We start from the raw sequence: 288,358 nt of genomic DNA, 5'->3' as shown, positions 1-288,358 counted from the left end.
AATCAAATTATTGATGATATGGTTTCTCTTTATAAAGTATTCTGGTTAATAAATGAAAAATATATTGTAGCAGCATTTACAACTCCTAATTACCTGATGGAGCTGGGCATTAAGCATCAGTGTCAGCTACTGCCAGGAAATGGATGACCAGACACTATGTGCCTCAGTGGGAGTTCACAGAAGCACCTCTGAAGGAGTCTTGCCAAAAAATAAAGAATCTCATTAAGATTGTAGATTTACCTTCCAGTTTGCAAGAAATATGGGTCAAAGGGAACGACTGTGTTTTTTCTTAAGTGATATAATTAATTTTAGAAGAAGTATAGACATTGAAACTATGAATACATTAATTGTTTAAAGTAGGCCTAAATTTTTCTAGAAATTTCACACAAAAGTATGTGTTTACCTAGGTTAGATTTTTGTCTTAGGAAGGGCTCAATCTTAGTGGCAAAGGAGACTTTTTAAAAGAAGTTGGCACTTAACATGATGCCTATTATTTCTTCTGACATCTTATCTTCTTATCTGGCTCTTTGTTTTGTGGAGTGAGATGAAAGGAAATTGCGAGCCCTCTGTAGCACTGTGTGCTTGGTTTTAGTAATCTCAATTTGATTCAGATATTTTAAATGTTTTCCTCTCTGAAAAAGGGAAAAAGAAAGAGTGAGACTCAAATAAGGGGCCAACAGGGAGAGGGGCAGTTAAATTGGATTCTATAGTGTTCAAGTTTCCTGGCTACAAAAATAATCCTATTAATAATCTTGTCTTCTGACCCTACGTACAATGAATTCTTTGTTCCAAAACTGTTGAATGCACATATCTTTCAGTGAATAGTGAAAATCTGAAAATTTTGAAATGCCAACTTAAAAGTTATTTGCTTTGCTTGGAAACGAAAGAAGAATTCTAAGAGTTCTCCCCTATGTCGGGTCCAGGAATGCTTGGGTCTTATTCACTTTAATGATTAATACAGAATTCCTTTTGCATGAGATTAAGCTGCATACTGCAAGATGCCTCATAACAAATCCTCATTTGAAGGCAAGTTATTTATTGCTTGTTTTAAATCTATTCATGACTAATATTTATTGCTACAGATTTATTGTGTGGTGTCAGTTCATTCCTTCAAACATTTAACAATTATTTATGAAATTTGTATTGAATACCAGCTGTGTACCAGGTATTGCACTGGGTCATGGAACTATAGCAGTGAACTAGATCTACACATTCTCTCCTCTCTAGGAGGTTATAGTTTGTACCCTATTTATTGTCACAACTTTTTCATCACCTTTGTTACTGGTTCCTCGTATTAAATCCTTTCTGTCTAAAATACCTAGAGAGCTTTCATTTCTTAGTTATACCCTGACTCATAGACTTAGTTTGGAAGAGGTCACAGGGAAGGTTTTCCTCATGGAGTGAAATATAAACTACCACCTGAGAGATGAGTAAGAACTGTCCAAAATGGGCTGATAGTAGTACTATCATTGGTACAGTATTTTTTTATTTTAGGTGATCTGCTAGTTTTCAAGTAGCATACATGCTAAAACTACAGGTTCTGAAGCTGAAGTGCTTTGGGTGCAAATCACAGCATCTGCTGCTTTCCAGAGATATGGCCTCAGGCACTGTACTAAGTTCCTTGTGCTTTAGTGGCCTCGTTTGTGAAATAATAATATCACTCTCTATGGAAGCTATGAGAAATAAATAAGTTAATATGTATAGAGAACTGAATGTTTGATATTATTCTATTTCATATGTATGACAAGACTTTGCAGAAGCTTCCCTATGTGCACTCTGAGACTTCAGGAGAAGAATATTGTATATAGGGGGAGATGACCTTTATTTTCATCTAGCATCTAGTGTTTCAGGGGAAAAGTATGAGGTTAGCTTGATGTGTTTTTTTGTTACTCATTCTAGGTCACCTTCTTTTTCTTGCCTGGTTACTTGTGGGTTTGTTTCTCCTCCTAGAAATTCAATAATTTAGTTAGTATATGTCAGGGTGTTGGTCACTTTTAATAAGTTTTGATTGACATAGAGGTATGTGCTATCATTTTGCAGGTTTATTCATGTCTTCCTTTGAGGAGAGGATTTTTTCTTCTATATTATATCATTGGGGCATTTTTCTGTTGTATTATATCATCTGGGGGAAGCCAGTGTTTTCCTTTCAATTTACTGATTGACTTAGTGAGCTCACTTGACATTTTACCATACAAAGCATCAGGATGTTATAACCAAGGTAACTGTTTATGATACATAACATCAAAAGTAAGACCAAGATCATTCCACCTTTCTTTGGACATTAAATGACCTCTCTGATGTAGACGGGCTCTGTCCAGCTGCTGGCGGATGTGTGATCAGTGGGAATCTGCTTGGCCAGTTAGAAAGCTGCCTTTGTTCTCGTAGCCTATTGTCTATCCTCTGCCTCCCCCACCCATCTCTCTTTTGTTAGATCTTCATGTGGAAGAGTCTAGGGTTTCACTTATATCCAATACTAGGCTTTGTTCAGTGATTGATGTAGCTCTGGGCTGTGACCCATAATGAGCTACACATATCTATACATCACACTGGGTAAAGCCCTTTGGGGATTGATTTGCTCGCCCTAGAGATCCAATCTCTCCTGATTCTTTGGATGTATCTGGAAGTATAAGCTCTGGAGTGGCCACAGAGGAACATCTTGGGAATGAGTGTCACCATCCAGGATTACCTGGACTTTATGGCAATGGCATGGTGATTAAGGGCATGTACTCTGGAGAAAGACGAACTAGACTCAAGTCTCTGTCCTTTTTCCTAACTGTGTGCTCTTTGACTAATTACTTAACCCTGCTAAACTTTAGATTACTAATCAGTAAAATGGTTTTGATAATAATAGTTTCTTCATAGGGTTTTTGGTGATTATTAAATTAGATAATGCTTTGCATGTTCCCTGACACATAGAAAATGTTCAATATACCTGTTGTTACTATTGTCATCATTATTATTACTGGCCAATATCTAAATCAGTACCATATATTTTAATGCTGTGTCTTCTTATTTTAATCTAATAAATAACTTACTTCCTTTCAAGAGGAGGAATTTGGGTAGCTGCTCTCATATTTGGCTCTCAAGGGAAACAATGTGCAATCTGGGTAGGAAGATCAGTGCACTGGATATCTGAGCTAGAATTCAGCTTTTAGCAAGAATAAACTGGAGGGGAATGCTGGAAGCTTAAAGCTCCCTTTCTTAAATGGCTTTGGATTGGAGTATTCTATTTTCTCCTCAAGGAAGATCAATTATCCAGATGTCAGATTTCTGCTGCTTGCTCTTCTATTCTATCCTTTATCTCTGCCTTTTTCATTTCTTTTTTTATTTACCTTTTATTTCTGAAAGTACGTGTCAAATCTCTCTTCACATCCCAGATTTAATGTTCTGCAAGGTCAATTTGCTTCTCTACAGCTTAGGGTGATATTTTAAATGCCATTACAGCATTATTAGTCACCTTACATGCTTTATTATTTTTTCCTAATACAGTCACTCCCTTTCAAAAATATCTTCCTATTATCTTATCTTTCATTTTAAATATTTTAAAAACAATGTTCTAAAATGTTTGAATGTTTGTTTCATGGAACAAATCTTTGTAAAAATATACTTTTCCAGCTTTATCATGTTATCTTTATTTTCTTGCCAAAACTTTTCAAAGGATGTAATACTGTTAGTCTTGTACTTATCTTTGATAGAAGGCAGCCCTAGTTTGATCTATTTGAACAAAAATTAAGATGGTACATTCTTCTTGGGTCTGCTTACTGCTTAGCTTAACATTTTTCATTCCTTCTTTTATGTCTTATGATAAAAAAGAGATAATATAAACTCATATTAATAGTTGGGTTATTATTCAGATAGAGAGGGATGGAGAGAAAATTGGGGCATGGATAGTCCCAGGAGTCAGCTTTAGGTCCCCATTTTCTAAATCTGATTTTCCCTACTGTTGCTTGTAGGTACATGACATCATTTGCCTGTTGTCTGTCTGCCAATCTGGGCAAATGTCTTTTTGTTTTAGAAAATGTCTCTGAGTCAGGATGAATTTGTCAGTTGGTGAGAAGCTGCCTGACTGTGCTTTGTTTTTGTGGCCTCATGTTTCCTCCTTCTGGTCCTTCTGCCTTGGAATGTGTTTTGTGAAGCACTGAAACTGATTCTAAGGCAAGGAGTTCCTGTTTTTCCTATAATTCCTTCCCTTCCTCCCTCCCTCCCTCCCTCCCTCCCTCCCTCCCTCCCTCCCTCCCTCCCTCCCTCCCTCCCTCCCTCCTTCCTTCCTTCCTTCCTTCCTTCCTTCTTTCCTTCCTTCCTTCCTTCCTTCCCTCCTTCCCTCCTTCCCTCTCTCCCTTCCTCCCTTCCAGTCTATCCTTTATCTCTCACTTTTTCATTTCTTTTTTATTTACCTTTTATTTCTGAAAGTACATGTCAAATCTCCCTTCACATCCCAGCTTTAATGTTCTGCAAGGTCAATTTGCTTCCTTCTCTTTCTCTTTCTCTTTAGGAAAAATTGCCGTTCAGTTTAGAAAAGTACAATGGGTAGGGGGATCCGTTAACAGAAAATTGGGGTCAACAAAAATCCCTGTTTCTCTCTCTGCCAGACCTGGCTTGCTCCCATGACACTGACGCAGTGGCCCAGGGGTCCACATGGAGTTTTCCTCTCTGTCCATTGTCTCATTTTCTTACAACTCTTCGTGGTTGGGCGAGGGCACTTGGTTGAGTGGTGGCCGAAATTCATGTTCTTGCTGACTGAACTCTGTGAGCTTCCACCCAGAGGAAGAGGCATTATGTAAAAATTATCATAAATATATTATTTACTCTACCAGGCTGGGGAATCTGAGTCCTGGAGGGCGGGAAGATTTTTATTTCTAATTTGCAAGAAAGTTTAGGATGGCTATTTATTAGTGGCCCTTGAGACATTACGTGAGTTTGTGAGCTGTGTTTCCTTGGAAAGAAAATCATCACTTATCTCTTGATCACTTGCTTCCCTCTTGCTCTCTCTGGGCCACCTCTGGGAGAAATTTCTTGACACATTTTGCTTGTTTTTCAGCTGGGATGAAAAAAGTTAGTTTTGACCCACTTTTCTGTACTCATCTTTCTGAGAAGTCCTTACTTTATTATTATTTTTTAATGTACTAATTGGTTGAAAAATTTATGTAAGTAAATGAATAAATGAATGAGTAATTAAAGTATTAGTGAACTACCTTTCTCCCATCCCTATTCCCAATTTGTTGAGCTCTTACCCCACTACCATAGGTAACCACTGTTAGTAGTTATGTTCCTTTCCATGATCTGTTGATGCATACACAAGCAAATGCAAATATAAGTTCTTTCTTATTTCCATATTACTCTTTTAAATAACAGGGTATACCCTGTGGACTGCATTTGAATTTTTGCTTTCATCTTCAAGGATTTTCCAAATTTGGACACTGTTTTCTTATTCTTTTATTTAGCTGCATAATATTTTATTGTATGGATAATTTATTTAACCAGTCTCTTCTAGACAAAAAATTAGGGGTTTTTCCAACCATTTGTTCTTATAAATAATGGTATAATAAATAACAATGTACGTTACTCATTTTGCACATGGGAAAATATATCTATAGGATAAATACCCACAAGCAGAGCAACGGTGTCAAATGGTTTTTGAATTTGTAATATTGGTAGATATTGCCAAATTGTCATCCATGCAGTTTCAGTCATTTATATTCTTACCAATGAAGTTTGAAAATGTCTTTTTTTCCTCCTTACAGGCTTGTTAGAATAGAGTGTTGTCAAGCTCTTAGATTTTATCTAGGCTGATAGGTGAGAAAGGAATTACAGTCACTTTTATTTGCATTTCTCTCTCTCTCTCCTTTTAACCCTCACCCAAAGATACATTTTTATTGATTTTTAGAGGGGGGAGGAGAGAGAGAGATCAGGGGATCAAACCCAAAACCTAGGTATGTGCCATGATTGGGAATCGGACCCTCAACCTTTAGGCGTATGAGATGATGCTCCAGCCAGCTGAGCCACTGGGCCAGAGCTCATTTGCATTTCTCTTACTGTGAGGCAGATTAGTATCTTCATAGGACTATGAGCCATTTTTATTTCATTTTCCATGAGGTATGTTTATACCCTTTTTCTCTTGGGTTATTGGTTTTTAATTATTTAAGTCAATTTTTAGGAGCATTTTATATATTAATGTAGTACTTCTGTTATATGAGTTGTAAATACTATTTTTTGTTACCAGTTTGTTTTTTGTCTTTGGCGTTGTTTTTATTTCATTTTGCCAAGTAGAACTCTTTTTTTGATGTAATCAAAATTATCTATCTTTTTTATTTCTGGCTTCTGAATTTTGAATAGTATTTTGAAAGAAATCCTTGAAACTAAGTTTATAAAGAAATTTGCCCATAATTTCTCCTATGATTTAATTATTTGCATAAAAATATTTGAATGATTTGGAATTTGTCCTGGTATAATATATAAGGTATAAGTTATGGATATAATTTTTTTTTCTTTTCTAGATGGCTCTCCACTCTAAACAGGAGTTAGATACCAATTTCCACTGTTACTGCTTTTATTTGCCTTTGTTCTGGAAGTAATAATCCATGCATTTAGGCTAAAAAAGACAACAGAGGTATAAAAATTCTAAAGATGGTTTTAAAAAATCACTGTTTATAGGTGATATGATTGTATACCTGAAGAACCCAAAGAATAAACTAAAAAAGGAATACTAAAACAATAAGACGTTAAATAAGATAATGCAGTAAAAATTTAACACATATAAATCAGTAGTTTTCATATACAAATAGCAGCCAGTTCTAAGATCTAATATATATTTTTAAAATCACACATATAATAGCAGCATTAAAAATAAAATACCTAGGAATACACTTAATAAAGTATGTGCATGACCTATATTTAAAAAGTTTAAAAATATTGTTATTAAAGGCACCAAAAAACTGCTGAACAAAAAGAAAGATATATCTTGTTCTGGATAGTAATAGTGAATAAGGATAGTATGCTAATAAAAAACTGGCATATCAATAAAAAGATCAATAGAATATTTTTAAAACATACATGTTGATGCAAAATGATACTTGGGAAAATGAATATGAGTAGCTAGTAAAATTCTGGAAAAGAAGAATCCTAAAGGGGGACTAGCACTACCAGGTATTAAACCTACTGTAGCACCTAACATTTAATGCAGTATGTTACCAGTGCATAAATAGACTAGAGGAAGAAATAGAAAGTTCAGAAATAGACTAAAAAATAATGGAAATTTTGTACACGATAAAGGTACAGTCTCAACCTAGTGGGGAAAAGGTAATGGAACAACTCGCTTATTTTAAGTTGCAAGTTGTGAATCATCCGATAAACATAGTAAAAATTCTAAAATGCATCACAACAGCTCCATGTCCTGGAAAAGCTAATGAGACTGAGGATACACATTTGGGTTCTAACTAAACCCACTACATCAGCAAAGAAATAACTTGTTTCTATGCCAAAGTGAAGCAAGTTGCCGAATTCCATCTACAGAGATCAGGATAGAATTCCTATGCACCGTTCTCCCATTCCCTAGATATATGGAAGGGGACAGGAATTAGACCTTTTACAAAGGCATAGCAGAGTATTTATGACTTCTGGGCATCATTTGTAAAAACTGCTTTTAGAGATCCACTGTGCTTACTGGGGGCAGGAGGCGGTATTCTTGAACATTTTTTAAATACCTGTTTCACTTAGTGTAAAGGAAACTTCAGGGGACCATGGGATAACTGCTCCTTATCGTCTTACAAATGATTTTGCTTTATTCTAATGCTATCGTGAAGACATGTAGGCCAATGAGATTCCACCAGCAGGCAGGATATGGGCGGAGGCAAGCTGTGTGTGGTGTTAATTGCTTTCATTAGCACTCGGGAATTCTTAGGGAAATAGTTTGGCTTAGAGCTGCTCCAGGTTTTCCATCTCCAGGTGTTCTTATTCTAGGCTTTTTGCTTTATTTCCTTGCTTACCTAATTTCACTTTCCCCCATTTTCTAGGTTAAATTTGAATAAAATTTCTTCAGATCTTTCTGAGATATTGGGCAAGATAGCAGTGCTGTAGAGATTAACTAATTCAGGGTCTCAAAGTCATTTGATTCAGGGTGCAGTATAAATGCAAAGCAGGATGCACAGAAAAGCAAAATGCTAATTATTGCAGGCAATGCAGATGCTACTTTTAAAGGTACCAGCTGTGTATCGCCTCTCAATATCATGGGCTGGCTCCTAGAAAAGAACATGAGGCATGTGAATGGTATAAACTGAGTAAAAACAAATCACTCAGAAGAATAGAAACCATTGAGCAAGCAGAGATACAATTATCCCCAGAAAAATTAGAATGTCACTTCCTGGAAGACAGCCAGGTGGAATGGGCAACAAAATATCTGATAAAATACCAGGTCCAAAAATTTTTAAAACACTGATGAATTATGCTTTTGTTTGTTTTCTTTGTACATTGTTGTGTGGTTTAATAAGAAGTTGGAATACCACTTAGAAGATTTGGAGACAATTCAATCTAAGTTATGGGAATTTTTCAAGATAATTTTTTTCCAGTGTAGGCTCAGGATTTCATAGCAAACCTGGAGATTTAGTTTATAACAGATTTATTACGTGCTGTGAAGACTAGGTAAATACAGAAGTGTTCATGGAGAAATTGAATTGCTCTCAACTACCCACAGGTTTAAGTTGGTCTTTTAACATACTTATTTGTATCACACATCCCAAAAGGTTTAAGTCCTGTAAGAACACATCAATTTAGGCCAACAGACTAGAGGAAATGGAAAAGTAGGCATATGCTAACTGCAAGGGTAAGTACAGTCACTCCCATCAGACATAAGAACACCCTTGTAGCTATGTCAAAGGAGACCTAGCATTTGATTCTGAATGAAATTTAATACGTGGAATCTAGCAACATAATGTACTGTTTTTGATGACAGTTTTATAAAAACAAAGAAATCTGAAATATAAATTTGACTCAATTCCGAAAATCATAAAATCCTATTATAGAATATGGGAGATTAAAAAAAAATCTCCAACTTCACAAACATTTAGTGCTGAGTCCTCTTATCTTGTGGAAGAATTATCTATATAGATATTTCAGAGTCCCCAGAGTCTAATATAAATACAGAAATAAACCAAAAAAAGTTTCTGGAATGTTTAAAAATCCATCCTACATAGAAATATCTTATCATTTCAGCTAAAAAGAACTTTATAGTAGGATAATATTTTGAATATTTTTTCTTCAAGTCTCATCTTCCTCTGTAACTCCATTCTGTCTAGCGTAATTCCATCCATGATATTCATATTTGAACTCTCTCTTCAAAAAAACCCAACAACAACAGGCTGTACATAACATCCTGTGAGTGAACTGGCGATTTCAGGGACTGAACTGAGCTACCCCTTCACGCAGTCAGTGAAGATGGCAAAGAGAAATAATCTCTTCAGAGCTCTCCTATGTCTTCCCTCTCTCTTGCCCCCTGTTTCAGAGGAAATGGAGGCTGTTACTCAGAAATAGCTTCACTTCTTGCTCTGCCCCTACTGAGTATCTGCTTTCACACTTGTTCCTTTCCTCTGTTAAGAGGTAGGCTGAGGCATATTAAACATTTTGAGAGTTTCTTTAAGCAAAAATCTATTTGAACTGGGCAGTACGAAACTGGAAGTGGTTCATAGCACTCCACTAACAGGAGCTGGGGAGAGACTTTGATAGAGAAAAGACGGAAGCAAAGCCAGGGAATTATTGATTAGCTATAGTTAAAGCCTAGTTGGCTGTTTGTAATTGGTTGTCCTTAGGTTTTGGTTTTGTAACCTTGAGACACTTACAGTGTAGCTTAGCTTTTGGTTTGCTTACATAGGCCTCCATGCCATTAGCACCAACCTCAGTATAAGGGCCTCCTTGTTTTGCTGATTTGACATCTTTTTTTTTTTCCTTTTTTTTTTTTTTTTTAAAATATATATCTTTATTGATTTCAGAGAGAGGAAGATAGAGGGAGAGAGAGAAACATGAATGATGAGAGAGTCATTGAGTGGCTGCCTCCTGCACACCCCCTGCTGGGGATCGAGCCCGAAACCCTGGCATGTACCCTGACCAGGAATTGAACCCCGACCTCCTGGATCCTATGTCAATGCTCAATGGCTGAACCATGCCCCGCCGGGCAGATTTGACATCTTCTGTCATCTGGGTCAAAGGATCCCTCTCTACGTGGAATCTCAATCCTTCTGGTTTCTCTTTGTAAATAAACACTCTCGATTCTCTGCTCCTTTCCATCAGTCTTTGTGGTCACATCTTTGGGTAAAGCAACAGTTACAAGAATATGAAATCTGTATTCTTCTGCCCAATTTCTTCTTCCCCTTCCCCATCAAACCTCCTGATGTTTACAACCTGCTTCCACTTTTTCGCCTCCTGTACTTCCTTCAGCTTGCTGCTGCCTGGCGTCTCCCTCCACTCTGCATGAAAACAGCCCTTGCCAAAGTCAGTAATAATGTCTTTGTTGCTACATCCTGTGGAGCCTCTAGAACCCTCTGCTCTCTCAGCAGCATTAGATTTCTCCTCCCTTCTTGACACTTGACTCTGCTTTGGGACAAGTTGCTCTTCTGAGGTGCCACTCCTCTGATATCTTGTTCCTGGTGTCCTTTGGGCTTCTATTCTGCCAATTTCTTAAATTTTGATTCTCTCCACACCTTCTTTTAATTTCACACAGCACACTTGCTGTGGGGGGATCTCATCTACTCCTAGTTTTATTTACTGTCTCTCTCTTGAACTTCCGATTTTCACATCCAACTGCCTACTGGACATCGCCTGCTGGATAAACATCAGACCCCTTAACTACCAGGCGTCCAGGCCTGAATTCCTATCTTGTCCCCTAACTTGCCCCTTCTGTGTGCCCTGTACCACCATTCACTCAGAAATGTGGACGTCACCCTCAACTTCTCCTTCTCCGCCAACCCACCTGCAGTCAGTCACTAAGTTCTGTTGCTTCTGCCTCCTAATTACCCTCAAACACGTGCACTTCTCTCAGCTTCCCTGCCACTATCCTGCAGCCACGCAATTACTACTTCTCACCTGGATCACTGCTCTCACCTCCTTGTCTCCCTGCCCCAGGCCTTGCTCCTCACATTTGTGCTCACTGCTGCCAGAGAGATCTTGGTAGAAAGCAAATCAGAGTATACCATTTCCATGCTTAAAAACCTTCAACGACTGCTCATTCCTCTTGTGAAGACGTTGAAACTTTCTGATATGGCTCATAAAACTCTTCATGATCTCATTTTAACTTTTCTCTTTGGCTTCATTTTTTTTAAGTATAAATTTTTTTAAGCCACAGCGAATTTATTCACTTCCCCAACATATGGGCACAAAATCCATAGATAGGAGCTCAGGCTTTGTCACTTGATGATGTTATAACCTCAAACAAGTTTCTTAATGTCTCCGTCTCAGTTTCTCCATCTATAAAATGGGATGATAATAAGGTTATTGTGAGGCTTAAAATATTGTGAGTCAATGATCTTAAAACACTCGGAACATCGCAGGGACATAATTAGCATTCAGTAAACAATACCTTCTATCATTACCACTGGCCCTACACACTGAACAGATTGTGTCTACCCTCCATGTGAGGTTCAAAACAACAATTTTAACTGTAAAGTACATTTAGACAATAAGTAAGCCTAACAAAGTTATGTGTGTGTTTTTTTAATGAATGCTACTTTGATCTTTTCTTTAAAATATGGGATTGAAAAAAAAAAAAGTGAAATTTTGTTGCTCTTGCTTTGTTGGAGACTGACTCTGTGCTTAATCCCCGGGGGTGCTTTTCCCTCTTCCTACAACACTCTTCATCTTCTGTACTGCTTCTGTTTGAGCCAAATCTTACCCCTCATTTAGGTCTCCAGTTACACGTCAGCTCTTCCTAAGGCCGCCCCTGACCTGGGATCTGAGCGGGCCCCCTGCATGTGCACTTTCACTGCACGCGGCAGCCCCCTAACTTGGCACCTGCCATTCTGTGGGTTAACTTCCCCTTTGTTTGGCCTATCTCTCGTGATAATGCTGTCGCCCTGGAGGCAGATACTACTCGTCTTGTCCACATTATTACCCCCTGTGCCAGGCGCAGTATGTGCTCAGTAAATCAGTGCCCAAAACCTCACTTTTCTTCAGGCATCATCTCACTAGAACAGAGATAACTCTGTGTAAGAGTAAATTCATCTATTTAAAAAATACAGTTTATTTTTTGCTTTTGACATTAAGGTGTCTCTGCCTTAAATACCACTCATACCCAAAGGATTACTAGCTTGGTCTTTGCTGTTTTCAAATTCAAATAACAAAAATGAGGTAACATTTATTAAGAGTGAGTGTTTGAAAACCTTTTCCGAATGTGATGGGGCTTTCTCTGTGCTGGGTGGGGAACCAGGTATGAAGGCACTGATCTTGAGTCTCTTGTCTTAAGTCTACCCTAAGATTCTTAATGGGGGGAATCTCAATCCTGGGCTGACTGGTAGAGAAAAATTTCTGGCTAGGAGCCTCTGAAATCAGAGTGTAGGGGCAGTTACCTGTTTACCTGCATATGAAGCAGCTCCTGTGTTTCAGACCTGAAGGTCCCTGGGGGACCCCTGATTCCCTGTTTGACAGTTAGGTGGTGAGATTTCATCACTCTATTATAAGTTATTCCACAAACATTCATAGGCTCTTCCTAGGATGTTTGTACTAGCACCTGCAGAGGCTAGATGTGATGCACAAAGACAAAGACATGGTCCAGCTCTGCAGAAATACAACCCAGATGTCACCTGCTGCTCTTGAGACTCTATTCAGCATCTTAAAGGAAACACCAGTACCAGCCCCCAGAGTCTTGGAAATGTCCAGGGAGTTTGGCTTTATCTCATCATCTTGGGCTCTGATTTCTTACTGATGCTAACTTTTTGTTATTTTTCTGTTTTGTGGCTATTCCTTTATCTCTGCCCTGGTGTGGGGACAGAAAAATAATTTTTCCTCCAATCTTATTAAGCTCTGGCTGAACTAATAGCATGAGACAGATTAACAGAAGAAAATGTACAGATTTATTACATATATACATACGGGGTTCCCTAAGAATCTGAGACCCAAGGACACATTGGGCAGTTGTGGCTTATACACCACGCTGAGCTAAGGAGAAGTGGGGCAGCAGGTGTGTGGTTTAGGACTTCAGAGGGCAGGAAGGTAATTCACAGGAAGATGAACAAGTAAATGTTTGGTGAACAAGTGTTTGCTGGGCCATATTAACAATGGGACACAAGAGAACTTTGATCAAATGGGCTTTGCTAGGTTCTTCCCTCTCTATCACGCGGTAGATATTAAATTATAGGTATCTCTGATAGTAGCTCCCTTCCTGGAAGAAGTCCTCTATCTAAATTCCTTTTTAGGCAATTCCAGGGAAGGTTTAAAGTTTTTCTTGAGTCTTTTTTTTTCATAAATAATCAACTTAAAACAGTCAATATCCCAAAAGGCATATATATGTGGTAGGCACTTAGACATGAGCAGAATAGGAACCATAGGCCAGGTACAGAGGGTCACCAGGGCGGAAAGCCCCAGGTACCTAGCAACACTGGGAATATAAGGATCTCGCCCCCAGGGTAACCTTTCTTCCCCTGGTATGTTGCTGGTCATGTAGGTTAGACCCCCCCTGACTTTTCATATCTCTGGATATGTGGTTTGGACCCTCCCCTGATCTTTCCTCCCCTAGCATTTCACTGTCATGTGGTTAAGACCCCCTTAAAGGAGGAACAAGGGGGCCAGAGAATAGCCTCACAAGACTCCCATACAAGCCCTTGTGTGACCACTCCCTCAGGACAATGAAGTTCTAGTCTGTATCAAATAATCTGAGGAACAAAGGCCTCGGGTCTGTTGACCACAGAGACAGAGTATTCATCAAACTAGAGATGACACTTAGGCCTCATTTGTGTTTCAGGTCCATGCCCAGAAAAGCAGAAAAACTAGACAGAGCAACGCCATGGCTGATATCAGGACCAGATGCAGTGACTAATGACCCCCTCCCTTATTGCTGACCAATCAGTGGAGACCAAGAGCCTGAAAGAACACACCTGGAAAGCTAATGAATATTCTATTGAAATTCTCCCCAGAGACCTCCCCTGAAATCCTTGCCTTTAAAAACCCTTAAGGTGAAGAACAGGGCTCTCTTTCCTCTCCCTTTGAAGCCACCTGTGCCTTCTTCCTTCAGGCACGTGTCTTTGCCTTTCCTTCTTCTAAGCTCCAAGGGCCTGTCTTTTGCCTCTGTAACTTGTTTCCTGAGCCCACACAGCCCAACTGGCTCACTTCCTCCATGGCTCACTTCTACCTCTGTGACTTTCTAAATAAACTTTTGCTTGTATTTGAGTCTTGGCTCTGAATTCTTTCTTAGCCAGAACTCAAGTACCGAGGTTGCTGAGCCAAGGTCCAATCCCATTCTGGTGCCATTCCCCCACTAACATATTGAGGTGGCAAACTCTGCTCCCCCTCGCTGGCATCAACCCAGACATAGGACACCATGATTCTTTCCCTCACGTTCCTAAAATATCATTCTGGGAAGCAAGTGTGTGTGGTAGCATTTTACCAAGGAAATAGGTAAGAGTGAGAAAAGTTATATGGCATTCCATAGTCAGATAGCCCAAAATGAAACACTGGGCTTTTTAAAAATCCCTCAGCCATTTCTCCTAACCTAAATTCCGGATGCCTGCTATTGTTTTTGGCCCCCTTGCTCTTTCCTCTCTGTGCTGCCTTTCAGCTACTCCAAAAAGAAAAACAATATTTTCTCATACTTGTTTATGCTGAGCAATCCAGCTCTCTCCATTTCCTACCCAGAAGCTTCTTGGGCTTCCTCTGCATGGCTGTTATCCATCATTGTACTTTGCTAAACAATGCACCACACTCCATGTCCCACCCGTTCTCTGTTCTCCCTGATTATGTGACGTATTACCGCTACCACTCGCACCCCTACTCCTCTGAAGGCACAAGTGCATAGAGCCACCTTTGGTTTAAATACTCTTTTCTACCATTTCTCTTACAGAAGTTTGAGACCTAGAAAAAACTTGGAAGATGAAGAGCTTATTTACTGAATGCTTTATTTCAACACTTAAGGACAAGTCCAAGTCTTGTTCAGCACTGTATTCCTATCCCCTCTACAGAGTAGGCATTCAATACATTTACTGCAGTGTCTTAGGAGAGCTGCATGGAGTCCAATGTGTTCATCTTTTCTTTACAAAGCTCAGCACCACCTAATGTTCCTATTATCTAATATATACTGTATTTGAGTATCTTCAGGGCACTGTTAATTTGAAAATAGGTATAGATAGTCCTCTGGCTTGCATTCTTTTCACAGCATTCTCATTGACGTCTGAGGCAAAACAGTGAGGATCTGGCAAAAGGTTTTGACTTTGCAGACTGTGTTGTTGTTCTCTTCAGGGGCCCTGGCTGCCAATATCCTGGAGATAGAGTGAACTTTTGACTCTGGGCACCGCAAAAAGCCTCAAGCTGTTCCCTATAGGAGTGAAGAGCTTGGATGGGGTTAAGGACTGTGGTGGCTTTGCTAATGCTTTAAGGCAGCTTCACCTACATTTGCATCAGTGAGAAGGTCTGCTCCTGAGAAGTGTGCAGACCAGCCAAAGATCAGACTTGTTTTGAATATGCCATCCAGGGTTCCTGGGAATCCAGCTATTGGAATCAGTGTTTGACAATTGTGGCTTTTTTTTACATAAACCCCAACAGCTTTGCCACCAGCGGTCTACCGCTGTGTGTTTTTCAAGCATTGTGTCCTTGAAAGGAGTTTCATCCCTTACATAGCCTGTTTTTATTGTTTGTTTGTTTGTTTTTCAGGTGAAATGATCTCATGAAACCATTTTAACTTAACGAAATTACTAGCCTGGGCCAAAAAGCTTTACGTTTGAATAGGGCATTTCTTCACTTCCAAAGTAGCTTTTCAATGAGAAAACTGATGGTGATGCAGCTGTTGACCTTAAAGATGAAATATTTGCCTTTCTGTGCTGTGTACTTTCTCCGGAGAAAGTTACGCTATTTTCCCGGTCCTTCTGTGAAATATTGTGGGCCGTCACACAGGTAGAACACTTTGGATCTTCGATCAACAGCATCACAGGTTTTCTTCCTTTCATCACCCACTGTCTGCATTTTGTTTGGAAGCCAGCACAACAGAGCTGCTGGTGCTGTTTGAGCAGTTTTCTTTGTTGTGTTCTCATTTTGAAAACCATAAGAATTGCTACTCAATAAAAAAATAACAGTTGAGCTTCAGCTTAGTATTGGTGTTGTGACTCCAGCAGCGAGCACTGTGGCATGCTCTGGAGGAAGCTTTTAGGAGACCCCATAATTTCTTCCTGACCCCAGCTGGTGATCAGTTTATGTCCTGAAGCTCGCCGGTGAATGGCCCGTATAATTCCCATCCTGGTGTGGGTGCATGCCAGCTTGCCCCTATCTAAAAAGGAAAGCTGACAGTGTTTTGAAATGTTACTCCTCTGTAAGCAGGTAGAGAAACAACTTCGATTAATAGCCTCTTATTTGCTAAAAAGAGAGCATGTTTTGTGAGTCACATTAGAATGTTCTTCAATGACTAACCCATTAGGGTGTTTATGGTCCATTTATGATTTCGTTCTCTCGCTTTCCCTTTACCATATTATTTCATTCATTCAGTAACTTAATCATTCTGTGATTTTTGTATTCTTTATTCAGGTGTTCTTTTATTCAACACACATATATTAAGCATCTTTTATTATGTGCTAGACATGATGTGAGATTATTGATCCTGGCCTCCTCCATAAACAAACAAACAAACAAAACACACACAAAATAAGCCGCTGACATCAATGGATTTACAAGCTGATCAGGCAGATAATAATGAAATGTGTACAATACAGGGTAGTTAAAAATACCTTTATGCTGCATGTTTTTAATTTTTTTTTTTTACAATTTCCAAATTACTTCTGATTTACACACTATTGTGTGTTCATGTAGAGTTGGGATTAAAATAAAGATCTTCTGTTTTCTTCCTCTTGTGATTTGATTTTGCCATCCTTGAGTCAACTGTATTATACTGAACACTAAAATTACACTAAAAGGATATATGTTCTTTTCTGAAGATTTTGTCAAGAAATGCATAAGATGGATTTTCTTTCCCTTATGTCATAGGAGTTGCTCATTATAGCGTTTCTCTCCTTCCCTCCTGTTTATTTCATTCGTCCTGAGACCATTTGGAAAAGAGGGCATATTGTAATTAGAAAGTTTGCCGAGAAGTGTGGATGCCAGACTGCATTTCTGGCGGAGATGGCAGCAAGAGACAAACAAAACATTCTAAAAGGTACCAGTAACTACCACTTAAAATATGTGCAAAGAGAAAAGAATTCCCTTCGTAGGAAGTGATAGTTAATTTACTTTTAAGAAGGGACACAACAGTCTGGAGCAGATTGTACTGGTCGTTTAACCCACAAAGGGGGAAAATAAAATTATATCTCCCAGATAAATTTTACTCTCAATTATGATCTCTATGGTCTCTGTTAGCTCTAAAATTCTATGATTCTAATTACGTTCTCCGTAAATGAGTGTCGCGACTTCTCTAGCAAAATACACCACATGGCTCAACGTAAAGGGAAGATATGAAAACAACTGATTAACGTGGCAGAGAATGTGGAGCCACATAATTCTTTCTTTTTTCTTTTTTTCCTGGGTTATGTGACTCAGTTCACTTTGTGTTGTGTAAGGACAATCTGAAAGGAGACCCACGTGGATGAGCTTGTGCTGGCAGAGACAAAATGATGGACTACCTACAACAAATTATTCCACACTGGGAGGATGGTTACCTAAATTAACCGTCACATTTAGAGTGTGGTTTTTTTGTAAAGCATTTTCATATTTGTTATCATCTTTGTATCATAACGACCCTGTGATATGGGCACTGTGATAATCAGCATGACCTACACCAGAGGTTCTACATTTTTTCTTTCTTCCTCAAAATACTCGAGTCACACAATAAACTGAAATCAGTAATAGTGCTCAGGATGGTGTGATTCTCATCAGGAGGGCTTCTCCATTCTCTCCAGAATGAGTATTGGAAATCTGAAGAGGGGGGTTCACTCCACAGTGAATTTGATTTATGTCTCACTACTAACCGAAAAATCTCCTCTTGGCCTCTTCTATTTGTAAATTATTATTTCTCACTGAATGACTGTCCTTGTTTACCTAGAAGTCCTGTAGATGCAAGTTGAGGAAAATCAAGGAGGTCACCAGGGTGTCTTCAGAACCAGAGTGAAGAGGTCAGGAGAGAGCAACATGGGGAACATCACTTTCCCAGCTAATTTTTACCTCAATAGTTTGGGTGGACATGAGGTTAATCAGGTGTGTAAATCATGCTTCGCAGTTATCTGAATTTGTTTACTAACCTATTATGATTCTTTTCACTTATATTGTAAGAAAGAATCATAACTACATGTCTTTCTGCACATGGTATGTTTCACAAAATGATCTCACACACAAACCCGACTATCTTAATTTCAAAGAAAGAGAACACTGGCAAACCTTATGAATGCTAACTGACATTCATTTACTGATTAGGGTGCTTGAGTTACTAGTTTGTTTACACAGGGGAAGATACGGGTAATAACTCCTGAAGGACATAGGATTTGAACAATCTAGACATGGGCAAGATGAGACAAGAAGAAATTTATAATTGGGAGATTAATGCATTCTAAACAAAAGTGGTTGTTTTAAAAAGGTATATAATTTGTTCACAAGAAAGTGATGTTGAGTGGCTAAAATATCAGAATAAGTATGGAAGGAGGGAAAATTGGAGTAATAGGCCACAGCCACGTCACAAAGAGCTGCTAGTGCCAGATTAACCATTCCTGAGATAGAAGTATGATCATTTTTGAGTTAGGGGTATGTCACGATTAGATTAATGTTTTCAAAAGCTAACCTCATAGCAATAAACGTTAACAAAAACTGATTAGGAGACTCTTACAATGCTCCAGGTGAAAGTTTTGAGGGCAGAAATTGGAATAACAGCAAGACCTTATCCTGAGGTAGCAAATAGGAGAGCAAAGGAGGTAGAGTCACAAGATTTGGAGCTGATTGGATAGAAATTTCGGGTATAGTAAATAAAATCAGGAGTGAATTGAAGGTGGTCGGCTAGTAGGTATATAGACTATATTTTCCCATTAAATAATATTGCAGTAGCTATGTCCCCAGTTTTATTTTTAAAACACAATTTACTTCATAACACGGCTCCTAATTTAGAAAAGCACTGTGGGAATGGCATTCAGGGATTAATGCAAGAGACTTGAGAGTCAATCAACAAAGTTTTCATCAAGTTGGGTGTGGGAGACAAGAGGGAGTGAAGATGGTGCCAAGGTTTCGAACTGGGTGAATGAAGAGATAATGATGCTATTATTAGAAACAGAAGCATAGAGGAGGGTTTTTGGACAAGTGGAATTGGAGTTGGTGGCTGTGTGTCACAGCTCTGGGTACATCACTAGTGTCCTCCAAAAGGCTAATGAAAGTTTGGGCCTGGAGTTTATACAGGTAACTGGGCTTTAGAAAGAGGTTGATAATCATATCCATATAGAGGTGATGGTTGAAAATGCAGGAATAAGTGGGGTGCCATTGATAAAGAGTAAATATAAAAAGAAGAGAACAGGGGTCAGGGAGATGTTTGGAGAAAACATATGAGAGGTACGGCTGATAAACCTCCTGGGTAGGTTTTGCTATATGCAGAAATAAAAAATCAAAAGCACACCATTGAAATATACAGCTTCTCTGGAATCACAACATTGTATGTGTGTGTGTGTGTGTGTGTGTGTGTTCAAATATATCCTGGTTCTCACTTTTTAAAACAAGCAGAGCAAAGGTGACATGATTTGTACATGTTCTCAGTTGTCAGTCCTGGTGTGGTATTTATTTTCAGCTGGGTAATGTTTTTCTTGTGAAGATCAACGAAAGCTAAAGCTTCTGGGTTCTGAGTTACATGGAGTAACTCTCCTGGTTTGTAACATGTGTGCTTCCCAGTTTGTTTAGCCAGTGACCTCCAATTTGATTCAGAAGAAGTAGTGTTCACTGCAGAATGAGAAATGATTCACTTCTGGTCCAGCTGTAGCCTTGGGCCTGTTCCTACATGAAGAATTGCCTGGTAAGCCTGATTATATGCAGAGGCTTAGAGGCTCGGACTTTCGGAAAGTGTTCTCTTAATCATTTCACTCGGGTCCATCCTGACAGAGCCAAGAGCCCTGAAGGGGAAATGCCAAAGGCTTATCTGTTTTCGACCAGCATCTTCAGGGATTTTACCACTTGTGGGGCTTCCTTGGCCTGTGGAGTCCTTGGCCTTGGCCCCTTCTCTTTTCTCCCCATAGCGTATTGAATGTAAAGACTAATTGATGAAAGCCACCTAAGTTACCTCGATTCCTGACAGAGATTCTGAAACACCTCATTTACTTCTTGCTCCCTTATAGGACTCTGACAATCTCTCTATCTGGCTTCTATCTTTCTTCAGCTTTATTTCTTTTCCCAGACCCCCCTCCCCTTTGACAGTCTACTTAGTACTCTGCTTTCCCGAGTGGAGAGAGAGTTGCTCAGCAGAGTATAATGCTGTAATGGAAACTGGGTCTCATGGGTGCCCACGGCCTGTCCCTGAAAGCTTTTTCATCTTGTCCCTTGTTACCCCAGAGAATAATTACTTCAAAGACCAGTCCCAGTGCCTGGCATTTCAGTTTATCTCATTACCTCCGTTTTTTGCCAAGCCCTACAGTGGTGCCAGAAATCAAATCAGGGTTGCTGGCAGTATTGCCTGCCTAGCATGTTCTGCCTCTCCAGCGCCCGACACTCTAATGTTCCCTGATTGCAAACCCTGTCATCATCTTCTGAATTAGCTGTGCCTCCTGAAATGGCATAATGGCCGTGCAGTGCGGGAGTGCTGATGCGGAGTCCTGTTTGAACTGCCTGTCAAAGCCCCGGCTAATGAATTCTATTAGCATATTAGCTTGCCAGCTTCGGAGCCCAGAAGGAGCCGGGCAGCCAAGCACAGTTGGCAGAGCACAGCCTCAGTGCTTCAGAGAGCTCCTTGGCAATGGTGGCACTGGAGACTCCAGTAATGTAATGTACAGACATGGGAATGTATGCAGAATTAGAAAGGTTATTTGTTATAATACACTTGAGCTGGAGGAAAGGGGATGAGAGATGACATTTTTTGACTGTGGGGCTTACCTCAGGCATTTTAGAGAATAAGAGAGCCTTGAGAATGCCCCAAGGCACTCATAATCTAATCTTATATTCTTTTCGGAAATTAGAATGTATGGAAACAAGGTTTATTTTCCACGTGGCTTTTAAAGAAAGATGGCTTGAGATACTCATCTGATATTAATTTCACTTTAACCATGATGACCAGTGATTGACATCATTCCTTTAATGATTGGGCATCATTCTTAGGGCTGCTGGTTGAGAGGGGATGATGGGTTAATGACCAAGACACCCCCTTCTCAACCCTTCATTGAAATTCAACTCCCCATTATAGCAAAATACGGAATTATTAATAACAGGAAAAGAGCATTTTTCTAGCAAACGGAGACTCGAAGTGGATATATATTCATCGCTGATTTTATATTAGTGTTTAGGATAAACTTACTCTAAGTGCTGGTACAGGGTTGCTAGGCAACCAGCGGTGATTGTTATGCCCAATATTCAACTCTTAAAGGTATGCTTAATGGGTGTAATCTTCAATTTCATTTAAGATTAATTTTAAAATGTATAGCTTTAAATACCTTATGTTAATAAACTTTTAAATATTGCAACATGGTATTAACGCTAAATGTGTGACAGACACTGAATTCCAGAAAGGTTTCTTAAAATCGTATTAACTTGTGGTTGAAACTAAATTATTCTGCCCACCAAAATAACTTCTGAATAAATTAGCAAATTAATTAGCATTAACCTCAAAGACTTTGTGAAAACCTGCATATTTCTGGATAAAGGATTGCAGACATAGCAAATGTAATTATAAGAGCCATAGCTGCACCTTCAGTCTTTGACTGTTTTTATTTAAGTCAATTGTCTTGTGTATTAAATATGATCGTTTTAAATCTTTACTGTCAGTAGAAGAAATACAAGGAGGAACTTTGACTTATTGTATCGAATGCAACACTGAAATTCTAATATTTATTTTGGAAAGACAACCCATAATGGCCTAACTTAAGATTTTTTGTTTTTACTCCAAGATCATGGTGCTCAAAATTCTGTATGATCTTATTTTATTTTTCTTTCATTTGCTTATTTTTTGTTGAAGTATTATTTATCTGTTTCTTCTTTCTTAAAAGTAAATACAGTGTGCCTTTTCCTTTGGCAAATAACCATCGCCCTGTTGTTTATTTGACCCTTTGGAAATTGAGTGAGTGCAGTGAGATGAAGTTGAATATGTCATTGACTATTGTAGACACTATTAGTTGCTTATTTAGCAGCAAATCCTGCTTGTGTTTCCCCATCCCCTGATTTCTTGCTTCAGAACCCTGATTTCTTTGAGTTCCTGGAGAAAGATGGGACCTTCCCTTGCCTCTCAGCAAGATGGGTCTTGATTAGTTCAAGACTGGGACAATCACAATAAATCCAGACCCCTTGACTGCCATTGGCTTAGGACCAGTCATGCAATACAACTCTGGTTAAAGTGATAGGAAGAAAATGTGAGAAAGAGATGTGCCTTAATTTTCCAATCTGGCATTTGGATATTATGTGATTGTGTGATGTTTGAAACTGCTGCACCAAATTGTAACCATGAAGGAGGCACACAGGAATCAAAACCTGAAGATGGCCAATAAAAAAAGATGTAATTGTTAAGCCACTGAATTTAGTCAGTCCTGGAACTTTGGACTTCTTATATGAGAGGAAGCATTTTCCTTTTTGTTTAGGCAATCAACTTTCCATTTCTCGTAGCTCAGTCATTTAGCTAACATTACCTGGCATTATTTTATTTTTAGGTAAGATTTATGCAAAGACAAATGTTTATGATTTCATATATGTCTTTTTCTCTTAGTTCATTAACATTGCAGACAATGTACAATATTTTCCTTTGCTTCAACGGATTGGCTCTCAATGGCGTATGTTTCCACATTTGCCTTCAATGCAGAAATCAGATGAACTGATTGATTGATTGTCCTGTTCATCAGTCATTATAAGCAAAACCCTCCACCAGGAACAGTGACAAATACAACACAATTCCTATAATCAAAGGATATTCAAAAAGATAAAACTGTATTTCTTTTGGTGCATACTAAGAGTACATCTTTGACTGGAGTCCAGGAGGATGATAGAGATGAGGGAAGGAGGAGAGAATTTAATTTGTATTTTCAGCAATAAAGCCCTGTTAGTAATTACATTTTCATAAAAATACACTGGCTCTTTCACTGTCAGTTTTCCTTTTAAGTATTTGCAAGGAAGGCAAGAGTGGGTGGCAATGGAGCACACCTAGAAGTTCAGTCGTGCAACATGCTGCTCATGATCAGGAATGACAGCACCAGGTGAACATGGAGTGATGATCAGAGCTTTGGTTTGAACTAAAACTGCACAACTTAGGGAACCCTAACAGATTCATCTTGGTAAGTAGCCCTCAATCAAAGGAGGGACGAATGATATATATCCTTAGAGGACAGAGGCTTTTAGTTTGCTCACTTTTCATTCCAACCACACCAAGTTATTTACAAATACCAAGCTATTCTACAAATACTAAGCTGTTTCCAAGTACTAAGCTCCTATGCCCTATAACTTTGAACATGCTAAGACCTTTATATGAATTGCCCTTGTTTACTGGCTAAATTTTATTGATTCTTCAAAGGGATCTCAGCCACTGATACTCAGATCATAACCTCCTATGACTCTTTTCTGGGTCCTGACCCATTAAAGATTTAATAACCCTGTTCTGCTGTTTGTATCTTATATAGTCTTATGTCTTTGACACTTCATGACAATGATTAGTTTCCATGTCCTTCTTCCTCATCAGCTTGGACTTTCTTTGAGGAAGGACCCATGGTTTGTTACTCTTTTTTTTTTTTTTTTTTAATTTTTTTTCTCTTTGTATCTCCAGTACCTAAAAGAGCCAGGCATGTAGTAGGCAGACTACCGTGGTCCTAAGTGGGAGAGATGCTGCAACAGTATTGTTAAGAATAAAAGAAATGAAGCTTTATAGTTATATAAGCACATGCTCTCCCCTTTAAGCCACCATCAGACTACATGCGCCAATCTAGACTTCATACCAACAAATATGTTGAACCAACTCATTTCAGTGCATATTATTTAATTTATAATTATCTGTGCATTTATTTTCTCATTTATTATATATTATCTGGGACTTTTAGGCATTGAGAATGCTTTGTAATGAAACAAAGAGGAAAGATGAGACTAAAAAAAGTCGTCGTTACTCTTAGTAATATGAGAGGAAAAGTGAAAAACTTCACAGCTACTGTGGGAGGTTTTGATTGCCTGTGGGGTTTCATTTTTTATTTCCCTCTGGCCCTACTTATTGAGATAATAGGTAAGTGAGATCTGGACTTATATTGGTAGGTATAATTGGATGGGCCCCAAGGAGCTTCACTTGATTTTGTAATTAGGAGCTTGTGGAATAGTTAACTCAACTTGACCGCTGCCACTATTCCCGCTCTTCCTAGAATGACCCCAGTGGAATCTGTCTTTAGCAGTCTCTTTGGGTCTTTGCTAAACAGTGCAGTTAGGCCTGAAAGAGCTGCAAAATGAGTAAGAGAATATTGATGCCCCACTATTTAATTGCCTTCTAAATCCATGGTAAATTTTTTAGTGATTTTAAACTCTGAAAGAATAGCAGACTCATTGATTTCTATAATTCATTTATTTAGGGATTTCTATTATCAACTGAATTTGATTGATGGCTTCATGACAAATAGCTGTGTGCTCAGCATATAGTAGCACTCTGTAAGCTCACTCAGCCATAAACAATGTGTGATATAATTCTTAGGTCCTTTTGCTGAGTCTGTACTTCGCTATTTAGGGAACAACAGATTGAGATTCCTTAAGTGAAGGAAGTTAAGTGAAATTCCCACTTAGTTACCTTGGCTAAGGAAAAAAACCCATGATATTTGTATGTGGACCCTGAGAATTCTGAGAGTCCTATTCTGAGATTCTGTGGCATTTTACTCCAAAATGTCAAGGCCCCTCTCATGATCCAGAACACAGAAGAGTCACTTGATGAAGACAGTGGCATGCTGTGTGTGTGCTGTGATAGCCAAGTCCATCCCTAAGTCTATCTCACTCAGACATAAGCAGTGGTAGGCAGTGATATGTCTTCATCAAAAATTAAAGCAGCCCAGCTGGGTGGGGCTCAGCAGTTGAGCATCGACCCAGGATCCAGGAGAATGTGGTTCGATTCCCGGTCAGGGCACATGCCTGGGTTGAGGGCTCGATCCCCAGTTGGGGGCATGCAGGAGGCAGCCGATTGATGACTCTCTCATCATTGATGTTTCTATCTCTCCCTTCCTCTCTCTGAAATCAATAAAGATACATAAAATAAAATAAAATAAAAATTAAAGCAGAGCCCCATAAATATTTTTAGTTTTTTTTCTTATAAAAGACTTTGATTCACATTATATGAGACTCCAGTCCTGAAAAACTTGATTGCCAGTGAGATATTACTGACTATATATATTTCTTCCAGATCATATAAATGGAAATTTGCGACACCTATTTTAAAATACTCTAATGCTTTTCCTGATTATAAATCAATTAATTTATATTAACGAAAACTGGAAAATAACAAATATGAAAAAGAAAATTAAAATTATCAATCAAACCACTAACCAGAGATCACCATTATTAACATTTTAGTTAATGAGCTATTTATTGTCAATGAATAATTTTCTTCTTAGAACACCAAGCAGGCAAAGATTATTATTCGGAAAGGGTTAATGTTGGTTATAATGATGAGGTTTTCATATTCTTTCTATTTATCTAACATCTACCAGATGGCGTAGAGATTGATTTTGGAAGTTGAATGAGGGATACTGTGGCAGGTTGGACAAGTGTGTGTCTGCACTGCACTGGGTACCAGAATCCTTCACCTTTTGTGAGGTGAGACATAAAACCATTATCACCATCTGCTGCAGGAGAGTAGGAACTTTCACTTTAACCTTACTTTTGGCTTTATAACTTATAAATTCACAAATACAACTTTCAGCTATCTAAAACACGGTGAAACTATGAACAGCAGAGAAAGAGATTAAGAAATTATGCTATCTTTTTAGAAACGTAGCATAAAAATATTTACTCTTGGAATGTGATGACTGGCTGATTTTTAAGTACAGATTATGACAGTATTGAAAGTGTAATGACTTTAGAGCAAGATCAAATAAGTACATATCTTGTTTGACAACATTACTGTTGTCATCTAATTTCTATTTTACGTTAGCGTCCCTGAGTGTCAGATAACCATTCTTGGTTATTTGATGAAATGAGTTAACCATTTCACACTCAGCTTTGTGGGATTTAAAAGACATGCAATGAGTAACACGTTGAAATAGAATCCCTTATAAGAATGTTATCTGCCTTTTAGGATGAGGAAAGAAATTAGTCAACTAATGTTTATGAAATTACTATAGCTTTTAAGGAAAAACTAAAGAAAATGATTTACAGTCTAATTTTCTAACCATTGGTGAACAAATTTTGTATGAAAACATAATAACTCATAATATCAATATTTGGGACTTGAATCGGCACTTTTTTGTCACATGAGTTGTAGTATACTGTATCTTCATAATTAGTAAATTTATGGTTTATAATATTGAGTACTGAAATATTTGTATCATTAGAGTTAAGCCTTAATTATAATAAAAGAAAAAAAGCGACACCAGTAAATAAAAAATGAAGTTAATTCAACAAAACTTCTATAATTTTTCACGTAGCCTAGTACTCTTCCAATTCTGAGAGAAGCGAAACAAAAGATAGTAAATTATTTTGCCCTTCTTAGTTTCCTCTTCTTTTTTTAAAATGTAGGTTTACTTTCTAAATATCCATCAGTGAATTGGATATAAAATTTTCTAAAGTTTCCTTCAATCCCTTAATATTTCTAGTTTTAACCCTTTCTTGGGGGAGTGGTAACATCTTTTTTAAGTTTGCTCTCACTGCATAGTATCTTACTAATTGTATTTGTTTAAGAACTAAAGCTTTAACATTTCAAAGAGAAGTTTTTAATTCTACAAATTGGTGAATAAAGCCATAATCAATCTAATTATATCTTTTTCCCCAGTAAACACTGATCAGATAATATCACTCAAGCTTTGTAATTCTTTTTTTTTTTTTTAATTTATCTTTATTGTTGAAAGTATTACAGGTGTCCCATTCCCCCCCCCCCCCCAATTGATCCCATCCACTTCACTCCCACCCCCTTCCCAGGCCTTCACCCCATTATTGACTGTGTCCATGGGTTATGCATATAACTTCTTTGGTTAATCTCTTCCCACCCTCCACCTCCCTTCCTTCTTCCCTCTGAAATATGATCGTCTGTTGCATGTGTCAATGTCTCTGGATCTATTTAGTTCGTCAGATCCTTTTTTTCATTAGCTTCTTCTTAAAGAAGACCCTTCAACTTTTCCTGTAGTGCTGGTCTGGTGGTGATGAACTCCTTTAGCTTTTTCTTACCTGTGAAGCTCTTTATTTGACCTTCAATTCTAAATGATAGCTTTGCTGAGTAGAACAATCTTGGTTGTAGTTCCATGTTTTTCACCACTTTGAATATTTCTTGCCACTCCCTTCTGGCCTGCAAAGTTTCTTTTGAGAAATCAGCTGACAGTCGTATGGGTGCTCCCTTGTAGGTAAATAATTGCTTTTCTCTTGCTGCTTTTAAGCTTCTCTCTTTGTCTTTAACCTTTGGCATTTTAATTATGATGTATCTTGCTGTGGGCCTCTTTGGGTTCCTCTTGTTTGGGACCCTCTGTGCTTCCTGGACTTATAAGTCTATTTCTTTCCCCAGGTAAGGGAAGCTTTCTGTAATTATTTTTTCAAATAGGTTTTCAATTCCTTGGTCTCTTTCTGCCTCTTCTGGCACCCCAATCATACGAATGTTGGGCCCTTTGAAGTTGTCCCAGAAGCTCCTTATACTGTTTTCATATTTCTGGATTCTTTTTTCTTTTTGCTCTTCTGGTTGGGTGTTTTTTGTTTCCTCATGTTCCAAATTGCTGATTTGATTCTCAGAGTCCTCTACTCTACTGTTGATTCCCTGTAAATAATTCTTCATTTCAGTTCCTGTAGCTTTCATTTCAAATTGGTACTTTATTATGTTATCGATTTTCTCAGTTATTTCCCTAATAGTCTGCTGAAACATCCTTATAACCAAAATTATGAACTCTCTATCTGTTAGCTTGCTTGGATCTATTTCATTTGGTTCCTCTTCTATAGATTTCTTCTGTTCTTTCCTTTGTGACATGTTTCTTTGCCTCCACATTTTGGCTGCTTCCAGGTGTTTGTTCCTATGTATTAGGTAGAGCTGCTATGTCTCCTGGAATCTGTAGAGTGGCTTTGTTTAGTAGGTGTCCCATAGGGTCCAGTGGCTCAGCCTCCCCTAGTCACCTGAGCTGGGCCTTCTAGGTGCTCCCCTGTGTGGGCTGTGTGCACTGTCCTGTTGTAGTTGAGCCTTGGTTGCTGTTGGCGTCACTGGGAGGAATTGACCCCCAGGCCAATCGGCTGTGAGGACCAGCTGCAACTACAGCCAAAGAGCTGCTGTGCTGGAGACACCCCTATGGAGCAGGATTTACTTCAGTGGAGCTTTGGTGTTCACCAAGTGGGCCCCTTGAGTGTCACTCGTGGCTGTGGTAGGGTTGTAATCCAGCGTGGTCGAGTCTGACCACCAGGTGCACTGTCTCTGGGGCCTCCCGGGAGGTACAAAGTGAGCCTGTGCCAGTGCCTTGCCCAGGGCCACCCAGCATGAGCTACACAGCAAACCGTAGTTGGCTGCTCCTTGTGCTGTGCTTGGAGGTGCCCAGGAGAGGCCAAGCTATGAGCCAATGCAGCTGCCGCTAGTGCCAGGCCTGGGGCCGCTTATCAAGCTGTATGGGGCCCGCTGCTGCTTGTTTGAGAGGTTTTAGGAAAGTCCTAAGCATGAGGCTCGAGAGGCCACTTGCACAGAAAAGCCCCTGGAAATGGCCTGGATGAGCTGCAGGTGGGGAGGGGCGGGGCCTCCGGGAATCACGGGGCGGGGCCAAAGGTGGGAGTCAGGTGCTGGCGATTCAAACATGGCGCCTGCCTGCTGGCTGTGTGCGGGGAGGACTCGCCAAGGAGCCATGGCCTCCGCCAGCCCTTCTGCCCGGGAGGAAGCCGCCCCTCCACCTCTCGCCCGGATCTCAGGCAGGTTAGTTCCTCCCTGAGTGTCCCGGGTCCTTTCCGGCTGCTCCCGGCGCTGGGCTCAGAGGGAGCGTCCGAGTGAGTCCGTGCCGGGCCCTTTAGAGGAGCTGCTGGGGCTCCCGCAGCCTCCGCGACCCTCAGGGACGGTCCCCGCTGGTTTCACAGCCCGAAGCTGTGGGGACGTCTCTTCCCGGCCTGGAGCCCTGGGCTGGGGGCCTGCTGTGGGGCTGGAACCCTCACTCCTCCAGGAAACCCCCACCGCCGAGATTCCCTCCCGGGTTTCAACCTCAGCACCGGGTGTGGGCCCGTGGCCAGTCTCCTATTCAGCCCCGATTCAGCCCCAATCCGCCCGTATCTCGGCCCCTCCTCCGGGTCTCGGTGCTGCTTCAGCTCCCTGGCTGTGGGGCTTCTGTGCAGCCGGATCTCAGGAGGCTCTGAGTGACGGTGGTTCTGTGTTTTAGTTGTGATTTTGATGTGGCTGTGGGAGGCAGCCGGTGCAGCTGTTACCTACGCTGCCTTCTTGTTTCTCCAAGCTTTGTAATTCTAAGCCAAAAAGTTTTAACTATTTGAGTCTATTTTGATAGTCTACTCAGCTCCTTTACTGAATATAGATGTTGTTCTTTAAACTTCACTGAAATTAGTTGTAATGTCATTGAGATGTGGTGGCTGGAGAAAGCAGGCACCTTGCTGCCTTAGACACATCTAGTCTTGAAAATGTTTTAAATCTGAAATACTTTTTCAGGAGTCTTCAGCATTATGTTTCTCTTTAGCCATAGAGGCAAGATAAGCTGATTTTAGGAGGAATGGTTCATAATTCTTTCTAAACATTTTCCTAAAATTTTAGTAATTGATAAGACCTCATGTCTTATACATATATTTCTACATTTCTATTTTCTAAAGTTAATCTTTTAATACACATTAAAAACCATTTATCATTTTTCTTTCCACTTAGGCAGCCTTGGAAGGGTTTGGAGGCATTTTTCCCCCTCATAAGCTTGCACAGTTCACTGGTGACATGAGTTTCATATCACCTACAAACTTGACTTCTCCATTTTTTTTTTTTTTTTAAAGATTCTGTATAAAACTCGCTCATCAGGGATACCACTATTAGCACTTTATCCAGAGAAATTCCCATTTTTCTTTCCCCTTGCCTTTGTCTCTGGGACAATTCCCTCTCTGTGAGAACCGCTTTCATTATAACTGAAAAATCCTGCTCTCTGTGTGTGTGTGAAATGTTAGTATGGACTCAGTCAAAGTTTGGACACATGCTCATATGTTTCTCTATTCTCTTTTTCACTAAATTTTACCTTTACTATAGAGATTTTCAAGCACACAAAGGTACAAAGAAAAGAATAAACCACTGTGTACCTATCTTATCAACAGCCTGCTTTCCTTCTTGTTATATCTACCCTTTTTCCTAACTTTTTTCTTTTTGTGTATTTTCATGAAATACCCAAATATTATATAATTTCATTCATAAGTACTCAGATTTCTAACAATAAGCACTAAAAAAAAAAACAGCAAAAAATTTTTGAGAATTTCTTAGTATCTGGTTTAAGTTTCCCAAATCATTTAAAAAATGTCTTGTAGATTATTAGCCAAGACTCCCCTCATATAAACCATACTTCCCTAGGTATTGAGTTTTTAATGTTTATGTCGATGCCATTACCTTATCAAGTTTAGAAATAAGACCGAGAGACCTTTGTTTCCAGAATCTCCTCTGGAGTTTTTCTTATGGGTGTGAGTCACTCTGGCAAGCTGCCACGCTTTTCCTGTCGCCGCGCTTAGTAACAACAGGTTGTACATTTTGTCCAGCGGTTCCATATTTCACCCTTGTGTTCTTTTGAGAGTCTTAGGTGGCTGCTGTCTGGCCCCGGTGATTTATTTACGTTTAGTTTGCCTCTTCGGTCCAGGAAAATCTTGTGGTTTTTACTGTTTGTTCTAATACCTCTGACCTGTCTGTTTGAAAGCAAGCTGGAGGTGAGAGTCTCTCTAAAGTCTTCTACAGTAAAGACAAAGGAAACAGCCAATTGATCCTCCCTCCCATCGCTTTTCTGTCCCTGAGGGACCTTCGCATTTTCTAGCTGGCCTCCTGACTTTGTTGTACTTAAAGGGGATGGCATATTTGCTTTGGAGTCCCTTGTGAGGGGCTCTTCTGATTTCTTTGTGGGCCATTTGTTTTTAGTTTGCCTCTGACCTACCCTGCATTCCTTTTCTGTGAAAGTAGCAAGTTTTACATTTTAAATATTTGTATGGCCCTTGTATGTTACCAGCTTGGCATGAGTGGCCTTTGATTAAACGCTGTCTGTTTTGATCGGTGCTCACATTTTCCTGGCCTTCCAACAGGGCGCTTGAACACCGTCTCTAGGGGACTTTGTTTACTTTGGAAACTTTTCCTATCCAAACACGTACCTTTCTATTCCCTTCCCTTGCAAGAATTACAAAACCATACGATGGAATTTGAGGCTTTCCCTGTCCCACTTGAATGTCTGGTTTATAAATGTGATTGCTGATAGAGGGTGGTTCTCCCACAAGATGTTTGGGCTTCATTTCACAGCCCGCTCCTGAGTATCACGGGCTTCCACGTCTGATTCTGGGAAGGACTGTCCAGCTTTCTTCTGCAGCCACAGACCTACCGGGTAGCATTTCCCTTAGGCTGCTAGCAAGACTAGCTTTTCCATTCTTTCATTTAATTTACCCGGTGGTGGAGAAAGGTATTTAGAAATTTGTTCAGAATTTAGGTTGAGCCAATTTGACACTGATCATTTATGTTTACTGTTTAACAACACGCATAATATACTACAGATAATTAAGATTTGACTCACACATTGTTTAGATGATATAGAGCAACAGTGTCCAATGGAAATGTAATATGAGTTACATGTGGAACTTAAAGTTTTCTGGTAACCATGTTTTGGAAGTAAAAAGTAATAGATGAAATTAATTCTAATAATATATTATATTTAGCCCAAAGAACCAAAATATAATTATTTCAACATATGATCAATGTATACATTATTGAGATATTTTATATCTTTTCTACTAAATTTTTGAACCCCTATGTGTACTTTATACTTATAGCACATTTCAATTCGAGCTAACTGTATTCCAGGTTCTCAATAGCCACATGTAACAGTGGCTACCATATGGAATAGAAAACAGTAATTTAATACTCTATAAACCATTCCGAATTTATATGCATATATTTAGTTCTGTTTTTTTTTACTGACATCTGTGGCAGCACATCAGTATAACAAACTCTAAAGGAACCATTTTACCTGACAAAAGGAAAGTTGATGAATATAACTAGCTGTATTATGCTAATATACTTGGTATCTCTCCTCTAATTAAAAGAAGATTATCTTACAACTTATGAAATGAAGATCTGGCATAATAGACTCAGAATGTGATGAAAATGTTTTCATTAAGTGCTAAGTTACCCTGCAAGGCATGGCATTTTATCTCAAGTCTCTAATAACATTAATATACCCTTTTAATCTCTGAAGCATTTTAGACTTAATGGGAACTCCTTAAAGAACGGCAAATGGTAAGACTCGCAAGGTTACTTTCACGTGCAAGTACTCACAGTCCTCCATGAATCTGAGCAAGTGTAAAATTCTTCCTGGGCGGAATGTACAAGTGCAGTTTTGTTTACTCTGGGAAAGATTAAATGTCACACGTGTAAAAGGGAGGAAAGTAGGGGTTAATGGTGTTTTCCAGTAATTGTCCATGCCTTCAGTTATAGCAGTGTGACCTGGCTGCCATTCCTCCTAGGGGGTGAGGTCATGTGTGCGTGCGTAAGTTGGGATCTCAGGACAAGTGATTTGGGAATTTTATTATCACCTTACATAACAATTTGTGGGAAACTACAGTGACTAATTCTCCCCCTTCTTCCGCGTTGTTTATTTCATGTGTATTCTTATTAGTTGCTTTCCCCTAGTAGATAGAAAATATTATTTTGTATCTGTATGGCTGCTGCAGGCCTCATTTTCCATTCACATTACAGGAAGCAATATGGGGGTAGGGGTTTTCACTGAGTGTTTTTTGTATTTTCTCACACATGATGTCGAGTAGATATAGCAATAATCTGCCGAGGATCAGGGGAACTGAACTCTATTTCTCCCTTTACTAATGGTTATTGCCCACTTTGGGTGACTGTGTTTACTTCCTCAAATCTTATTTTTACAACTATTCTAATGGAACAGCTTAGAGCTCATTAGGGGAAAGTTGCTACATTAATCCAAGAGACCAGTAAGGCAGTGCCTTGCTACTCCAGTAAGAAAATGATGTTCTCAGGAAATGGATCTTTCTAGACATTAGGACACCACTGGCCTGTAATGTTTTGACCCTGTAACTTTTGGTCTATAAGAGATATTCAGTGAACAGTCTATATTCCCTTGAGAACTTCCACTTTACTGGATTCAGTTTTCAAAGGAACTAGATGAGAGTTCTGTGATAATGACGCTGACATCTAATTGTGTTAAATGAGGCAGGAGGGTTGGAGGAGAGTAGAATGAAGCCCATTGCTCAAGACACTTGCACTGTGGGTCTCCTGTTTTAGTGAATGAAGACAAAACCCACTGTGGGAGGTTAGCCACACCATCGGAGAGTCTCCTTTAGCGCACCTTGGCAGAGTCCAATGCCTGCATTTTTAACCAGTGCTCTGGATGACATCAGTAACACAGAGGCCTCACTTTGGGAAAGAAACATTGCCAAGTTCAGCAGAAAGACTACAAGACTCTCTTGTCCTGACTCCTTGGTTGTAGCAGCTGACTAGTGTGGAGTTTTAGTTTTTGTCTTTACTCTCTTTCAACTCTTCTGACAATTGACATTCACTTTCTGGCTATATGACTCCTTGTTCATTTTTTTGTCTCTGATGGAATGAGAATTCGCTCTTTTTTTAATGGCCTTTTTACTCAGTGTGGAGCTTTTGACCTCTGACCCTGCTCCTGACCACGTCTCTGTCTTATCTTTCGCCTCCCACCTGAATTCCTGAGTTTCCCTTTACCCTTGGCCAGACACCCTGGTCAGTTCAATACACATCTGTCACTCAATTTAACCAGCTCCATTTTAGCGTTATTTGCCCACTCCATCACACTTGGAACTGACACAGCCATGGAAAGCCCATCCCCCTGAGGGTGAGCTTGGGCAAAACAGATAGGTCAGTTGTGCTAACCACAGGCTTTTTAAGGAAGCCTGATATTTGAGGCTGTGGAAGAACAAAAAGAGGAAGCAATGCATGGAGATCACAGTGTCTCATATAAACACCTCTGCTGAGAACATAATGAAGGTTAAATTGTGCCTGACACAAAGCAAAGGCAACATGGCTTCAGGTCTTAAGGGAAGCTGTTTGATAACATCATACAACCGAATCCATAGAGTTGGTGCCAATAAAAGGATGCTATTATGGGCTCATTTTCCAAACATTCTAAACAGAAGCTGTTTCTTAAAACAAGATGATGTTTTTCTCCCCTTATTTGACTAGCATTTAGAACACTTTTCCTCAGCTACCACTGAGCTTCACAGGCCTTATTATCAAAATGCTCAGAAACCCAGGCTGAGGGGTGCTCACGCTCATGAAAATCTTTTCTCCTTCCTAGAGTTTTCCTTGCCTGTTTGACCTTGTGGCTGGCTCACTTTTTCACTCACTGCAAGCCTCCAGGTCAGAAATAATCCCTTCTGGGTTGTGGGGTGGCTTGGTGATATGATTTGTTTCACAAGAATTAGGAGGTATTTTTTGTGTTTATTCAGCTAAGAACTGACTGGTTCAAATTCTGGGTTTACTTCAATTTTTACAAAATTTAAATATTTAAATTCCCAGGTCCATTGTAATTAACTGGATCTGAATTTTGGGGTTTGGAGCTCAGGACTTTTTATCAAAACAAATTCTTCAGATGATTCTCATGCACAAAAACATTGAGATCCATTACTCTAGTTGCCCGATTTCCTTATTTTCATGATTTAAAATATCTATGAAATATCAGACAATGTGAAGCAAAGGACAGTGCCGTTTAGTATACATTCTTTTAACACAACTTCACAAGCATATTGTACACATGTAAGCATAGGTAGTGTGACCATTTCTGTAACTAATAATTTGTGTTAAACACAAGCCATTCAGTGCCTACAGAGGTATGCTTAAGACTTCATCACTACTATAGCTACACTGCCCTTATTTGACAAGAACATGATTAGGGTGTTATAACTTCTTTCTTATCAGGTATTCATTCACTGGGTAAACAAACATTACTGAAAGTAAAAGAATGGAAGAGTAATTAGAAAGGAAAGTTATATCTTCTTTGTTTAAAATATTAGAAAGAATCTCCAGGTTGCCATTCTACTTACGGTGCCCTGACCAAAGTGTGGTGACAGTGAGTATCACTGAGTCAAAGAGAGACAACTGTGCAACCCATTTTAAAGCTTAGCACAAGTTGAAGTCCATAAGTAATCATAATAAAAGGCCAAATTTGAGCTAGTATAATTATGTACAAATAGAGCTTTATGGTGTTCCAAAGTGGCTTGTGCACATTAAATGTGGATTATGTACCATACTGGTAAATTATCTGAACTTCAAATGATAGTTTTAGACCATATGAGATGAGCCCTGAGTACTTGGTAGGGAGTTATGACCCCAATGGGTAGGATAAATCAGAGGATAAAGCCTGGAGGCAGGGGAGCCTTTTGGGAAGATATAGGGGTCTGTTGGGCTGTTGACCTTGCTCTTCTGGAATCTGTATCTCTCTAGATTCTTTTTACCATATAATAGTACCAATCCCCAGCTTATTGGTCCAGGGGAGGATAGCTACCAAAGCTGAATAAGTTCGATTATTGCTCAAGGATATAAAATATGGGGTTGGGAGACCTGAGAAAGGAAGTTGGTGGATTAGATTTGTGTTAGGGTGGAGCTGGAGAAAGAGGTTCAACAAACTTCTGCTGCTGACTATGCAAGCTCCTGACTTTCCTGGGCTTTTTGTTAAACCCTTTCTTGAATTTATGAAATTCAAGGTATTTGACTTCTTGCAATTGCAGAATCTGGTTAAGCAGTCTCCGTAAGACTGTGAACTAAACACAAATACCTGGCCCAGGATTCAGAGAAGCTGAAGGGGAAGACCCAGGGAAGTTGGAACAGATGGCAGGCCTGGCCACTGCCTCATGCCTGTAGATAAACTAGCAGATCAGCAATGATATGTGTGTGCTACAGAACGATGCTGCTTCCTTTTCATATCCAACTTTCCTACGAAATTCATACAACCCAGACCCAATTCAGACAGCTCATCCTTAAGATTCTGTTTCTCTGGGACCATTCTCAGAATCAAAGTTCTCTACTGTTGTATAATACATTACCCTAAAACTTGGTCACTGAAAATAAGTATTTATCAACTCATAGTTTCTGTGGGTCAAAAGCAGCTTAACTGGGAGGTTCTGACTCAGGGTATCTCTAAAAGCTGCAATCAAGTATTGTCTGAGACTGCAGTCACCTGAAGGATCAACTGGGGAAGTGCCTCCACCCACACCCACTTCTGTGGCAATTGGAAGACCTTCTTATATGGGCCTTTCCATAGGGTAGCTGAGTTTTGTGTTTTTTTTCTTCCAGAGGCAATGATCCAAGAATGGATGAAGGAGAAAACAAGTATTCAAATAGAAGACATTAAAAAAAATAATAATCTAATCTTGGAAGTGATATCTCATTACTGTTGCCATAGTTTATTCATTAGAAATCAATAAATCTAGTGAACATTCACGGGAATGAGATTATACAAGGGCATAAATACCAGGAGATAGGATCATGAGGGATATTTGAGGCTTCCCACCACAACCTGAGATTAATTATCCTTTTTTTTAATGCTAACTTGAAATATTTTATTATGTAAAACCAAGTAAATCATCTGTAACATAATGGGACTGCAATAGTCTAAGCACTAGTTTGAGATTTTGCAAGGATAAGGGTAAGAGACAGATTAGTACAAATAAATATTTTATACAATAATAAAATTTTAGAAAGTTAGTATTGATCATCTTGGTAACATTGGGCACTGGTTCAGAGTTGGAAAAATGGGTTTGCATTTTGGTCATTGCATTTATTAGACACATGAACTAGGGCAAATTCTAGGCTGATTTGTCAGTTTCCTCACCTATCAGAGTACCTACCTCATGATGTTGCTAAGAGGATATTATATATGTGCATCAATCAGATCACCCACTTAAGTCAGGTGATTGAGAAGAGTTCAATAAAGGGAGTGTTCATAGAGGAGTGGGCAGGGTTAAGGCAAAGAGCAAGGGTGGTGAAACAGAATAGTTACCACACCCAGGTCTGAAAGGACAAGGGGAGGAATCTGTAGCTATAGGAGAGGGCTGCTGGCTAAGGTTTTCTACACAGGGACACAGCCAACCTTCTGTGACAGGACATAGAGGGAATAATACTCTGGCCTCATTTTTCTCCCACCTACCCATCTGCTTCCAGTGACTTGTAGATGTAAGTTGAACCCATCCAAGAGTCAAAGAACAAGGGAGCCTAAAGATATAGTCCTGAGTGGTCGGCCTCCCAGGGCACAGAGAAAGCACAGAACAGGGTGAAGACACACACAGAGTGACTCTGAGGGACAAAGAAAAGTTATTGAGCATATCATGTAAGGTGCTTAACACCAATTATGTTAAAGAATAAGTGCCCAGTTAATGTTAACTATTGTAGTTATTATTGTCTTCTACTGGGATATATGAATGGAGATAACCCCTCGTGAGAGTGGGTGTGTGGGGAGGGTAGAGAGACTTCAAAGAAACTTCATTTTTCTACTCGTGGAGACAAGGTCTGGCTATCCCACCATCAGGAGATTTAGGCAGGGTGGAGTTGATTGAATTGTTTAGCATCATTTACCTTGGTCAGGTAGGAGAAAAACCTCATTCACTACAATACTCTATCCACTGGCCCATTAAGAGGAGTTTTCCTCATTTCCTAATCATTTTGGAATGCCAGAAAGCTTCCCACATGCCACTTTCTAACAACTCCCGAGATATGCCTTCAGCTCCACCTTTAAGAGTTAGTCTTGCTAGGAAGGGCATGTCGCTCCAGCAAAACTCTCCTCTCCAACTTTCCTCCCACCCAGCTGCCTGCTCTCTCAGTTCAAATAGCTGTGAAAGGTGCCACTCCCACATAATTCAGCGCAGAGTATTCTGGGGTTTCCTAAGCAGCAGGTTAGCAACCAGCAACAGATGGAGAAGCTGTGTAATACTGAGTAGAGGCTGCAAGGAGAGGTAGGCAATGAGGCAAGGAGCCAAGTGGGCAGTCTGGGAGATGGAGGGCCAGAAAGAGAGAGAGCTCTTGTTGCCAAAATGGAAAGATTCCTGCAAAGTCGCAGATTTCACAGTCCCGCATTTCCCTCCTCCCCCCTTTCCCCACAGCCTTTCTTCAAATTCAGCAAACCTCATTTACCCATTTTTTCTTGGGTAGTAATGTGCCATCTTTCCCCCCAAGTCTGATATTCCCTCTAAGGCTGAACTTCAACTCTCTTGTGCCCTTAAGGAAGAAATCAACATGGTGCAGATGGTATTTCAAACATATTTGTTTCTGTGTCATCTGCTCTGAACATAAATATCAGTTCAGTAACTTCACTGTTGTAAGTGATAAGTTGAAACATCATCAGTTGTTTTTTAGTTAAATGACAGTAACAAAATGAAATCACCATTAAAAAGGCTATATTTGCATATTTTTATGCTGTCAAAGAACATGGCACTAATGTAGCATAAGGAGAATTCTTAAACAGAAACATTACAGTTTTCAAAATCTAAGGAAGATCAAAAAATAAATGCTGAAATTTCATTTATAAGAAGAAACAGGGAATGGTTATTTCACTGGCAGAATAATAATAGCACTTTCCAGTAACATTTTTAATAGCATATTAATTCAAAATTGTAATTTTGAGAAGTGATTCCATTTACATAAACACTAAATGCATTCTAACTGCTTGGTATTATCATAATGACCAAAAATTAAATTAATAATGTAGAATAGTTAAAATATGATGTAACCTTCTTGAATCTTTTGTATCTATATGAATTATTTCTTATTCCTATTGAACTCTCATCCTGAACTTCATTTGCTGTTTTAAGTTTTCAAAGTTTTGAATAATTTTTCAATTTTGAGAGTGTTCACTTTTGAAAGTTACCTTCAAAAGGCACTTATAGTAATTTTGGACCGACCAGGCCTTTGAACAGTTATAAGGCCTGACTGGTCAAGCACACACACAGACACACCTACATTCATAACACTGCCAGTAATTGTCTTGCTACACTGCTGTATTTTACAACCACGATGGCTGAACTAAATGGTACTATCTGAATGAACAGAGAGGAAAAGACGTCTTTTCAATCTAAGTTATAGCATCTGAGCCACATTTTATAAAATTAAGACATCGGTAACTCAGGGGAAAAGGTTTCTAATCTTCTCCTGAAGAAGACTTTAGAAGTACTACAAAAGCTTTTGGTAAAAGAGATTCCTTAGAGAGAATTATCTGTTTCTTTTCTTCTCTTTCAAGTATTCATCAGGATGGTCAGCAAATCTAATCCTGCTGATTGTAGCACCTTTAATGAGACTCAGGATAGCAGGCAGTCTTGGTTTCAACAAGTATGTACTATTGAGAGCTTCATAGACTCAAAGTCAAATTTAGAAGAATTTGATTATCTGATGTATGTATATCAAGGGTAACTCACAGGGAGTAGGCATTTCCCCTCAGGAAATGTAAACATGACCCAGAACTTTAAACAATATGCCCTGCCCCACCACCTCATCACTTGGCAAGCTTCTATTATTGTGCAAGTCCTCAGATTCTTTGTTTCTTAGACTATATCACACCTTGAAAAGTGAGTAGCACATACAACTGATTCTGAAATACAGAATCATAAAACAAAGCAGATTGTGCTTTACCCAGGATTCACCTTACTGCCAAAATACCCTGCTGCCAAAATGCCAGTGTGGTGCAGTCCTTGGCCACAATAGCTGTGGCCATCACAGTGCCCAGACGATACTTTTCAAAATCTGTACAAAACAACCTCCTTCCCAAAGCTGACATTTGTACTCTCAGACTTGGTTCCTCATTACCCCAAACCCAAATCTCAAGAATGGTACCAAGAATGGAAACAAACAAAAAAAGCTAAACCATGCATTTTTACAATCAATTAAAAATTATTTATTCTGAGATTTTCATTTTTATTCAACTGGAAAACTATAAAGATATTTGTTTTTTAGAAAGAATCAGTGTGCATTATTCATAGATAGTTTGGCTTCATACATTTCTTTGCAATTTGCTTTTAGAACAAGTCTCTACTGAGATACTAAAAGTGCATTGCTGACATTTTGCCTTGGTTCCCATGTACTCAATATGGAGGTCCTTGCAACTGGTAAATCCCTTTATAGTTATCTAAGGCAGTCCTTGCACTGAATTTGTAGCTCCTAATATAGCTGTCCCCCATAGCCTCTTCTTGGAATAGTTCATTGGACCCAGGGCAGATTTGAATGGATCCAATTCAGATAACAAATTCAACAAAATTAAATCTCACTGGACCTTCAGTTTACTTTTCTCCTACCAAGGAAGGCAAGAGTAATCAAATTTAAATAATAAATGTGCAAACACATAATAGTAATGTATGCAATTAAGAACAGTTCCATCTCCTATAGTATCTTATAGATTTTTCTCTCTAACACATTTTGGGTCTGACAGATTCAGTGCTGTATCCTCTTCCTAGTAATCATTTTTATTAACCATTAACTATGCAGGTTCTTTTTTTTTTTTTTTTTAAATAATTTTAAAACAGGCAGAGATTGCAATAGAGATCCTTAGAATTAGGTAATTTAAAATGGTTTTTCCTCTCCTCACTCTCAACTCTTCCATACGACAAAGCTTGTACCAGTGAGGGCTCTCTGTTTGCCTTTGCTGGTGGTAATTTATTCTGAATACATCTCTTTCATTTATGGCTGACCTCATGGAAAGCAGGGTTCATTTTACAGTTTCTACCTCAGTAGCTTTGTAAGTACTGTTCTTTGGTCGCTAACATTTTTCTTTTTTACTTGCATTCCAGCACATGAATGGCTAATGATAGAATCAGGACCGTGTCCTGAACAAATGAAATTAGACCAGGTGCCCCTCGGTCCTTTATTCTTGCCTAGATTAGTGTTTGAGTCTTATCCTACATATCAGTTCACCTATTGTCCATTTTGACCTCTGCCATGCAGAGCCACTTAAAAAGTTTCCCATTTTTGAGAAAAAGTTAGGAATCAGTGATTTAATAAGAAATAAACCAAAGACAGGTTTCCACTATGACTACTAAAAGGGTATATGTATGCCATCTGAAAATTCCAATAATGACTAAGCCTTCACTCATTTTTCTAAATGAGCTTTATGATACAGCTTTATTTGGCAGTTAAGGTGGCCGTAATGCATTGTTCCCCTTATGCTGCTTTGTATTAGGTATTAAAAGGACAGAATGAGAGACAGGGAAAGAGAACATCTTTTACAGATGAATCATAGAGTTCTAGTGTCTTTCAGAAGCAACAAATCATTTTTAATCTGACGATTTCTAATTAAATTGATTGAGGGGTAAAATGCACCCAATAAGTGTCCGATGCACATGAGTTAAAAAGCCTGGTGGGTTGCAAAAGGCATTTAATGCTCCTAAACCTTCCTGAAAGTGGATGCCCTTGAGAGCTCTCATAGCAATGAGTTAAAGATTTCAGCTGAGGGGTGGCTGACATGCCATAATGACTATAATTTATAGCACACCAACTCTATAACACCCTTTGCTCCACCAGGGTGCTGCCTGGAAGCAAGCAAGGCTTATGGAGGATTGGAAGAAAGGGGAAAGGAAAAAAAAGACTCCAAGACCCTTTTAGCAGCCTCTCCACTGTCAGACTTTTGGAGCCTCTTGCAGAGACTAGCAACTTTCAAACCATATCTTATTCAACTTCTGTTGATTTATGCCATAATGGCCTAGCTATGTTCCTGACTCACATAGCCAGCTATTCCAGGTAGATTGCAGAAGCTTAGAGATGACTTTAATTTCCCTTTCTTTTTCTTTTCTTTCTTTCTTTCTTTCTTTCTTTCTTTCTTTCTTTCTTTCTTTCTTTCTTTCTTTCTTTCTTTCTTTCTTTCTTTCTTTTTCTTTCTTTCATTCAACAAGTATTTACTAAGCACCTACAATGTTCTAACCACTGGGGTCACATAAACAAGACAGGCTTCTTAATCTCATGAAGCTTAACATTCATGGGGGTAGAGGGGTCAGAGGTGAAGAAGAGACAGGAACTCAAGTAAAAATATACACAATCAAGATAAAATCTGATATGATATCACTTACAACAATCTGAAATTATCTTGCTTAACTCTTTCTCCTGACACCTATAGAGGGTTGGGCAAAAGTAGGTTTACAATTGTGAGTTCACGAAACAATTTATTCTTGTATTATTATTGATTAATTATTGTACTGTTTTCCAGATGAACAACTGTAAGCCTACTTGTGCCCCACCCTGTACTTTAGGTAGAAAGGGCTACGTGAATAGATGCATTCATTAAAATTGGGAGAGTGAGGAGGGGGCAGCAAGGAGAAAAAGGTAAGAGCTCTGAGACAGCATTTTTATGATATGTTGAAACAGGTGTCCTGATGTGGTTCATAACTTGTCTCTGAGGGTGAATTCCATAGCAAATTTTCAAGATAATTGGAGCAATGGCAGCATTATTGGAACAACTATTTGGCTGGCCAACAGGTAAGCTTGGGAGATGGGTGATTTCTGACATACCAGTATAAAACAAAAAGTAATGGAAACAGCATGATACAGTGGAGCAGAATGGATTTTGGCTTGGTCTGCATTCAAATTTTGATTGTGGCTCATTGTAGCTCTATGACCTTGACCAAGTTATTTACAGCTTTAACAAGTTCTTTATAGTTAATTCATTAAAAAACCACAGCCTTATAATGTGTCTCAGAGGCTCATTGTAAGAAATAAGTAAAACAGTATTCATAAAGTGCCCCAAGCCATACCTTGCCTATAAAAGATGAGTTGGAAATCAATATGTGTCGATCGTGTTTTTATCCTTAGTCATAAATAGTTATTTCATGTACGTCGTACATATCACAATCAATCAACAAACCATAATATCAATTCTTGAAGTCCTCAGATGTAGCTAGGAAGAAAAGTCAGTCCTTTAAGGACAGTTGTATTCTATTACCTTCAGGTAAAAAAAAAAAAAAAGGTTTTGTCTTATATAAGGAGTTCTGATTTTGTGTATTCAGAATCAAATCCAGCACAGTGTTCCTTTGAGTGTGGTCACTAATCAAGTTACAGCTTTTGAGGCTTTTTGACACTATAAAACAACAGCTTAGTTAAGGATCAAAGGATGGAAAAGTCAAGGTTGATTCCTAGTACTGGGCGCAATGTGAAGCAACTATTAGATGCATTTTTTGCTTAATGACCTTTCTGTAGAAGCTCATGGTATGATATAGGTATCTAGTATATTAGGCATTGTGTTTAGTTTAAAGGTGTTGCTAAAAAAAATTAAGTCAGACCTTGGGTTAGAAATGTATTTTTCTATTTTCTGAAAATAAGGTCTGATTTGCCTAATTTCAAATTGAAATTCCTTACAAATTAAAATTCCTTTCCTTGCAAGTGCAACCTGCTCAGAGTATAAGATCTTGCTCCTCCAGGAAATTTCTGAGGCACTCACAGGTTACCTTTCTCCCCTCCAAAGCCTTTGCTCACGGCCTCAGGCTTAAACCAGTGTGGTGAGCAGTCAGTCCCCCGGAGGCAATTTTGTGCAGCGTTTCAGAGATGCATTTTCAGGCCCTCGCTGAACTGATAAGGGTGAAACCTCAATCCCCCTTCCCTTCAATCACTCACTTACTGTGCCAGCTCAATGACTTTCCTTCAGCTCGGCTTTCTGGCACCCAAAAAACACACGCTTTCGGTGTGGGCTGCAGTGAAGTTCACTTTTAATCCCCCTTTAATGTGCAATCCGAAGTCTTATTCAGAGAAAAACTGTGTTCATGTTTGTGGCAAAAAGGAACGCAGAAAAGTGACAGATGTAAGATGAGAGGAGAGGCAGCCTTTAATCATTTTGTTGTCAAAGCAGCTTTGAATCGCCCTTTGAAGGAAGCGTTTTCCTCGCAGCTTCTGGACGGCTAGAGAGAGACTCATTCTCTTGCCCTTTGCAGATTTTCTTACTCAGACAGTTAAACTACGTGCTGTATGCAAAACTTCTGAACCCCAGATCCTTGCTACAAAACACTCCACTTTACACCTTCACATCCCAGAGGAATTGGATCCCTTTGCTCTAAGGGGAGAAAGACTGGTGACTCAGTCACAGGGAATCCTGATGGCGGGGAAGAAAACGTGTGATTGGGCCAGTTGCATTTCACAGAGAGGCTAAGGGTTCAAGCACATGCTGTTTACAAAGTAAAAGCCCTTTCTTCTTAGTCCCTGCGTGACTGTAATTAAGCAGGAGAGTTAATTTTATGTAAATCATGCATTACTGTAATTGGGCACAAGTGAACATTCATGTACATCTTATTTAAAAGAGAAACATAATGTTATTATGTGGAGGCTGGTGAGTGAAGTCTCAGCCCTCTGGGGGCACCTCGGCAACCTCCCTCACCAGCTGTTTACAAGACTTGGTCTGTGAGCTTGATGACAAGTCCCCGCGGCTCCTGCTGTCCTGTGAGGAACTGAGCCCCTGCCTCTGGAGAGGCTCAGAGGTGGGACCCTGGCACTTCCATTCCCCTTTCTTTCTTAACCTCCACATACAGAGCAGTCATTTTTCTCTTTGCAAACCTGAACTATACTTCCCAATGGTTGGCTCCGCTTGGCATTTCTGACCTGTCTCTCCCCAGGCAGACCACGGATGGGTTTGTCTTCTGAAAGCAGGGCTAGTGTGCCTCCTTTTTGGGCGAGTCCTTTCTTGTGCTGCTGGGGCCGCTTTAAGACCCCAGGACTTTGTCTTCCAAGCGTAGCCGGATCAGAGGCTCCCCAGCGCGCCTCCACAGCCCAGAGGGAGGGCCGCCTGCGCTGCTCCTGTTCCTGCAGCCTTCCTGCAGAACAGACAGAACCTCCTCTGCCGATCTTGAGGTCAAGAACTGGGAGGAAGAAAGTACTTTTATTTAAACACGTTCTCCTTCTCGCCCAGAGGCCTGAGGCATCATTCTTGGGGTTGTGCCTTGGCCTCATTCTGGCTGGCTTGCCAAGCCAGCTCCTTGCTACCAACCCTGTGCACGCAGTGGGCGGGCTCCTGAGACTTCGGGGCAAGGGGCCTTCCCAGGATCTCCTTTCTGCTCTCTGTTCTCTGGCTGTCCTTCCATATTCCTGAATCCTGCTTTCATGTTGCTTCTTGAAGGGCTATTTGGATGAACCATCTCTTAAATTCCTCTTCCCGCAATTGCCCCCCCAATCCTATTGTTTGCTGCTTTCATTCGTCCCACCTTTCCAGGAACTTCCTTCTCTCCCCATCCCCCATATTGTCACTTCTCACTCTGAGGGTCTTAAAATGCCTTTGGTCCAGAGGTTACAAATATGAATGGATGACGGTAACTTCTAGCTAAGAATTTTATTTTTCAAGTAGTGGGGAGGTATGTTCCCTAGTGGCCGTAGTGTTTTCCCTTCATCTTTGTTCTTGTAAGAGACTCCTTGAAGCAACATATATTAAAGCCTGTTAGAAGATTATTGGACTAGTTCACCCAGCAAAACTCAAATGCCCTTTATAGCAGCTAATATTAAAGAGAAAAACCACAGGCCCAAAATGGCGATGTTGTGCTAAAGCGCACAATAGCAAACCCAGACTTAATACCTGACCTAACCGTTGCTTCAACCTCTCCCAGAAACATAATTTTAATTAACCAGTTTGGAATTTTCTGGTTAAGCACAAGTAAGGTAGTCAGTCACACAGGCCCCCTCCATTCCTGTAGGAAGAGGAGGCAATCTGCATGCTAAAAACCCCTGTAGTTTTCTTCCCCCCCAAATGTGTCCTGGCCTAAAAATAATCCTTTTTTTCTTTGGTTAATAGCTCTCTTTTCCCATCCTTTATCCTATAGAAACCTTCCATTTTGTACAACTCCTTGGACAGGCCTTGTAGTTGCTAGATGAGATGCTGCCTGATTCATGAATTGCTTAATAAAGCCAATTAGATCTGCAAATATACGCTGCTAAATTTTTTTCTTTAATATTAATTTCAGCTCAGGTGATGAGTAGCAGCTATTTGTGCATTCCTTTATTTTAAGTAATATAATATCAAATTATTTTTAATTGTACAATTTTATATTGTGTTCAAGCTTGAAAGTTGGTTCAAATACTTTCGAATATAATCAAGTGATGCATTTTTTAAAAAATATATCTTTATTGATTTCAGAGAGAGGAAAGGAGGGGGGAGAGAGAGATAGAAACATCAGTGATGAGAGAGAGTCATTGATTGACTGCTTAGCTGGCAACCCGGGCATGTGCCCTGACCGGGAATCGAACCCCGATCTCCTGGATCCTAGGTCGGTGCTCAACCGCTGAGCCACGCCCGGCTGGGCCAAGTGATGCATTTTTGAATAAACGAAAGGAAAAAAATAAGTACATTTCTTAACGTGATTGCTATTGTTATTTAATTCGACACTAGTTATACTAACTCCTGGTTCTGAACCAAGTCGAATGCCTCCGTAAGGTCAATGAGTGGCTTTATACTCACACCATACACGGCAGGGAAGGAGAGGGGCATCAAAGCTCAGACTAGAAGGGCTGCTTGCGAGTAGAGTGGGGAATGATAAGAAATTAGTGGTGTGAGAGAATGAAAGATAAAGATGCAAACAGATAATGGAGAGCTTCAGTCCCACCCTCTAAGGCCTCACTGACTCCTGACTGAGCGGGATTGGGACTTACACGAGAACCAGGCTGCATGTGTGTAGTTTGAACAAGTGCGCCTAAGTAACTATGAAACTTTATGCTTTAATCTTCAGTGAGGATTCAGTTTATTAAAAATTGTTTTACTGCCTTATAAAAACCTCAACATATATTTATAGAAATCATTTGAAAGGATATACACAAACACCATGGTGGTGGGATTATTTTATATATCTGGCTTGTTTATATTTTTGAATGTTACTAGTTAAACAAGAGTTATTTATGTAATGTATTTATGAATACTTTGATGTACTATGCTGACAATTTGGGACGTTACTCTGCTTTGTTTTCATAGCTGGACTATACTGTAACAGAGGATGGAGACTTCATATGGTGAAGGAAAAAAGTGGTTAGGATCTTGAGAAGGAAAGTCCAATAAGGGGAGACACCCCCAGAGAGGAAGAACATATAGCTCCCTCAAAATGCACCCTGCAGAACGGGTTGAGCGTGTGGGTCCTAGGGGCTGCTAACTTAGGAGATCACTGTGGAGGGAGTGCCTCTGATGGATCGGGAAGACTGGCACCTTTAGCAATGGCAATGAAATCACTAGGCGTAGAATAGCAGGGCTTGCTCTTGTCCCCCCTCCCTGCTCCCCCATAAGAACTGACTTTGGACTTCTCATTCACTTTGAGTTAGGTTCCTATGCTGAATTAAATTTGGTTTAGAAAAATAAAGGAAAGCATTATTTATTTTTACTTCTTACCTGATGCAAGAGACATCATGGAGATTAATTAAAAAGTTAAAAGTAAACAAAAAAAATCTAGGCTAAAATAACTTATTTAGTACTACTGGAGATAGATATCAATCAAGGTAGCATGTAAAGAGTAGGTGTAACAGTAAAGTATATTTTTGTTCAGAGTGAGGCTGGAAGGAGACCTAAATATGACTGGGTAGGCTGCACCTTCCTGATGTTGATTTCAAAGGGCCATACTTATTTGTATATTTATGTGTTGGTTATAAAATCCAATGGCATTATTTCATCCGATCCTTTGTCCTTCATATAATATGGATGCTCATATATCAATTAATTCAATGAAAAGATTTTGGTATTGATTTCCAGGTGATGAATTATATAAGTGAAATGTCTACTATCATTGAGGAACAGTAATAGTTGGTGCAGGTGCTGCATGGCTTTGGAACTGGGATGTAGCATCTGAAGATAAACATTAGTACAGAGTCTAATATGACTTTGAGGTAATCTCTGTCATATTTCGATAGTCTCTACTGACTTCTCCTCAAGGATTCATGAAAGTAAAGAATTCAGCGCTGCAAAGCCACTGCAATATTGACTCACTCATCCTGTGCCTAGTAGCACACAGGAGGTTTAAGGGTATGTGCTTTATCAGGATAGACCTCTTTTAAAATGAAAGAATAATCCTTCCTCTTGTTCAGATATGATGCCAGTGGACCCATCTGAAGAAAATTAGAGAAGCTGTATTGTTTCTTAAGTCTATATTGCCTTATTTTTCCAGAACCAGCTCTCTTGCCTCCGAGGTATGAGACACTGCTTTGAATAAGTGTGATTAATGGTTCCTTCTAACTCTGACTATATGATTCCATTATGCTTTATTTAACCGATGAAATATGGCTTATTCTTCTTATTTACTTTTACTGTATATATATATACACACACACATACATATATATATATACACACACATATGTATATGTATGTATATATATATTCCCTAAGAATAATTTCTATACATTAAAAGTTTACTATGTTTATGCCATTGTTCTAAGCCCAACATGGATTTTCTTGTTTATTTATCATAATGGCCATAGTGGATGTGGAAGACATTTTTCTCTCTATTTTAAATACGACGCATAAAGAAATTGGGCAACTTGTCCAAAGTTAAATAGTAAAGTGGTGCCTAGACTGGGGCCCATTTCTATTTTGCTCCAAAAATCAAATTTTAAATACTATACTCTCTTTGCAGGGACCCAATCCCTAGTAACCACACAGTCACCCTGAATCACTGCATTCCATTTTTAATCCTTTGAATAGAACTTAGAACTTTCTAGTTTTGTTGCTGTTATTGTTTACTGTTTAATGACTCCTCACTTCTACCTCCTCTGCTAGAATGTAAACCTAGGAGCAGAAACCTGTTATTCACTCTGTGCTACACAACAGCACATAGAACAGTGCCTAGCATGGTGTAGGCACCCAACAAATGTGTGTTGAATAAATGGAACCAACTGACAAGGCACTGATTTCCTGCCTTCTCGTTGCTCCCAGGCTAAGCAAATACAGGCTTGTATGGGAAGTTAAGAAAGGACACGGAAAGTGCCATAACAGAATTTGGAAGACTGCCAAGAGAGTCCTGGCACCTTCACTGGTTAGCTGTTGTTTGCTGTGGGTATGATGGAGACAAGGGCCTGGAGAGAGCATGAAGGATGGATAAAATCTCAGAAGCAAGTAGTCAGAGTTTGTGTAGAAAAGGAAGTCAACCTGTGTATCTCCCTGTGAAGAAGCACATCTACCCAGCCTGGAGATTTCTCCTGAAGATTTCCCAAGCATTCCGAACTGACCATTTGCAGAGCCTTTAGAATTTTTTATTTACCTCTCAGTGTCCCCCGTGGGCTATGATGTCTGGTACAAGGGACCAAGGTGATCTGATGGTGAGTTCCTTTCAGGCAGGGACTCTGGCTTCTTTATCTTGGTCTTCTCATAGATTAGCATGGTGTTGGTAGTTGGTGGCCCTCAGTACATAGATCATGTATAGTAAATGTATAATGAATCAATGGTTAATAAATGAATTGATGAGTGAATGACATGGCTTAATAGCAGTTTATTTAGAAAGATTTTTGAATTTAAGTTGACAACAAGCAGCAACAATAGTGAATGTGGTCTTAGGTAGCAGTAATAAAAGTATAGTGCCTGGGTTTGAATATCTAGAATCTTGGAGTTACAGGGATAGAAGTGATGAGAATAACTGCGAGGTGAAATGATTTGCTTATGGTTCCATAGCAAATCTATGGTCAAAGTAGGACTTGAATTTAAAGATCATGGCTCTCAGTTAAATTTGCTTTCTACAAGTTTGACTATATTCTGTGCTGGTCAGATCACAACTGTGGTAATCTATGCAATTCTTATCTCTACACTTAAAGAAATATAGTGACAAAGTAGAATTTTTCCAAGGAATGATGATGCAGAGGCTAGGGGGATGTGGAAACCATATCACATTATCAGATGAGGACATTAAGGATATTTCATCTGAAGAAGAAAATATTTAAAAAGGGGCTGTGGGGGGAGTGGAAAAACGTGGTATCTGTCCTAATGCTTTTAAATACATGACTCATTATTCTTTTGTTCCAGAGAGGAGAAAATAGGAGCCATGGGTAGAAACCATAGAGAAATAAATTTCAACTCAATATGAGAATAATTGCTCTCAAAATTAGAATTGTCCAAGAATGGAATTTGAAATTACAAGAAATATGTAAACAGAGGCTAGATGATTATCTAACTGGACTAGATGGTGAGTTTCTCTATAGTAGAGATCATGTTTCATTTGTATTTCCCTAGGACCTTGAATGGTGCCTGGCATATAGTATATGCTCACTTAATATTTGTTATTGCATTTTTAAAAAGAGATTCTTTCATGAAGTGTGTAGGCATGGAGGTGACCAGGACTGCACTATATTATTAACTCCAAAGACTTTTTTAACACTTAGGTTTATGATGCTTTGATAAAAATTCATGCAAATAATGTACCAATACTTAACAAAGCATACAAAAGTCAGTGAAATCATTGTTTTTTTTAACATCTGTAAGGCCTGTGCTGTTGCATTTGTGCTCTTCCTTTAAAATTTTAGGAGAAAGGTTTTTTTGCCACAACTCCTGTCTTATAAAGGAGATCAGGGATAGTTACATTTCTGCACCTGTTAACCAAACCAAAACTCCATGCAGAAGTTTAAATGGAATTTGTTTTGTACAAGAGACATAGGACTGATTTATGGAAACCCCAAATGATGGTTATGCCAGTAGATTCACACTTTTCAAAATGATGACTAACGTAGAGAAACAGGTTTTTCACAGAGTCCTGAGTCCTATTTAGATTGTCACTTTTAAGTATCTTAAATATCACTTAAGGAACCTTATTTTTCACTGAATATTTTATATTCAGAATGTGTTGATTTGATACTTGTCTTTTTTTTTTTTTAACATAGGAGTGTCACTCCTTTTAGCCCATACAAAGGTAATTTGAAGGACACAAAGAAAACTTTATTTAGATTTAGTAAATTAGCCACAGAAAGCTATTTGTTCCTTTGAGAATTTAATTAGTTAACCTTTTCCCAAATGAAGTGGTCCAACCTATTCGTATGCTCAAAAAACCATCCACTCCCCACTAAGCTCTTTCAGATGCCACTGGATTCATTTCTTCTTATCTCATCATATAAATATGCTTAAACCATATTTCTCTGTTTTATAAAGTACATCATCATCTTAGTTCCATCTCAAATAATGGTGCTGCATTAATCGTAAAGCTGTTTATGAGGTGTTTGGTTGTGATTCCAATTTCTTTTTCAAGAACTCTAGACCATAAATATAGCAAAGTGCTTCAAAGAATTCATGATTTTGATTTTCACGTTAATGATGTTATTAAAACTTCGCCGCAGCTGATAATTCCACTCACCTAAATGGAACAGGTTTTGTGATTGGTGTGTTCCTAATATGTGACTTGCTCAGGACCCTTCGGATACAGGCACTTAACTGGGAGATTCTGAGATGCTTCGCAAATAAAAACCAATCTCTCCTTTCCCTCTCCGTTATGAGTTATAAAACACGTTCCCTTCCCTTCTTCTTTGATTTAATTTATATGCCAGAGATTTTTCTGCTCTGGGGATGAGAATGGAGGGCCAGGGAAGAAAGCTGATAAAATAGAGATGATTCAAAGATCTGAACTCTTTTATCCTCATTTGACAGAAAATAAATGATTTTTTCTCTTTGCCAATAACCGTCATTTCCCTTGATCTTGGAGTCACTCAGAACCTAGCCAGTGAGTCCTGTATAAACCAATGCTCTGTCTCAAGGTGTAGAGAAAGAGGAAATACTGGTAACCGTACAGGCTGTGCCAGCTTGATTACATTTACAGTTATGAGATACCGCAAATTTAAGAATGCCATTTGTTTCTCAGCACTGAGTATTTATTATATATAACAAATACATGGGAAAGAAAAAACTATATTGTGTGATATAAATAGTTTATTTACATTACAGAAAAAACATCAAGACAATGTATACTATTTCAAATATATCCATACATAATCAAATATAGCTGTAGGACATGTTCTCATTGGTGTAGATTACCACAAACGCAAGGCAACGTGTGTCGGTCTCGTCTCGCCCTCGCCTGGAATGCTGTGCTGCGCAGCCCACGCGCTCGGCAGCCCCGTGCAGCAGGCCCTTCAGATTAACCTCGTGGACGCCCGTGTTGTGTTGTCTGAACTGTAGTGCCCTGTGTTTTGCTTCTGCCTGTGAATTCTGTTGCTTCTGGGGCATTTCCTAGAAGGTTGAAAAGTTTACAGACCTCAGCCCAGTGCTTATCACCTGTAAAGTTTGCTCCTACAATCACAGAGTGAAGTCATGGATTAAGCAAGTTATGAAAACAGTTGGGATGAAAGAACCTATAGCAGTATAGTGAAGCTGCAGTCGCCGCTCAGGGTCTGTCGAGGAGAACTGGAGAACAGAGGCGGAAGCTGAAGGGGAAAACGTTGCCGAGCCTTCAACCGCTCACTCGTTAAAGCACAAAGAAAGACTACGCGCACGCAGTCCAGCAAATTGTGAGCCCACCTAATCTCACTTTAAAGGTCGTCGACAATTTTATACTTTACATGTCCTAAGGATGAATGTTATATGGACATTTTAATGCTACAAGTTTAAATCCCATCAAACCAGAGAATGAGCCGACTGTAATGGAAAGAGAGATTATTTTGCTTCAGCCTAATATCATTTTTTGTGTCAACAATATAAGCTAAGGACATAAATTGGTACTAATTATTTAGCTTCTATAAAAAGCTAACATTCAGTCAAATTATCTGAAAAGCCCTGATCTAGTATGTCTTGTCTTGTAATAAAAGAATGCTTTGATGATGCAAATGAGAACAACATAAAGTTCATAAAAATCCTATCATAATAAGCTGTGGGGTATCAGAGAATATATAAATAAAAAATATATATTTGGGGTTTTTTTGGGGGGAGAGCGTAGATCTATAAAAACAAACATGGAGCTGGAAATCACATTTTAGCAAATGGGAGCTAGAGATAAAAAGATTGAAAACCCATCTTCTCAACAGGGCAATTCTTTTCATGTCTCTGGATGTTTTTATTTTTTTATAATACATGTTGTATTTAGGAGGAGGGCAGGTGCTTGACTAAAATAGTAAAAACAAGAGGAAGAAATGAGAAAAAAAGAAGTGGGGTGAAGAGAAAAGGAAGAAAAGAGAAGTAGAAAACAGGAGAGTCCAAGTGATGAAGAGATTTTTTTAAAAATTGAAAAGAAAGAAGGGATCTCTGCTTGTTCCAACTTTTAAAATCTTTTAGCAACTGGATATTTTAGAATAGATGTTGACAGACACATGTGTCCAGGTCACCAAAAAGGGAGGATTTGGGTAGGGGTGCGGGGATAGCCTAGTTGGAAAATCCGGTTTTTGAGCAGAATATTTTCAAGGGATTGAAATGAATCCACACTGGGAACAAGGTCGTTTAGCGACCAGTCCGACTCCTGGAAAGCCTCTGGCTTGGGCATCCTGAGCCGGATTGATACGGTGCATTACAATAATGCTAATCGAGTTCCTGGGCTGCTTCTCTTCTTCAAAACTGAACAGAAGCTAAGCTCTTTTTGTTTTGTTTTAACACAGATAATGATAAAGGCCACCTGCCTTGAAAATTCGGCTCGCTCTGATCTGGAGCTCGGTGGAGGCCGCCTTGACTCTCAGAACACAGAGCGTCAGGACCAGCCCAGGGGCGGAATGAGCAGTGGTCAACGCGCCGGCTCTGACACCAGGCAGCGAGCGCCCCACTGCCGCCCTATCGCTCAGCTGTGCACACTCAGCAAACTGCTAACTTCTCACAACTCAGACTCACTAGCTTGAAAATGGGGAAAATTGTTCCTTCTTCATCATGCTATTAAATGTGTGTGTGTGTACACATATATGATACACACATAATATATACACACACAATTCTTGGTGGGGTAAGGATCCTACCTATTCCAGTTGTTTTTATTGTGTATGGGAATGTAATTGTGATTAAAAACAGACTTATAAACATCTGCTAAAGTATTTAAAGTTTTGAATTTTTGTCAGTTCATGAAGTAACAAATTCAATTGTTATTAGATTAGATCTACTAAATATAAATTTTGTTTTTCATATCCTGATATTGATTAGATATTAGAAGTTCAAGACCCTTAGTAATATGGCACAGTTTCCTGTGTTTTAGATTCTTTTCTATCTTTTCTACTCAGTGTTTTTGGTTTCTTCAGTCATCTTATTTTCCTCAGAATCTATTTTAATATAATCCATTGACTCAGTTGGCATCTAAACGTGTGAGTTGAGTTGATGAACTCGACTTGGCTTAGAGCAGCACAAAGCCCCAGTCGATGATCTTGCCTTAAGCCTTTAGGCCGGGCAAGGATTTATGAACCGTATTTTGTCTTTTTCAAGAGCAAATGCTATACTTGTCCTCAAAGAAGATAGTGCAATGCAGAGACTGAGATGTATTATGGCCTCTATTTTCTAAAGATATGATACTGTCTTTTATTTTCTTCCCTTTTGAAAATAATTTCTGGGGAAACATTCTGATTTACAGTAGAGCTGTGCAAACAAATGAAAGTCTAAATGCCTTGTGAATTTGGAAAAACCTTGAAGACTTCCTTGGAACTTTTTTTTCTCAAGGAGAGTGAAAACATCAGAAAGAAGTATCTTCAATAATGTTTCTGATTAGACAGGACATAACAATATGCATTTGATTTAGAATCTAATTCTTGGTTACAATGAATTTACATGCTAATAAAGTCACTCCTTTACTCCAAGCCCAATAGACACCACTAATTAATCATGGTTCTCTTTCCTGTTGAAACTGGATGAAATCTTTGTATCTCTCCCAACCTAGCTCTCTGGGAAACAATTACCATTTGATTGCTTTGGGGGTTTAGATATTTGCTGCATGTTTCCATAAAGCAAAAGTTTTAATGTACTATAACATGATTTTTCTCATAACTATTTTCTTTGAATTTTGTGAGTAAAAGCTTTTTTGTTAACTTAAGATAAAAATGTATTTGTTGTTTATATTAAGTATGTTAAAAATGATTATGTCTAGGAGTTACATTTGAAAATATAAGTGCCATAAATGAGAGGTATAATTTAATACTTTTCTAGGCTTTGTTTACAATCTATTCTGACCCCATTCAGCACACTGATATGGATAAGTAAGGAAACACTGGTCATTTAAATAGTCTGTTAACAGTTTAAGTGAAGACTGACCTTTTCTAGTTGAAAGAGAAGAGTATATTTAAACAAAGACTGGCATTACACATTAGAGGAAAGAAAGACCTTTGCTTAGAAAATAAATAATCCTCATCATAATGCAAAAATAAGAAAAATAACTGGTACTACATGAGCATGAAAATCAATGCCTTTCCATTTGGCTATTCAAATGCTGTTTTGATGAAGAAATAGGACCCCAGAGAATGGATGTTTGCAGAGTCCATGAAGGGACTCTAATTAGAGTGATCTGATTTAGAAAAGGAAGAACAATACAACCTTGAGTATAGCTACTGACCTTGTGATGCAGAGGACCACCACGCAGATGACCGCGATCTGAATCGTTCCGATCACAGCGGCAATTAAGACGTATTGAAATCGCACAGGGCCGGGAACAACATACAGCACACTGTAGTCCTTCTTTTCACAGTGTTGTCCCGTATAACCAGCGTCACACCTGGGAGAAATGAGAACGTCCAGCTCCCTGAAACCGCCGGGCTCATTTTTATGGTCAGCCTGTAAGCATTTACCTTCATCATGAAAGTAAGGCTTTTTGTTTCCTTCTCCAAAAAAATGCCACTTAGTAGATATTGGTTCTCCACTACTTATTTTCAAAAAGATCTCTTTGTGTTTTTGGTTTCAAAGATAAGTGGTTTCTTTTTATAAGTATAAAAAAAGAGTTTGATAATTGTTCTTTCTACATTTTTTTTCAGGTGAGCTTTATGTTTTACTTGACAGTACAGCAATACACGGCCTATTGCATTATATAACACTTGTATATTCCTCTAATAAAAATGCATTTGTGTTTTCACTCTGGCTTTACCGTCTCGGAAATAATTATGTTCTCTCTATGAATATTGAGCAGATTATATACACTTATTAACTAAATCCAGACAGGCAATTTCTTTGCGTCTCAACTGAGTTTGAATCTGTGAAGGTATAGCTTATCATCTCACTATTTAAGGTTTGTGGGTAGCAGACCCACAGAAAAGAATGTGTGCCTAGCAAAACCAAGATCGATGATATTTATTTTAAGACCTGAAGGACTGTGTAAATGGTGGCCTCCTAAAAGCAACTATGTCATCTTTTGGACAGTAAGGCTTCCCCCATTCATTTGTTTGAGAAATATTTATAATTAAGCACCTGATATGTGCCAAGTGAAAGAGGATGAATAAAACAGAGAAGCCTGAGTCTTTAAGGAGCTTGTAATACCCAGAGTACAATGTAAAATTCTACCAGAAAAGTATATATAATGATGTGTTACATAGTACTTGGGTGAGTAAGGCACACACATTTCATGGTTTCCTAGTGGGTGCTTGTGTGTGTGTTTGTGTGTGTATGTGCATGTGTAGGAGGGGCAGAGGAAAGTTTGGTTGCTGATCACCCATTCAGGAGAATTCATCCAATTCTCTATAAAAGTCCAGCATTTAGTTTCTACATATTTATTTTATACATTTCAAAAGTTAAAGAGTGGAAACCTTACCTGCAAGAGGGCTCCTGCATATTGATAGAATGTTCGCACTTCCCGTGCATGCAGAAGCCATTGTAATGTTCCGGGCAAGGTATGTGGTGTTCTCTGGCACTTTCTTCTAATTTGTTAGCATTCTCTGTGAATACACATAAAAGCAAGCACCCCCGTAAATGCTTTCTTAGCCCGGTAAGATCAACCAGTACATCAAGAAGCAAAGTTACAGTAGGTAAAAATATTTAAAAGGGCAGGAACTAAAGGCCATGTTTCAGAAGAAAGGAGAATGAAAGACAGACGTCTTTACAATTGTGTTTAGAGATGGAACTGCAAAATTACCCAGTGCTTTTCATGCTTTTATGCAGTTTCCTACATCTTTAACAGCCAGTAATGTGTCTATGAGTTGTCAGACAGCCTTAATTTTTTTGTGTTGAGACTGTGCATTGATCATAAAATAATTTAAGAAGAAATAGCCTATTTTTTGAATATCAAAGCCTAGCATAATGGCCCCAAAAGAAAATTGCTGCAATACTTTGATACTTTCTCAATGTGGGCGCTTAAAAGTTAAAATATGGCCACATTCAGTTGTTAAACAGATGTTTTCCAAAACCGAATGCAAATTTCAACAAATGTATTCTTTCAGGCTTTTTTCATCTACTGTGAACATGAATTTTACTGGCACCCATACATTTTTATATTGTCAAAATAAAGCTATTGAAAGAGCAAACATTTCGTAATCACTTATGTAGATACTAACACAATACATACTGAATGCTGTAAGTGTATTGTAATGCATAATATTTCGCCTATGTTAATTTTATGTGAAATTTAAACTTACGATAAAGAAAAAACTTGCATCTTAAAATGAACCATTTTCTCTGTCATTAACAAATTTTATTTGTTTTCTCATATTTCTATAGATATATTAAAATATTTTTCTGACTTGTTAATCCAAATACTTTGGCTTCATATTTGTAATATCATCTCTAAGCAGTCTTTCGATTATTTATATGTTCACTTTATAATATAAAGCTTTGCCTATCTTGAGTCTTTCCTATAATCTAAGACTTGATATACTTTAAAATTCTTGCCCAAACACGTGAGCAATATAACTTTCTTGATGTCAATCTAAAGGTATCCTTTAACACCACAGTAATTGGTTGACAGTAACGGAAGATTGAGAATGGATTATTATTATTATGAAATAGCTTATTACTATTTCCAAATATAATTTTTTATTATAGTGTATCCCTTATCATCTTTACTGACAGTCATGGATGATGAGTCTAATCATAAGGAGAAAAAACATACCTTTGTTATTAGTGACTCAGATAAATGTATTATTTATGTTTAAGCAGAGCTGTGAAATATCTATACATTTTAAGATCTAGGTGTCAACTGCAAAACATTAAAGTTTGAAATAAATTGTTAAATACATTAAGTGCTTTCTGGTGTAGGAATATTTACATACATACATTAGTATGATGGGTAGTATTTCAAATTACATATCCAAATTAATAAAGGATTGCCAATAAGTATGCTGGAGATGGCATTTAAATTATCCAGCTGTTCTAGATCTGTGATTCTTTACTTATATAGGCGATCTTTTGTTTGCATTATAATATTTCTATTATGATATTTGCCACTCAACTGAATAAAACACTTCCATGGAAAGACTAAGCTTATGCAGAATTTTCTTTTTTGATTTCTCCCATTCTTCCAAACTATTTTGAAAATTTGCATCATGGTGTTTTGGGTAACAAATTTCACCTACAGTAAGCAAACACCGGAACTGAAATGAATTAGTGTTGAGTGAAATATCCAATATGGGGATACGTGAGTGAAATGGAAGTAGGGCAGCCATGGTATTTAGATGCACCTTGAAATGGTTGTGGTCATTCATGAAACCATGGAGAAGACTGGGCTCATTCTGTGCTACAGCCAGGGGGCTACAAGCTAGAGTGGTCCAACCATGCGCCTGCTGCTTAAAGGCGTCTCTAGCTGTGGGGGCTGCTGGCCCCATTGCTGATCTAATGAACCAGCACTAATTTTCACTCGTATTTCTGGATCTTTTCCCCACAACAAACTATTAACACTTCTATTTAGTGTCCGTTAGTGATCCTTCAGTGCTTTTGCACACCTGCACGCAGGAGAATTTTCTGTAACTTCCCTATGTTTCAGTTGTATACTGTGATTTCAGTCACAGTACTTTTTATTAGGGTTATTTGTCTTTCTGTCAGTTGTAAAAGAAGATCAAGAATTCTCTCAACTGAAAATCCTTGTTTAAGGCGACTTTATTTTTACTCTGTCCCTCACCCCATACTCTTTGTTTCTGGATTTGTACCATGTTCGTAATTATGAACTAAAGCCAAGGACAAAACAAGAGCTTCTTTGAGTGAACCTGCTGCCTTACTATGGTGAAAGCTGGGTATTTTTACAAAGTTCATTACCCAGGCAGGGTGATCACCTGGGAGGGGAATCGTTTCCATCGTAAAATCTGCTAAATAGGTTACACCATTCCTTATGAGCTTAGAGTGCTCTATTTGTGGGATACTGTCAAATGAGAAAGTGGAGAGATTGAAAATAAATGAGTAGAAGAAATGATCCCTGGGCAAGAAAATGAGGAATCATCAATATATGTCAACAAATTTATAGTCAGTCCAACCAAGTATACCAGGTGATTGAAAGCCGGGATATATAACCACTTCTAGTAATGCAATAGACATATTTTAGAAATGAAATTTAAGTATATTAAGAAAAGTAGAGGCACAGAGATATAATATTCCAACCGAATATGTGTATGGACCATAGTATTTGTAATCCTGATGTTTATGCATAGGTATTCATACAATAACAAAGCATTTAAACATTTAAAATTATGTAAATGATACTCTGGAAGTCTGTATGATATGCTCCCTCCAGTGGCTGATGATTTAGACATCAACTTCTCTGTCCTCTGTATGAAAAACTGATTTAATGCAAGGGTCGTGCTCTCTCTTCTAAGAGGGGGAGTGATAGTGGTAGAAACTCTTCCTATCTTTGTTTAAAATCCTTGACTAGTTTTCTGTTTACGTGTTTATAAATGGTTTGTTCTAAAAGATATCCTGATCCTCTGAAGAAATGATTTCTGGTATAATATGAGTTACTTCAGCAGAGCTGATCGGGCTGCATGCCCATTGCTAGTCAACACTCCAGTGAAGATGTACAGAAGCTGAGTGCTCTAAAGCATAGATATACACATTGTTTCTATCCTGGTGCTTACAGGGAAAGAGACGGGAGGCAGAGACAGAGGGAATGGCAATTACCATTACTATGGCCTTACCTTACCGTAAGTCAAGTAAGGTAAGCGGGCAGAAAGGGGCAGAGCCAGGCACAGCATTTTAGAAACCAAATCAATACAGCTGAGGGCAAGTTGTGTGTGTAGGTGTGCATGTTTACTGTTACTCTTGCTTTTTTCTCCCTCAAAAGCTTGAAATAAGATGTTATTAAATGAATCTACCAAAACAACACATTATAGATCAAAGTAGAACTATGGCAGTGTAAAATTGGACTAAACCTATCCATATATCTGAAAAAAGAACATGTAGTTTTGGGCAAAGGTTACAGCTAAGAAAAAGAAGCTTCTGAAAGTTAAGTCAAATCATATATTCAAGCATTCTCAGGGTGCCCTGAGAAGCCAACTTGAACAAGAAAACCCAGTCTCAGTTACAGAGATGGATGCCCTAGACTATCAGTGTCTGATGCTATTAAACCATTTATTTTGTTCTCATGCTCTGTTCTCTAAATAGTCTTAAACTAATTTGACTTCTATGTAGCCTACAAGTTGGGAATGGCTTTGATGGTACCATTTGAATATCTTATTAGTTTGATAGTTATATATTTTGTTTGAGTGAATTAATTGATCCTGAATTCCTGTGCACATTTTGGGACACAAGTCAGCTTCTTCTGGCCACTCAGTTCTGAGGTTTTGTAAAATCAAGTTTCTACATCTATAGGCTATTGGACTGGACACTATCCATTGTGCACTGTAGTCTGGGAGGCCTTTTGAGGACAGGTCAGATGATATTTCGCTGGATATACCCTTACTTTGCTTTATTCTAGCCTTTCTTTAGAATATATACAAATCTCTTAGGTCACTGATTCTGCAGTAGGGGTCTGATTCTGTGTAAGAATTTCAGGGTAAGTTGGAAAGACCCTAAACTAGAGGTAACATTAAGGATGTAGTGAGCATTTTAGGGAAGCAGATTTCTACTGTACATTTTTAAGCAAGTAGAGGTGTTCAATAGGGGAATGAGTTGCATAGTGAAGTAGTGAATTTCTGGTGGAACTGAAAAGGAGCTGTGCTGATATTTCTCAGGGATATTGTAGAGTATTACCATGTCATAGATTAGGTTCTAGGTTCTTTGAACTCTAAGAGTAATATTTATTTCTATTACTAATACAGTAAGTTTCCAGTAAATACGTACTAATATTTATTGTAAAATATTATTTTTTATATTCTGGGAAAATAAAGTACAGAATAGGTTTGCTATTTAGACATTGTAAACAAAGGAAATAACATTGTCTTTATTATGGAAACATTTTACTTTTTCAAAGCCTGTAAAATATCTTCAATGTTGACTATGTCTATAATTCAGACATTCTTGCATGAAGTGATCTTCATTATGTATTGTCTTCCTTGTGGGAAACAATACATTTGTGGCTCTAAATTCAATTGTTAACATTATGCTTTAACATCACAAATTATCTTGACAAGGCCATGCATGTGAATGGTGCAGTTAGGTTTATTATCTTTTCAACTGTCTTTTCCTGTGGGCACACGAAACATATCATGTTTTCCCAGTAAGCTTAACTTTTTCAATTTGAATACATTTATATAACACTTATATTTTCATATTTAATAACAGTACAAGGAAACTAAAATATTTGTATACTTGCATACCTATTGTGATTACTGGATTTTACCCTTTCCCTACTTACTGCTATATCCCCAAAGCAATTTGAAAATAATTTTATTTAACCAACTAGGAAAAGGAAAACGATCTTTCTTTCTATTATATTTATATTGTGCCTGGGACAGAAACACATTTTGAATTTAGAAGTAAAATCATAATTGTCCCTGTTGTTGACTAGAGTTGGTTTCAAAGAAGATACATAATTTTTATGATTTCCTCTCTTTATCTTATCAGGCATAAACATATGTGGTGGTGGTAAAACCTCTTATGTAGCTTGAACTGCAATAGAAGTTTTTTAAAGACCAGAAAAGCATTCCTATTGAACAGGTTCTGAATGAAATGCTATATGAGTTCTTGCAAATTCATAACAAATTCCGTAATAGTCTTGCCTGCTGTCACGGTTTCTTCAAGGCACAGATGAGTAGATGAGAAGAGTCTGTCCTTTTTAAGCCTCTAGGACAAAGGCTCAAATGAAAATGCTAGTGAAAAGTGACATCCTGGTGTGAGCGACATGGAGGCATGTAAGGACACAATCCATTCTTAAGTTTTGTAAAGAGCAGAGACCTAGCCACAGCATTCCTGGTTTACTTAATCTCTGTTAAAGATGTAGAAAAATAACTTCAAAACTGAGACCAAGTCCTTCAAATTCAACACTTCTTCTGCAAGTTGAAGATTATCCCTTTTTCTTTTTTTTTTTCAGAAGAGTACTTTAATTAAAACTATTTGACTAACGGCTTTGCTAAGTAGGCAGGAGTATGGGTTGGGAGCAGGATGGAAGGGGATAGAGAGAAATGCTTTCTTATGCCATCACGGATCAGGCAGTAACAGCAAACGTGAAATGTGATTATCCATATCACTACTTGCATATATAAGTAGTATTATTGGACACAAAATTAAAATAAAGTGGAAGAAAACAAATTTTCATGTTATTGCAATCTCAAGCAAGGACTTAATGACATTATTCAAGAACTGCTGGAATTTAAATTAAAAAAAGTACCAGCATCTGAAATAGACATAGTAATTTGGGGACTGGAGTGATTGAAATGCAACAATACTGGATGATTATTTGCTTGGCTTTTATTATCTCAGTTTTTACTGGTAATTTATTTACATAGATAAAAGCTGAGAAATCTGTGAAATCCTGGGAGAGAAACTTACATGTAACATTTTAACTTATCATATCTAAATACCATTATTATAATTCAAGAATTTGGCATAACAAGCCTCATACAGATTGAGTTAATATTCTAGACTCCCAAGAAAAAAATATTCTTTTTTTGTTTATTATTAAGACCAAATCAAGCAGATCTTTAGTTGTTTGCTCTATCCTCTGACTTTGAAATATCCTGCCCGGCTTCAGATGGCAGAGTCCTCAAAAGAGCGATGAGAACAGGCTTCTGGGAGAAACTGTACTTTCCTCTAATGGTCCTTTTCAAACTTCACCATTCAGTCAAGAGCCTATTAACTCTCAGCAAGTGGCTAACTCCTATAGGTTTAGAGGATTTAGCTTGAAGACCTTTTAAAACTATGGTATTTTATGGAACTTTAGATGTCTTTGACAACACTTTGTAAATATCAGGCCTTGGGAAGAGGAAGGGATCTATGGTTCATTAGCCTCTCGGGAGTCCAGAGCTGGAGTTGCCTTAAGCTTATCTGGGGCAATTTGCTTCAGCTCTTCCTACTGAGCGTTTGCTGCAGCAACTCTCCTCACTTGCAAGCTGCTCTTAGAAGACAAAGTTTACTATAAACCTTACACTGGAAAGAAAAAAATCATGGGATGCCATTTTATGCCAAGAGTATTAAAAAAGATTCCCCTCTCCTTCTTTCTTTTCTCTTGAACCAAATTTATGCATTTCTGGCCAAATTTATTTGCCTCATGGCTAATCTGGGCATCCTTTCCTAGTGAGCTTCTTTGGTGCCAATGCTAAAAATGACAACCCAAGTAAAAGAGGGTTCAGGTCCTGTCCTCTTTTGCCTTCTGGGCTGTGTGAGTCAAGCTATTGTCCTCTTCACAGGCTGCATATGCAGAAATGAATAAATAGTTAAGATATATTTGTTTTCCTCTGTGACCCTGAAAAAGTTACTACCTACAGAGAGTCAGGGGACCTTAGGCTGGGGCATTCACTGAAACATAGCAGAAATGAAGATTTTAATAATGTAGATAAGACAAAATGACTGGCTTTCAGTAATTTGTTATATGCATAATTCTTGAGTACCTACTATGTGTCTGGCACTGTGCTATGTACTGTATGTGATATGCTATTTCAATTGGTTGTCTCCCCATGATTTTGCTTGTTGTCTTCTAAACACAGCCAAGAAAACAGATTCTCAAGGCAAGATGATAAACACATCTATAATTACTTGAGAATCTCCAACATGCCCCACATTGTTTTAATACTTCACATGATACAAATGTATTCCTTATTATAGCTCTTTAAGATAGATTTATAAAAATCCCATTTTGTGTAAATGAGGAAACTGAAGCTCAAATAGGTTTCATTGCTTGTCTTAGAAATTTACACAATTGATAAGCAGAACTAAAGTCAAAGCCACGGTTTCTTGTGTGACATGCAGACTATGTAGTTAAGAAGTCACTAAAACATAAGACAACACCTGGCCTCCATATCTTATTTATTGTTTGCCCTTTATGACTCCTGCCTTTTTATTCCATCTGGGTCTGATTGCTGCTCTGAAAACCAATTCTTTCCTTTTTTTTCTTCCTTCTACCTCCAGAGAGCTATCTTGTCTAAGGCCACAGCACCATGAGTCCCAACCCCTCCATCCTACTCAAGGGCTCTGTCTGCCAATTACCTACTTTCTCCCCTGTATCTTCAACTCTCCTTCACTCTTTGCACCTTGCTATCAGCATTTTACAATTCTGAGTGTGTTCCTTTTATTCACTCTTTAGCACACCACCTTCTGGTCAACCCTTCAGAGAAACTGCAAATACTAAGGTCAACCAACATCTCTGTTGCTAAAATGAGTAGCCTCTTCTTAGACCTCACCTGTCCCAATCTCTCAGTAATTTGATCCAGATAACTGCTCCCTCTGTTTGAAGCCTTCTCTTGCTGGGCTTCATATCCCCTACCTCTTATTTTCCCAGTTGTTCCTCCATAGTCTATTTCGTAGGCTCCTCTTTTGCAACTGATTGTCTAAGTGTTGGTGCTTTCCTAAACTTCTTCTCTTCTTACACTTTAAGCATTCTCCTTGGGGGAGGTCATATTCACTCAAACCTTTTATTGTCACCTAAATGTCTCTGATTATAAATTCTGATTAGCCAACCTAGATGACCTTTTCATAGGTGATCACACTTTTCATAGAGTTTCATATCTATCTGTCAAAGTGCCTAGTGTCTCCCAGGTACCTCAAACTCATCAACCTCTTCTCCAACATCCTTCCCCTTCTTATCCCGGGCATACTCATCCACTCATTGGCCCAACCAGGAATCTCAGTTTCACTTTCAAATTCTAATATTTCTATTCTTAAAGAGCTACCACTTTTTTCCCATTTCTCCACATTTCTACTGCTACTCACTTAGATTGGACTATCACTATCTATTAGCTAGTCTACGATCTCTCCCCCTCCAAAGCAATTTTAAACACTAGAGCCACAGAGGTCTTTCTAGAATAAAAATATGAGTGCATCATGACCCTCTTTTTAAAAAGCCCAAAGAAACAATTCTTGTTATTCCTTATTACTCATCCAATGAATTAAATTTTAACATTACTTAGAAGGCCATTTAGATTCCAGTCTCAGCTTCTTTGTTCTCACCTCTTGCAATTCTTTTGCATTCTCTTACACTCATGTGAAATTTCTCTCTGACCTCTGAGACTTGCCACATACGATTCCTTTTGTCTGGAATGCTCATTTCCCCCATTTAATCAGCTCCCTAGCTCCTACTAATCATTAGGTCTCATCATTGACATTACTTCCTCTAAGAAGCATCTGTAATGTTCTCCCCTGCCTACTCAATTTGGGCTCACTGCACCTCTTACTTAAAACCATTTCTATTTCCTTGCACATTTTGGCAGCAATTTTTTTGGTTTACTTCTCTGTGTGACACATTAGTTCAAAAACTCCTCTTTAAAGGCAAGTATTGTGTCTTATTTATTTTTTATTGTTGCAGTCTCTGTACCTAACACAGACCATAGCACAGAAAAGGTGATGAACACACAGTATTTTAAATAAAAGAATATTTCTCTAGGTTTCCCCTCTGAGACAGTTGCCCAGCATGCAGAAATTGTCAAAACAAAAGAAAACAGCCTCAAAATACAAAGGAACCCCACGGTCTGGGAAAACATATTTTCCAAGGATGAATCTGACAAGGGGCTAATTTCCAAAGTGTACAAAGAACTCATAGCACTCAGCAAGAGGAAGACAAACAATACAATTAAGAAATGGGCAAAGGACTTAAGTAGACACTTCTCCAAAGAGGACATACGGATGGCCAAGAGACACGTGAGAAAATGCTTGACGTCGCTAATCATCAGAGAGATGCCAATTAAAACCACAATGAGGTATCACTTCACACCTGTCAGAATGGCTGCCATCAACAAATCAACAAACGACATGTGCTGGTGAGGGTGTGGAGAAAGGGGAACCCTGGTACATTGCTGGTGGGAATGCAGACTGGAGCAACCACTTTGGAAACCAGTATGGAGGTTCCTCAAAAAATTAAAAATGGAGCTGCCGTTTGACCCAGTGATTCCACTCCTAGGAATGTATCCTAAGAATCCTGAAACATTCATCAGAAAGGATATATGCACCCCGATGTTCATAGCAGCACAGTTTACAATAGCTAAGATCTGGAAACAGCCCAAGTGCCCATCAGTAGATGAGTGGATAAAAAAGCTGTGGGACATTCACACCATGGAATACTATGCAGCTGTAAAGAAGAAGAATCTCGTGCCCTTGGGGACAGTATGGATGGACCTGGAGAATATTATGCTAAGGGAAATAAGCCAGGCAGCGAAAGACAAATATCACATGATCTCGCTTATACGTGGAATCTAAAGAACTTAATAATCTGATGAACAGAATAGATGCAATGACATGGAAGCATTGTTGAGACTGATGAATGTCAGAGGGATGGAGGAGGGCAGGCGGGTGGAGGGGGAGAGAGTAACCAAAGAATTTTTGTGCATATATACACAACCCAAGGACACGGACAATGGTGGGGAGAGGGACTGGGGAGGGGGAAGGAACGGGGTGGAACGGGTCACTGGGGAGAAAAAGGGACATCTGTAATATTTTAAACAATAATAAAAAAAAAAGAAAAAAGAAAAAAAAATCAGAAGTTATATCAGTAGAAAAAAGATCATAACATTATGTTGTAAGAACAACTTTTTGTAGGGGGAGGGTGGCATCAGCAAGTGACTGAGGGGAGAGTGAGAAGTGCCTTATGAAAGAGTGTGCTGTAAGACTATGAAACTAGTACCTACACACCTTGTAGGAACAGCCCCAGAGAAAGGGACTTGGATCCTTCTGTCTACAGCTTCTGTCATGGGGCTAATGGAGAAATGAGTAGGTCATATAATTTTAAAAATAATATCCCCTTTGTTAATCAAGCAGGTGTGATTTTAAGGGAAATGATTTATAATCAATTTCAATTCAAGATTGAAGAACATGGAAATTTAGTTCATCTAGGTGGAAAAAGTGATGTCTGCATGCATATATCACACTGGGACCATGTATAGCCAATTCTGAATTCATAGATTCTGATTTGACCATTTATACTGTCTACAATATTGTCCAGAAGTGAGAAATGTTGGTTGAACTCTTTTAGGACAGCAGGAAAGTAGCTGTTATAAAACACACACACACACACACACACACACACACACACAAAATACAACACATGCAAATGAATTTCAACATAGAAACTAAGATTATGAATGAATAAAACATTTTCCTTGTTGCCTGCTTCTGCATACAGCCATGAGTTTATTTCCATATTTAAAATAATCGATAATAAACAGCAAAACTATATATACAGATATACTTAATGGTATTGCAGTGACTAAAGCTAGTGATCACCTTGGTTTTCTACAAGAGCACTCTAAAAAGAATTGTAGAGCTTTTCTAGTCTTTCAAACTAAGGAACAAAGAGATAGCTTTTACTCTTCAACACACTTTCAGGAGCAGAGTCTCAAAAGTGCTTGAGAAAAGACTCTAAGAGTGCTGTAAAATTCTCTATGGAAACGGCTTTAAAACTGGACTTCTTTTTTGGAAAAAATAAAGAGAACTCCATAAACTCCATAAAATTTGTGGTAAAAGCACTCCCAATGGTTAGAAGTGTTATATAACATTTAGGTGAAATATTTAAGTTTAATTTTAAGCATTAATAAACTCCCTAGCCTTGAAATTGCTGATAGCCACAGTGGGGGATATTATGCAATGCTAGATGCCCAAACAAATTTATAGGTACAGCAGTGCAGAATTTGCATGTTACAGAATATTAGAAGATACTCCTGACGCTCTGATACGTTTACAGAAGTGTGTGTATACACCTGTGTGAGTTTTGCAGAAGCATAATTTTATGATGATCTCTTACAAATGGCAAAATTTAATGAGATACAGAAGTGGGTCAGTATCCTAAAATTCTTTTAAGGGCAATGCTGCTTGTTCTAGTGCAGACTCACCTTAGGTGCTTGTCAAAAATAGATTTCCAGGGTTTGGTCCTGATCAACTGAATAAGAATCACCAGTTGAGGAGGGGCCTGAAGCCTGTCTTTTTAAAAAGTGCCCCAGGTGATTCTGATGCTCTGATAATTTGGATCACACTGCTCCCGACCCCATCTAGTCATGTCTCCTCATCTCAGGCTTCTAATGCTAGGTTTTCCTGCTCCATGGATCCCACTTCCTTCTGCCTCCATCTTCCTGATCCCAGGTCTATCTCAGCTCTTTTTTGTAAATGCGGATCTCAGCCCACTGTTTCCTGTCCACAAGTGCGTGAGCAATGGTTTGCCCAGTGCCGCCCTTCCTAGGCCCACCCCGGATATGAGGAGAAGTCATCAGGGTTCTTCAGCTTTCAAGCCTTCCTCGATTTTGGTTGCCAGCCTGAACAATTCACTTCATTTTAGAACATCCTTGCCTCTTTTGAGAACACAACGCTGAAAGAATAGGCATGTGCCTGAAACAAACACTAACATCTGTGAGAGACTTCAAAATGTTGTCAAATATCAGGTATCTTGAGACCAACTTTTGCAAATCTCCAGGCTTCTTTAATGGCTCTGTTAGATAACTGACAGAAATGTGACAAGAACTTGCTGTGTGAAAGCAAGTGAGGCATTCTCTTGGATATAGGAACAAATAACACAGCTGGGAAAAGATGCAGATCATACCAATGATTATGACTGGGTCAATTTCCAAGTGGGAGAAAAGGAGCGTTGGTCTATTGGTGATATCCTTACAAGTTCAACTATTCTCCAGGAGAGATAAAGTCATAAGAGAAGCGATGGGGGCGGGGAAGAAGACAGAGAGAGAGAGGTAAATGAATGGAATCTAAATTACCATTAGCGGCAGTGTGACAGCTGGGAGAGATGATGCTACAACAAATAGCAGGTGTTGGCAGCACAAGAGAAGGGGAAGCAGGGAGGGACATGTCTTTAGTGTCATGGGGATGGATAAACAGCCACCTGTGCTTCTAAATTGCAGGCTTTCAGGACAGTGGCCATTCCCTCTAGACCAGAGTTTCCCAAGGGGATGCACTGCTGCTTCTGGAGCAAGCTGCACGGACAAATGGGTTCTATTGTCAAGTAAGTTTGGCAAAGACTAGATTAAATCAAGTTATATGGGCTTCTTTACTGCTGGTTTCCTGAGTTCTTAAAAGACCAACCTGTATTGTAAGATGACAAAAGGAATACGGATTATGGAGTTTTCCCAAACTCACTTGTCCAGGGAACCTGTTCTTTTTAGGAACATTTTGTGGAGCTATTCCACCAGACCCACTTCTGGGAAATGCTGCATTAGACCAGGACAGCTCCAGAGTTTTCACACCACCACACATAGAAAATGAGAATATTTGGTTTTAGGTAAAAGGAGTAGACAACCAGCCTGGAGGTTCTAGCTACCCAAACCACCTGAAGACTAAGGTGGGTCAATGAATTTACACACTTGCTACTTATTTGAGACATACGAGAAAGCTTTGCATTAGATTCTACTTTCTCTTAGAGCCGAGACTGTGTATTATTTACTGTAACATCTATAGGGTGTAGAACAGGAACTAACACAAAGTGGGTGTTTAATAAGTAGCATGAATGAATATTATAGGCATAGGCAATATACTTGGCAGTCACCTATACCTTGGAATGGTGGCTTTCAAAAAATTAATGCCTGTTAATTGTTTACATCAAAGAGCCAGCTGCACTTCAATGATGTGCCCTTGAAGGCACAGGCAATCCCTGCCTTAAGTGGCAAGGTAAGGTACAATATGGCAGAAACCTTCAGTCTACTCAACAGAATGTATATATTCAGTATGACAGGACTAGATACTTAAATAAAAGTCATATTTGCAATGCACTTCCGTCTTCTTTAGTGAAAGGGAAATTCTGGAGGGCAAAACTGTGTGGCTAACCATAAAAGACAAGAAAGATATCTATTAATGACATGAAAGTGCAAGTATAGGCAATTGATGGATAGATGGGTTTGCACATTTCTCCTGTATGATGTCACGGTCCATGAGGCAGTTAGAGAATTTATAGTGTATATTTGGGTTCATTTACAAATTTGGAGTACTGCCATAGGTTGGTTCCTGAATGAATTAATGTAAACAACTCTTGTTGAAAGACTAAGAAGGTATATGATCTCTTCTAATAATAATAAGACAAAATAATTTTAAGGAACAAATGTAGTTCATTGTGCTATGAGTATTTCAGAAGGTTGGGTTGACATTTCAAATTAGCATTTGAGATAAAATTCATAGTAAAAAAGTCATGGAGTCAACTTTAAGACAGAACTTGAAGTTTTTACAAAGAAGTATTTCTGAATTCAGCATAGCTCCTGAATAGTTTAATGGTATGAAAAAATTATTGTTTTGATGATATTTCTCAATTATACCTTGGTACATGTCTGTGAATCAAGTATCATTGTGTTCAAGCAGAATAAGACTCTTATTGATGGTGGAATTATTTCTTAAAAATAAAACTTAATGATGTGATAATTCACAGAATCCATGTGGTCTCTCCATTTAACCTGTTATAAGAAAGACATGCTAATACCAATAAACAATCTTTTTCATACCCAGTATTTTTTTTTTTTTTTTTACTGTCCATAAAACCTTATATCTAAGGATTATTTGGTAAAATAATAACCAAATATTTTATTGGTTATGGTACTGGGTATGTCTACCTGGAACCTCAGAATGCACCTTTATTTAAAAATGAGTAATTAGTTCAGATGATATCATACTTGATTAGAGTGGGCCCCAAATCCAATGACTGGTATTCTTATAAGAAGGCCAAATGAAGACACACAAGGAGAAGGTCCTATGAAGATGAAAGCAGAGATTGGAGCTATGCTGCTACGAGTCAAGGAATACAGGAGCCACCAGAAGTTGGAAGAGGCAAGGTAGGGTGTTCTCTTTAAGCTTTTGGAGGGCGTGTGGCCTTGCCAACAGCTTAATTTCAGACTTTTTTAGCCTTCAGAATTGTAAGATAATAAATTTCTTTTAAGTCACCTAGTTTGTGGTGATTTGTTAGAGCAACCTTAGCAAACTAATATAGTTACCATTTAGCAACAAACTCTAACTTTGATGAAATACGCTTTTTAGTAGCCCATATGAAATCAATGAAAATGAGCTGAAAGATTGGTTTAAGCTAGTATGTGACCTGGGCAGTCTTGATTTATGTTTATTTTCCCAGCATCATTATGAACAGTGCTTCTTTTCACTTTCAAAAGTTACTTTGAAAAATTATATGATCACTTTAATGTAAGCTTATGTTGAAATATCTGTGGTTCATTGCCTTTGAAAGACAAAAATTATGTTTTTAAGGTACTGATGTGTCAACAAATGCTAATAACCACAGTAAACAGTTTTTGAGAGGATAGAAAAACTGTATAGAAGGGTCTACATTCGTTTTTGATATATTAATCCATCTTATAAAAAAGGCAGTTATTACCCAGCTGGTGTGACTCAGTGGTTGAGTGTCAATCTATGAACTGAGAGGTCCCAGGTTCAATTCCCAGTTAGGACACATGCCCAGGTTTTGGGCTCAATCCCCAGTAGGGGGGCATACAGGAGGCAGTTGATTGACATTTCCCTCTCATGTATGTTTCTATCTATCTCTCCCTCTTCCTTCCTTTCTCTCTAAAAATCAATAAAAACATATTTTTAAAGAAGGCAATTATCTTACATTGCTCATTTTGTTATACGACAAACAATGCTGCATTTTTACCTTTATGAGAAAGGAGCAAATGACCATGAAGCAAAATGACATGAATTACCTTTTCAACAAAAGACTCCAGGTGGCATCTGGGGTATGATCTAACACATTATCTCTATCTGCATTTTCAGAATGTCTGAAACTGAAGTAATTATGGAATTTTGGCTCATTAAGAAAATGCTAGGGTGTATTTAGCATCTTTTGTTTAAGGACTGACGTTTAGAGTACTCCATTAAGAAAATCTGAACATTAAATGTCCTTCTATTTGAAGTATTACCCTTCAGTTAAGAGCAAATCTTTTTAATGTAGGACAATTTATTCCCCCTAGGTATACTAAATAGCTCTAGATTCAGTCTTTTTTTCCTTCTTTCCAGTTTTGAACAATTGATTTGCTTCTGGCATTTCTTTAATTTCTAGTCAGTGATAACTCCAAGTGTAAAAAAGTGCTCTAGAAACAGTTATGGATAAGGTGTGGGTCTTAACACTTTCTTTCCACTTGCACAGCACTTAGGGCTTGAAATTAGCTACTAAGTAAATGGTACTTTGTGGTGTCATAGTGTTAGTTTACCTTTTAACAGGTCAAACACACTCCCAGTGTATAATTTACACTTTTCAAGTACATGGTTAACCACTCAAGAAATCAATAGGGGCTATAAAACATGTACAAATTTGAATTTGGAGAGAGTCAAACACCTATTTTATCCATTAGAAATAAAACAGCTGACATTTAGAATTGGGACTTACAGAAAACCATTTATTTTGAATAGAAAAAGCATAAAATGGCTAAGTCCAGAGACGGGAGTAGTGTATGACATAGATAATTCAAACAAAGCCCCTCACTTTTGCTGTGATGAATGCTGTCATTATCAACCCACAACTTTCAACTTTTGGTGTGTAACCTCTGGATCTAGAGATGGTTAAAAAATGCATTTTCTATAATGAGGTTTCAAAATTTACTATACCTCCATCCTACCTATATCTAATTAATTCATCAATTTATTCAGTCACTTAAATAATAACTAATCTCCTTCTATATGACAAATATTATAAGTATAGGGTATACAGTGGTGAATCAAACAAAGTTTCTCTCCTGAGGCCATGCATATTAGAGGGTGAGACAGGCAATGTATAAAACCCAAAACAAACAAAAACCTAACATCTAAACTAGTCACATTACAGGGAACAATGGAATATTCAGATATAGAAGACTAGGGTGGGAAACCTGTTTTAGAGAGATAAAGGAAGGGTATTGAGGAGGGAAGGTTAACAAAGAGCTGGTCATGTGAAGGGTTCAAAGAGCCCCACCGACTGTGTGAACGGCACTCGTGGCAACAGACTCTCATTAGGAAAGAGACGCTCCAGAACAGAGGGTGTCAGGGGCAGCAGAGAGAGGGCCGAAATGAATTGGAGAAAGATCTCCAAAGGAGTGAGATCCTTTCTATGTGGCACTTAGTATGCCATGCTAAGGGGTATCGATTTAATTTGAAGTGCAATGGGAAACCATTTGGATAGTTCCTCCAGCAGATCTGACTGGCATGGAAAAGGGATCACTGAGGGGAAACGGGAAGCAGGGAGAACAGACAGGAGATCTCTATAGGGGTGCACGAAGGACAATGTCCAAGTCCTGGACTTGGGTAAGAGCAATGAGGGAGAAAAAAGGACTTCTAGAGGTGGCCTGAATATGACTTGTTTATGTATTGCTCAATGGGAGGAACAAATCGAAGATGACTAGGTTTTTGGCCTGACCATCTGGGTAGTGCAATTTGGCATAATGGGGAAGACTAGAGGAGAAAAACAATTAAGGTCCAATGCATATACAGGACAGAGATACCTTATGATTTTTCAGATCATAACAAAAATTCTATGTTTATGTTTGGGCATGTCTACATTTGATTGATGCTAACTGGAAAGAATTCATGGTTTACTAGGAAAATTATTAGGGGGTAAAGTGTCTATTAAAAATATTAAGCAAATTTATGATTATTAAATTGAAATCTTCAGCTACATGATATCTAAATTAGAAGGAAAGGCCTTTATAATAGTGTACAAAGAATTTGGAGGTATAAATTTAGAGGAAAGATAAAAAACATGAAATGAAAGATGAAATGGACTATGAAGAAACATCAGTGAGGAATGCTTTTAAGCAAAGCATTTTTCTTTCCTTTTGAAAAAAATTATCACAAAAAAATAGGAGTTATTTAAAGATAAGAAGTTTGTACTTTTGCTCTTTTCAATTTCCATTATATAACATAATCTCTATTTTTGGCCAAAATATTATTAAATGATATTATTATTTTACTTTATTTAATGTTTCACATTTTCAAATTTTTGTAACTCTCATTTTATTTCAGACTACAAAACTCCTAAACATTAGGTAAGTTTAAGGATATGAGTGTGTGTGTGTGTGTGTGTGTGTGTGTGTGTGTGTGTGTGTGGATTGATAATATTAGGAGGTAAAGACCAGAAATATTCCATTATTACCTACTGTCACACAATGGGTTTAAGGCAGAAAGCTAGCTACAGAAGCCATGTGTCCTCATTTTATTTTAAAATTTTTATTTTAAAAAGTTTAGATTTATAGAAAAGTTACAAAGACAGGACAGAAAATTCTCATGAACCCACACCCACTTTTTCTGTGTGTTCTTTTTAATCTGTTTTCTTCACAATTTTTCAATGGTAAAGAATTGTCTTAGAGTTGTACATATAGAGATAGGGGAAAAATGAAAGAGGCAGTCATCTGGATAATTCCAGGCCAGAAAACAATTTTGTCTGAAAGATATAGATAATTGAGACAGAAATGCCTTTTTGCCTGGAGAGATCCCTATGATTGCCTTCTTCCTCCACTTGTGTTTGTAGGTACAGTTATAACCATAGTTATTTCACTTACTAATAGGAAATGGTGTATCATTCAATGTGAAGAATGTGAGTTTTTTGAGAGGGCTAAATTGCTTAGTTCTCTATTTTTTCTTAAAAACACACGTATTGGGTATTTTTCATTATAAAAGCAATTCACAATGATTTAAGAATAGTAAAAAATATAGAAAGTAAGAGAAGGACAGAAAGTCTTCATTGTTTAAAACCTAAAGGAAAGCACTATCAACATTTAATGTATTTACTTCCAGTCTTTTTACTACGTGTCTTGTTTGGGTTGTTTGCCTACATTGGACCATGCACAGGGCATTTTTTTAAAGTTTCGTATCAGCATGTCTAAAAGGTGACTTCATACAGCAGTTAAATTGTTTAGCATTGTGCAATATAAATTAGTCATTTAGTCATTCTGGAAAGTATAGCCATTGGAAATCCATATCTTATGTTAGTTGGCCAGTGGTTGATGGTGCAGGGACAATAATTTAAGATATAGTCCATGGGAGAGAAATGGCAAACTTTCAAAAACTAATATAGTATTATATACTAAGAGCCTCAAAAGCAGACAAAGATTCTTAAGAAAATTGCAACATACTTTATAAAAATAAAAAATGGGAAATTACTCAAGTTTTCAATAATAATATAATATAGTTAAGTGAATTGTAATGTAACTAAGTGATAAAATACTTAACTAGGAAAAAATAAATCTTAAATATGTTTTTATTGATTTCAAAGAAAGGGAGGGAGAGGGAGAGAGAGACATAGAAACATCAATGATGAGAGAGAGTCATTGATCGGCTGCCTCCTGCACGCCTCCCACCAGGGATCGAGCCTGCAACCAGGGCATGTGCCCTGACCAGGAATCGAACAGTGACCTCCTGATTCATAAGTCAATGCTCAACCACTGAGCCAGGCCCCCAGGCACTAGGAAAAATTTTTATGAAGAATTTTGATGATGTAGAAAAAGGAATAGGCCACTAAAATATATCATGTGTGAAAAATAGAAAAACCTGGAAGGAAATTCACCAAAATATTGACAGTGATAATGACAATGATTATTTCTAGGTAGAAGAAATAATTTTCTATAATAAATATATTTACTTTTATCAGGAAAACATATACACTAATTGAAAAATGAAGGTCAACATGTGATTCTTCCCTTTTTGGGGGGCTGTTGGGGGTCCTAAAAAGGAATGGTCAGGTCTTTAAATTTAAGATTGTAGTCTTATTTGATCAGTTTAGGTTGGGTACATTTAAAACTTTTCATCACTTATTAACACCTTCTAGTAAAAATGTACAATCTCACTTCCCTCAGCTTATTAAAACTCTAATATCCACACCATCTTCATGGCCTCATACTGTTTTCAGGAAAGAGATTTTCCAGTTCCAAACTTGACTGAGTGTATTTCCATACTCTAGGAGCGCCACAATCTTTTCTGTCACAGTTGGCAGTACCAGCGATGGACTGATGCTTTTGAAGGTCAAAAATCTCTTCCATATTTCTATTTTTTTGATGGTCTTGGGCCACTGGAAGTGATTCCTAGCATATCCTGGCTGTGGCTGGAGGTGACAAAACTGTCCTTTCAGAGCCCTGCAGGCTTATACTCATCTAACGCAGTGATCTTTGTCTGAGACTTGGGACAATGAATCTTCCACACGAATTAAAGAAGTTCAGTTTATACAGAGAAGATGAAGTATGCCTAGCAGAGGAACAGCTTTGCAGAGTCTCAAGATCCCATCTGTCTTTCTGCTAAACAAAGTTGGACCCATAGCCCTTTATCATCGTCTCAAGCTAGGTCATTCCAAAGAAATTAGGAGCAAAATATGAGCATGAAGTGCTTTAGGCGTAATCATTTCTCTCTTATTCTCTAAGTATCTCTCAGTGTTCTCTGAAGGGTATTGAACATAAGGCATGTTTGCTGTCATTCTCATAATAGTTTTCATAATCGACAGTGAATTTTTGCTAAAGCTAAAAATAACCTCAGTTCTCTTACCAATGAGGAGTTGTGTTAAACTGAGTTCAAAATCCTCCATCTACCAGTTGTGGGATTTAAGGCCAGTCATATATCCCTCTGTGGATCAGTTTTCCTTATTTGTAAAATGGGGGTGATAATAGCACTTGCATCACAGTGTTAGAGTGAAAAATAAATGAGAATGGACCTTTCGAACAATAGCTAGCAAATAATTAGCACTTAATGAATGTTGTAGTTATTATTAGTTATTGTCATCACATGTCGTCATAGTCATGTTTTTAAGTAAATCTAAAGGGACCAAACAAGAATGAAGCACTTGCCCTGGCCGGTGTGGTTCAGTTGGTTGGATGTCATCCCCATGCACCGAAAGGCCGGGGGCGTGCAAGAGGCAGCCAATCGGTGATGTTTTGCTCTCACATCAGTTTTTTCCCCTCTCCCCCTCTCTCTTCCTCTCTCTCTAAAAATCAATTAAAAATCTCTTAGAAAAATGAATGAAGCAATACACCTAGAAATAAATGTTCTCTGTGTCCTTTCAGGTGTTTCTGCTTTCGTTTTCATGGAAATGCTGGTCTGAGGAGAAATACCCTGGCTCACACACCAGCTATTGCTCAGAAGAGGGAAAAATGCAGACTTTGGAACAGAGAAAGCCAAGTCCAAATCTTAGAGTTGCCATTTAATATTGTCAGTGGCCTTTTGGCAAGTTACTTCACTCCTCAAGTCTCCCGTTTCCTCGTTGAAAAAGAAGGAACTAGAAAAGTAAACAGGCAAATACAATGCTCTGTGATGAGTGGGTAAAGACAGGGGCCAAAGAACACAGAGAATTCATGCTGAACTCCTGAGGGTGGGAAGCAAATGGCTTCCGTTTCCTCATTTTAAAAATGGTTGAAATAATGGATCTACCTGTTAACACTTGTGAGGCAATAAGATCACAGGCCTGAGAGCTTGACTGTCTGGGTTCAATTCTTTTCCCCCTATTCCACCCCACCCCCAACTCTGTGGCCACAGTCAAGTTATTAACGTTTATACACGTCAGAAAAACATTGATAACAATGTCTGGCACACAGTTAAGCACTCAATAAATTAAGCCTATTTTAAACTAATATGTGTAATGTGTCAATTGGATTTTAAATGCAAAGAAACATTTAGCACAGTGCCTGGCACATAGTAAATGCTCAAATAAATGAAAGTTAAAATCTTTGTCATTCCCAGATAAAGGATATCTAAGCTGGATCATGAAGGATGAGCAGGAATTAGACTAATGACAGACGACTAAGAGGGTTCCGTGTTGGAACAATATGTACAGAAACTGAGATGAGAGATAGAGCATGGCCCATGGCGGAACCATCAGTTTCTGGAACAGAGAGAGTAAAGCAACTGAGGGTAGAGGGCACGGATTAAGAAGTGCGGTGGCCACCATAAGAGGTATCGTGCCATCCTGCAATAAAGCAGGCTCTCACTAACCGGCACGCAGAAATACGCGTAGGGTTCCCACCCACGGGGAGGCGGCCTCTCCAGCAGGACCACTACCACGCCTGCCTCATCCGGCCTTTGAGTCTGCGCCCCGGCTGGCACTTTAGGGAAGGGATTCAGTTACGGTCAATAGCAGGTGCTTGCGGGAGCCCCGGGTAGCTCAAGGAGCTCTCAGATGAAACTAAACAGAAGGGTTACGGGGTCAGTAAAGACACACTTCATTTTGACATTCTACAAAAGGGAAAGAACTCCCTTTAACAAAAAAATCTCTCTTCCATGAAGTCTTATAGAAGAAATGGAATCCTTTATTGCCACAACAAATATATACCAGGTTTAGGTCATTTCTCAAACTGAAGGCAATATTAAAAGTATAATTTGAATCATTTATTAATAACAACAAATCTCATAACTTGAAATGTATTCTTATCTCTCAGATACAAGAGTTGCTGATTCAATATGGTCTATTATGATGGAAACAAGTTTGTTACAACGAGATAATATCCATGTTTCTTTTTAAAAATAACTTTATGTTTGATGGAATGATGAGATTCTGTAATACATTGGGGGGAAAAACCCATGCATGATATTTATTCATTGTGGCAGTATTTCATAATTACTCTGCTTTCCTTTATCATTAATAATAGAAGATGGTGAATAAAAACATTCTAATATCCACCAGATGTTCAGAAAAACATAAATATCTCCACATGTCAGCACATTTTTGCAAAAAATCAACAAAATTTTCTCTAATTTCCTTCCCTTCTTTTAGTTTTCTGAACATGTTTCTTTTTGATATATTTTAAATCCTCATTAGGGATTTGCTTTGGTTCCTTTAATATCTGCCATAACAGACTCACTGTATCGCTTCAAATGTAGCCAGCCTGCGTCCTGGCACCTTTTCCCGTATTACTCTATATGTCAGGAGGCAGGCTGGTGTAAGGGAAAGAGGTCAACCAACTTTGTGGTCAAAAAGATATCAGTTTACAAATATCTTAGCTTCTCAGTAGCTAGGTAACCTTGGGGAAACTGCTTCAACTTTCTGAGCCTAAATTTCTTTTATCTTTACAGTGGTGATAATAATTCTTTCATTGAAGGGTCATTTCAAAGAGATGCACTAATAAACTGCCAAGCATTCAGCCATATTCAATAAAAGGTGGCAATTACAGCCCGGCCGGGGGGCTCAGTTGTTTGAGCATCGCCCGTGTACCAGAAGGTCGCGGGTTCAATTCCCAGTCAGGGAACATACCTTGGTTGCAGGTTTGATCCTCAATCAGGGCAAGCACTAGAGGTAACCAATCAATGTTTCTCACATTGATGTTTTTCTCTCTCTCCCTCCCTCTCTCTCTAAAATCAATAAAAATATCCTCAGATGAGAATTAAAAAAAAAAAAGGCAGCAATTACATTCTGTCTGAAGACCATTCTGATTTCTTGGTTTCCTTTGACTTTTGGATTTTTCATTTTTCTTCCCCATTGATACCTTAAGCATATTAAAATTTCTTTTATTCTAAAATTCTAATATTTCTTTTCAGTGATCATTCTAGAAGCTTATTCTTTAGCCCCAACTGCCTTACAAATATTCTGTGCAAGGATAAGGCTTTGTTTTGCTTCTTAATACCCAAGACAAAATTGTGATGTAGGCACTACCTGGCAGATTGCAGATAGCTCCTCCCGTTACAGAAACACAACTCCCACAGGGACTCCATGGAATGACTGGTAAAAAATGCATAAAATAACTTATTTAAAAACTGTTTCCTGTGGCGAATGCCATAGTCTTAACTTGGAAAGGAGCAAATGGCTTATTTTAAAAATAATACCTGGACACCTCGTTCCCAGGAATGGACTGCCTACTCAGGTGAGGCTAATTAACTCCTGCAGCAGCGAGGACACTGTAACAATGTAGGAGAAATGTGGTTTATAGAATGGTACCCTGGTGTCCAGAAACGATAATACATTCAATGGAGAGGAGTTGTTTATCCCCACCTGGTAGTTTACATACTATGCTTTGCCAGAAGAATTCTCCCAGAGTGACCATCCTGTACCAAGGCAGTGGAACAAACATGCAATAAGAAAGAGGTAAAAATGAAAAATCTTTGCTCTTTTCGTCCAATCTTTAAAATCTCACCTAAGGAACAACCCTGACATAGAGGCTAAATATAGAAGACATCATGAGGCCCTTGGTTTCCATGTCAATATTTAGAGGGAAGCAAATACTTGATAAAAAGTTGTCTTTTTTTGTTTTTGTTTTATCTGTTAATCCCTCTTCTGCTAGATGGTTTGATTCTACTATCATTAAAGTACTGTGCGGTTCATTTTGGTTTGCATCTCGGTCAGGTGGTCTTTGACCACAACTGTATTAAGAGGTAGTGAAAATGTCTTCTTCCATGTCTTGACTCACTGCTAAGCTATCAGTTTACTTTATTTTGATATAGAAATTGGCTAATGCTATACAAAGTCTTCCTTCCTTGGAATTTAGAAAGCAGCTTATTTATGTGTAGATGTAGCTATATGACATTTCCAAATGCCATACATTTGCATATGAAGGTCTCTTTCTTCCCCTTTCAGTAAACAGGTTCTGCCATTACTTCCAAAGCAATGTTTAGAATTACATTTTCTATACAGATCTTTCCTTCAAATACTTTTTAAATGCCCAGTAGAGATAAAAATATGAAACCCTCAAACTAGAATCCATTTTTAGGGGCAAAAATTTATATATGCATATACAAGGTCATACAGGGTGGGGCAGAAGTAGATTTACAGTTGTGAGTATGCAAAACACAGTTTTTTCTTGTATTAGTGTATTATTTTCTACATGAACAACTGTAAACCTACTTTTGCCCCACCTTGTAGGTATTTATGTACATGTGTATGTATATGTATATGTGTATGTGTATATGTATGTGTGTGTGTGTGTCTGTGTGTGTGCGTGCATCTTAGCACCTTCTGTTTCTGTGGTTTTGCACTAAAACTTTTGTAAAATAATGAAAATATTATTATGGCCAAATTTTCTTGAGAAGAAAACAAAAGTGACATTAATTTGATATGGAGTTTCCTTTAGAATCCATATAGCTTGGTTTCTGGAGAGATACCAGTCTTATTTGTTCAACAAATAATTATTAAGTATGTACTATATGCCAAGGCATTTTTTCCAGGCACTGTATTTATAGTGGGGAACAAGACAAATTCGTGTCCTTGTGAAGGTTATATTATAACAAAAGAAGACAAAATAAATGGTAAAAACAGAGATACATAAATAGAATTACGTTCTCATTCAGTATGGAAGAAAACCAAACACAGTACTAGCTGAGAGGATGCATGGGGCGCAGGCAGACATTAAAGAGAATGACCAAGCAGGCCTTCTCTGGAACGGTGTGAAGCTAGAGGGATGTGAATCTTTTAAGAATACAGAGGCGGCTAGGGCAAATAGTGTGCTTTAGACATAACTGTATACAAAAATGTTTTGCAACAGGAAGGACATTTTAATATACAACTCTGAAAGTGAAATGACCGTATATTTGACATTAAAATTTTAAGAAACCTGAAGTGAGAAGGAAGGAAACAAAGGAGAGAAGCTACTGAGCGCTTCCACAATTTCCATTTGTTTCCAGGGCTTCTCGTAATCATGTTCCCCAGGGATTTACTCTTGGTCAGCTTTGCTTTTCCCTCTACTTGTGTTCCCTGGCACCCCTAAACTCAGCCACTGTTTGAGGGTTCCATCAATATTTCCATCTCCACTTGTCTCCAGAGCTCTAGATACCACATGTTCATTTCTATGTTGATGTCCTCAAACAAAACAGGTGAAAAACTCACTCAATATTTTGCTTCCAAATCTCTTCCTCATACTGCTTTATCTGTTTTTTTGTTTTTTTTTTTTAAAATATGCCTTTATTGATTTCAGAGAGAGGAAGGGAGAGGGAGAGAGAGAGAGAGAAACATCAATGAGAGAGAGTCATTGATCGGCTGCCTCCTGCACGCCCCCCACTGGGGATCGAGCCCGCAACCCGGGCCTGTGCCCTGACCGGGACTCAGACCGCTATCTCCTGGATCCTAGGTCGATGCTCAGTCACTGAGCCACGCCTGCCGGGCACGCTTTCTTTATCTTAGAGAACGGAACTATCACTCATCTAGGCAGCCAAGCAAGGGACCTTCACATTTTCCTTGACTCTCCCCTTCTCTTGGCATTTATATTTGGCCAGTTAGCATATCTGGTAACCTTCAGCTCTTAAATCCACCCCAAATCTCTTTCTTCCTCTCTGCTGCCACCATCAACGACATTCACAAATCATTGTTTTCTGTTTGGTTAACACCCTATTCTCCTAACTCATTTTGCCTCATGTTCCTTTCCTCTCTAGCCTACTCTTCACTTTGCTGCCTGGGTTTGTTTGTTTGTTTTAATAAAAACATAACCTCATTTATGATACTTCAGTGCTCCCCTATTGAGCAGAGGGTAGATTTCAACTTTCCTTGAAACTGAGGGAAGAAGCTGATTGAAGTTCCATACCATACTTTCTGTTTTAACCCATCCACTCCCCTTCCCCATCCCATGCTTTAGTCATCCCAAACTATTTGCCTTTCCCTAAAAATGTCTGTGCATCGAAGCCTCCTTGCTTTTTCAAGTGCTGTTCCCTGTGTTTATAATGCTCTTTTCTCTTCTCTTCCAGGTACATCCAATGCAAGCACCAACTTTTTGGGAACACCTGACTTCCTTATTGCCAGTCATAGTTATCCCATCATCTTGAGTCTCTGCTCTGTTACATAATCATCTCTTGAGGTAGGACAGAAAGAAGTTAGGGAAAACTCCCTCTGGACAAGTGGAATGAGGAAGTAGGAGTGGACATCACAGGCCCATAAGTTGCTAGGTCCTCTCACCAGAGCCCCCACCTTCACCCATGATCAAAGGGTAAACAGCTTATGGCAGGAAACTGCTGTGGTGGTCACAGAAGTCAACAAGAAGGACTGGCTAAAATCAGAGCAATCCAAGGTAGAGAAAAAAACTGACCACAGACACAGCCCAAAGCTTACTATGCCATCATTATAATGAAAACTGACACCACAAGTAGAAGGAGGGCCGAGGGGGCTGCGAATACCCTGACACTTCCAGAAGAGACCATATTAGGGACAAGGCCCCTTCCCAACCAGAAGAGGGAGACTGAATTTGGTGCCACAAAGTTCAGAAACTGAAAACACATAAAATCCCAGGAACCGACTGACTGGACATGCAATTCACCTGGGCCCACTGTGAGACTTGCAACCTGGGGGCAGTGGGCAGCAGCAGCCAGTCCCCAGCTAAACCCCTGATCCTGTCTCCAGGGACCTGCATCCTAGCCTCTTTCTTTCTGTCTGCCTAAATAAAACTTGCTTTTGCTCTCACTTGAACTCATTCCTGAATTCCTTCCTGCATGAGTCAAGGGCCTGGAGGTCCTAGACCATGCAGGGGCAGGGCCAACCCCAGGCAGGAAACCAGTCCGGTGACGCCCTGAGCTATACTTTTTTCATTTCTAGAAAGGACTTATTATGACTCCTCTCTTCGCAGATTGTGAGATACGATGGCATGTTGTGTATTTAAGGCATGACACAAAGTGAATGAAAAATAAATATTTTTTCTACAATATTCTATTAATTTCTATTCAGCATTCTTACTGCCTTATTTTTTATTTGCTGTAAAAAAGTTGTTTGAGTAAGTATCATTTAGTATAAGAGTGCTTGTTTGAGTAACATGGTTTTTCTGAATTCAAATTTAGAGAGAAGTTTGGGTGTAGTTTGCCTCTGAATTTTCCTCTTTCCAAAAAGTCAAAACAAATATCACCATTAGTGGTGAGAAATTGATCAACCTTCATAAGTTTACTAATTAAAAATCTGAACCCAAATAACTAAGTAATCACAATCTCTCTCAGCACTGCATCTTCTATATGAGTAGATTTTGTGGGTCTCAGGTTGTTTTTCTCTATCTGCTGCTTTGAAGTCCTGGATGTGACCTGCTAAAGAACCAGGACCCTCTAGTTCAAGTGTGTCACAGTTAGACTCATATCGCTTGATAGTTTCTGAAAATAACTAGCACTTTTCTAGACGTAGAATTTACCATTTTGATGAGCTCAGGCAACAATGTTGATTATAGCAAGGAGGATTTTGGAGAGATACTCTATTAATTTGCTAATTATTTTCAGGATTTTAACACACTTATGCAAATTCTGGGCAAAGTTATTAGAATTACAGACTGAGCCCTTCAGTCTGTGGTTTTATATGCCTACACTGTATAGAGTAATGGATGAGACTATTATCTGGAACAGACATTGAGATTATCTATCCAAGATCTATGATTTACAGGTAAGAAAAATAAGGCTCACGGAGGTTATGGTCAAATGTAGGCCCTAATATAGGTCTCCGTGGGGATTAGTGCACAACAGTGACTGGAGTGAAGAGGGGGTTAATCCCAAGTCTGAGATTTTTCCATCTGTATGAAAATGCCTTTTATGCAAAGATACTGTGACCCATTTCACAGTTGTTAGCAGAAGATATTGGAAACAAGTAAAAGGGAGGAAAAAAGAAAAGGAGTTAGAGAGTTATACCAGTTTTAAAATTACATTAGGTGTATAAAATAAAAACGTTAAAATGATTTGAGATGAATGAAAAACTTGAATAACTGCCAGCTAGTTTCAGGAATTATGACTTTTATACTAAGAATAATAGATGAGAGGTACCATCATATTATTTAAGTTTCTGATGTTAAATCATTTTTTCCATCAAAATTTCTATTTAATTTTTAATTTTCATAGAACACAATATTCCTAGCCATTTGAATGTTAAAAGTTTTATAGGAAGAGTTTTTCTTTAACTTTTTAATTTTAAAAGGTTTTCCATGTGTAACCGTTTCCCAAGAGAGAAATATTGTGGATTTTATAATGAAAGTCACCAGAGACCAGAATTCATTTACCAGCAATTAGATTGAAGTGGACCTTGCAGTAGATACAGGAAGCCCAAACATCTGCATTTTCCATTAAACAGGAAGGTACATTGAGCATAGTAATTTCTTGGTGAGAACTCAGGTCTATTGTCGGACTCCACTGCCTCTTACATATTTGACAGTTTCAAAAACATCCTACATCCTAATGCTCTAAAAACACAATGCAAAAGGGGAATGACCAATAATAGACATCAGTAGGTCAGGGTAATACAACAAATTCGATGAACTGACAGGCAGGTGATGAATAATTTTAACATGACCCTAAAAATAGTGAAGGGGTGTTTGCACATTGACACTTCTCTAAAGGCAGATGGATATGCATGACCTGAGTTTTTAGACAGGTGTCAGGAATATTGATAGTTGGTATGGGAATGATCATTTTCTTGGCACTGTTGCAGTAGACAGTTTGCATGATTAATGATGCCTCTCAGTCTTCTTTTTCTCCTAGGGGCAGAAAGGGATATGAACCTTTGTCACCCCAAGGAATGTAAGAATTCTGCCTGAAGGGTAAGGCAGAAGAGCTTTATTCACCTGAAAGCACCATTTTCTTTTGGGAATGTGTGAAGAAACAGCAGCAAATACACAAGCGATCTTGACATATGAGCTGACTGTGCTTGGTAGGGTGATCATAACATGCTTCTTATTAAGAAGGTTCTACCCCAGGGTACAAATCTGAAGTGTGGGGTGCAGGCAACCTGCGCTCTGACAAAAGCAAAAGTTAACTGTGGCTTTGGGATGGACCCCATCACATACAGTGTTTGAATGAATATTAAGAACCGCTCATAAGAAACAGTGCAAGACCAAGGCAGGAAGTAAGAGGTGAGATCATTTTTCTAATGTTTATATTGATTTCAGGTTTTCAGAGACAATTTTCTGATTCAAATCAATTCAATATTGTTTCTAAATGCCGAATCTAGTGAGAAAGGGCTTTTCTTTTCCAAGAAATACTGTTTGCTCAGGTTTTTAAAATGTCACATAGAGCACTGAATGAACTATGCTATTTCAAGGTTCTAAATTAAATTCAAAGCCTAATAATAGTTTGTAGATGTATCCTACCAAACTCTGAGTAGTCCATCTACTAAAAATATTATGGTAAGTAAAGGTAAATATAAGCTGTGAAGGTAAGCCACAAAAGTTTCTTTCTTTTTTTCTTTTTAAAGAAATAAAGGACAGCCATGAAAATCAAGTCCCAATTGAGGGGGGGAAAAAGCTTCATTCATTAAAAGAAAGCATTTCCTTTTTTATATTAAGGGTTATTAACTAATAGATTAAGTCAGCGATTTTGAATCTTCTTTTTTCTTTTCTGGGTCATCTCATGGCACCCATAAACTAATTACTGAAATTATGTGGCACATAAGGAATATTTTTTTTGCTGATCTGACCAAAAGTAGGTATAACTTTGATTTATCACACCAGTCGGCTACTGTTGTGTTGGTTGGTGTCATTTTAAAATTTGACAATCTAAGGGAAAAGAGGTCAGTGCCCCTGACTAAAAAGTCAGGTATTGCATGTTTTAAAAATTCTTGTGGTATACTGGTTGAAAATCGCGGGTTAGGTGAACAAGAAAACAGGCAATCTATTTCTCCAAAGAAATTTAAATACAGAACAGAGGCTCATTTCTATGTGCGGGAGGAGTGAGAATTTAATCCTCATGAACATACTGACTACTGCTTTTTCTTTATTTTCTGTTTACCCAAAAAGAAGACAAGAGTTACAACTTAAAATCCCTTTTGCTGGTAGCAGAAATGTTTCTGTTTGTATTTACTGATGAAATTCTCAGTGGATCAAACTCATAACCAAAATGTAGGAATGATGGAGTGTGTCTTATCTGGAATAAGCTCTTCATATTTTTAACTCATGATTTTAATCAGTATACAAATTCTGTATTAAAATTCTCTTAACAGGACTAAGTAATATTACCTTAGATTTATACAATTTTCACTCAAGTACTGGAACATTTTATGCATCTTGAGTACAATGGACTCTTCCATTACTTAGGAACATGTTGAGGGAAAAAATTCATTGTAACAATATGAATAGTTGCCCCAAATAGCTCTTGTGCTTTTAGAAAATGGAGCTTGAACAGGACTTAAGCCCATCAGCGGGGAAAAGAAATACCTGGGACATAAATCTGAAGCTTTATACATAGTCAAGGGAAGATTGAGTCCAGCAGCCTTGTCACCAATTGCTTTATATGACCCAATTAGTACATCCACACACAGAAATAGTAACATGAAAATCTGGAATCTAAAAATCTTCAGTTTGAATTTTGTTAAAATTAGGTCAAATGACGCTATCTAGATTAAATAATTAATTCAATCCAAGAAAGAATTAAAATTTTGCTGACAACATGTACACCGTGTTAGCAGGAGAAACATCATATCCTAAATTTGTGCCAATAATAATTCCTTATAACGACATTGTGAGTCACACATCTCAAAGGGCTGTCATTTCTAAAACATGTAAAAAAGACAGAAAACATATAATATTCATTTTAAAGATTCTCAGAGAGGTTAGGAGACTTTTCAAGATTATATAGCATTTGTAATTTGAGCAACTAGGTTTAGAATTTAGGTCTTTTCATAACCTATGTTTTCCATAAAATCAAAACATTTCAGTAGGGAATTAACAAACCATATACAGAATAATATTCAATAAGTGGGTTATATATACTTGTATGTTATTTCATTCATCTGTACCAGAAAGATTTACTGTGTTTTTTTTCTTTTAATGACTAACTTTTGGCATAAAACTAGTACGAAAAAAAAAATTGTCTCACCTTTCAGAGACAGTCTATTTCCAAAAGGGACATCATAATTTTTTCAAAAGTTAACCCGAATCTCTCAGACAATTTATTTACCACCGCCTCTTTCTTTGCTTTTTCTTTTGTTCCAGTAAGAAGGCAAATGATACACATACTGTATGACTAGATAGTATAATCCAAGACAAGAAATAGCGCTGCTGTGGAAGTTACTCATTTGTTTCAATACTGAGGTAATTACTACAGCGAAGACTTGCTCATTTATCACTCCCTGTTGTCTTTGCTATTTTTTCAAGTCGCCTTTTAAAACAAATATCCTTCCTGTCCTTGTTACAAAGCCAGCCACTTTACTTCACTAGGTCCGAAGGCACAGCGATCGGCAGGGTTGTTCTGCTCCGGGGGGCCCTGGCCCGGGGCCACCGAACACACGGCCGCTGGTGTCCCCCCAGGGACTGAGCGCTGAGTGGCCTTCCAGAGCCAGGTCCGGGCGCCGGCTCACCGGCAGCACCTGAGTTCTAAGGCCGTATCAAGCATTTTCTTTTTCGTGAACAACAGGACTTTCAGCCTTATGCATTATTGTTGGCTAGTTAACGGGATTCAGCCAGCTGGTTTTCCATACCTGCCCGCGGCCCTGGCCGGCTCCTCAGTGGTCAGAGCGCCAGCCTGCGGCCCGCAGGGTCCCGGGTTCAGTTCCGGCCCGAGCACGGGCCTCCGTCCCCGGCTTTCCCTGGGGGCCAAGTGGAGGCAACCACTCGCCGTCTCTCTCACATCGATGTCTCTCTCTCTCCCCCTTCCACTCTCTCTGAAAAAGCAATGGAAAAAATACATACTCGGGTGAAGATTAAAAAAAAGAGACATTCCTGTGAAGCAAAGTTTACGAAGCTTTATTCTGCGGAAGCGCCGGATAATGAAACGGAGCTTTGCAATGGCCGCCGCCTCAGCGAACATCGTTAAGACCTTTCAAACAGGCGGCGGGGGCTTCAGCAGCTTAGTCAAAATATGTCAAGAGGAGCTACCGCGGGAAGAAAGATGACGCAGCTTTGAACAGAAGCAAAGCTCGGACCCGGGTTATTCGAATACTGCTTAGGAATTCTGAAGAAGGGACCCAATTAGACCTATGAGACTTTCCTCAACAACTTGGAATAACTAAGTGTAACTTCATTTTTAGTTAGATGCATTTTTCTCTCTCCCTGATGCTTCTTCAGAAACAGGTATTCCTTCTAATTTGTGGAGCCTTAAAGGACATTTCTACTTATGGGGCCACCATGATTTAAAAAACAGTGTGTGTGTTTGAAGCACTAGAACAGGCAAACACACAACTAACAAAACACCTTGGACTAAGCCAGTCATCCTCAGTCTGGGCCTGTGTGTCCTTTGAGGGCACAGGAGAACCGAGAACTGAAGGGAGCCCCGCTCTGGACTTTATATTCCTTCCTAATTTCTAGATCCCATGTGATATGTACTTTCCCATAATTTCTAACATCGTAAAGTAGGCTTTCCAAACCTTGGAACTATTGGCATTTTGGCCGGATAATTCTTTGTTGTGGGGACCCGTTCTGTGCATTGTGAGGTGTTTAGCAGCATCCCTGGCCTCCACCCACTGGATACAAGTAGCACCCCCTGTTCCCGAGACAATCAGAAATGTCTCCAGGCATTGACAAATGTTGCCCCAGGTGAGAATCGCTGTCATAGATGATGGTCAACCACTTTCCCTCAAGCTCATGATTTCTAAAATAAAGTTATATTCTTGGTCGTAAAAGCCTAAATCCAGAAAGGCATCATAATTTAATCTTATTTTCAAATTTTGCTGATGAGAAAACTTTGGTTCTGAGAGGCTAAATATCTAAGTTTCAATGAATTAGCTTAGAATAAAGATGAGACTAAATAAAAAGTTTCTACATTCCTATTCCAGACTCTTTCTTCAAAATGCTACTTTCAAGTCATTTGCTCTAAAATTCAAATGAAATTAAGAAATAAATATGACCAGCCATATCATTGGATAATAGCCTTGTAGAGAATTCAAAACAATAGATAACACATATAATTTCTAGTTGATTTTGGAATGAACTAAGTGATCTTATTCCAGTGGTATTATTTTTCTGATAATGTTGGTGTTGATAATCATGATTATAATAAAGATAACAATGGTTTTCTTAGGATAACATTGCAATTAGCTGTGTTTCCTAAGCATGTACCAATTCAAGACTAAAGTGAAGAGCTAAGAAGCATGCTGAATTGCAGAAAGCAGCCAGCTTGAAGGCTAGAATATAGTCCTGATAATCTATTTAGATAAGTGAGAATCAATGGTTGCCTATTATTTTTGACAAGGTATTATGCTTACTATTCATTGTGACACTTATAGAAGACAACACGGACACTTTATTAAAACTACCTTTCAGCTAAGTTTCTCTGGACTGCCTGTTGGTTCTGCCCCATGCCTCCATAGCTACATTTCATTAAAAATAAGAAACAAAGGCATATGTGCCAACTGTGGGGAAGGGTGAGTGGCTAGGGGCATGGGGACAGGAGCAGGATTTGCTTAGAGATTATTTCAAGCAACAGGAAACCTTCAACTTCCCTGGGGCTCTTTAAATAACAGAAAAATAAATAGAAAAAAACCCTAGTGGTGCAAAATTTGTAGAATAATTGTGACAGTACATGAATAGTCCATCTGAAGAAGTGAATTTGGATGTATACTGCCTGACAAAACACTAATTGCTTGTTGGTTTAAACTCTGTAGACTAATAATGTTGTTTTTCCTGGAATACTTAATTTCTGGAGGACAAATGAAACTTGTTTTGGGATTCATTTTTTAAATGATTTAAAAAAAATTATTTAATCATTTTTTTAGTTAAATAGACATTTATTTCTATTATTAAATAAGTTTTTAAAATGAAATACCCTTGGGAGGGGGTTTTCTGATATATGTTATACACAGTTTTGAATCTCAGAAAATGTAAAGAAGATTAAAAGCAGTGGATTTTTTTTTTTATTGGCCTGGACTATATTTCACAGGAATATTATGTAACACTCTCAAACATTGTTGATGCATTCACAACTCTCTGCAGAACTCTGCATCTCATTCTGTGCGGGATAAATAATAAACTCATTCTGTTTATGTTGTATAAAATGGAACATTATCAATATCACCATAAAGAATATTTATCACCATAAATGTTACGAATTAACTTAGAACAGTCACAAAATATTAAATTTGCTTTCTAAGATTTATTCATTTTTTTCTTTGTTATTGCTCAACCCCCTTTTTGGATTATATATTCAGGAATGGCTTTCAAAGTTAACTTTGTGTGAACACGTCTGCAGGTTCCACAACGTTAGAAGGACCTACCAATCCAATATGGTTAAACGTGGTATTCTGTACTTCTATTGTCATTTCTTGGGGCCTATTGAATGAGATCCCAGAGGAACACAGAAGTACTCTGTGCTTTTCCAGAGTACTAGAATGCCTTAAAATCATAAGATGGCTCTGGGAGAGCTCAACTTCACCTTGACTAAATTTACTGCATCTAGGAAAATAGGTAAATTGGACAAGAAATACTCAGAAATGGAAACTCAATAAAGAAGAGTCAGTTACATAGGCCAATAGTGTTAGTGCAAACTCTTACCAGGGCAGAGGAGGTCCTGGCCAAAGGTACTTGTTATCTATACTATTTTGAGGGCAGGAGTAGCCCTATTGTGTCGGCTGTCTTAGCTTGATGCTTTAAATATCTAAAGAATACATGCTCTATTCAGGCTCACTGAGTGACCTCATTATAACAGGGCTTCTCAGAGAATTCAACTCTAAGATGAGAGTGCACTGGTCAGAGGACCCAAGTCATTTAGGTAGCTCTTCCTCATTGGAAATCAATACATAAACATTGAATTTGGTTAATTTGAATTCACCACTGAGCAACAGCTCACTCTTGGTGTGTTGAAAATTTAGATTATTGAGTCTATAAGTCCAAGAGCTTGTACCATAAATTTAGTCAATATCTACTTTTAACCTGTCCTGTCCCAGTTGGTTGGCACCACTGAATCATCATATTCACAATGTGCTGCCCTTGTTGGTTCTCTGCCCTTGACTAAACCTACCCCTCTGCTCCCAAATTTCCACCACTTCCCGAAGCTCACCCAGAACTAGACTCCATTACTGGCAAACTCCCCTGTGTTACTAGATGCTTCACTGAAGTTCTCTTCTCTCTTCCTGCATACCGAAGCACCAGCTTTCCCTGGGAATACCAGGCGCCTTCTGCCTTCTGACAAGGTGGCCATGTTCTCTGCCCTTCTCCCCTGTAGCCCAGGACTCAGATACGGGGTTGGAGTTGTCCTCATTGCTATTTTCATGTTACTGGGCCACCACGCCCCTCATGCCTTACCACTGATTTCCATATGTTGTTATACCTGGAGTTTGGCTCATAAATTAGGTTTCTGCTGATTACATTTGAGTTTACACTAAAAATCTGAGCATTTTCCTTGTGTTCATGAGCAAATGGAAACTAGAGGGAACAAGCTATGACCCATGAAACAAGTGACAGTGTTTAGAAATGCATTTTCTCTAAGAGATTTTAGTTTCACAGATATTTAAAAATATTTTTAGTTGATTACATTTGTACACAGTCTCAAAGCATCAAGATGTGAGAACTGAATTTTAATGTGCTCTATAAAGTGGGCGCATATGCTTGGGGCATGTCAGATTCATTAACAAAAGCAGCAAATCAAAGTGCTCTGGATATTCTGTTTTTGTGAAACTCTTGAATTTTATTTATTAGTTTTATGGAAAACAATGTGCTTAGAAATTACACCGAACATGTGGACTTATACCTATTCTTCCTTCAGTTTCACACATTTTATCCATACTTATAGGAATACAAATAACACGCTTGAGGTAAAGAGATAAATTAAGGTAGAGAATTATATCACTTTCACAAGTGATATCTAGATGTTTGAGCTCAAACAGCTTTTCCTCTTTGCCTCTTATGCTTAGTAGACTTGTGTTTCCTTGATGATAAGTTTTTGTTGAAAATGTTTGCTCTGACCTTGATGCTTTGCTTCTTTAAGTCTCGTGTGTGTGTGTTGGTTGATGATGTGTAAACAGTAACTTTTCTGAGTGAAAATGATGTTTTGCATAAACAGAAATAAATTCTTATATACCTCATTCCTGTTGCTTTTGCTTGATACCTCCCCATCAGTATATGGTCACCCATTATATAGGTTTCTTTTAAGTAATGAACGCGTAGCTCCTTCAAACATGTACCCTGGGGTATAAATGACTAATTTTAAAGATCAAATAGAAAATAAATATAACTACTGTCATGATCTTGTAGTCCTGCCAAATCTTATGTCTTCTCATTAAATTTCTATTTGAATCTCATGTTGTAATAATCTGGTGATCATATTACTTTAAAGCAATCAAAATATACCATGCATAAAATTATGTTGACTGGTGGAAAACTGAAAATTAGCCATGTGAACATTTAGACATATCAATGTACTGAAGACTTGCAAATGGTAGGTGCTCAATAAATATTAATTTATAATGAATTAAAGAGTCAAAGTCTCTTGCAACAGATTGTTATATGACCTGAGTAGAAAAAATAAACCCCTTATAATTGTATACAAATTTTCAATTGTCAGACCAAAAGGAAAATCATAACAGTAACTAGCTTACTAGTTGCTTGCTAATGCCTTACATAATGTCCTTTACTTCAGACTTCAACCCTATGGAAGTAGGCCTAACTACATTGAATAGATGAAAAAACTGAGGTTCAGAAAGGTCAACTAATTGACTCAAGTTTAAAAATCAAAAGCATGGGCAGTGTTTAAACTCAGCCCCGCCTGATTTTCAGTGGGTTTGACCACTGACTGCCACACCTTTATGGAAGAGAAAGGTAGATAACACCTCAAGGTGAACAATTTGTTTCAGAAAGGAGCAATTCACATAGAAAACACTGCACATAAATGATGCAGGATGTGTTTAGGAACTGGGGCATAAACACCAAGTTTTCCAGAGCGTCTACCAGGGCCCAAGGCAACTCTTCAGCAGAAAACCTTCATCTGTATTGCAAATACCATTTCTGTGTTTATCTATAACCATGAACATAACATAATATTACAGATGACTGGCTACATGATTTTATAGGGAAAACAATGAAAGCACAGAAGTTCAAGAGACCAGGAAAAATTGTGAGTTAGAGTTCATAGAAAGCTTTATAAATTTTGCAGCACTCTAATGTAATCCCAGAGGGGAAAATACTTGAATTGAGACACTTTCCCTCAGAAATCTTGACATCTTAATTCGTTTCCTGAGCTTAAATATTCTAGGCTAGTCTGGTGGCACTGTAATAGCCTGGGCAAACATTTTTATTTATTTCACTGTTGATGCCAATATTTGTGCTACAAGCTGCTGCCTGCATTTGCTATTTATTTATTTCCTACAGATCAAATTATTGGCCTAGATATAACATGCTTTCCGGTGAAGTGCTCCTTGTGCTCATGAGCAAATGGAAAAAGCCTCCATTTTAAATGCATATTTTTGCCACATGACTGAATTAATTCACGTTATAAATATGATATGTAACCACTTGGTATTCCTGTCTGTGGATATATAGTGAAAGAGCAATAGAGGCATATAGTAGATAAATCAAGCAAGTGCCTTATTTGCATGCATCAGTGGTCAATACGTCAAAATACTGCATCCAGTTCCAGGCCCACCACTTAGCTTCCTTTAGCTTCAATTTTATTTCCCCTAGTGTTTGTAATCCAGTTTTATTGGATTGACATTAAACCAAATAAGATATTGTGAATGGATTTTTATAAAACTGCAAAGTATCACACACACATTTTCTATTAATGTAGGATTTACTTGGTAGCAAACACTAATCTTTTTGGTTTCTCTTGTCTATGGGGGGAAATAGGAAACAGAACAGGATAATTTTAAAACCAAACAATATAGCACTTTTAGGATGCTTATGAACTATAGACATAAGGCCAAAGAGAAGAGTGACTCTTTGGATATCTCACAGAAATGTAGACATCATGGGGAAACATTTTTGAGTCTGGACTCCCCAAGGTGCAGTGTGAGTCCCAAAGCCTCTAAGAATCTTAGGTAGTGATACTTCTTCCCTGGCCCCTCACCAGTCACGCTTTGCTGGAATATGGAATTAGCAATGATGACTTGAACCTTAGCTCTATCACGCAGTCTTTTTACTTATCTCAATTAAATTGAGATAAATTGATATTTCTCTTTCCAAGATACATACTATAATCTAACATAATTTTTATCCTTACTTAGGCTTAGTAAGTAATCTCAATTTCTCGCCTGTCAAATGCATATAACATCTCCCTCACATTTCTATTGTCAAGATTGAAGGAGACAATATACGTAAAAACCTTGTGAATTGCAGTGGTTTCTACAGAGAACAAGTTATTATGACAATTCACTTAGACTATCTAGATACCCTTTCAAGATGCCAGTTTCCTCTTAGTGTGGGAAAACGGGTTGGTGGAATAATAGGATGGACAGAACTGGCTCAAACTTGTATTTCCCATTGCTTTCTTCCGTATTTCAGACCTTAGCTTAATATTTAAATTATTGCTTAAAGAAAAGAAACAGGTTTCTAAAGAGAACATTTCCTAAAAATGAATCCTCCCTAAATGTTACAAGAAACGATGAGGAGCCACCGTGCGATGCGCAGCCGGGAGACATATGGACTCGCCGCATGCTGTACACAGACGCGGGCTAGCGAGGGCCTGGCTCCCTCCCAAGGCTGGAATGACTCAGGGCTTACTTTTCTCATTAACAGCTAATAAAAACAGGGGACAGTTCTCTTTCCAAGATACATACTGTAATCTAACGTAATTTTTATCCTTACTTAGGCTTTTAATTGTTCTTTTATCCAGTTCCTGTTGAACCTGCAGATGTATGAGGAACAGAAGCTCTTCCTCACAGCCTTTTCCCTCAGTATTCTTATTTATTTGTTTTTTCCAATATGGAAATATACATAAATGTAACTCATTTCTTTAGTCCACCAGGGAAACACTATCACTGAGTTATACATATTTTAATGCTATGCTCTAAAGTGTTATCAAACATTGATTTAAAAATCTCCAGCCATATGAAGAGCTTCCTAGTATATTTTATAAAAATCACTGTTGGAGATATCCTTTCTATGTTTTCTAGCAATATCTTATTAAAACATCTATGTTGAATATTTCTTTTAGAATTTAGCTCTAGAGAAACTTTGTCTTTGGCCTCTGAACCAATTATTTAATTTTATTGGACAATGGAAATCTAAGTTCCATTTTAGCAGAGACCTAGGTTGATGGGTTCACCTTTGTAAAGCCTAGGACAGTGGAGTGCGCCTAGCAGGGACTCTGTAAATATTTTCAGAATAAATTGATTCAGCCATTACATTGGTTGCAAGAAAGCTTAGGGCTAAATGCAGTAGCTGTCAATAGTCTATGTTGCTGATATGTTTATTTTCCTCAACAGTTCTGGTTTTATGTTTTTGGTTTCTCTTTAAACAATCTTATTGAGTATGTTTTAATTATAAGCCACTCAAAATCCTTTTGAAAACTGATACAGAATGTCATAAAAGAAAACACATTTTATTTTCTAAGTGATAAAAGACAAAATAATGTAGCCTCACATTATTTCTTCATCTAACTTATGAAATTAAGTACATTTGCACTGGAAAATATTTAATAACTTTTTCTGAAGCATGAGCAGACTTTTAGGCAGAAAAGCAACACAATCAGAAAATACTTATAACAGATGATGGAAAACAAAATAGTTGACTTCATTTATTTATTTATTTTTTTCATTTCAAGGCATGAGGGTGTGTATCTCTCTCTCTCTCTCTCTCTATATATATATATATATAAAAGTAAATGTTGCCAATTTCAAGAGATGTGAAACATTTGTCATTTCAAAACTTCTGGAAAGAAAGTTTAATATTAACAATGACAATCCCTAAAAGCCCTAGCTTTGTGGTTTTTAAAAATTGTGTTCTCTAAACCTTTCTGCAAGTGAAGAGAAAGATCTAAATCTAAGCCCAAATTTTAGACTGATGAAGGGAGAGTAACATTCCGTGAAGCCTGTTTAGCTTCTCAGACAGGGATCCTGTCCCTCTGCCTTGAAACAACGAGATCCAAAGCTCTTGATTCAGGACTCACTAATACCGTGGGTTTCATTAAAGGAAAGAGGGCAGGATAGAGACCCAAGTCAGACACAACCAAAAAGGAATGCTGGCAGGGATGATCTGGCAAATTCTTTGTTTTCCTGGTGTCAGCTGCAGCTAAGTGCCTGTGAGGACCATGGGATTCACAGCTCTAATCCACCTGGTATTCTGGTATTCTTAGTGGTCCCTATTGGAGTCTCTTTCTTTTAAATGATATTAAAAATAAAAGCATATTTAAGAGTTAGACTTTCTTTAAGGTATATTTGCATTTTTGTAATCAGAAACGTGTGCTCTTATATTAATAGCTTTTTAAGCTAGGCTCAAAGGAAAAAATTGTGTGGAGGGTATTGGAAACAGTTTTTAACCTCTGGTATTAAAGACATATAAGGAAACAGTGAGAATGTGTTAAGATCAGTACTTCCCTCTGGTGGGAGAGTTCATGAATGTTTTGTCTAACAAGGGAAGTGACTGACATTAAATTAGCTGTGAGCACACAGCAAACTTCTAGGAATGTGAGTCACACAGTTCCTGTTTTTCCTCCTTGGGGAGTTTTGAGCATGTGAAACAGAAATTAAGAGGACGTGCTGTTCTCTCTTTAGTGCTTTCTCAGTTAGTTCTAACCTCCAAGTGTTTTTTGTTTAACCGATGGGTTGTAAAATCATGGTCACTTATTTTAGACCTTATGTAACTTATTCTTATTCTAGGTTTTAGAAAAATTATTTGGAATTAGTGAACACCCACATTTCAGTAGAAACATCAGAGAAAAAAAGAAAGAAATTAAGAGGATGCAACATACTGAATCTCCAGTTGATTCCTTTTAATTTTTCCAAAGTTTGCATTCCGAAATTCAGGAAAATGCAAATCCTGTTGGAAGCTTGGAAATGTTGAGGAACATGACTATTATTTCAATCATGTCTAAAAAGGGTATGCATTGTAATTTAATAAGATCATCAAGAAAGATAAAGGCATCTAAATTAAATTCAAGGAAAACTGTTAAGTATGCAATCGATGCTTAATTAGGAACTGCAAGCTTCAATTGACATTATCTTCGTTCCTGTCTTAAATTTGGATTTCAACAAGTGTATGTTTTCAAACTTTACTTGTCTTAAAAGTTTTTCTTTGGGGTTTACTACATAAATCTGATGTCAAACTAGAACACTCTGAAGGACACTGAATAGTTTTCATTTACATGTATTTAAAAACAAATTCTCTTTCCTTTTCATATTCAATAAAGTGATAAGATAGAAAATGATGTCAATTCAAAGCATTGGCACTGACAATCATTGTTTGAAACCAAACTCAAATATGCATTTTTGGGGAGATAAAAATTTAACCCCCAAAACATGTATTTTCAGATTGACAGTAATCAACAAGAAGAGTTCTTTGTTTCAGGGACAGAATTCTCAGGAAGAGGTTTGATTTTCCTATGAGTCCAATGATAGATGGTGCAATGGAGAAATATTCATAGAATGTTAAATTTTTGAAGATTTTTTTCCAAATGAATTAGTTTTCAAAACATGTATAAAAGTATTTTAAACACAGTTAATAAGCTACTCCTTGAATGGAAATAAGATCCTCATGAAATTTAGAAATAATTTAGGCTACAGTAAAATTAAATGTGCCAGGTAGTGGCTTATAACACTATCAAGATATAGTTACTGTATATAATAAGGCTATAGAATTTAAATTTGATTTCATTTAAAATATAAAATATGTATTATTAACTTCAGAACTTAATTTTCTACCATTATCTATTATTACTTTTAATATTTTCCTGTAGATCAGCATATCAAAGTGCATTCTTGGGAACACTAGTACTGTAAAACTTGCCACACACAAAAGCTGTGTTATTCATCAAATAAGTCTGAGAAAAGCTATGTAATATAAAGATGTATTCATAATTATTTTGGATGTGATAATAACATTGTACTATTGTTTAAAAAAGGGTTGATCTTTTAAAGATGCAAGTTCAAGTATATGTGAATGAAATGACACAGCTTCTGGCATTCATTTCCACACATTTTGCAAGTGGGGGGAAAGGATAAGGGTGGGACTAAGGGTAGGTCAGCCAGTGGGTTGATGTTACTGAGTTTGAGTGATGAGCACATGTGGATTCATTATACTATCCAGACTACATTTGTGTGCATTTTGTGCTGATTATAAATTCCCATAACAAAAAATGAATAAATAAATAATAAAAGATGTATATCTCTTAAAAAATTTTATAGTGCACATAGGAGCTGGGAGAAGTACTGGGTAAAAAATTCATTTATTTATCTGTGCTCCTCCCCAAAGAATTGACTATGAACTGTTCTTTTCAAGGAACCCCTGTTAATATCTCTCCTGGACACTTTGGGAACAGCTATACAATAGTAGAACTAATGTTTTTCCATGTATCATTGCTTATGATAATTCTAGGTTTCCATCACATGAAAAGTTTTATTTACATGTTCAAAAACATTAAGATAAAAATAAAAAAAATTAAAAAAGAATCCTTTTAATATTTCCAAATTCTAAGAGGTCTGAAGTATCTATAAGTATCTGATTGACCAATTTTTTCAATTTCATCAAGATTTACTTTGTATATAAATAACATCAGAGATATTGTTAGAGGAAATGCAATTTCAAAAAGAATTGTGGTAGCACATATTTTGAAAGATAAGGGGACATCTGTAATAGTGTCAACAATAAAAATAAAGTGAAAAAAATTATAAAAATCTACTTTGCCTTTGTATAGTTTTCAAAGCAAATTAGAAAACACTTTCTTTCATCAGTTCTTCACAGTATCCTTATAAGGTATAATAAAGCTTTTACAAATCATAAAAAAAGAAGCAATTATTTTTGATTGAATATTAGCCATAAATCTAGTTACAAATGCTTAATAGCTAAATGGAAAACTGTTTTTAAAAACCCCAGGTATTGCAATCAACTTTAATGATTGCATTTTTATATATTTTTATCCTGAGTCTTGTATAAAATTCCAGGGTCGGTGAAGTTCCCATTTGCATACCTATAAATTATTTTATACCCTAGGAAAATTATTAGGTAGAATTATTCCTCAAAATAATCTATAATTGCTAAATAAAATTTACATTTTTACATAAAATGCTTTGTAATTTTGAATGTGTCGGAAGGTACATTTTAGTTTCTAAGTAAATTAAAGAAATTCATTAATTTTTAAAATAAATTACACACTTCTTTTTAAATTCCCATCTAAACAGAGACAGCCTGTATTACTATTTATAGCTGTCCTTTATTTCCAGCTTTCTTAGACACTAGCAAACATTTTTATTGTTGACTTTTATGAAAATTCAAACCCGAACATTTGCATTCATTACAATATACTGCCAAAAACTGCATTAATTTCCACTGATGCCCATTAATTTGATAAATGTTTTGTCATTTGTACCATTTGCACTGTCAAAACAAGTTAATTATATCTTAGTGACATTTTTGACAATTGCTTTAACTCTGGCAAAAAATAAATGTGTCTTATTTACTTCAAAAAATTCACTCTTGCCTATTGAAAGAATGAACAAAGCAAGAGAAGAGTTAGCACATGTCAGAAATATCGCACGGTTCAACTCAGGATCAATGGTAAACAGCGAAATCTCAGGACTATTTTATAAGAGTGCTCATATTGTGTAGTAGAAAATATTATGTACCTGCATAATCTGTTCTTGCATAATGTCCATCTTCAGATTTAGTAGTTGTAGTTGTGTTATCTGTGGTAAAAATTCACAATAAAGGTTGATTAACTATTTCTTAATATCTAATGTCAAATTTAAATTATCCCCCAACAGTATTTTCATTGCAATTAAGGTATTTTCACAATCATACTTCTAAGCAACCTTTATACAAAGACAGATTTACAATGTCAATTTCAGTTTGAGAGTGGATAATAGAATGATACAAATTTTCTAAAGTTTTGAACAAGGAGAAGGTTATAATTATAACTAAGATAAATTGGGTAAAAAATAACAAGTAAAAAATCAACAAAATGCTTTGGAACGAGTAGCAAAATAGAACATTTTGGTACATCTTGCTTTAAAAAATGTACTTGAAACATTTCTATTGAATCAATACATTTAATTTCAAGGTTGTCTAATAAATCCTTAGATTCTTTGCTAAAATGACTTTGACTTTCTTTTTTTCCTCTGCAAAGAGAATGTCTGTTATCTTCCAAATATTAGCTTTTGTGTTCATGGCATTGTGAAGATACAGTCCCATTATATAGAAAAAGATAGGGACCGTTGTCCTCAAACTTTTATAATCAACACGAATGCTACAGTAGACACGAGTATCCATTATAAATCAGAACTGCCTTTCGGAAATGAAACAGCTGCCTAATAAGAAGTTATCTTCACTTTTCATTTCTACACAAAGACTAAAAACATTCTTTGAAATGATTTTGAGCATGAACATTACCTTGACATCGACCCAACGACATGACTTCAATTTTCTCCTGTTTCTGACACGACGCTTCTTTGATCTGACACGCATTATCATAAGATTTCCCATCAGAAGCACAGAGGGGGTTGAAGTTGGTTTGAGAACAGTCAATGTTGCACACACACCTAAAGAAAGACAGAAATAAAGACATGTCACATCAATAGTGTCGTTACCACATTATTAATAAAACAAAGTGGAGGAATTGCTAGGTTGGCAAATAGCAAGTTGGCAAAACTGAATTGTTTCCTTCCAGGGAGGTTCCTTCACTTTTCTACCTGATATGAAAAGACAGGGAACTAAAAAATAATTCAAACAACTGAGCAATGGATAAAAACTAAAAAGGGAAAACTCAGAAAATAATCATCAGTTAATCTTTGCCACTATAACTATAAGGTACGCACATAAGCTTCCATGCTGACGCCCGCAGAATCTGAATAGGCTGAAGTAGCCATGAAACTCTGCTTGGCAATCTCCTTAAGTGCAATCTTACTATGTTAGTTCTTTCTCGGGATATTTGAATGGTGAAAGCCTGAGGAAAATGATGCAGATGATATTTAACCAAAAGTAAACAAGGAGACTATTTGGAATGTAATCAGAAGTTAAATTTCCTCAGCATACACGAAGATGCACAGAAAATGTGCTAAACCAGAATCTTCAGTGATCCTTAACATTTCGGGGGGCACCAAAGCCTTTGAGAATCAAGTGAAAGGTATGGATCTCTCCTCAGAAATACACATACTCATACAAACAACTCTGCATAGTATTTTAGGGGTTTCATGAGCCCCTTGAGGCCTATTCCACACCCCTTCCCCAGACATCCCGCTCTTTTTCTACTTCGGTTTTAAACAATAAGTTGATTATCACTCGTGATTTTAGTATGTTTCTTAATATAGATAAAAGTGTGGTGAATTAATGGGAATTGGGTCACCTGAATTAGAAGAATTAGATATTTTAAAGAAAAATTTTAATGATCTTTCCATGTTCTTATAACTCTCTGTATTTTACAATGTATTTTGTTACTCAGAATAGCATGTTGTTTTTTGTCTGCAAATGTTTACTCTCTTAGAATGTGGACTCATACTTAAAATTTTTATTAATAGTTATATTTCTAAATAGATGACATGCTTCTCAAAGTGGTGAACCACACGTTTTACTTCTGTATATCTTCCTTAGAGCTGGCATATACTATAATTAAAACAATAACAAGTAACCTACTACTTGCTGGGTTCTTAACATGCCTGGCTTTATTTAATTAACACAACAGTCATTTTACAGACCAATGGTATCATTTAAGCTCATAGACCTAATAAATGGTGGAATGAGGACCCTCTACGGATATGCTAAAGTAAAACACAGCCCTTTCCTCTTGCCATGGAGTGTGTATTAGAATTTTCTGAAAAACGTTAAAATATACTGATTAATAGGCAAGCTTCGGGGGGGTGGAACCTAGAATTCTGTATTCTCAGGCAGCAAGCCTGACATCAGTCTCACTTCCTGGGAATCGCTGCTAGATCTGTTTGTTGATTGAGTGAGAGAGGGTTTGTCTACACAACAGTGCTTCTCAGAGTGTAGTCCTTTAGACGATCTGTATCAGAATTATTTAGATCTCTGCTAAATAGGCCAGCAGAAAATGTGCGAATGCACTTCTTTTTTGTTTTGTTTTGTTTTGTTAAAGAGAATTGCTTTAGGAACCCTTGGTTATTTTTGCTTTCACCTGTTTAGGAACAGATAGCTAGGACAGACGGAAACCATCTCTACATGCTCAAGTCATTGAGGAGTGGTGTTCCCACTTTAGCTGTGATGTTGCCACGTGACAACAGCTATTGGGATCACAACATTGCTACCTTGGCTGATTCTTGGCACCTGAAAAATCTGAGATCAGGAGCTGCCTACATGTTCTAAGAGCTTTTGGCCTTTTTCACAGTGGGTCTGGAGAAGTGACTTTGTACATCAGGCTTGTTTTCCTTAACCATTGGCAGAAAATAAAGACTGACATTTGTATTTTTTAAAAAGTGGTTCCATTTATCTTCAAATCAGTTTAGGTTTTGACTGTTGTGTAAGACTCTATGGACTATCTCCATGAAAGACACAGAAATAATTATCTGTTAGCAGCAGAAGAACAGAGAGAAAGGTATGTTCTCTCTTCTATCAGTAGATTATGTAGGATATCAAGGGCTTTGCAGGTATCTGAAAATTAAGCCCCCCAAAATTCAGAGATGTGCACCATACATAATATTGACAAAAAAATGACTAGCGGTTCAGAAACCTATTTGATTTTATAACAAAATGGTGAACTAAGAATAAAGATGGAAAGAGAAAATTTGGCTCAAATGAATTGGCTAGATACAATGTTTTGGTGAAAATTTCACTTAAGCCATAGCACCAAATTATCATAATTGTTAAGGATATCTTATAAAAAATCTCTTTTCCAACTGGCTATATTTTCCTTTTTTAGTTTGATCTGATTTTATTTTCACATATTTTCTGAGGCTGACATATTTTTCCCTTTCATTTCCTAGCATTGCTCATTCAGGGCCTCCTTTCATGTTTGTTTTCCCTTTGGAAATTCCTGACTCTTGCTGCTTCAAATCAAGTCTTTTGGGAATGGCGAAGAAAAATGTATAGACATTTGGCATCTTTCTTCTCATCTCAAAAAGAGTAACTTGATTCTTTGAGGTGAAAGTAAGGTACAGTTTTACTGGGTATAAGCATAAAAGCATGAGTTATATTTGCCTTTTTCTTTGCTCTATACTATTGTTATGTCTCCATCTTTCTCCTACCTCTATGGCCTTTCATATATCAAATAAATTCAAGAGTATAATAAAATACTTTTGCTTATGAATTTCATCAACCATTGGAAACTGGAAGTCTATGGAGAATATTTTTCTTTCTTCAAGTAAGTGGAAGAAGATTCAATGATTTGCTGAAATGGCTTGAAAACTAGGTAATTTGGGCAAAGATAGATGCTGTTACTGGCTTACTAAGGACCTACCATTTCTAATGTTCATGTAAGACCAAGGGACTCTGATTATATGATCACTATTTACTATTAATTTTTATATCTAAGTTTATTAAGCTTACTTAGTTATAAAACCATGCAAGATTCCAGGGTCATGTTCTGAAACTCTCAGTTCACCTTGACCTCTATTGGTAGTGGCTAAATTATTTTTTGTTCCCTGCTCCACTTAATATCTTGATATACTAAACTTCCAATAACTACACGGTCAGTAGAAGAACACATGAAATAAATGAATATAGTAACATTATTTTATATTCCTAAAGAAAGAATAAAATTAATATAAATTGTCATCATTATACTGCCATGAAAACAGAAATAGGGTAGCTAAATAATTTTCTTGGCAAATATTAAGTGCCCTCGTTGAGTTCAAATGAATATTCAACTGAATTTGGGGATAATGATAATATTAACTTTCTTAATGGCAGTGCCTGTCCCAGTGATATATGCTTTATACGTTATTATTCCTTTTACCCTTCTATCTCTTTGAGGTAGCTACTATTACTACCTCCATCTTACAGATAAGAAAACTGAGGCTTGGAGAAGTCACACAAATTGTACAGGAAGAACCCAGTTTCAAATATAGTCAGTCTGATGCCAGAGCCTGCACTGTTCTACATACTCTTCAGAACAACAAAAAACAAGACAAACCCAAATTCCTACTATTAACTAATTAGAGGACTATTTGGATGAATAGGATTTGAAAAACACACACACACAAAGTTATGTCTACTCTTGGAAAATGTGTCATGATTTTTATGATTTTAAAACACATTGACTTTTAGTTTCTCTTTCCAAACAAGTGATCCAGGCTTTTTCATATCATAGTGATGTATCAGTGAATACTCATTTTAAGATATTCTGAGCTAATATCTGGTGTCAGAATAAACAACTAATCTGACAACTTAAGGCATCAATTGTTCAGGATATTTTATTCTTAACAAAACTTTATATAAAGTTGGCTGCATGTAAAAAATACAAATTTAGACAGATCATGCATACACAAAAACACACACCCAAACCGACTCTACTGAAATTACAAAATTGGAAAGTTTTAGCATTAAACTTTCCAAGTCTCTGCTTCAGAACTTTTAAAGAGTCTAGATTTTTTAGAAATCCATATTCAAGGGACAGAGGGGTTATGTGTGTTTATATGAGTAAAGGAATTGTGTGTGTGTGTGTGTGTGTGTGTGTGTGGAAAGTGAGCTCTTACTGGCATTTACTGCATTGTTAATGTGCCTATTTACTAGTTTATAGCTTTACTTTTCTGCAACCTTCTCAAAGGCAGTATGTCTTTTCACCATTGATTTCTTGGTACCTAGTACAACATGTCATAGCAAGCTTTCAATGGATGCTTGTTGAATTAATTACTGAGTTCAGAATGACAGGATGGGCTGGTGGGAGTTAAAGAAAACAGTCATTGTTCTAGACATTAACACACAAGAGAGAGAACCAGTCCTATGTTCATATAAACTCTCACCTAACTTTGTGCTACTTGGCACATGGACTCCCTACGGAAGGAGAAGAAGGCCCTTGAAGAACTAAAGTTCACCTTCCTCCTTTTATTTGTGTCTACACAAAGGAAACAGCACTAGCCCTTAGTGGCTTCAATGACATTGAGCTCCAATTGTGAAAAGATGTTTGCCAGGCTATCATTTATAGTTTGTGGCATTTGGGTGCAGTTTTGGGAAACCAATATAATTTAAACATGGCAGTGACTTTTATTGCTACTTCAAACCACTAAAAAAATATAAGGCTCTAATAAAAATGTGATAGAATTATCATATAGTGTGATGGTGAGATTGCAGGTCACCCTGGATTAATTTACATAATTTTCATAATTATGTAAATTAATCCAGGGTTTGTGGGTTTTTTTCTTACTACAGAAATGAAAGGCAGACATTTTTAAAACAGAAACCATCCCTCCTTCACTGCCTTTGGCAAATAATTGCATTATTATTCATTCTGAGAGGAGTAACTAGTTAATTACAGCATGTCACAAGTATTTATGTGAGCCAAGGATTTGTTAGGCTGAGGACTGCATGGATGCCTTTAGGGATTTTTTTTTTTTTTTTGCATTTTCTTTTCTTCTGTTTTAAACCTATCTCAGTCTTGGCACTGCGATTACATAGATTTTTTTTCTTCTAGGCTACAAAGAAAAAGAATAAGTCTTACTTGAAAATAATCATTTTAGGGGTCTCTATGTGGAACTACAACCATCTAAAATCCTTCAAAGAAAATTAACATTTAAGAAAATCTTAGCTCTCTGAATTGTAAGAAAGAAAAGGAACATCCAATCATTTTAAAAGACTGCTTGATGGAGTGAAAAATCTAAATTATAGGAAGTAAAAGGTGGTGTCTAAGACAACTCATATACATTTATAATTATCTCATAAATATTTGGGGGGGGGGACTTGACTTAATTGAGTTCCCTGCCTGTCTTAAAATAGCTCTGTCAAGGATGTTCTGCACTGTGTTCAGTAAACCTTTGCCGAGTAGTTAGGAATGCCCCATCCCCTGCCCGAGCGGGAGGACACTAACGCTGCCAAGTAGCAAATCACTTATTCGTGTGTCTGGTTTGTGGCTGCCCTCTAATTTCACTAGAGTTTGTTTCATCCATTAAACATGCCTGTCACTTATTCCTCTCTCAAGGTCCTTGACTGGGTGTCCATTCTGAATTTTGACCATAGAACATTTCTAACCAGCTTTAAAGTACCCAGTTGCAGTTGCTCTGCAGTGAGCCCGGCTTTCTGCTTTGTTTCAGACTTTGACTGCTTTGTTTCCCTTGAGCCTGTCTCTGGAGTATTAGTCAGACACGTTCCGGCCTGGCCAGCAAATGAGGTCGGAGCGCCTGTCTATGCTCACCATCAGGACGTAATGGGGGAGCCGCATTACGTGAATAATAGTAAAAACAGTGTGTACCTTTCATTCAAGACTCTTGTGATAATTTAAGTCCATTTACTCATTAACTCACACCACTCCTTTTGGTGGAACTTGATTATGAGTATGTTATCTGTGAAAAGACGATGATTCATGATTAACTGTGAGTTATGAAGGAAAAATGAGGTAAAAATCCATTGAAAACTTAAGTCCCCAATACAAAGTGTATAAAAGCAATGACTGAGAGGTATGTCTGGTAAGTTTACCGTATTGTTACTCAGGTGACATACATATATCCTTTTAGTTCAGAAACCCAGGAAGAACAATGCCCTTCTCTAGACACATTACCAAGACTGCAGTGAGGTTTTTCAAGGGGGGCCAGGCTTATCTTGTACCTGGAAAAAGCCTAGTTGCCATTAATATCTACCTCTTTATAAGGAGGAAAAGCATAGAAGTTGGCCTATTAGATGGAATGTTCTTGGGAATATTGGGGAAAAGCCTGTGACAACAAATAGCTACTCAATGGGTATGTACATGAAGAAAAACTGAGTTGAGAAAACTTTCCCTTGGGTGTTGCCATAACTTTCAAAAACAGGATCACAAATCAAACAGGGGGAACAATTCCTGGGAAAGATACTGATGGTCACATATTGAAAGAATGTCTAATATAACAACAAAGGCAGATGGGGCATGTGACTAGAGCTTAGAGCTTGGAATTTGGTATCAGATCTGTGTTTAATTGAGGCTTGATCATATACTAGCTGTTTGACCTTGGACTAGTTACTTAAAATCCCCAAGCCTGTGAAAATGAATATACTAATTCAAGATTGTAGGGATGGAATGAAATAATGCACATAAATTGCTTAACAAAGTTTCTGAGAAGTTGTAATTACCCAATAAATAGTGATCATTAATAACTTTTGGCTTAATTGTTTCCAATCCTGGATGCAGGTCTGCACCTTTGGAATATCTCAACCTTGGGCTCCAACCCCGGGATTCTCACCAAGGAGCTCAAGGTGACAGCAGTTGTCAAAAATGCTTCAGGTGACTGGTGTGCAGCTGTGGTGAGTTTTTCAATAATTTCTTACCCTCTAAGTCTAAGATTTTCCACATTTATTGTGTGTAAGATTTACCACGAGAGATTCTGATGCAATGGGTCTGGAGGTAGGACTCAGGAATCAGCATTTTAAGCAAATTCCTTAGCTCTTTCTGGGGCAGATAGAGTGCATAGTCTACTGAGAAATCTCAGCTATCCTGACTCCAACCACACCCTTTTTCTCTCTTCCCTTCTTTCTATTATAAGGAGTTTAATATTCTTGTTTAATGTACATGCTTCAGTGACATGCATTACAATGCTTTCCTCCACATGCTACAGGTGATATTAGGTCTGTGTGGTGACAGGGGCAGGTGATTAAATGCACTGACTCAAAAACATCAGTGGTAGAGCAGTTGGCAGAACTGATTCACCAAATAAAACCAAGATAGAGTGGTGAGAAAGGAGATGAAGCTATGGAGGGCTCCCCTGTGCCAGGCACTTAGCTCCTCTGCAAGACTCTCAGGTTTATACTCACAAGACAGGGAGGAAAAGGTGGAAACTGAACTATCTCAAAAGATGGGTGGGATTTAACAAAATCATGGTGAAGTAAATGACATGGGGAAATGTGTGGAGGCAGACAGTGCACTGGGTGCTGGGGGACCGCAAATAGATCAGTCTGATTGGAATCAGCTCTTCCCATCAAAAGTGTGGCAGAATACAACACTCTAGACAGATTGTAAAGGGCCTCAATTCCAATCCAAGGAGTGGCCTTTATCTTCTAGGCAATGGGGAGCCCTGAAAGCTTTTTGAGCGTGGGGTGATGAGAAGGTCAACATGATGAAAGGGGTATTTTAGGAAGATTAAGCTCGCAGTGGAGTGTGGGCAGAGGGACTAGTCACCAGGCTATTGCCATCAGGAGGGGGACTAACAAGGAAAGCCCAGGAGTGAGGCATTCATGCTAAGAAAAGGAAGGATCAATAGGGCTTAGTGACTTGATACTTAAGGCATATATTTCAGCCAACTGCTAAGGCAAATATGTCACATCATGTGCTTCCTGCTCTACCTTTTCCTGCTCTTTTCCTGCTCTGCGTTGTGTTCCAAATCGAAAGATGATGAGAGGAGCAGGCAGGCTCAGTGAGGCAGCTGGACTGGGACTCAGGAAAGCATGTTTTCCTGTCCTGGCTGAAATGATTTTCTTTCTCTGCTACTGAGACAGGGCAAACAGGGCTCTAGCCTGAGATCACCTAAGCAGCCTTAATAGCAGATGAAAGAGAACTATGCTTGTATTAATGCATACGCTGCCTGATGCCAGGGTTGATTTAAGAGGACTGTGGCAGTGGGTACTTTTAATGTCCACTGCCTTAGAGAGCAAACAAGGCTCCCTCCTAAGCAGCCCCTCTTCAGTATCCGTGATACAGCTGAAGCAGGATTTGACTCATGATCCATTTTCATGTATCACGGCTGCATTTTTTTTTAGGATTTTTTTCCTCCTTTTTTGAAGCAGCTGCATTTACATCTTAAAATAATCAAAGTAAACAATTCTTCTTCCTCATACACATTTTTAAAGTATCTTGAAGCAAAAATCCCTCATTAGCATCATGTGTATGCTCTTGCTCATTAAGCTGGAAAACATTTTCAATAACCAAGGCTGACTCTGCGATTACTAAGAGTGGTTGCTCTGACTAGCTGGGTCTTAATACACAACGAAGTCAGAAAGCATGAAAACCCCAGAATTAATAGTTGGAAGGAAAAGCAATACAGTGCAACTAGGGTGGAAATCACATTTGAGTAACATGATAGACTCAATTCTCACTCACTTCTCCTGTCATCAGCACGTGGAGTGTTTTTGTACCTTCCTTTGGGCCCAGCTGTGGGATTGCCGCACCCACTTCAGCCAGAGGGACGCCTTCCTGTTCATATTTTACAAACTGGCCCTCTGGTATGCCTTCATTTGACAAAGGGCTTTGAGGAGTAAATATGTATGAACATCACTACAGTCTAGATTTTCTACAAAGCTGAAACTTAACATCACACCCTTGGATTTTATCCACAAGATATAAGGAACAGTAGATGAAAAATAGCTCTGCATTGAGGAAAAATTGCTAGTTTGAGGATATTGTTCATTACATTGTACAGGTGGTTTTGATTTGCTTGTTTAATTTTTATGCATTTTTCTATAAGGATATTCATGATAATTCTTTTCAGAGAAAAAAGACAGTCTCACTTGAGAATCTGGCATATCTCCTATTATTAAATAATGTCAGCTTAAGAGGTAATATGTTTTCTTTTATGCCTTGGCTCTCAGGGAGCTTGGAGATAAGCAGTAAGTGAGTATGGGGGGCAGGGGAGGAAGGAATGTGAATGAATGATGGGTGGTACATGGGAACAACAAAATGTCTGTCCAACAAGTTTTAATCAATTTTATTGCTCTTACGGTATAAAGGTAGGAAAACAAGATGACATGTGTGTACTTATAGCATTTCCTTATGGAATTAATTCTCAGTGTTTTTGTGACATGCTTTTTCCAGACTGATAACAAAAGTTTATGCTGTTATAGTTGGGCATGAAAATAAAGCACTGATTCATTTATTCTGGCATGAACTAATTCTATTCATAATTAAAGGTTGTACCAAATGATCTCCCTTTATGATTACATCATCCTTTCTTTTCTACTAATTTAAATTTGCATTTAAAATAATATTTAATACATATTTTATCATGCTATCATAAATAGCATTATTGGAGTAATGAAAAAATTATAATAAAAATATTCATATGGATTCTGCATCCTTAACCTTGTTAAAAAAAATGGGGAATATGATTAAGGAAGGAGGACACCTTAACCTTATCTGTAATGTTGTTTCTTAAGAAAAGATCAAAAGCAAATACGGTAAAATGTTTGCATGTGTTAAAACTAGGTGGTGGATGCACAAGTGTTATATCACCTTTGATGGTTTCAAAATATAATTAAAAATAAAAATATCAGATTTGACAATTTGTTTAAAATAATTATATTACCAAGCTTGGTAAATATATTTTGCATTGATTTAGATCTGGATCATTTATTACTAAATTGTTTAAACCAAATTTGAAAAAAAAGTAATATGTATATGGAAAAATTCCAGTGGAATAAAATGTTTCTTCATAAATAACTATTTAAGATTGAGCTGCCTGCCAGGCGTGGCTCAGCGGTTGAGTGTCGACCTAGGATCCAGGAGATTGTGGTTTGATTCCCAGTCAGGGCACAGGCCCGGGTTGCGGGCTCGATCCCCAGTTGGGGGCGTGCAGGAGGCAGCCGATCAATGACTCTCTCATCATTGATGTTTCTATCTCTCTCTCCCTCTCCCTTCTTCTCTCTGAAATCAATAAAGATATATTTTTTTTAAAAAAAGATTGAGTTTATGTCTGTACAAAAATGACTTTCAAGCAGAGTATATTATATGAAGGGAATTTTCTCCATCTCTCTCCTCCTCCCCCTACTTGTTCACCCACTGAAATGTTACACTCGCAAACACATGGTGGCATTTTGGTTTACTGGTCCAAGCAGCGCCGACTTCCTGCAGCATTGCCGGTGAGTTCTGATTGCTCTGAAACAGGGCTATGTGGCAATGTTGTCGGCCAGAAATAGTCGTGAGCTATTCCAAAACCCTTGGGAGGAAGGCCTTTACGTCAAAATGTTTGAACATTTTGCCTTGAAATAAGAATGCTTCCAAGCATTCTCAAAAATATTAAGCTTTAAAAGGGAGTTGTGAGCTCCCTATAAAGTCCTCTGGCTAATGGTGTTTGGAGGGCTGCAACTATTATTGGCAGAAGCATGCCCTATCCCCCCTTTTTTATTTCTAAGGACATACATTTTCATTTATTATGAAATCACATTTAATATAGTCTAATCCTATAAGCACCAAATATATATTAGTTGCCAGGTATTTGGGCTAAACATGAGAGACACCAAGATGGCCCATGTGATCCCAGCTGGCAGAAGAGATCACAGTGAAATGAGAAAAACAAGTATCCATAAAACAGTGTCATCAGAGCTGGGCTCCGTTGGCATGGACAATGTGTTTTGAGAGCAGTGAGGAGGAGTAACTGCCTCCACCTGCAGAGTCTAGCAGGGATTCACAGGCTTCTCCCTTGTGTGTTCATTTTAAAAGTTCACTCAAAACTTGTCTTGTGTTTCACGTTAGAAATGACATCATATATGTCCTGTTTAGGATGCAGAGCCATAGAGGGTCCTGGAAGTCAGGCCCAGCCATTGAAAGAACCCTGGTATCCTTTCATTTGACAAAGGGTTTTCAGGAGTAAATATGTATGAACATCACTGCAGTCTGATGAGCCAGGGTTCAAGGCTCTGGGGTCTGGTGTGGGCACTCTGCCTCTCTAGCAGCTGGATCTTTGGAAGGACATGCTGGCCCAATAAGATGTCTAGGGTGGTCAGCTCTAAAATTCTACTTTTTTTCCTTATACTAATACTACTAGTTATTTCTATTTATCCAGCTCATTCTTGTCTTCCTGCCATCCTCAGTCTTTGTTGTTTCTTCCCTTCCTCTGTACTAAATGAGTTTGGCAATGTCCCCTGCCCTCCCTGACTCCTAGTCACAGTGCTTTGCACATAGTAGACATTCTACATATAATGGTTGAATGAATGAATGGATGAGTGAGAATTGTGTTTAATTTTTCAACATTCCCTTAATGTCTTTCCAATCAGTGAATTACTCATTGATGTCCAACTATCCAGTATTCTAATCATGCTCTTGGCCATCTGGGAATGCTTCCTTCCTGGGGCTGAGGCTCTTTCTACTTCTACTAGGCTGCTTGCTATTTCATCATCGGTAGCCATACTCACTTGTTTTCCATCCTGTCCTGTGTCACCAATCTCCAGAACGGACCTGTAGATCTTGTAATTAGGGTCTCAGCTCATTATCTGTCCCTAGTAAATGCTTGCTGAATGAATGAATGATAGGCCTAAGTTACAATCCTAAATTTTCAAGTTACTTGATGCATCTGTAAAATGTAGAAAATAACTCCTAGCTCATAATAACACTTACCTCAAAAGGTTATTTGAGGGCATAAATGAAAAAAAAAATGGAAACAACTTTGAGTAATATTTGTTGGGCTGGTTCTGTTATTTCCCTTGTTCATGGAATTTATTCATCTTGTATTAAATTGGTCTAGTCCATTCCAGGTTGGACATAACTACATTACCTTTCCACCTTCACCTAACTGATCAACTGCAAATAAGCTTTGACCCAATGCAAACAAAAGAACTATTTGTAATGCATATTTATCTAAAATCTATAAATTGAGTTTTTTTCTTTCGTGGTTGGAAGTACAAAAAGATTATTGTCTCTCTCAATATTTTTGAATAAGAAAGAAACTGTGAACAGATAACATCTCCAGTGTATTCTGTTTTAAAGATGAGATATTTGGCATTGTTCTATAAATTTTACTATGTTTTATTCTATGTAACTTTCAAAATATAAAAGCCACTTACTTATCTGATTTTCCAGAAACATTACAATTTCTTGCAAAACCTGAGAATGTCATTGTACTGAATAATGCTAAAAATAAGTTTGTTTCTCTCCAACATTTTTCCTAGCCCTTGCTATTTTTGTCCCTCACTTCTTCCTTACCTTTCTTTCTTTACTGACTTCTATCTGTCCAAATATTTAAGTCAATATACAACCTAAGTACGTACAAAAAAAAAAAAAAAATCCCCAGTTGTTCGTGGTCCTTGCCACCTAGCACAGAAGCTTACCATTTAGAACACGGAAAGGGCCAATGTTCTTGATAATAATGTAGAAAAACACTTTTTAATATGTTGTCTATGAAGATGATATAAATGTATTTATACTCAGAAACAATATAAATGAAATGAGAGATAGATCTACTTGCACGTTCGAACATAGTAGAAACAAACTCAATTTATAGATTTTAGATAAATGCCCATAGCAACACGCATAAAGTCACTTTGGAGTCTTTTTGCTCTCATTTAATTTTTCATGCTAGAGTTATTTGTTAATGGTGCTATTCTTTTTATTTTAATTAAATGTCTGCATTTCTTTTCTTAAGCATGGCTGTGCAAAATGGTCCTTCTCTTAGCTTCATCTCAGAAGGCTTTGTAAGCTGCATAGTTAAATGTGGGCTTTTCTTTTAGTCATAGCAGGTGACCATTACAGGAGCACAGTATGGTTTTTAAAAGAGTATTTTGAATTTTAAGGGAAAAATTATTTTAATGAAACCAATAACTTATTGGTTATAACAAACACTAGGGTTATCATAAGTTATAAACTGAAACTTGGCAATATTTTCATTATTTTAACTTTGTTGTGACTATATATTATAGACAGTGCATATTAGGAACTTTATTTATCCTTACCAATGCTAATTACCAATTTCATAAATTGCCAGTTTTCTGTCTTAAGCAAATTAAATTATAATTTCTTTGAATTCAAAACAATATTTCTTATCATATAGTTTCTTTTATTTTTTTCAAAATAAGTACCTTTAAGTGACACACTATAAATGGACATACAAACATAAATAATGTTTAAATAAATCAGCCTATAGTTGATTACAATTTAAAATCATTGTGTGAAAACTGTTGTTTGTGCCCCTGAATAGCATGTACTCAGTCCCTTCCTCATTCATAACTGATCTACCAAGATTTGACAGTTGTCAGGCAGGCAGACTTGGGGCTTGCTGAGATCATTATCAGACACACATCAAGGCACCGATGGGACCAATGCCAAAAACCATGCAGGACGCTTTCATTCCTCATCCAGATGTTGTATCAGGCAGGGGGCCCCTTGAACATCGGCTGGAGTGTAAGCTCATATTATCCCTTACACAATGCTAGTCCTCAATACATGACTGGTCTGTTCTCTAATTTGGGATTTTTTAATATGAAAAATTACTTTTTAAATGTAAAGTTCTAATCAAAAGTAATGTAATTACAAACATGTTTTTATCTAGAAAGAATTGGGCCGACTTTAGCTTTCTACTCATACTCATAGATTGGAGAGTATTTTGGATCATAAGAGACTGAAAATATTGTACTGAGAGAAAAAAATTGAATAACAAGATATAGAAAAATTAGTAAAAGTGTATACAATTTAAAAATTATCTTCTCAACACACAAAAAAGAAAATTTGGAGGCTAATCCAGAATTAGGACACTCAGATGAGAGGAATAAAAAAACAGTTAAAGATGAGTATATATATTCTCTCTATATAAATCACCAGGGAAATGAAAAAGCCTCTGAATTGCTTTCCCTGTTTCTATTCTGCTTCCCTGGAGTCAGTTCACAGCACAGCTAGGGTGATGCTTTTAAAATGCAAACAAGACCAAATCATTCCCTTGCTCAAAACCCAGCAAAGGCTTCCCATGGTCCTTAGAATAAAATCAATGGTTCTTACCAGGGTTTAGGAAGCCCTATGTGATCTGGCCCATGGTGACCTCTCCAATTTCTTTTTTTATCAATCTTCTCCATCCTTTCCATGCTCCAGAATTACTGGGCTTTTTTTACTGCTCCCTGGACACACCGTATATGCCTCTGCCACCAGGTTTTTCACTTGCTGTTCCATCTGCCTGGAATGTTCTTACACCAGATATTTGCAGAGCTCAAAGATGATCTTTTCAGAGAAGCCTTCCCTGAATACCCTATCAAAATCAACACAGTCCCATATCTGAATTCTGACATTATATTACATACTTGATTTTTACACTATCTGTTTTCTCCACTTCAGCGTATGCTACATGTAGAAAGTGACTTGGTCTGCTTTGTTTGCTACTGTATACTTCATGCCTAGAACAGTGCCTGGCACATAATAGGCACTCAATAAATATTTGCTCAGTAGATGAGTAGTTAAACAAATAGGTTCCTGACCTAAAATATGCTTATATTTCAAGGATCCAGACAAGATAAAGTTTTGTTTTGAACTATATGGCTAATTAGATAAATTCATATTAGTTTGCTTCAGTTATCAAGGAAAGTATTCATTCCTGCATATAAAAATATTTATTCATTTTTTTTGTTAAATGCTTAGCTCATAGTGGACAGAAAAAGTTAAGAATCATATGACTTCACTCATACTTGGGATATAAAACTGAAAGCAACAAATGAACAAACAAAAACAAAATTAAACAAAAACCTCAGACACAGATGACAGTGTGGTGGTTACCAGAGGGAAGGTGTGTGGGGGAAGTAAAGGATGAAGGGGGCCAAATATATGGTGACAGAGGATTTGACTTTGAGTGGTGGGCTCACAGCGCAATATCCAGATGATGTATCATAGAATTTTACACTTGAAACTTATATAATCTTATTAACCAACGTCACTCCAATAAATTTAATTTAAAAATAAATAACCATATTATATCATTTCACTTTTTTTTTTTCATCGTGATGCTCAAAATGGTTTAGACTCCCTATTGGTCAGACTCTTCTTATTCTGAATGAAAACTCAATCAGCCTTGTTTCTTTTAATGATTATTAAATTTGTGCCAACCTTGGTTACTGCTATCCTTAAGATCACTTATCCTTCAAAGTATGAGTCAGTGTTTACTGCAGAGGTAGAGAGTGATTGAAGGTTACTGTCTGCTGTAAGCCTTTGCCAATCAAGTAGTTTCTTCATCTTTAGGCAATTTAGTATGTGTCTAATTTAAGTAATTTGATCATTTAATCATTCTGATCTGACTTCCAATTATACTTGTATCAACAGATCTATTTCATTTCAAAGATGTGGCAGCAGCTACTGGAAACTGAATAAACTTGGGCCTGTCCTGGTTGAAAGTGCTTTCTATAGGTTCAAAAATTTAAAAACAAGGGGGGAAAATGTCTATCAATTTGTTGCTTATGTTATATGAAATTATTGCTAAATCATGAGTTGGAATCAAAAGATGTTAAATATTACATAAATATTTGGAGTGAAAATTTTTTCATTTTTCAAAGGCATTATTTTTATTTGACTATGGATTTTGGAGACTACTAGGCAGAAGGTATGTTCTGCAGTAAATGTGGCTAATTAGGCAAGAAAATTAAAAGACAATAGCTCCTTTTGCTTAACATGATTTCTTAGGCAGCAATGCTCTTCTTTCTTTCTGATACAGATCCTGTGTCTGGGCACATAGCATGCTGTTAGGGTGGTGGTTAGTTAATATTAGGGATTGGACTATATATTGTAGATAAAATATTATCTACAAAATTATTTATACAAATAACATCTAGCCCGGTTGGGCATGGCTCAGTGGTTGAGCATCGCCCTAGGATCCAGGAGATCATGATTTGATTCTGGGTCAGGGCACATGCCCGGGTTGGGGGCTCGATCCCCAATCAGGGGCGTGCAAGAGGCAGCCGATCAATGACTCTCTCATCATTGACATTTCTATCTCTCTCTCTCCCTCTCCCTTCCTCTCTCTGAAATCAATAAAGGTATATTTTTAAAAATAATAATAATACCTAAAGATTATAGCTGAGATTTGTCATTGGAATATTTTTGCTGACAGAGGGGACATTAATGGTTGAATGGCATTCTAGAGGCTGTCACAAGTTTCTTTTGCCAGGCTCATCAGGACTAAAATGGTTACAGGGTTTTAGATGCTACTTCTGAACTTGTTCTATTTGGCTACATGTTCTGCAATATGTGTACCCTTTGAAAGAACTTATGATTAAAAACTAAAGCTGTGGCTAACTTGCACAATTTGTAGTCTATTTTTAGAAGTCCAAAGAATGATTATCTTTTGATAATGTTTTAAAATAGGAGAAAACACAAGCATATTAAATATAATACACTTTGAAGAAAACTTATTTAAACAATCTACACTACATAAAAGGGATACTATATTTTTAAAAGATCAATGTACATGCAGGACACGTGGTGATTACTTAACAAGTAACTTAAAACATTTGAACAATAAGTGTGACATTTAGAAGACAGCTCCTTTCTGAGAAGGTACACACCATTCTATGCGGTATATTCAGGAAAGTAGAGCCAGAGCTGTCAGTGTGCCTGGGAGACGAGTGTCTGTCCGCTTTTCCTTGAAGCATAATGCCAGTGTCACAAAATGTTGGTGTTGTCTCATATGATAACACAGAGTTCAAGCAATCACTGTGGCGGCCTAACCCACTGCAGTGTATGCAGTGTAGTCACAGACAATGAAAAGCTTCACAGGCTGAGACACTGAAAACGAATGTTGGCTAAATATAAGGTCTGTACAGAGATGATCCGATATATCTACACCTGAAGATGTTTATTGATTTTAGAGAGAGGAAGGGAGGGAGAGCGAGAGAGAGAGGAACTCCAATCTAAGAGACACATCAATAAATGGCCTCCCTGACCAGGGATCGACACACAACCTAGGTATGTGCCCTGACCAGGAATTGAACCTACAACATTTTAGTGTATGGGACCACGCTCCAACCAACTGAGCCACTGGCCAGGTCAGGATATTCACTTTTTAACCTACAAATTCTAAATACTTTTTATTTTATTTAATTTTAATTTTATTTTTTGACTTTAAATGATATTTTATTTTTCAATTACAGTTAACATACAATATTATATTAGTTTCAGGTGTACAACCAAGTGATTAGACATTTTATAACTTACTAAGTGATCACATCAATAAATCTAGTACCCATCTGACACCATATAGTCACTACAGTATTACTGACTATATTCCGTATGCTGTACTTCAAATCCCAGTGAATACCAATTTGTACTTCTTAATCCCTTCACCTTTTTCACCCATCCCTCCACCCCTCCTCCTATTTGACACCCATCAAAATGTTCTCTGTATCTATGAGTTTGTATCTGTTCTGCTTATTTATTTTGTTTTTAGATCTATTTTGTGTGATGTAAATATAGTTACCCCAGCTTTTGTTTGTTTGTTTCTATTTTCATGAAATATATTTTCCATCTCTTTACTTTCATTCTGTGTGTCTTTCCATCTGCAGTGCGTCTCTTGTAGACAGCATATGTAAGGGTCTTGTTTTGTTATCCATTCATCCTCCATGTCTTTTAATAAGAGCACTTAACCATTTGCATTTAAAGTAATTGTTGACAGATAGGTATTTATTGCCATTTTATTATTCATGTTTTTTCTTTTTTTTCTTCTTCTTACAGAAGACCCTTTAAACATTTCATATATAATACTAGTTTGGTGATGATTAACTCCTTTAGCTTTTTCTTGTCTGTGAATCTCTTTATCTGCCCTCTGATTCTAAATGATAGCCTTGCTGGGTAGAGCAATCTTGGTTGTAGGTCCTAGTTTTTTATCACTTTAAATATTTCTTGCCACTCCCTTCTATCCTGCAACGTTTCAGTTGAGAAATCAACTGACAGTCTTATGAGAGCTCCCTTATAGGTAACTAACTGCTTTTCTCTTGCTGCTTTTAAGATTCTCTCTTTGTCTCTATCCTTTGCCACTTTTTTTTTTTTTAATATCTTTTTCTCCCTCACACTCTACAGGTTGGTGTTCTTCAAGCTTAGCCCTAATTTCTCCTTTCTTCTCTCTTTACAGTCTTTCTCTAGGCAATTTCTCCTATTCACAGTTTTACAAGTTAAAATTTATTTTTCAGCACAAAATCCACTATAATTCAACCACTGGAATACAACTGCCTACTTGACATACCTACTTGGGTGTCCCATAAGCACTATAAACTAACATTAAAAAATCAAACTCTTGTTCTTTTCCCAGACATTTACTTCTACTTCATTTTTCCCACCTCAGTAACTGGCACCTACATTGACCCAGTGGGAAAGACAGAAACTGTAGGGGTGAGGCTGGTGCTTGCCCTCTCATGCCTCCAATGTTTCATCAGATCCGTTCCTCAGGTTTCTCACTGCTACCTAGGATGACAAGTTTATCTGAGATAACAAGAATCTGGCTTGTTGACAGAATGAGAGCAAGGGATTAAGCGAAATTTAGAAAGCAGGGGCAGGGGGGATTTCTACCATTTGACTCTATGAGGGTGACAAACTCAATCAGAGTCTGTAAAAATGCAAGCCCTGTTGGAGGCAGTTTTAGCTTCTTTGAAGCTCAGGTTTCTATTCTCTGTCATCTGAGACAGCCAGAAAAAAATTCTATATAACTGTATTAGCCTTTTTATTCAGCAGAAAGTTAGAAGTGGTTCAACATTTTCCCTTGGCTTGTAGCTTATCCTTATTATATAGCTAGCGGCTTTGTGTCCTGACACATTAAGATCTCATAAACATCCTCTTCCCGATTCTCCTTCCTTCTCAGTTTTGCAAACATTTCCGTTTTTTCACATTCATCTCTGAGCATCTAATCTAGTGTTCTTGTCTTTCTTCCTCTCATTTTATTTTCTTCAGTCGTTATTTAAAAGAGGACTCGATTGACTTTGTGCTATTGAATTGGATCCTACAGCTTGGCAGTGCCAAATGGGGACAGGCTGGGAGTGGTGGTGGATCTTTTATTCCATTCTCTCCCTCTCTCCCTCTCTCCCTCCCTCTCTTCCCCAGTCAAGTCACCTGATGATTTGTCTGTAAAACTTTGATTCAATATATTTTCATGTAGCAAAAGCATAATTATTTAAACACTTCAAAATCATAAATTAAAAAAATCATAACACAAAATTACAGTTTTTCTATGAATTTAGACAAATTGTTTTTGGTTTATTTGCAGTATTTTTCAAAGTAGCAAAATTAAACTTTGCTACATTTATGAAACAGCCAGAATATGCTAAGTTCTTATTCCGAATTCACTGTACATATGTGATCAAACCAATTCCTTTTAACCACAATAACAGTAATATTTTTGCATAATATTTTTAGTCTCCATTACACATTCACAAAACATCTATGTAATGCTTGGTATTTACTTAAAGTCAAAACCTTTCTGGGAAATAATTCTTCTGAAAGGAAAAAACTGGGGAGATTGTTATGCTAATATATATTTATTATTAGACCTCTAAAAGTATAAAAAAATAATGAGTTACTGAGCACATCTTCCTAAGAATCATTCTTGAGAAGTATTAGGAATATTTTTACCTTCATACTTTATACAGAACTTGTCCTTTCAGCTCACAAGCCCTCAAATGTATAAATAAATTGGCACACTGATCTAACTTTGGCTAAACAATTTAAATAAAAAATAAAAGCACATTGCACATCAGGAAATTAACTTTGACAATTCTGGGCTTAAGGAAGGAAAAGATAACTCTACCATAATGGGTGCACATGTAAAAAAAAATAATGTTAGTGTAAAAATAGCTTTGAAAGTTTGTTTTCAGAATTGCTTCCTTCCTCTGAAATGATGATTATAACATGCACAAGATATTGCATTTATAAATATTATCTCTGTTTTTTTTTTCTTTCTTCAGGATCCTTGTATTTTGCATTGGCTTTTCACAATGATATATGTTAAAGTTGGCACTTTTTTTTTTTTTTTAAACTAAGAATAAAAGCATTGAGAAGTTGCTGGATGGCGATTCAATAGGACAGACAAGGTTAGTCAAATAATTAGAATAATACATAAACTATACTCAATATGATCAGAACATTACATGCCAAATTGGTTTTGCATGATAAGAGTGATTTTAGCGGCCTTTAGATTTCATAATATGGAGAAATTCAGTGTAATTATACTATTTTTGTTTGCTCATATGGAGAAAGTGTTCTCTTTTGCAAATGTGTCTGAGCAGATACACACTAAAACAGTAGGTTTCATACTATCCTTCTTGGAAACAGTTCTGTTGAGAGCTCAACCAAGATGTTCTGCCACAAAAATAAAATAATAACAGCCTTTTTTCTCAATTCCCTGACAAAAATAGATAAGAAAATTTCCTGATTTGTAAGTTTTTCTCCCCCTACCCTCCTTTTTAAAGTTTCATTGACTTTTCCATTTGTCTACTGGCATGTGCTACTATAAGATGACAAAGTGAATGAACCAAGAGCACAGAAGAAAAGAGATAAACCTTGTACATGTTAATTCTCAAATATTTGTTATAAATAATTACTTTTTGTATGTAGAGACTTGCATACACATAAAAGCAGTCATATTTTGGCAGGTGAATTTCTTCCTAGTTGTTTCAATTCAATTAAAACATCAGTATTTGAGGGAAATCTGCAAAAAGTGTTATAATTTTCAGTTGCTTGCACACTTAAGAATGATTGAGAGCCACTGAATTAAAATGCTAAATTTATTTACTAGTTCTTATTTTTTAAGTGGAAACTATAATCCAGGGGTTTTCTGCTATATTTCAGAATCAGGATTAGGTATGATCATTATAGCTTACATTGTTTGGGCTCAAGACGCCTTCTGAAATAGGAAAAAAATAAACAAAAATACAAAGAAGTTAGAAAACACATTAGCTCTTGTTTGTGCTGGGAAAGTTATTTTCAAAAAGCTTTATGTTAAGTGATACATACTATTAATGGCTGCACATCTAATCTAACTTGAGACCTTGAAGACGGTCTCTAGTTTGTATTCCATTAAGTTTTTTAATAAGATTTCAACAAAAAATAATAAAAAGCATTCCATTTCACCTTTGCTTCTCCTTAACAATTTAGAATATCAATTATAACATAACCTTCATTTGACTTGCAACCATGCCTGTGCTTTCAACAGAATATTGAATTGTATGCTAACACTTTAAGGGCAAAGTAAATGTTTCATTTTACTTTTTAACTTCTGTTCTATTTTAAAGTGCCCTCTAAAATGTGCAATACCCAGTTATAATTTATCTATTAAATAGCATTTTTAAGCATTTGTTTTCTTATTTTCTAATTATTTTGAATAGTGGAAAAATCACTTAAAAAACTTAAAAATATATATTCCTCATTCCCATCTTAAAGGAAGACCGTATCTTTCCAAACACAGATGCTGTATTTCTTTTTAAATTATCACACTAATACTACTCTGGGATTGGAACAGTTGCTGTCACTTTCCTAGGACTGACCACAGGGAAAAGTAGGCTGAAGCAGGATGTAAAAGGAGAAAAAGGAATTTTGATTATGGAAGGTTCCAGAGTTCTCTACCACTTTAAAGAAGTGTAGAAATTAAGAAAGGAAACAGAATAAAATTTAAAGAGAAAGAGAAATGAAAGTACGCAACAGAAGTGGAAGAATAAAACAGATGGAACATTTTTGGGGCCCAGGGGACTATAATTTTCAAAGCAGACTCAGCAGTTCTTATTCTCTGTTGATCAGTCAGCAGATATACCATGAATCCTCTCTCACAACAGTGTTTCTCAAAGTGTGGTCTGCAAAGAGGGTTAGATGAGGACCTCCTGGAAGTCTGCCCCAAATGAGCAGAGTTGTGGAGTGTGGGTTCCTCTCCTGGTGAGTTCTTAGACTCAGTGGGAGCAACAGCACGGGGCTCCAAAGCTCAGATAGTTTTCCTGGAGGATTTAAATATTTAAGGAATATATCTATTTTTATATTTAAATTCTTACATACAAAATGAAACTGAATTTGTCATTTGTTTATTACAGTAGACAGTGTGAATTGTTTGAATCTTGGTGAGGAGAGCTTCTAAACAGCTCTCAGATGACATCCAGAGAAAGAGCTAAGCCATAGTATTGTACAAATAAAAGTTTATATTACAAACAAAGATCATACAAAATTGATTTATACTCTATTTCCCTTTTTGGTTGTTTTTTAGAAAGGGAATGTTTAATTAGTGGTATCTTTATCTCTCCTGTGTATGCCATTGATTTCAATTAACAAGGAATAAAACTGCCGGTTTTCTTTCCCCTTAAAATTCAGTATTTAACTTATACATTAAGTTACTTGATTTAGGGATGATAGAAACAAAAGCTAAATGAACATATATTGGAGAGTGCCTGTAATGTGTGGGCTGGATTTCCTGACTGATACTGGGAAACAAATTGAGGAACCCCATGAAGAAAAGCATGGTAGGAATTGGGACCAAAGAGGCAGTTACCCCCGAGGCCTGGCATTCTGTTAATAAACAAGGTTAAGATAACCTAAAGACTGTCTTTTAGGTATCAATTTTGTGGTAAACCTGAGCCCCGAATTGAAAGAACTATAGTATATCAGAGGCCAATTTAAAAGGTGACTATGGCTGGACCTGAAATAAAGAGAAGAGATAGAAAGGTAAAGTTTCTATCAGGCTGAGATTCAATACCATAACTAAGAGTGACAAGATGCAAGATGGAATATGGAAAACTGCCCTGGGGAGCATCTTAATATATGGCAACATTAAATTGTGGAGAAGGGTTTCAACAGAGAAAGAACAGTGGCGGAAGGGGGTGTAGGAAGCCTAAGGATATTTTAAAAACCTGAAGTGATCTGAAGAGGACAGATGTCTTCAAACATAAAGAACTAAGTAATAAAGGTACTAAATCTTTAGCTCATCCCTTAGTTTTCTCCTAATTCAGTTGCTATTGTTCCACTGTCTTCTAGAATTAAAATTTGCAGAGAAGTCTGAGGCCATTCTTATTTTGTTCCTTTGTAGCTATACAAACTGGAACTACACTTCCCAGCAACCTTTTTTCTGCATGGTTTTGGGCCACAAGAGAGAATTAACTGGAAGTAAAGCATCAGCCACTCTACGCTGAAAGTCCATCCAGGGCAACAGGCGCAGCTGCAGGCCACCCTGAATGTCGCTGGTCGGCTGGTATCTCATTCCATTCTCGTGACGCAGCAGGTTGGCCTGCAGCATCTCAAGCTACCACTAGGTTTCCTCCAGAGCTTCTCTGAGTCCTGAGCCAGCGGGTGTGCAGCTCCTTAGTTAAAGGGGCCAGCTTCTGCAGGCCACCCACATCATTGAGGCTGGAGGCTGTGAGAATCAGATGTATGTCCCACTTGGTCCCTGAGAGTTCCAGTTTGCCCTAGCTGTCTTTGTGGCACACCCAACCTTCCTTCCTGACTGCTGAGCCTGCTGACTGATAGTGATGTCCGATGCAGAGGCAATAGTCAACCACGTATTTCTCCAGCAGCTCTAGCAAACGCGAAAGGCCCTATCCCCATACAAAATCCCTGATTCTCTCACAGTGTTAGTGGTACTTGCTCCTTGATTGAGCTGTTTTTGAGAGAGTAGATAGCTTGCTTTTTTCTACCCAGTTGTTCACTAGCTTTTTTTTCTCTATCTTTATGATTAAAACTATTTTCCAGGATGTCTTAGAGTGGACATCTATTCATTAATTCATTAATTCTTCCTGGGATTTTTAAAAAATTTGCAGTTTTTGTTTTTTTGATTATTTACACTCAAGAAAGTAGTTTTTGATTATCTCTTTAGTACCAGTTGTTTATCAATAGTAATGCTCTTTATTGGATGTGTACCACTTGCCAGGAGCTAAATGTTTTAGGTACCTTATATTGCTTATCTCATTATGATAATACTATTAGGTAGGTATCTCCCAATAAGCATATTAAGTATTATGTTGGAAGAGAGATAGAAACATCAATGATGAGAGAGTTGTCATTGATCGGCTACCTCCTGCATGCCCCTGACTGCGGATCTGGCCCACAACCGGGGCATGTGCCCTGACCGGGAATAGAACTGAGATCTCCTGGATCCTAGGTCAATGCTCAACTGCTGAGCCATGCCCGGCAGAGCAAACGGGGTGCTTCTTTATGTTAGTGTTGTACACCACAGGACTGTGTCAGGCATGTAGAGAACATTGGTAGTTCTTAAATGGAATTTAAAACAGTTATTCAACAATAAAATCTCAATTTTGAGTTAGAATTTACCTATTGTAAATTGTGAAGCGCAGATCTATTTTCCAGTACCGGAGACACGAGTTTTGAAGTATGTGCTCTCAGCGTACAGGGTCAGTGCTTCATGTGCGTTTTTCCACGTTAAGAATAAGGAAGATGGATGCCAGAGTTTTACTTTTTTAAGCACTTCATTTGGAGCTTTATTTACCAGTTGTCTAATGGCTTCTGCAAAAACATTTTAAATTCAGTGTCTATTTCTATGTTGGTGACCAATGAGAGGTTGTAGCATAAAAGTAAACATAGATGGGACTCTGAGAAGAATAATACTGCCCCCTCTTTATGCAGCAGAGTTTTCTAAATTAAGTTCATTGCATGGATAATTTCCTACAACCACAGGGGGCCAGAGCTGGCTGGTTGACTGGGAGAAAATTAATGAGAAGCAGAGAGGCCTGAACAAAGAGGGAAGGAACGAGGGATACTACTGCCTAATGTAAGGGAAATAGACTAATGTTCAGATGAAGGTGGTGATCAGAAGTTCACTCAGGACTCAATAACTGATCTGGAGAGAATGCACTGGCAGTCAGTGCGAAACACCGACATCAAGCTTTATTGGGCGCTGTGTTGGTGACTGAGAAACTGACTATGGTTGCTTTGCTTGAATAAAGCCCAGTTTTTTTAGTAATGGTGGTTCAATTTCAATTTAAAGCATTTCTATTGAGTTTTGAATTACTGAGTGGGAGATGATGAGGAATGGGCCTACAATCAAGTGTGAGGTTTCTGGTTTAGTCAGTGCTAGGTAAGGCCTTAACTGAGAAAGAAATCCAACAAGAATGCCCTTTTTGTTGGGAGGAAAAAACACCTAAGGCTGGATGGGGAAGGCATGGAAAAGAGCACAATTCAAATTCCAGATGTTGGTGAAACTCTCACTTAGGCACAGTTATAATGGGGAGAGGTGGTTTTTGTGTGTGTAACGAATAGCAAAATTTCTGCTTTAGCGTATTATCATGGGGTATAAAATTCAGTTCTTGAGTTTTCTAAGGGAAGAGGTCTGAAGACGTGCCTCAGCAATAGGAAACTCTGTCTGGAAGCACTACATGTACGTCTGTCTAAAGCGGGGGAGTCAGAAATGCACGAACAGGTCTGCGGGGCCCCGTCCCCTCTAGGCGTGGCGCCCGTCTCCAGCGGAGCAGGACACGGAGCAGTGCTGGCTCGAGGGGCGTCGCCCACGGGCGGCGGGGGCATGCCTGAACGCAGCCACCCAGGCAGCGCAACTCCTTTTGTAGCGTTGTACAAAGAGAAAAATACGCACTCGACTGAACTATTTAACCAACACAGTTCTTTCTAAACTGCCGGGCTGAATTGTTGCTGGGTTATTCATACATCCTTACTTGAAAACTCATAAAGACACAGTACACTTACCCGGAAAGTGCTGGTAAGAAATTGGTAAAGAAATAAATATACATTGCTTTGAACTTCTGCTCCCCCCTACCCACAAGCCCCTATGTGACTCTCACTCTCGCTCAGTTCACAGTATCATAAATCCGAAACAATAAATTCCTTCCCTCTCATGATCACACATTAGCCAACAGGGGCTCTGTTGTGAGAAAGCAGGCCACCAGGAGGCCACCAGTCGCTTTGCGCCAGAACGGCCCTGGAGTTGCTGGTCAGGGTGCGAGTGCTTTGTTCTGTTCAGGCACAGGGAGGGGGAGGGAAAGCTGAAGTGTGAAGACAAAGGTGAAGGAAGGCGGAACTCCACCGTGGCCCAGCGCGGGCGCTTTGCTGCTGTAATAGATGACTACGTGTCAATGCACATTAATATTTGATGTGCATCATCATATTATCCTTTATGTGCACTTTCACAATATTGTGAAGCAGCCAGGCTGCTCTAGACAAGGATTTATATGGCCAAGTGCGGTGGCTTTTACTTGGTGAAATTAGCACGCGTCCTCTCCTTACAATGTCAAAAGGGATGCTTCTGTTTATATTTAATAAACCGGCAGAGACTGAGTCTAGCCTTATTTTTAAAACACTGTATTATCTTGAATGCATAAACAAGACAGACAAAATAGTTTTTCTTAAATGGCACACGGATGCATTTTGTATTCTGCTCCTTGGAAACAAAGACTTAGCTTCTGTCATTGTAAAAAACCCTTGAAACAGATCTGGAAGTGAAAGCTTATGCATTGTGGGATGGACCGATGAAGGGAACCGAAGAAAACGCTTAGATCTACAAAGGCTTCTTCTGTTCATTTTTATTTTCTTTTTTTCTGAAAATTGAATACAAGCTCTGGGAAGCATTATTTGCTTGCACAATGCCTGACCACATGTGCAAACCATTAAAAGGGCGTAGCTTCCCTGCCATTTTGATTCCATCCAAAATAAAAATGTAAATGCCAATAGAACATCTTCTCCAGCTATGCTCCAGCTGTCCCTTGTATCATTAATTCTCTTCTCAAGTACAATAAATCATCTAAGACAATAACTGGAATAAGATTGTTTAGAGGTCAGAAGGAACTTGTGCTTGAAGGAGTTAAAAGGGGAGACCAGTATATGTGGTTTGTGGAAAGACAGTAATCAAGTCATAAAGGCAGTTGGTCATAAGATCTTGCAACATTTCAGGAAAACATTAAGGTCAATTTTGATTTTTTTCAATTTTCAAATTTGATTATTTTTCACAAAGAACACTCACCAAATCTACACAAAACTTCTACTGCTTCATTCATTGATCCACTCATTCCATCAGCACATATTCAGTGCTTGCTATGTACTGGACATCACAAGTGATAAAGGAGTGACGGACGTATATCAGAGAAGGACCCTGTTCCTGAGGAGGTCACCATTAGGTATTGTACCTAAGATACATGCACGTAAGTCACTAGAGAGTACAAGGGATAAAGGAACAAGTCGAAAGTGAAAAATCATATGGGATGTGGTAGTAGGCATGCAAATGGCCCTTAATAATCCCTCCCTCCAGATATCCAGGCCCTTGTGTAACCCCCCTCTCTTGGCTGGACTCAATAAACTCTCTTCTAACACAGCAAAAGTGAAGAGCAGGGCTGGCTCCATGGCCATGTGACCTGTCCACACAGGGTCCTGCATTTGGCTTAATGTTCTGCTGTCACTGGCTTGAAATTGTATCTGGATTTTGTAAGTGAAGTCTAGTGACACAGTGAAGCATGTACACACATCAGCAGAGACTCATTCAGCATGTGTGTCTGCCTCCTTTCCTAGCCAGTCCATTCCATATGGTGTTCTCAGTGTCCCAAGAGCAAGGATTTTGGTGGATCCGTGATTCATGGGAGTTCAGTGAGACTCAAAACAAGTACAAAGTAAGTGGGTTATTTCTATAATTGAGTAAATGGGGGAACTGGCAGGCTGAGAAGACGTTTCTTCCATTTAAATCAGAACTCTGGCATCCTAAGAAGCCCAAATGACCAAGAAGCTCTATCATATTAATTTTTTTTCCTCATGTTACTTCCCTGGATTAGCCAACCACTTGCGTTAAAAACTGTAACTTAGTAGGGAGGAGAAGGAACAGCTCATAGCTGTTCTTTTCCTTTCAGCCCTTCCTTACCAGTAAACAAGGTACAGAGGGTTGGGAGAATGTATATCAAAAAATGGAGCAAGAACAGCTGAATTAGTTTCGTGCAGACGTTTCCACTGCTCTGATAAGAATGAAACGTTTGTGCCCTTAGGAGCTAAAAAGTACGATTGCGTAATTTTAGCGACTCTGTACACAAATTACCTGTTCTTTTATTTGCCTTTAAACCTAGCTTTATATAATATAAAAATTAGCAGTAAAATTCCTACAAATAATTAAAAATGTTCATCTTTCTCTATTCAGAATGACATAGCAAATAAAAATCACTATGACAACTCAAGAAAGAGAAACTAACACAAGGAAAAAAGCCTTTAATAGAACTTTCCCTGCTTTTTGAACTAGATTTCACATTTTCCTTTTGCAGTGGGGCCCACAAGCAGCAGACCGTGATGATGAAATGTCACTTTTAGATTAGATTATAAAAAAGTCTCTGGCTTCAGTAAATCTCTCTCTTCCTGCCTCCCTCCCTCCCTCAATGTGAAATCTTTCTCTGAGGCTAGAGGTAAGAGCGAGACACCATTTTGTGAGGAGGCGTTGGCCTGTGTCTTGTCAACAGCCACCTGAATGAGCCTGGAGGTGGCCCTCCCCAGCGGAGCCTAGCGATGGCTGCAGCCCTAGCTGACATCCAGACTGCAGACTTGGGAGGGGCCCTGAGTCAGGAGCACATGGCTAAGACACATCCAGCTTCCTGACCCACACTAGCTATGAGGTAATAAATATTATTTTAAGCCGACACATTTTCGCATAATTTGCTTTGTAGCAATAGAAAACAAATGCATTGGGATTCAGTAGAAAAAGAGCTTACATTCAAGGACTATGGAAGATCCTTTGACATTGTTTTATGATAAGCACTTAGTGATGAAGGACACAGCACTGCAGGTAGAGGAGACTGTATAATTTAAGCTAGGGCAACACTTCTCAAACCTTTTGATCTCATGATTCCTGTTTTAATCTTACAAAATATTGAGGACCTCAAAGAGCTTTTATTTATGTGCATTATATCTACTGATATTTACCATAGTAGAACATAAAACTGAGGCATTTAAAAATTTGAACTTAATTCATTTAAAACCAATAATATATGTATTACATGTTGCTATAATTTTTTATATACAATTAACATATTTTTATAAAAATGAATATAATTTCCAAAAATAAATTTAGTGAGGAGAATGGCAATGTGTACATTTTTGAAAATTCCTTTAATGCTTGCCTTAATAGAAGAAAGCTAGATCCTAATACCTGCTTCCACATTAAGACTGTTGAATAACAGAGTAGCCTCTGGACAACTCTATGTACATTTGTGTGGGAATGGGACTGAAAAAAGGCAAATACTATCTTAGTCCCTGGGTCACACATTGAGAACAACCCATCTAAGGCATGGAGATGGGAGAGTTCAGAGTACTTACTGGCTAAAGCATGCTGCATAAGGAAAAATCTCATGAAGGTAGATCTCAGAAGCCTTGAATACTGTACTCAATAATATTAGAAGAGGGTCTGGCAGAAATTAATTGTTGTCAATTCAAAAGCCATTCCTGCTCTCCTCCCTTGCCAAAGAATTCATGAATCTCTTCATATATTGAAAGCTTATGTGTTGAGGGGGTGCATGCTGGCTGGTCTCCCCCTTTTCCATGATTTTTCTAAGCACAAATATGTGATATAACCATGGCCATTGAAAGGAGTCTGCTGTTGCAGGTGGTGTTGGCAATGAGTTTTCACTGAGACAGAGGCTTGCTCCTTTCTGCCCTCGGATGCTGTGCTGTAAGAATATGATGCATTGCTGCACATCCTATGCATGCTTGCTGTAACCATTCTGCTTCAGTGATGAGAAGGCCAAGGAAATCTGAGTGAGCTGACCCACAGCCTGGGTAGCGTTGAGCCACTGAATTGTTGAAGATTTTGGAAGTGTGAACTGACAAGCCGATTAATGTTTGTGAAGGTTGAACTGACCATCATGGATTGGACTTTGGGCACCAGCTAGGTGGTTATTTAAGTAATCCAGGTAAAGGTTATATGGGTCTGAAATACACTGGTGTTAACAAAAACAAAAGAGACTAAAATAGACATGAAAGAATTGTGGAAGTAAAATTTGTAGAATGTAGCAGATGAGCAGATGAACAGGGGGGAGGTGAATGAATAAATATGGACAAATGGAGTGAAAGACACACCGAAAATACATAGTACATGGTAGTGCTCAAAAAAGGTCCTATACGTGATATAGGACCACGTACAGATATCTGATACCCACAGGGTCTGTGTATTCACAGCCTTCACACTTTTACTAAAATGCTGCCTTCTTAGGGAAGCCTTTCTTCATCACCCTATTTAAAGTTGTAATACTTATGCCCCACCTCCTTTCACTTGCTCAGTATGTCTTCATAAGTCCCGTGTTACTTTATGCTATTTTTATTTAATTTTATTTTTTTATATATCTTTATTGATTTCTGAGAGAGGAAAGGAGAGGGAGAGAGAGAGATAGAAACATCAGTGATTAGCTGCCTTCTGCATGCCCCCAACTGGGGATCGAGCCCGCAACCCGGGCATGTGCCCTGACTGGGAATCGAACCCCGATCGCTTGGATCCTAGGTCGATGCTCAATCGCTGAGCCACGCCCGGCCGGGACATGCTATTTTTAAACCCAAATTCTTATCAAATAAGCTACATAAATGTTTACTTTTTTATCATGTTTTCCTCATAAAAAGTACCCTCAATGATAAAACTTTTTTCTGATTTGCTCACTTTTGCAACTGGAGCACCTGGACCAATGCCTGACACTTAGTAGATGCTCCATAAATATGGGTTAAAGGAATGAATAAGTACTCAGAGCATGAGAGCCAGGGCTGCAAAAATATTTGTCAATCATATGTCTAAAGGAAGCAATTGAAGCTTCAGGACAAGATGGAATGTATTGTAATTGGATACCTGACTCACAGAGATAACATCAGGTATTAATTAACAAGGATTGTCCTAAGCATGTTACATACATCTTAGCATTTAACCCTTATAAAAATCCTGTGGGTAGACGGTTATCTCTCCCACCTTACAGGTAGAGAAGCTGAGGTTCAGACAGGTTGGGTAACTCAGCTAAAGTCATAAAGTTAGTGAAGGAGGGAGCTTTATATAAAAGACCAAAATGAGCTCTTGTGTAGACCTTTAACAGACATTTTATCTAATGGATGGAATTTTAAATTGTGTTCTGCAATGGTATGTGGTTTTCCAGGAAAATGATTCAGAGCTTTTCTTGCTTTTTAGATTTGTATAAAGTAGAAGTGATCCACTCTTAAACTTTAAAAAAAAATAATTCCTGACTTTGAAATCAGAAGGACATTCAGATAATGATGCATACTTATAAACATCTAATGTCTTAATAAAGAAATAGTAAAGGCTGATCAAACAAATAAAATTAAGTTAAAAATAAAATCAATCGGTCTGTTTAGCCCTGATGGTTTTCTACCTAGACTGCAGTGAAGTGACTGGAGGACCTTATAAAATACATAACACCGGTAGTGCAGGGAAGATTATACTTTTCTTAAAGTCGTGTTGGTCGTAAGTTAAAGTTACATGGCTTAGAAGGTCATTCCTGACATCTTTTCCCTTAAATGCTCAGAGATGTTCTTCACAAGGAAAATGACCACACACTTAATTCACTTAAAACAGACTCAGCTGGAGGACGGCTTTCCTCCTTCTATGAAAAGGCAGGTTATCAGGGAAGATAAGCACTCTTTTGGCTTTGCAACACGTTTTTACATTTTGTTCATGGACACGAGATAAAAAACAAGATGAAAATGATTCTTTTATTGGGCATTCAAATTAACAAACGTTATGACTTCCCCCATTAGTTTGTATAAACCCTAGAAATGAGTTTCAAATGAGAATGTGCTATTATGTTGGGGGAAGGATGGAAGTGGATAACCTTGGGCAGACCGTTTAACTTCTCTCTGCTTTACATTTACAAGCAGTAATATAAAGAGACAGGATTATATGATCTCCAAGGTCCCATCCAGATGGATTTAACACACTATGATTATTTGAGAGGCAATTTAGTGCAGCAGTAGGAGCCTGGGCTCTGGAACCAGACTGCCTCCACTTAGATCCTGCTTCACTTCACTTACTATTAGCCATACGATATGACGTAACGTAGCTTGTAACCCTTTAACACCCAGTTTCCTCTTTGGCAATGTGAGGATAGTAAGCCTCTAAGAACCCTTTTGAGTATTAAACATAATCATTGTTGTAAACTAATGGGCATTGGATTTAGTAAGAAAGAAATCGATACACAGTATTGTGAACAATTGCTATTTGCTTTGTATTTTTAATGATCTTTTTTTCCCTTCTAACATCAACAACAAAAAATTCCCTAAGAATTCAGGATGGCATAACTTTTCTTGGTTTAAACTCTTTAATCTATTTACTACCTACACTATTATTTGAAGTATAAAAAAGAAGTCAAAGTATTAATTTTCCTTATACAATTCCAAACAACTGATATGATTGTCTTCACTCCCTCCCTACCCCCACCTCAGTAGAATAAGTGCTAAGTTTCAAGGCCTAGTCAAATAGACGCTTCATGAAGAATTTCTGAGATAAGCTAGGAGACCATTCTCCAGGTCACCAATAATAAGAAAACGAGTAATATTCTTCCAAATCACAGTCTGAACAATAAGTTATCATAATATACACAAAGAGAAACACTTTTGAGATGTTTTTAAACAAGAAATTCAAAGGCAAAGGTTAATGATAACAGGTATTATGAATCTTCCTAACACTCTCATATAATAGATGTCCAAATTCTCTTAATATGGATGAGACCATGGAAACCCAGGAAGGTTAAGGAACTTGCCTAAGGCCACACAGAAGTAAGTGGCAGTACCAAAATTTAAGCTTGGGCAGTTTGACTTCAGCATTTCAGCTCTTAATTAGACTGCTTTTAGTGCAAAGCCCCTTTGTTCAGCTCTATGTTCTCTCAAGACACCAACCTGCCTCTGTATACATCTATCCATACGCTCATCTGTCTGTCCATCCGTCCGTCCATCCATCCATCCATCCGTCCGTCCGTCCACCCACCCACCATCCATCCATCCATCCATCCATCCATCCATCCATCCATCCATCCATCCATCCAACCATCCATCCAAGCATTTCTTTACCTATTAAAATATAATCATCGGGATTCGGACTCTTGGTTCATGGCTGAGACAGATTTGTTAGACTTGACTTTGATATAATGCGATCATCACACACTTGATTTAGGTACAGCTCAATGGCAAACTGAGCATTCCTCTTGGTGGGGCCTTTTTGTTAGGCAGTGAGAATTCTCTTCTTGTGAAAGAAATATCCTAACAGAATGAGTTTTATTAATTCATCTCTTTCCTCTTTTAGAAAGGAAAAACATTTCCTTTTTAAAAGCACAATTTTGAGTTTTAAAAATAAATAAAAATAGATTGCTTCCTATTTAAAGTTCACAATGAATCTTCAAATTCCATTTAAAATATTAAACACTATATTAAATATAGTTTTAGGTATAATTCCTCAAATTTAAAATAAGGTCACTACAAGTAGTGAAATATTGAGCTAAAAAAGATAGTAAGATAGTAATTTTCTTTCCCTTCCACCCTCCTGGTCACCTTTGTATGGGAAAACAATTGACTAACACACACACTGTAGGAACAAAAATGGGTTTACCTCTTTTTTGTTCTCTTCTTTTTACTAGTCTCTGTATTTGTAGACATTTTATGGAAAATCAATTTCTGCTTCATTTTTGTAGCTTGGATTTACCTTCCTAAATATATCCTTCTTGTCAGAAGCCAATCAAGTACTTTGCTCTTCCCATTCATAAATCATCATCCTACGATATGCTTTTGGTTCTGATTAACTGGTTCTTTTTTCTCCTTTGTCATAGGCAATGCAGTGCTGGAGATCTGGAAGCACCACGAACTGTTCTCTCAACTCCCTGATCCTCACACAAGTCATCCTAATTCCTGTTGGCTATAGGGAGTCCTCCCAGCCAAATGGAGGAGCTCACCAGTCTCCCTGAAGGAGATGGCTTATCCTACTTTTCACTGGGTGGAGCATGGATGGAGAAGTCAACACATCTGTGGTTAAGTGTCTAGGGTCACCCCAGTGCAAGGCCTTTGTGGAGAATCTTAGTCCATTTAGGCTGCTATAACAAAAGTACCAAGTTGGGTGGCTTATAAACACCAGAAATTTATTTCTCACAGTTCTGGAGGCTGGGGAGTACAAGATCATGGTGCCAGCAGATATGATATCTGGTCAGTGCCTGTTTCCTCATAGATGGCTATCTTTTTGCTATAATGTCACATGGTGGAAGGGGCATGGTAGCTCTCTGGGGTCTCTTTTATAACGGCACTAATCACATTCATGAGGATTCCATCCTCATGACCTAATCATGTCTCAAAGGCCCACTTCCTAATACCATCAACTTAGGGGTTATGTTTCAATATATGAATTTGGGGGGTACACAAACATTCAGACCATAGCAGTCAGTATCATTTACTAAATTTGTGTCTCTGTTTTCTTTAATGACCCTCAGTTTCTTCACTGTTTCCTATCTCAGGAGTCAATCTTACTCCACATTTACCTTTTCTGATTGATACTCAGTCCATCAGTCAGGGTGAGATGCTATACTGCAGTAATAAACAACTTCAACATCTCAGTGGCTTAAAACAACAAAAATCTCTTTGTTGTTCATGTTACCTGTCACCCAAGGATGATGAATAAGGCGCCTAACTTAAAAGCTGCTGGTTACTATATCAGAGAGAGAAAGAACTCTGCAGAGACTTGATTGGCAATCAAAAACTCAGTCAAGGTCTTGAGTCAGACACATGAGGTTCCCTAACATCAAGAGAACCAGGAAGTCCAACCCTGTAACACAGTCCTATTTCCCCTACTCTGGAGCGGGGAAGGCAGGAATATTCAGTGAGCAGCAGGGTGGTGACTTTATCTCTTAATTAAACAAGTAGAGGACAACAGCTCCTTATGTTTTTTCTTCTTTGGTCTATTTCTTATTTCTTGCCTCTTAATTAATATATCCTGATATTTTTCTATTTCCCATTACTCAGTTTGTCCTTTCTTTCCAATATCACATTATTTTCAGGAAATATTTTGTATCTCTTTCCCCAGCAGTCTAACTTTTGGCTAGCCCAGTGTCTATCCTCATTCCTCAGCCCCAAATCTGTTTTTTTAAATTTTTATTAGATAGCTCTGAAATCCTGCAGCTCTTTCTGTCTGCACCATACAACTTAACCTTTAATTACCTGCCTACTGGGCATTCCACTTGGTTCTGCCTTTTATCAGCTGTATCAGAACAGAACTTTCTCTCATCACCTCCCTCCCCTACTCCAAATTGACTCTAACTCCTGATCCCTATTTCTGAAGTTGTTCCATTTTCTTCCCAGCACTTAGCACCAAAATCTTGATTTCTCTGCCTCTTTTTCTAATCTCTTGCTTCTCGTAATTGAATAGTTACCAAACTCTTCCCCTTGCACCCATGGTGATTGTGTGGATCAAATGACAGGGTGAAAGTGAAAAGCACATTGCAGTCTCTCAATACAAAGGGATATTGCTCTCTATTCTTTTTTATTCCTTCTGTCATTTATTTATTCATCATTCACTTATTTATGCACTTAATTAGGACCTAAGTGCTTTCTTGGAACTGAGCTTCTTACTGAGGGAACCACAAATTAAATATGTTTCTGCTCTCCAAGAGTTTACATGCCAGTTGAAAAAAAATCACACATGCATACTTCCAGGTAACTAGGTACTAATATGATTGAAACAAAGGAAAATGCTGCAGGATAAGGGAGAAGGAGGTGATGAGATGCTCTGGAGTGGTCTAGTGAGGCTTCAGGAGGAAGTGAGAGTGGGGATGAGTTTAACCATACCACTTCCAGATTAAAACATCGGAAAGTATCTCAGCATAGTTAGAATAAAATCAACACTCTTTGTGAAGGCCTACTAGAACCTTCTTGGTCAGGCCCCTTTTCAATTTCATGTAAGACTTCTTTCTAATTTTCTGGGCTCCAGCCACACTAATCTTCTGTCAGTTCTTTCAGCACACCAAGCTCGTCTGCATTTTGTGCCTTTGGACCAGAAGTTCTCTTTGCTCAGAATTCTATTTCTACAGATCTTTGTGGTGCTGGCTCTGTCTTGCTATTTGACTTAAATGACAATCCACAGAGAGAATTCCCTAAATGCCCAGTCTTAAACAGCATACCCCTCTCTCAGGACCCTGTTTTTTAGAACTCTTGTTTTCTTCTTTAAAAATGTATCTGAAATCATCTTGCTTGCTTACTTGTTCATTTATTTCTTTATAACCAGCCCCTGTCTTTCCTCTTCTTAGGATGTCTATGTCACCATCTTGGACCAGAACCTCCCCAGGATGTAAGCTCTTTACAGCTGTGGACTTAGTGTGCATTATAACTTAGTGTTGCCAGGGCTTTGACAGAGCATGACCCATCATATGCACTAAGTGAATGTCTACTGATGCTGTATAGCTTCCCTAACTCCAATCTCTCTCTCTTTCAGGGGCTATAACCAAACTCCATTATTGGGTTCTTTCTCCTTAATGCAACTTTTACTGTGTAACAAATGTTCTAGCCAGAGTGATGTATGTAGAAGTGAGGACTGCCACTTCCAAGATGGGCCAATAAAAACTCCCATGTAGGATCTTTTCTTCTCTTTTACTTTCTATTAAATGAATGAATGAGACGGCAATGATTTAGGAAAGGGCAGGCCTATGATAGGTAAATGGACATGGTTCCTAAAAGACCATGTGTGAGACTGCCTGATTAGGAACCCTTGCCTTGAATTGTGAAGAGAGTAAAAAATAAATATGTGTGTGTGTGTGTGTGTGTGTGTGATACGTCTGAGAATTTGGCAACTCTCTGTTAGAATATTTAGTGTTACTTTCCCTAACTAATATATTTGACAACTAAGTCTTCCATCATTTGGCCACAGGTACTTTTTAACTTCTTCAGGTACTATACATTTTCAGTCATAAGCTATTCTTTTACCTGAAAGGACAGTTTCTTTAACTACTTTTTTCTACCTTAACATCTACCCTTTAGAATTATGCAATGAAAAGGGCATGGATCTCAAAGTTATCTTAGAAAAGTCTGACGTTGAATTCAAGAACTTCTCTTACTTATCAACATTTATTTGGTATGTTATTTACTCCCTGAAACGTAGTTTATTCCTTTGCATAAATGCAGGAAAATGATACCTAACTCACTGCACTGCTGCACAGGATTAAATGAGATGGTGCAATGGACTTCCATAGATGATGTACTTAGATGCTAATTAAACGTACGTTTCTTTCTTTGTTTCCCCAAGGAAACTTCTGTCCCTTCTCTACACCTGGAGTTCTTCTGAGTCTTGCAAGTTCTGCATTGTGCTCCAAATTTTGTGGAGCACAATGTTTACAAAATTGGTGAGTGTGACCTCTGGGTTCAAATCTTGATTTTGACCCTTAATAGCTAAGTAAATTTAGATAAGTTACTTAACACATTTGTGACTCAATCTCATCATACTTAAAACTGAAATAGTATTAGAATCTAACTTGTGTGTTCTTGTGAAGATTAAATTGATTAATAAATGCGAAGCCCTTAGAGGAGTACAGGGCACAAAGATAGTGCTCTCGATTGCTTAGTTGTTATTTTAAAATTATTCTCTCTAACCTGTCAAACCTAATCATCCCAGCTCATGCTGACACTGCCCTTCTCTATACTTGAGATACTTGTTGTGTCTATTGTAGTCTTATTTCCTGTAAAAAGAAAGACTTCTTAACCAGTAACTTTGTAGGCTACAGTTTTTAATATCCACAGTGGTCTACACCAACCCTTCTAGCCGATGTTATAGGCAGCAAAATTGGAATTAAACGAAATTACATTTTAAAAAATGCAGGGCTCCTGCCCTTGTGCACTCTACTCTATTGCTACGTATTGTTTGGTCCCAAATGCTAAAATTTCTTCCCTCTCTAATTCAAACAAAACAAAAACAAACTCATAGATACAGAGAGCAAATTTCCAGATGGGAGGAAAGTTCAGGGATGTGTGAAAAAGGTGAAAGGGATTACGAAGTACACACTGTCAATTATTAAACTAGCCATAGGGATATAAAGTACAGCTTAGGAAGTATAGTCAATAATATTGTAATAACTATGTATAGTGTCAGGAGGGTACTAGACTTACCCAGGAGATCATTTCATAAGTTATATAAATGTCTCACCACTATGCTGTACACCTGAAACTAATATAATATTGTATGTCAACTCAACTAAAAAAATTAAAATATAAATAAGTAAGTAAATTTGAAACTATACTTTGGGTTGGGACAAGTAAGCCTTGGAGGAAAAAGATGAAATAGATAAATAAGTGGGTTAAAATTTCCTGAAGCTTGCCTACACTAATAAAGGATTACAATGCTCATTATAAGGATATTAAGAAAACAAAGTCAAATATATCTATCAAATTATTGGTTATTTATTGATTGATTATCTGTGTCAAAATAGAAACAGCAGAATTGATAATAGAAAGATATAAATAAATATATCTCACAGTTACATTTTTTATTATAAACCCATAACCATAATTGTTAGGCCCTATGTTATGATCTATTGGTTTGCATATTTTTATCTTTGCTTTTCCTTTGTACTTTTAAACTATTTAACTAATTAGAATCAAATCAGGTATATTTGTCATAAAAATCTGATCAATGTTTTCCCATTTTGCGCAAACATACATAATAACCACATCTTTTATGTTCCAGGACCATCTCAAGATGCCTGGCACTTGTCCTCACTCTGCCGCATGAACAAATTTTCTTTCTCTACAACTGCTTAGTTTTGATACCTGTATAAGGGAATTATAATACTAAAGACTTATATGAAATATTTCAGGGGTTCTGCCTAATTTCTAAGTTGAAATTATAATTAAGAAATAAAGACTATATATATATATTTTTAACCCTGTACCAAGTTAGCTACAATAACAATGACATATCTGTATATCATTATTCAGGTCTTACAGAAAAGCAACTCTACAGAGTTATAATTTTACAATTGTGTTTTCTGAAGAGATGACTAGCCAATATAGACAAACTTACATCTGTTAATTGCAGTATGAAGGTCAAAGTACAGAATGGCAAATACTACATTTGGACACAGTAGACCATCTCTTCTAATTTAAAAATGCCTTAATGGAAATTTTAGTCCAAAGGAAAAGGAGGAACAATGCCACTGGGGTCACCAGGGATGCTTGTGGAGCAGGTCTTTATAGATACAGTAATAACTATGTTTGGTGTCAGGTGGGTATTAGACTTATCAGAGGGATCACTTTGTAAGTTATATAAATGTCTAACCATTATGCTGTACATCTGAAACTAATATAATATTGTATGTCAATATTAGCTAATGTCTGAATTCAAAGGAATCATGGAAATTCATCTAGACCCAAACCCTTATTTCCTGTATTTTCTTTATGAAAAAATGGAGTTAGTTCTGGCATAAGGACAGGCATATATACATTAATGGACTAGAATGAGAGTTCAAAAGTCAACTCTCATATACACGGCCAATTGTTTCCTGCAAGAGTGCCAAAAAAAGTTCAATGGAGAGAAAAGTAGTCTTTTCAACAAACGGTATTTGAACAACTGAATATCTCTATTCAAAAATGATTTGGGAGCCCTTGCCTTCCTCCATATGCAAAAATTAACTCTAAATTAATCAGAGACCTAAATACAAGAGCTAAAACTGTACATGCTTTAGGAGAAAATATAGGAGTAACTCTTTGTGACCTTGAGTTAAGCAAAGACTTCCTAGATATGACACCAAAAACACAAGTGACAAATGAAAAGACAGGAACACTGGAATTCATCAAAAACTTGTGTTCTAAAAGGTACCATCATACAAGTGAAAAGACAACTCCACAGGATGGAGAAACTATTTGCAAATTGTATATATTTGGCAAGAGGCTTATACTTATAATATATTATTAGAAAGCTCTTACAACACAATAACAAGTAGGTAAATAACTCAATTAAGAATGGGCAAAAGATCTAAATAGATATTTCTCCAAGGAGGATATCCAAATGATCAAAATGCACATGAAAAGAGATTCAGCATCATTAGCCATCTGGAAAATGCAAATCAAAACCACAATTAGATACCACTTCACACCTACTTGGAGTACAATACTCAAAAAGATGGTAATAACAAGTATTGGCAAGGATGTGGAGAGATTTCTATCTTCACACACTGCTGGTGGAAATATAAAATGATGAAAAATGATGAAGAGACTTTGGAAAACAGTCTGCAGGTCCTCAAAGTTAATCAGAAGGTTACCATCTAACCCAGCAACTCTACATTTAGGTATATGCCCAAGGAAAACGAAAACACATGTCCATATTAAAACTTGTACACACATACACAAATGTTCATAACAGCATTATTTATCATAGCAAAACTGGAAATAACCCAAGTGTTCATCAACTGATAAATGAGTAAACAAAATGTAGTATATCCATACAATGGAATATTTTCCATAAGTCAAAAGAACAAAATACTGATATATGTTACAATATAGATGAACCTTCAAAGCACCATGCTCAGTGAAAAAAGTCAGTCACAAAGGACCACATACTGAACAATTCCATTTATATGAAATGTGAGAATAGAAAAATCTATACAGATAAATAGACTAGTTGTTGCCTAGGGATGGTGGAGGGAAACTTGGGGGGAAAATGTGAAGAGGCTGCTAATGCTGTAAGTTTCTTTCTAGAATGATGAAAATATTATAAAATTGATTGTGTTGATGGTTGTACAACTTGGTGAATATATTAAAAGCCATTGAATACTTTAAATGAGTGAGTTTTATGTGAATTATAATATGATTGTAGGTCTATTTATTATCTATCAATCATCTATCTATATCTACCTATCATCTATCATCTATCATCTATCTATCATCATCTATCATCTATCTATCATCTGTCTATCACCTATCAATCATTATCTATCTATCATCTATCTATCATCTATCATCTATCTATGTAATATAATGTATCTTGGGGGGAAAAAACAGGGGACAAGGGAAATGATGTGATTTTATCCAAGATGAGAACTCATTTCTATTGATATAGTAGGCATAGTAGGCAGTTAGACAGACATGAGCAGAGTAGGAACCGTAAGCTAGGTATAGAAGGTCAACAGGGAGAAAGCCTTGGGTGCCTAGCAACATGTAGGGTGTGTCTTTGCCCTCAGGGACTTTTCTCCCCTAGCATATTGCTGGTCAATCAGTTTAGACCCCCTGACCTTTGATATTTCTGGTCAAGCAATTCAGACCCTTCCCTGACCTTTCCCCCCTTGGCATGTTGCTAGTCATGCCGTAGACACCCTTAGAGGAGGAACAAGGCAGCCAGAGAATAGCCTAATATGCCTCCTTTGCACCAGCAGTCCCTCAAGCATTAAGCCCTAGAGATAACATCTAGGCCTCAGTTGTGTTTCAGCTCCAGGCCCAGAAAAGCAGCAAGGCCAGGCAGGTCAATGCCATGGCTGACATCAGGACCAGCTGTGACACTCTGCCCTGTTCCACTGATAACGATGTATATTACAGAAATACATCACTGTTTTTTGCAGATGCAAAGCTAATATTTTATTTCATTTCTTACTTTTGCTTTTCCCCCATTTGTTATGCACTTCTCCCTGATATACATCTCTTAAATCTGCTGATTCTAGGCACTTTGGGCTAGTTGGGACCTAGCATTACTTTTATTACCTTGGATAACACTATTTTGATTGTAGAAAGCTCATTTAGGATGAGCTCAGAGAACAGAGTAAACTGCTGTGTCAAAGACGTAGAAAAGACTGCAATGAACAAAAAATTGTTGTAAACAACCTTTAGAAGATCATCTATCCGATTTCTGATTTAAATTGTTCTAATTTCTTAAGTTTCATTCATAGCTTAGCGATAACAGAATGAATGGACATAATTTAACTTTGCATTGGGGGGAACTAGAAAAATCAGATATTTGTCTTCTTTTTTTTCTTTTTATTACAAAAAAGCATTTAGAGTTTCAGCAGTATTGGTTTTTTGAGTGGGTGTTGCATATAATCTTATGATTTGTTGTAATCACTTTCTGGATAGTACATGTCCTATTTGTTAGGGAACTATATCTGGAATAGACTAATGCGGGCTGCTGAGGATGGCTTGCTAATTGGTTGTTTAGATGAACCAACATATACAATACGTCACTATTTGAAAGTAAACTCCTGACCAGAAACAGTTTCTACCCAATTTAAAACACCTCTGGGAAGACAGTTTCTCAGTAAATAATGCTTATACCTCAAAAAGTTCTTTGTTACGAATGCTTTGGAAACAGACAATGGGAATGTTTTCAGTACACCTACTGTCTATTCTCTTGGAGTTAACCAAGAAAAATGTCTAACACAGACTGGAGGGCATTTAGGTTTTGGTAAATTTTTTAGATCACAGGTGTGGGGGAAGTACTCTCAAATTCACTTGTCTTGAGAAATGCAAAGATGTAGGAAGAGTAATTAGAATTTGGGCCACAGAAGTTATGTTCAACTATAAATATATTATTCATAAATTTGTTAATCATTCATAGCAATCTCCAAACTCAGCCTCAAGATTAAGTAAAATCTGACTCACTAGAAATACATATATCCATACGCACATGTGCACATGAACACAGGTACACATATATGGAAGGGAAATATACAGTGGTAATCTTGGAATGGTGGGATGACATTTTAATAGAGTTTTCATATTTCTAGTCTTCTCAAATTTCTATGATAAACATGTACAACTTTATAATCAGAGAAGCCATAACAAATTCCATTTCAGTGTGATCATCAAAAATATGGATTGGGAAATAAGAGGCTTGACATCATATTTTTGAGTGATTAAAAAAAAGATATAGCATTGCCACTAAGGGAGTACAACCCCCTGGCATATGGGCCACACTTATTTGCTATTTAATTTGGTGATTCTTCCCTCTTTCTATACATCTCATCATTCCTATTCTTGCATTTCATTTGGAAGTAACCCAATATCAGAGTAGACCAGAGATAAGTTTTAGTTTTATATACCATGGTTTATTTTCAAATTTCAGGTTCATTTTTTAAGTTTTACCCTTCACAAAGCCTAACCCTGCATTTTGGAGGATGGGATTAGTTGTGGGGGTGGTTTTGTTTTTTTAGAATTGCCTGTTCTGCAGGTGAAGTGCCACTGCTATTCATTTGTCTTTGTAAGTGTCTCTTAAAGTTTTTAGGTTCAGTTTATAGGTTTGACTTTTACTGGCAGCCACTGGCAGAGGGAAGTCTGGGTCACAGGTATGGGATTCATCGACACAGACCACAGTACAGACCATGTTACAGATATCAGTCCTATTTAACTCTAATTGTACCTCTAAATTTTATTTCATTGTGGGGAATTTTTTAAAAGTATAAATTATTTTTTTCTGGATTAAGATAGATGAAGAAATACATAAAAGAAAAAAATAACAAAATCAAAAACAAGCTTTCACATTTGGACATAGATTTGCAAAACATGTCAACATTTTCCCCTTGAAATTAGGGGAGTGGGAAGGTGTATATCTCCCCAAGTCAGGAGCTGTAAATTTCCCTCTGTCTCTGCAAAAATTTTCCAGGCAAATGGAAGCAAGGAAGGAAAGAGAGGTGTCTTTACTCTTCAGACCCCACCATCTATACAAACAGAAAACACTGTGTCAGTTTTCCGAGGTGACAGCATTGTCTTCATAGTCAGGGAGAAGAGGCAATTCCTGGGAGGCAGGAACCCTAGCACTCAAAAGTGTTCTCCTAAAGCCTTCCACCCAACAGAAACCTGGCTTTTCTTGACTAGATCTATTTTCTGTTTTTGCATGTGTCTTTCCTTCTCTCCATGGGTAAACTCATGTTAGAAGCCAGTCCTGATTATGGCTACCACATTTACAGTGCTAAGGCAAGAGAGCAAAGGAAATTAATAAGAGGGAAACACCCTGGGAAAGACTGAATAAACTCTTAGTTCACAATATTTGTGACTAATCAGCATCTTCTTTTTTAGATATCCCATATACAACCCTGACTGGCCTTCTTTTTACTAATAGAAAACAACTGGAAACTTTCCAATTGCTACACAATCTTTTTGTTCAATCATCGGCCAGTAGTAGTTTTGAAAGAAATCATTTTCTATGTTTTCCTCAGAGGTGTCTTCATTTTCCCTATCAAACTCATAATCCAAATGTACTAAAGTCAGCAGGACCTAATGCCTAATTTGCTTATATATGGTAAAATCCAGTGCCAAGGATCATCCACGGCCATTGCCCAGCTTCAAATATTCATGATTCTCCACAGTCCACAATGCATTAAAGGTGGGAATGATGCCAGCCACTCACACTCTTCCTAGCGACAAGGAGCCTTCTCAGATCAAAGGAGCAGGATGTTAAAGACTTCAGACTAAACTGTCTTTGTAAGAGACACTCACAAAAGGAACAGCAAATCCTGCGCCCTGTTTCAGTTATGGAACGTCAATGATGTGGAGAAAAAAACTAGATGCTCATTCATTTTCTCTTCTGAACTCGTTTTACTGAAGCTACTTTTTCTCCTTTCTCACCACTGCAGTCCAGAAAGGATGTTATGCACTGAAACTGGAAAACATTGTTAACATTTCAAAACTAAATGACTGCTTGAGGAATTAAGAGCTATTAAGCCCACATGACTTTGCTAATGGAGCCTGAGTGCCATGCAGAGGATAATACAAGAGCAAAGTTAAAATGGAAATAAGAGCTGTAAAGCATATGTAAGAAGCACGTACACATAATAATTTAAGTTGTCCCTTTATGTCATTTGTCACCCAGCCACATCTGCTCTTACACCTGTGCTCCCTTCCTTGATCCATCCTGACACCCTGGCAATATTAGGCACGCAGCCAGTTTCACACCCAGCCATTTCTATGATCAGACCCAGCTACCGACTTGCTTTGTTCTTATATTAAATCAAGTATCAACCCCAAGGCGCTGAACTACTTCTGATCGACAGGACCAACAGAAAGTTCTAGGCTAATTACTTCTTAGGAATAGTTCCCAGTGCAAAGAGTTACTACTGACCTACTTTGGACTTACTGAAATAATTTATCAGGTAAGATAATTAAGGGAATATGAAGCTGTTTCTGAAACCAGCCAAGTATCAGAAACATTTGTTGAAATAATAAGGCGGTGTTCTGAGGGCTATCAGGTGGGGCCTTATTATTTTGCAGCGAGTCGATTTTATTGTGTTCGACTTATTTATCAGCCATTCTTTTTCCTTATAAATTATAACTGACAGGATGTACTTGAGAGTCTCTTTGATGTGAAAATGTAGTAGTTTTGATTTCTTTTTTCAGTTTAGATATGAACAGAAGCGATCTTTAAGCCCTTCTTTAGGTTTCTCCTTAGCGCCCGCCCCCACACAGCACGCACCCCAGCACAGGCGCCCCCGGGTTTCTCAGCCCCCCTAGGTGAGGGCTCCGGGAAGCGCGGCGGGCCGGGGCCTGGGCGCGGGGCGCGGGCACGTTTCCCTTTCTCCGTTGAAAGCTGCATCCTTCCTCCGCTTAGGTAACTATCCTCAGCTGCAGAGGGTTTTGTAGTGATGGTCTTCCTTTCCCACTGAGGAAACCTGACCATTTTCTGATTTCTGAGGTCTTGACATTAGCTCTCCATAATGAGAAGAAAAAGACAAGAAAAAACCCCTGGAATAAGACCATGGAACATAAGCGAGAGGCTTATATGAGTTACTAAAGCACATGTTTTCTCAAAATAAAGTCACTAAAGTGTTAGCAAAACATCAGTACATGGTTTATCAACGCCATCCTCTCATTAGTATTTTTTCTTTTTCTGCCCCTCTCCTCACTCCTCTTTTATTTATTTTTTCTGCCCCATGTCCAGTGACTCAAAAACGCACCTAGGTAACTAGGGAAACAAGGTCAGCTGATTGTGTGCTGGCTTCTGGACCCTACCAAAGACTCTTCACCATCTAGAAGGTACCTGAGCGCCTCTGCATAACCAGGCTTCGTCCCACGGTGAAAGGTAAAGCGTTAATTTCTTAGGCTGGCGTTTTAATATTGCAGATACAATGGTAACGTTATTTCTCACTAGTACTTATTCACATCTTGTTATGACTTCATAAAGCAGGGCTAAGGAAATGTGTATGCATAAAACTGTAGTTTAGTTAGTGTCAGAGGACAAAGTAATGCAAAACACTGAGTTGTGCTCTTGGCTGCCACAGAGCATATGCAGTGTTTTACGTCCGCACGAGGACCTGGCCACGGTCTCATCAATGGCACATTAAAGCTCCCCTGGATCGGCGGACTGTATGAGAGTCAGATCACTCCCCTATTGCTTCCTATCTTACTTTATAGCCTCTTTTATTCCATGCCTATTTAATTTCATTTATTGCTTTATTCTTGTGTCCTTCAGCTCTCTCCAATCTGCCCTTCATGGCCATAACTAAATATAATACATTAACATACAAAGGTATTTATGTAAATGAAAATCAATACGCTTATCATTTCAGCACCATTCCTATTGCTTACATTGGACATTTTAAGTACATTTTATTTAAACGCTAACAACTTTTCATTCTTGCCTGGGAAGTATAATAATCTTCTTGGCTCCCTGCCCCCTGCAGCCCGCTAATCTTCACAGCTATGGCCAGTTAGCCCCATCTGGAGGTTCAGCCTTAGTCTGCATTTTGGAACTAATCTTGTCTCTAGGCTGGGGGTGTAGAAGATGTCCTTAGCCAGAAGCTGACTGATTCAGCATCCAGTCAGCCGCCCTGCATTCTGACCTTGTCACTTATTTCTGAGATCCAGGGGCTGGTCCCAGCCCCTTGTAACCAAGGCTTGTTTTCTACCCCAGTTCCAGCCAGTAGGTATCTCTCTAGTCTTTCCCGCCTCTGTCCCTGATTACTTTTTCTGAGACATTTCATTCCTCACTGGCTGAGGGTCGACCTTGGCCCTTCTCTGTGTTTCCTCTGTGACTGAGTATCTTTTCCTAAGCCCAGTGGCTATGCTGTTGAATTTTTCTGACACCACTGGCCTTGCCCATATCTCCTTGTACTACCTGCTTTCATACCATAGATCTGATCTTTCTCAAGACTACCGGGAGTGACACTGCTTCCCTGGACGTTTTCCCACTGCCTGCTGCAGGCATCTCCCTTGTCAACAGCTCTAACCTTGTAGGTCTTGAGCCACTGGATCTAAGCTGCCTGCAATCGGGCCATCTCACTATTCCAGACATGACAGGGAAAAGAATGTGATTTCAATTGCATCTGTGGTTGAACTGTTATGCTAACACCCTCGAGTTACTTTCACCTCAAACCTTCATCTTGGCCCTGCCACTTGAACACTTTAAAACTTACTGCCCTCTTTGTAAAGTGAGATCATACTGGAATATACTCCTAGGCTTATTTTGAAGGTAATTGGATACAAATGAGCCAAGCCCAAAGCAAGCAATCAGTAATCTTTACCCTGTATTATCATCTCATATCTTCAATCTTTGCAACTTGTAAAGTGGAACTATGTCACTTAAAGGTGATCATTAGTGGGATGAGAAAATAGGGGAATGAAAATTCTTAAGAAAAAATTAGGGCCCCATGTGAATTTTTTAAAAGTAATATAATTGACAGCAAGGTTTTTTAACAGCTTTAAAAATAATGTTGAACTACAGATGCAGTTACCAGCAAATATTAAAAATGAGATACTTTATAAGTATATTTCTATAAGTGTGTCTTAATATACAGAGCCCTAAAGCATTTAGGGAGGAGAAAGGTTCTTTGAGTCAGTCATTTATTTTAGAGCAATATTTCATGATCATTTGGGGAGTTTTAGGTAAGTAAAATTCCAAGTCCCACTTTTCTGAAATACTGATTCATTAATTTACCCTAAGAACCCCACCCAGTTTGCTCAGTTGGGATCCTAAATTTAATCTAAACTCAAAAATATTTTAAAATATTTTCAATGCAGACCCTTTCACTCTTGCTAAAATTATGTTGCCCTTGTTTCCTTCGTGTCCCTTAGGTGAATTACCCCCTCCACCCACAAAAGTTTGATCAAAATGATTGCTTTTTAAAATTGTGGTATAATTGACATATAACATATATGTTTAAGATGTATAACATGTTGATATAATATACTTCAATATTGCAATATGATTTTGGAGTGGAACTAAAGAATTGGTGTGTTAAAAAAATTTCCAAAGAAATTCTGATAATCAGCAAGGTTTGGGAACCATAAATTTATCAGCTACTAAGATGCCCAGGACGTTCTTAACAAAACATACGTGGTTTACCTCAAGACTGTCAAACAGTGCAGAGGCTCTCTGACTTGGTTCCTAGCTGCCCACTGGATAGTAATGTTTGACAGGTATGGAAACTCTACTGATGTGAGCTTTTATTAATGGGCGGCTCTTTTACCTGGTTAGTCAACAGCAGTGCTTACTGGTAAGTAACTTGTGAAAACACCCTAAGAACCCCATTTTGCACAGCTGGAATCCTCAACTTAACCTGTACTGAAAAATATTATAAAACATTCTTGCCAAAATGATGTTGCCTTCTTTTCTTCTTGTCCCTTAGATGAATTGCTGCCTCCATCCACAGAAGTTAAATCAAAATGATTGCTTTTTAAAAATTGAGATATAATTGACATATAACATGAACATACAAGTTTAAGCTATATATCATGTTGATTTGATACACTTTTATATTGCAATATGATTACCATCATCATGTTAGCTAATAGCACCATCAAGTCACATAATTGCCACCTTTCAGTGGTAAAAATATTTAAGATTTACTCAGCCACTTTGATCAAAATAAGTGCTAAAAACTCTAGGCAAGCACAGTCTGCATTTTTCAGAAAACAAAGGACACTTGGCTGTTTTCCTGAAAGGTACAGGGGAAAGTCAGTGAGTGAGGGGAGACATAGGGAGTGGGAGGGAGAGAGGGAGAGAGGAAGAAAGAGAGAGAACCTCATTCATTCCACTATCATGCCACAAAGACCTCCTCTGGATTCTGGATTGCTCACTTTGGGTATGACTAGGGCAGAACCAAGCACACGTCCATGCCCTAGAAGGCTACCATTTTGGAACTTATTTAAAATAAATATTATTCATTATTGGTTCAGCATAGCTTACAGGAGAAGCTGAGTATTGCTTGGGTGAAGGGAGAAGATGATCCTAGAGGGTGTCTCAGAGATCATTCTTTGCTTTTCCATCTTCCCAGTTCAGCTACAGGCACACATCAACATACCCTTAAATAAGGATATCTGAGGTTACCTAGATCTACCATCTTAGAAAGCTGATTAGCAACTAACTGTCCATTGTTTCTTGACCATGCTTCTTGAGAAATGTTCTGGTAAATAGGATTGTTGTCTCCATCTCTTAATATGGACAGTATTTGGGAGTCTCAGTGATATCTCTTTATATCTTATCAAATGAAGCAGGGCAGCTGGGCAGCTGCTTGGCTGGCCCAACTCTTAATTCCCTTCCAGAAATTCCTTGCCGTTATTATAGCCCTCATATTTTTCCTTGTTAGGAACTAGATAAAAAAATAAATGCTGAAAATTTCTTCTTTAGGAAATGCTTGAAGGAGTAAGAAGAAATTAATTATCATAACTTTGTTTAAAAGAATAAATGAAAGCACGTTACCAGACATCCTCGGCATCTTCATCGCATTCTGCACCAAACTGGCAAATATCACAGGTGGACGTCTCCTTCTGACTGGTTTCTCCTGAACCTTCATGGACTGTAGGGCAGAAAAAAGAAAACAAAAATAATTCAGATAAGTGTGCATACTACCAACAGCTCTATATTAAAGCTGCTACTTTTCCAATGGACCTATTTGCTGTTAGGACTTTATAAGAATGGCATACTTAAGTCCCCTTTTCCCTAAATTTCAGGACAACTCTAACAATAATATGCCACCCATTGGTATGTAGTGAATATTTTAACTTTTTAAAAGCAAAATCAAACAAATAACAGGGTTTACTAGATTTATTAGAATTCCTTGACTAAAACTGAAACATATGAAAAGATTATTTAATGAAAAGGGACTTAGATTTTTTCTTACCTAGAGGAAAAATCTAGTGTCTACTAGACTATAAATAAATACCTGGCATTTTCTCATTTTTAAATTATAGATTTCTTTTTCATTCACAGGCTTTTATACATAATTTAAAAAACTTGAATGGGCAGCCTTGACTTATTAGATATATCTCCCTCCACTTAAGATGTTAAGCACTTATAAGAAAAAAAATTTTGATTATAAATTTTTAGAAAACAGCTTTTAATTGGTTTGTACAATAATTTCTTGAATCTGACATAAATATTTCAGAGCCCATCATAGTGATTTCTTCTCTGAGGGTTATGAGCGTATGTTTCATTTAAAAAATATATATTATCATTGATGATGATTATTGATAGTGGTCTTCTTTCCTCCTCCAAAATTAAAAAAAGTATAAAAATGTGCAATGCATAACCTAATTGTAAAATTAACCTCTCAAAATCAGGAAACAATAGTATAAATCAAGAAAAACTTTCTAGCATTTTGAGGAGTCCAAATAACAAAAATCTGAGCAACACTTTTGAGATGATGAATTATTGTTTACCCAATTAAAAAATAGTTGAAAGCAAAACTAGTTTTGCTTGTAGATGAAAAATTGCCAACACCTAACTTCTGCATAGATAATCTTATTCCACGGACAGATCACACACTTAAAAACAGATGTTTAAATCAGGAAGATGTTTAAAAAGTGCACTTCTGCTGAAGGTCATGTATTTTCAATAGAAAAAGATCATAAGCAATTAAGTATGGCATTGGCTCCTATCTTTATAAACCCTAAGATAAAATTTTAACAAAGACTTAATTTACTAACATGCACCCTGAGCCTAACAAATCCAACCTTACTTATTTTGTTTTAATAAGATATTTTCTCATCATTTCTTCTTTGTCTACTAACAAGAGTTTTTAACATTTATAAAAGCAAAGGTCTTTAATTCCATGATTTTCTTTAATTTATTGCTGTGCAGATACGTGATGTAATTTTTTTTTTTTTTTTAAAGACAAGAAGACATCTCTGAAAGTATTCTGTTTTATAGTTTTTCCAGGAAAGATAGAGAAGTTTATTTTTTCTAAAGCATTTTCCCCCCTGTACTTGATTATTTGCACTTACACTAAAAAGTTGTGAATTACAACAGATTAACTTCAATTGAAAAAGTATTCATGATACGCTTTAAATTTGGAAGTCTAAAAAAAAGGAGTTTCTCCCTAGTAAGAAGGGATTTTTGAGCTCTGATGCAATAGACAGCGCTTATTATCTGCCTTCTCACTTTAATACGGGCAAGACCATTACAGTGGGCCATGGGGATAAGAAGGAAGCTGGGGCCGCACCTCAGGGGACACTGAGCAGCTGGGTTGGTCTCTTTATTACTGTCTTATTATTAATGCAACACAGAAGCTGCTAATGGGAGAGAGCCTTTTAGTGTTAGCAAGATTAGCAGCTTCCAGACTAACACTCCCCATCACTCAGGAAACATGCTAACACGACGGGAAGGTCCTTAATGAACAGTTACAGCCACTTAGGGGCAGCCCTGTTTTTTTTCGCAGTTGAGAAAGATCCTTGGTTAGGGGTCTACTGGAAGTAACCCAGGGGATGAACTGTGCCAATTCACAATTATATACAATAGTATTTACGCAATACAAACTATAATATATATGATAAAATATTATTTTAAATGATATGCATAATAGCGGTCTTTATTATAATTACATATATAGCATATATAATAGTTATATATAGTACATATTATATATATGTGCACTATAATATATGTACTGCACTGTAATATATCACCTAAATGTTCTCATAATATGAGTTGGGGCATGTTCCCACTTCCTCTATTTTATAAAAGACTTTGTGTATGACAGTATTATTGTTTGATTTCTTCATAAAAGCTACTTAAATTTTCTATTTTATTGATTTCTGCTCTTATTATTTCCTTTCTGTTATATACCCAGGGTTTAATTTATTATTTTTATAGTTTCTTAAAATGGAAGAAGTACTTGATTTTATACCTTTCTTATTTTCTAATATATCTATTTAAATCTATAAATTTCCTTATAAGGACTGCTTTAGCTGCATCTCAAAAATACAAATATTATGCTTTTATGTATTTCTGTTAGAGAAAAAAAAATATAGATATACATATTGTAATATCCTTTGAGATTTCTTCTCTAACCCATGGGTTATTTAGTAAGTGTGTTTTTCAACTTTCAAATATTCGAGGGTTTTAAAAAGTATATTATTTTATTCATCTTTAACTCTATTATGATTAGAGAACACATTGTATTTAATTTAAATCCTTTGATATTTATTGAAACTTGTTTTATGACTGAGAATATTGTCCACCTTCTTGAATAATTCATGTGCATGTTAGAAGTTGTAACCCCTTGTGGGGAGTAATTTTCTATAAATGTTAATTAGCTTAAGTAGATGGTTAGTATTGTTCAAATCAGCTGGAACTGTACTGATTTTTTGTTTTATTACTGAGAAAGGAGTGTTAAAATCTCTGTCAGTGACAGTAAAATTGTTTTCAGTTCTCTTTTGTTTTGTCTTGTACTTGGGAGCTTTGATATTAGGTGTAGAAACATTTAGTAGTCTTGTGTCTTCTTAAATAAGTGACCCTTTCCTCATTATAAAATTCACCCTTTTAATCTCTAGCAACATTAGTCATCTTGAAGTCTGCTTTGTTCTGAAATTCATAGAGCCACACCAGCTTTCTTTTGCCTATTTTTTCTGTCCCTTTATATCCAACCTGTTAACATGTTTAAAGTGTGTTTCTTGACAGATTTTAGATACAGAGGACAGGCTTATGGTTGCCAGACCGAGGGGCTTTGGGAACTGGGTAAGAAGGGGAAGGGATTAAGAAGGATAGATTGGTAGTTACAAAATAGTCACAGGGATATAAAGGATAGCACAGGGAATATAGTCAATAATATTGTAATAACTGTATAGTGTCAAGTGGGTACTGGAAATATCAGGGGGACACTTTGCAAAGTATATGATTATCTACCCACTACGCTGTACACCTGAAACTAATACAAAACAATACTGAATGTCAACTGTAATTAGGAAAAAATGTGTTTCTTGGAAACACACAGTTGGATCTTGCTTTGCTATTCAGTCTGAATATGCTGGCATTTGAGGTTATTCTTGTGTTATTATTTAGGTGGTTGCTTTAAGAATTACGACGTGTCTTTAAATTGTCTTAATCTTTTACTTAATAAACAATTTAAGAACTTTGTGACAATATGTTTTTAATTACCACAGTCCACTCTTTGCATTCTTATTGTCATATATCATAGTCTATCATCTATCTATCATCTATCTATCTATCTATCTATCTATCTATCTATCTATCTATCTATCATCTATCTATCCATCCATCCATCTATCATCTATCTATCTATCTATCTATCTATCTATCTATCTATCTATCTATCTATCTATCATCTATCTATCTATCAATCATCTATCTATCTATCATCTATCTATCTATCTATCTATCTATCTATCTATCTATCTATCTATCTATCTATCTATCTATCTATTATCTATCTATCATCTATCATCTATCTATCTATCATCTATCTATCTATCTATCTATCTATCTATCTATCTATCTATCTATCTATCTATCTATCATCTATCTATCTATCATCATCTATCATCTATCTATCTATCTATCTATCTATCTATCTATCTATCTATCTATCTATCATCTATCTATCTATCTATCATCTATCTATCTATCTATCTATCTATCTATCTATCTATCTATCTATCTATCATCTATCTATCATCTATCTATCATCTATCTATCTATCATCTATCTATCTATCTATCTATCTATCTATCTATCTATCTATCTATCATCTATCTATCATCTATCTATCTATCTATCTATCTATCTATCTATCTATCATCTATCTATCTATCATCTATCTATCTATCTATCTATCTATCTATCTATCTATCTATCTATCTATCTATCTCTCTATCTATCATCATCTATCATCTATCTATCTAGTCATCTATCTATCTAGTCATCTATCTATCTATCTAATCTATCTAATCTATCATCTATCTATCTATCTATCTATCTATCTATCTATCTATCTATCTATCTATCTATCTATCATCTATCATCTATCTATCTATCTATCATCTATCATCTATCTATCATCTATCTATCATCTATCTATCATCTATCTATCTTCTATCATCTATCATCTATCTATCATCTATCTAAAGCTCATGTTCCTTTTTAAAATGAGTTTTACTTAAACAGCCATCCTATTCTGTGCTATTTCAGTGGCAAAAGCCAGAGATTTCAGTACTAATGAAGATTCCAGCTTGTTACTATTAAATGAGTATTTGACTTCTGACATGCATTTGTTCTAACTTTTGAAGACTTATCTATAGTCTCACATTCTCCATGGGAGACACTGTTGATATATGACATTTATAGTAGATTGCATTATTTTTTCCAATTATTTTTTCACCCTTTCCAATAAAATAATTATATTTCCCTCTATAGCCAAAATACTTGAGTTTCATGATACCATTGTTGGTCTTATGACTTGCTTTTGCCATTGAAATATGAGTGGAAGTGAGAAGCTATATAAAAGCCATCACGTGGATGCCTACTTTCTTGCTCTTTCCCTTTGCATAAAAAAGACACATTCTAGAATAGGAGTTGTTCCTTCAACCAATCCCAGAATGAGTTATACAGAGCACAGCCACCATTGGTCCCAGTCATAGGAGCAAGACTTTTTGCCCCTGATACTACAAACCTCTGAGATTTTGAGGTTGTTTGTGGCTTTGCCTAGTGAAAGCAACAAATAATTCATGAATTATTGTTATCAATAAATTCTAAGAAAACATTTTCACATAATTTTCATATCTCAGATTTTGGTTTCATTACTTTTCTAACACAACCCTAGATCTGTTTTTAATTTTCTCCAAATATTTCTTCAAATTTTTACTATTTCTTTTCTATTCTAGCATATATTCTGCAATTTTTCAGGCATGTTTCTTCTATTATATTTTCATTTTTTCTCAACAGAACACTATCTTTCCCAGTCTATGCATGGTTCTAATTTTTCTCTCCATGTAGCTCTAGTACATCTTTTTCACAGACATATAAAGTGTGTCATTCAAATTAAACAGACAATAAACATTTAACACAGTATAAACCTAAATGAACAGAAACCTCCATATGCATCACACCTGAAAAAAAGTAGGCAGTCCTTGAAACTATCAGATTTTATCAACAACGAGAATGAGATTTCTAAGCTCAAATATAACTTATAGATACTTGTTTTATATTCATTTAAATTATTACAAAGTTGAGAAAAAACATTTACACCAATTTTATGTATACTTTAATCTGATGTTTTTCAAAATTTAGAAGGCGTTTTTCTTTTTCAATTTGAGAGTCAATAACAATCTACAGTTAGTGTTTTGTTTTTTTCTTAAATTGGTTGAATGACAAATTAATTCTTGGTCGATGTTTAATTTTTCCATTTTATTTATAAAGATAAAGGATTTATCAGTGATAATATTCAATTATCTACTGCAACTAAAATTACTTTCATAGTAAATTATAATAAACAGCAATTTTTCCTTTGAAATTACTTGCACAAATTACTATTTCATTATCATCAAAAGCTGAATTTTGAGTTCATCTTCCAATAAAGAAAAAATCCACTTAAAGAATAGAAAGAAAATTTTAAATGAAAGCTCTCCATTACATTCTTTAACTTGGACGACATGTTAATTTTGCCTTTTGTATGTCATATGCTTCTCCCACATGTAAGTTGAACCTAAATGATGGAAGCTACTCACAGTTCCCAGAGGCTCAGACAATTCTAAGATGCTGTTTTTGAGCCTTAGTAATTCTCATTTACATTTTCCAACATTTCCCTAGAAATTCTGATGTGACTTCAATGGAAAATAAGAATAAGAAATAATTTCCTTTTATTCATATTATAATGTGAGGATATTTAAATAATAATTATACTGTTATATTATTGAAGTGCTAAAACAAGGGACTTAGCAAAGTCTGCTATTTACAAAACTAACAGATTCATTCTGTACGTGTATCAGTGTCACAATGCAGTAATAGGTATTCAGATTTTAGGGAGAAAAATCCATTATCTTTGTGTGTTTTCTAATTAAAAGAAGTACAAATCCATTGTTAATTTTTAAATTGTAAGTGATTTAAGTGCTAAAAACTAAAGAAGGCTAAAATTACATGTGCACATTAATGGTTTAAAATTCTAAAAGCCACTTAAAAAGTCTAAGAACCAAGTTTCAAGAATGAGCAAATATAATTGTATATTAAACACTCAAAAGAAGAGAGCATTACAGAAAATTTAATTTTTCATAATTAAGCTAGTTTCCTAGAGCTTTACAAAGCTTCTTTAGAAATCACATATGATTTATCTTCTACACAACTAAAATTAATGTAAGAGTTTAATACAATGCTACTATATTGAGGCACAATTCTATTGTAATTTAAGTCTGACTGATTTCACTCAGTTCTAAGTTAGAACTGAAGATATTCAGTTGATTAGAAAAAGAGAGAGAGAGAAAGAAAAAGAAAAGAAAGAAAGAAAGAAAGAAAGAAAGAAAGAACGAAAGAAAGAAAGAAAGAAAGAAGGAAAGAAGAAGGAAAGAAGGAAGGAAAGAAGGAAAGGTGGAAGGAAAGAAGGAAAGGTGGAAGGAAAGAAGGAAAGGTGGAAGGAAGGAAAGGAGGAAGAGAAAATCTTATTCAGCTTCATATCATGTACGGCAGAATTCCTCAGCGCAAGTTACTATGCCAGATTCAAGAAACTCTATGATAGCAATCATGTGGCAATGATAAGCAAAAATACTTTTATTATTCTCAGTATAATTAATTTGAATTATTGTATGTAAGTTTATATATAAAACATTTTCCCCTATTAAATACCTAAAAGATAATAAGTGTATTTTTATTGGTAAGTTATGAACATTGGTTTGGGCTAGATGGGATACTATAAAGCATGGTGAGGACACCCAATGAGAGATTGAGAAAAGACTAAGAGTCGGTAAGTAGAAAGAATAAAGGTAGGTGACACTTTTGAACAAATTTCCTGATGAGAACAGAGAATGAGGCATTAAGTGGATAGGGATGTAGACATTTTTACAAAAGGATGGGGCTGAGGCGTCATTTTCTGCTGAGAGAAATGATGGAGCAGAGATGAACAAATCTATGCAGGAGAGAAAGGGGGCAATCATGAAGCAATGCCCTTGAGAAGAGATGGGTTTACACTCAGGTGCAGTGGTTGATCTTACAGGTAGGAACATATCTTCCAATCTAGGTGAGATGGCAGAGCCTGTGGGTACTGATGTAGGAAGGAGGTGACACTGGAAAGGGAAGGATGAACTAGATCTCTGGTTATGTATTTTTTGCCTCTATTGTATTTGTACTTAAGAGGGACATCATCAATTGAGAGAATGTGATAAAGAGAGATGTGAAATGCTATAGGATATTGAGTGTGAATGAAAAAAGATGAAAGCTTTCTCAGCCTTTTTAGACTAATTTATTGCTTTTCAATTGTGTGCTTAATTATTCTAATTAGAAAATCTCTGATACATAAAGACAAATCTTTATTAACTTGCAGTTCTGTGTCTTTAGTATATGACTTTTGGCGTTGATAACGTAAAGGTATTTTGTGATTTAGAAAGTTTTATTTGCATCATCATACAAAGACTAAACTGCCAGTAGAGTTAACTCTCACCTACTGAATGCCTGTTACAGTAGAATGACTTTGCAATCTGGTAACATCTTATATGTCATGTTTATTTCCTAAATATTTTCCCATTCTCTCACGTTGTACTCATTGAGCCTACACTTCTACTACCCGATCTGTGCACTTGCAAACTGGCCTATTTCAAATATATTTCCCATGTATCTTATTGAAATGCAAATCTGATCATGTGTTTAAGATTGAAAATGACCAAGTAATTTAAAGGCCGTTCCATGTTAGAAACAATTCAGACCTGGTGCTAGGAAAGCTGGATTTGGGTGGCTCAGATTCTTTCTTGATCTCCAGGTTTCTCATATGTAAAATGAGATGACTGCCCTGCTTAGCTCACAGGCTGTGGTGAAGGTTAAAGAGGAGGAAGCGTGAAAGTTCTTTGCACCCTCTAAATTGGTCAGCTACCCTAAGCTGTTAACACAAAGACAGCTTTAAAGTTGAAATAAAGTCATTGTCTTATTCCAAGTTAGAAGGTTCTTTGAAGGAAGTCCAAGGCTGAGCATCACAAATGTGAACTGTTGGCCCTTGTGTGTTGGCCTTATAATGATACTGAAGTCTTGGTGGGAGCAGGGAAATGAGAATCACAAAATAACATAACAAAACAGAGAAATAAAAATACTGAGGAACTTATAGAGGAAATCTTGCACCAAAAAAACCCCCAAAAAACAAAACAAAACTCACTTGGTTTCTTATATGAAGGGGTAAAAAGATTGAGGAGAGAGTAAGTAAGAAGTGGACAAAAAGCCTCGGATAGGAATCCTCAGAAAGCGCCCATAGCTCTAGGCTCTTTAGTCTAGGACACTGGATCTTAGGACAAAAACATGAAAGTAGTATTTTCTTTCTTTTCTTATTAATGAAGGTAAAAATGAAATAAGGGCTTTATCTTTTTTTTCTACTTGCCTGCTATGAGCATTGGTTTTCACTGTGAGTCTAAAAATCATATTCCATTTAAGTCTAACTTCCAAGTCCAAATGAGACTTAAAAAAAAATTTATAAAGAACAAGGCTTGTTTAAATACACAACTCATTGACCATAAATAGGCCAATGAAATGAAAGAGCAAAACTAATAATGAAGCCCATTTTAAGAGGCCATAGTGTTTTGTAAAATTGTTAGCCATAGCAATAATTTTTGTGAATTACCTATAATATTTGCCAACCTACTTTTGCTATTGAAGGTCCAGTCCCTAAATTTTGAAATCACAATAACCAAAATAATAGGAATAATGCCAGGGCTGGAATTCAGTGTGTGTGATCCGTTTCAGTGTCAGGCTAGATCTAGCCACATTCTTTCCTCCAACCCTGCTTGTCTTATATTGAGAGACCCTGTTTCATCTCTGCAATTTCCCTTCTGCCTATGGGCTCCAGTTGGTGGTTTGGTTACTCTTGTGATTTCTTTTTCCACTTTACAGCAGTCTCTCAAACTCTGGTTTCAAATCTGTAACGTACTGCTTAGAGCCCAGCACTCCTGAAGACCTCTCTTGGAATGCTCCATCTTGGAATCTGTCCTCACTAGCAGCCAAATAAGACAGGCCACAGTATCCTCAGTTTCACTCCCTCCCAGAATGAGTACTTTCACATGCATTATTTCAAATCAACATGAACAAAAGAAAACAAGATGAAAAAATGTATCCTCAAAAGTGTAAGTACAGAAAGGTCTGAATTATGCAATTTGAAGTGTGAAGGAAGACATACATAAACATTTTCCACAAAATGGGAACCCCCCCCCCCCCATAAAACAAACAGGCTGTGTAACTAGTTCTGGCTACTGAGTTGTTGAGTGGACGTGGCATGAGTCATTTCAGACGAGAGGATTTAATCCCTGGTTGGAGACTTCCCCTCCTATCGAAGGGTGTCTAAGAGGGAAGCTACCCTTAGGAGACTATGGCAGGAAGATAGAAAAACATTGGTCAGAGGTGGCATGTAATTTGGACAAGATTTACTGATGGATTGGGCCCAGGTATAAAGTGAATGTTCAAGATAACTGCTCCATCTGTCTGGGTCATTGAGTGACTGCCCTCACCTAACTACCTTGAGCAGCCAACCTGCAGTGAACATGTAGTGAGAATGGCCCTCGGTCATTTTAAGCCACTAAGTCTGGGGGGATGTTTGTTACTATTGCATAACCTAGCATAGCTTGACTATGTCAGGGATGAGTCTAAGAGGCACAGATGCAACTGGCTCCATTGTGCTGATTTTATCAGCAACTCCCAAGTACCCAGCTACTGATGGTTACTCTGGAATAGAACATACAGAAGTAAGTCACATGCTCGTTCATTGAGAAAAATGGCAGTCATGTGGAGCTCGACAGCGTAATACCTAACGGGGAAAGGGTGGTATAAGAAACAGCATGAGTTTTGAACAAGGAGCCATTTATTGAGTGGCAATGGCAGATTGCATTGATGGTAGTTTCAAAACGTGAAGGAAGAAGTGAAGTAGCAGCAGCTTAGGTTTGAAGGGGTATTTTGTTGTCACTGGAGAGCAGACAGGAGGAAATTGTTGGAACATTTAAAACAATTTAACTTTATCTACTCTTTCACTAGAGCTAACATTGGTAATCATAAAAGTGCAAGAATATACAAGTTCTTGTATCCTTAAATAGGCCCCATTTTAATTTCTTAGCGCATACAAGAAATATTTCCTGATAGTTACCGGTATTTTAAAAACCATGTTCACATATGCATACTTTCGGTGCCTGAAAGTCCTTAGAAAAAAAGGTTAGATTGTGGCTGATTTGGGGTGTCCCCAATGGAAAGGCATTATTTTTCCTATCTCAAAACACAGTCTGCTCCCTGCCCCAATTCAGACCCACTCAACATTCTGTACTGTTGCTTTCATTTTCCCCAGTGCTGCTTAGGGTTCTCCATGTATATTTGTATTTTTAGACCAGATAAAACGAATGGAAGTTCTTTCTCTAAAATATATGTAGTGTGATTCAAAGAAAATGTTAATGAAATGAAATACTGAAAGCCTTGCAAAATATTGATATGTAGCAACTAATTTTGTCTCTGTACACAATTGCCTTTCTTTGTGTTCCTGAAGGACTGTTCTTATGGAATTATGTAGCTGTACAAGCACTGGTATTGACAGACTTTCTAAATGGAAGAGAAGGAGGGTGGGAAGGGATTTAATTGTACTAAACACCATCTCTTGCCTAAATATGCCTAAATATGAGGTAGTACATAGGGACCAATAATATCTTTACTGTGTTTTTAAGAAAAACCACCTCCATAGAGAAATACTTTTCACCAACGCAAATACAGGTATCGAAATGAAGAGGCCTCTTCCTGCATTGTTAAATTCCATGTCAAATCTGAAAACTATGGGCTCTTTCATGACAACAGTTTCATTCCTCTTCTTCTCCCACACTATCTCACAGCAGGTCACAGAGAAAGGTTGTTAACCATATTGCTTTGCCTAAAAAGGAATTTTTAAAAAACCAACAATACTCATGTACCTTAGCTTTACTTTGAGAGGGTCAGGTGGCTGAGGCAGTGATTTGTTTGTGGCCAGAGGGGTTCATACAAAGAGGTGGAAAAAGTATTCAGGTGAAGAATTTCCAAATGGGAACGATGCATTTTAGAGACAGGTTTTATTATGTATGAGCCACACCTGGCAGAATTGCAGGGCAAGGCAAGTACATATACTGTAAACAAAATGAAATCTCCTTAGCGAAGGCGCTGTATATTGAGAGAGACCTATGGGTGAGATGTAGCAGCCAAGAGTGTCGCTTTCAGAGTGTGTTTTTAAAAGCAGGTTTCACATCAATTTTAATGAAACTGGGAAGGATTTCAACTCTCTCTCTCTTTTTTTTTTTTTTAAGACAAATTACTTGGGATTAACTCCTATTAAAAAGCCCAAAAACTTCAGTAAAATTAAGAAGGCAGTTGTATTCTTGGTGCATAGAAATGTACATAAAACACTTATAAGAATGTTTAGTGCATCTGTTAAATAATACAATATCCATATCTACGATTACTCCCGAGATCAAATTAAGAACATTCCTCATTTGTTGGTTTGTCACCAAGGAAAATACAGGAAAACAAATGCTAATGAAAAGATTAATGGATGTTTCAATGTATAATACATTAACCACTCCTTCAACCTTTGGACAAACAAAATAAAAATAAGGCATTACCTAAAATAGTCTTGGTAAATATTGTGCAGTTTTAAGGTCCCTGTCAGTATGAATTCAATTTAAGTCTGTGAATCTTTTCTGAATGTTCCTATCTAGATATAGAAATATCATATGTAAAAATGTTCTTTATTCCAGAACAGATAAAACTCCCAGTGGTAAAAGGACATTTAGGTATCTCTGAAGGTTTCTTATCATCGGGCAACATAACTCTCAGATGGTTTAGTGCCTGAAAAGGTCTTCTGAGGTCACTCATCAGATACGTAAAACAGTGAGCTGGAGACAAGAGTGGGAGCCTATAGTAATCTCATGTCTTTGCTTTGAGACATCAAATCTTTCTTCCAAGAAACCAATAGAGAAGTTAGCATGTCACTTGGTGTGGCATATCCAAGCCTGACTGTTAACCTGCCTTGAGTTTCTGCTACTAGTTCTGAGAAGGTTGGACTCACCTAAGCAAAGACTATATTTAGCTTTAACATTTGCAACCACAAATTCCAAAACCCTGCTATACTGAAGAAAAGGTGTTGGTGAGAAGGCTGGAAATGTACTGGGTTTTGTCTCTAAATTTCTTTGAGGAATTTTATTGCAACATAAAAAACCCACTTTGGTGGGGTAACCTTTATTCTATAAATGTTTATTGAATGATGATGAAAATAGATTTATTTTATATGTATTTTTGCTTAATATTTGACTAAAAGTAGTATTTTAAATTTCTGCTATAAAAGACAAGTTTTCAAAGATAAGAAATCAAATGCTCCAGGAACTGTGTTGTCTAACAGGGTAGTGAGCAGCCACTTATAGCTGTTTAAAATTGCATTCATTAAAACTAAATAGAATTAAAAATCTAGTCTCTCAGTTGCACTAGCTACATTTCAATAAATTAACAGCAACATGTGGCTAGTGATATAAAACATTTTCATCAACACAGAAAGTTCTCTTGGACAGCAGTGCCCTAGAAAGGTTTAGCTCAAATATAGCGTAAAATAGCACTCATGAATCAATCTTCCCAATTCAGTACTTTTGTTTTAGAGTTTTTCAACCTATAGAAAATAAAATATGATGTGACTGTCATTTTCACCTTTCCATGAAGTGGAGCGAATATTTTACCATGATACATACATGTGTGGTGTGACAATGTGTGCCGTTTCGGTATATAATGTACCTTGATTAATAATTAAACTCAACAGAAATTATTAATAAACCTTGTATTCTTACTCTATCTTAAGTGCTCAAAACATAGCTATCTTCAAATTTAGTCTCTTAACATTTGTGGCTTGAAGCTCAACAGAACTAGGCACAATAGAGTGAATGTGTTTTAAATGAATATTGCTTGTTCTCTGTCCAAGCCTCTGGCTACCACACTTGCAATTATGTTTATAGTTAGGGTTAGAATGTCTACCTCATACATTGAGATAATTATTGTGTTTAGAGTACAGCACCAATATGTATATACTGCTTAGTGTATATCCTTGCAAAACTGTTTTCTTTTCATGGGGGCCTATTTCTTCCATGTATACATTTAGCCATGTGAGTTTAAACCAAGTCAACATGAGAGGCTTGTGCAGTATGTTCTTTGTAACAGAATAGATCTAATTTTTGGTGGCTAAAAATTTCCCACAAAAGAATTACCTTCTTAACTGACATCAACAGGCCTCTCATTACCGGAGTTTAAGGAGGGAGATTAAAGCCACACAAAGGCACATAGAGACGTAATTCTGTGTTCACGTCTAGAAGCAGTGACAAGCTGGGGACTTGCCATTACCTTGGTATTTTGGAGATAAATGAGTATCTGAATAAATAGAAGCCTTGAGTCTCTGCAGCTGTCACTAACATATTTCACCCTAATTGCAAAATATTTATTTTAAACACTAGAATACACACTGAAAAAGCTACCCTCAGCTGGTGAAAAGGAGATTTTCAATTGCTAACTTTTCCAGGTTAATTCAAATATTGTAGAAGATGCTAAGGATGTAATTTTATTCTTTATACTTTTGACTTTGTATTCTGTGCATAAGTTAAAAAAAGGAAAGATGAAAGAAATTATCTCTATGGTTTCTCTGTGGGTAAAAATTGCTGTATTTTGCTTTGTGCCCCAGTATCCTCATATTAATTGGCCCACAGTAAGACACTTAGGAAATATATATTGAATAAATGAAGGAAGAGATTTTGGCTGAGACAAGAAAAAGGGTCATTTTTAAACTTAATATTTATAGTTATAATGTTTATTTACTCAAATATGTATATTGCTTGGTTATATTTGAGAAACTAATATGTATCACTGTCCATCCCACCAACTGTTCCTTCTCTCTCCAATTCTTTCTTCTTCTCTTATTATCAACAGAGGTTTCAGATTAATCAATCATATTCCCGATATCTGGGAGTTTGCACTACAAAAATATTTTCTTTAAATGTCTATTTATCTAAAAGCATAATGATGTTAACAAATTAGGATGAAACTAGATATTAAATTTTTAATTCAATGATATGAACCAATTTCTTTAGCATATTAATTTATTTTACTGACATTTACTGAGTACCAGCTATCTGGTAGTAATTGGGATCAAGTTGTGAGCTAAATAAAGTCCCGGTCATTATGAAGATTAGAATATTGTGAAGAAATACCTGTAAACACTTTTTAATAATTTAAGAGTTTGCAAGCTTTGTCTTAAAAATCAGCAAGTTCATTTATACATTTAGTTCAATTCACTCCCTTACCCCACTACCACCACCTTGTCAGGAAATGATACGGGAGTGAAACCGAAGGAACCGATTCTGCATAACTGCGTGTTGATACTGTGGGACCTGGGCTCTGGGGGTCTCACCACGGAGGGTGACGTTGCATGTGGGTGAGAATGGAGCAGGCAGTGAGCCAAACAATCTGCACCAGAAGTGCCTAGCGTGTGATTAGGGGGAGAGTGAGGAGAGAAAGCTCAAGGCGCACCGACCACACACCGCCCCTTCCAATTCTCCACACAGGGCGATCGGAGCTTCAGTTTGACCCTTTCCCCACTCTTTGCATTTCATTTTCTTTCTCAGAGAAATCTGGCTTCATAAAATGATACCTAAATGGTAATGTGTCATTGTGCTGATGAGTAGGGTTACAAAGCTTGAGACTGACAGATAGAAGCAAGATAGGCAGCTAGGTGACTGATCAAAGGCACTTGCTGACCAGAAGGAGGAAAATAGCAGTTGGGAGTTTTAGCAAATGCACTTAAGAATCTAGAGGAGCTTCTCAGGCAATTATTGGAAGCTATTTCAAACCCTTAGGGTTATGGAAGATTTTGTGAAAAGCACCTCTTAACTGACCAACTGTCAATTAGCAACGGAGAAAGTGCCTCAAGTACTCCATTATGATGGTGATCAAATGAACGGGCTTTGATTACTACAATAATGGGAGCATCATTTATGAAAAATTTCCGGTTTTAGATACGATAAGAACTTATAATTGGTGATCATCTGTAAAATCTACTGTGGAAAACTACAAGTATAGTTGACCAATGATGCCAATTTCTTTTCTTCCTCCAACTTTTCAGGTGATCTGATATAATAAGAAATAGTAATCATTATGGTTGATCATGCTAATCTAATTTTCTGGATGGCTTATTAACCTTCCAGTAAATGTCTTCCTTCTACTTCTTGATCATTAGATCAGGCAATAATTAGGGCAAAAGTGAGGAATGTCAATTATATAATGATGTGTGACAGTATACAGAACGGTATGAATATTTAGGCTTATGTTCTCAAGTTTGACTACATTCATTCACACACACGTAAGCACAGCTTTCTGATTTCTTCTAAGAAAGAGGTTTAATAAAACATGTATTTAAAATATGATTTAAATGTTTTTCCTAAGCTAAATCTGGTCCCAAGTTCATGAACTCCAGAAATAAACAGCAGCAAAAAGTAGAGAGTCTGCATTAAACAGCTAAGTACAAAAATTCTCTTACCTCAATTTGTACTAGACTAAAGTCCATTATGAAAAGCAATAATTTCCAAATATGACTAAATATAAACACTATTAAGAAGATAAAAGGAATGATTATTCTAGAAGGTTGTTCATTTTAGAAAGAAAATGGCATTGTTGGAATTTTTACCCTTTGCAACAGCTTGGATGGACCTTGAGAGCATTATGCTAAGTGAAATAAGCCAGTCGGAGAAAGACAAATACCATATGATTTCATTCATTTGTGGAATCTAATGAACAAAATGAACTAACAAACAAAATAGAAACAGACTCGTAGATAGAGAACAGACTGACAGCTGTCAGAGAGGAGGGGAGTTGTGGAACTGGGTGAAAAAGGTGAAGAGATTAAGTAACAACAAACAAACAGATACAGACAACAGCAGGGTGATTAGCAGAAGGGAAGGGGGTGAAGGGAAAGAGAAGAGGGTATAGGGGTGATAAATGGTGGTGGAAGGAGGATTGACTTGAGGTCGATATACAGATATACAGATGATGTATTATAGAACTGTACACTTGGAACCTATATAATTTTGTTAACCAATGTCACCCCAATAAATTCAATTAAAAAAAAAAGAGATCATGGGATGAGTTAAACACCAGGTGAAGTCTCCATGAGCCATATGCCTGTGAGCAATCACTGACACTCTTAGCCTTTGTTCCACCATCTGCAACATGGGAATAACAATACTTCCCCGGATATCCCAAGATTGCATGCAACATTTGGAAAGATACTGACATTTATTAGGATTTGAATATATGATAGAAACTATTATTCTTTACTTTTCAGAATTGTGAGCTATTTCTTCACTGAATTCATTTACTGAATCTAGACAAAAATATTTATATTTAAACCTAGTTTTTTTGTGTTCCCTTTCATCTGAATTAATTTTAGTTGTGGACTTGTATAGAACAGATAGTAAGAATTTTTACCATGGGTATTAGAAATATGCTGCAGAGGTGCTTTTGATGTGAATCAGGACAATTCTCAATTTAACCCCTTTGCTTCTCTATAGCTATAGATTATTTATGGTGACTTCTATAGGGTCTTCATTAGATCTTTCTCAAATTTTCAGCTGAATCTCACTTCATTTTCCATATAGTGTCAGCTTATAAATAAAAATTTGAATCACAAATTTGACAACAAAGTGGGCCCTATAACCAAATATATTAATTCTGATCTGAAAAAGGGAAAAAATATAAATGTTGGTTAAAATCAGAGTAGGTATGACGCTACCTGCTGTGACACCATTGTCTTCTTGGTAGGTTTAGTAAGATTCATCCAGTGACTGACTCTACTCCTTGTGTTCTGTTTCTACTAATGGGATATATGTAGATATAAATATATAGATCTAGATCTATATACTGTATCAACTATTAGTGTTCCCTAAATCTACTCTCCCTTTATTACATAATATGGCAGCTACAGAGATATCCACCTCAGACCTCATTTTAAGAAAGAACTTGCCTTTTAGCTGCAAAACATGCAGTGAACTGGGAGCTTCCAGCTGTTAGTGGCTTCAAGATTTGCCTCAGCTTTTAAGCCCAGACCACTTTCTACTTGTGCAGCCACAACCAAAGAGTGAGGGTGGTGGGACACTAGGGTCTGGCAATTCTGGTCCCACATATAAGACTCCCCTAATGGGCAATATTTGCTCTGGAGATGCATATAGGTTTGACCTAATTTTTGCCAGGTTGACATCTTGGCTTGATTTACATCTTTGCTCTGCCCACCTTTGCCTCCCCCCCTCCTTCCTTTCACAGGTAGCAGATCTACATCGCAGTCTGAGGACTTTCCCAGCCCAATTTTGCTTCCTCTACATTTTTTCTTTCACCCTCCCAATAAACAAACCTTCTGCACTCTAAATTTGTCTCAGTGTCTTCCTCCCAGAGGATGGAACTGACACAGCAACAGAATTTTAGCAGGCGATGTGGAAATCTACTTAGACTTCATTTGCCAGCCAGTCTTGTGCCTAGGTATGGCCATATGGCTAAGTCCTGGCAATGGAATGTGACTGAAAGCGATGCGTACAACCACTGCTTCAGTTCCTTAAGAGGAAATTGCTCACCTTCTACTTCCATTGTTTTCCTATTCCTCCAAATCAGCACATTGATGTGGCTTTCACTAAACTTCAAATATGCAGGAAATTCCCTTAAAGAAGGGATTAGCAAACTACAGCCCACAGGCAAAAGCTGGCCTGGGGCCTATTTTGTAAGGTCTGTAAACTAAGAATGGATTTTATATTTATTAAGCACTGTTAAAAGAATAAAAAGAGGCAGAATATGTGAAACCATATATGGCCCATTGAGTCTAAAATGTTTACCATTTCACCATTGATGGAAAAAGTTTGCTGACCCTTGTTTTAGAAAATCGAGGGTCAAGAAGTAGAAAAAAGCTGGGTCTCTGAGTGATCAGGTGAAGCAAAGCTGTCCATCTGTTCTACATGCCTGGGCGGCAATGTGAGAGCAAAATAAATTTATCTTTTGAGCCACTGTATTATTTTGTCTTGCTGTTATGGCAACAGACCCTAGCTAACATACATACAAATAAATAAAAGATTAATGATTAAAATGATGCCCACTTCCTCCCCCAATTTTATACAACTCAGTCATTTCTTCATCTAAGTTTTGAGCAGTTTTGTAAAAATAAATTCTTCATTTGTTTACTAGCTTCTAAAGACCTAAGGCATTTGTATTGCTTGGTACTTGTATATCATGTTGCATGAATATTGCCTAGGAAGATAGAAAAATATATAATGCGAGATGCTAATGTAAGTAGAAAGTCTACTTGAATAACTTCCCTTAACCTAAGACATCTCAACATTATTTTTAGAACTTTCCTCTGCCTTACACAAAAGCACAACGATGGTAGTGGTGGAGCTGAGGTTGGGAAACAAAGATCATTTTACAAATGGTTAAGCAATGATTGCATACGCTAGAGAGTAACGTATTATAAACATAGGGTATATTAACTCACATCAATTAGACCACATTATGACAAAATCATTTACCATCAAATAAGCTTTCTACAGACAGTCATTAAGAAACTCCTGAAGCATACATTTCTCAGACACTTCTGTGAGCCTTGTATTCAGGTAGAGAAAGTAAGTCAATTTGGTATTTCAAGACACACAGCAACCGCAGAGATTTTAAACAAAGCAAGTTAAATGACCAGTTTTGCTGCTCTATGATTTTCTTTTTTGACAGCAATATATAATATATAAACATGTGCTCACTAAGACTACCATTATATATACCCAAAAGCTAACTTGCTTGCCAAATTCTCATCTGCTTCTCATTACACATAATGCTTTGCAAAATATTTAATCAAATAGGTGTGATATTGATAACCAAATCTTAAAAAATGACTACCTTTCGCAATTTTGTTTGTGCTGCCTGGATGAAGTATTTTTTAAAATTAGCATTCATTGAGATGATATTTAGAAAGAGGGTATAGGAATGCTGTAACAACAGAAAATTTTTGTTATGACAGACAGTGAAAAATGAAAAAAACTTCTCGTGATAGGTATTTTCAAATGCAATATCAGGGCTTATCCAAAACATATTTAAATAACTGAATAGTAAAGTGATGCTCTGTTTTTCTAGCAGCATCTTGGTGCATAGCTTATTGGTTTATCACAAATCTGAAGAAAATACACTGTGCTTCATAATTTAGTCTTGAAGTTTCCTCTAAAAGGTTTCTTTGCAAAGAACCTTGTCTATTTTAATACTAAGGCTGGAAATGCAGGGCATGAAAATAAGTTTCACTCTTAAGTAGTCTGACGTTTTGTTTAATTATAATTTCACTATAAAGAGGAACAAGATGAAAGTTATTTCTTCCTAGTCATATTAATTCTAATTTAGGAAAGATAAAACAATCAGCCTGATGACGTACCAATTTATTAAATTCATATACCTGAAATTTAATTTCTACTGAATTAACTGTGATAAATACCAGGTTTTCCTTTCCAAAGAATCAGGGAATCATAACTATATGGGGAAAATATTATAGAAGAAATATTAAAGTCTTTTATTTGAGCTTTAAAACTATACTTTTCAGTGGGTAAAAAAAAATCAATGATGAGATATCATAAGTTAATTAACCTATTTTACTTGTTTTAAAGCTGCCTTGGGGGGGCATTATGGTTAATTTCATGATGAACACATTCATAAATACATCTTTTTTTTTCCTTGTATTGAAATGTGTCCAGGAGTGAAGCTTTTTAATATAAGAATTAGAAAAATCTTTTGTTTACTTCTTACTGCTCTGCCCTTACCCATAGCACACACTTCTAGTCGAGTGCCCTTTCCTGCTAAAACTCCATGTGGTTTAGAATTCTCAGAGCATAGCGCTCCAAACAGCCACTATAGTTAAATAGACAGAGTTAGCATACTAAATATGACCTATTTGTCATCCTCCTCCTATAATTTTCTAAAACAATGGTCCAGATTTCAATGCTACTAAAAACAAATGAACTTAGTAACATCACTGAAACTCTGGTATCATGTTATCTCTATCAATTTTTTTAACTTCATATCATTTTTCTTATAAAGTTATTGCATTTATGTTCCTTGTACCATGTGTGAACATAAACTTTCTTCTACATGTCTGTTTGCTAGTTATCTTTACTCTGCAATATATTTTTAATAAAAGTGTTTTTGCCTGTTTACTAGGATTCCATAGACAAAGGACCTTCTTTCATAGTTAGATTTAGATAATTTTTCTTCCATCCGGTCTTTATTCTGGTGCATTTTCCCATACTGTGATTCCTTAAAACTCAATTTTTATCACTTTGAGTAACATGGTTTATTTTATCTGTAAAATATATTTTCAATTAAACAAAAATAGAAGATAGCAAAAGATGTCAAAATGCTAAACAGACCATTGTTATTTTATCAGTTATGTTTCCTGCATTTTGGAGCATGTCTATGCCAGCAAGATTTTTAGACAGTTTTAGGAGAAAAGTTGTTTCAAATTCAAAGGTAGTAGGAAAAAACCCTCTACACAGTGGTTACCACAAGTATTTATTTAGACAGCTCATCATCTCTCAAAATGCATATCACAGAGCTCCTCTACACAACCAACACCACCAGGACCCCCTGCAAAAAAAGAGTCCAGTGTATTGTTGAAGATACAATTAGGCCACTCAAGAAACAATAAATAAACAATAAACAATTTATTCACATCTCTGAAATGTCCATTTCCATTTCTAAACTTCTAAGATCAACTTTGACTCAGGGGTCAACTCAAGCAATTAGAGAAGTAGATGGTGTTGCAGGCAAAGGGACGGCCGAGGAAAGGAAACTAAATATAATTCAAGGCCTTTTCTATGCCAGGCCCTGGTCCCAGGAGTTTCAAAAATACTCTTAATATTACCATCACTAGAACAATTGTACCACCAAATTGTGCCTATCTAGAGATAAACCCTGGAGTAGGTAGTTATATATACTGCTTAACTTAGCACTCAAAATAGCTCCATGGAGAAGGTATTATAATGCCTACTTATACATGTGGAATCAGAGGAGTCTGCTCAAAGGGACACAGCGAATTGTGGTGAAGATGGGATGTGCAAACAGGCCCATCGAAATCCCAAAGTTAGGCTCCTTTCCTGTCCCTCTTTGTCTCTTGGGCCTCTGCTCTGATCTGGAAGGCTTGTTTTTTGCTGTCTCATTATTTATTTCCCACCTAAAGACCTATATCACTTGCTGCATGATGTCACGTTCCTGTCCTCGCATCACAGAGGTGTGCTTGTATCATCAAATCTACGCTTTGTTGCACAACCAGATTACAGCCTCCTTGAGAGAGACGATATTTATTATCCAAATAGTGGCAAATTCTGATGCTTTGCACATAGGGGGTGCTTAATAAATAATTTTGCTGAGGATAATTGTTAACTTCAGCATATATGTGAAAGAAAAGTGACTGTTCTTTATATTAAAAGGAGAAGGAGGGGGAAGAGGAGGGGGAGGGAGAAAAGGAGGAGGGGGAGGAGGGGGAAGGAGGAGGGGGAGGGAAGAGGGGAGGGGGAGGAGAAGAGGGGGGAGGGGAGCGGAAGGGAGGGGGAGGGAAATGGATCCAGAAAAGGACCCTTTGATTGAAAGAGAAAAGACAAAGTCACATGTTATAATTTCTCCCTTTTACTTTCACCTTTCTACCTCTTGAATACAATCTTAAATACACTTAGATGTTGAGTTTTTATTTCTTATGATATTATTTTGTACTGGGACCTATATATATGGTTACTCTATTATTTCGATTCTCTATTTAAACAGAAAATGTGAGCCTACCAAAAAAGGAAATTGATGCTATGTATTTATGATGACAGACAGAAATGTGTGAGTGGGTGTCAAGCACAGGTTTTTTTTTTTTTAATTTAGTTTTACATTAACTTTCCATCCGGAGGGAATTCATTAGGTTCCTGCCACTGACTTACAGGCACTTTTCCGTTTCCTTGCTCTACCTACTACTAAAAAATACAATTGTAGCTATTCTTAACCTTAATGCTGCTTGGTTTTCCTTTAAATATTTTAAACCAAAAACTGGAATAAAAGCCCTTTTAAGATGAACCAGCTTCCAATACAAGGAAAGATTTAACTTCTTTTCTTGTCTCCTTCTCAGAAATGAAATCTGTATTCAGGCTGTAAGCTTCTTCTGAAGTGCTTGGAGAATCAGAGAAAATGGCCCATTTTCATTTTAATGAATCACGCTGGAGAATAAATTTACATGATGTTAATACCAAGACCTGGAAGATGGTGTGGTATAATGCTCATAATAAAGGATTTAGGAACCATGACAGTTCTGGGGTATGAATTCTGGTAAGCCACTCATGCGTGACTTTGGATAAGTTACTTGAGCCCATAGTTCCTCAATAAATTGAGATGGGGTGCTTAGGGAGAAGCAGCACATTGCTGAAAACCAGCTCTGTGCGAGGAACAAGGCATCAGGGCTATACCTTCCTTCTGCACCCCAGGATTTCCTGCACATAAAACAGTACCAGGCTGTCAGGCATCACTCATTGTGGGTTCTTTAAATGAAACTGACAGCAGCTGAAAGGCTTTGCTCAGAGAAAGGGAGGGAAGCAATCCTATCTCAGGCAGCCACATGAAGAGGTAAACTGAAAAGATGCAGACCTGAAAACGATATGTTTGGCTCCATCTCTCTCTCAACTGTGGAATCTTCAGCAGTTTATATCTAATAACCATGCTAAAGAGAAATATGAAGGGGAAATCTATATCTATGGAGATAGAAAGTGAACTCACAGAAGCAGAAAGGAAAACACCAAGGAGGTAATTTCAGGATTCAGTAAACAAAGCTGGATCAAAAAAGTCTAGCGTGCAAGTGTACAAATCTGATCACAAACTCTTAAGAGATGACTTTCACCGATATCTCACAGCATTGCCTCATCATGCGGTAGGCACTCCAGAGAGCTCTGTGTTTCAAAGGTTTATTCACATGGACAGGATCCATTTCCCAAATGTGACTCAGAGATACTTAAAATGGCTATTGTGATCTTTAGCAGGCTGTTTCATCTTTTTGTGTATCAGTTCCCTTATCTGGAAAATGGGCCCTATCAAATTCCACAAGCTAGTGTGAAGATCAAAGGCGTTAATATAGACAAATGAAATTTGTTATTTTGGTTAAACCTGCATCCTTGGCCAATTTAAATAGATATCAGAAAATAAAATGAATTATGTAACAAGTAACTGGTTTCAGAAGTCATTGACAACTCTACAACTAAGGCCATTTAAGCTTTTGATGTATTCAGTTATTCGTTGGGTATTTTTTTTGTGTGCAATGTCAGTGAGCCAGCATCAAGTCTGTGTAAAAGTATATTTAAAGTTTTTTTTTTCCTTTCAAAATCATACATGAATAAAGGGAACTCCAATTATCCTGTAACTTATCCTGGTTTCTTTCAGAGAAAAATAGCCTTCTGACAAAGTTTAATTCGAGCCAAAGTTTATGTAGACTTACTTCAAATCACTGACTATGGACACTGCTTACAATATGGTTGCCCACGAAACACCCCTATTGTAATTCTTATCTTCTTAGTAGTACATGCTCTGTAGTATGTATCAACTTAGTAACATTGCAAAAAAAGGAAAGGGGCTGTTAGCTGAGAGATGAGGTGGTGCTCATGGCTTGTAAGTTTGGGTTATAAAAAATGTTCATGGTAATGATCAAACTTTATGATCTGTTTACATTATGGGAGGTGCCAAGCTAACAGAGAATTAGACAAATCTCCTATTAGGGAACAAGCAGCCTTAAGTTCACATTTGTTTTATTCCTTGTGGAATGTAGCTCCCATTGTGTTTGACCTATAGGTAATCTTTAAAGACACTTGCCTTGAAATATTTGTATTTTGTTAGCATATAGTGCAGCAATTTATTACCTCGCTGTTACACATGGCAGAAAAATATGTTAGAAGTCAAATTTCTCTTTTAATATGACATATGTATAATAAAAATTAGGCATCATTTGTTAGATTGGACTTGGGAAGAAAAGAATTGAAATACTCATTGTCTTGACATTAAACAAAACCCTGCACTACAAAAAGTAAACTCTCAATCTGGAAGCTCATAGATAGATATTTATACCCTACTCTGGGCAGGAACTCTAAGGGGAAAAAAATCCAACCAATGAATCAGTGAGGAGGACTTTGCCTGTGTGTTCACTGGGAGAAACTATACTGTAAGTCATTTATTTATTTTCTAACTTTGCAAAATATTTAACCCTGCTCTAGTGGCTCTAAGGAAGTATATGTATAATACCTTGAGAGGAAAGGGCCTATAAATTCTATGTAAAATACGTGTCAGAGTTGTGGAAGTTGTTAGGTAGAGAGAAGACGACATCCAGGTTTAAAATAGGAAAAAAATCTAAGAATAAACACTGATCGCAAAGTGTGTGGATTCTGCTTCCACAGTGTCCCGAGTCTCCGTGCCAACAGAGTGAAAAGTCACCTCAGGGTCAATACTGCAGCTGCAGGCTTTACCTGAGGGACTAGAGTTTAGAGACAGCCCATCAAATCTTTGTTTGTTTAATAAACCTAAGGCATAGTGCCAAATTGGTTAAATGTACCATGTCTGTGCTCACTCAAGCGCCTTACCACAGTGAAATTAAAGAAGAAATGGAAAGGGAGCTGATCCGTTATAACTAAAAGTGATGCAAGGGACTAAAGATTCTATTAGAAATTTTTCTGTGTTTAATATAGTATGTGTGATAATGAAAAATGATATTTCTGAGGAAGTTCTTTATATCATCCCTGATAGATTCAGATCCCTGTATTGTGTCTATTGATGTTTTCTTTTAATACTTTTATTAATAAAACCCTATTTTCAATTTGTCATTATATTTCTACATTGCACATTTCAGCTGTATGTTTGAGTGCAAAGGAAAAAATAGCTTGCTTACTAAACCTAAAATGAATTTATTTAGAAAGAAGTAAATTCTGGGAGGTAATACTTAGTATAATCAGTTCCTGTTCCTCACCTTGAGCCAAACATTGATTTAGAAAAGACAAACTTTTTCCTGTGCGGCTCATATCCCTGTAGCTTCCTGATTCACTCGGGAACTACAGTGTCTCAGTGTTGGATTTTCTGTCTGCAGCTCAACAATGAGAAGACGGTTTCCTTGTAGAGGCTCTGGGAAGCAATATAGGTGTTGGACTTCAGTTCCTTCCATCACTTGTAGGAACTATTAAGTCAAAGCAAGTAAGATTTCCCCCCCAACACATCTACAGAGGCTAAACTGTGCCCATAAATAAGAGGGGACTGAATCCATGAAGGAAGATTGAAAGGGTAGGGGGAAGGGGGAGGCTCACACTTTAACTAACACTACTTACAACACCTGTCTGTTCACCAGCCGTAGAAATATGTAGTTGATGGATTTTGGGCTGGTGGAATTCCTGCATTTTTCCAGACCACCACTGGCTGCAGAATTTGCAAAGAGAAAGGGGTCTCATTCCACCTGAAGCAGTGAGTGACAACTGGGTCAGAGCAAGCTGACCCTGATGACATTACTGGTGGCGTCAGCATCAGCTGCTTTGAATAAAACAACAAGATATGCAGAATACAGCACAAAATTGAATCAATTATTCTGATATTTTCTGAAGTATTCATGAACCTTTTGCTGTCTAGGCAAACCCACATACTCAATTTCTTACTCATACTTTGTGCTATCCCTCCTTTCAGTCTTTTAACTCATGTGATCCCTTTTGTCCAAAACTAGCTGTCTTTCTTCTGTCATCTCTGAATGCTCAAAGCCTGTCACACACATTTCAAATACCACCTCTAACATAGCTTTTGTGCTTAGCCTTCCACCTACCCTTGTCCCTTTTTCCTGCAGTAAGTCTTTCTCTCCTGAACTCTGGAGCACTTTGCCTGAATTTGGGCTATCAATCACATCCACCTTGGCTGTAGGGTTAACTGTAGCTATGTGCTCTCATAATTCCCAGTGAATGCTTTGAGGATAGGATCTGGGTCTAATTTATATTTGTATCCCTTAAGCCACATACCATAGTAGGCACTCAGTAGATATTTGTTTAACACACACACATATTGAAATCCAGACAAAAGGGACACTTGGGGATTGAATTAGCTAATTGCTCCAATTTGTCACTGAATTTAGGGTATCGAGACAAAACTCCTGTTCCCTGGACTCTAGCAAGTCTTTCCTAACCTCCTTTCCCTTTTTTTTTTAATCCTTCTAGGCTCAGGTAAAGCCTTTCTCTCCACCCCCTCCTACTCGTACTTGCTCCTGCTTGACCTAGTTACTTTAATAGACAAACTAGGTCAATAGTCTAGGGACCGACAACCCCAGGTCTTTTTTTTTTTCTCCCAAAGGTGAGGATGACTGAATATTGGTCTGTAAGTGGCAAAGAATCCTGTTCTTGAAGTTCCTTGATAACTCCGAAAAGTGTAGGATCTAAGAGAAGGAATGAGACTCTCTTTCTCCGTGAGTCTTAAAGTCAGAATTTAACTTCCAGGTTCAAACTTTAGATCTTTGACAATTCCCTTGCCTTTCTCCAAATCCAGATAACCCTGAACATCTTCCCCAAGAACAGCATCTGCAATCTGGGCCCACCTCTGTGCTCCCACAGCCACCACCCTAGACTGAGCCTGCATGCACCCACTGTGTGCCCCGTGCTCCTCTCAGCCACATGCTATGTGGCACAGCATAGGCTGGGTTTAAGTCCAACTTATTCTGCTTCCAAGCTCTGTGACTTTGTAGAATCTATCTTAAGTTTTTGTTTCCTTATTTGCAAAATGAGGGTGAGAATGTCTACTTTGTTGTCAGGATTAAACAAGAAAAGGCATGTGAATCAGGTGGCACAATGCCTAGAACATAGTAGCCTTTACACTTAGGAAAGGGTCTCACCTGGTCCCTGCATGACCACATTTTCCTTTCTTCTATGTGTCATTCTTCCCATCAAAGTTGCCTTTCTCTTTTTTCCTTAATGAAATTCCATTCATCTACCAGTTGACTATCAAACTGTCTTATATAATCCTATCTCTACTAATCTGCCTCTCTTTTCTATAAACATCACTTGTTTTCTGTAGCATGCAAATTGGAAATAGTATGTGTTATCTTGTATTCTTTCATATTTTCTTACATACCCTTGATTATCAGATCTTTGAGGACAGGGTCATATTTATGGTCCAGTGTTCTACATGGGCTTAACCTAGTGTTAGCTTATAAAAAATAAATAGTAAACATTTATTGGCTCAACAATTAAATGTGCCAAAAGAGAAAAATATTGTGCATTCTTTAGTGGCGTGACTCTGAGGTTTCCCAGAATTGTTTATTACTCTTCTGGCTTGCTAATTTTAAGTATGACAAAAATGCACTAGCCCATTCATAAAGTTCTCTGGCATCATGACATGTCTTTAATCTTCTCTAGTTAAATATCATCACAGCCAAATGCAGTGATATAATACAAAACAATCTATTATCATAATAAGTTGCCAGGAGTACAATCAGTCAAGATGGCAGTTCTCTGACACCTTGCCATTCCCAGGCTCTCTCTCCACAATGTGTCACATAAGCTAATTTACATGTTTTCTATATAAAGAAGACTAAAAGAAGCCTGATAATTGATGTAGAAACACCAGGAATAGCTTAAAATGGTAACATCAAATTGGCGAATTACCTCCAGGATGCAACTCAGACACGGGCATTTGTATATTAATTTATTATAGTGTTAATAAATTCTGAAAATAACCAATCTCTGTAGTCCAAGTACCACAGGTAGTTAAACAGCCAAACTAGTGTAAGAAATTGAATAGAGAAGTATGATAGCCCAGGAGTCTCATTAGTTATACACGATTTTTTTTATAGATTCCATTGCTCTGACAAGAAGTTATTCATCTACATTTTAAAGCTGGCAAGACATTACCAATTTCATGGTTCTATTCCTGCCACTAAGCGTGCCACAAACTCTAATGCTCCGTTACTGTGTTGTAAGCATTACATGCGGGACACGGTGAACGCAGCATCTGTCTCACACTCAAGCTGCCTGCTCTCTCGCCTCCAGTCTTTTGGACGTTGTTGTCAACTGCAGCTCCCAAGACTCCCACTTTAAGTGGTATCACACCTGCTGCAAGGCACAGGGGCTCTGCAGCCAGCTCATCGATACTTGTGGTAAGGTTCCCGTGTGTGTAGCTGTTTAATGCTTTGATGGTTGTGTAATGGCTCCTCTCAAACACCTATTCCTGAATGACAGAGCTATAAATCCCAGCCTAAACGAAAGTCACACAGTAGCAGGAACGTCAGAGAAACCAGAGAGACTGTTAGGACCATGAAGTAATTACTGACCAGTTACGCTCAACACCCTCCTTCTCTGCCCTACCCTTGCCCCTCCACACCCCCAGGCCGCCTACTAAATTATTAGTTGCATGGGGGGGGGGGAAGGATAGCGTATTAGCTTCCTAAAAGAGAGGGAGAAAAATATTCTTTGCTTGTCTGAAGTTCAAGTAAGAAGTTTATTCATGCATTTTAAATTAAAATATTATTTTAATAGCTAAACACAAAGAGCAAACAACTGAGAAAGTGGACGATCTCTGTAACATTTGCTGGGAGAGTTTTCCGTGCTGTTGTTGGCATTCTGGTTTATTATGTCACTTTATGGGCAATAACATTAGCTTCTTTCCTAATGCAATTTATCTGAAGGAAAATATTAATTTGAAGGTTATTATCACAACACTGAATTTCAGTGTAATTCTCCAACTCATTAAATCCAAGAACTGCCATGCGCATGCCATGCCAAAGCATCCAAAAGCTGGGGAAATAAAATATGAGGATAGAATTCCTGAAGTCCAGGGATATCTGTGTCCTGAACTTGCTCTGTCCGTTACTACCTCTTCAGAGTGATTTATTTTTTACAACAGTGTGCCTACTTCCTCTTAAAAGTTAGTTTTAAAAGCATGGCTTGCTGTTTTCATCAGGAACATAAACATCTGAAGTCCAGGTACTTGGCCAGGGTGTGAACCTCCAATTTTCAGCTCTTTGGCTCTTATTAAAGCTGAGTTGCAAGAAGTAATACTCCTGGATGCTTGGTTAGATATTTATTGGTAATGACAACCCCTGTTGTATCATGTGTGATGCTTTTTCCGATTTATGATGGAATCAGTGTAAACAAAGTGGAATCATGATGAAGTTTGACTTTGTTACTCAGGAATTCTCTTCAACATTCTCCACTTATTTTTTAAATATGTAGGATTCTGTAGATTTATTTTAAAATATATGATTGTTTTATATTACCATGTGGTAAATTACATTTACCAAATGTGTATTTAAAGATAATTGATAGGTTATCTGGAATTTTGTGTGTGTGTTTGTGGTATTGACATGCCCATCTCAGTTTTTATCTTGTTTTAAGCTGTTTGTTGGTAAGAATGCCACTCTGGTTGAAAGAACAATTTTTATACTTGAAAAGAGAAACTTGTTCTTAAATGAGTGTATATTTGCTTAGAGATCCTGTTCTAAAACTGCCTGATTTTATACATACTTAGTTGAAGCCCTTTAAATATATCCTATGATTTTAATACATGATTAAGAAAGTATTTGGAAAAATATTTCTTTCCCTCTCTTAACTGTTAGATGCATCCTTAAGAATTATTATACTATTTCTGTCTTGATTTACAAAGAACATGGTAATTAATAATAACTTCAAAATAATGTGGAACAATTAGTTTTTCTTGCATGCTCGTAATTTGTGTTGACATCACTTGGCACCAGTTCATGTATATATTGGAGGGGAGAAATTAGGTTGCCAATTATTAAGTTTCATACCACTATCAATAGAATTTTTTTTTTTTTGCTTTAAATAAAGAATATTTGAAAATTTGTATTCGAGTGTCCCACCAGCAACAGAAATGGATGTATTCTCTCCTGGAACCCAGTAACATTCCAAAAATAATGACTCTCTTAAAAAATAGAATGAGTCCACATAGTGCTTTGAGTTCTACCAGATTAACTACTTAGGCTTATTTCAAAACTGAGTCTATTCTGCTCTTCATATCCTAAAAGCTCATGATAAAGTCACCTGAGTAAGGTGGAGTTTTCAAATTTATGCCAGCACAATATTTGATCACAAAAACTGAATTTAAACATCAAGGTTGAACTTTCCTCAAACGCACATGGTTCCCTACAACCACTGATGGTCTGCCATGGTAATTATCTTCCTCGCCAGTCCTTTCTTATTTTTATTATGTCCTGAGAAGATTTGCTATTGTTTTCTTACTCTCCCTTCATCTAATTGGTTATTTTTTCCATGTGGTTCTGAGTCATCTTTTCTTTCTCTGCAGACAGGAAAGTCCTCTTAAACTCTTCCCTTTAGACTCTACAAAGGTGGGAGATTGGATGGTAACTTGGGTCAGGGGATACATAAAGAGGTCCATGCTTTGAGGCACAGTATCTGGCCTAACAATATTTTACAACTAAAATCCTAGACAGCAGTAGGATTGATTATCTATAGCTTACTATTTAGGCCCAGATCTTGCTGCTTATTTTGCCACTGAGCCAAAATCCTCAATGATCAACTATAACTTTAAATTAACAACTGAAAGAGGAATATAATTCGGTTTCTTTCAGCACCATATTTATTGGAGACTATGAAAAATTTTATAAATATAAATGGAGGAAGTGAAAATTGATCCCAATGAAGGACAGAAAGGGAAGCAAATACAGTTTTCAGCTAGATAGATGCTTTCCTGTATGCTCCCATATCATCCTAGGTATGTGGCATGGTAGTGGGTCCTTAAGGACATTTTAGAATAGCAACATCATAGAATTCAGTGAGAGAAAAATAGTTATCCTTACCTTGAAAAGAAAGCTTATACTTTTAAAAATGCCAAATAAGGTCACACACTGTTCTAATTTTCTTTTCAAGACAATATTAAAATTATAAAGTTATGGGGAAATTCAATAAACCGGACACTTTCTCTATAGCAAAAGAAATACTATAGAAAACCATTATTTAAAACAAAACACAAAACAAAGGCAAAGAACAACAATAACAACACAATAGAGACATAGAGAATCTTGTCCCTAATTCATTCTAGAGGCAAAGACCAAAAGACTTTTCAAGATACTGGGGATAAGCTAATGGCAAAGTTAGATATTATGAGTACTGAATATAGAGCTTCTAATTCAAGCCTAATACTTCCTGCACTCTAGGAATAAAAGTCTTCTGTAACTTACTTTAATCATAAAATAAATAAATAACCGTCAAAATATTTAGAAACCACAATAAACAAATGAAATGAATGGAAGATAAATGTGCTTCATAGTTTTTGACATAATCCATAATCTGAGGTTAAGTCACAGTCATAGGTCATATGACTAACTTAAAAGCTGCTCTGACATTTGTCATAGTTTAGTCTTCTGTTCTCACCCTGAAAACTTTGAAGAGGTTTTCATAAGGAGAAGTGGTATTAAGGGACCTGGAGACCCTGCTCCCCAGAACAGGGGAGATGGAAGTCGGGTGGGTGCTCCACCGCTCTGAGTGAGGAAGCCACTGACACCGCTTCATTTCCCTTCCGCTCGGGCTGTGAGTTTGTCATCCATGAACAATGAAATCAATGGAATATTAATTGGGTCATATTCATTCTGAAGGACAATTGGAGCTTTATACACGAAGAGATTTGTAACTATTATGACCGACCAAAGTTAAAAATTTTATATACATAAATGTAGATGAAGCATTAATATAAAACAATGGTAATATGACTGTATTTATTAGACAAGTTAATTTTTTAATGGTTTCAGGAGTACTATTCTGATAGCTTATTTTTTTATGTCATTTAGAAATTCAATACTCATTCTGCATATAAGAAAATATTCCTTGCATGACTGGCTTCTCTCAAATTAATCCTCTATATAAAGTTAATTCAGTTTGCAAATGTATTCATTATTTTGAAAATTATAAAAAGAAATATATATTTTAGAATTTAGATGTATCTTTAAATTTGTCTTTTAAAAGTGTTCTAAAAACACAAATATATTCTTACATACACTCTTTAGTATTATTTCTTATTTGCATGTAAATATTGTATTTAATAAAGAATTACTGGATTTGTGTGTATATTAAATTTACAGGTACACCCTTTTTTAAACAATTTAAGCTCACGTTGACATTACCTTAGGTGTTTATTTTTAAAATGCTTGCCTGTGCATTTCTCCACCTGAAAAGCTCCCTTAATTGTTAATTACAGGCACACTTGCCATACTGTGCACAGCACACTTTGCAAAGGAATGCAAGTAGAGACACCTTGCAATAGAATTATGTGGATTTAGTTGTAATTCCAGCTTATTTGTTTCTTAATTCATGTTACATATCATTTTATCTACTTAGCCAAAACTTGTAAAGAGCACATATTCTTTAATACAGTCCCTCTTGAGCTCTGCTACAGACTATTGTTAGCTTGGATAGCAATCACCTGCCAATTTAGACAATAACTCACTCAAACATTTCAAATAGATTTTACAATACAACAGATACCTTCAACTGACCTACCCTACACTCTTCTCTCTGAGGAATAAGCATCTGACTGCTCATTTTTAATCTAACCAAAATGTAATAAACCTTCATTGCAATATTAAGTACTGTCTTCTGCCCGGCGGCGGAGCAGGAGTAAGACAATGACAGGTCATCCTGTTTCCATTGTACTTCACTGGGTGCTCTTTGACCTCCATTATTAGTATCTCTGATGGTTCTCACATTTTTATCTTCAATGGATTATGCAAATCTCTCACTGAAGAAAATATGTTCACATGCAGAGCTTATGTTAGCGTAAAAATCTTTTAAAAGAGGTGAAGAAGGTACGAGGTTGGATTTCTAGGTGTATTTTATATGCTATCACATGTAGACTTCACCAAAGTGGTAATAATAGTCTCTGTTTCAGCAGAAGATTGAAGGAAAGGGATGATGAAGGAAAAGCACAAGCATTTGGCCAATGACAATCACATTTGCCTTGATTAACCAAAGACGGTGAAATGTATATAATTCTGTGCTTGCTATTTAACAGCATGTATCATCTTTTGACAATGCTTTAGGGTAGGAAGTGGTCCCCCAAATAATCATCCCCAACTTGAATTTAACCAGAAGAGTACAGTAAAATAAAACACTAACACATATTCTTTAAAAAAAAAAGTGATGTTTTATCCAGTGAGAATATCAAAGGTCATATTCAACTGAGCAAACACTCTCAATCCAAATCTTATTTGAATGGAACCCTGAACTCCCTCTGTGAAATAACGTTTTTCCCCCTACTTTATCTATGGGTAATTTTTAAACTTTTTGGTCAATATAAAATCAATTTTTTTACATGAACTCATTTGCTTGCTGTTCAGAATTAAAAATAATTTGGTGCCAAAATTCTCATCTGACAAGGCAAGTGCTAGAGTGACACTAGGCAAAGTGCTAAAAAAATCAAATCTTTATGGAAACACTTTGAGTTTCCCTGTAGATGATTCCCGATTAGACAGGAGAGTTTTAGGAACATGAACCAAGGTTCTCCCATGTTTTTGAACTTTGTGTATAGCAGGGTTGCTGAACCAGAGGTAGGAGGAGTTTGCTGCCCTTCTCTCAATTGGATGATAAAAGTAAAATTTGAAAAATAAAGAGAAATTAGTGAAATTGCCAGTATAATAAAACTGCAATTCCTGAAAATTTTTTCTTCTGGGTAAATGGCAATCCTATGAAGGGCAGCAGAATAGAACCTCTAGAAGCATGTCTTCTGACAGCTGATCGTCATAATTCATTATATGTATCTGAGCAAATATTGCAAAAAAAATTTGACTAAGTATTGAGAAAGAGTTGGTAAAATATGATTCACTTTAGTTATTCAAAAGGAATTGGTCTAAGATTTTTGGAGTATTTCTGTTATAGAAAGCTGGTATAAAATTGTGTTTAATATAGAGTTGTTTTTTTAAAAAACGGGTGTATTATATTTTTGAAATTTCCAACTATTCAACTTTTCAAAACAACACTGGCACTTGGTTAATATTCTCAAATGCTAACAGGTAGCATCCATAGTGCATATACACCGAGACTGAGGGAGAATCAATATAGACCTTTCTTAGTTTTCTTTCCTTTGTTCCATATTTTCCAGTTGTTTGTCCTTCAGTCTTTATAGGAGATAAATGTTATTTTTTCTCCTCCTAGAAATGAGACCTGAAAGCCTTGAGTAAGTAGTTAAAAGCCTACTTTTTTGTTTGCTTTTTAAAAACTATCTGAGTAAAATCTCATTAGGTTGGAAGATAAGGCCATGAACTAATTCTTTGAGAAGCTTGGGACATTAGGGACTCTGGTGGCTTTCACATCCATGCTTTTATTCAAACTGTATATTTTTGCGTGTATATCTTTTACCACTGTTCTTCAAACTTTCTTGAATTGATAATGCTTTGTTTTCTAAACCCTTGAACTCAAACCAAAATGAGTTTCTTTATTCACAATTATGGAAGCATGGTTTAAATTGTCCCAATTATCAGGTGGTTCCAGATGGCTCATGTACAAGACCCCACAACTAGGAGAGACTGGTTTCCGGTTTTTAAAAAAAATATGTTTTTATTGATTTCAGAGAGAGGAAGGGAGAGGGAGAGAGAGGTAACATCAATGATGAGAGTCATTGATCAGCTGCCTCCTGAACATGCCCACTCCTGGGGCACGTGCCCTGACCAGGAATGGAACCGTGACCCCCTGGTTCAGAGGTTGATGCTCAACCACTGAGCCACGCTGTCCAGGCTTCAGTTTTTTAGCAACTATATCAAATTAATTACTGGCAGCTTCAAAGGCTGTTTAAGGAGACAAGGGTTTTCTATTCAATTTCTCACCTTGACATGTAGAATCTCATTTTATGCCTCAGACTATGCTGCTAACGGATTCGGGCCCTAAACACACACAGACATGCATGTTCATTTCAAGATATATATTTCCCAACTGATTTAGGTAGATCTAATCCTATTGGCTTCTTCTACATCTAAGGAATCTGTATCACAAAAATATTTAATAAACTGTTCAAGATCATATTGGCAAGTACAAATCATTTGAATAGGTCTGCTACTGTGCCTGCGCACTCCCATATCACCTGATAACAACTGAGTCACCTTTACTCCACCTTTACTCCACCTTAGGAGTAACAGTAGATTTTGGTTCAGTAGTGCTTCTGAATAAACATAATTTAATTAATGAAAAACTGTAGATGACTTTTAGTTTTCAAACTATTTCTATACTTATTATTCCAGTGTATTACAAATATAAACACCATTCTATGTCATGGTCAGAAGTCATTGACAAATGCTCACAGAAAGAAAAAATGTTAACCTAATAATGGATTGTAATCCTGTTCACACTTTTATTGTGAGAGCTAGTAATTGTCTTAAAGTAGCCAAAAAAAGTGTTAAATTTAATCAGCCTCTTCATATTTTATACCAAGGAATCAGCCTTACCCAATTTAATTCAATTAAACAAATATATATAGAGAGCTCCTAGAGAAGGCTGTTTTTACTTAAAATGTATGCCATGCACACTTCAAGGTAATTTCTTGATTGGCTTGGAGGCTGAAAAACTGCTCTTGTGTGTGAAACAGTGCTAGTATAGTGGGCTGCTGGAGACCTGTGTCAGAAACACCTGCCTCATCCCTAGACTCTAGGGGAGCCTGACTCCAGCTATTTCCCAACAATCCTTAGTTATATCACTTTGACTGTTAAGCATAAAACAAGAATATTGCTAATTTTTTCTTGAGTCATGATGCTTGTGGCATTTGTCAGCTATATTAACTGTGTATTTTGCTATCCTGTTTTCTCTATCTAAATATTCGCTTTTGTAACTCATTTTGTATGCTATCTTTTAAAAGGTAACCTCAAAATCTTATAGACATGGATCCAACTTCAAATATTATTATTTTACAAAGAAATCAAAACAAAACACTGGGAAGTCCTGCAGAGCTGGGAAGTGGGAGAGCCAGGTCAGAAACCCCTGCGTTCTGATGCAATGCTCATGAGCTGAATCATTCTCTGAGGCTGTCTCCCAGGCAGTTCCACAGGCTGTAACAAACGTCTGAGGACGCACACTGTGTTCGCGCTTAGAAATCTACCCCAACATGAAAAACGCACTCTCTCTTAACTATCAGTCAATCTAAAGAAATCTGAAGAGAAAACTCAGGTCTATAAAAACTGGTATTATGTCAACCTTAGGCAAGGCACATGCTCCAGAATTCCAAAGTTCTCTGCATTATAGTTTCCCTGCTATTAAAATGAAAATGACGATGACTCCAGCTTGCTGGAGAAATCAATAAGATCTTGCATATAAAGCAAAGAGCATAGTACCTGCCACATACAAAGGCTCAATAAATGTGATTTAATTTAACTTTAGGTCAACTGACCTTAAAAACTGAGAAGGGATTGGAGTGTTAAGTAATAACAGCATGTCAGGGAGATGTGTATTAAGCACAGAAGACACAAATTGTTGAAGAGATTATTATCCCATCAAAAATAAAAATAAAATTAAGCTTCCATTTTCTTCTCTTCTAGCTTTTAGTTAACCATTTTGCAATGGTTAATCTAGGAATTAAGGTATACAGATCATGCATGCTTCTGTTAAAAACCTATTAGTGGCATTCTATCTTAAAATAAATGGCAAAGTTCTCACCATGGTGTTACCTAAGGCTCCACAGAATGTGCCCTGACCCCCACCTTATTTCCCACGTTTCTCCCTCTTCTCCCCACTCCAGCTATACCAGCCTTCTTGGAATCCTTCTCATAAGGCCTAGAATGCTCTGCTCCCAGATATCTCCATGGCTCTCTCTCCCTCAGCTCTTTAAGTTTTTATCTTAATTTCACCTTTCCAATAAGGCTTTTCTTAACTATCCTATTGGAAACTGCAACATCTAGCTTATTGCTAAAATGAAGCTCATTTTTCTCTATGAGCATTCTGTGGTGTGGAAGATTGCAGCTGGGCCTACTTGAGTTTTCCCCTAAACCCTAGGATCATTTCTGGACCTAAGCAATGGGAATAAAGATATGTCACTAATCCAAAATTGGAGCTGGTTGCCCAGAAACTCAGAAATTGAATTTTGTTCTTCTATTAAGCATACTTATTGCCCTATAACTCAGTTTCTCATTGAATATGGTATTTTTGGATCTTATCTTTTTCTAAAACTTTTTTTTTTCTGATGTTATTCTTGAGCCCAAGGGATATCCTTTTTCTCAACATCAGTATCCCCAAATAGGTACAACTTTTGGCTGAATTTCCTTTCCCTATGCCCATTTACCAGCTCCAACTGATCAATCACAAGTACACTCACCAATGACATGATTATTAGATTTCCTCCCATATCCTGTCCCACTTATGCTTGATCTTGGCCAACATATGGACCTTTCGGTTTTAGGTTCACTTTTCGACGTGTCCTAATTATTCCTTACAATAACTGGTCTTTTTCTTGCTTCCTTTTCAAAACTGCAGCAATCTTCCAGTTCATTGAGGAGTCAGATCTAACTTTTGTACCTTCTCTGGTTCTTTTACCAATTAATTATATATCAACAAAACCCTAGTTCTGACTCAGTATCTAATCTTAATGATATAGAAGCGTTTAAGGAGGTAGGGAAGTCTGCTTTCAACTCTTCTAGTAAAGCATCTAGTAGAATGTTGTATAAATCATAAATTATTTTACATGTTGAGTCAGGCAGTCAGTCTATTAGCATTTAGAGATGGATTCCAGAGTTCTTTTGGTGAAAGGCAAATCAATGGTGGGATCATTAATAGAAAGAGAAGGAATATGAGAAGTTCGTGCCTTTGCTTTATAAGCAGAGCTGCAGTAGCTTTGAGGTGAGAACACGCTTGTTGTGTTTGAGGAAAGAGCTGAGAGGGGGGAAAAAAGGCAGTGGTGGGAGATAAAATTAGAGATGTAGCAGAGGTTAGATCATTATATTGCTGTGAAGTTCATTTTAAGACCTTTGACTTTTACTGAGTGAAATGGAAAGTCATTGGGAGTTTTGAGTAGAGCGACACATTCTGACTTTTATTTATAAATGACCATACTGGCCGTCCTGTTGGAAAGAGACTGTGGGAAAACAACTGATGAAGTAGGGAAAAATATTAAGAAATTACTTTAATAATGAGAAAGAGCAAGAGAGAGAGATGAAGAGAGAGAGATGAAGAGAGGTAAGAGAGAGTTGAGAATAAGAATGACAGTGACTTGGTGTATGGTCGTAGCAGCAAGCACTTGTGAGAATTATACTGGGTATATTTCATAGATACCTTTTGACAACATTTACTAATGGATAAGATGTGAAGTTTGAGAGAAAATAAGAAGTTCTGGGGTTTTGGCAAGGCTAAAAGATTTCGGAATGAACAACTGAAGAGTGCTGTTAGACAGAGAAATGGGGAGAACAGTGTGGGTAAAATTTGGGGGAGATTATCCGAATAATTCCCAGTTAGGTTAGTTTTCTTTGAGTGGACAAGTAACCTACCTACATAAGAGATTTTATCTTAATGTCAGAAGATGTAGGTGAAATATTTATAACCCTGCAAACTGATTACGTTGTGTGCTTTAGCTGGGTCCTCTAACACATACTATAGTATACAACCATTAAAATAGTAATAAAAACCAGAAAGTGGTTACTGGCAAACATTTTAATGCAAAAACCTGACAATTTAAAATCTCTTCTATTCATATAGTATTCATCTTGGATAATTTAACTGGATGAATTAAAGATAATATAAATTATTCAATTGTAAATGATTTAAAAGCAAACAGCACATTCATTTCTTTTTTTTTTTCTTTTTTTTCTTTTCTTAGAGCCTTTCATTAAAATTCAGCCCTTCTGCAATTAATTGTCACAATTTTCTGGCCAATACATTCATTTCCTATCACATTCAAAGGAAATTATTTGAATTTAAAAAGTCTTACTCTACATGTAGTTTATTGAACACTTCAAGTCTTGACAGTTTAATTCTATATTTGCATTTTGAAAGGCAGTTCTTTTCGTTTTACTTGTCTTATTTCTTTAAGTTAGTTATAGGTAAAATTATAACCTTGACTGTTATCTCAAGACAAGAAAATATATATGAGTATTGCGATGATATTTGACCTGGAAACTTTTCATTTATTGAAAAGGCCCCTCTTGGATTTTAGCACATGAAGTATAACCAGAATCCTTTAAACATTCATGTGAAATCTAATTGATGTTGTAATGTCGAGCAACATACTCTTCATTTGACCTATTCCAAAATGACACCTTTTTTTTTTTTTTTTGCCAAATTGTTTCAATGTTAATGAGATAAAGAAGTGGATTATATATGTATTTCATGAAGTATTCCTCAAGTGAATGTAGTTTAATGTTTTTGTGTGTCCTGCCCCCCCTTAAGTAGTATAACTCATGCTACAATAAATAAAACCATTTACTGAACAAATCTATTAAATGATAAGCCTGTATTTTAGGCAGCTATTTTCTAAATATAGTAGGTAAAAATAATTACAACTATTATTTTGTGGAGATCCTTCGATTGGTAGGCACTGGTCAATAGGCTTTACATGCACTCTCTCACCTAGCCCTCACAACCACCCTTCAAAGAAGATACACCCTCTTTGTGCGGCCCAACATCACCTGCTGGAAGGCGGCAGGCAGAGTTAGACAGGCGGTATAACTCCAGAACTGGGCTGCTAGGAGACAACAGCGTGCTTCTTCAAGTCAGCTGGCATTTCTGGACTTGCAATACTGAGTCACCATATACTACATGCCCTTAGTGTGTCATGATACAGCTAATTCCAAAACATGTGTTTTCAGATATGTAGAAAATATAAGACAGAAGAGAACCTAAGTGATTACACCCTTAACCCAACTGTTTTTTCTTTCTTGAGGACCTCATCTAGGGTCATTCAAGCAGAAAAGAATTGTGACATATCCCAATTTTGAAGAACATACACACAGACACTTTGGAAAGAACAGAGCAAACAGATAGTATGGCTTGTTCCATGCACTGAGTATGTGATAAGCAATAGTAAAATATAGGGCTGGAAAGGGACTTGTAATAAGATTCAAACATTCTGGAAAAAAAAAAGACTAAGGTGTTTGGACTTTATTATCTATTTATTGTGAAGACATTAAAAGCTTTGGAGTAAAGAAATGACATTATCTATGTTAAAGTATAAATTGTGTTAATGTTAAACATACTTAAGATCAACAATAAATACACTTAGGATTAAGGGACTGTTAACTCAAATGCAGATCAACTAACTGAGCCCAGGATTCTCAGTCCTTTAGCATTGCATGAGAATAAAGAATCTTGATAACTTGATGGATTAGTACAAAGGTTAAAAAAAAAAAAATCTTCCAAATGTCTTTATTTTAATTAGAGCACATAGGAAATTCTCTTTTCTCTTTTATTAGAGACCCTTTTAAAGATACTTAAATTTATTTAAAACAATATTCTAAATCCTACCATGAATATCAGTGTAAATAGTTATGCTAGATAGAACCATCTGTGGAAAATTAAGAGCCATAATTAGGAAAAGGCATCTTTTCTAAAATAGAAGTTCTCAATTTATATAATATATGCTGATAAAAGCCTATCAAAACAAGGATCAAGGTTTTTTATGGACTTGGAAAATATGCTTTTATCATAAGATATTTATTCTATGTTTATAAAACAGTGCCATCTCTGTTAATTTCCCAAATATAATAATTCAAGTGGCTTCTTCCCCTGGCAGTGTAAGTGGGTACGCTGCAGTAAAACTTAGCATTTCTCTATCCCAACACAATTGCCTCAGTGAATTAGTAGTGTTGCATAGTCGAGGACTCACAAGACAACAAGGGAAATTAAGAGACCATCTCGTTCATCTTCCATTTGTCTTATAAATCTTTCCCTCTCTAGTTCTCCATGAAAGATAGAAACCACGTGACTGTTTTTTAGAAATTATAACACAATTTCTGTTGAATAATGTCATTATGAATACCTGATGGATTAGTACAGAAGTTAAAACAAAGTTTTTGTTCTTCTGGAATTGAGCCAAAAAGAAGCAAATAGTTAGCCAGTCACCCAATATATGTGATAAATTATCTTAGCTAGTTCAAACAAGTCAACCTTTTAAACTGAGTTTCCTAGCAAGCGATTAACTGCTCATTTCCACCAATAGGTTACTGCTAAACTATCCAGCAAGCTCAAAATGAGTATTTTCAGTCAAATGGAGCTTGAATACGATAGAAGTGGTTAAATCAGAACGAATTTTTAATTATAAGAACAATTTAAATTGCATGCCTTACTCACATGGTTGTTAGTGTAATCTACCTTTATGAAGGACAGGACTATATTTAAATATAAAAGTAAATTTTTTTGTAATAAAAATAAATGTTAGCATTCTCTAGACTAAAAGATTTTTCTATAATATTGTGCTATGCCTTATCACTTTTATTTTTCAATTCTTTAGTAATCTTTGTTAATCCATTACAACAAATTCTTTATGGTAATACTAAATTATTAAGCATTAAACTAATACCATACTTGAAAAGGTATCAATGAGAAGTACTCTTGGACATTGTAGGTGGGAAGGTAAAATGGTATAGGTGCTCTGAAATATAGTTTGGCAACTCCCCAAGAAGTTAACCACAATTGTTTTATGACCCAGTGATTGCACTTTCTGGTATACGCTGGAAAGAATTGAAAGCAGGGACTCAAACAGATACTTGTATGCCAGTGTTCAGTGCAACATTATTCTCAAAAGTCAAAAGGTAGAAATAATCCAAGTATCCATCAACTGATGCATGAATAAACATAATGCCATATGATACATACATACAGATGGGATATCATTCAGCTGTACAAAAGCAATAAAGTTCTGACACACACTATAATATGCTGAACCTTTGAAAACATTATGCCACGTGCAATAAGTCAGACATAAAAAGCTAGACACTGTATGATTCTAGTTATATGAAATACCTAGAAAAAGCAAATTCACACAGACGGAAAGTAGATTAGAATTTACCAATAGGAAGTTACTATTAATGAGCAGAGTTTCTGTTCAGTGTGATGAAAAAGCTTTGGAAATAGGAAGTGGTGATGGTTGCTCAATATTGTGAATGTAATGAATGCCATGGAATAGTATACTTAAAAAATGGTTAAAATGGCAAGATATATATGTATGTATAATGTATCAATGAGAGCTATGTGTAATAAATAATTAGTATGAGTCTATGCACTATATTCTTATTTATGGATCATAGATTGTGCTTTAAAAAACTCAATAGAACCATATTAGTTGATTTATATACAATCTACTACCAACTAAGTTCTGCAAATCCTTTTCTGCTATATTGACACATTGCTGGTTGCCACTTGTTATAAATTTCCCATCCTCTCAAAGTATTTTTTTCTTTACCACATTGATCCTCATGGCATTTATTTCTAACCACTTCCACATGACCAGGGCATGCTAAATTGCTAACCAACAGTAAATGGTTGCACTTTTAAATGACTCTGGACTTAATGAACTCTTTTGTAATAATATTATCTCTATTATAGATGATGAAGAAGGGAAGCAGTCAGCTTCAAGACAGACTTTGAATGCCAGTGCCAGGTCCACGCTACCTGATGCCAGACTGCATATGGTGGGCAGGTATGAGGGAAGGGCAAATGCCATATGACTTCCAGGTTTCTGGCTTGCAGAATTGAACTGAAATTGGAAACTCAGAATAACCAGATTGCGATGCATGCAATAAGTGTGTATAACACTATATGGGAAGCTAATCAATTTGGTTTGGGGCAGATCAAGTTGTAGGTGTTTTGAAGCACTTCTGGGTACACCTAATGGCCATGTTGTATAAGCAGCTACATTTCCAAGTGTGAACCTCAGAGAATTCTGTCCTAGAGACATAAGTTATGAGGCCATTAGTATAAAGGTCTTGTTAAACAGAAAGATATGGGTGGTATGACTTAGGGGGACACTTTAGAATAAAAAACAGAGATGGAAAGAAAGAAGGGAGAAGAAAAGAGAAGAGAATCTGTGCCTGCCCATTGAGAAAGCTAATGTAATGTGGAAGACGAGGCAGCAAAAGAGAGAATTTGCTGTCAAAGCCATAACAAGAAATTAGGCCACGCAGATTATGGATACTGAAGAAACAGAGGGTTTTCAAAGACTGAGAGATTCAATGCAGCCATCTCCTCCTAAGCAGTCAAACGGAGGCCTAAAAAATGTCCATTGGACTTCACGACCCAGAAATCATTCATAACCCTCCAGAGAGCTGTTTATATGCCACGATGAGGTGGGAAACCACACTGAAGGGGCAGAGCAGTGCGCAGGACGTGAAGCCTTAAGGTCAGAGAGAACAGCCTGTTCTACACAAGAGGAGCTGGGATCTACATGTGGAGGAGAGTCTTGTGGTTTTAGCTGGTATCCTTCATCTTTAGAATAAAAACCCAACTGTACTTTTATTCTTCTTTTCTGTCTAAACATCCCTTTCTCACCTCTTCCTACCTTCTCCAGGATATATAGCATTTATTAAGTATTTACTATATGCTCAGTTGTTATACATAGAATTTTAAGATTTGTTGCAATTCTTGGATATCCTTTTTTTAAATTAATTTCTCACTCATTGCTACTCTTTCTAACATATCTGAATCAGTTCTTTTCAAGATGCTTTGTCTATTACTCTGCATATATGTAGCTTTTGGGGATAATAATTGAAAATATATATTCTACATATTTCATGAGTTTTAACTTGCTTTCATTAATGCTGAAGGTTGCACAGAAACACTTAAATTAATATTACCATTTATTAAAGGTATTTGTTCATTTCAAAATGATTAAGCTTATGCACTATTGAAAAAAATATTCACATTGTAGCAAATGTTAGAAAGATCATTTCAATTTTATTACTTTTTTCTACCAGAGATTGCTATTAATAAAAAGATTCATAATTGGGCAGTATGACTAGACAAAGTAGTTCTCAAAGGTAAATTTCAATGTTCTATAGAAAGATGAATCTTTATATTTTGAATGTCTTGGTTATCATATACGTTAACATGAAACAAAAGAACTTATTTACATGAATTAACACTAATCTTATAATTATAAAAAATAAATGGATGCATGGAAGATTGAACATATTTTTGTTTTAAATATTAAGGAATTTCTTTTCTCATAATAAAAAATGATATTAAATAAATATGTAATTTAATTACATTAAATCAATTCTAATAAACTGCTTAGACTATTTTGAATACATATGATGGTAAATATAATTAACATCCTTAAAATAGTAGAAAAAAGTAAAAATATATTTTTCAATAAATAATAAACATGAACACAACACAAGCTCTAAAACAATTTTAATATGAGCAATTGCTCAAATGTAGGTGACAATAGTAGCTGACAGTTGCTAAGTACTTAGTAGTCAAAGACACTTCATCTTATTGTTCTATAACCTCCTAATGAGGTAAGTATAATTATTTTCTCCATTACTCTGACAGCAATTGACGTTTGGAGAAGGGCACATCACTGACAAGCAGTGGAGCAGGGATTTGAACTTCGATCTGTCCAACCAACTTCAAAGCTTGGCTCTTAATCTCTGTATTTGTATAACACCAACAACCAAAAGTGACAAGGGCTTCTACTTAGAATTACTTCTTTCCCTAGGAACAACATTGAACCAAGCCTGAGAAATGTGTATGTGTGTGGGTGGGTAGCCCTTACCCAATACCAAGTTTGGGGTATGCTTTATTAAAAACCAAAAACCCCAAAACAAATATCAAACTCAACATGGAGAACATGAATATAGTCCTAATTCAAAAGAGTTATACTGCTAAGCGAAAATAAAATTCATGTAATATTACCCATTTTTGTAGAAGATAAATATCAGTAATATCAGTATCATGTTTAATTCTGAATCCTAAAAAATGTATTTGAAGTGAATAAAATAAAAATTAAAAATATAATGACATACATGAGCTTAGTTCAATAAATATGTTTAATAAAGCAAGTCACAGGACTTGCCTGATAGAATTAATGCTATTCAGTAAGCAAAATGAAAAGGAATGAAACAATCAATTGAATAGGTGGACAGTTCAGCTACTACATTTCACTAATAGAATACTATATGCTTATATTAGCCATTGGGTATAACCATAAAGGAAGTAATTTTGTAGTTTTGGTTGTTGATGTTAACAATCTGCACAGATTGACAAAATAGTTATATGACTTTATTCAAATTGTAACTAATTATATCTAAGAAAGTATTCCCTGTAAGCTGGTCTGAATCTGTGGGACTGATCATTTAGAAATCTTTTAGTATAAATTAAGGTTATTGCCAGTCCTATGATGTAAGAAATGGAGGAATCAATTCTCACTTGATCAAGTTTCTTAAAAATGCTAAATATCAGTGCAGCATGTGATTTATGATTGCTGATAAAAATTTGTAAGCCTTTTAAGCAAGTGATCAAATATCTATGCCTCAATAGTCATTCAGAGCAATGATATTTTATTTCTATAGTTATTGTTATTAAAAGAACATTTATTTTTGTACTTTCATCATTATCTAACAGCACCTTTTTAATAAGTGCTACTACATATATTTCCAATGGATATTTTGAGGTTAAGCAAAAAGTCATTCTTTTATTAGCTCTGCTATGTTTTAATTTTTAAAGCCAACTATTTTTTTTTTAAACAAATTAGACTTTAAAATGTGATTACCATTAGATGCAGGCTATCACAGAATGGCAGTAATCTGAGGCGGTAAAGATTATTTGTTTCAGAAATTTTATAGAAGTGCAGTACTCTCGCAAAATTATGAAAAGCTACATTTAAATATACTTTTCATAAACTATATGTGATAGAATTTATTTCTGAGACCCATAATCAGCTCAATGGTAAGTAGAAAGAATCATTTAATATCAAATTGGAATATACTCACATAAACTTGTCGTAAGAAAATTTTTAATAATAGTAACAGTTTACTAAGCAGAAGTGAAAATTCTTGAAATGGAGGGATATGGCAATTTATTTAAAGAAAGCCATGGATACAAACAGAATACTTAAAAAGGAAAAATAATAAATTAAAGGTGTTTAAGTGTATGGAAGTTTCTTTATTTCTATTGACAAAATATTGACTTGAAATAAAACTAATCTACTTGAGAATAGTTCGTTTTTATTCCTTTATGATTTACACCTTAAAAATTATGAACATTTTCAGTCTCAACTTCGTAAACGTTAAGGATGTTCTAATCAAAATGGAAGGTTCTGTAGCAAGTATTTTAGAATAGAGGTACTTTTATAACAGATGTATGTGCCAAAAGGTGCCTTCGATTCTCTTCGTCTGACTACCTAGAGTGACTGCCAGTTTTTGAACAAGTTGTCTGATGATTGGGTTTCTAATAGGCAACCACTTTGTAGCGATAACTCAGGGAGCAACATAACTGCTCCACCGCAATAGCTCTAAGAGACTTGAGGTTTCAACAAAGAAAATTGCTTTGTCTGTAAGGGATACATGCAAGTCAAAGCGAAACAAAACACCATGCCTCTTCCTCCAACTCTGAAGAGCCCTCAACATGTGTTCGGAAATGCCTCTACCCGAGGCGAGGCACAGTGAACGCTGAAGAGGTGCTTGCTGAGTTTAACTGTGTCACTTGTTCCAGGAACTGAGAGCTTATTCAGCACACCTGAATGTGAAGGCTGTTTTCAGCTATTTTAAAAACTTATAACAACTTACTGCTTAAAACAGATACAGTCCCCGAAGAGTAGGTTTCTTTATACAGTAGGCTTTAAATGTTTATAAAGTAAACTGAGTCGTTCGGGTATTCTTTTTTTCCACTTTTTGCTTCCCATACAGTTTTCATAACCCTTTATCCTGATGATAATTCTCAGAAAATAATTCGAATACATCTTAAAAACATACAATTTTTTATTTTATATATTTTGCCAAGATTATTTAGAAAATATGTAAATATGCTATGTGACAACATAACTTCTAAATTGGTGGAAAGGTCTACACTTTATGCCCAGATTCATTAAATATGCTGCCCATTTTTTGAATGTTAAATCTGTATCTGGTTCTAGAGCAGAGGTCAGCACACTTTTTTTGAACGGTGCCAGACTAAATATGTTACGATCACGGGCCAGGAGGGAAAATCAAAAACAATCTGTAGGTACTTATACGACAAGACAGAACCTAAATTTCTATAATTTTTTAATGATGAAATTAAAAATATAATAAGAATTGAGTTTTGTGTAATTTAGATTTATGAGTGAAAAAATGTAATTCTTCTTTGGTGGAGGGGTAACATTTGCTTAATTGAGGCCCAAAGTTAATGTTTTCTATCACTGAAATTAATTGCAAATGTTCTCTGCTGCAATATGATTTTACATATTACTTTTTTGACTATGTCTTTTCACCATGGCAGGTAGTGCCAAATACTGATATATGAACAGGTTTTAATTGAGCATATTTATCGCTTACTAGGAATTTATAGAATTATACTAGATCATTTTGATATTTGCCTTTTAGCTGGTCATTAAATTGTAGATTAATGACTTCCACTTGAAGGTGAGGTGGAAGCTCCTCAATTGCACATTAAATGCATTTTGAAACATGCAAATTTCCTTTGCACTTGCATGGAGGCCTAAAAAGTGCTGTGGGGCTGTAGTTTGAGCTCAGAAAATATATCTACTGCAGATTTGTGTGAGAATGCAGATCAGATCTCAGTTCTTGTGTTGACTTTGTCTAAAGCAGCTTGACATTATGTGTGATTCAAACAGCATCAGCTGTTCTCGAAATTATAGTAGTGTAAGTTTCACCTACAGACTCAATTGAGTCTACAGTTTTAGTTTTCAGTTGAATTTATAGTTTTGCCTTATAGTTTTCAGTTGAATTTATTAAGAAATATTATTAATTCTGTAGTAAAAGCTGATTTCTAAAGCCAAGTAGGCTTAAATCATCATGGTTGAGAGATCAACTTGGCCCTGGTATTGTAGGTTTTGGATCCCTGTTCTAAGGGATGACAAGGCAATTGTTTAAATTGTCCCACAGTAATATTTATTGTTTTGGGTGTGTTTTTTTTTTTTGCCTTGAGCAAGATGTAGAGAACCCTTATAGTGTCCATTCGCTCTTAGCTTTCTTGAACAACCATTTGTCAAGGCCCTACATGTTGTCTGAGTTCTACTAAGTATCAGGGAATTGAAAACATAGTCTAGTGAAGGAAAGAAACATGTCAGCAGGTAATTCCAACATAATATAATAAGTGCTCTAAAAATAAATATGTAAATGTACCACAAGAACAAAGAGGATCAAAGCAGCTAATTGTGATTTGTCAGCTGCCATAATTTGAAAAGAAAGACCAGATGAGAGAATATTTGGCCTTGATCTTAAAGCACCTGCAGTAGCTCCTTAGGTAGGGAATCCAGGAAAGAAAATTCTGAACCAAGAGACCATTTTGTATATAGAGGGCTGGAGGCATGGAAAGATCATCTTGTGTCCAGAGAAATGAGAGCCAGTGACAGCAAAGTTGGAAGGAGGAAAGGGAGGGAGGTGGTAGAAGGAGGTGGCTGGACAGGCAAGATAGGGCTAGACTGAGGTAGCCTTTAGAACCAGGGTTTCACTAGCTTTAATGGGCAAACAATTCACCTGGACAATCTGTTGGACAAAATGCAACCCCCTTCTGATTCAGCTGGTGGGGCCTCCATTCTGCAGCTTTAACAAGATCCCAAGTGGTGGTAATGCTACTGGCTGGAAGACCTCACTTGAACAGCAAGATTCTATCCAACTCAGGATTTCAGCCCTCTTCTCTCTTCCAGGAGTGAATTCAGTGCTATTGGCATTTTCACCAGAGAAGTAACACAGTCAAATTTGGGGATTTCAAAGATAAGACTACAGCTACAAGGAGTATGGCCTGCATGTAAGCAAGAATGAGGACAGGGGAGAGCTGCTGAGAGCAACTTACTCAGGAGAGAAATGCTGAGAGCCCACAATAAGCAGTGATAATGATGATACAAGTTTTGAAAACATTCAACAGGTAAATATGCAAATTATGTGGAGGCTGGATAAGGAGAGTAAAGTAGCATTTGTTCTGTTCCCTAAAAAATGTGCACCAGGCAGCCATAATAAAATCTGGCCCCACTCCATGCACACCCCTGTGCTCTCCAGTGAAAAAGCAAAAACAGAATTTGATTTCCTTAGTGCTAAAAAAAATACTTAGTAACAGGAATCGTTCCAACAGGAAATATACAAGAGAAATATTTTGGTGTATAATAGCTAACCTCCACTCTGCTAAAGCTGATGTCAGAGGAATTTAGACTCTGCCAATGTAGGCACTTTATTTGAAGGTTCCAGAAATAAAGTCAGATGGTAAGTTATGTGGATTTTCTTAAGAGGGATAGGCATTTCTCCTTTTGGAGTGGCTTAGGCCTGCCAAAGACTGTGTGATTTTCATGGTCTTTTTAAATCCAGTTCATGGAATTGCAGCGTATGGCTTCTGTAGTGCTCAATAGACAATGAAATCAAGTGTATTTATGAAATTAACTGCATGCATCTGCTTGGTCCACAGACTAATTTAGTGTAGAATAAGAAGATCAGAGGATGAATATGCATATAAACACTGTATAAAAATATCCTTTATTTTGTATGCCTTTTAAAAGAATACTCTCAAGTAGCAATAGATTGGTAGAACTTTATGATTGCCTTTTTCAATGTGACTTAATCATTCAGTCATTTATAAATACAGAAAAGCCTAGTGGAATGGCAAAAACAAAGTGAGGTTATAAGAATCAGACTGGAATCAAGAGATGAAAGTAAGGAATATATATTATTTTAAGATGTACATATAATAACAAGGCACACGAATTGGGCTCTGCACTTTATAGCAGCCACGTGACAGATAATGCAATTTATGTGACTGAAAAAGCTATTTATTATTCCATCTGAATGTGAAACAATTTCTCCTTTGTATCACATGGGGGACAAATAAGTAAGCCACCACAAAGCTGCACTGTAAAATTATATGAAGGAAAAGATTACATCTCAGCCTTTGGCAAGTTACTTGTAGATCGTTCCTGATGTGCTATGGCTGCTGTCTTGTAGTCCCTCTGAAGATTCACCCGTAAGTGTAGTTACTGAGACAATATTTGTGACATCTGCCAGCATCTGTATTTCACATTAATTTGTCTTGCATTGAACATTTGATGTAATGTGCTAATTTGATTTTCTCTTATTTGTTTTGATAAACTTACAGTTTTTTTTCTAGAGTCAAAAATTGGGGTAATTTTACTGGATTAAAAAACAACATTAAAATTGAGTGAATCATGGGATGTCAACAACACTTATTAAATCTCTGAAGTTTAAAAACATGACTTATAATGTGTGCACAATTGGTTTTCCTAGTGTAGTCTGTAGCGACAGGCAGAGATCATATAGTGAATCCACATGATCAGCATTAGGAGGACACCTGGGAGATATATTATACCCACTATTAGAAAATAATAGTTTAGAATTGACCTTGCTACATTGGCATGATTTTCTACTATACCACTGCAAAGGGAATCCTTAATGTAAGCTTTTGACATCTGTATCAATTGCTATTCTCAACTAAAACTTATTCTCTTAAAATCAATATTCCTGTTTATAAACTAGTTCTCTGAGTTATTATGAAACATGATGATGTTTAGAACAAGCTAATGGTCAAAAGAATGTTAATCGATTTTTCTACTTGGAAAAAAATTTGTGCAGAAAGCTGCCTTTCATTCAATATCGAGTTGGTTCATTTGTAGACTGATTTAATTCTGATTCAGAAGGATTATGAGAAATAAGAAAATGTTTGAATTTTCAAGTCATTCCTTTCTGTTGTGACATTTTGTTCTTTCATCCCATCATCTCCATTAGTTTGCCAACTGGCACTGACAGGAGTGTAAAACTACTGCAAATTGTTACTTCAGCGGTACTCTGCCTGCCAAGAACGGATCAGCTGCTCCTCTAAGTGCACCTTTCAGTCTTTCCTAACTGAAGCACTCCGAGCCCGCAGTGCTGCTGGGTAATAAATCTCATCCAGCAGCATCCGAATTTAACCACCTGACTTCCAGCACTTTACGATAAACATACATGAATGCAATCATTATGAAAATGAATGTCTAGTCTGCAAACTGGAGGGGGTATGGGGTACAGGGCCATAGGGGAAGCACTCACACTCTTTTCTTTTTATGGCTTCGTCTGAACTGATTTATCCATCTCTCCCTCATCTCCCCTGTCTCAGCAGTTATAAACTGCATCACCTTTCCTTAACCCGAGGATGCAGCCAGGCTTTTCCCTATTGAAGACCTTCTAATGGGGCTCTGTGCGTCACCTGACAAAGGGCTGGCTGAAGTGATGAATGCCCAATTCTTTCTTCTGTGGGTCTAGATGCTTTTCTCCAGGTCAAATTAAGACTCTCGAGAATAATATCTGGATCCCTGACACAGTTGTGAAACTGTCAGGATCTTCTGGATGGATACGATCAGCAAGTATTGCAAATTTATTCAGCCAACCTCAGAGAAGCAAACTGAGCACTTATAAAAATTTTCAGATGACAGAAAGCACAAATAAGCAGGTAGGAAATGGGTTTCTTGGCTGACACCTGGCAAATGGAATTTAAACATGTAAAGACAGAAGAGTCATTCATAGCGCTCATAAAACTAAGAGGAAACACAAATAGTCTTCCAGTATTTCAAACTTTGTCGCAAGTCATGGATGCCTCCTTATTTCTCATTACCCAACAAGCACAATGCCCACCAAGCACAGCCCTTTTGAAGACTAGGTTAGTCACTCTAGACCTGTTTTTATTTCTTATATCAAGAATTAGTGGTGCCTTACATCCTCTGAAAAGCTATTATGACCAAACTTCTCATAAAAGAGACATTAATTAACTTGGAAAGCATATCATGAAAGAGCCATTACCATTCCTCATCCCAAACAACATCACTTGTATGAAACTGTAATAGCAAAGAACCTTTTTTTTTTTTTAAGTTTTCTCATTTGGAAGGATAAACATTTGGAAACCAGTGTGTCTCAAAGGTTTGAAAAATGCCCCTCCTTGTTTTCAGGCTAATGGAATGTTATTTTAAACTAGAAGTCATGTCTTAAAATATATGTAGTAGAGAGGAGATATGCAAGTAAGTAAAATAGATAAAATTATTCTCAAGCAAATATATAAGGTAAAGCCATCTATGAGTTAAAAATATATTCATCACAGCTTCAATAAAAAGCACAGTTCATAATTTTTAAAACAAATACTATAGAAATAGAAATAATCTATTTTATATTGTATCAAGTTTCTATTAGACACCTTTTTAAAGGATTAATTTTTAAAGTCACCAGGAATGTCCTTAAATTTAGAGTATGCTAACACTCATTTAAGTACAGAGAAAGTAAAATATTTTAGAGAAAGTAAGTTTAATACAATTTTGTTTTAAAAAATAACAATAAACATGGACATATATACCAAAATCTAGATAGAAATGAAAAAATTCAGGTGATTATGCAGATATCTAAAAAAGAAGCAATACTCTCCCTTCAAACAAAGAAAAAAGGTGAAGTATTTGTAAACATTTCCTGAAACATTTTTTATCTTCTTTCATTACATCTAGTTGAATATTACTTTATACATAAAACAAATCCTTAATATGCTGTGCTAATTAATTAGGTGATGGGGAAAAGTAGAACCTGAATAACTTACCATTTCCTTTCTATGGAAATGTTTCCAATTGTGAATACATTTGCTAAGTCTATATGACAGGTTTGGTAATCAAGAAAGTCCTATAAATTATTCAGGTATCTCAAATACGTTCAACGACTTGTATGAAGATGCTGTCTGGTATATTTCAGAAGAAAAGCATCAGGATTTGTACGAGAACAATAAAAGGTGAACTCAAGCTGCCAATCCCAAACCGAGGCCATGGACGCACCTTTCAGGCTTCATGGCACAGCCTGATGTTCTCCAGATATTGCCACGCTAATTACACTTGAGGTACAGGAAAGGACACACTTAAAAGTAGTGTGAGGAGAAAATAACTCTCACAAAATTACTTGGTATTTTATGCTCAGGCCTTGGTGCCTTCTCTTCACAGTCTCAGAGAAACTGAGTCTCAGAGAGGCTGCGTAACTTCTCCAGAGTAGAGAAATCCTGCTTGGTTAAACCTCAGAACCTGTCCCCTTTTACTATGTGGAGCTACCTCCCAACTACAAAAAAACCCACTTGCTTTGCTGCTTTAAAAGAGTGCCCCCTCTTCCCACTGCAGGCAATTCATTCGTCCGTTTTCCTATTGTATTTATTTATTTGTTTGTTTGTTTGTTTATTTATTTATTTATTTATTTTTATAAACATAGGAGTGATTCTTGTTTGGGGTTTTTGAATTTTGTTGTTTTACTAAGTAATTTAGAACCACAGCGCTTAGTGGTGCGTTGTGTCAGTGACGCCTTCTTACCCTGACAGTTAAATGCTAAGTACATCAGTGAGACTATTAGCAGCAAACAGCTTCCCTGGCCAGGCTTTCTGACAGATGAGAGTCTGCAGCTCCTCCCTCAGCCCTGGGAGAACCCAGCGCAATGGTGGCACCTGGATGGCCTCGGACCATTTCCAAATGATTCTCTATCAGCAGGGAGAAAGAAAAGTCTACCAGACCTTATTATTCATCAAGGTGTAATTTTGTAAATGCTTACAGAGAGCCACATATTGACTAACAATACAGCACATTACACAGGGTTCATTAAATATCACGAGTCACCTAATTCACAGCTGTTATCTGTGTGAATTCTCAATATTGTTAGAATATTTTCCCTTCCATCTGTAAGTGCTGCCCTTCTGCCTTCTCTCCGACCTCTTCCTTTCCTAAATCCAAAATGTAAAAATTATTCATTTGGGGAACATTCGAGCAATCAACAATGCAGTGTCTAGTTTGTTTAAACTAGATTAGAAGTCCCAGTGTTTATTTTGGAGGAGTCAATGAAATGACTTGCTGGCCGGGAATAGTTATTTGGGGCAAATGCTGAAACACTGTGCTCCCAAGGCCAGGCAAGAACAGAGTTGACTGTGTCTAAAGTCAAAAATGGAGCAACGCTACAATTTTGTAATTTTAGTTTTACATTAATTGAAAAGCCCAATCTTTTAAAATGTAAGTCCTAAATATGGCAATTCAAAAAATCTTGAGCATTTTAAGTAACAATCTCTTTATATTGGTATGTTATTCTTCCTCATAATAGTGAGTCTGAGCTTAGCGAAAATCCTTAAATCTACAAAAAAAAAAAGACCCAACTTACACTTTGACGTCCTTCTAATCTTATTTTTAAGATTAGAATATTAATGCTATGATATTCTTAGTTTTAACCTCGATTACTAACAAATATTTTTATAAATCATTTCAACTTTCAAATTTACTTTTAATGTTACCTACTATAAACACACCCAAATTGGGCTTCCTTTATAAATTCTTGTACAATCAGACATAATATTCTGACAAGAGGAAGGATATGCTAAAAATGAATACTTGAATTTGAAGATAGAAAATTAACTTCCCAACAAGTTAACTGTTGCTGCCTTATCTCAAGAAAAATGTAGACAAACAGCATATATTTTAATTCTTGTGCAACTCAATTTTAATAGGAAAGAAGGTGCTGGGGCAGCATTAGGAAGGCTGCAAGATTTTGAATATGCCAGAAGCTTATCAGGTACTATAGGCTAATTTTTTCCTAACAGTGCAATGAAGCCTTTCTGAAGCTTTCAGAAAGATGGGACGCTGATAATAAACCTGTTTAAAACATTAAGAAAACCATGGTTACGGTTGTTCGGCAGCTTCCGAATGCCAACGGAGAAAGCAGTTTCGTTCTAGGAGGTTGCTGCTCTCAGGAACGCGTTTCCTTCCAGGTGCTGCAGCGGCTCCTGGCGGCACCGCCCAGGAGGCAGGGGAGCTCCCCGGGGTGCGCACAGCCGGTGCGTCCTGGGTGATTTGTGAATCTGATGTGTATTGCCATAATATGTCTTTCACCGGCGACATATTTCCTCTGGGACATTCCTGGATGCCCCATATGTGTGCGCTGAGAACAGAGTAATCTTAACCTGTTCTGGCCTGGGGCTCCTAAATTCGGTATTTTAGCTCTGGTGCCAGTTTATATTTCTATGTACCTACTGGGCCAATGGCTGAACCAGCTATAAGGAATCCCACAATCCTCAAGCAGGCCTTAGAATTGGCTCCTTGAGAGTTTCCTAATCGTATATTCTGAATCGATTGGTTTTTTTTTAATGTCTACCAATTCTCTCATTAGGGTACCTCTAAGTCATCTTGAAAATATAACCCAGTGGAGAATTTGAAAAAGAAGAGAATGAAATATCCTGACACTTTCTACCAGCATGTTAAAAAATATAAGGAAAGAAACAGATTTATCTTTTGATAAGAGTAGTATCCTTCTGGCCATGGAGTAGGTGGTTCTTGGGTTATCCAAGGAAAAAGGACACTTTTAGGAAAAAAAACACTTGAATACATTAGCTCTGGTAACCCTGAAAAATCCCCCATGCAAGACTTTAAAGGCCTCATATTTGTTCTTACATTTCAGTTTTAAGATGCATCCTGACTGCAAAAATGTTAAAATATGAAAATATTGTAGCATAGAATTAAGGAAATATGATATTGATGATTAAAGATTTCCCAATATTGCTCCAGAATTTCTTAGTCTGAGGCCTTGACCTTAATGTGCACATTTGTGGGAATGTAGAGAATGTAGATCTTTTTAATATGCTTCTGGGAATAGTTGAAAAGACTGGGGCAAAATGCACTGCATAATCTGTATTATGCAAAAAAAAAAGCAGTCCTTTAATTTTAGTTGTGTAATTATTTGCCATATTTATAGTCATTAGTTTTTTAAGAGAAAGATCTCCTTTATTTATTTCCATAGCTCTTTAAAAAACTACACTAACATTAAAATATTACATCCCATGTTAATGTAAGTCACTTGTATGGCTTACATGCAATTGTATGGCTTTCTGTAAATATGCAACAAACAGATGTAACATATTTATAAGTGACTTAGATTGTGTTACATTGTAATTTGTAATTTTAAAAAGTAAAAATTATCCATTAATACTATTAGTAGTAGTACTTTTTATTATTATTTCAGTGTACATATTAATAATTTTAATTTGTCCAGGGAAACAGAAAATTAAAAATTAATATTTTTTCTTTCAAGATTGAAGGTGTAAAGTAATAATTTAAATTTAATAAATATAAAACTGGGAACTAAGATTTTCCTTCAAATTACATGCTATGCCATTCTTTGTTAGGCTTCCTTTTTGTTTGTTTTTTATTTTAAAATAATGTAACCCCCACAATTTTAAGTCTAGACTATAATTTTAAAGAGTTTTCATATAATATTTTAAGAAGAGTATTTTTCATTTTTTTCAAAATAAACAGGAATCTACTAATTAAACTCAGTATTTCATGACCTATTAATTCAGCAGTTATTATAATCCATCTTTAATTGGATTAGCTGCAATTACAATTAAATGGCTCTCTGAATCATAAAAGGTTAAATACAAGTACTTTTCCATTTTAAGACTTAAATATGAGTTGATCGTGGTAAGAAAGGAAAGACACTTCATCCTAAGGTTAATTGCTAAGCTTTCCCCCCTATTTTTATGAAGTTGCCTACCTTATCTCTTCCTTTTTTGATTCATAAGACCTCTCAACTCCACAACACACTGTCCAAATACATGGTATCTTTATAAAATAATTTTTTATAACTTATAATTTTTATAATATGACTACCACTTACCTGTATGTAAGTGTGGAATCACACCAAGTCAAATTTTAGTGGCAGGACAGTTACCTCAAGGGCTTAGTGAAACACAGAGTTTCTGATACTGTAGGTCTGGCTGAGGTTCAGAACTCACACTTCTAACAAGTATTTGTATGATGCAGGTGTTTTATTACAGAAATCACACAAGTGTTAAAAGAGGCAACTTACTGCAAATTCCACCACCTGGACATTTACTAGAAAGCCCTTTCTCCTAATAATGAGCAGCTAAAAATTGTTCCATCTTGCTGAAACAGCATTCCTCAGGTTGAAAATAAAACAGTGGAGTTTCTATTCCTGATTTCTCTTTACCAGCAAGAGGAGCTTATCCCTGAATCTGAAATAATGGAAACTTTTAGAGAAAGCATCCATGACATTTTAGCAGTCCAGAAAAGGCTACTAAAGCATACCCAAGTTTTTAAGAAATTATATCAAAAAACAATTTAAGAAGCAATAGCTATCATAGTCCCCCTGGGGGTTCCATGGCCAGAAAATTTAAAGAAGGTACAGAGTAAAAATCGAAAATCTGATAATACAATCGCAAATGATACTGATAAGGAAAATAAAAGAATTGGTATCCAAGGAAACCAGTGTGGTTGCTTAGGGCTTTCTTCTGATGAGTTCCTATTCAAGTGAAATGTGCAAAATATGAAGGGAGGAACAGAATCCAAGACAAATACAGAAGAGAGGCAGCAATCTTTAAGAATCGGACCAAGAGGCTGAAATATCTGATATTTCTCATCTATACTAAGAATACTACAAAGTTTTCTTTTTAATGTGTGTTATACAATATAAACACTGTATAAGAGTAAAAATATGTTTTAATTGATGCATACAATCACTGCTTGGGAAAAATTATATACTGTTAAATGTGATAAAATGGTGGTTTGCTTTCATTTCTCTCCACTGGGAGAATTATCTTCACATTAGGAAAGACAGCATCATAAAGAGGTAATTGAAGCACAAAATAAAAGCAAAGATTATGCAAGCATTTAGCCTCTTTAAATGAATGTTCAAGTCCAGACACAGATAAATTACATTTGAAAGGTTGTGAAACAAATCATTCTGGGTAATCACTGGGAAATGATGGCGAAGAGAGGAAATCCCTTAAGATTAGACATGAGCAAAGGACCCAATTTTCTAAAATGGATAAGTGTCAAAGTACGAAATCCACAGAGTTGTCAGACAATTATTAACTTTGAGAAATCTCATAAAGTGTTGTCAAAGTATTAACTCAGAACCTCTAGTAAGTGGTAAACCAAATAAGCCCAATAAATAAATAAACAACACAGAGAGCACACTCAGACTAAGGCACACCAAGCCACTCTTATAGTTCATGGGATTTCCATCATAATCTTAGGCACTTACTGAAATTTCATGATGCTCCTGTAGCTATAACAGAGAATGGACAAAAAATGCTAGAAAATTTAGGTAAATTTGGAGCTACTGAAGAGCCCTACCTTAAGAATTTTAATTATGAATCAGTAGAATGAACACTAGATAGCTTCTCTCCTTGGCTCTGTTCCATTCAACAGTTTTTCTATCAGTGTCTTAGCTGAAAATTAAATGGTGTCCTTATCAAATACATGGTTGACTCAAAGCTGGGAAAACTGACTACTTTCTTTGACACCAGAAACAAGATATAAATGATCTTGATAGGCCTAAATGAATGAGGCAAACCCATTCAGGATAAATGAAAATTCTTAGATTTTTTGTTGGAATAGCAATTATACATGTTGAAGAGTGATCTTTTCTTGATGCAATTCATGTGACAATTACTTGGGAGCTTTAATCAACTACAAATTTACTGAGATAACATTTGTGAAAGGGCTTGTGGTGCCTGGCAGATAGCAATCACTCACCAAATGGTTGTGTTTTGCTGAAGCTCACGATAAGCCAAACACATGATTTGGCTGCTAAAGTTGTAGATTGCATTGCAAGAGTAAGGTGCTCACACTGAAAGGGTATTTCCATTGCACCCTGACTGGTCAGATCAGATCATTCACAGAGCATTTTGACCAGTCAATTCTGGATTCCTCATTAAAAGAAGCAACTGATGAAATGAGCAACATTTAAAAAGAGGCTGGCCAGAACAGGGTCATATTAGAAAAAAGGAAAGTGGGGGTAAGAGATGGGTGAGGTTTAACAGGAGAAGAGAATGACTACGGTAAGCACTATTTAATATTTAAAAGGTTGCCATGTAGAAGAAGGACATTTTTAATATTTAAATTTCACAGGAAAGGCTGAAAGCAAGATGGAAAACAAGAAAGAACTTTATAATAATTTCAATTTTTCAACAAAAATAAATACTATTTCATGATGTAATGAAATTTCATGTTTTTGCTAGAGTCTGGCAGTGGCGGAGGTGTAAAGGGGATTTCTGAATAGGGTAGGAAGCTGGTCTTAATGGCTTTTGTGGTTTCTACTAAGTCAATTCTATAAATATTTGTTGAACATTTACTATGTGGAAGGCAACCTCCCTTTCTGGGAGGTAGACAAAAGTGAACAGGATCAAGGCTTTATCCTAAACATACCTGTGATTTTGTACTAGATCTAAGGCATGTACTTCATTCATCTTTAGGCTGTAATATTTACAGATGTGATTTAAGAGCCACACAGTGCTTTGGAAATAGAGAAGTGGTGTAGAAATACTGCAGTAAACTGAACCCCAGGGATTGAGTAAGATCTTTATAAGATGTAATTGGTGAGGGAAAAAGGTAGTAAAACAATGGCAAGATGATGGAAAATAGTAGCAAAGAGACCAACCTGAGAGAGAAGCTTAACGAGAAGTTTAGTTTGAATAGAGCATATGATAAAGGGGAAGCAATGAAAACCAGGCTCAGAGAGGACCTTGCAAACTATGCCCTGTCTTCCAGAGGCAGGAAGAATCCATAGCACATGTTAGAGTATGGAATTAGCATGATCGGAATTTTGTTTCAGTCACTGGAATGCGCTGAAAAGATGGATAAAATAGGTGCATTTGGAAAGAAAGTGGCCAAAACAGAGATAACTTAGGATATTTGTATTTATTGACTATCATCTATACCCTAGAACACTGAGATCCTTTAAATAAAATATCTCTTTAAATCCTCATAGATTTATGAGCAAATGTAACTGAAAAAAATGCTATAGAAATAGTTTATGTTATTACACTGTGATGATATAAACCAGAAAAAGCTGTAAATTTCAGGTGATGGAGTCTTCCCTGAAAACATAAGAAAGGAGTCCATTAAGTAACTTTTGAAAAACCGTCTTTGGGGAGCTAAAGGGGAAAGGAAGAGTTTCGTGTGTGTTTTCATTATATCTAGGATCAAAATATTATATCTAAGATCTATGAGAATATAGTTTGTAAATTTTAAGCATTATGTACATTTTAGTTATCATATGTTTGTTACATGTAGATTGAAAACAGGGACCCTTGTTGTAACGATGAACTTAGTCTGGCACATGGAATGAGTGAGTGTACCTTAATTTGTATCACAAAAATAGTAGCTCCTTGTGGTTATTATGCATAAAATCTGTCTGAAGATTGACAAAAGACAAGAGTAGCAATTAGTAAATACTCTGATTGGAGCCTATTTAAACTTTTGTTGTGAACCAAAACAATTGTTAACTCCAGAAATAATCCATGGTTTGGAATACAAGAACTGAGAGAATATATTAGGTATATCTTCTGAAAGATAGACTTACATCGCTGCAGGCTGAAGGAGTTGTCAATTTATTGGAAGCCACCACTGATAAAACACACTGGACTACTTCATATTCACAACTGAGAAAATGCAATAAGATTCCAACCAACAAATTCCTTAGTTGGTCAGATTTTAGCCTACTTACTAAGGACAATGCTACATAAAGACCTCTAAGAAAGTAAAAAACTAGTTACTGACAGTAGTTCTTTTGTGGCCCATTAGATGATTTCAATGTTTACATTACTTGCCCACAGTTAAAGATTAAGAAGTTTTGTATAAAAATCTAGATCATCAGCTTCCTGTGAAAAGTCAGATCTAGCATGTGTGGATACAAATTCACACAGGACAACTCTTAGAGGACTTAGTTTGCTCATTTAGACAAGGCATGACCTCTTCATTTTACCATAAACCTTACCAAACCGTTACTCCTTTAATTTTTTTTTAAACACTCATATTTTTCACTTGTTTGCCTGATCTGTTTCTCTAATCTAATCCGAATCTATTGTTTCTCTAATTTAGAGTTAGCAGCAAAGCTGGGCATGTGTGAGCTGCTCAAATTCCACCCTGAAGGGGTGGTCTACTGCTCAGCATGACAGCAATTTTTCACACGTCATATAATGTCTAGTGTATGTGGTCTATTACATTCACTTTGATTTATTTTGTTCCTATTAAAAAGGGCAAAAAGTAACAAAAAACAGCCTTCTATTTTTATAAATGTACTTATTTGTATATTTATTTATGCAAAACCACATGGGAAAATTAAAGTCATCAGTGAGTGACTACACTTTATTGTATTTGCTGAGGACTTCAATGACAAGATTTGCCTAATTTACATATATTGCAAATCTGGTATTCATTTTTGAAATATCACGGGTGACTAGACATTCATATAATAAATGTGCTTTAACCTTGCATAAGTTGAACTTCAAGAAAAATTAATTATATTCATCATATCCTGATTTCTTTCTTTCTGTAATTTAAGTATCCCCATGACAACCACAATTTTTTGCTAATTTCTGAGTAGCAGAATCACCTTCTTGTAGTCTTCTCTGCATTTATGAAGTGGTTTCTCTGAAGAATGTAGGACCTATAGTCTCATATTAGTGATATTCTTAATAGTCACCTTTAATTTAGAATGAAGGATCATATGTACATTACAGCTATTTATTTCGTTGACTTTTTACTTCATAACGTCCTGCTCTTAGGCCAGTCTGTATTCCATTAAAATAGGTTTTAGCTATGTGTTTACACAAGCACTTACATTAAAAAGAACTACATGTATTACTGGATTGTTTAGAAAACTCAGTTGGTATCAAAACACAAAATTATAAATCCAATTCATCTGGTCAGAAAAACGTAACTTGGAGGAAAATTCATTTTCAAGTACAGTAAGAAAAACAATAAAATCTCTCATTCATAAGGGCTTATAATACTTCCCAAACTGTCCCCATCACCATCACCTCGCTTCCTGACTTCATTAAGTATAACTTGGAAAAATGTTTCCTCCTTTTCTGTATTTTAATAAAGATTAGTATGAAATTTAGTTTTTACTAATTGTTAAGGGCATGAGACTGAATAATTGGTAAGTGGATTTATCTGACGTCTTAAGATTTTTGATTCTACACTTTCCCACCCTTTTATGCCCATTCCGTCCTCTGTGTTCTCTGAGTGTCCCATTCTCCTTGTCCAGTGACGGTGACATAGACATAGAGCCACTTTTACCGTCCCTGTGGCTCCTCCAACAGGAATTTTACTGAATTCTTTTCCATACTTTTTAAAACTTGATTCTATCCTTTGTTTTGTAAACAATCAGAAAACTGGCTAAATTAATTAATATATGTGTGTTGTGCATGCCTGTGTGCATATGCCAAGGTCGATCTGGTAACACTTTGTCTGCATCTTGTTCCAGAGTAAGGACAAACAAAGAGTTGTTTCGCTTTCATTTTAGTTTTTTCCAGTTACTTTACTGAGAGAGAAAATAATGCTCCAAATGCCAAAAAATAGGTGGTTTAACATCGACAGTTTAACTATTAAATATCATATTAATTGGTGGCATTATATCTAATTTGACTTTATGGATGTCAGCTTTTTGGGCAAATAATGACTAATTTACAATTTGGGGGTGTTCTGGAACTTCCAAAAAATACAAATTTGAGAGGTTTTTAATGAATATTATGAGTTAACATACTTGAAAGAAAGGGATATAATTTCCTGAAATATTGTCTCTTTTTGAAGGGAAAATCAAATAAACATTTTTTATAGAATAAAACTCATTTTCTAAGGACGTAAAAGTGCATGTCCTATAGTGCTAGTCATAATACATAAAACATTAAATTATTTAACAACATTTAACATTATTAATTATTTAATGTTAACATTATTTAATACAAGACATTTCATTTTGTCTTTTTTTGAAAGTCGACTATGTAGTTTAGTTTTAAACCAAAATTGTTCACTGTAAAACACATATTTATGTATCTATGCTTCTGATTATGTTCTCTCTAAAATACTGAATGGCATCTATTACCATTGTATAGAGGAACCTTTAAATATATATGCATTTCCTTTTACTATAAAATGCTGAGCTGAAAAGAAAAAGCAAAGAGAAGAATATGAGAATGTATAGTGCCAATTTTCAGATATGTTTTTCTTTAAAATATTTGTTTTTAAATGAACTTGATAGTAGCATTTAAAAAAAACAACTTACATTATGCTCAGAATCAGACTGATTCCAAAGACTAAGGCCTCAGTATTTTTGAAGTAGCATGTCTACCATATGATAAAAGGACAAAGCACTCATCTTGACTTTTTGGGGACGTCTCTTCTGTATAATTGGAAAAACGTGAGTACATTTCTGTATAAGCGCGGCTAAGGTCCAAGATTCTAGATGCGGTTAGCTCAAGTTTAAATCCTGACCTGCCACTTACTCAATGTGCTATTTTGGAGATGTTACTTAACTTCTGTGTGCCTCAGTTCCACCTACACATTCTAGGGTTGTCACAATGATTAAACGTCTTATCTTACCTATAGAACTTAGAAGAGAGAGCAGGATATAGAAAGTATCATACAAATTTGTTCTTCTTATGTCAATGTGACACTTCTAGAAGCTGGAATCCTTTTTAAGAGAGAAGAAGCAGCTGAGAAACAGCTTCTCAGTTGCTTAAGTCAACTGGTTAACTAAAAAGTCCCCCACATCCAAACGGTAGCAGGTGAGTGAAGCAAAGCATATTTACTTCCACATTTACTACCATGAGACACCTGAAAGAATGAGTTCATGAAGGTCAATATATGAAAATAAGGCCATAAAGAATCTTTGCAAAATTGTAAACCTCACACAAGACGAAATAACTGAAATCTTGCCAGTATGCAAGGTTTCTTCCTCATATAGCAACTCTAAGAAATTTTAAGGTCTTTCTAGTTAGGAAAAAAGTAGATCATTCTCAGAAGATGATAAGCTTCAGGCAAGTAAAAATACTGTGGGAAAATAACTAACAGAAACTCCGGGTTTGGTTCTTAAAACTTCTAACATATTTTTGATATTGGGCTAGATTACAGCACAACAGGGGATGGGTGTGGAAGAAGAAAGGGATATGAGAACTAGAAAAATTAATGGCCTAAAAAGTTTAATTAATTTCCCACATTGACTTTCTTTAAGTGATAATTATGTTAGATTTTTAGAGCCTGGCGACAGCATTTTCCCCACAGCCCGATCTGCAAGCTCTTCTCCTGAGTGTCTGCTTAGTCATCTGCTTAGTCGTGTGGACTGCTACATTTTTGATTCATTGAGAGAATGTGAATATCCTATTTTCTGAATTCATAAGCTTTATAAAGCTCCACGGCGACAGCCTGTAATTTGTGTGTGCGTCTGTATGTGTAAATTATTTTCCAATTGCACATTTTCTAGCAACTCTTTCAAATCTAAAAAAAAAAATCTTCCTTATTCTGTGTTGAGTTTTACTGGTAAGAATATTATTATCTTGATACTACCTCTCAAGGGCATTGTTAGAAAATGGCACTTATGGTTAATGAGATAGACTCAAAGGGTTACATTTGACAGAAGCATGGAACTCTGGCATCTATCTGCCCAACAATGGGGGCTTTCGCCCTCTGTAATTTAATACTTTGTAGATATATTATTTGTGTGTAATTTTATGTGTCCATATTTTTCTCATTTTGCATTGTGTAAAGTGTACAAAATCTCAAAAGTATAAAATGCTGCAATGTTGTTTGTAATTACAGTATATCAATATTTTTTAATCCTGTACATTGATGGAGAGACAAATGGGTTATTCAGGTTTTTTTAAGTGACCCTTTTGTATTGCAGTTTCAACAGGTAGCTGCCCATCAAATTTAAAACCACTTTGATACATTTTTCTTTAGCAGTTCAATAAGAAAAGTCTCTATTGGTAATTATCTTTCTCCGTTAGAAAAAAGGACTTCATGTGTCCCTTTAAAATAAATGGCCAAACATAAGTTTGGGCCCCTGTATTTATAATTCTGGTAGATGTCTTCAGTCTCCTAGTCATATTCCAGTCAGTACTTGTATTCAGGTTCTTATAAAAATGTTGTGATTCTTTTTTAGCACAAGTAGCCCATGGTTTTTCTCCCAAGTCAGGCATTACCCTTCTCCCTCTTGAGTCCCCTGGTTTGTCTCCCTCCTGCAGTCGCCCACCCGGTGGGTGAGATGGTCACGGGGGAGAAAATGTTCACTGCACAGAGAACGCCAGGCCACCCTTGGGACTTGGCAAGCAAAGCTTGCACTGAGTGGCAGTGTGTTTGGCAGTATTACTGTGCCCAAAATCACCTTGTCTGACTTTCTGGATATCTATGTCAAACTTTTTACCTATTGCAAGCTGAAATTTAAGGTAATTTAAGTGTTTATGCTCTTGTGTGTAACTGTTTGCCTTTTCTAACTGCTTTTCTTGTTATCTGAAAATACAGTTCTTAGCTACACCGTTAAGTGAAGAGGCTCTCCACGCACAAAATGCATCTATGTAGCAGTAAAGTAACAGCATTTGTACATTTTCTGTCTATCTCTTGAAGGCAGTGGTTCCTTTGTGACCTTTGGAAGGTGGTTGTTTTGTTTTTATTTTGAGGTACAAGTAATAGCTTGCCTTTGACTTCACAAAAATCTCCCCAGATGTAAAAGTTAGAAAATGGCCTGTTGTTATCCAGGCTCAGTTGGAGCATTTGCATTTTTATTTCTGTCAAAATAAGTATTGTTGGTGAGGACTGGCCAGTAATAATGTGTGGAGCCTTTAAACCAAGAACAATTTTAAAATTTTGAAAAGTAAAAATTTAAGAGGTGACCCATTAACAAGAGACTGAGTTGGAGAATTAGGGAAGGGCTGTCCTTATTTGTCTCTAAGGAGGCAAGATTAGGGTGCAGGTGGCTGGGCATGTAGGGCATGATCTGTGGTTATTTCTTTCTCGTTAACAGTGTTGGCGCAGCTCATTATCTGTTTTCCCTGGCAGCCCTGACAGCCAGTTAGCATCCATCGGCTCCTAGGCAGTTTACGAGTAGATGCGGGTTTCACTTTTCTTTCCTTTTTCTTTGGTTAAGATTTTATATTATATTTTGTTTAAAGTCCTATGATTGCATGTGTGTATTATTAAAATGGCCTTTTCTCAGTTAAAAAAAAAATCTTCCAAGAAGCTGTTGGAAAATACTGGCTAGAGGCACTTGCGTAAGAGCACCCAATGGGGAATTAATGATTTAGTGATTACTCCTGAACTACTTTCCCATCTACAAGTCAGTGAAAGCTAAGCAATGTTGGTGTAATTACAATAAAGAAAACAAGCATTTTGGTTTTAATCTTCAAGACCTCATATGCAGTTTTTATTTTTAACCAGAGTAACCTATCAGGAGGCATCATTAAGATACTATGGGTACATAAAGATAGCACAATTGGACTCCCTTTAGGTTGCTGCTTTTTGGAGGGACACCCTTCATCTTTAAAATCGCTTCAAAACTTCCCATTCCAGTATTATTGGTATCAGTAGCCGCAGGAACTCTCGGAGACATATTGAAAATATAAACGGGTATCTAATAGTTATGGCAAAGTCTAAACCACAGTGGGCATGCATATATTAAGGTGCACCATGTGGGCTAAAAGGAGCATGCAGCAGTTTAAAAGCCTTATAATGACAAATACTGAACTTCAATTACCTTCCTTCATGTTTTATTTTCAATGAACAATAAAGAAAATTAATATCCAATTGTGTTACATCTTGATTCAATTTCAGCTAACCCTCTCAATCTCATTATCACCAACCAGCCACTTGATCCGGGTCCAGTGGAAGCGTCTGCCTTCCTTCCTACGCCACAGCATCAGTCACTGCATGGCTATGCTTTTTCAAGCCGTAAGCAGTTTGCTTTCGTTGCCTTACATCCCCAAGGTACAAATAAATAGACACAGTACTGTATTAATGCCTGTTTTACAAAACTGCTTCGGTTGTGATATACATTTTTAATATAATAAACCGACTGCATTATGAAGAAAAATTCCAAACAAATAAACTCATAAAAATTCATTGGTAATGCCTGTTCCGCAATTAAGGAAAGTCTGTCTATCGAGCTTGGGATAATTACCTGTAATGAGTAGAAAGCTCCATCATCTCTCTCAGAATCACTTCAGCTAATGCTTACCCTGAGGTTGCACAGTGTTAGCAATTTGGGCTATAGTTCAAGGACAAGTTCCACTGGCCATTTCGCTCTTTTCGTCAACAACAAAAAGAAAAAAAATCCTGGTATTTAAGGTTCCGTTACTATTCCATTTGGAAAAGCAGCAATGCCATTTGCCCAGATATAACACTCACCCTGAAGACGAGGCGCTAGGTCTGAAAGGTTTCCTAGCTCCCGCTGTAAAATGAGTGTCACAGGAGGTGCAGGCGGGGCTGTCGGAATTACAATCATACACTTGATCGACAGTCCTGGCTAAACCTGAGGTTCCTGTCCCGTGGGTTTCCGTTTCCTCGCCGCCTTCTCCCCACACTGCCGCGTCAGAGCTCCGAGGCGTGCGGGGGCTCTGGGGCGGCTGTTTCCCCGCCTGCGAAGGCCTTGTCCGCGTGGGGCTGCGCAGGAAGCCGCTATCAGCAGAGCCTTTGAAAAACCAGTTGGCTCTTCATTGTTATGGAAGAGGCTACGGTGAGTGATCTGAGGAAGTCCAAGTAGCCAAAGGACACATTTTTATTTGTTTTGTTCTAAGGCATTACAGAGTAAAAGCATGGTGCAAAATTAACCTGGCCGGTGAGAGGGTGCGGGCTGTGCAAAGCGTCCTCTGGCTGCCTCTGGAATAAAAGCACTGCATTTGTCTAGGCTTTATTTATGATCCTTTTTCGGCATAACCAGTCATTAGTTCTAAAAGCCAAAATATAGCAGCCTTCTGTAACAGATTACTTCCAAAGACGACAAATTCTAGAGCGGATGTTTTTTGGAAATTTTAAACAAATGTATTTTTAGACTATCTTCTGTGTCCAGGAGGTCCCTCAGGCCCACAGCCTTTCCAGCTTTTGAGGATGACAAGAAAACCACAAAGGGAAGAGAGAAGAAACGAGAATGTCTCTCCCCTCCATTTCCTGCGATCAAAACCCACCAATCACTTTGTGACTACAATACTCGGGCCCTTAATTCTGTCTTCAAGTCCTGTTCATTGTCTAACAGGTTTCAGGGGACCGGGAGGTCCTGTGGTTCATGCGTAGGGGGCCCTGAGAGGAAGGAAGCTGCATCCCTCAGGATGACGTCCAGCGAAAGCTTTCCCAAAAGCACTTGTTAGTCTGATGAGTGTATTTCAGCTTCACATCAACATTTTTTTCTTCTTTGCAATTTAATTTGCACAAAAAGCAAGCAGCGCTCTTCTGCCTCCAAAAATATGTACGAGTGGGTGTGTGTATACAAGAGTGCGCAAGAGACTAGCATGGGGGGGGAGGAACTGAAGAAAAAGCTCAGATTATGCTTGTTCTATCTTTCAAGCTTCATTTGGGCTTTTTCTTTATTAGAAAGCTGTGCTTATTAAAGACTCTTCTGGGAGATTTTTAATATTTGAAGAAATGGAGCTTTGAATTAAGAAGATGGGGAGGAAATATTAGAGGCATATTGAGTCTAAAGGCTGCCTTAGAAATGAAGTTCAGAGTAAGAACTCAGATGATGAAGTTCTTTCTACACTTGCCTCATGCAGTGGACTCAAAATTAGTGCTTATGGTGATGAAGGTAACGGTTACACTCCTGTCCCCTGAAGGACAGTAAATGACCTTGGTGAAATGTGTTGTAATCACACATTCCAAGGAGAGGAGAATGTTGTATCATAATAAGCATATCTTATCCTTACTGTTAGACTCCTGTATACAATTTTTGGTGATGGAGGTGACTAAACACTTGATCCAATGAAAGCAAAATATTATATAACTTCCTACAATAAATTAATATTTTGGTGCCCTCATTAAGTCCTGCTTTTACCTAGTGTGGCTGGTCCTGGACAATCAACATCATAGAACAATCCCATTCAAAGCTCTGCAAACCAATGTTGTTTTTTGCCACACACTATTTATAGCTGATATTAATAAGGTCCACTTGTGATTTTTGAGACATATTTTGTTCATCTATATATGGTTGAAAAAATAATTAAAAGTTAATTAGTGAGCAAATGAACCAACAACACTAACTACCCTTTTTTATTTTTAAAACTCTGCAGGTTTTTTCCCCCAAAGGAAATTCAGTTACAAAACTGAGTCTTTAAAATATTAACAAACAAGGACGGTGACCTGTAGGAATTGCTATCATTGACAATAAAACATAGGTATACAGTGACCAAAGGATAAATGGAGTAACCTGGTGTCATCCATGCCCCTGAAAATAAGGACCAGTGTGGGAAGCCTCATTTGTCCTAACTAAGCTTGATTCAGCATCTTGAAAAAACCCTCACTTGCTCAGCCCAACACTGTCTGGTTGAAGGCTCTTTACAATGTTTAACAAACTAATCTAAGTAACAGAAACTAAAATCATCACTTGTAGGGTGATTTTGGTATATCCCATAGCACGTAATTACTCCACAGTGATACACAGAACAGGTATACTTCGCCCTTACAATGCATCTTAAGTTCTCTGCTCCACTCTCAGTTCTTTTCTGATCAGGGTCATTTCTGTCACACTCAAGCCATCGAAAGTGCTCCCGAGGCACATACTCCATGGTACAAACAGCGGATACCTCACAACTGCCTTTTCCATTAGGTCCTATTATAACTCCCCAGTGAACGCATGGAAGTGGGGGGAAGAACCTCCCTGGAGAAAAGGCTGAATTGAGTGCAAGTTTATATTTTCATTCTCTTTAGAAAGTTCAGGATGAGGTGGGTCATGCCCCATTATTTTCTGAGTTTTCCCCCACTAGAGATGACTTATTATCTAGGTTAAGAGCACAGGTATCAGACATCTTTAAAACGTTTTCCAGGTGATTCCAATGTCCAGCAACATTTGAAAACCACTGAGCCAAGATGCTCACCATGACTGTGCTATGGAGACTAGTTTGGGAAAACAAGCATTCTATTTTCACACGTTAATTGCGAGATATCTGAAACCTGAGTCTAGGACCAAATATGCTGATTAAGAAACTGTAGGGGGGAAAGTAGAGAAAAGTAAGAGTTTTATTTTTTAGTGAAAATAAAAAGAGAGAGGTTAGGATTTTGGAGATTAATTTCCATGATTAGTTCTCTAGGCAGAAACGAAAGACTAAATTGTTCTCACATAAACTCTTCTCTGATACTTGGAAATGCCACCTCTTAGGGACCATCATGCCATGGTCTCCTTAGTCTACCAACTCCTGCTGGGAGGCTTTGGTGATGAGCGTTCGAAAAGTCTGACCTTGGGGTAGCACAGACAGGTGGCAGCACCAGTGGGTTGAAGCTGTACCCCTAGCAGGCCTGCACCTGGCATCCTGGGCTATATATGAACAGAGAGCTGGGTGTGAGAGGAAGAAAAAAACAGTAAATGTTCCACGTTGCCTAAAGGTAATTGTTCAGGAATCTTGTGAGTCGTGTCCTTAGGGGGCTTCTGGAGTGGTTGGGAAAGATTTGCTCAGGGACGAAGGAGGCTGCAGGTCCCATAATAGCAAATAGGGGGTGGTAATCTGGAGAAACATGTGTTACCCGCAAAAGAATAATGCATTCATGCATAATCAAGGACTGAGTGCAGTAGGACAGCTGCCAATTTTATCTCATGCATAACTCAGTAATCCATGTTGTCCGACCCAGGGCAACACTGGGGTGATTGTGAGTGACTGCGAAGAGCTGTCTTTTGTATTGTTAAATACTAAGCGCAAGGCTTGCATTAAGATAGGGCATTTGGGTACAGAGTATCTTCACCTCCATATCTATCCCATCTTTAAAGAACTGAAGTAGGCACTAGGATCAGAGATTTCCCTCCAACTTGTTTTACAGGCACTAAGTCATTTGGTACCATTGCTGTTGTAATTCTTTCTAACCTCACAGAAGGTAGTTAAGTAAGAAAGAGACCAAGACATCATACAATACAATAAGGTCACACAAAGAGGATCTGAAGCTGCTGTAGAAGTAACGAGTGGCCTCAGGGAGCAGAATCACTCTTCTCAACTGCAAAGTGTCTTATTTGGGAATGTTATAAAAATGGGCAATGAATGGTAACATCTATGAAGGCAGCCTGAGATACTGTATGTTGAGAGCTATTTTCTAACTATTATTATAAGCAGAGACAACTATACTTCGAATACAGTTCATCAAAACCTCATTTCAGGAAATTAATTAGTATGCACAATAAGAATGAACTGGTCATATGTAAGTTTCCAATAGAACCCTACAGTTTAGAATCTTATGCATAAAAATACTAATTTGATATCTCATTTGAACTGTACGGCAATGTTAACTTTAAGAAATTACTCCAATAGCCACTAGAGAGCCTACATTTAAATATTTGAATTATTACTCTTGGTAATATTATAAGTCTAAGAATTAGTTTATTTGCTCAATTGATATATTAGACCTCTATAAAAGAATTATATTTTACATAAGAGAAAAAGGTAGAGACTAAACCAAATTATTTTGTAATGTACTTCTTAATGTTAACATAAATAATTTGAATGGATTTCATACAGCATGACGTACCTAAATAACAGTTTTATTTTTAAAACATTATTTCATGGATAATTCTGCATCTAACTCCTCACTACATTTTTCCTGGCATATACTCATTTCATATCTGCCAATGTATTGATGCATAGCCAGCTCTCCAATGCATAGTTGCTCATGCATCATCACTTCTGTGCAGACTCACTGATGCAGGGCCAATGGTCAGGTGCCAGGGTCAACTTTACCCTGTCCATGGTAGACCAACACCTATTGAGCACCACGTTTGCCAACCACGTGACATTCTAATTAGACCACTTAAAATCAACATTCAGAAGACAGATCATAACTCATGATGGCTAATCGCTGTTGATTTACCATTCTCATATTTCCTGGGGGAGAAATCAACACCTGTGGTATGAAAAATGCATACTATAGACAGTCTACAGTGTTTGTTTTCTGTCTTGAAAGATGTTGATCTGCCACAGATGCCGATGTACATTCCAATGCTTGAAATACTGTATGCTCAAGTAGGGGTGAAAATGCTGATGCTACTTAAATACGCATGAGGTGGCTGATGCCTACTGGGGGACCCACCAGAACTGCTGGCACAGGTTCAATCAGTAAATACACATCAAACAGCTTTTTCACTTTAGATTTAATCTTAACAAAACCAACTTATATACCTTCTTGGTGGTGGGGAGTGTGAATGCTTGCATCTTAAATTTGAAGGCAGAAGAAATTAAATGCAATGCTAATTCCATTAACCAATTTTTGATTAGAGACATGGTTGCTACTGAAAATGGGGAAGATTTTCCGTGTGCTCCTAGTGGCTCTCCTGGGTTCCTTTAATTAGAGGAGTCAAAATACCTGACTAGTCCATGTTACATTTCAGTATTTAGAATCCCAGCTTGTGGCTTGCATCAACCAGAAATGTGAGGTATGCATGGGGGATGGGGTGTCACCAAATAATATATAACACTGTCAACTATCTCTAAGGGACAAGGCAGAGCTCTGTGTGAGAAAGAGATGGGTCTGGTTGAGGGAATGGCTTGAGGACACAAGAACACACTGTTAACATGAACACTTTATTTTCCACATTAGTGCAATAAGCATGCTAATTTAAGTCTCTGATTAAGATATGACTTATATTTCCTCCCCAGATTCCAAAGATTCAGAAGAGTAGAGAGTTTCTATTCAGAAATTACTTCAGTGCCTGTGTCTCTTATGAGGACCACAGACAGAACTTCATATCCATTTTAATAAATTTTATCATTTTATCATCTATCTTATTTGTTTGGGAGCAATGAGTAAAGCAGCATCTCTTTCTAATAGCCTATGTGCATTACATGTGCCTCCATTGCTGACAGCAGTTATGCTCTTTCCTCGCTTTCATCAGGAGACTGTCCCGGCGTCTCCGGAGGGTGGTTCTGCATGCCCTCCACACTCAGTCTAGTGAAGCACAGGGGCGCCCTCAGGAAGCTGGGGCCGTGCACCCACCATCTGTGTGCAGCTGATTTTGAAGGCTTCCCTGCTCTCCCCACCCCAGTCTTCGGAAAGCACCTCCCTCCATACTGACAGGTTTCTGTAATTTTGCATCTTGGGAGAAAGACTTTAGAGGTTTTTCGTTTGTTTGTTTGTCTGTTTTTCCTTCCAGGAAGCCCATGAGATCTTTATACAAAATTTTCCATACCCTTCCCAGAAACTTTAAATTGAATATCAATAATTCTTCCTGTAACAAAAAGCAAAGTGTCCTTCATTGGCCCATGTGCCCCACTGGATGACAACTATCAGATTTGGGTATTATGCATATCTCTGTGTTTTTTCCCCAACTTCTGCTTCCAACAAAATCATTTAGACAATAATAAAATATTTAAAATAGTATAAAGCTGGAAGGCACCTTAATTATCAGCAAGCTTTTGACTTAGAGCCTATTGGGAGGAGTAATTTTATTTCATCAACTAGACTGTTCTTGTCTCCCCGGCAAATCAACATGACTTGGGAGCAGTGTCTGTGTAGGAAAGATTAAAGAGAAGAAGGCATGGGTTTTTAATAAAATAAGATAAAGGTTATGAAAATCCTATAAACATTTGGTTTACATGACTAATTCTGAAGCATTATTATTAACACTAAGACTGCATGTGAGATTTTATCAAACTTAGATTATTCAAAATAGGCATAAATTTGGATCCAGCAGAGTAGGATTCCTAAATTTGGAATCTATGATTCTAGGTCATGGCTTCTAATTGGACGAGGGAGAGGGGAGGCTTATCAGTATTTCTGGAATTCCCAGACTGTCTTTCTCTCTGAGGTCAGTTTAAAACCTCCTGAGGTAGTTGGCAGTTCTGCCCAGCAGCTGCCCAAGTAGCAGCTACAACAGCTGGATCAGTACAGCTACTGCTATAACAAAGAGCTGCCAAGACGCATGAAATGTCTAAGTAGAGATCTGACAAGTCAAAAAAAAAAAAAAAAGATGAAGCATAACAGTTTCTTCTATTATATCTAAGATTTTCAGATATTTCTGTTTGCAGTATCAGAAGGAAACTGGAACATGAGTCAGTCAGAGGCCAAAGCTGTTAGTTATCACTCATTATGTTATATGATTTATAGCATTTGGCATAATGCTTTTAAACATACAGGGAAAAGTTTGGAATAAAGAGGATAACAGAACCTTCAACACCATTTACTCGTGACCTTTTCTTTCATTTAACAAATATCTGCTGAACACCTCGTCTGAGCCAGGCACTTAGGCTGGCGCTGAGGATACAGCTGTGAAAGAAAGAGACAAAAACCCTTGCCCTCTTGGAGTTTACATTCAATATTTTTATTTAATCCACTAATTCTATAGTTTCTTCAATTCCAATAAATGATCTAATCCAAAATGCTGACAACGGGCAACACTGTGTGGCTATTACTATGGGCCAGGCACTGTTCTGGGTCCTATGTATACACTGGCACATTAATCCTCGCAGCAACCCTACGACCCAGCAACTATTTCACAGATGAGCAAATGAAGATGCAGAGCAAGGAATCCATTCAAGTTCCACAGTAAGGAAGAGGAAGCACCAGGATTTAAACCCACCGAGTCTGGCCATAGAACCTGTGTCCCTCGCCCCTCCACCCCGCCACCCTTCTGCCTTCCCACAGTAACGGACATTCTGCAACGTTATTAATAGGAATTCTTGGTTATTTTGTTTCTATTGACTTAAAAATTAAACACGTTGGTACTTTGTTTTTGAAGAATAATTTTCTGTTTATAAATGGAATATATCAACAGTAACAAATTCCACATATGCCAGAAATATGCAGACCAAGAGAGGATTTAAAAATAAATACAGAAATCACAGTTCTCAAGTCAGATTCTGAATTTGGCAGCTATAAATAATCGTACTTAAAGTGTTCTCTCACCTCTGCGCCAGCATATACCATATCTATAGAATTAATGCCCTTTATTTTGGAGCATATGCAGAATCTTGAGGCCATACAAAAGGCCTACTGGGATTATTAGTCCTTTTAGAGATGAGGAACTGAGGTCGGGAAAGGCTTCCTAAGATCACACTTGAGAGCCTCATCTTACTTAGAGACTTTGTAAAATTCCCATTTGTTCTTTAAGCCAATTTGAGGATTAATGGACCAAGGTGCAGTTTGTATAGAAAGCTGAAGATAAGTTAGCTAAGAAATTCTCTCCCTAGCAACTTCCAGAATGCTTAACATGAATATTTTGATTTAGGGAAATCAATGTCAACATTTCCTGTCTGACACTTTGGGACAGTTTAATGAAGGATTTAAATATTCTTCAGAACAGAGGGTTGTCACATCTAAATTTGATATAGGTAAAGTCTGACTAAGGGAAGTGGCAGCACAGTATAAACCATTAGCCTTGGCATCAAACAGATCTACGTTAGAATCCTGATTTTGTCTCCTAGTAGCCTGGAGATCTTGGGCATATTTTTTCTCTGAGCATCAGTTTTTCCATCTGTAAAATGGGTGTGTGTGTGTATTACTTAGGTTGTTGTATAAATTAAATAGGATAATGTATTTTAAGTATTAAAACAATAAAAACTATGAGTTTCAGTACCCTCCGTGGTTTTCTTAATTATTTTGACCATAAGAGAAATAATTTACAAAAAGAAGATATCACTTTTCTAGGCTTATTTATGCCATTTGTTCCTCCTGTCCTAAATCTTTCAGTTCTTAGTAAAAGTGTTTCTAAGCAGCTTACTAGAACTTTCTTCCAGGCTACGGCAAAAAGGACGGATAAAATCTTTGATACTACAAAGACTTTTTAAGCTTACGAAAATCCTTCATTGTCTGGCTTAAAGTAACATTTCTAGCATCCTGTGCACCCTTCCTCCCCACGCATTTTACATCCTAGTCATGCCAAACCATCTGTGGTTCCCCGAAAATGCCATGCTGTTCCACACTCCCATGTATTTACATGCCACTTCCTCTGCCTCAAATGGCCCTTTCTTTCTTGTTCATTTGCCAGACTCCAGCCTGTCCCCTGTACCAGTGGTAAGCTCCTCAGAGGCAGGATCCGTGCGGCCCTGGCACAGTGCCTGGAACCCTGAGTGCACGAGTGTCACGCAAATGTTTGTTACATGAATGAATGAGGTAGTTGATCAAACAGGGCAACACCGTTTTTCTTCAAATTAGATTCCACAGCAGTGTAAGGAAATTTATTTGTGCAACGTATACTGGCTCTCTAAGAAAGACTGAGACCAGACTTAGAAAATCTCTGCCTGACGGATTTTTGTTTAAGTGTGATTACGGTTTCATGGAGAATCAAACCTGAAGGACAACCCTCATTTGGATATGTGTTTTAAAGATTACACCTCTAACGTATTGTGTGTCAAGAAGTTTATAAATCTAGATTTATTATTTTCAGTGTGAAAACAGGACAGCTATTACTAGCCAAGCGTTTTAGCCACCAGTAAAGTACATTAAAAGACACAGAGCTGGAGCTTATTAACTTATTTTAAAAACAATACTACATGATACTCAGCGGAAGAGAACATATTTGAAATCTATCTTAGAACATTTATATCAGAATATCACAAGTCATAAAAGTCACCCACGGTTACACTGATGAGACCGAAAATTGCTCATTTTCCCTGTCTTTTTGTCTCCTCTATAGTTCCCTGATACTGGAATTTATTAATTCACAACTTAGCACCTCTAGAACTAATGAGATTCAAAACTCAGCCTTGAAGTATGTGTCCTCCCCCACAGCCAGAAAAATAACTAACGCTGCTCAGAAAGCGATCGGCTGAAACCAGAAATCAGAATAATTGTGCACTATCCATTTGTCAATAGGAAATGTTTAGTCTGTGAAACTAAAAGAAAAGCACGTTGGAAAATGATTTTAAAATTGGCAATTTATTCAGAATCTAAACTCTTCTTTAAAGTTTAACCCATGTCCTGTGTCCCTTCTGGGGTTCTCCCTGCTGACTACCTACCACTGGATCGATCATTCCTTTCTGACGGCTACACATCATGACTACAGTCGGACTATTCCGCTCACACTTTTTCACTCTCCTAGAGGACGACAAGCTCCCTCTCAAGGAGGAGAGATTATCTTATAAAGATTCTTTCCCGGCCCCCCTGTGCTGTAAACATAGCAGATGCATTGTAAAATACTTGTTGATTCTTATTTGTTAACAAGTACCGAATGGGGAACTGCAACCCCAATAATCAAGATCGTTTCATGCTATTATTATTTGTAGTTAATGAAAACCCCAAGACAAGAGTATTCAAGAAGGAACACAGCAGATAGTATTGAGCGGGGAGTAAAGATGGGAGGATAGCATCAGGGAATAATTCTTCTTTTGAAAAATAGACCATCTCATATCCCCTAGTCGGTCTGCTGCTCAGCATAGATGAGCTACAGTAACCAGATTGGTTCATTAAAATATGGTCCCTTTAGTTCACCATGACTCATCTTTTTGATGAAGCTATTATTCTGGGAATCAAATGTGCTAGTTTTGCTAATCTCATGACAGCCAAAAGAATAACATAAAACTTAATTTTTAATGACTTTATATTCAGTTAACGGCCACTGTATTGCTCAAACTCTGTGTTGACCCAACATCTAGTAAAATATAACAATGCAAAGAATTGTATCAGCAATCCCTTTGAGCAACAAGGGCATACTCTAAGTGCCTGGTATTGAAAGTTTGTAGATCTGTCTCAAGGATGTTCTCTAGATCATTAAAAAGTCCTTCCCCATCCTTCCATATCTCCTTCCTTGCTGCCCTGGTCCGCTAAACTTCACTGCCCTGTTAATGTGATTATTGTCTGTTTTATTTTATTTCCTTCTGTATCCCCTGATACATACCATGTTGCATTAATCAATGAGTCATTTACCATGCCATTTCTTTGGAAAGAGAGAGGTCCAAATCAAAGACTTGAGCTTCAGTTTTGTTTGAGATCAAGGCTAATGGTGAAGAGTAACAGGGCCAGTGAAAATTACTGGGTCACCATTTCCTTTAGCAACAGTTTAGACAGACTTTATAGTTGCCAGAGGCTTAGTATTCCAAGGATATTTTCCACTGTGGTATTCCTGCCTGGGAAAGGGGCACCTTGTGGGAAAGGCCTTCTAAAATTGTGAGAGCATTAGACCTCTGAGGTGGAGCAAGTGAGTGTGTGAGTGTGTGAGAGAGTGTGTGTGTGTGTGTGTGTGTGTGTGCGTGTGTGAGAGCTTGAAGTGGGAGGATTTGACAGAATACCCAATAGACTGCAGAAGGAGCCTCATCTCAAGTAGACTGTCAAACCTCAAATGTGAGTCTCAGGTGAGTCATATTAATGGTGTACATCACCATTTGGCTTGGCTCAGATGTTGTGCACTCTGCTGAATACGTTCCTGTAATACCTGCATCATAATATCTACTGATAGAGATTTAAGGTGGCACATTTATAAAGACTGCTGAAAAATCCATTAAATTCTTTTAGAAACCCTGGCTTTTGACACAACTCTGGACTAAAATGTTGGTTGGTAAAAATAAAAATATTCATTAAGGAAACAGCCAGCACAGCAATGACCTCCCTATAGAACCACAAAACAACAACAACGGAAAACAACAAAGCAACTGCAAAGTGGGCCAAAGATCTGAACACTCAAACTCATGGCCAGAGACAGAACCCGGGTTTTACAGAACCTAAGCTTCCACAGTTTAGGGGACCTTCTTCAGAGGAAAAAAACCATTTTAAATACACAATTATGTACAGAGGCCGGAAGGGCCTGTGCAGAGCGAGGGGCCCAGAAGGTGCAGCTACACGCGTTCCATAACATAACCACCTCTGCACGTTACCCTGGTCCCGTCGACTCACGCAGGGCCGACGGTGTTCACAGAGCAGCTTTTCCAGGTAAATTCAAGTCAGAACAAATAAGACGCATGGAAGAAGAAATGCGGAAAGAATGGGAAAAGAGGCCACTGCAGCAGCAAGGATACCGTAGTAATTAAGCACTGAAGTGGGAACAATGAGCAGTAGTGATGCTGAGCAGAAAAATAAGTCTATTTTGAGGGGAATGAGAAGAAAAAAGCTTCATCTTGTGGGAACTAAAGAGCTATTTAAATCTGAGGATCCAGTCTAGGGCCATCACTCTGTCGTGCTGAAGGCTCGTCAACCCTGGGACAGCTCTCTCATTGCTAGAAAATTGCTGGACAGTTGTGGAGCTCACCCTGCGGGAACGGAGGAAACGCCGGGAACATTTTACCATCTTCCCGGCTCCTCTACCCATCTCGCCTCACGGTCCTCTCTCCTCCCTCCCACCCTGCCACTTCCACACCCGGGCCTCATGCAACCCACTGAGCTGCACAGTTATTTCGATGAAAATTGTGTGACAGCTGTGATTTCGTAAGTGAAGCCCGTCCAAAGGCAGGCGTGTGCACTTTCTCATTTGTTGCATATAAGGTAAGCAATTAGTCAACCGCCTTCAGCCAGGAAGGGTACGCAAGTCACACATTCTAACCAGACTAGTTTTGCAACAACTGTGATCTCTTCTATGAAGAAAACACGGGATTCAGAGCCATCCTTCCCCCAACATACTAAGTGTGGAGCTGCCTGGACGATGAGTTTGTTGCGGCTGGAGACCAGTCTTCTTCACCTCGTACTTGTTAATCTCTCGTCTCTCTCAGTGCCTGGCATGAAATGGGTTTTCAACCAAGAGTAAGCAAGGAGCCTTTCTTATGAACGCAAATGCTGGGGGGATATACAAGTACATTCAGCACCATGAGGTGCTTGGTGCCCACCATAGTCAAGATTCAGAAACGACAGAGAGTATTTTGAAAAGTTCTGACAACTCGAAGGACAGTCGTAAAACCTTGGAGGGGAAAAGGAGTGGGAGAAGCAGCCCTGAGTCCTCATCGGTTTTGGTCAAAATTAGCTAATCATGATCCTGGTGCCTGTGAGAGGGCAAGGCACCAATTTAGTGAGAAAGGCAAATGGCCCCAAAGCAAACTTGAGAGATATTTATGAGAAGAAAACAAGTTGAAGAGTGTGAGCAGTATCCATTCAACCCTATGTCCACTGCCACTCACATCTGCACCTGCCATGTTCATATTGACCTGTAGTCATAAAGGAGACAAACAAAATCCTTCAAAACCACATGCTGTGTCTGTTACTTATGAAGGGAAATACATTGTTAAAGCATAACAGAAAACAAACCTTTTAACATGTCTTAAAGCCTCCCCATTTCAGCTATCTGAGATATTCAACCACAGAATGCAGATTCGGGAGCCAAAGCCACCCAAGCACTTACTGTTGTTGAGATTTACAACTTCAGGAAATTTTAACTTTTCAACTGGAGGAAGTAACATTTATTCCAACCTGTAATCGTTGCTGGCTTCAGAGTTAAAATAGCTCCACCCTAACTACACAAACCTGCAAGTCACTTTTCTACAACCCACAAAATAGGCATGATATGAGCTCCCCCTACTGGTACAACACTATTCCCACTTCATGAATCCAGTAAGGGACTGTGTCCGTGAATTGTAGGATAGAACAGATTGCAATTTAGGGTTAAAGAGGAGGAAAAGCTAAGCAGGCTTTTAAAAACCAAGAGAGAAAAACAACTCTGCTTACTCTAAAATAATCTCTAAAGTGTTAGTAAAAGTAACATACAAAGGACATATTTAACAAATGTTGGACAGTGCCTTTTAAGTCCCCAACTAAGATTAGACAGGCAGAGTGAACTAAATGGCTGTCAGTCTCAGGCTGCTCTGGTGTCCTCATTTGCATTTAGACATATCAACAAGCAGGGTTTAACTGTAGTGGTGCTAACATAGCTCTCTAACAGCACATGTGGGGGTTTTTCCTCTAACAGCACTTGTGAAAGGCTACAGGTTTTAGAGAAATAAAATAGAGTAGGTTCATGGAAGTTGAACAAAATCTACTGAGGACCTCGGTTTTTCTGCATTTAGAAGTGACTTCCATATTGCTACGGGACCTGGGAAACCAAAGGTAGAAGCCATAAGTTTTATATTTTAAGCCTCTCAAACTAGTTGTCTCCAGAGAAGAAAATCCAATGTGAGAATCAATGGCAAATATAGGTAAAGTGCAATTGTAGGGACATTCACACTGACAAAGCAAGAGAACTGCTCTAAAGGAGTTGCTGTTACAGAAAAAATATAATGAAAGACATGGAACTCCCACTCTTTGAGTCAGCAGAAGAGAGCTGTTTCATGATATTTGCTATATTAGTAATGCTGCAATTTGATTATATCTGGTTCTGTTATCACAATCTGTTACATATCCTACACAGAATATAAATACATAAAGCCATTTAAAAGCCAAATTATAGAGCTGTCTATTTTTCATATTTTACCTTTTACTGCCATCCCAGTGGTGATGCTTAAGTGGTAAAATTTAAAATGGTAAATGAAAAACAAAAACATCAATATATGCAGGCATTACTGAAAAGTCACTGGTTGAAAATCCCAAAAGTGCATCAATCTGCTTTCCTCTTGAAGCCTGAGAAAATTGCCTTAGATGAGTACAGCAGGCTCATGCATGGGCTTTGGTTTTTTTAAAATGATGCTTTTTATGAAACATTTTCAGGTCTTAAAAGTAAACCTATATATTCATTCATGTGGAATGCGTATGGAGAATTTGAGCAGCGCAACACGAAGTGAACGAGATTGCCATCGTTTCCCCTTTCCCTTTCCAGGTCCTTATTTACACTGGCATGCAACATTTTTGTTCACACCAATGTCAACATGAAACGAATGGACAGTAATCTGAGGAGACATGGACACCAGGACATCTGTCGCCTTCTCACCATCTCTGCTGCCACCATCCCAGCCAGGTTCAGGGTCATCTTCGCGCGTTCTACTACAGTGACCCTTTGAGCTGGTTTCTTTGCTTCCTCTCGTTTCAACTATAATCCATTCTCCACAAAGTGGCCATAGCAGCCTTTTAAAAATATAAACCAGATTATATTACTCCCCTTCTAGGACTTCCCATGACACAACGAATAAAATCCAAGTCCCTTTCCCCTTGTCCACTTTTCTGCCACGTTCCTGCTCGATCGCTGGATCACTGTGCCAGGCTACACTCACCTTCCTTCCGTTTCTGCGTGTCACTATGACCTCCCTTAGGCCATCGGCACTTGCTCTTCCCTTAGCTCTGAATGCCCTGCCTCTCGATCTTGGCGCACCTCTTTCTTAGAGTTCAGGCGTTCCACGCAAATCTCACCCTCCCCACAAAACCCAGTCACTTTGTATTATGTTATCCTGTTCTACTTTAATAAAAGAAACGATCACCCTCTGAAATGTTCCTGCTTATTTTCTCTGTATATCTGTTTCTTCCCTTTACGATTAAGTTTCATTTGGAAAGGGATTTTTTTTGTGTGTCTCAAGCATCTAAAACATGGCCGGGACAAAGCATAATATTATGGTGCCATGTTATCAATACCGAGAGAGGTAATAGAGGATAGGAATAAGTACTATAATATCTATAAATACTAAAGGAATAAACATTCTGAATAAAAATAAAATCTGTATACATGTGTGTGAGTGCCTGTGCACACACAGGGGACTAATAAGCCAGCCCCATCACACAAACCACACAGCACAGATATTTCTCTGATAAGTGCAAAATTCCTACTTAAGAGCAACACTTCCCTTTTAATCAAATTAGTAAATGCTTAATATATTTTAATATGAAAGATTACAGTGTTATTTTAAATCCCTGGCTTTCAAATACATGGCACACTGCACATAAAACAGGGGAGGAAAGGGGAACTTTGGAGTGCCAGGGCTTGAGTTTAAATCCTGACTATGGCACTAAAACAACATGGTCATGGGCAAGTAACTTAATTTTTGTATCTTTTATTTTCTTTATTGGAAAATGGACATGATATGTCTTTCTTGAAGAGTTATGGCAAGTTTTTACTACATGGCTAGAAAATACCTGACATATAGCAGGTAGTCCTTATAAATGTCTTAATTAGAAACAGTATAGATTAGTCTTCAGAGTGTTACCCTGGGCTTATCAATTACTGGGGAAGACAAGCTGCATGAACACCGAGTGATTCATGAAAGTCTACATATGTAAATGAGCAATGCTGTGTCTTTATCAGTGTTTCTAGAATTGCTCGATTTAAAAGAAGTATACTCAAAAGAAATACACTATTTGAAGCACTTTCCCATCTATTCCTTTTCATTTCCAATAACCTCAGGGAGTATTATGCAACTACTGCATTTTTCTTTTGCTTGGCCTTGTCCCAGAGGTACAAAAATTAGAAACTTTGTCAAAAGGAATGCTCCTTCAGCATTATCAGTAAATACTGTGTGCTAGAAATGTCAGAAATAGTACTTTTAATTCTCAGATATTTGGAGCTAAAAATCGCTTTAAAAAAGTTAAAAAAAAAAAATCTCCGGATTTAGAAAAATTTAAGTCTTTGTTGAAACAAATGCGTTATTCGGTGTAACAGAATCTCTTTCATAAGTTCATTCAGCTGATCCTTTGGCGTTTGCTAAAATGAGCTTTGCCTTCTATGACCATGTGCAGGTGTAGGGAGAGGCACCTGTCCCAGTTCGTGATGCAGTGGCAATTATAGGATGTGCTCAACCACATCAAGCCTTTAACTGCTGGTTGAAAAAATGGTTGAGTGGAAGTAAGAGGCTCTGGAACTGAATCTTTTCCCCTTTGCAGGCAACAAAAAGACTGGTATTCCATTCTATTTATCTTTATCTCCTTGTCGAGGACCCTCCTCTCCCCTCCGAGATTGTTGCTCAGAGGAGAGCTCCATGAATGCCCATGTTATATAATGACAGCCTTTACTAATATTTTAGTAATATAGCCTTTACAAAACTCTTTACTAATATTTTTATAAATTAAATGTATTGGCTAAGTTTACACATGCTGCCCAGCATGTATTCAAGGCTTATCCAGAATTATACAATAGCAAATACCAAGAGAACTTGGAATATAGATCTTCAAAGATTTCCTTACAATGTATTACCTTCCTGTAGAAATTCCCAAGTGATTTGCTGTAAGACAGGTAAACATTTGTGAAAGAGACTGAGAAAGGAGAATGATTTCAAAGTAATGAAATCTATTTCTATATGAAAATTCTTTTACATCTCCAGCTTGAGGCTTAAGCACTCTTAGTCTAAGGTTCAGGAGGAGACGCCAGCAGTTACCATTGGTAGACCATGCCTCAGGTCTCCATATGTCCTGCAACAAAAGGCAATAGGAAAAAAAAAGACCACTAAAAGAAAAAGACAAGTGGATAGGTTTGGAGCACAAGTTTCCTAAAGTGTGCAGCATAGATTAATAATTTTTTAAAATTTCTATCTTTTTTATAAAATGTTTCATGGTCAGGTGTTCTTTTAAAACACCATTTAAACAAAATTCAGCATGCTTCTTTATTGTATGATTTCTGTCTTTAGGATGTGACTAAGATGACCAATCATCCCGGATTGAGGAACCTCCTGGGATGCGGGATTTTCAGTGCTAAACCCTGGGAAAGTGGCTTGGGCAGACTGGAACAAGTTGTAATCCTATCTGTGACTCCACAGCGAGATGTCACCTCACACCTGCCAGAGTGGCTACAATCAATAAATCATCAAACAACAAGTGCTGGCTAGGATGTGGAAAAAGGGGAACCCTGGTGCACTGATGATGGGAATGCAGACTGTGGAAAACAGTATGGTGGTTCCTCAAAAAATTAAAAATGGAGCTGCCTTTTGACCCAGTGATCCCACTTCTGGGAATATATCCTCAGAATCTTGAAACACCAATCAGAAAGACAATATGTACCCTGTGTTCATTGCAGCATTATTTACAATAGCCACGATCTAGAAGCAGCCCAAGTGCCCATCAGTAGATGAGTGGATGAAACAGCAGTGGTACATTTACACCATGGAATACTATGCAGCCATAAAAAGAAGGAAATCTTACCTTTTGCAACAGCATGGATGAACCTGGAAATTATTATGCTAAGTGAAATAAGTCAGTCAGAGAAATACCATATGATCTCACTCACATGTGGAATCTAATTAACAAAATAAACTGATGATCAATATAGAAACAGAGGCATGGATTCATGGAACAGACCAACAGCTGGTGGGGGGCGGCTGGATGAAAGAAGGTGAAGGGGGGGAAATATGCCGCATTTCTCAATCTCACTTAACTGGTTATCCTCTGGTTTCATGGCATTTTGAGGCATTTAAGTTCTACAGGACAGTTTCAAAAGTGCTGGGGTAGAGGAAGGTTGTCAGATCTCCTACTCAGCACGATGAAACATTAATTTCAACCTTCATCTTGTCTGGCAAGAACGAAACTTATTTTTCCTAATGAAATATCCTCTGGCAGCATTAAATGCTATTTTAGATGGGTGAGGAAAATGTATGTGGGGTAGAGTTAGGTAGGAAATCTACATCTGGAACACTTTTCTCTGGATTTTCTTCTCAACACATATCTGTGTTGGGGATATAGAAACGACTGAGGGGAAAAATACATTAAATGAGTAAATGTTGTATGTGTTAATATAAAAAGAAATGTTAAGAGGTGGAACATATAAAAAACAATACAGCCGATCCAAGCCTATTTTAAATTCCACCTTCTTTGTTCCTTGATTAGACCTAAAGCTCTTTTTCTACAAAATGTTGAACATCACTGCTTTCTCGTTTCTTCTTCTGCCATTTTGCCTTGAGAAGTCCTGTTCTGTCTCACTGGACTGCTCTCCTATATTGTTTCTCCAAACTCAATTTTTTATTCCCCATAAATATTATTTTATATCTGAGCACTGCATTCCCACATTGCTCCAGTCTCATTGAGGGATGGGGGAGAATAAATGAAACAGAACAGAATAAATGAAACATGGCGATGATGGTGCTATGGGAGAGCTGTGACTCAGCATTTGTGGAAGAAATAGACTCACTCTTCAGATTTCTTGAGGAATGACATCTCTTATGGCATTTCTGATGCCATCAGTTGAGGGCCACAGTTAGAGGTTATTGAGAAGTAGATGAGTGGCCTCATGCTCACACATGCATCAGTTAATTGCCATGATAGGAGTTGACATCAGTGTCCTTCTAGTTCATCCATCCATCCATCCATCCATCCATCCATCCATCCATCCATTAATGTCACAAATACTTATCAAACACCTACTACATGCCAGGCACAGGGCTATGAAATTCTACTGGTTGCATCTTTATTTTCAGTCTGATGACAGTGAGGTAAGTTATTCTAAAACATCATCTCCTCTAGAACCTCCATGGCCTCACATGGAGGCTCCATTTCCCTCCTCCAAATACCATTGCATAGTTCATAAGGTAAAATCTGAAGCTCACAGAGTTCTATTCTCTTATTTCATTAAATTAAGAAACTTTCTATAGGAAAGGAATTAACATCCAGTGTTTTATTTTTCAAGTAATATTCTTTTATGGATAAGGTACATTTTATGTGGGGGTAATCACTGTGATTCTTTGAAAACTGAAAAAGGACGGGCTTTTTTCACTAGTTCAGCATCAAATTAAATGAAGGCATCAAATGGATTTCCAAATGATTCTATTCTCTGGCCAAAGTCATTTGGTATTTTAATAAGTAATTTGGATGTGGAATAAAGGAGTCACATAGGGTAAAATTACCTCAATTACCTACAAACTAACTAACCAGAATCCTAAAATAACTTCAATTTTGTTTCTCTCCGCACACCACTCTTCGTAGAATGAAGTGAATCACAAGTGAACATGTGGTTTACTAGTATCAGATGTCATGCACTTCAAAAATACTGTCTCTTATTTTTAAAATGATGGGCAGCCATTGTTGGGTTGTAAGCAGGGAAATGAAATGCTCAGATAAGTATTTTATATAAATCATCCTTACTGTGCAAGTAAGAAAAAAAATAGGGCAAGACAAGAAGTAGAGAGACCAGTTAGGAGGCTCTTTTTCAATGTTATACAAGAGATGACTAAAGTTGATATCAGGGATTGGCAGAGGGTCTGGAGATAGAAATCTGAGAACTCTCCACAATAGAAAATCTGCAGAGTGTGCTGATTTATAGGATTGGACTGGCTTTATAACTCTGCCACATTCTATTTCAAAGCCAAGTTGGCATAAGAGAGCTCTCTCTTCAGGAGAGGCAAAGGGAGATTCCTGAATCAACGCCTGAACATGGCTGGAGAGCATGGACCTCAAAGCAGTAAGAGCATGAGCTCCAGAATATAACCATTCAATATCTTCCCACTATTTAAAATGCAGTATAATGGCTCTACTATTAATTCCTCTTTGCTCTAAACTGCCAGCTGTGTTTCTCTTTCATTATATTTAAAAATAACACCTACTTTCAATTCAAAGATAACCACATTCAAGCTGCTGTTACAGTTGTCTTTTGAGTAACTGAATAAAATCCTCAACATTGTAACCTCTCCAACCCTGAAGAATTAGATCTCAAACTGCATCTCAAAGCTCAGTGGGTTCAGGGAAGATGACACTATACAGCTCAGCATGTCTTTTCACCAAGTTTCCACCACTATCACTTAAATCAATGTGTCAGAAATTCTGCTTGCCAAAGGTCATGTTTTTCTATCAGTGCTACGGTCTCTGGAGAGGACAGTCCATGTATCTGGAATGACTCTCGCCCCAATTCAATGCTTACAAGATCATGCAAGATTTCTTAATTTAGCTAGGACCAGATATGTGTCTAGTACATCAACTGTGTGGATGCCATCATAGAAATGGGCTCCCTCTGTAACTGGTCCCACTGATAGTGATCATTCTGTTTGTGGCCTTCACCAAAAGAAGGTACTGTCAGAACAGCTACCCAGTCAGCCAAAATTTTGGACCAAGGAGTGAGAAAAGCAGCTGGAAAATGAGAGAAACTGGGGAAAAGATTAAGCATATAAGAAAGATTATTTAATTAGGAATGGGTCCAGCTGAAATGATCCATCTGTAGAACAGGTTCTTGGAAGCATCAGCCCAACCTTATTTAAAATCCAGTCCATTCCCCTTTTACTCTTCTCAGAGGAAGAGCAGCACAGAATACAAAGCTAAAAGATTTTTCAGAACAAGTTTACTCACTGACAGTAACTGGAATAATTCTTTTGGTTTGACTCATTGAGCCAGGATGCTAACATTATTTAAACATATTGTTTTCTATTTATTCCTGGATTTTTTTAATCCCAGAGCTATAACAAGTGTGTAATTTACCAGAGAAAATTAAATTGCTCTTTGTTAAGTACACATTGAAAATCATATGCTGCAATATGGATTGTACATTTAGTACAGTAAAAAAGCTATATTTTAAATCCAAATTTGAATCAAATTAAATACAATTTGGCATGCATTGCAGCATACAGAGAGATTCCTATGTATTCAATACTGTCTGGAAACAAGTGAAATTTTCTTACTTAAAAATATCAAAACAGGAGGACATCTTAAATAAAACCCCAAATATGAAAAAATACCTTAAAAACAAAACTTGGATTTGACTATAGTGAATTCTAGGGTATTTATTCAATAAAGAGCCATAGACAATGCCCCTCAGATGGGCAGCAGACTGGTGTATGTAAGATGACAAGGAATACTCTAGAGAATATACCACAAACTCCTGAGCATCATCGACAATCAGACAAAAGAAACTTCGTCTTTTAATTGCAGAAGTCTTCCCCACTTTCTCAGTTACTCTAACACAGTGTGTTCTCAACACAGCAGCCAGAGTGGTCTTGCATTGTCATCAGTCAGATCACAGCATGCATCTATGCTCCAGGCCCTGGACCGCTCCCAGCTCACTCACAGAAGAGCCAAACCCCTGTTGGAGGGACTAAAGGTTCATCCCCACCTCCCTTCCTCATCTCTGAGCACCCTCACTCACATTAATCCAATGAACGTCCCTGGTCTTCTTGGAACACCCGTTATGCACCCGCTTCAGAGGTTTTACAGTCCTGGAATGTCCTTTCCTGGCTTATCTGCAAGGCTCACTCCTTAATTTCTTCCTTATATTTGTCCAGGCCTTCCCGAGCACCCCAAATAAATTAGGAACCCCACCCCTCACCTTCCCTTATCATACTTTTCCCCTCCTACATATCACTTATTATCATCTAATAGTCTATATATTTTTCCTTGTTTATTTGTTTACTGTTTGGGTCACTTCACAAGAAATAAGCCCTACCAGGGCAAGGATTTTGTTTGTTTTGTTCCTTCTTTTAAATTTTATAGACTGTAGAGGATGCCATGATGCAATATCCACATTTTCCCCTTGTCAGCTGCTGGGAGTGTTGCACACAGATACCCCACAGCTGAGTCCTCTCCAGGTCAAGTTTGCAGCTGAAGACAGCCACCTGGCCAAGGTAACACTACCTTTTTGTGATTGCCAACATCAGTGGTGGGGATGTAAAGGCCCAGCCTCATAATCACAACTTAGCATAACTCATAGGGACCATCCCACCTTGAGAGCTCCAGGCAGGCTTGCTGCGACTCTTTTTAACTACACCAGCCCAACGTTCCCTCTGCCCAATCCCACTTTCTGTCCTTCCACAGGTGCTGATTCTGAGAGAACTACTCAATAAACTTTGAATGCACAAATCTTAACCTCAGAGACTGTACCCTGGGAAACCCTGCCAGGGTCATAGATGAAGAAACTGAAAACTTGTCCGTGGTCACCCCGCTAGTAAGTGGTGGAGCCAGGATCAAACCCACAGATTTAGCTCTAGGACCTGTTTTTTAACCACTGCTTCTTGCTGCTAAACACATAACCATAATTCCTCCCCCCCTAAGAATTTCAAGTATATTAAATACCTTAGATCAAGTATGTATAAAAGAAAAGGAATGAGGTTAGGGATGGAGATGAAGAGGGAAATTAACAGAAAAGAATAGATGGCAATCATGTGCTACGGACTGAAGAGTATGGTTAACTCAGATGACAGCAAAAACCCACAGGGGTTTGACTTCTACGTTGAACAGAACAGATGATCTTAGAAATGAAAACGAGAGTGGGAAAGGAGGAAGGAGATGGGATAATAAAATCTCATATGATTGTTGATAGGGTTTATCATTTATATAAACCCCATAGAGTCTAGTGTAGTTATTGCAGAAAGCTGCTATGAGAGGCAGGGTGATCTGGTAGACTACAGTCTCCTTCCTTCTTGAAGCTCAAGCACTGGCCAAGTTACCATATAGGCGGTTGTTGGGACTGTGGGTAAGATGTTCATCTTTTCTTATCATCATCCACACATCCAGAGGCTGTTATTGTGATTAAATAAGTGAATGTTACAATAGTGCTCTTTATAAACCATGGAGTGTTTTAAAAATAATTGTACATGAGCGTAGGCATGCTTTCAGACTTAGATCTAATTCATGCTCTCCTATCAAGCAGAAATGTAATAAAATCTTCCCCTCTATTTTAAAAGAATCTCTCTCTAAAAAGCTCAAATCCCCTTAGAAAAACTTTGCAATGCTCAGAGCTCTAATGGAAATTCTTCCTTGTAAGTTTACCAAATCCCTCATATTGTGAATCACTCCCATTTCTTCTTTTTTGGTTTTCTATGGAGGCAATATGTCTACCATTGCAGTTTTAAGAATAATTACTTGTTGTTTGAAAAATTTTAACATTATTTGTTATTTCTTATCTCACTTATGTAACCATGGTTCCTCTAATATCAACCCTGTAATATCACTTCTTTTCAAGGTGCGGAGATACTAAGAACTGTAATAGGATTCATAGATTTCTGAATATTATCTCAGCATCAATACTTTAAACCGTAAATGGTAAAAATCATTAATTAAAAGATTCAAAATTCTAATTAAACTCTTCAGAGAAATGATACTCTCAGAGTAACTGGGAATAAAGAGCAAAGGTAATATAAATTCTTTTAATTTCATTTTTAATTTTTAGGAGTTCAAAGTTCTTTACATTAGTTTATTATAATCATCTTTCCTATAAGTAGCTATCATTCTCTTTTACTGATAAAATAAATGAATCTCCAAGGAGACTGAGGGTAAAAATCAAACAGGCATCCTTCAAGCCAATTAAAAATCTAGAATATAAATCTCCTGATTGGAAACCCAAAGCCATTTCTGTCACACTGCACACAATTACATCTCTTTTCCTAGACATGGTTTTTAAAACCCATATGGATGATTCAGACAAAAGTTTGTAGCATCCATTTCATATTCCCAAGCAATCTTCTCTGGAAATTCAGAAAACTACTACTCTTCTACTGGAATAAAATAAAATAGAAAGTGATTTTTATTTTTAAGATGGTAGCTGTATGTGAGAACAAAGAACAGCCACGGGGGTGACAAAGGTTCCTTTCTCCTTCCTTTTCATTTCCCATCCTTCTCACTTCTGTGTTCTTTTTGTATTTTTCCAGTGTCATTATTCATTACACATTTCCCATTCATCCTACCTCTATTTCATTACCGTTGGAATATTGTTTTTCTTTGAGGTAAAGAGAAAGCAGAATGGCTTCCAACCTCCGGAAGGCTGAGAAAAGATTTCACTTGAGGTTCAGATGGCTAAAGGCCATCTTCAGGCAGAACCGCAGGCCCCAGGCGTGGAGCAGAAAAGCAGGGATAGCTTCTGCATGTCTCCTACAGACTACCCTGGAAGAATCTCAGCCCTTGCATACATGGTGGGATTTCTTTACTGAATCAGGTTTTCAGCTGAAGCTGCTAACCGTCGACGTCTGTCAGACTTTGGTTGTCATGTGAACCCCGTGGGGAAAATACCTGGCGAGGCACAGTGTGTGCGCCAGAACTTGGCCACGACAGGAAGGCGAAGAAGGCACCAGGTGAGGTCAGGAAAGGGATGAACAGGGCAGCGTGGGACAAAAACGTTACCCAGCCTTATATACGAATATTTTATAAAATGAATATATAGTTCTTCGTTATTTACAGTATCTTTAACATTTGAGTTCTGCAGGGAATTGCTTTTCTTTTGATAATTAGAATCATAATTTTTCCCATTGTGTGCTAAGAAGAGAACTGCCATGTGATCTCTTTGAGTGTGCCATATTCATCTCTACATCTCCAGAAATCTTGCCACAGGACCCAGGTTATATTAGGCTTGTTAAACTTGACCGAGTTCCTGAATATCATCGAATCCACATTAGGAATGTAAGGATTTTTTAAAAATAATTTTCAAGTTCTCAAACTTCATAAAATACTGTTCCTAGCAATCCACATAATCAACAATGGCAGCCTAAGGTCTACAACTTATTACAATGTAAATCTTTCTTGTTCTATTCAATATGCATGTGAAGTAAACATCTTAGTAATGGACATCTGAGTATTACTATACAAAGAAATATTACACAGGACACTTTTGTATTAAATAAAAGCATATCATAACTGTTTTTCTACACCAAAGTTATCATAACAACAATTACCTGGATAATTAAAATAAAAATAAAAATCAGACTTTCTTTTTACAAATAATGGACATACATTTAATTTGATTTACTGCCGTATATATTTTACATTTCTCTATTAAAGAATTGTCATAAAATTACAAAATTATGTAAGTTGTATAATAGAGCCCAGTGCTTCATTTTACCTGATGAAATAAAATATAACCATTTATCTATGCCATGTATCTTGGACACATTTTATTTCTATAGACATTATCATAGAACTTCCCATATGATGTTATTAAAATTTAATTGTGGATTCCTCCAGACCTATAGCAGGATAATACATTTCTAATAGTTAAAATGTAGTTTTATTTTACTGGACATATACTTTGTTTTTAGGAATCCAATCTATCAAAAGTCTAATCAATCCAGAAATAGTTTTAAAAGAAGAGGAATGAAAAATACTCATAGATTTGTCTTTATGACTGAAAGACTTCGAGAGAAAAGCAGGGGTTAAAAATTATCCTTTTACCACCCACAAACCCATAGATTTTGAGAGGAGGCTCTTTTAATACTTTTTTCTTACTGCAGTATTTGTTACTTAAGGAAGTCTGTAGGTGGATAAGATGTTATTATCCCTCCTACACACACCCTTTTTCGTATTTACAACATTAAATCTCCATATATATATAAGTACGAGAAGCTCCAGCCCCTTCCGTTCAACTTTCTGAAATTTTTGACATTTGGTCCACACAATACCATACATTATCATTTTATAGAACACATATGTAGTAAATTATAGTTTATCCTGATTTTTTTTCAGTTTTCAGTCTATCCAAAAAGGTTATTTGCTATAGATAGCAAATTTGCTGCCTTTCCAACTAAACATTTTTGTTTGAAAACAGAACTCCATAAACAGCAAATCTTAGGTTCAAAGCGAATAATCTAGTATTATTCTTTGTACTGATGGGTTTTCTTAAGCACTTAAAGAGAATGTAATCACTGAAATGGGAAAAGTCAAGATTTTTATGCAGCATTTGTTTCTTATTACTCTACAAATGACCTTTATGCATGAATACACATTTGTAGAACACTGTGAACATGGTTTACCTAAATAAAGTTAGCCCTCCAAATTGTTTCATTTGAATAAATAGATCGACAGTTAAATATTTTAAAGCTTCCTATAAAATCTATACTAACAAGTTAATATAAATTTTATGAAACCTTTATAACCCTTTTGTATTGTAGTAAAAAGGTTCCCTCAAATGCAGTAAATAACAGGCATGCTCTTAAGCAAATACGTTCAACTTAAATTATTTTTTAAATAATCAGATCTAATCTTCATTGCTAATGCAATATTCATTCATTTAAAAAATATAGACCAACCTAAAAAAGTAAAAATTGATATATTTTAAAGCAATTTTGGATTTGGAGGTTTAATGATATCCTTTATGATAGTCACACATATAAGAGTTTTGCAAATAAATTTGTTTACTTCAGTATTCAGATCAATGCACTCCAGTTGGGAATTATATTAACTTTTGCTAAAATAAATTAAAAGCATAACCACTAAGCATCAAAAGTGCTTACAAAGATGCCTTAATTATTAATTATGTACACATTATTGAGAATACATCCTATAGAGATCAGTTAGAACAATCACTAGTTAGAACAATTACTAGTTAACCAATCCCAGTGATTAAATTAACCAATTCAATAACTTCTGGTTAATTCAAAGGAAACATTCTAGCTCCTCTGATACCTTGGAGATAGGGCCTCTGTCAGAATACAAAGGCAAGTCCATCCTCTGTACAGCAGAGGTAGTGAGTCAAATATATTTCATGTACAATACAATGTACATGTGAATTGGAATTGAGCAGGTCATTCTAACCTAGGTTTTCAGGTTCAAGTTATTAAGCTTTTTTGCATCTTGTAATGTAGTAAAAAATTAAAGAAAATTAAATGCATTAGTATTTCAGAGCAAAGTAACAGAAAGAATAAAAAAAAAGTAATTCAGTTAAAACTGTTCAGTCTCTTATTTAAAAAACAGTTCATGCCACTAGAAGTAAATATTCATTACCACAATTTTCAGAACAGCAACTATTTTAAAAGCACATAATTCAGAAGTAAATGGGCTATATGCTTTTTTTCTAAAGCAATTATCTCTTAAGAAGTTGCTTTTCCCCCCCAAATTACTATAAAGCACCTGTAATTGAAAGGAAGAGTAAAAAGAACAAAAGGAGAGGAACATAAGGAAAAGAGTGTTTCCAACTAATGCATAAAGTTTAAGTTATAAACATCATATTCATGAGATTTAAATTATTTTCTAAACAAATTACCTTATTTGGGTGACAGGATAGCATAATGAGTGAAATATTTCAATATAAAATGCAACAACAAAGAGTGAGGTTGACTTTACTTTCACTTGTATGTGCTAATTACAATGAATGAAAGCTGGAAACTAAACATAAACAATGTCTTATTGTTAAAAAGTAAATAAAATTTTTAAAATGATGGATGATATGATAGGAGACTCAAACAGAAAAAAGTACAATATGATGTTTTAACAGAAAGAGCAATGAAGACATTCTGTGTCCTGTAATCTGTTTTGTTTTGCTTACAAAGACTCTAAAAAATTAACAGGACTTAAAAAAATTAACAAGATTTGTTTCATGAAAAGTGGAAGAGCTGAAGCTCAACACAATATCTGCAAAATTAGGTAGTCTACACATAAAACTAAATAGCTGGGAAATAGAATTTTTCATGGAAATTATTTCCTTATAAAAGCAATACTTTAAAAATTGATTAATTTCTTAACATTCTAACAGTGAAACACCTAGTCAAAGAACTATCTTCTTTCTTTTTTTATTTCTTTAAGATTTAATTTGCTCTTCTAAGTTCTTCTTTTCAAACTGTCAGAGAAACTTTCTTAGAAATACTATATTAATCAAGGGAGAGAAAAAAATTCAAAACTCAATTTCTTAGAAGTAGTGAAAGACTACCCTTACATCAAATGATTGTCCAATGTCATGTAATATTAAATACATTTTTTGCTCGCCTGTTACCAAATCTTGACTCTTGTTTAGTTTTAGTCTTCATGGGGAAAAAAAAGAAAAAAAAAAAAAAGTCCTTCAATATGCTGCTCTAATCGTGTTCTCTGGGTATTGCTTATTTGAACTACTTAAGCCTTTCGTTACATAAGGCTACTTGATAATTTTAATGTGTTGCCTGAACTAGATAAGGTATGCAGTAGAGAGCTGACTTTCCTGAACCCAAGGCCTTCTTTTCTTTATGTTATCAAACTCTGCAGTTAAAAACTAAAATTTAATTGGAAACATACATTTAATCATTTTATACTCCTTAAACAAAGCCATGAGGATATTTATGTTTTTAATCATTCTCTTCTTATTGTTCCTGTTGAAATTATATCTACTTAATTTTCTTCTTGGACATAAAGGTGGAATTTTGTTTGATTTCATTTGAGAAAGCATTTTGGGAAATTTACAATGAAGTTTCAATCTATAAATAAAATCTTGTGAGTTAAGTACATCGGATCAAATTTTTAAAGTTTCTGGCTCTCTTATCTTATATACTTCCTTAAACACACAATTAAATAATTAAAACATATATGTATCTTGTTTTAGTAAAAATCATATGTATTAAATTAATCAAAGAAGATACTATCCTATTTTCATTGTTCTAAGTTTTGTTTTTTACTTTCTTTTTATGAGCTCAATCTCCTTCAGTTTCAAATTATTAACTTGATAATTCAGACCCCGTTTACAAGATAGTTATGTATGTGTCAATATTAACACCTAGTAATTGATAGCAATATTATTTCTTTAAAAAACAATATTTAAATGATTTTCTCATGAGTTCTTTTCGAGCCTGCCAAATATGCTTGAAATCTTCTGTTAGGAAATTTTGACATGCATATCTATCTCAAAGGTAACTCAGACACAAACAAATAAATAAACAATGAAGAGAAGATGCAGACAGAATTCTTAAGTATAATTCATAACTATATCAAATAATTTGCATAGTATATACATTCACTTAATAAGGAGAATGATATCTTGTTTTCTCCTTTCCTAAAATGCAACTTGTAAATTCCTCTTCAATATTTAAAATGGCAAACATATAAGTAAATATCTACAAATATTATTCCCATGCAAGCCTTCAAATATATAAAAAGGCAACTCCTACCTCCATCTCCAGATCCGGATCCTGCATCTGGAGGAAAAAAGAAATATTTCGTTTTTGCTTGAAAAACATATTTAAAAATATTTATGACTTTTTTTTAGTTCATGTTTACTTTCTTCATTAAGACAATAATATAATTAAGAAAATTACTAATTAATCTGAAAATGTATATTCACATCAATTTACTTTAATTTAAAAGTTATCTATTACTTTCATACTTAAACTTTATGAAAGGATTATCTGGTTTTAAAATAATTCCTGAACTTGACTATGTAAAATCTCTCATACTTTTATTTTAATCAGGATAAATTTGGTGCCATTAACCAAAACAAAAAATTAAAAATGAGATGCTTGTAACAATCAGTGAAATTTAGAAATTAAACAGTCTAAGACATATAGCAAATAAACTATTCTTGCAAATTGCATGTACATAAAAAGAAAAATAGTTGAAAAATAAATATATTTTTATATAATTGTTACTATGTATTTCAAATACCACAATTGTGAATGAGTCTATCTGCCACCAAGAGCATCCTTTGTTTTTGAAATCAGTAGAAGAGTGAGATTAACTTTGCCTTTGTGCTTAAAATTGAATACACCCTAGGTGATGCTCACAATAAAAAACAATCTCTCTTCTACATTTTTCTTTCTCTATTCCTTCTCTCCCCTCCTTCCTACATAATTACAACTGGTCAGAGTTGTCTGTTCCTTATAGTTCCCAGAAACACCCAATTTTCTAGTTGGAGTCAACACCACTGAGTTGCCATCTGCTTCCACCTGTTACGTGTAGACAATATCTTCCTTTTGCCTCCCTACTTCTTTCCAATCTAAATGTAGTTGGTTATGCATTTTTTATATTAATACTGGGATATAAGACTAATTCTGGCATTCTCTGTCTGAGGTACATGCATCTCACATTAAAATCTCAACCAGAGTTTAAGAACTATATCAAATGCCACTTTTATGAATTTGTTTGATGTTTTAGTCCAATTGAAATAAAATTACTTCTACTTGTTTGCCACTATGACACTTTACTGAGAGGCACTATGTAGGAGAGTATGAAAATCCACAGTATGGAAGACTGGATGCCTCCTCAATAGCCTTCCTTGTCATGTTAGGCATTAGTCAGCCATGAAGGAGCAATAGTTTGTACTGCCAGCCTTGGCGGAAACTCATATTAACTAAATTCACAGGGTCTAACACTGTATAAAATTCAGAATGTCAAGTCTTTAACTGCTAATGTGACTAAGGCTTATGTCTCTGGGCCATTATATCCTTTCTTTAGAGACACTAGTTGGTAACAACAATTTACAATAAAAATCCTTCTTAGCACATGTAGAAAATAAGGATTTTAATCATGTGATCTATTTAATGATAACAGATCAAAAAAGGCTGATGCATTCATCTCCATAGTAGAACAGTCCTGTCAACTTAACTGACAATCACAAGTCACGGCGCCATCCCTTTTGGACAAGATAGTGTTTGAATGGCCAATGTTTATCGTCTCCTTTTTATATACCATCCCAACTAAAATTTTAACTGATTTTATTTTAATTAGTTTGAAAGCTTAATTCAGTATTATTCATAATAATCAGCAGCTAGTAACAGGTTATACTATTATAGCACTAAGACATTCTACCTGTGCTTTAGTTGAATGTGTATAGTTTCTTACCCTTTTCCCACCAAGACCGTAAACTTCTTTAAATCAAGGTCCATGTCTTGTTCAGCTTTCTATACTTGCATGTGTATAAGAGGAAATGCATAAAAGCTTAAGGATTCCAAGCTCCAAACATTAGCACATTACTCATTGGAGGACATGAGGAATGTTATTCAACCTTCCTAAGCTTATTCGCCCTCTGCCCCACAGCTGACAGACACCCTAGGTGATCCTGAATTAGCAGATCCTGTCCTTAGTGCTCTCTGGTGTTTGCCTCCATCATTCTTGGTTTCTGGAGTCAGAGGTTTCTTTTCTCTTTTTTTCTTCTCTCTCCTCCTCTCCTCCTCTCCTCCTCTCCTCTTCTCCTCCTCCCCTCCCCTCCCCTCCCCTCCCCTCCCCTCCTCTCCTCTCCTCTCCTCTCCTCTCCTCTCCTCTCCTCTCCTCTCCTCTTCTCTTTTTTTTTCTTTCCCCTCCCCTCCCCTCCCCTCCCCGCCCCTCCCCTGCCCTCCCCTCTTCTTTCCATTTGTCCTAAAGTCTTATTTGTCACATTCTGTTCCTTAGGCATGGCAGATTGATTTTTCATAATTTGTTTGCTTCTTGCCTTTCGTTTTAGTCCCCCTCCTCACTGCGAGCAGCATGCCGATCCTCCTCTTTGCCTCCTGGGGAAGGTGGCCCAGCACCTCTCTCTCGCTGCTGCCACTTTCACTCACAAGTGGAGCAACAAGGATCCCTGCTCTGGTAAATAAGAAGTAAGCGGAGCACCAGTCCAGCTAGCCTCGCAGCCACCCTTCCAGAAAGGACGTTCACATTGTGAGGCAACGAATCCCGTAGGAGAAAAAACTACTGAAGAACTAAAACAGAACCCAGAAAGCCTGCATTACTGTCCAGGAGGTGTGGTACTTTTCTCTTCTGCTAATTCTTAGAAATTGTGGGAGTCACCAGTACAACGTAGAACATTATCAACTACTAATAATTGATAGGCTTAAGATAATCTTTTAAACAATGTGAGACTTTCTCTTTGCTCATTTACCACCCTACTCCAGCCAACATACACATAACTCTTAACATAATTCCCTAGGATAGAAGTACCTATTATCTAAGAGGTACTTTTCAATAAAATATACTTTTTTCCTGGCACTATTCCATAATTGCATCTTTGAAGGAAGTTTATATTTTATATCAATATTACTTTTTTCCTGAACATGCTTATATCATCCATTCCTCAGACATTATGACTTTCCAAAAAGATGCATATTTATCATTAAAGACAACTACAATGGGACAGAAAAGTTTCTTTAATATATGTGATTTCAATGTCTCAAGGCTAACTTGAAAACTCAGCTTCATTTTAAAGCATTGCTTTGTCAAGTTAGGTTCTGTTCTTTTTTTCCTCCTGCCTGTAATGCTGTTCAGCTCTTAAAACCACTGTACACAAAGGAAAACCTGCAATGCTAAAGAGCATATAAAGTTTCTCTTCCTCCTCACTTTCTGTATAGAATTTTTTGCACACTATAACTAAAAAGCTTTGTGAAATCCCAAGATGATGTGTCAGAAAGGATAGGTGTCATCAGAAGTAATGTCTACCACCAATACAGTCTTCAAAATAATCTACTAAATGGTAAGAAGAGCATTTTGTAGAGTTGCTAAGGTTAGTCACATCTTGACTTCCAAACCCAAATCTGAAAGCTACCCTCCAGCAGACGATGCTATTGTTCAAAACAAACAAGCAAATGTATTCATGTATAGATAGGTTTCTGTATATTTGACACCCGGGTGCTCAATCTAGATTTCTAATTATATTAGTCAACTGTCTGCACTTCATTAAATAACATATGTATTAAAATCTACCAGCACCCTTATGGTAGATTTTCTCTTCCAGAAGTGATTTGAAATGAAAAAAAAGGCATAGAGTAAGAATAATGCATGTTTTGTACAAAGGAATAAGAGGCTTGCCTGGCCAATATATAGTCTGAATTATTATCTAAAGGTAAGAATAAAAGAAAAACATGGGTTTGGGATTCAGAATGCATTCAGAAGGCTTCAGGGAGTCTTCACACATACCTGTGGCACATGATCCTTCAGACACCACAAGTATCTCGCTTTGCTGTTTGCAGGCAGCCTGCCGCAGGTAGCACTCATTCTGGTAGCTCTCCCCATTGGAGCCACACACAGGCACGTAGTCATTGTTGCACTGGGGAACACACAGATGTAAGCCTATGGTTAGTACTGGGGTCTGCATGCCTCTGACTTTTTGAACAGAAATAATCATTTATAGTAGAAAGCACTTGTCTTCCTTTTCAGTGATCCTCATTGTATCCAGTAAGTCTTTGACCTTGCAAGGGAATCATTCAAAAACATACAAAAGCAATGTCAAGTCAGCCAGCCAGTCATTTGATTCAGATTGGAGAAAAAAAAAACCACCTTCTAAATTGATCAGGCAATTCCAACAAAGTGATCAAACAAGCAATACTAAAAAAAGATAGCAGCAAGTATATCAATATTGTTTAATACTGTTTTTATGATATATGGTTCATTTGGCCTGATGGGAAAAATAAACCATGCTACAATATTAAAAGCTATTAAAAAATAGGTAATGTCTATCTATATTTGGAGAGCAAAAGTATATAGCTGAAATGCCAGGAAATTCAATTACTCTTTAGCATGTTTTTTTCTCTGTTGAATTTTAATCTTTATAAATTTCTAAATAATTGGATAAGGCATTTGGATTACCACTTAATTTTTCTTATATCATTACATATGAGATATTGATGTAGATACAGTGGAGAAATGAAATACAGGAAAAAATTCAGCAACTACTGAACTATATGTAAATTTATTGACTATTCAACAATATGACTATTAATATATATTTCATAAAGAGAAAATTTCAGTTTAAAAAGTCTTATTATTAAAAAGTACACATTTTATAATGGAAATTAGGCAATCTACAGGGTATACTCATCACAATATAATCACAGTCTAAGGCATTAGAGATACTTGGCTCTGTCCTGTACCTGCTAATTATGCCAAAGATGTGATTATCTTGTGATTACTACTACAGATGTGCTTCATTGTTCAATTATAACAGATATAATGATGAAGATGATTATTTATAAATACCTCACATATGCCAAAAACTGAGTAAAGTAAATCATACATACACATGTATATGAAAACACTTTGCTGTCTTCTACTTCTTGTTAAAATATTTGGATTTTTTAATGTGTCATAATGCATAATACTTTGCAATAAACCAATAATCTAGTGAGATGGCTAGGAGAGTTTTAATATATATAATAATAAATCTAAAATTCTATCATTAGTTAAATTCAACTCAAGGATTTATGCAACAAAAGAGGAAATTCTCAGTAAGGTTACAATCTGATGATAAAAACCTGAGATTTGTCTTTTGCTCTATTTCCTTATAATATTTGTACTTTCTCCTTCCCAATCAATCATCAAACTCTTGCTCTTTGCATTTATGTGATATTGGGTTAATCATCCTAACAATTTAAAATGGTATAAACCAATGTTCTTGGAAATGAAAGGCATTTTATGAGCCTTACTTTATATCAGTTAATGAAAAACTTAAATATAATTTTTTACTAACAGTGATAAACTTTTCTTCCAATAGTAAATCCAAATTCTATGACACTAATATTATGATCACCATAATTGCTAACAATGGTGATTTAGATATTAAATCATATCTATTTGTAAATTAAATATCATTAAAAATGATTTAAATATTTAAAACATAGTATATTTTAGAAATCTTCTTTAGTTCAACAATTCCTAATCTAGACATTCTGGAAGCCCTCTCAACAATAATTCCTTTCCACAGTTATACTATTGGCTCCCAGACTCAGTCTGTCTACATGATTATATTTTAAAAACTGTGTTAATTGAAACTTTTTGCTAATGAGAATCTTTAATTCAATAGCCAATTCACTTCTGATCAGGTGATACATGTGTAAGGGCAGCCTTCCATATCCTTTCCAAATATATATCTGAAAATTGGCCAACCATAGTACTGAACATCATCATTACTTAAGAAAAAAGGCAATAGCAAAACGTCAGTGAAGAGTTGAATTTTCCAATGATCAGTGCTGAGGAAACACCAAATAAACAGGGATGGTGTTCATGGCAGAACCATGGCCAGGTGGATGGATAGGTGCTTGACAAATGTGGTGTGTTCAGGACCAGGGGCAGGAGAATATAGGAAGGATTTATGAGGACTCACTAACACTACAATGGTATGTAAGCACTTGGAGGGGAGACCATGAAGAAGTAAACAGCTGGGAACATATTATAGTCAGTAGACTTGCTGACCCTTTCAGTAGACAGAAGAGAGTCATAATCAGTGAGGATGACTGGACTAGTTAGCTTCTTAGGTCCTAGCATTCTTGTCACTGGTTACCTTTTAATCTCTATCTCCAACCCTGGTTACAACGCTTTGCGTGTTGATTATTTAGGTCCACAGTTTCTTCTCTCTGATCCCTTGAATTTCCCTATTTATCCTTCTCATCTACTTCTGCAGATTATTTAGATGTAGTGAATGGACTGGGAGTGAGTTGTGGGAGGTATTTATAATCTCTGTCAAGTGCTAGCACACAATCCTGAAATATCGAATAAACTGATAAAGTGTTCATATGCCATTTCTGAGGGATGCAGTAAGCCAAATGTGAACACTGTTAAAAACAGAGCTACCAAGTTCCATACACAAGCCAAGAGGGAGATTCGTATGGAGCTGAAAAGAGCTTAGCTGTAGATTATCAGCAAGATGTTTTTGGCCCTTTAGTACCATGCCTTACATTCATTAATATGAATGACACAAGGAGAAAGCACACTCTAAATCATTAAGTCTCAGATTGGCCAGTACACCATTTGATATACAGATAGAAATGTAGGATACATGAGGTTGGACCCCATTTCTAGAACTCATATCATCACTTAAGAAATAGTTGTATTACTTTTTTAAAAATATGTTTTTATTGATTTTAGAAAGAGAGGAAGGGAGAGGAAGAAAGAGAGAAACATCAATGAGAAAGAAACATCGATCTGGTCCTAGGTTCTCCCATTTCTCTCACTGCCTTGGTGTAGGACTTTGTGTATTATCACTCAGTGATGAAATATGTAACAAGTTTATACCTCAGTTTCCCCATTTGAAATGGTTAACTGGGGCACTTAGGAGGATTTACAAAGTCATGTTTTTTAAAAATACTTTGCAATATTCATTTATAAAAAGAAATAAAAATGATTTGCCTTTCATGATATGTATTTTAACTAACAGAGTCACTGCCATTTAACATGGACATTGAAACATGCATGTCCAAAATTAAAAAAATAAAGGAAGACCGGATAACCCTAGCATAAGATTAAGCTAACTACTACATTAAAATATGCCAGGTTGTTTGAAATCATTTTTAGTAGTAATCATAATACTGCTCAGTTTCAGATGAAGGGACATATTCAGATGTTAAGTGACTTACTAAAGGCTACAGAGTTGGCTGGTAAGAGAAGAAACAAGACTCGGGCCCAGATGGTTGGGCCCATAAATGAATGTGTTGTGCAAACTTCCTCTCAGGGAAAAAGTGATTCTATTTCTCATAAGATGTTTTAAAATCTTAAGTTTATTTTCCAAATATGCATTTTTCAGTAGATTAATTTTGTTCCAAAATGTCCACATTGGTTAAGAAAGCAGCTACATGCCACACTGGTAGATTCAATGACTTGACACTCTAGAATATATGGAATTAATTTTGCTACAAATGAAAAAACATTTATGTGAGAAGTTTTTTATGTGAATGATTACTTGTTTGGTTAATAAGGATTTCATTTAGCTGAGATTTCAGCATCTAGAAACTGCATAACTTCTATTTTCTATATTGTCTGCACCTTCCATAGAGTCTGGCATGTAGAAGGTTCTCCACAGATGTTAACTGAATTCTGCTATATTTCTGGTTGCCAAAGGCTTGGGAATAATGACTTAGGATATGTTATATTTCTCTTCCAAAAGAAAAAAAGATTAAAAATATGCATTATGTTCCAATCCTTTGATTATTTCATAGGTATCTTTTACTTCTCTGTGACTATGTTTCTGTATATGGAAACATTTTTATGATTTTAAAAGAGTAGGCAGGCCTGTAACTATGGTGAAAGTGACTCTCTGACTTCCCAGGCTAGGTCATTAAAGGCTGCAGCTTCTACCTGGCTCTTTCTCTCTCTCTGGATGCTTGCCCTTGAAACCCAGACACTGTGCTGTGAGGAAGCCCAAACTAGCCCATACAGAAAGATTCACATGGAAAAGAACCAAAGTTCCCAGCCCACAGACAGATATAAGAATGAGAACCTTGAGATGAGTATAGAACCAAACCTTGGAGTTCCCCCCTCACCTGAGCTAATGTCAAGGGGAGCAGATATGAGTTGTTTCCATTAAGCCATGTCTAATTACAGAGTCATGAGCAAAATAATGTTCATTGTTTTTTGCCACTGAGCTCTGAAAAATTTGTTATGCAGCCCTAGTAAGTGGAATAATTGCAGATCTAAAGCATGGCTTATTAAAAAAAATATTTAATATTTGAATAAATAATACCCAAACACATAAGGCTTCATCATATTTTAAAATTATAAGGCGATAATTGATCAGTGCTATATATGAATAACTACATGTCCTCCCTCTCCCTCCCTCCCTCCCTCCCTCCCTCCCTCCCTCCCTCCCTCCCTCCCTCCCTTTCATCCATCTGCCCATCCATCCATCCACCCACCCATCCATCCATCCATCCTTCTATCCACTGTCTCTAAATTTTCATCCCCATAAATGAGTCACCAGATTGACTGGCATACAGATAGAAACATAAGATACATGAGGTTGAACACCATTTCTGGAACTCATACCATCACCTAAGAATTTGTTGTACTTCTTTTTAAAAAAAATATGTTTTTATTGACTTAATAGAGAAAGGAAGGGAGAGGGAGAGAGAGAGAGAAGCATCAATGAGAAAGAAACATTGATTGGCTGCTTCCTGAACAACCCCTAGTGGGGATCCAGCCCACAACCCCAGCATGTGCCCTGACCAGGAACCAAACCCGGAAACTCTTGATGCATAGGACAATGCTCGACCAACTGAGTCACGCAGGCCAGGGAGATTATACTACTTTTGATATTAAGAGTTCTCCACAATAAATTTGTACTTTTGTAGTTTTGCTACTGATATTTTTATTTCCATGTATAATGTCCTGGAAATATATATAGATTTGGTGTCAAAGGACCTCAGTTCTTGCTTTAGGATCATCACTCCATAATGGTAAGTTATTTGTATTTATGGGCCTTAACTTCCTCATCTTTAAAAAGAGAAAATAATTATCTCACCCAGTTGTGAGAAATAAGTCAGATACAGTAGTCTCTCCTTATCCATGATTTCAGTTACTAGCAGTTAACACCAGTTCAAAAATATTAAATTGAAAATTCCTGAAATAAACAATTTTTTACTTTAAAATTGGGTGCCTGTCTGCATAGCATGATGAAATCTCACGCCAACCTGCTCCATCACCAAAGGGATGTGAATCACCCCTTTGTCCAGTGTCTCCCTGCCCATTAGTCACTTAGTAGCTATTTTGGTTATTATATCAACTGTCCTCTGGGTATCACAGTGTTTGTGTTCAAATAACCCTTATTTTATTTAATAATGGCCTCCAAGTGCAAGAGTAGTGACGTTGGCAATTTGGATATGCCAAAGAGAAGCCATAAAGTGCTTACAGTACAACAAGGTATGTTGTGTGAGAGAGAGAACACATTAACATAACTTTTATTACAGTATATGTTTTAATATTTCTATTTTATTTTTAGCTATTGTCTTAATCTCTTACTGTGCCTAATTTATAAATTAAAATGTCATATATATATATATGAAAAGGCATAGTATATATAGGATTCAGCACTATCCCTGCTTTCAGTCCCATGAGGATATAAAGGACTACTTAATATGTTTGAAGGGTAGAATACATTTATTTTAAATTCAAAAGAGGACGTTAAGTGCTGGCAAGGGTGTGGAGAAAAGGGAACCCTAGTATACTGCTGGTGGGAATGCAAACTGGTGCAGCTACTATGGAAAGCTGAATGGAGCTTCCTCAAAAAATTCAAAATGGAACTGCCATTTGACCCAGTGATCCCACTTCAAAGGAATATATCCTAAGGAACCTAAAACACCAATCAAAAAGAACTTATGCACCCCTATGTTCATAGCAGTGCAATTTACAATAGCTAAGATCTGGAAACAGCCCAAGTGCCCATCAGTAGACAAGTGGATACAAAAGCTGTGGGACATTTACACCATGGATACTATCAGCTCTAAAAAAGATGGATCTCTTACCCTTTGGGACAGCATGGAGGGACCTGGAGAGTATTATGCTAAGTGAAATAAGCCAGGCAGAGAAAGACAAGTACCACATGATCTCACTTATATGTAGAATATAATGAACAAAATAAACTGATGAACAAAATGGGTCCAGAGACATAGAAGCATGGAACAGACTGGGGATCTCAGAGGGAAGGTGGGAAGGAGGAAGTGGGTGGGAGAAATAAATCAAAGAATCTTTATGTTTATATGCATAACCCTTGGACACAGACACTGGTATGGGGAAGGCCTGGGGGTGGGGTGGATGCGAGGTGGAGGGGATCAGTGGGGGGGGGGACATCTGTACTATTTTCAACAATAAAGATACATTTTTTTAAAAACATTATGCTAAGTGAAAAAAGCTAAGCACAAAAGGCCATATATATGTGATTACATTTATATGAAATATCCAGAATAAATTCATAGAAGCTGAAATCAGATTAGTGGTTTCCAGGGTCAGGAGAGAAGAATGAATGAGGAGTGACTGCTTAATGGGTACAGGATTTCCTTTTGGAGTGATGAAAATACTATGAAACTAGACAATGGTGACAGTTGCACAATATTGTGAATGTACTGAATGCCACTGAATTGTTAACTTGAAAATGGTTAAAATGGTAAATTTTATGTTATGCATATTTTATCACAATAAAATAATTCCTGGTTATATAAATGGGGAGTTTAATGGGTACAGAGTTTTAGTTTTTGGAAAATAAAAATGTTCTAGAGATAGATGGCGGTTAGAGTTGCTAACAATATGAATGCACTTAATACTATTGAACTGTACACTTAGAAATGGTTGATAGTAAATTGTATGTTATGTATATTCTACCAAAATAAAATATTGAGAAAAATGGGAAAGGCAGAAACACTAAAACAAAGGGAAAAATGTGCATGTTATCATCGCAGTACACACTGATATGAAAATACAAGTCATAGAGGCAGGTATAGCTGATTCATACAGAATACCATCATGGAGGAATGGCAACTGAGGCAGAGGTGAAGGAAAGTGGAAATGAGCAGTAGTTATTTCAGAAGTAGAACTTTTGATCATCAAAGACCGGGTAATATTTTGAAGAGTCATGAAGCTAAGGCTTTTGTGCTTAGCTTCTTTCACTTAGCATAATGGTTTTTTTTAAATTTATCTTTATTGCTGAGAGTCTAGAATTAAAATTTTAAAGGTTGATTGGGTATTAACTGGAAGACAACAATGGTGTTCATTCTTTATTATATAAAACCTATTCTATACAGTGGAGAAATGGAAATCATAGGAAGGCATTTTTGATAGTGTCAGACTTGTGAAGATAAATGTTGATACAAGGGGGAGGAGGTATACCATGAGATAGTGACCAGAGACTAAGGAGTAAGCTTCTCATTAATCAAAAACAGAAATAAGGCCCTGGCCAGGTTGGTTAGAGCATCGTCTCGATATGCCAAGGTTGTGGGTTTGAACCCTGGTCAAGGCACTTGTAAAAATCAACCAATATATACATAAATAAGTAGAAAAACAAATCTCTGTGTGTGTGTTTCTCTCTCCCATCCTCTCTCTCTAAAATCAATAAACTTAAAAAATAGAAATAATAAAAATGAGAACATATCAGAACTCAAAATTATCTGAACTTAGAAAATAAAAAATAAAAACTGGAAAAAGGAAGATTAAGAAGTACAAATTTTCAGTTATAAAATATCACAGGGATGTAATTTATGGCATAAAGAATATAGCTAATAACAGCATAATAACTATGTATGGTCATAGATGATTACTACACTTATTGTGGTGATCACTTCATAAGGTATATAAATAGTGAATCACCTGAAACTAATATTGTATGTCAATTATAATAAAAAATAAATTAAAAAAAAACCAAAAAAATAATAAACATAAAAATAAGTTAGAAAGAAGGGAATGCTCGCTATGAGTCTCTGTTTTGCTTGTTAGCTCATTTTGTTCATTACATTCTGCACATGAATTAAATCATATGGCATTTGTCTTTCTTCTGACTGGCTTCTTTCAGAGAGCAGGCTGACAGCTGTGGGGTGGGGGGAGTGAGTGGAGGGTTGGAGGTATTGAGCAAAAAAGAAAAAAAGAGAAAAAACTCATGGCCACTGACAACAATGTGGTGATTGTGGGGGTGAAGGGGACAGGAGATGGGGGAGGTGGAGGAGGGTATGGGGGGATAAATTGTGATGGACTGGACAGAGACTTGACTTGAGGTGGTGAACACACAGTACAGTATACAGATGATGTGTAATAGAATTGTGCACCTGAAACCTCTATAGTTTTGTTAACCAGTGTCACCCCAATAAATTCAATAAAAAATAAAAATAAATAAAAAGTTAAAAAACCCCACATAAATGAGGTGAAGGCAAGTATATGATCACTTTAGTGTTCCACTCATAATCTAAATTGGAAAACATTATAAATTATAAACACATGCACCCATTTTTCTTTGAAATTTATCACTCAGCCAAAAAGATCATATTGCGTATCTTACTTGAATGAGAGAATGATGACCTCGTGTTGTTCAGAATAGTACATAGGAAAATAGATTTTCAGGACATCGTTCTTTTCATCAGATACCAGGGAATTAAAAACAAACAAACAAACAAAACCAACCTCAAATTCATTGAAAAGTATTGGAAAGGACTGACTCAAGATACTCTTAGCCTAAAATAGCCTATCTATTATTCTTTGTAAAACTTGTACATTTTCTTTGATCTTCAACTGAATTCAGCCATTCTAAATTCTTGGTATGTGCAGAGTCTAACTATTCCACTAGGGAAATGTTCATTTTCTCCTGACACACTGACAACTACTGTAAAGCACAAACTAACAGCAGTAGTAATTTAGTAATAAACTTAAAATACTATAGGCATTAGGAAAAAAATTGCATTTTAGTTTCTTATTCAAACTTGCAGTCACCCCCACCCCCATTACACTCAACAACTATTTAAATTAATGACAAATTTAACTGGCTGACCAATGCATAAAAAACACATATATCTTTCTTGATAAAAGTTTTACCAAAACCCTTTGTGGAACCTGAAAACTGAACACCATTCCTTTAATAATAAAATTGTACATTTTGTTTTAGTAGCATGAATCCACTTAGAATTTTGTGAACTTTTTTGCCCCTTTTCAAGAAATCTTTGTAGAATTATGGTTCTCCATTTGAGGAATGATCATCTTGATCCATTTGACATTGTTTAGGAGCTCACGTCTTATGTCTACCCTTGGTTATGAAAATAAGATAAATTTATAGGAATCACACATTGAAAGTGAAGAAATCCACAAAATTCTGTGGGCCTTTAATTAATGATTCATCCAACTACATTTTCCCTTTAGTTAACATTTGCGGAAAGTATGAACTGAGGGTTCTTATGCTCGCTCTCTCATGCAGTTCATTGAAAGAACATAATTACACTGTTCAGTGTGGCTGGAGACCTTACAGGTTGGTGTCACATGCACATCAAATATGCAGGAATATGTTTCCGCACTATAGAACAGTCTAAAAGGGTACAGCATGGTCACAGCAGGACTCACCCACCAGGAGGCGGTGTGCTTGGTAAGTATCAGGATTATTGCTTTTTTTTAAAGAAGAGAATAACGTCCAGGAAGCTTTTAGCTTACAGAAGTCAAACTATATTTAATTGTGAATTCTCTTCTCTCTCTCACATGAAGGTTGAATTCAATCTAAAATATTTAAATTTCATCAATAATCCAAATACTACATACTGTAACAAATATTTAGACCTGAATTTGAGTTTAATGTTTTTATTTCTTCTATATCCTTCTAAATTGTTTCTTAGTTTTGCTTATAATCTTGGAGAAGTTTTCCCTGATCCCACATATACAGTATTGTTTATGCACATGCTTCCTGGTTGAACCTTGTGTTAGAATTCATGGGAACTTAAAATAATTCAGTAACAGTCAAAGGTGAACGTTAAGACATTAGTATGACATCTATGATATTTGAAGGTATATGTGATTATGTAAACATTTTGAGAGAAATGAAGATTTATAATTTACATGGTAGGAAGCATTAGTTAGATAATGACTATGACAATGAGATTAACAATTATACCTTTAATAGTTACTAATAATCTAGTTTTGATGACAACAGTGCTACAATCTCTCTCTCTCTTTATTTTCACTTTTTTTTTTTACATGAAGCAAAGGACATCTTTCTAATGTTTATGAAATCACTTATGGCTATTTGTACTCTTTTGGATTTCTGGGAGATTCATTTATAATTGAATATGGAACCTGTGAAGTGTTGACATGTATTAACAGATTGCACAATTTCCAAAACCAGCACAGTAGTTTTAAAGTCACATTAAGAAACAGTTCATTTAAGAACTTAACCAGATTGCCAGGATAATAAAACCCAAAGACCATTAAAAGAGAGACAACATGATCAAAAGATGATAGCCCCAATCAAAAGAAACAATAAGTGAAATAAGCCAGTCAGAGAAAGACAAGGACCATATGATTTCACTCATATGTGGAAAGTAATGAACAAACTGATCTACTAAGCAAAACAGAGACAGACACAGATAGAGGGCAGGCAGACAGCTCTGGTGGGGACGGGGGATACTGGGGGGGGGGAGGATTGAGAAAAAAAAGAGAGAGAGAGAGAGAACTCACAGACATGAACAACAGTGCGGTGATTTGGGGGGAGGGGTGGGGAGGGGTGGAAGAGGGTATAAAGGGGATGAATGGTGATGGAAAAAATAAAAAAATTTTTAGAAAGGAACAAACGTACAATACTTCTTATCCACTAGCTATTGACTATTATCCCCAGTAGCTGACTTATACAGTGCATGCTAGAAAAGACAGAGACATGCTTTTCCTGTGGCACACTAAAGGAACAACCTGAAACATTCTACTTCTATGACATTTATAACTGTGGCATATGCATGTCTCCAAAAAGCTATGCCTTCTTGACATCAGTTGGCTCTCTCACCAGTACTTTTGCCTGATGCCAGCTTTCCTTTTAGCTTGCATAGCTAGAAATTGCCAAGCGATGGGTTGTAAAGGGAGATCCTTGCTTTGCAGTCTCATTAATGAATTAGAAGATGCAAATATCAGACTTCTTACCTTGAACTGACAGACGCAAGTCACAGTGTCTCCAATTCTTAAACATTCCCCATCAAATTTACAGGTGTTGGTGTCACAGAGGAAGAGATCATTTTCTCTGTCATCATAACCTCAAATTTAAAGAGAACACTCCAGTCATTTAAAAATGTTATAGACTTTAACAAAAACAGTGGTATCTCGAAGCTGCTAAAGAACTACCCTAAATTGTAATCCCGACAACCACAGCTGTATTGCAAGGTCGTTCTACTGATAACCTAAAAAAACCTAGTTAAGTAATCAATATTTGTTTCTTTTTTCATATCTCCTTTCTAGCCAATTCTCTTTTAATATCCTTTTTTGGTAGTGCTCTTTTATTTCAGCTTGGGTTAATACTGGCGGTGCTGAATGGATGTTTAACACTTGCTTCCTAGATTCCTTATTGTTTTCTCATTAAGTGGACTATAGTTTATGACCCCCACATTCCACATTTTAATAAAGAACCGGTCGTGGTCTCTGAATGCCATTTTACCATTTCTCTGTCTTTAATCATTCTTCTGCTTTATGGTCTGAAAAAAACCCTTATTTGGAATTTCTCCAGACACAGAGGAAACAAAGCCCCAATAATAAAGATAAACAGGCACAGTGTTTTCTGTGATGGTCTGTCTGGCTCAGATGAAGACTGATCACCTATGAGTTAGCAGGGGTGGGTGGTGGGGGTGCCAGGTTCTTGACAATCCGCCTGGGAAAACAGCCCATTCTCTTTGGCTTCTGCAGATCCCTTTAAGATATCTGGCTAATAATGAATTTCTTCATCGCCAACCTCAATTTCTAAAACAATACTATAGTCAGGGATGAAGCCAACCGGTCAGGTTGGACGACAAAGCTACCGACATTTCAAGCAATTGATTCTGCAGGTTGTTTAACATCCCTATGATAAAGTAGGAAAAGTGACTAGGCACTCGATTAAGTTGAAATTAGTCTTTCCGAAAAATCATATGTACACGTGAACCACGAGTAAGTTAAAGAAAACATGCTGAGTTTTATAAAAATGCCAAATTTAGAAACTGTTAAAACATAACAAAGACAGTCTATTGACCCAAATCTAATAGGGTTACGAATCTTAACTTACATGTAAAAAGCACAAACTACAAGGATGCGTAATGATTTTCCCGGCGGAATTTACATCACTGACAACCCAGGGCTGCGCATTCCTTCACCGGTAAGTTACAGCTGGTCATGATGTCTTCTCCAAAGTTACATACACTTCAGCTCACACGCATCCTGGGGAAGCCACTTCATTTACAGCCGGGTTTAAGTACAGAAGGATCGCGTTCACAGATGAAAATCCCGTACACACGCGCTAAACCTAGACAGCCACACCTGGGGGCGATGCCCCGGCGCGCCGGCGGAGTTTCCAACGCCAGGGCAGCCCCGCCAGCAGCGCGAAGGGCCGCGGCCGGAGCGCGGGGCCGGCTCCGAGCGCAGGACCTCCGGCCGCGGCCCCGCGCTCTCGGACCCGGCCCGGCCCGGCCCAGCCGGCCCAGCGCCCGCGCAGGCCGCGAGGGCACCGGCGGAGGAGCGGCGGACCGCTCCGGGGCGCTCGGCTCGGACACGCGGGAGCGGGCCGGGGCCTCGGCCGCCCCCCGCCTGGGGCGCCGGGAACGGCGCTCGCCTCCACTCCCCCGCCGCCCGCAGCTCGCGCGTCCGCCGGCTGCCGCGACAGCGCCCCTCGCAGCAAGGATGGGGAGGGAGGGAGGCAGGGAGCGAGGGGAGCCACCGCATCTTCGGAACCCAGCTTCTCCGGCACGGCGCGCCCCGGCCGCGAACGCCAGACCCGCGCGCCGGCCGCGCCTCTGCCGGGAATCGGCGCCTCCCGCCAGTCGCCGTCTGATTCATTGCTCTCTCGCTGATTCTTTCTCATAAAGTTATTTCTAGCACGTCCTAGACTTTCTTCTTTAATGACATTACAGATTCTGGGTTCAGTGTCTCCCCAAGGCTGGGTGCGCTCTTCAGGGAGTCCACAAAACCATCCGCGGAAGGGGGTCGGAGCCGCCCCGCCCCGCCGCGCCGCGAGGGCGCGAGGGTGGCCGCACCTGCACTTTCCGCCCCCCCCCCCCGGCGGCCCGAGCGCTTCCCCGCGCTCCGGGCGGGGCCGGTCCTCCCGGGGGCCTGGGCCGGGGCGGGCCCGAGGCTCGGGGTTCGAGACTCACCGGAGCAGTTCCAGCCGGTGGGCGTCTGGCAGTCGCTCAGGGAGGTAGGGAACGCCGCGAGCTTCACCGGGCGGGCGGCGAGGAGCAGCAGGACCGGCAGCAGCAGCAGCCAGCAAAAGCCCTCGCAAAGTGTCCAGCTGCCGCACTGCCGCGGGGACTCCCCCGGCACCATGACTAGTTCGCGCAACTCGGCGGCAGCCAGCGGCTCGGGGAGGACGCGCTGCCGCGGGGGCCCGGCGGCGGGCTACTGCGCCTCCCGCGCGCGGCTGCAGCGGGCGCGGCGGCGGCACCCGACGGCGGAGCGGCGGCCAGACGCGCGCATGGTCCCGGGAGTTTCAGCAACATCCAGGGGCCCGGCTCGGCTCCGGCGGCGAGGGGGTCGCCCGCTGAGGAGCCACGCCGGCGGGGCGGGAGGCCGCTGCCTGCGGCGGGCTCCGAGAAGCCCGGGGCGGGGGCCGAGGCAGCACCGGGCACGGAGCGGGGGCCGGCCGGCGCGAGTCAGAGCGCCCCGCAGCCCCGCCGCCGCTCGCGCTCTGCCGCCCGCATCCCTCTGGCGTTGGGAAGCAGCAGGTCCTCAGCCCGCCCCGGGTCACGTGGGCAGAGGCAGCCGGGCGCTGATTGGCGGAGCGGGATGCGGGTCCCGGGAGGGCGGGGTCGGCGCGGAGGTGCCGGGCGGCGGCGGCGGAGGCCACCGACGGGCTCGCTCGCCCGGCCGGCCCGCGCGGGCTGGGCGGGGGGCGCGGGAGGAGCCGCGGGCGCCGGGGGGGCGCGCCCCGCGCCTTCGTAGTGCGCCGCCTGTCCTTTCACTCTCCGCGCCCCCGGGCGCTGGGCCCGCGTGGCGCCCCGCTTTCCTGCGCGCCCGCGGCTGCGAGCGCCTGCCCGGCTGGGGCGCCTCTGAGCCGAGCGGGGGGCGGAGGCGGCGGAGGCCCGGCGGGCGCGGAGGGGCCGGGCCCGGCCCGCGGGAGCGCGCCGCCCGCCTGTGACCGGATCCGGGCTGGGATGTGCCGCGGGCCCCGGGGGCGATTCCCAGGGGCAGAGGGGAGCCAGCGGGGGTGGAAGGCGGCGGTGCGGGAACGGCTCGGGCCGGCCGGGGAGCTGCGGCAGTTTCCACGGGAACCTGGGACCCGCAGGCCGCTCCCCACGCTGCGCACCCGGCCTTCCAGGCGCTCGCTCCCCCTCGCCCCCTCCTCCGCCCTCCCGGCCCCTGCGGCCCCGACCCAGCGGGGAGCGGGGGTTCGAGCCTCTCCCGGCCAGCGCTTATCCCGGCCCGGAGCCCAGCGTGCGGCTGCCCGGGAGGTGCGGGCGAACGTGTGCGGAAGGTCAGGTTCGGTCGGGACGCGCTGTCAGGGAGGAAGGGCAGGCTCCCCGGCGCCTGCGGCGGGCGGGCTGCCGCGCGCATCCTTCCGGGGAGCGGCGTGCGGGACCCGCGGCGCGGGGAGTGGCCTGCGCGCCTCCCGCGGGCCTGGGCCGCGGCGCCCGTGACCCGGCTGGGCCAGAGGCTTCCCTTGGCGGGAGTGTCTCGTCTGCGCCCGTCCTCCCGCTCCAGCCGGCGCTGGGCGGGCGGCACAGAGGGACCCGCCTTCCCCCTGCTGCATGCCCCTTGCGGCTAAGACACTTCAGACTAATGGCATTTTAGTCCCTGGTAGCGGGACCCACGGCTTCCTGGGACACCGATGGAGAGGAGCATCTCTCCCTCCTGATCCGGGGCGTTACTGCCGTGACCGTGTTCTGGATGAGTTTTCTTTCCTATGTGATTATCCAGTGTTTAATGTGTCATCGTCCAGTGATTCAGGATTTTTTTTTTCTGCTCTCCCCGCACCCTCCCTCTGGATCCTTCCTTCCTTCCTTCCTTCCTTCCTTCCTTCCTTCCTTCCTTCCTTCCTTCCTTCCTTCCTTCCTTCCTTCCCTCCCTCCCTCCCTCCCTCCCTCCCTCCCTCCCCCCCTCCCTCCCTCCCTCCCTCCCTCCCCCCCATCTCTTCTTTTCCTTTTTCTAATCTAGCCTTCCTCGCTCTCCGTGGTGTCCCCTGAATTTGGAAGAGCATTGTTTGATGCCGTCTCACCGGCAATGTGTCCATCGCCAATCACTTAAGAGAGGCACCGGTGCACTTTGGAAACGGGAACTAGCTGGAAACACACACACGCACACTCTCACATGCGCGCACACACGCGCGCACACACACACACATGCGCGCGCACACACACATGCACGCGCGCACACAGACACACACACGCACACGCACACGCGCTGGACCCTAGCTATCCTTTTAAGCACTTTAATCTCCAATCTCCTGCCACTTCCCGGCTTTTTAACTTCTCCTTTGAGAGAGGTGCTGGTGCAGCGCCTCGGTGCCTCAGAGAACCCTCTTTCCGCCGTGCGGGGCCCACTCGTTTAGGCTGCGGCTCCCGCGCCCGGAGGTGCCCCCCCCCCGCAGAGGTTCCCGAGCCCCCGGCCCGGCCCCCGGGTCGGCGGCCTCGCGCTCCTCCCGGGGAGCTCTCCATTAACGCGGATCAATTCGACCAGACGGTGGAGGCATCGAGGAAACAGGCTTCCAGGCAGCGCGCTGGATTCTTTAAGGAAACGGGGTGCCCATTAGACGGAGCTGACAGCGATATTGGGGTGGGGTGGGGGGTGGATTCCCAGGTTTTCGCTGCCCGCTTTCAGCAGAGACAGGAAAACACAAGTACACGTTTCACCAGATGGAGATTTAACAGCCCCCGGGCGGCGCGCGGGTCCCCAGGGCCGGGGGCGCGGCCGCTGCTCGGGCGGTGGGCCTAGCCCCGCGTGGCGCGCAGCAGAGCCGTGGGGCTCCTGCAGGAATGATGACGACGGAGCGGGACCTGCGGGGCTGCAGCGCTCGGCCGTCAAGGGGAGTCTCGCAGAGCCTCTGAGCAGAGTGACGCTGTTACTGAATTCTCTGCTAAGTAAATTTTTGGCATGCTTTCTAGTAATACGTACTCTTCCTAAGACATTTTGCCCAAAGTTACTTAAACCTCCAAAGGAGTTAATTACCGGCTGTGACTGGTTAACAAATGCAGTCGCTTCCACCGAGGTTCTGTAAATTATTGAGCAGCTGGAAGCAAAGCCTTTCCAGGAGGAACGCTGTGGTCGCGCTCGGCTTGCCCTGCGCGCGGTGTTGCAGTGCCACCAAGGAGCAAAGTCGGAAACGCAGGCACCGCCGAGCGGCAGGAGAGCATCGCTCACTGAACCACCGAGGACCACCGGGCACGCAACAGAAACATATACACAATATTTAGCTCATCGTTAGCACAGAGGAAGTAGACGGGCATTACATTTTATAGCAACAAAGATCAGATGGGTGACTGGATTAGTGCTTCAACTTCTCCCCTAACGGGGTCTAATCTTATGACTTATTAGAATTGAATTCAAAACTAGGGCTACTAATTCTACTTTGCATTGGGTGTTATACGAGTACTAGAAATACAACACAATCCTATCATGAATTTGAAGAATTTCTTTTTTTTTAATTGTACACAATATTTGTTTTTACTGTTTCTGAGTTATAACAGTTAATTTATGGCATACACGCCCTAGAATTGACTCAGAGGATGCAAAATCAAGTTGTAATAATTTTTGAGTAGATATTTTTTCCAGAAAACTTAAAAAATATATTTTTTGCACATGGAAAGGGATTTATTAGGAAGTGGAGCAGAAAATAGTGACTTAGGTCTTAGGCCTCTTATCCTCTGAGAAAGGAAACTATAACTGAGGACGTATCTGCTCTGTCTGTGCAGCCTTTTTGTCTCACCTTTTTATGGATCACCAGTAAGACCCAAACTCCCAAGCCCACTAAATCCCAACAATGAGCAACGAGATTCAGTGTTCCCTACTTGGAACTAATATGAGTTACTTGAGGGGCTTTTTTTTTCTTTTTTTAAAGATAGACAAATTCTAGGCCTCCCTAGCAGGAATTCTAATTCAGAAGTCTGGGGTTGGAGCATGGAATCTATATTTTAATTTCGTTTTGAGAACTAAGATATACCTATATGACAAGTTAAAGGATATCTGGGTTCTTGCTCAGTTTTCACAGGACTTTTGGCAGAGAGGTTTTTAAGGCAGGGTAAAGACTTATACTCAGGGTGCAGATGAGCTGCACTGTAAGAGTTGAGTTTTTGTATGCATATGTTCACTGATATGAATTAAGCTTCTAATATGTCTGACTTACTAACTTTGTGACTGTAGAAGGTTTCCTCATTTGGAAAATGTGGATAATAATAATACACACCTCCTAGGGTTCCTGTGAAGGTTAAGGGAAATATAATGTATGATTTAATTGTGATGGCCTTGGGGAAAATACTATGAATGAATGAATGAATGAATGAATGAATGAATGAATGAATGAATATACAAATATGTGTATGTGTGGTTAGCTATATTTATGTATACATATATTTAAATATAGTCAAAAGTAAAGATACCAAGTTATTTGTCTATAATATTAAAGTACACAATATGTTGATTATTGATAATTAAGTATAGCATCATTTTTATATCTAACCCAATATCATAACATTTTATCCCTTAATTTTTAGCCTATCTCATGTAGATAGATATTCCTACATCTGATGGGTAGATAGATTGATAAATAGACAGATGGATAATAATGTTCCAAATCATTATTCCTTTGGTATTATTTATAATTTATTAATATAAAATGCATGTTATATTATTGGTAATTAATAAATATATTCAAACACTAAGTGTTTAATTTATATATCAAATGCCATTGGCAATGTTTCAGAGAAGTCATTTCATTTCTGGTTGATTTTTTAAACTGATAACTAAATTTGCTATTTTTCAACTTTTGATGCACAAAAAATAAGCAATGATTTAGGGAAATAATTTTATAATGTAAAAGTTTTCTTATGCTTTATAAATTCCTGTGCCCTTAATTATTTTTGGTAGTTTATGTTTAGGTTTATAATTTCAGTACTGGAAAAATAGTTTATTTCCTCTTAGGGCAGTGGGCCCCAGTCATGACTATATGTAATAATCATTTGGGGAATTAAAAAATACTGATAGAGTCTCCATTACAGATCTGGAATCTCTGGAGGTGAGGCAGAGTCAATGGTATGCTTTTCTGAAGTTTCCTTGGTTGTCTCCCTGGTCAGTGTGACTCTGCTGGAGCATTGTCCCATATACCAAAAAGTGGCAGTTCGGTCCCCAGTCAGGGCGCATACAGGAGGCAACCAATCGATGTTCCTCTCTCACATTGATGTTTCCTCTCCCCACTACCCCCATTCCTCTCTCAAAAATCAATTAAAAAATAAATAAAAATTTAAAAAATAAGTTTCCCTGGTGATTGTAATGCATAGCTATTGTTGATAGCCACTGCCAAGGGGAAAGTGAATGAGGGGGGGGTTCTTTATTATGCAAATTATCCAAGTTGCAGCAGGTAAAAAGAGTGATTATTTTCACTTAAAACTTTTAAAATAAACATCTCATAAAAAGTGCACTTTAAGATATTTAACCAAAGCAATACGTAGCAGTTCATGTTTGCCAATAATTTGATATTTAATTTAATTACAGCCTTATCTTAGGGCTTAGTTTAAAACTTTTTTTCAAATCATTATAAAACTTTTCTTTTCCCATCCAAACCAGAAGCTTGAATCAGTGTGAGAAGAAACTGCTTTTCATATTTGTCTTTGGCTTCTCGGGGCATCTATTGAACTAAATTAGAAGTGGGCTACTCCCTGGCATTTTGAAAAGTATTAGTAACATTAGTTCTTACAATTTGTATTCTCAACATTTCGTTTATTTCTTACAATAAGCTTCAATCATTTCTCCCTCTATTATCTGTGACATTGAATTTGTTTGTTTGTTTTTGTCCTAAGATCACTTGTCAGTGGCATAGCAGGTCACTCAAGAACTAATGTTCTCAATCATTTTGCTGTTCCTCCTACCTGAGTGTTTCTCTCTCCTGCCCCCCCCCCAAAAAAATGGAGGGGAGAGGCTTCTGTTGTAAGATAAATCTGGAAAAGCTCACTTGTAGCTTCACAATGCACATTTGCATTTTAAAGGCTCTGAGGAGCCCTGCAGTAAAATCAAACCAAAACACATCAAATAAAACTAAACTCCTGTTTAACTTTATTGAGCTCAGATTTTCCAATATTATTTGATCATGAAATCTCTTTTAGCAAGAAAATACAACAATAAACTATGGCAATGGATTTTCACATCACACACCATTAGGAACAATAGTTTAAAGGAATGAGGCTTTTAAAAAAATTGTGTCAGGCCCTGGCTGGCGTGGCTCAGTGGTAGAGCATCCACCTATGAACCAGGGGTCACAGTTCCATTCCTGGTCAGAGCACATGCCCAGGTTGTGGGCTTGATCCCCAATAGGGAGCATGCAGGAGGCAGCTGATCAATGACTCTCTTTGATGTTTCTACCTCTCCCTCTCCCTTCCTCTCTCTGAAGTTAATAAAAATATATATTTTTTAAAAATTGTGTCAGCATGTTAGATGAGAAAGCTGACCATTCCTGGTGACTTCTATTTTACAGAAACACAAATATAGCCAGCTCATAGTAGGGCAAATACTCCACAACTATATGTTCCCATGCGACTTTTCCTGTCATCCTAAACCTTTGGGGAAGATGATTAAAATGTCAGCCCCACCACCTTCATCCTTTAAATTTTTTCCTCAATACTATCTTTTGTAAACTCTAAATACTCCAATTTCTGTAGCAGTGATGGTAACATAAAATCAGATACAGATTATTCCTGATAATACTACCTTCTGAAAAGCTATATCTAACATTATTGAACATGCTAACAAAAAAAAATTTAAATAGAATAATTTACAAGATTTTAAAGAGAATTAATTGAGTTCTTTATACCACTATACACATTTCTTTGCTTTGCAACATAAATCTGGACACTTATCCATTCACAGCCTATTATTAGGGGTTCTGATATACTGACAAAGTAAGGCCACATGACAGGCCAGGCATCTGTGAGTACATGAGCATAGACCCGTTACTTAGTTTCTCTAGCCTCACTTTTCTGTCTTAGCCAGACTTCTTTTTGTTACTTGAGTAACAAAGAAACAACCTGGTTTAAGAAGGAGAATCTGCTGTGAAGCTCTGGGAGAGGGGGTCAGGTTTCAGGTTCATTCTTCTTTTTTTAAAATCCTCATTTGAGGATATTTTTTCCATTGCTTTTTCAGAGCAAGTGGAAGTGGGAGAGAAGAGAGGGACAGACAGACACACAGACAGACAGACAAATATGTAAGAGACACACATCGATTGGTTGCCCACAACTGAGGCATGAGCCCTTGGATGGAATAGAACTAGGGACCCTTCAGTCCCTGGGCCGACACTCTAACCACTGAGACAAATAGGCTAGGGTGAGGTTCTTTCTTTATATACATATGTGATATATATGATAAATCAAAAGGATATATACATATAAATATAAGTAAATTTTCATATACTTATATATTTATATGTGTGTGCATGTGTATATCACTTTGATTTAGAAATGGCTTCTTACCATATACACTATTCTGTTTCTTGCTTGATTCACATAATAAATACAAGGAGAACTACTTTATTTGGCTGGGTAGAATTCCACTTTGGGTGTCTCATAATTTATTGAGTCTCTTATTTATAAAAATTTATTTTATTTTATTTGATAATTAAAAGTAATGCAGCAGTAATATGTGATATACTGTCTTTTCGGCAGATAGCTACCCCACTACCCCAATAAAGAGGCTAAAGTCAACAATGGCAGAATGAGTTCGATTTTCGGGGGGGAAACTAGCAAATAAAGCCTTACTTTTTAGTTCTTAACTACTCTCAGTGAGACATGTATTTAACCTGAGTACAATATGGGAAACATTAGAAATATCTTTCTAATTTAATTCTGATATTCTTGCACACAAATGTTGCAGTTAGAACATAATTTCTTACAAGCTAAATATAATCCCCTTGCTGCCATAGTATATAATGATGCCAATGAAATCTAACATAATATTAGTTGCTGTATTACAAAGTTCAATGTAATGTGGGTTGGTCTTGAACTCTTTCCAAGGGAGTTTAATTATATCATACAAATATAGTTGCATCTGTTAGACATACAAAGAACAGTGTTTAACATGACACACCAGTGTAGACAGAATGCATTAGCTCTTTCCTCTCATAGAGCTAAATCTTTCTTTTTTGGGGTTTATACAAACTTTAAAAATGGGGCTTTTCCTCCTACACAGACAATTGACTCTGAGTTGGGACTCACACCAACAGTTTGGGGGGAAGGGCCATGACTCTGAACTTGTGTGGGAACCTGACTTCAAGTTTGGGCTCTGACCCATGAAGCCACGTGAGCTTCACATCACTGATCCCCCTTATGTATGTCACTTGACAGTTACCATATGAGGATTAAATGAGATCTGTAATCTGAGAGGCTCTCTGTAAGGGGAAAGGCATTATTTGTTACCTGCTCAAGTGTGTGCAAATCAAAGGAAGTTTATGTGATTTGTTCTTTGCTGCTGAAGTCTGAGTCAGAAACCATGACTGGTGACATCTCAGCCCCTGATACTTCAGATCAAGAATTTACTCCTAATTAAAGGTCATAATAGACATAATAGAATGTAAATACATGGATCTATGCTAGTGTTAAGTGTATATAAATCATTTTATATGTGAGATTTCTGATTTTACATATGTGGGCTAATGAATTCCAGAGAATTAGGAAATTTTAGAAGGTAGGATATATGTACTTTAAATACAACTAAGTCACTGTCTAAAGCAGAAAATACTTTGTTTTTTTTCATAATCCATTGCTTTTTGAAATTTTGATCTGTGATTTCCCCTTAAGTAAATAAAACAATAATTTAAAAGTTTTTAACATTTTAAGTAAGAGTTTTATAATTGACTTACATATCTTTAAGATACTTGTGATATATGATGTCTTGAAGAGGTGAGGAAACACAATGTCATTGGTGAATGTGGGAAAAGCCAAACTTAAATTTATGACCAAATATGCTTTTAGTAGGCAAACTGTTTCATTATGTATCAGTACTAATGCTAACCATATTTGCATAGGCCTTGCCTCTTACAAAATTATTTAAATAATCCTCATCATCCTTACAACATAGATATTTTTATTTCCATTTTAGGGATCCAGTTCTTAATATTAAAGCATTTATCCAATGTTTTTTAACCTGAGATTTAATGTCCTTGAAGAACACTTCCATTTTGCATTGTCAAGATAACTACAAAGAGCTGAAAGAAAGCGTCTCTAACTAGATTATATGGATTGTAAATGTCCCTTTTAAAAAAAAAACCTGTTATTATAAGGTAAGTGATTGCTTCCTTGTTGCGCATTCTCTCACTTGCAAAGTTGTACTGGAAATGGATCCTAATAACCTGCACTTGGCTTGTGCTTTAATGCAGGAATAGCACGTTTCCTAATTGCATATTATTTAGAATGGTCTACCATTTAGAAGAAAGCTCTCTTTAGAGGCATCGCACACACAACTGAGAGGATATTGTGGTGAAAAGATATCAACAATAACTCCATTAATGTTTAGCTTATACCTGCATCTAATGGGCACTAATGCATCCTACATGACATATGTGAAGATAAATTTACAGCATCAATAGGCTTACGTTCCATAAACAATAACCTATTTCTCTAACTAGTTCTACTTGTCTAATAAAATATTGTCTTGCCAGTGCCATCTGATTGAAAGATAAAGGGTTAGGCAATGCTGCTTTTATTGACATAGCAACAAAATGCCCTCATCTTGGTGTACACTATATATTTGTATTATGTATAAATATATTAGAAAGTTGCATTTCATGAAAATGTGCATTTAAGAAACATTATCTGTCTGGAGACATAGGTCATCTTCATAGAGCATAAAATTTCAGTTCAATTTTTAAATGTTACTTATTTTTATGCCACTTCATTTCAGAGAAGATTTAAGAGAAATTTAAGCCACTTGATTTCTCATTTTGATACCTCTGAAATTGTACACATGAGGAGGGAGTCAATCAGTTCTACCATCTTACAATCTGACTTCTATAGACACACCTGAAGTTATTTCAGTTACAGTTTCCCGATCTTAAGATAATTTATCACAAGCTTTAAATATATGAAAGTCCAAATAATGTTAATTCAATCATAAAGTAGATCTTACATTTGTTTCCCCCAGTTCAACATTGTAATGACAGTGTGTATCAAAAGGCCTCTGGAATCTCATTAATTTCATTACCTATTTCACTGTGGACTTGTGGGCCCTTTTCTATATATGTATTATTGATACTTATATTTTAGAGGAGCCTGTAATAGAGAAGTGTTTAATAGATAAAGTTCTTCTTCCAGAAAAATGCTCATAAAACTTATACCGCAATATTTTTATACATAATTTCAGGAGATTCAAGGACCTCTCCAAAACCCATTCATGAGCCTTAGGATAAACACTTTGTTTTACCTGAGTCAATTTTTATTACTTGTTGGGAAAATAACATCACCAAATTATATAAACCATTTTCCAAAAAAGAAGCAATTTGGTATGGAGACAATAGTTTATTACCAAATTACATGGTTCACTTTCTATTTTTATTATATGGATCTACTTTTTGATTTTTTAATTTTTTATAAAAAGGAGCCATTTTAAGTATTTCAACTGAGGAAGTTGTTTGCATATCAATGAGCTAGTTAGCATTATATGTAGTTATTAAATTGCATAAGATTTCAAATTGAGGAGTATTGGGGGTAAAATAAAATATGAAATCATATGAAACTATACTGAATGCATACCTTAGTACCAAGGGACCTATAGCTGTTATCATTTTAATATTTGTGTATATGTCCATCTAACTTAGATAAGAGGGAAATTTCTATTGCAAACACATGTACACTGGTATCACTCACAAAGCATATATATGGACATCAGTGTCCCACTTCTTTCATTATCCAATACTCTTTAGAAATAAATCTAACAAAAAAATCAATGTTATTAAAAGAATTTCATGGACCATTTTAAAAATTACGGTGGCTTTGAAAATATTTCTGTGAGACTCTTTGAATAAATTATATCTCAGAATCTAGAATTAGATGATTATTACTGATAGGTATGCAGGCAGTGCAGAAGTCCACTCCCAGTTATGGTTTAGTACATTTCCCTACATTTTTTCTCGACTCACACTCCTTGTTACAAGAACACCCAGTGAATTTATGAGAGAATAAAATAAATAAAGCAAAGGAACACCTCTTTAAAAAGAGGGAGGTGCGAATACAATTTTGATCTTGTATTTAATTTCCAATAGTCAGCTTTGTATTTCATTCTCTCAACTTTCAGCCTCATTTCTTTTCTACATACTTTTATGATGCAAATTGTTAATCACTATTTGAGAGTTATTTTCTAGGTTACATTAGAGTTTAATTAGGAAGCCTTATTAGAACAATAAAATCACAGAAATTGTTAAATTTCTTAAAAATGGCCTCTGGTAAAAATCGCGAGGACTGTGTTGCTGTGGGTTAACCATAATTTATGAATTGTTTTTATTTTCAGTTGTTGAGTTACAACCTCAGGAATTCCCCAAATGAAATTGGAAGATGACAGGCAATAGGGTGGTGAAGGCCTGGGGCGGGGTGGGGACTGGGGGTAGGGGACAAGGGGGAAAAAGAGGGACATCTGTAATACTCTCAACATTAAAGATAAAAATAAATTAAAGTCAAGTGTGAGGGGTGGCATGAAAAGGTAAGAACCAGAAGATGTTTGGGGGAGCATAAAACGTAAAGAGTAAATCTAATCTAGAGAGTCAGGAAAACCCAACTGGGAAAAAGCATTTTAAGCTGAGAGCTTGTTATCCAGGGTCAAATGGAAATGAGTAGGGGTAATATTTTTGGTTAAGAAAAGATGAAATATTAGATGCAGGATTCATACACAGTCTTGCTCACTAAAAAGAATTCAATAGCAAGAAAACTATGAGCAATGATGTTTGGTAGACAGGGCTAAATGGAGGAGAGTCTTGAAATTCATGCCCACCGTTTCGGGCGTTATTCCCAGGAGGACCGGGAAGTGAGGGGGCATCACGCAGAGCAGTGATGCCACGTATGATTTAGAATTGTAAGCCAGCTGAGCCATTGGGATTTCCAACTTTTAAAGATTTTGTTTGGCTTGGCCTGAGTTCCAGTTCCTCCCTCTGTGATAGATTTTGAAGCCTTCCCCGCAGTTTCTGCGAATTTCAAAAGCTTACTATCTTTCTGCTTCCCTCTGACTCTGTGTTCCAAGCTGCGTGAGGATTGTGTCTGCATTTCCACCAATGGCACGAGGACTTATAACTCAGCCTCTTCATATATTCCACAAGCAATCTATACATTGAGTACTTTATGATTCTAATGGACGTTACTAAGAAGAGACTCAACTCAAAATATGTGCTCTTTCACCATCTCCCTTGTTCTGTCTCATGTTTTAAATCTTCTCTCTTTCAAGGTGCCAGAAGCAATCTTTCCCATGTCTTATTAGAAAGATTTCACTCATATTTGGAACTCTTAGGGTCTTATCTTCTATAACCAAACACCTATCAATATATATTTTTCCAAACAACACAGTTTCCTACCTAACATGTATTTCGGTGACAGCTGTTTACATAGACTATATATTTTTTTATCTTGTAATATAGAATGAACACTAACTGCCATGTAGAAAAGTTATAGCTTATTAGAAAATATGGTAAATGGAAAGATTCACAAAGATAATCTAATCCTTTTATATAAAAAATGAAGACATTTAAGCTCAAAGAAGTCAAGTTCCTTGCCATGTTGTTAATGGCAGAGTCTGGACAAAGGTTTAGGCTGTTTTCCTAATTCAGTGTTCCTTCTGTTGGGATGGTAGCCCTGCTTGGTATGCCTTTTATCTCTCAGGAGAGTACATCTAAGGTTATAAATCCTCTCTGTGGATATATCTTTGCCCCTAATTTCAAATTGCCTCTGTGTCTCAGCCAACATATTTCCTCCATCAAAGGAAACAGTAAAGGTATTTTTTTATTGCACTAACTCTGTTGCTGAACCATTTCTGCTCCTTCAAACACCAATTTTCTGCCATCATATGTTTATTTACTGCAATACTATCTATTTCAATGTATCAATGTGAAGTTTTGAGGTCGCAACCCAGTAAAGAAATAACAAAATTTAGATTGAACACTAAGACTTCAGTATAAGAACCTCTGAGACAGAGGTACAAAGAAGGTGAAATTACCCATGAGGAGGTGTGATGCAAAACCGTCCGCAAGCAGAATGATTTCAATGGGTGAGGGGAATGCAGAGGGGACAGTTACGAAGCGAAGGCACCGTCTTCTGGTATGGCTTTTATTATGGCCAAGATTTCATTTCCTGGGAAAGACTTCTAAACAGCAGGTAAGTATTGCAAATATAGAAGTAAAATAAGCTGTTATATTTGGCAAATGCAAAAATTATAAGGTAAGTAGTTACAAATGGGCCACAGAATCCAAGTGATGATAGCAGTTTCTTTATTTCCTAAACAAAGAGAGCAATGAAAAGATTGCTTATTTACTGAGGTGTAGATCAGCACGTACGTAAAACAACAGTATCGGGCAGTGCCTAAAAGGCCTGCGGCCTAGTCCCTGATACCCGCTTCTCTGCTTCCCTGTCTGTTTCTGATTCTGTGTTCCAGGCTATCCTTTTCCTCCCCTTTCAATTTAAATTATTCCCACTAAAGGAATAATTCCTAAATCTATAGCTGCGCCTTTATTCTTCTCTTTTTCAAATAACAATTTACATTTTTAACAAGCATTTGGAAATTTTGAAGTGAGTATCAATTTTGACTTATTTAAAACCCTCCCTGCCATTCTCTCCAATTCTCTTCTAAATGTTTTTCAAACTCCACTCTCACCACTCAGTCTTGTGGGCTGTCATCCTATTAGCCTTCCATATAAACAACTTCTATCATGACTCATCTACCAGCAGGAAGAAGGGACTTCCCCATCTGACCTTAGCTGTTGAAAAGGACCTTGTAATAAAGAATTTTTCCAGGGCCTTTATCAAAAAATTCCATCTGATACCTATCACCTGATGATAAGAAAGCATGGTCATTATTTTATCTTACCAAGTGAGATCATAAATGCAAAAACTCTCTCTAAATTCTAGAGGAAAGCTGAAATGTGATGTCTTTTTAGCATTAAGCTTATTGAACCTACATAGAATGCTCCCAAGGTAAAGCAGCAAAATTGCAGCTATTCCAAGTTAAACCATTGTTGCAGGGACTATCTATGGCAATAGGTAAATTTAGTTTCTCCTATTTGTTTTGTCTCTTGAATTATTTATTTCTGCTCTTCAAAAGCAATCTTTTCTTCTGTTTTAAGGATTATAACGCATAAGTACATAACTTTTTCCACACATATTTGAAACATATTAAATTGCCTGAGAGCAAAAAGTAAATATTAATGAATAACAAATTTATTGAGTTTTCCCCCAAACAGAAGACTTCTTAAGTAGTGTCATCTTCAAATGCTAGTTTTCAGTTTCTCATTGATCTTTATAGTTGAAGAAACTTACCTAAACAAAACTATAGGAAACAGTGTATTTGTTTATAAAATTGGCAAATTTCAAGGCTGTTTATACCTAACATGATCTGAACGCCAGTTAAAAGTGAATTGAGGAATAAATAACATCAAACGTGCTTAAAAGTTTCTGATTATTTTCTTTGCTTAATGAAAAACAAAGATTCTTTTGAAAAGAATCATTAGCTACTGTATTACCCTTGGATGGACATCAAGTTCTATACAGCATTGGTGTGAATCCCAGTTCTACCACTTGGCAGCTATTGGAATTTGAGCAAGGTGTTTAACCTATTTATTTTTCATTTCTCACCTGTAAAAAATGAGGACAATAAGATGGCTATAAAGAAAATCACACCGGCTAATGCATACTGCAATAAGCAGTACTGGCGAACACTGTCTAGTGTCTGGCACGTGGTAAGTCCTCACTAAATTTTAGCTGCTATTATTATTATAAAGAAAGCACTAAAGGGAAAGAACTCAGAAACATCTTAAAAAGAAAAATTCTCTTACTTCATTTATGTCACAGACTGTCATCATTGTTATATTTACCAGCATAAAGAATGGAAGATAAGATTAGGTTACTCAGCACATTTTTTAATGAGTCTGCATAGGTGGACTTAACCCAATATAGGTCGCTTTTTTTGTTTAATTTCATTTTTATTTCTCCTTTACCCAGTTCCTGGTACATCATTATGGGGCTTTTAGGTCTTCAGTTTTCTTTCTAGATTTTCATTTGTGAAGAAAAATAGATCTAAATCATGATAATAGGAACATTAAGACAATAAGTTCTTATACCCAGATTAATACTGAAAGAGTATTATAAAATTAATTGTATTTAATAAAGTGCAAAGTCATCACTATATCATCTGTTTTGAAGCCTTACTGGAACATGTTAAATTATCATAATCAATAATAATAAAATAAATCTTAATTCTGAGAAATTATAGAATCTAAAGCTTTTTCTTAAAATTGAACAATGTTTCATTGACTGTGTTTTAAATTATGGAGCAGATTATTCACAAACATCATAAATCCTAAAGAAATGTAATACTATTGCACCCAGGAAGCCAATACAAACAGGGACTGAAAAAATTTAATCAAGCCTATAATTAAACTATTTTAAGCCAATTAGTTATTCTCTAGTAAGCATTTCATTAGGCAATAGCATTTTGTGTTTATATGAAGTTTCTTTCCTGCTAAGAAACACAGTAAATTTTTTTGATGGATATTTATTTACTCTTTTAAATGTCACTTAAAAATTAAAAGGAAAAATCAATGCAAAATGTTTCTACTTAATAGTTTAAGACACATCAACTTCTTGCCTTAACTAAAATGAAAGAAGATAGCAGGATTCTTAGCCATAACCCTCAAAGTGTGTAGCTCACTACTCAGATACTCAGACTGTGCCAGTAAAAAGTGACATCACTTTACACAGGTCTAGCTCACTGCTTCATTTACATGCTTCTATAGAAGAGCAGGCTGCCCTAGATACTGCAAAACAATGGGGGCTTCACCATTTAAGGTTGTTCAAGTTGAATAAAATTCTGAGTATTTTGTCTATTTTTCCTGCTGAATATCCTAATAGTATTAGGATGAAGGAGGTTTGTTTTTCAGGTTGACTTATTTTTTTCTTCTTAACGCATGAAATACGAACAGATGGGATCACAGATTTGGCTTAGTGAGAACTGAAGTTGTTTCATACACTTTTTTTTTTTTTTTGTCTTTAGAAACAAAAACTAACAGCATTAATTTAGCCTGAATCTGTACAGTGCCAGTATTGTCCATCATAGCTCAATGATGGAGTGTTCACTGCAGCTGCAGGTTCAGTATCTAGGCCTTTGTTGTATCTCTTTTTTTAGGAAGTCTTAATAGGGATTCTCTTTTCACTTAGGGCTTTCCCCCCCTTTTTATTTGCATATATTCTTTCAACAAAATACTTAATGTGCTAAAAGCTGGCATCAGTAATAAGAAGGTACTTTATTATTTTTTAAATTTAATTTAATTTTTTCCCATCACCTAACAAACTATTTTGGAATTAAGCTTGAATGAACTCTCATTTATCTCCTATTTCCTTAAGAAGGCGGAAAGAAAAGATTATATGTTGTTAAATTTATGATTGTATTTATTGGCAGCTATTTTAAACTTCTGTCTTTCTATTGACTACTGAGTTGTAAAAGATTTCTGTTACTCCCCTCCTTGCTGGGTAAATCATTATAATTAAGTTTCAGAATGTCTCCTGTGTTGGATGTGATATAACTTAGAATCTCATGGGTTCTCATTTGCCAAAAATGTATTTTATGTCATACTTCGAGCATCTTTCTCAGTATATCTCAAGGTATTTAGGGCATTAATTACAGGTTTTTAAAAAAATTAGTTTTATCTCACATAGTACTTTTATAAGAAGTGATCATATATTCATTCATCAGACAATAAAAATAGTTGCATCATAGAATTTTAGAGCCCAGAGGAAACATGGAGCTTATGTAGCCATAACCCCCTTGGTTTTCAGAGGAGACAGCACATTTCCAGGTAGAGTAAGTAATGGGCTGCGGGTCATATCTCTCTCCAGTGACAAAGCCAATGAAGCCCCTGAACGCCAATACAATCTGGTTTCTGATATCTCATAAAAGTTCCCAGGGACTTGATATCTTGCTGTTGCTTTTCCCCGCAAAACAGTTACACTTACTCACTGAGCGATACCCCAGTTATGTTAATTATATAAACCACAATCCATCCATTGCGTGAAAGCAGAATAAAGCCATTCATAGATGCCAAGGTTTAAGCACACTCCGAACAAAGAATTTTATTGTGTTTTGTGAATAAAGACATGAAAACTCTCATACCCTGTGTGCTAAGAGCTCATGTACCTCTCAAACCATTTAAAGGGAGCTCCTCAGGAACTATGAAATACTTAAAAATGCCTGCGTCAATTGGTTTTGTTTTTCTTCTTACTCACTACCTTGATGTTTTTAGTTCTTTATGGCTTTTAATCTCTTATCCAATCTTTTTGATCCAATGTACATTTCCTTCACATGACTCCGTCAAGAGAAGCAAACTTGAATTAACCTTAATGAGATTTATTAATTCTAGAAGCTCCCTCCAAAGGTGTCACTGTCTTAAATATTTTGGTAAAAATATTTGTATTTTTAGTTCTTACCTCTATGACAACAACACATTCTTTCTTGTGACTATGAAAATGTTGCAACTCTGCTATGCACTAAATGAATTGGAGGAACCACTGTACTGGTTACTAAATGGATTTTGAAGCCTGGGGTACCCAAGATAAAGCTCTGAATTCTAAAGAATCACCCCTTTTTTTGTGCATTGCTTCTTTACCAAGAGGTGGCGAGCAAGCATTATCACATATCTATGTAGATATAGACATCTATCTGTATCTACAGAGCTCTCTTCCTCAGATACACAATTACATATGTGAGGGATATATGCATATATGTATATAAGATTTTTCTTCATTCTTCAAAATCCCACCAGCATGTTGCCTCTAGGAAGAATATTGCACAGCCATTGCTCCTGATGACAACATGCTCAATTATAACTACCTCTTTGCTTTTCTGAGTCATAACTTGGATTATAAACTCTTCCATGATGGACCCTCATCACATTCCTGCTACTTATTACATTCCTTGAATATTAAAGACACTTAATAACTTTTTTGCTGACTTGAGAATATAATGAGTAATAAAAATTAAATAATAAATTAATATTTTAGTGCTTATATAATTAAATACAAACTTCAGGAATTTCAAGTTGAAAAAGGGAAAAAACCATTTAGATGATAAGTGGTAGCACAAAAACTGAATCTGATAATGTATATGTTAGTAATGACATCAGATTTTCAAAACTATATTTTAATTCCAAAATAATTTTGCATTTTCATACAGAAAAAACTTACATATGACTTATCATTTTAGAAAAATCTTATTTTGCTATTTGTCCATGATTACTTTTACATTCATTTCTTTTATAACTCATATCCACAGATAAGATAAAAATATTATTTCTTAAATGTCATCAGACCCACAGTTTTTCTTAAAAAAATCATTTCCTACTCTGTCCTGCTCTTGGAATAACATGCTGAAAATTACTCCAGTACTTTTAAAGTGTTTATTCCCAACATTTAAAAATATTTTTTATGTAACTATTTTAAAATAATTGTACTAAACTGTATCTATTTTAAATATTGACATTAAAATAAGCTAATGTACTTATAATTCAATATCTAACATTTCAATCTCTTCATTAAAGAAATTAAATTCCATGTTTGAACCCAGTGATACTTAAACTAGTTAAGGAGACCCAGAGTGGAGTTTGTAGAGGTCAAGACAACTGGAATTTACAGGGTAGAATATCTAAGAGAAAAGGAGAGAGAGAGAGAGAGAGAGAGAGAGAGAGAGAGAGAGAATTTTCAGACGTTCCTGAGACTTTGGCTGAATAGCAATCTATATATGAGGCCAAACAAGAGCAACTTCTGAGAAAAGAAAAATTACTGTAGAGCTATAAAATAGAAAATTCCCATAACTCACATAGGACTGAGAATTGTTTTACTTCCCATCTTGTTAAATACATGGGCATTCAGCTGCTACCCTGGAAGGGCCAGGCTTTACGCAAGGGGTTTAATCGGTTTTATATAAAGGTCACTCTAGACCTGTCCTGAAATAATGTAAGAGAAAGAGATCAGAAGGTCACCATAATCTGCAAATAATTTAACTGCCACCAGAATAAGCTGATCTCTTAGAAGACTACCTCCAAACCTAGTACTGAACAGCATAATGTATGTCCGTCATCTAAGGAAAAATTACTAGATGGCAAAGATGCAGAAAAATGCAAACCAACTCCAAATATAAGTTTTTAAGCTTCTTTTCAATTTCAATGAGCTAAAAGTAGGAACTCAATTTAATATTTAATTATTAAATGAATAGCTATATTTCAAGTCTCACTAGAAGATATATGCAAGTACTATATTTTTTGGACTCTTTCACATAAAAGGAAGCAATATTTTTATACCATATCATCACTTTCCAAGAGCTTTTCAAACTTTTTATCTCAATAATTATACACAGAAAGCTTTGTGGTCACTATTGTTATTAGCTAAAATTTATACTCTGGGCAAGTAAGGCTCAGAAAAGTCACAATATTTGATAACAGTATATTTGACCCCAAATATACTTTTTAAAAATTCTTCACATTATCTCAAACAGATTTACAATTATTAAAAGTTTCATGTTATTTACATCATATAAATAAATATTTCTATTAATGATGTTTAAAGCTTATCTCCTAAATATATCTCCCGTATAACTCATAGTAGTACTAGGTTTGACGGAACTGTGAGTTAGAAAATAATGGGCACACATGTTATACTTATACATATGTATATATAGATAAAATTATACATATATAATTTTTCTCTATACGTATTATCCCCCTGCAATCTTAAAATACTAAAATAGATAATGAAATTTTGTGCATACTTTCAAGAGGCACTAGTAATTATCATGAAAGTGACTAAGTCCACATCTACAGGTAAGTCAATATGTAGCTTCACTGCTGGTTTCAACCTTTCTTTCAATGAGATGTAGATCAGAATGGGACACTGAGAAGAAAAAGTGAACTTCAGGTAAAAGAAGATTTTCTGAAGAAATCTAAAAATCACCTGTGAGGAAACACAGCCAAGGGTAATCGACCTCCTGATGGTGAAATACATAATAGAATAGACACTTTGACCGGTTGAGTGTTCTGTTGACTTTCCCTTTTTAGCCTGAAAACAAAATTTTTGAATTTGTAGTTCTTTCCAACATCTTATTACCTCTGTAAGTAAAAAGAACATATATTATCAAAATCACTTCCAAACACTAAAATTTGTTCCTGATCTCAGACAACACAATTGACATCAGTGAGGCAAACTGAAAGCATTATTTTTGATACGCAAATTAGAATATCAAACAGCTGATTTTGTGTAAACTTCATATATTCTGAACACTTAAACTGTAGAAGTCCAGGTGTGCAATCAGAGAATAGGCTTTTTATCCTAATAAGAGTAATCAATATGATTTAGTACTTTAACTTGGTAGAAGTGAACCTGGCTACTTGATTGCATTCCAAAGGAATCACAATAGGAAAAAAGCTAAGAGGATGGATTTGCATTCTCTGTATATTTTTCATCATCAATGTTCCCTTGGTCTTATTTGATACCCTATTTTCTATTTTATTCTATGGGTGTGAAGATAAACCTTTCTATAAGAGTGACTGAGAAATAGAATAAAAGATAACTTATATGTACGGACACCAAGGATACTTTTTTATGTAGGCAATTTAAAAACTTACGGAAATCCATTAGCTTATTTTATCTGATTTATGGCAATGCATTTGACCCACCGAATTCTATGTCAGCAATGAAGACACTTACTTGAAAAATCCATTGTGATTGTACTTTTGGATAGTGCATTTATAGCTCGTTTTAACTATTGAGAGAGGTATAATTATATGATCCAGAGAAATCCTAGCTTGATTAACTGGATTTTTAAATCCTTATTCTGATTGTATCTGCATGCATCTCAGCAAGTTACTTAATCTCCTTGGATCTCAATTTCCTTATCTGGAAGATGGGAGGATTGGCTTTTATAATCTCTCTAAATAAAGGAGTGTGCGCTATCCAAATATCAACACAATGCTTTTAGTGAAGAAAAGGTAAATTATTATGTTTTTCACGTTAGCTTGTTAATACTAGTGCCAAAATTTGATGAGAGTGGCAAGACCCAACTTCAAAAGACTAAAAGCAACCTTACAACTGTGTCTTCTCAGGTGAACCAATAAGTGTTCAGTGAGTTTCTGTTGCTGTAGAGGTACCACGGGAGATGCAAGAAACATAAAATATACTGCTAAGGAATTTGAAATATCCCATGTATATCGGACCAAGAAAATAATGGTATCCCGTGTCTTTAAAGAGTGACATTGGCATATCCATTTGTTATCTTTTAA

At 37.3% G+C, this 288,358-nt stretch overlaps 1 protein-coding gene across 1 annotated transcript; it reads right to left on the bottom strand.

Moving 5' to 3' along the window:
* Positions 1-50,042: 50,042 nt before the first annotated feature.
* Positions 50,043-267,342, bottom strand: TMEFF2 (transmembrane protein with EGF like and two follistatin like domains 2). The gene is made up of 10 exons (XM_081141829.1): positions 266,808-267,342; positions 264,619-264,728; positions 253,186-253,315; positions 249,471-249,497; positions 152,101-152,197; positions 102,185-102,333; positions 101,422-101,481; positions 57,232-57,355; positions 56,047-56,205; positions 50,043-52,769 (listed from the first exon to the last, which is right to left on the bottom strand). The coding sequence occupies exons 1-10, from the start codon at positions 266,977-266,979 to the stop codon at positions 52,673-52,675; spliced, it is 1,125 nt and encodes a 374-aa protein (XP_080997955.1). The 5' UTR covers positions 266,980-267,342; the 3' UTR covers positions 50,043-52,672.
* Between the last annotated feature and the right edge of the window lie 21,016 nt (positions 267,343-288,358).

Source organism: Miniopterus schreibersii, assembly GCF_964146895.1.
Source record: "Miniopterus schreibersii genome assembly, chromosome: 7".
NCBI classification, from domain to species: domain Eukaryota; kingdom Metazoa; phylum Chordata; class Mammalia; order Chiroptera; family Miniopteridae; genus Miniopterus; species Miniopterus schreibersii.
This window is presented reverse-complemented; position numbering and strand designations above follow the sequence as displayed.

Coding starts and splice junctions, on each gene's coding strand:
- TMEFF2 (XM_081141829.1), bottom strand. CDS start 266,979: ATGGTGCCGGGGGAGTCCCCGCGGCAGTGCGGCAGCTGGACACTTTGC. Junction 264,729..266,807: donor CACCGGCTGGAACTGCTCCG/GTGAGTCTCGAA, acceptor TTTAAATTTGAG/GTTATGATGACAGAGAAAAT. Junction 101,482..102,184: donor GTCGTTGGGTCGATGTCAAG/GTAATGTTCATG, acceptor TTTTTACCACAG/ATAACACAACTACAACTACT.